Consider the following 288,358-nt stretch of genomic DNA (forward strand, 5'->3'; position numbering starts at 1 on the left):
TAAAAAAAATTAAAAATAACTGTATGCAAGCACCTAGGCACCTGGACTTCTTGTTCAAGGCATTGGATTTGGTTATGGTGACCCCATGTCTGATCCAGAGTCACTGCCCTTCTCTTCCTGAAGCAAGGAAAACTAATTACTTTCGATTTGAGGCATTTTCCATTAACTTTTTCCTATTAAGGAGTCCTAGTCTCATTTATTGTCTCTGAAACAATCTTCAGCCTTGCATATGGCTGAAAACCTGACAGAAACTAGGAACATTTGGGCTATCTGGAAACATGTGGGATTTTCCAACTTAGTCTAGAATAAATCAGTCTTTGTGGGATTTCACAAGGACATTCACCCATACATTTCTGGATATTCTTTCCTGGTTTGCTCATCATCAAATATTTAGGTTATCTTTACTCTGCTATGAACGCTCAATTGATCATAGCCCTTCCATTGGACTCCACACTTTGACAAAGGATGGAGTGAGGCTGCTGCTGGGAGACTGCTCATTTCCCAGCTGCAGAAAGTTTAGGAGCAGAAAATCAACCAGCATACCTGTCAGGGATTTATCAGGAACTTGTGTGGCATTAACTAAAACAGATGGACAAGAAGTATGCCCTTTAAAAAATCCTAAAAAAATAGCCTAACCAATCAAAACCCCAAAATTACTAAGAAAACTTCACACTCTGGTATCAAATAACAAAACCAAACCATACTCCAGAAAACCCAGTGTTCAGAAATCTAAGTGATTATTCCATTCAGAGAACATTGACATTAAACTGACAAAAGCAGACAACTTGCAAGAAATACTTCAAAAGTTGCCTTAGTGGCCAGCTCAACTGCACTATGATGTCCCCTGATGTTTCCATGCAAAGCCTGGTTTTGAAGTAATTTTTTTAATGTGAATAAATAGCTTTTTAAAATATTTTTATACATTATGTGTGTTTCTATGTATAAGCATACATTTTTTAAAAGTTCATATTTCAGCATCCTTTTTTCTGCCTACAAAATGTCATTTTGTCACTGACAAATTTTGCAGCATGGCTTTGCAAAACTACTGCCTGTTCAGAGAGGACAGGGGCTGAGAGAATTGAAAAATGCAGAAGGTCCTCAGGGGCTCACTCCCGGTCATAATTCATGCAGTTTGCTGCAAGTAGAGATGTGAGTAACATCTCCCATCTTGGCTCCACCCCAAACAGTAATGACTTTCACTTTTCTTTCTCTTTTGACCTAGGTTTCAGGCACTAGGAAAACTGAGAGGAAGGTTTAATTTAACTGGTTCCCAGTTTGTGTAATGATTTTGGAAAATAGATCCTTCAGCAAAAAAAAAAGAAGTTTGGTAGTTTTGGTTTTTTCCTAAGCTGAATAGTCAGTACAACACTGAGTCACTTAATGTCCTTTCTTAGAGCATATCTTTTTCATCTTCATTTAACAACTTTAAAAGTTCATAAAAATTCTGAGAGAGAATAGATCACACTGACATTGTCACTGTATATTTACTCTTGTGTATAAATATACATGCATATATCTGTCTACTATGTGTGTGTGCCTATATATATACATGGGCATACATATATACAAAAACTGGCAAAATAAATAATAAGTGTTGCAGCATATATGAGAGCATGCACAACCTTACCTATTAGAGTAGAAATTTGATATATAAGAAAGCCAAGTTTGCATAATAATTTGTATCAAGGACTGCAATTAAAATTTGTATTTGTTTCCTGTCTTTTATAAGAGACTTTTGTTAGCAAAAAGGATTAAACATAGTAATTCACTGCCCACACCTGAAGTTTTATATATTTGTTAGCCATAAGGCAGTATTGGCACAACAAAGCAAACCAAAAGGCACATCTTCTGAAGAAGACTCAAAGGTGAATACAATTCTGCAGTCAAGCAAAATTTCCAGCACACGCTTTCTCTGTTGTTCCCAAAATAAGTGAGTTGTCAGTAAAATTCCAGTTCACACAAGGTCATAAGGAGTTCTCCCTCCAGAAATTACACCACAATTTGAAAAGAGGGAAAAGAATCCATGCCCTTTTCTTGATTGTTCTGGCAATACGAAGAGGGTGCCACAGCTGATGGTCCCCCAGAACAGAGACCATCACAGACACTAGAACAGGTTTTCCCTGGTTCATTTGAACAGTTGGAGTTCATATCACAGAAAGTCAAACAGAGGATTATAGACCTCAGGAAAATAACCAGCTAGTCTGTCTAAAATTGATCCTGCAGCTTGGATAATTGTAGTGCTATAATAAATAGGCTGCTTTGTTTTCTCATTCATACTTGTTGTCTGTTGCAAGCTTTTTTGAGCTTTCCATTATTACAGGCTTACAAGATTTTCTATCCCTCTGTCCCAAATTTGCTTTTTTTTCCTTATATGCAGAAAAATGCCTGTAAAATATGAATACACTTCCTATTAAAAATGGGCAAAATCCAAGTAAGTACAGGTGAGACCACCATGATAACTGCTTATCATAGTAAAGACCCAGTATAATTTCATTTAATGTGATAAGCACATAAGTCCTGATTTTTCTTACAATTGCTTATCTGGTGTTTCAGTTTTATTTTTCCTCTTTTAATATTCTTTTAGGTTAAAAAGTTATTTCTGTCAGATCCACAGTGGGTAGATAAGATCAATAAAATATTCATACCATTCACAAAAGTGCCAGGCTTTACTTTTATTGAAAAATGTAGTAGTGATGTGTAATAAGCACTCTCCCTTTGTGGAGGTGGAGAACAGCTAGTAACATTCCAGAAGGCCTGGTTTTCTGTACTCCTTCTGCATTTTAAAGAAGAATTGCATCTATTTTCACTTGCTTTTCAGTTTTGATTGAAGCCAACAGACAGGCAAGAAATTAAACCTCCATAAATCTCATTCTGCATTGCAAGATTTGTTTATGTCCCTCGCTTCTCACTTAGGTTTCGATGCTGTCTCTGAATGCAAAGTTGGTCTATGTAGTAGTCACTGTCAATATAGCTTGTTTGCACATATTAATTATGTTTTTTTCTGCACCATCTTTATTGTGATTGCTTGGTGGAGCTTTTTTTTTTTTTAATGCTATGAAATATGCTAGGCATATAGCATTGTCACATAAACATTCCCCAAATGATCTTGCCTTTTGGAAGACCCTAGTTCTGCAGTGCTTACTCCATTGCATTAGTATTCTTTTTCTTTTCACCAACCTTTTCCATTTTCACTAAACCATCAGTGGCAGGTCCTGCAACCAGCCCCTCCCAAGCCTCTCCACATTAGGCAGCACACACAGAGGAACAGGTTTCCATACCTAATAAGCTGCAGCTAAAATATGAATCTCTTTCACTTGCTAATGCACTCATGCCTATCCATCCCTGTGATATGGGAGTGTGTCAGGGGTCTGAGGTGATGTTTGATTTGATTTCCAGTGCATTCCATCTGGCCACGCACAGGTTGTTACAGGTGTCAAAATCCCTCTCTCAGTGCCTCCAGGGGATCTATGCAACCATTCCTGACCTAATACCTCTTATTTGGCAGACCTCTTACAGGCATATCCAGGAGTCATTAATTTTAACCCAAAAAGCACTGATGAAACAAGGCTATTAAGAAGACAAGAGATGAAATGAATGGCCTGTACAACCGCAGGTGGCCCCTGCCCTTTCCCAGTCTCAGTGCAGGCCTGCCTACCCATTTTATTTGCATAGACAGTCAGGGGTCAGCACAAAGCCTATAGATCTTTAAAGACCTTGGGTTGGCCTTCTGGGCAGGGCTGAATTTTGCTCAGCCAACATCTTATTATCTTGAAATAATCTACAGTTTCTTGGATTCAGTGCCACATGGAAAAATACCTCTGCTGAGAGAAAAAACCTCCCTGATTATTTGAAAGGTTTAGATTGGATGGAATTTTCTTTTTCCCTTTAATAAAAATTATCCACATGATATATACTTCATTGTAATTTTGATCTGTATCTGTTAAGCTCATACATCTGCTCCCACCAGAGTCTATGGCTAACACTCCCTTGATTGTAGGAAAAGCAAGCCGTCAACCTGGAGGGAGTTAGACCTCTGTGAAAAGAAAACCAATTCTAAGAAAATTATAATTTCATATCTATGGTAATAAAAAGGAACAGATCAGATAAAAATGAATTAAGGGAACGTGAAAACTTCAGGTCTGTAGGTTATTGTGAGATTATTGTGTCTTCAACAGTCTCTGTCTTAAATGTTAGACTAGGAAATCAGAGTTTGATCCAACAGTAAATCATCTGGCTAACACAAAACCTGATGCATTTAAAATCTGGCTTCATAAAAATGTCATTCATTGATGCAGTACAGAGAGACTGCCTGGTATGTCAAACACCTTCAAGTAGGTCATCTTTTAGGGATTAGTCTAAGTTGCTATCTGTTGACATTTCACATGTGACATCATAAGCCTCTTAAAATGAATGAAATTCTGTTTCTTTTCTTTGCTTTTTTTTTTTTGCTTTTTTTTTAAGGCAAATCATGGCTGAAAGGCAGAAAGATTTGCAAACCAGGTTAATGATTTTGGCTGCCTCATGTTTGAAGTATCCACTTTAACAGAATCTAAAAAGTCAGTTTGTCAGCAAGAGAGTTTATTTTGTTCTGAAATTAGACTTTTTGTCTCAATCTGGAACTCAAATCACGAAACATTATAGTAATGAACAGTGTACTCTGAAAATCCCAAGCCATCACCTTCCAGTTAATGATATACTGCCCTATTATTTGCCAGAAAAGGACCAGTTAGGAAGACTGATGTGAGTTTGATGCTCTAACTTTCAAAATCAGTTCTGCTACCAATTTCTTGTGTGTCCTTGAGCAAGTTACCTGTGTTAGGTGTTTCAGAGGTGTTCTGCTGGCCTGTCCCTTGGGCATTGCTGCCCACTTGGAAAGGATCTGCAAAGCTTCTTCCTGCTGCAGAGGAACACTGGCAGCACAAGGAGTGCGAGTTTGGCACCATCCCCATGTAAAATTGACAAGTGAGACCTACACAGGTCTACAGGGCATTATAACACACAGATTTTTTTTTTTCCCAGATTATATTTCAACAACCAGACTAAAAACCCCAAGAATATCTCTGAGTTGGACTTTCTATTGAAGTGGCTGAAAAGTACAGAGGGGCTGCAGCTCATTTTGGTTGTTCCTTTCCTGTTTATCCTCACAGCAACCACAGGCTCTGGTGTTGAGGTCAGTGAGAGAAGGTGAACTACGCTGGAAACTGAGTTTGCTCCCAGCTGCTGGTAAGAGGAAAACAGGACAAACTATTGTTTTATGATGAACAAGACTAATAACTTCTCTGAATGCATTAAATTAAAATGAGAGGCATTATACAGGAATGTTTCTTTTTACTGTAGGGAGGCAGCATCTTTTTATTGTGTGTTCTAATGATTTCAATGATTTTATGCTGACATCTTGAATACAGTTAAGAAAAAGATGCTTATGGAATGATTTTCTTTTTAACAGTAACTGGAGAAGAACTCTAGTATGAATAATGGTACACAAGTATACTATTTATAAATGTGATTTATTTATACATCCTTTGTATATTTGTGTATTCATTGAGACCCTAATTTCTCAAGAAACTTATCTCTCTATCTTATTTACTCGTCTGGAGTGGCTTCCCCTTTAGAACCAGTCAACTAAACATATAATTGTTTAGAAACTCTACAGACTTGCCAAAATATGAACTCATGCGCATGGAAGGGGCAGAAGTTCAGATTTCAATCTGGCCATGTAGGGCGGCACGTGCTGTCCTAAGCTGCTCTAGTGAAGTTGTTCATTTCAGTTGCTCTCCAGAGGCCATTTTATTGGGAGAGAAAAAAGCTCTGTCTGCCAAGAAGGAGGACGGTGCTGTCTGCGGAGATGTATCAAGGCACTGATAGGGAAAACAGAAGATTTATTTTATCCTTTATTTTATTCTCTTTCTCTCCCTGTTCTGAGGGACTGTTCTGTGGGAGAAAGTATAAGCCAAAAAATGGTAACTCTCTGCAAGGCCCTACTTTCCACTCTGGGCCATACTCTGGCCTTTCAATTCACTGTGTAGGGCCACTGACTGCCCCTTTCTGTTATATTTCTTTGCCACTAGAAAGGAGCCCCTAATTCCTGGATCACAGCCTTCTCCTTTTCTTCTGTGCTCCTGTAATCTGTCATTCTTCAAGCAGCTCTAACCAGGATGGCAGTCTGCTTTACTGACACAAGTATTTTCCTGCACCTTAGACATAACTCATAAGAAATATGCCGTCATACAGCTCCACACTGGAAAAAAAACACAGAATATCACTTCTTTTTCCCTTGGACATACATTCAAAGGGCTAGTCACCAAGAGAGAAACTGCAGATTCCAGGAAAATTTGAGTTTTTCACCTTTCCCCAAGAGCAAAACAAATGTTTGTTATCAGCTGTATGAAAAAGATCCACTGCTTTTGATCTTAATTACATACAGTTAGTGTGAAATACAGATTACTAAAGAGAATCCTACAGATTTGACATGTTGTTTAGTGCTTGGCAGGATCAGGTTTAGAGCAGCCTGTGAGCACAGAAGTGGAGACCACATCTTCCTTGCTCTTACAGCTTCCAGGGTCATTCTCTTAGGATGCTGAATGGTACCTATGCTGGGAGCCTCCAGGTCTGCCATGAAATGTGGGACCAATGTCTTTCCAGGTGAACTTTACCCTGTGGTGTAGAGGCAAACAAAGAGGCTGCATTTTCCCTGCCAGATACACCTAGTATCATTCCAGCTGTTTCCTGTGGGGAGCAGCAGCCATGCTGCCGACTTGCACAGCATCATTCCAGGCTTTTTGTTTCATTCAAGTTGCTCAGTTTAAAACACCAAAACACACTGTTGACCCAGAGTCAGCCAGAGCAGGTGGTGAGGCAGAAATGCTGTGACTCTTTTGAGCTGAGGTCTTGAGAAGCTGTTCAGTAGCAGCTGTTTTATGCAGCTTCAAGGACATGTCATGATAAAGACCATTAAGGCATCTTAGAGCCTGACAGCACAGTTTCTTTCCCACTGACAATTCAGTATTCAGACAGCGTTTCTCAGCAGTTTGGAAGTCCACAAACTAGTGACAAGCACACCTGTGAGCATGCACAAGATGCAAAGGAGCCATGCAACATGAATGGCATGCAAGGAAACTCAAGCTAGCCTTCACTCACCCCATCATTTAGATGAGCTGGAATAGGTCATCGCAAGGAAACTGCGAGAAAACGACTGCTGCTCCCTTTTGCAGAGGTTTGTCATGTGTTACAGCTCATATGGCAAATTGTTCATTGGATTGAGCTGTCTTTCCCTCCTTGGATAATATATCCCATCCCTTCTTCATTCGTTATTGGGCATGGTACATATGGCAAGGCTTGGTGAACAGAGGGGTGGGAGGAGGTGAGGGTGCTGTGCTCAGGTGCCTCCTGCAGGCAAACCCCACAGCTTGAAAGCTCTGGCTGGGAGGAGGACAGGATGGCATAGGATGTTGGGTAGCTATTGGCATGTTCTATAAAATATGTGTCTTTCTGACACATTTTGGGAGAGAGTGCAACAGACATGCATATGCCACATAGCACACTTCTGGGAGCATGGCAGCCATCCAGTGGAGTTACAGATTAAAGCTAAAATGGGATAGGATGTTTTTCAGAGATGTGTACCAGGCACTCAGGTCAGGCCCTATGGATAAAATTTGTAACTAAAAAAAAAATCTGCAGAGTTTTGTGATTTCTCTTGCATTAATAATGACCCGTATTTTATCTTGATCAGCAGATATTTCTTCTCAGATTAATTATATCCTCCCTGTGTTCTACAAGGAACTCTTGGATCCAAACTCCTGGAGGATGCATGCCAGCAGTTTTAAGGAACAGGTGGGAGAATGATACAGGTATAGGGACATCTAGGCTGTGCTTTCTTGCCCACTGTCAGTTAGATTGATTTTATGTGCAGCATCTGAACATTATTTTGTGGGCAAGATTAGTAAAAAAAGGTAGCTGCAATTCTCTGCATATATAATGGGGGGGCAGGGGAAGGAGGAGAGCCTCAAAATCCCAGCCACAATCCAGTCATTTATCAGAGCTGACCTTCTGCCACTAAGCACTCCATTCTTGCCTGCCAATATCTTCCAGAGAGAGAAAACTGTATGGGCAGCTCTCTGTATTCTTCCTCAAGGTGTGACATGAATTCAAAGCATATCTGAAATCTGATAGAGAATCTGTATGAGTATCCTGACAGCCGTTCCAGTTTGCCACCTCTTTGATGTGCAAGAGTACTCTGTCAGCACAGTCCCTCTCCTCCTGTTTTTGACTTCCAGATATACAAGTCTATGGTCCTTCTAGGAGTATCCCACAGGAGGGCAATATATGTGTTACCCATCTGCTATTAGAATTTTCCCCTATCCTCTAATTCTGCACTGCTATTGATTGATTGTGTGCTGGCTGGCTGACTCTAATATACAGCATATTCACCACCTCTAATTGATTGCAAGTTCATCCTTTGCCCAGTAGACTGAGCAGATTGCTATTGACATGTATTTATTTCATAATACTATTTATTGCTATTTGTCTTCTCATCAGCTTTTCTCTTTCCCTCTTTTTGTTCCCCTCTTATCCATGCTTCCTAATGTCTCTGTTTGCCTTTTTATTCCTGTTACTTCCCTACCCTAAAACTCCTGGTTTTCTGCCATGGTCTTGGTGAAACTTGTCCTTGACACAGTCTCATTTCTTACTGACACCTGTCTCTGCCACAGTCTCTCTGTCCTCTGTTCTGGGCTTTTCTTCATTCCCTGCTGTTCATGCCGTCAGCAGCTCTCAGGAGGAGACTCAGATGGGCTGGCACTGAGCACAGCCCATGGGAATGCAGGGACCTGAGCCCACACCTGAGTGATGTGCAGTCCTGAGCCCTTCCTCGGGGGCTGCTCAGTTGTACAAGTCAAGGTGCACCAGATGAACCAGATGAGAGAACAGGCAAGAGTTCAAAGTAGGCCTTTCTACAGTGCAAGGAATAAGATAGCCAGTGTCTGTGCTTTAGAGTGGGAGTATTTCCACAATCCCTTTGCTGACCTGTGCTGTGGCTGCCGACATAGGGACACAAGTGCTGGTGAAAAATACCCAAAAAATTAGTGGGCATTGTCTGTTGGATAGTGAGCCTCTTGCTGGAGTATATGAGCAGTTTTCTATGTGGCAATGGTGCAGGTGTGTGACCTCAGGGGTGACAGCCAGTGCGACTGTGGGCAGCAGCATGCTGGTGGATACGCACTGAGAGCCCTAGCCTGCAGTATGCCCTGCTACGCTTGACAAAAGCCCAGACAGAATGCAGCCCAAAAACAAGCACACCTGCCTTCAGCACTGCTCATCAGCATGCAGAAAGAGCTACCCCTGCACAGCAGGGCACAGCTACTGAGAGCTGAAGCCCAAGAGAGGGATGCTGGGGACAGCATGTTCAGACATGACCCACAGCCTTATGCATTTCATGGATCAGCACCAGGGAGGCTTGTGCATCTCCTCACCTGCCTTCCCACTCTCATATGTGCTTGGTAGTCACTGTGTCCCCTTCCCAAGTGGTGGCTGTCACTGCAGCAATGCACTGCATGAATGTTATTTCACAGTCAGGAGGAAAGGGTGCAGATACCTGGCCCCCAGCACTCCCCTTTGGCTGGTGTCCAGTCCCAGTGACACTACAGAAAACAAAGGAAGGCTACCAGGAACATTAAAAATGCTCAGGGAAAAACAAAAAAACAACAAAACAACAACAACAAAACCACCACCAACAACAACAAAAAACCAACAACAAAAAACGAAAACAAAAAAAACCTGCTGAAAAATACCTGAAAAAAGGGGCTCATTTTAATGGCTCCAAGTGTTGCACTCCTATATGTCTTAGAAGGAGTTACATTGCTCTTCAACCTTTAAAAATAGTCTTGGATTTGGAAATCATAATAGTGCAGATCCTCCTTTACTGGAAAGTTGATAGCAAGGTGTGAAAAAAAAAAAAAAAAAAAAGAGCAGACAAGGATCTGGAATCAGACAGGGAAGCACTTAGAGATGTGTCGACAAGAAGTGCTATATAGATGCCACATTGAAAGGACTGGCAGATTTCTGTCTAAGCTGTTCCTCCTCCCAGTTGCATTCATCTCCCAGCACAGTGCTTCTTCATCTGTACCATCCCTGTGACTGTGATGGCACTTTCAGGGAAGATTGTGTTTTGAGCAGAAGTGCACAGTCCTATCCACCTTCTGTGTTCATAGGGCCCTTTCCAAAGTAGCAAGGTCAAATTTTTGGTCCCTCACCTGTGCAGTGCAGCAAAGGGGCAGACAGCAGGTGGGGTGTCCCTAGCTCAAGTGCACACATGTTTTACTCCTGCTTTTGACCCATGATGGGAATAGACCAGGTCTATATTCGCTTCTCATGCAAGGCAGCACTTTGGCCATAAAAAATTAAAGCTGTTTCTCTTGCCCAGCACACGTCAGAAAAAGCACAAATGAACAGTTTATTTGCTGGATAAAATTTGTCTAAGAAGAAATGCCACAGGTGGGGCAGGTGAAATGAAGGGTGTGCAGAAGAGAAAACTGTGAGGGATCCCCGGGCAGGTCACCTCAGACATCTGAGCAGGGGAAGAGCAAAACCTCCCTGCACCAATCCCAAAATCTGCCCAGTACTGGGGACTCCCAGCAGAGGAAGGGATGGCATGCTGCCCAATGGGCTACTCAGGCCAAGCAGGTCTCCCTGGTTTCAGTGGAGGGGCCAAGAGAGTGGCTGCTGGCTGGGACCACTGTGGCTGGCTGGCACTACGGACCCAGCAGGAGCCGCGCTCCACTGAAGAATTTGGCAGTCACCCCTCTGCAAACAGCAGGCAAAAGGTCAGAAAGAAAGCAAAAACTCAGCTTTTAAGTTGATCTCAGAAGCTAGAGCAACACAAATTATGAAATCAAAATCATAGTTCTGACAAATCGAAATTTGATTTGTCATTCTTACTATTTAACTTCAGGTGGGAGAAGGAAAATTTTCCAGAGGAAGGATATATAGTTGAGTTCAGGTGTGATACAGAGGAAGTCTAAATTACCCCTCCCTTATCTCAATTTTTATCTTCTTTTAAATTGAGATTTACTTTTTCTTTCTTTCTTTCTTTTTTTTTTTAAATCAAATTGGTAGAATTTAGGCTTTGAGCAGAAGAGAAGACATCTTCACCATAAACAAAAGATGGTTTGTGGAAGTTTGTATTTGACAGCTGTCTTCAAACAGGTAATGAGATTAAATAAATGCAGCAGATACTCACTGAGAGTTAACAGTAAGAGAGCTAACAATTACATACAGGAAGACATGACACCATTGGTTTTAATGGTTTCCCCTGTGGTTTTTACTTCTCCTTTTGGTGAAAGTGAGGCAACTGTGATTTCTCTTATTTCTCATTTTCTTCTCAGAAATTGTGAAAGTAGCTGTCTTTTTATACCAGCATCTTCACTCTGCTGTGGATTCAGAAGCAAATCCAGTTGTACAAACAGATTAAGGCTAAAATGAAACATAGCTAGAAAACAGCACTTTCTTCAACCAGTAATTTATGCATAAAATCACCAAGCCATAGAATCACTGAACAGTTGAGGCTGCAAGGAACCTCTGTGAACCTTCTAGTTCCCCCCTCTGCTGCTCAAAGTAGATGACATATGGGGAACAAAAAAATGAGAGTGTGCTCTGCCTGTCACTTCAGTGAAATGCGTGCAACAATTTCTGTAAAATACTAGCACTTTTTTAGTGCATCTAATGAACAGTTATTGTTTAGATATTTTGGAATGCAGATGGCATTCAGAATTCATAAAGTGGGCCAGAAGCACTAATCTTCATCCCAGAAATTAGTAACACAGATATAAAACCAAATGAATACTTGTGTATTTATGCCCCAAATTATAAGGTTTTGACATAACAGCATGCCAACAAAAAAGTACAGAGCCATTTTCCTTTAAGCAGAATGTAGTGCATTGCTTTTGTGCTTGCAAGCCCCTGGATGTGTGAAGACTTCTGTATTTTCATAGTTTCCTTAGCCACTGATTTATTTTACACATAGGAGATGCACACTCTTCTTCAACATTTAGCTACAAGCAGCAAGTATGGTGCTGTTTTGAAAGAATATGCAAAGGCAGCTGCATTCAGTGCTTCTACACGGGAACAGCTGGCAGCAGCACACTGACATTGGCTGGTCTGTGTCCTGCTCTGAGTCACTGACCCTTCCCTGTGCTCACTCTAGGCAACCAAGCCTCTAAACATGGGTTTAGATGCAAGATTTTCTACACCCTGGTTTTAACCACCTGAACTCTCTTGGATCTAGCTCTTGATGTCTACTCCTGAGCTACATCACACTGTGGGAGCCACCAAACACACCTGTGCTTGTGCCTATGCATTGCTCTGCCTGAGCAAGCAAGGGGCAGTTGTCCAAAATCATTACTTTAGGGACAGGCAGGTTGCAGCAAGGCTCTCCCTCCTCACAGGTCTTTCTCATTTAATCCAGGAGCTCCAGATTTATCTGCAGACTCTTTCTTCAGGTTAAGACGCGTTGAGGTTTTTGGTTCATGTTGTTCTCACAACTCACTGTGAGATTTTCTTACCCTCTGTTTCTTGCCACCTCTCTGCCAGCTGTCACTGTCTCTATAGCAGAGCCATGACATAAACCTCAGCCCCTTTAAGAGTGGACTGTCCAGGGGAATGATGCATGAGACAGTAATGCTCTAGATGTCTTCCCCATGCCTGCTGTACCTGGCCCTGTGCTGCTCATTATTCAGGTCTGAGCTTCTGAGCTTCTGTGATTTCCAGTCAAGCAGTGGAAAGTAAAGTCTTGCAGATTTTGGTTTGCCCAAGACATCCCTATGTGAATGGCAGCAGCAGAGGGACTGTTGCACAAGCAGTTCCAGCATCTGCATGACAAACAGGACAGCAGAGGCAGTGAAGAAGAAAGTTTTAAGTTACACAAATGACTAAGTAAATGGCTAAGGCACACCCACACATATATACAGTGATTTCACTGCCATGTCAGTGGACACATACACAGCCAGGGACACTGCCTTCAAACACTGGCATGTTTGGCTCTAATAGAACTAATTTAGAACTAATTACAACTGCCATACCAAAGTCAGATAAGTCTCACTATTATACAGAAATCTAGTCAAATTCAAAAATAATCAGATCTTACCTTATGCATTTTAAAAAGTATCAAAGAAGAGGGATGTCCTCTGTTTAGAAAGTGAGAGACTTTTTGCCAAAAACTGGGATGTTGCAATTGAAAATGTTAACCTTCAATGTGCTGAAATGAAACTATAATCTGACAATTTGATTGTCTTAGGAACCATGATTAAAACTTTCTTCTTAGAATTATGTTGCTGAATAGTTGAGTACTTAAACAGACAGCCTTCTCTGTGCTTTTGAAAATCATATTGGCAACCTTGAAAATCTAGTTGCTGCTTTTCCCTGCCTCTACCGTCAGAGATGTTTATTAATTGGATAAGAAGTTTGAAAACTTTATTTACCAAGAATTGTAGATAATTGATTCTTTTCAGACTTTTAAATGTACAATAGACTCTAAAAACCAACTTTATAAAATATTATTTGGGCAGCAAAACCTTCCCTAGATATGCTTGCTCATACGCATGAATTTGATATGCCTACTTTCATGCATCAGATTAGGAAACATAAAAAGACCATGGCATTTCACAGCATAGAAGAATGGGGGGAGGGGGAGTGGGAAGATAGCTGAAGCCAGAGAACATACCAACTCTTTCAGGTTTCTGGATTCGTACGAAGTAAAACCTAGGATTGCAGCCAGTAAGGCAGATGGTGATCTGCTGGTCATCATATCCCTTGAACAGACTTTAGCTCCATTCAAGATGCTTAGTCACAGGTTGGTAGAGGTGCTTTTTGGTGCTGTGACTTTTCTCTCCTCAAGGTAGATGGTCACAGAGATTTTACGTTTTTCCTTCTTTTTTTCTTGGGCTGGCTCTTGCTTTCCAGACTATCTGTCCGAAGTATTTTTACAAATCTGGTAGGAGGCCTATCTTGAATTCATGTCAGTTGCCAAAAACTTTCAGGTCAACTCCCTAACTAATATCAACTTTTAAGAATTCTGCTTTAAAAAGTAATTTAAATATAGTCAGTGTTATGCTTCCCACAGTGCCTCCCTATCCCAACCGTGAACAAAATCCTTAGACAGAAGACCATTTTGAGGAAACTGGCGTGGTCTTATCTGGCTGAAAGGTCTTGAGATAACATTGTGTCACCAATGTAGAGAAAGTTCAGCATAAAAATAGAAATCACTACTTAAAAAGGAACTATGATAAACATTCATCTCCAAGCATGTGCCCATCAGAGATATTAGCATGTTTATTTTAAAGGTAAGTTTCACTATGGCAATTTTTTTCCCCAGAAACAGCTGATATATAATGTTTTACTGGCACTCAAATGGGCTCCAAGTCAAGCTGTTTGTCAACTGGAAATTTTGTCTTGCAAGGGAAAAGTATTTAAAAGCTGCTCAGGAGTGAAATTCACATAAAGGAATAAACTGTATATAGCAGATTTGCATTCCTTAGCTCATCTTCCTGTGCTGGAAATCTGGACTTCACAGCTCTGTGTTGTTGAGAACAGAGAATTGCTGAAGAATATAGCAAATACTGTAGAAGTTTCTTTCATAATGTTACTTTCACTGGGAGCTGCATTCATGGGAATGTTACCATCTCACAATACCAGCGGCAGTAGACAATATTATTTACGTGAATCCACACAGACATTTACATCATTCTCTCCTTGAATCCCACAGCAAGCCATCTTTTGTCTGAAGTCAGAGCAAACAGAAGAAAATAAACATTGCACTGGTGAATGTGATTAACAAGGCATAAAACATTACAACATGGTGACTCTTAGACGGGAATAGAAGCATAAATGCCAACTAATTCTTTGTCCTGAAAACCAGGGCTAAATCATCCTGTTGGCTAAACTGCTAGTGCTACAAGTACTCTTACAGGGAAACTGTCCCATGACGGAGTCTCTACAAGGCTAATCTCGTCATTTATCCACAGTAAGAAGAGAGGAGCAAACACAAAACTGCTCAGAAACTGCCAGTGCTGAGAAGGAATGACTCTGCAGTCTGCAGATGTAGATTAACAGAGAGAGACCATCAGGAGCCATGACTCAGAGACAGTTTCAAAGCTGTGGTTCTGAGATTTGGGCAGAAGTCTTCCCCCAGAATTTCTAAAAAACTATTCTTATTTCTTTAGTTTTTGCCCTGAAACTGTTTGTCATCTTTATCTCTGCCCATGCCTCCTTGGTCTACATGCTTTACTTTGCATCTCTTGTCTGGACTAATTCTTGTCCTGCTGTCCCTCATTTTTAAGTCTTTACTCTTAATATTTATATTTCTTCTTCCTCCACCAGAAGGCTTGAGCATGGGATATTTGATATGCCAGGAGCTCCTGACTAGGGCTGTTATAACAGTCAGAACAGAGGGAAGCCTAGGCTGATGGACAACTGCTAATGGTCATATCCATGTGAGTTTCTACACCTGCCTGAGCTACAATTCCCTCAGCAATAGAGGGAACATGAGTACTGTGTAAGGAGCTGCCTTTATCTGCAGATAAAATGGCACCAGAAGGGTCACTTGTAAGGAACAATTGGACTTGGGGTCACTCAGTTGTACTCCCTTATGTTAAACCTGTGACAAACACTGGGGAGTAAAACAAATGTTCATACATTCTTAGTTACATAGCCACGTACATATGTGTTGCAACCAAGTATTAAAATTTCTTATGCATCCATGATTTCACACTGACTTTGCACTGTATTTATATCACTACAAAAGAGGCTTAAAAAATCCACCAGATTTTCAGCAAGTGTAAATCAGTTTAGCTTCACTGCAGTGCATTGCCTTGACTTTGGTGAATTCAACACAGACCTGAATCAGTGAAAGCCCGCTGACTTGTACCAGCTAAAAGTCTAAATTTAAGACGCTCATGAAACAACTGCATTTATCTCTTTGTATCAAAACAAGTTTGAGTGAAAGCAAGCCAATGAGTCTATATGTGTATATACTGCTTTCCACAGGACTGCCAAATTTTTTTTTGTTTAGAAAATGTGGCTGACATATGAAATTCTCCATGGGAATCAAACACAAAACTGTTAAAATTGCCTCTCTGTTGCTAATCACTTCTTCCAGTTCTCATCCATATGACTAAGGTTCGGCTTATCTGATAGCCAGAGTCAGAGTTCTATTATTTATTGATAAAGGAATTATTTGTATTGAACTTAGTAATGAAATAACCAGCTGATTTCTTCCTGTCTAAAGGACAGGTCAATTTGTATTTCGTTTGCTTTTTTTCTTTAACACTGTGCAAGAAAATGCATTCATTTTTTAGAGAGCTACAAAGTAGATTTAAGCTGATACTCACTGACACTATGTAGAAGGCAAATTGCCAGCACTGCTGACATAAATGAGCACATAATCTCAGTAACCCTTAAGACTCTCTGCAATATATTCTGGCTTCTACACTGGCTTTGTGGATTTTGCTATGTCTACCAGACATTTTCCAGCAAGATCTCAGGCATAGTCTGAACTTCTAGGATCTCATCTCTGCTTGGTGACTAAATTTGAGGGTTTTTACTTTAATTGTAACTCAAGTTTTACAAAGTAATTCACAATAGTGTGGTGGAGTCCTGCCTTCGAATGTAGAGCTTTTGCTGCTGAGATTCAAACACACTTTTGCCGACTTCCCTCTGTAACAAAACTCTTCACCTGCAAGTAGCATGCCGCAGGAACAGATTGTGAGTGGGGAGATCCTCAAGAAGTCCTTTTCGGGAGAATTTGACAAGGCAAGTGCTGTGCTGGGGCTGCTGCTGAATATGGGAAAGGCACTTGCGCCTCCCATCTACCCTCTCCACAGGAATGGAAACTATTTGGATCAGCACTTGCCTAGGTCCCTGGACATATCTACGGTACTTGACAGGTATTCAGCCCAGGGACAGCTAAGAATAGCTGTGTTTACTAACACCTCTCGCAAATGACAGCCAAGAGCAGCAAGACAGGTAGGAGTGAGTGGATAGGAGCAGTCAGGAGACCGCTTCCTCTTTCTGCTTCATTGAGTCACTCAGCATCTGCTTCCTTCTCTGCACAAAGGGAGTTTCTAAGTTCACACCCACTTTCGATAGCCGGATGAAAAGAGGTGATGCACATCATGATTAATTTTCGTAAGCAGCTATCAGGCTTGCTCATGGCTTTGGAAAGCTCTGTCAAAGAGAAAATCAAACTGAGATCATGATCTGACTCCTTCCCCAGCTCTGTAAAACTCGGTAGTCAGTGGGCACTGAACCTTGTCATGTGGCAGGTTTATACCCCACTCTGAGATATGGCAGTTTCAACAATGCAGTCAAACTCACCGGCTGGGCATGTCAGAGAAGAGTAGTATTCCCACAAGGGAACTTGTTTGCCTGACTTGGATATTCAAATTGTATCAGATAGCATCAGGATCACCCTCTGCAGTAGGCGAATTTCCTTCTGTCCTTTGTAAGGAGTAGCACAGGCATTTATTCAAGAACGTGACATCATTAGGTGAACAAGAGTGACAAAACAGGGCAGATTGGGGCACAGCTGTGAAAATGTTAAGCAATGGAGGATCCACCACAACATGACATGAGACTCTGCAACATGCATCTGTCTTCTCTTCCTCACTGTTCACAAATGCGTGTGCCATGCTCTTCCTATAAGAAAACGTAGTATCATAAATGTGGTGTATTGATCAACCTGAATTTTTACCCAGCATTCTCTCCCCAGAAAGGGCCAGGAAAAGGATATTTGCAGCAGCTGACACTTCTCTGAAGGACTGGGTATCCCTCATCTCCCAGGGATGTGGTAGAAGTGAGCTTGAAGCACACCATCCGCCCCCTTGTCCTGTACCATGCTCCTTTGCCCACTGCAGCCCCATGGGGGCCAGAGATGGCACACCATGAACTGCAGAAACAGTGACTGAAACACCTTGCTCCAGGGTATGGGACTTTCCACATACAGGGTGTGGGGTATGGCATGGGATGAGACTTGAAGTGTGTGATATGGAAAGGATTTCCTACTGTTGCTTCTAAATTGAGGAAGAGAATAATTTCCAGGGGTTGATTCTGAACAGTGAGGAGAGGATCTTGTCCTGAAGTGCCCTTTGTGAGTGAAAGCCTCTCTCAAACAACAGAGAAGTTGCAGTGAGTCTGGCTTTCCCAGCCTCTGTGAGCATCTTGTTATCAGCTGGAAAAGTCTTTGAAGAGTCTAATTAAGGTCTGACTTCACCTAAGTATCTGTAGTCAGGAAAGATATGCAAGCATAGCATGAGCTGAGTTATATTTTTCATAAAGAGGAACTCAGCAAATTTATAACTGTCTTCTAGAATCGGCAAGGCTATGCTAAGAAAAGCAAGTAAAAGAAAAAAACAGGGAAGGAAGGAGGAACACAACAGAAAAAGTGGAAAAGGTAGAGTGGGAAAAAGAACTTTCTTTTACAACGGACAAGGTTTTATTTTATTCTACTCTCATCGCTTCCCTGTATATCTATTACAGGTTCAATGTTGCTTTTGTTTTATCACTGAGCATTAAATGTGCCACTTTGCAAAAAGTCTTGAACCACAAATGAGCCTCAATTTTGATTTTGGTACAGTCACTAGCAAATCCATTCATAGCAGGGACTAAAGATCATAGTGGCTTGGCTTAAAAAACATTACATCAGTAGCAAGAAGGTGATTATAATGTGTTAGGCTGGGTTCTTAACTACTTAATTCAGTTTGGGTCTGGTGTAATTTTATTTTTCTACCAGTGATGTGGAACCTAGAATAACACTTGTAAATCTCCTGTGCAGTTAATCCAACAGGCTGCTGTACTGATATCAGAGCAAGACTGGGCACTTGCAGTCACTTTAAGATGTTTCTTAAGGAAAATAATTGTATTTAAAAGGAATAATACTTTCTGAAGAGTATTTTTCCTCTCTTCAGTCTAATGGAGCCCCTCGAGCTCAAGACATTATTGTATATGACAATTTGAAATTGTTATTTTCTTTTAAATCTGCTTCACTTTCCTACCCTTGCTGAAATGCTGAAGGCTGTAACATTGATATATCTGCTTCCCAGGGACAAATGCAAGTAACTGGGACTTTGAAACATTTAGTAAATATTTCTGGAAGCGTATGTAATACCCTACATATTTTTTCTCCTTTTTGAAGTGTATGTGCTGTATCTTGCTCTGAGACAGAAACCCCAAACTGGCCACTGAGCAATGTTGTGGATCACAGGAATTTTTAACCATGTCCTCTCTGACCTGCACTATTGTGTTTAACAATAATAGAAGAGCCTATAATCCTTAACAATAGAAGACTTATCATGTATAGACACACAGTCTTCAGACTCATTGAAGAAATCTGTATTTCACTGCAAACAGGCACTACTGCTTCCCTTAAGGATATTTTAGCATTTCCTCCATAAGCAACCCACCAGATCATTAGGACTGAACTTTAGACCATCCCTGACATACCTTAACACATCACTTCTTGGTCTAAAAGCTTGATGTGGGGAAAAAAACCCCACCTTAGATATATATTTATTTCCATTTAGAAAGATTTGTGAGCTGTTCTTTGCACTTTCAGACATCAAATTAAGAAAAGAAATTGTATTACTGCAGACAGAATTTATTTCTCCTTAGGATATTTTATGCTTTTTAAAGAGACATATGGCTAGAAAGAATGTTACTGCACACATGAAGGAATGTTGTCTTAATATGCAGTTCTTAAAATTAATTTGGTAATGCTTTGTACTCTCAAATGAAACAATATAATACTGGAAGTTCAGGAAGAACTTGATACGAGAAGTACAGCCTGATATATGCAGAGTTAACCTTTGTGCCAGGAGGCCCTGGAGAACTTGCTCTGTGCTCCAACTCCTACAGCCAGAAATATAAACTGTTCTTCTGCTGGATGTTTGTATCTCCTTTCTGAAAAGTCAAAATGTGCTTGTAAATGCAGTGAACAGCCTTAGTGCTTACTTCCAAGCTAGAAAGAGTGTGTTATGGTGAGAAAGCGGATTGTCTGTTTGGCTTGTTAAAAAGAAGATAAATTGGTGTCTCTTTAAACCAGCAGGTAAGATATGAGTGTCTTAAAAGAGAGAAAATAGAATGTACCAAAGGGCTATTCAACAAAACAGAGAAGTGTGACAAGTACTAGTGCCTGGAAGTTGGATTTGCGCACATTGGATACGACACATCTCTCAGCAGCAAGGATGATTAATGGCTGAAACAAAACCCATGAGGTTCTTTATCCTCTGTCTCTTGCCATCTTTGAGTTCAAGCTGTATTGAAAGATGGGACTTCACCAAATGTAAGTCACTGAATTACTCTAAAGACCAGTTGAGTTAAATTCAAGATTTTACATTAAACAAGCCAGAACAAATCTGCTGCTCATTCTCCCTCATACAGGGAAGGTTTTCCATTGCGCCTTCTGCACAGTGGCATTTGTGCCACAGTCCATGCCTGCAGCACATAATTTTATATCTCCTTAGCAGATGAAGCTTAGTCTACTGCTAACCAGAAGTTATAGTGAGAAGGAGCTGTAATGTTTTCATACTGCCTTCTCACAAGGCAATGTCAGATTACGGTCAATAACTGCACGGAAAGTTCAGTGTGAGTAAGGTGTTTTGAAGTCCCAAAGCATAGGTTTGGAACTTCACCCTACTCACACTGAACTGGCCATGGCTTGGGATGACTACACTGCCCTAGCTGTAAAATGCTGCTAGTAGCATACCCTGGCAGCAGAGAGGTCTGCCAGACCGACTCCTTGGCTCAGCATCATGCTCAATGAGGTTTCCTTGCTAGCAACAGGCAAAGTGGCCAGTGCAGCCCTATAGGAGCACGTGGCAGTGAGCACAGATCACTGTGGGCCCAGATGGGCCCAGAGCAGCTAGTCACTGTGCCCTGGGGCCAGGGCTGAGCAGGCAGAGTGCCTGGAAGGGAAAACCCACAGCCTGGCAGCATGCCCCAGCTTCAGTGCAGTGCCTCCAGACACTGGTGATTTGTCACACTAAGCAGTTTACATCCATCTGCCATAACCATGTCAGGTGAAGCAATTTTGCAGAGCTTTTCTGTAGAATTCCCATATTTGAATAGGTGCTATTGGGAGGCGAAGGACACATTTTTCAAGCCTTGTGGTCTAAATTTGTAAATGAAGACTCGAAGGTGCCTTTGATGACTGGGAATTTACAACATTTTGGAAAACAGGTCATTAATCTAGGTGCCTATTTCTGTGCATGTGTTTCTAACTTTAGTCAGAAAGCACAAAAGTAGTGTCTTCCCATTTTGAAATGTAGAAGTAATGTAATTCAGGAGATCCTTCACTTACAGAGCTGTACTCCTCCATAAGCTTTGTCTACAAATCATCTTTGAATTCTTGATTTCTCATTTGATTGGTCTGCAGGGTTGGATCTTAATAAACTTCCTTGGAATATGTGCCTTGAAAAGAGTACTTTTTTTGTGTCAGATCTACTTCAAACTGTTTATGTTTTGGTTTTCTTTTTTATCAGGTAATATCTAAGTGCACTTCTACAATGTGAAAATAATGTAGGGACATGTTTTGCACTTAGAAAAAGGGAATTTGGAAAAGTTTGTCTGGGAGGTGTTGACCCTGAAAGTGCTTAAGATTTGCTCAAGCGAATAAATTCCACAATGCCTTGCTGGATAACATTAAGTGAGGACACATATTTCTTACCTGACCTACGAGGGTCATTAATAGCAACATGTAGCTGCTATTGTGTCAGCCTGACTGTACTGGCCAGGAGATGATTTTTGTACAAAATTGCAATCATGGGAGAGAGAGAGCCAAGGATACAAAATGCTGATGATTATTGTACCAGGGTCTGGTAGTCCCACTTGCTTTCCAGCAAGCTTTAATATTAATCACATGGTAATGCAACCTTCCCCTGCTGTTTTGAGCTGTGCTAACTGTTGTAGATGTGCACAAAATATTGGTCCCTGCCACAAACCAACACGCAAACCCCAGCATATACCGAAACACAGTAATGTATAAAGGAATGTAATGACCAAACAGAAAGGGGAAAGATGTGGAAAACAGGGTAAAACTGTGAGGTTTGTGATTAACACAGCAAACATAGGTCACACCACTGCAAGTGCATTAGGCATATGCTAGTACTTGACACGCTTCAGAACTGCAGTGAATGTAGAAAGGTCTGAAGGAAGTACTTTTGTGATTTTGGCTGGGCGTCTTCCCACAGTAAAGGAGTGGTACGGGATAAAGGTGAGGGCATCTGACTGAAAAAGAAAAAAAACTATTTAAAAAAAAGCTCAACCTGGTATTAAAGGTTGATATCACAGAGAAGAATTAAGGCTCCCTTATTTCAAAGTGTAATTATTGAGTATTCCTGTGCTGGCAGATGTGGTATTGAGCACAGACATCACAGAGAGCTGTCTAGGAGGTGAGACAGAGAAGAATTTCACCTGGATAAATTTAGCCACCTGTCAAGGACACACTTTAAAATGTAGCCCAGGAGTTCTATCTGCAATGTAAACCTACTTCCTAATATGCCCCCCATGGCTATTTCCTTCTTTACCCAGTTGGGCAGGGTTGAGCTGTGACACCTGTAAATTGAAACCAAACTCCTTCATTGAATTTGGGACTTTTGGTTTAACACAGATTGAAAGACTCATCTTCATGCAAATGAGATGACCAATACAGTTGTACCATACCTGATAGAAAAAATAGCATAATGGGCTAAAGCAATATAGTGCTTGGAGGTGACACCTATGCCAAAATCAACAGACTAAAGCTCTGAGGAAGCAGGGGATAGCAGAATTACCCTCAAAGGAAGATTCATCTCACTTCTCTGTTTCCTTCTAAAATTATTGTTTAATGCTATCACCAGGTATGTGTCAATTGCTGTCTGCATTACCTATAGAGGAGCCTATACTTACCCTCTTTTTGTAACTTTTAGACAATTTAAGTTAGCTAATATTAATACCACTCCAGGTTTCTATACAGGAATTCCCTGGTGCTTTCTGTTACTTTTTATTTGTACATACAAACTCCACTTCTATTCTATACTAGTTGAGGATGAAGACCTCAAAAATGCAGAAGCATTACTATGGAAAACTTGTAGAGGGGAGGATTAACTTTTTTTTCTTATTTCACAGGTTTTCATTAATATTTTCACCTACATGCTTCCTGAAGTATTTGTTTCAAGGCTGAAGCTCTCCACATATAGAACTCATGCATATTATATGACTTAAAAGAACTGCAATTGCCGGACCAAAGAAATTAATATCCATTACATTTTCAGCTCACTGGATATTTCTACATGAAAATCCTTTTGGTGCTTTTGGACTTGTTCTAAAAAAGTGAAATAAAAACAAAAAAGCCAAGAGCATGTTGACCCAGTTTGCTCCCAAATAAAATTTCTCTAACAAAAACTGCTCAGATGTGGCCAAACAACTTCTGCTAATAAGTGAAATGTACATAGGAGTTATAGTCATTGTGTGAGTGTGAAGGAAGATTAAAATTAATGCTCTTTTAATTTTCTATACAATGTATGCTTTGAAAGGTGTTATTTTTTCAGTCAAGTAATTACAGGGCGGTGAGAATGTGAGGCCAATGGCAGGAGGTTAATTACATGACCAAACACCCACTACATCTTGCTCAAAGAGCCCTGAAATGATTACACATTGTTGTAACTAATAGCCTAGTCTGGGCTGCTGGTTGGAGGGCTACCCTCAACTTAAAAGAAATGCATAACTTCTACCTAAGGATCTTTACTATTTTAAAAAATTAATGCTGTATTCCACATAGAGATTAGCTAAATTTCTGGAGACAGAAGATGTCAGTTTATTTACATGGTACACCTGACAATTTTACATAGACTCCATTTCTTATGGCCAGGCAATTTCTCATCTTCTTTTACAATGCAGCAGTTTACAAGAATATACTTTAAAGCAGAGATCTGTAATTAAAAATAAAAACTATCAGAACGCTTTTTTCATGCATGCAGCAGCTCTAAACTTCACTTTAACTGATGTCATTTTCAATTATATTGGATAAGGCTAGGAGATACCATCTAATGTGTATGCCAGTCATTAAATTTCTCCTCTGTACTTCTGTTTTGAAAAAAACACTACCTGGATGTAAAGAGTTTTCAAGAAAAACATGAATACTGCAAGATACTGCAGTATTAGGATAACACTGAGTGCTAACGTCTTACTGGGACCTGACTCCCTTCTCATGTGCTTGGAATTTCCAGGAGTTGTTCACCTGAGGACAAATACAGATCTTGCTGAAGTCAATCTGAATGCCCACATGCTACAAGACAGACCAACTCTCATCCACCGTGTTGAACAAGGATCCCAGCACAGTTCAGTAAAGAGAATAAAGGCTGTATGTGCTCTGAACCTACAAACACAGGTATGCCTGGGCACCCCATCTGGCAGAGGAACCCGCCTTGAAGCCAGATGCACAAGAAGAGCTTCCAGGCTCTTTTGCTACTGCTGAATGGTCCCCTGGGCCATTTCAGCATCCAGATCCACTTCTTCATGCCCAACTATCTGTAAGTTAAGTGGTTAGCAAAGTCTGGCTGTGAAATGGATAGCTCATAGACAACACCCAGGCATGGACTAGGAAAGAGCATGTGCCAGTGATCACTCCAGGAAGCAATTTGCATGCAGCCACTGTTTTAGAGCTAAAACAATTTTAAACCATGGAGGTGGTTAGGCCAGGTCAGTTGGCTATAGGGGTAGAGAAAGGTCCCTACAATGCCTATTTTATTAGCACAAATATAACTCTAGAGTTTTGATCCTTCAGATATTAGTGTATACTAATAAATTACTTTGAAAGATCTGTACATAATAAAAATGAAGCATCATTCTTAAGGGAAGTTTCTTGACAGTTTTCATAATTCATCCATACATAAACTGAAAAGTAAGACGCATTTATTAAGATAGTTGCCATTTAATACAGTTCTGTGCTTCCCTCTCCCTAAAAATAGAGCGAGGATAATTGAACTGAAAAACCTAAAGATTTCCAAAACCCAATTACATAACTTGCCACTCTTCCTGTGTTTTCCCCTCTTACTTGTATTTCAAACAGGTCAAGGTTATTAAATATAGGCTTCTGCCTTAATACAGTAAGAAAAGCAGGAACTAAACACATAGTAAACATTTTTCATGTAACAGGAATTCACTCACGTGGCCTATAAATACTATATTTACCAATTCGGATATGAAATTGATACTTTGATGTACACAGTGTATGCAATTCTTGTAGGTGAGATAAGGGTGCATTAAAAATTTTCTTTTCTCTCCCTGGTTTATGTGTGCCTATAGTGTCCAAAGATGTAATTCTTTTCTGGATAATTTATTTTCCTGAGTGTCATCCATGTAGAGACTGCAGTGACCCAGGTTTGTTAACGTTGCTCTAACATAAGGTTTTGCACTGCATTATGCAAAATTATAGCTCTGGTACCTCTGCTCTAAAAACACATGCACACTTGGGAAGCCATGAGAAAGGTTACTTTAATAATTTTGGTCTTACATATGAATTCATAACTTTCAGTAGTGTTTGGACTTACACAGCATGGCACTATACATCAGATGCATGCTGCCTCAGAAAATTAATGCTGCATTCTGGCAACCATATGGGCAGCTGGCAAGCGGCCAGGAGACCAGCAGAGCATGACCCTACCTTCATGCAAACCTTCCTAATGCAACAGAACTGCTTGCATGGACTGCACTAGCCAAGGAGCAGAAATAAAGGGATCCTGTACGCGGTTGTTGCTCATAACCATCAGATCCCACAGGGACCGACGTATGCCAACGTGATTAATGAGAGGAGCCGCACAGATAGCAGACAGACCCTTGTGGCAGGTAATCACATGGGCACTTGTGACTTTGTGATGTCCAGGGAACCAGAGGATTGCAAAGGCCTCCTTGTATATGTTTCTTCTTCATGGTTTTCTCTTCTAGTTCGTGCTCTCTCCTGTGACAAAATTTTACTTGTAAGCTCTACAGGGAAGGGCATTTTTCTTATTTGTTCTGTAAAATGCATATTATACATTGAGTGCTGAACAAACAATCAGAATAATGGCTTACAGTAGCTTAGTTATCTTCAGCACCTTGAAAAAGAACACTTCAGCAAGAAAAGAAATTAAAAAAAAATTACCATCACTTGCAAGGAAAGCAGTTTTTGTTTCCCGTTCTTTTGCTTCACTTACCCTATTATTTTTTATCAAATCTGGGATCTTCTAAAGACTTAAATCTAACTCTGCCACCAGCTTCAGTGGGAATACCTGCAGGTATGATAGCCTGAATTGGAAACTCCTCAAATGGGATTGTCTTCTCACTGGGTAAATGATAAAAATCTTATAAAGAATAGAGAGGAGAATTTAATTTAATGGTTTCAAGTAACTTTATGCTTTACCTTAAATGGAAGATGCCTTGAGGACAGTCAAACACACAATCTTGTTTATAATGTATTTGGTACATATAATGCTTTCCCTTCATAAATATCTCTAAATTTTTTTACAACTGTTCACAGGAATCATGCCACTCTGCAGGCTTTACAGCAGCTGATTTACTTCTCACTGCAATGGCCTATGAAAAAAAATAGGGATTCTAAGTGAAACAGCACACATTTTCCACTGTAAACTAGTGGTCACTGTAATGTCATGCCTTAGTTCCCTGCACACTTGCTTTTCCAAGGAAATCAGGGCTTATGTTTTATCTTCCACAATACAGTCTCTGTATGTTGGTCCTGCTGGTTCACTCAGACATCTAAATTTTTGTCTATACTGGTATTTTTCTTAAATCCTGATTCTGTACTAAAGATGCTGTCATTCGACTGTCGATGACGACAACTTGTTCAGCATGTCCAAGCAGGCCTGGAGTCGTTCAGTGCAGCTTCAGCACTGACCAGCTCATGGCAGAACTAATCAGCAGCATAGTTGCTGCTGGTATCTGACCATCAGCAGCATTTCCATTGCTGCCGCTACACAGAAATACATTGTAGTCACTTGGGATTTCTGAGAAGTGACATCTAAACATTATTAGCCTGCTTCAATGCTTCGCCGTTTGAGGGATTTGTTTGCATCCAGGCTGGAGTCTAGCTATGGTTTAGAAATGCTGACTAGACACAGTTAAAACAGAAATAAATTCTCAGTTGATTATATACACTATGCGGGTCCAGCACAGTGATAATTTCATTCCTGCCGGGTGCTCCCTGGCATTTGAAAACCCAGGCATGCCAGCAACGCTGAATCAATTACTTTCAGTAGCCAGTGTTCCCAGAACAACCACCTCTTTTTCCCAGGAAAACCAATTTTATCTATGTAGCTTGTAACAGCAAAATGTTGATCTATGCACACTCTCTACCTAAGTCTCCTTTGCAATTCTGAAGCAATGCAGCCACTGTCTCTCACCCTGTGAGTTGAACCAACCCATTTCACCAATATGCAGACAGAACCAAGCATAAAACCAGCACAACATTCTGTAAATGTCATCTGTGACAGAGCACGCAGATACCTGTCTTGGGTAGTGAGCTATCACATCACAGATTTTACATGGTTTCTGGCAGGCATTGCAAAACATCCAATGCTATCTGGTAGCACACTCTGGATTTGGAAAAAAAAAAATCAATTTCCCCCCTTCTTTTATGTAAGAAGGGTTTTGTTTGATTTTTCCTTTTCTGTACACTTTACATCTAAAAGGAATACAGTATAGCTTAAGTATGATAGCACTACAATAACTTGAGGTTTTGTCTGTCCCTCCCAACTCCTGCTAAGTTCTCCAAGGGCTCTCAGACAGGCTTTCAGCACCTCTCAAAATCTGGGACCCAAGAAATAGAATCCCTTCTGTCCTTGGAACTGGAAAGCCTGAATACGGCACAGTTACATATGTAGGGCAAAAGTACAACTGACCTTCACCTGTAAAACCAGAACTTCTGGTAGTTAATACAGGTGCTGTACTACTGGATAAAAACAATATTTTAATTGCTTAATGTAGACAAGGCCTCTGAGGAATCTCCTTCTTTAAATAACCCAGTCAAATCAAAACTTCATCAGCAAAACTCACTCCTCTGAACTCCCTCAGCAAAGAGGAACTTGAAATACCTTGCCAGGTGTGCTAAAAGGAAGCAGTGTTTCCCCCGTTTTAATCACCTGAAGAAACCAAAAAATATACACACTTGGACAACCGAGTTCGACCAGGATTGTTCAAGTACTAATTTTCAGAGAATGCCCAATGCATATGACCGCTGAACTATCAGGATGCATTACTTCTGCGGGTTAAGAAACAAAGCCAAACGCCCAGAGCTGGACTGAATTCCAATGCCTACACAATGGGCGATGCCTCTTAGGGCAAACTGACACGTTTTGTGAGAAGCCACAGAAAAATGACGTGTCTAAAATCCATTAAAACGTATCTGATGGTTTAACTTCTTATCAGGTTCATCTCAAGCTGTGGAAATTTCTGTCAATATAGCCTTTTTAGACAATTCCTTGCACGCGGCGCTCCCAAAGCATTCCATAGCCATTATGAGACGCAGCAGCGAGCAGGGCGGCAGCGGAGCGTGGCTCTGGCTCCCCTGGCTGTGCCGAGGCACCGCGGTGACCCGGGGGCCGCAGGGCGAGGGGGCGGCCTTGACCGGGAGCCACCCCCCGTGCCGTGCCGTGCCGTGCCGTGCTGTGCCGTGCCGTGACCTCTGCCCGCGGGCAGGCAGGGCCGGGCAGCGGCCACATTCACTCCCGCCCGCCTCAGCGCGGGGAAAGCCGCGGCGGGGCCGCGCCGGGATCCGCCCGCAGGGTCTTTGTTCCCGCGGCCGCGGCGGCTCTTTGTTGGTGCCACAGCCCGACCGCGGGCCCCGCGCTGAGGCGGCGCCCAGGGCTCCGGCCGCTTCTCCCGCGGGGCCTCCTGCCGGCATCGCGCTCCCCGCCGGGCCGCGCTGCCCCGCCGCGTGTCCCCGGCCGCCGTGCGGGGACTCCCGCTGCACCTGGCCACGCCACGCCCCGGCCACCGCCGGGCCCCGGCTGCCTCCCCACGCCGGCGGGAGCGGGGAAGCGGCAGGGAAAGGCGGGACACGGAGGGCACACTCCGGAGGCGCGCGCCGGCGGGAGGCGACGGCCGGCGGGAGCGCGCGCAGGCGCGCACACGCCCGGGAAGGGGAGGAGGAGGGCGGGCGGCCGGGCGGGGGCGCGCACGGCCGGTGTGTGAGAGAGAGAGCGAGGGGAGGGCGATCCCGGGGCGGAGAAAGGCGGCGGCAGCGGCGGCTTCGCTCGGCTCAGGGCAGGCGAGCGGCCACAGGCGCTGCCGAGCCGGGAGATACGGCGGCCGCTGCCGACTCGGGGCATCCTTCCTCTTCCTCCCCACCCCCTGCCCGCCCTTCCCCCTTCTCTTTCTCTCCTTCCCCACTGTCCGCCGGGGCTGATCGCAGTCGGCGGCACAATCCCGGGGCGTTTCCGCGGCGCCTAAGCCGGCAGCGGCCGCGGGGAGAGCCGGCCCTTCCCCTCCCCGGCCGGGACTGAGGGACCCTCCGCTCCGTCCGGGGCTTGGCTGAGAGGGCCTGGCCCCGGCCCCGGCCCCGGCGCGGCTCCCCGGCGGCGGCGGCGGGCTCGGCGAGGATGTCGGGCGGCGGCGGCGGCAACCGGGAGGAGGAGCGGCGCAAACTCGCCGACATCATCAACCACTGGAACGCGAACCGGCTGGACCTGTTCGAGATCAGCGACCCCACCGAGGTGAGCGACCCCGGCGAGGGCCTCCCGCCCGGCCGGCCCGGTGAGACGCCGCACCCGGGCCAGGCCGCGCCCCGCGGCAGCCGGGCCCCCGCGCCGCCCCCCGCCCCGGCCGGACTCTGGGGCACGGGCTGCCCTGCGCTGGCCGCGGCCGGGGCTCCGCTCCTCGCTGGGGAGCGAGGGCCCGGCCCCTCGCCGTGCCCGGGTGAAGGCAGGTTGCAGCGGCCGGGAGAGGACGGGAGCGAAGGGCCGGAGCCCTCCCCTCCTCCCTCCCGCAGGCACATGCCGGCCTGACCCTGCGGGACAGGCGGCTCCTAGGCAGGGGAGAAACCCGCTGGGAGATGGAGGTGGCGAAAAGGGGCGGGCAAGGGCGAGAATATAGGAGTTACCCCCGTCCCGAGCCCGACACCGGGTACCTCCGTGGGCTTTTTTTTTTTTTTTTTGTCTGTGACTTTAACAGTACCTAAAGGCGGCTGGTGGAGGAGGATTGAGAATCCCGGTGCCGGGCGCTTTTTTTGTTGCTAGCGTTTTTGTTTCTTTAAATATTGGTCTTTGTGTAGAAGGCGCCTCTTGCAAAGCAACCTGCCGCTTATAGTCCGTCGGCTCTCTGGGCTGCTGGTGCAATCCCTGGAGTGGCTTTCCCAGGGCGTGACGGACGGAGCGCCTTGGCTCTCCGAGCCTGCAGGCTGCCAGCCCGCCGTCTAAAGTAAATACCAGGAGCAGGTTCGCAGACCCGAGTTCACATGTTGTACTGGAAAAACACAGCGGGTAATTTCTGCCTAATGAAGTGGGTGTTTCTGATGGCCGAGAGAGGCTGGGTTTTGTCCTTTTTAAAAAAAGAAAAAAAAATGTAATAGTCAAACCACACCCTCTCGCTGCCCCTTGTCATGTTCCCTTTGGCTGGTTCGTGCTGCGCGTCTGGTTTGAAAGCGGCGGGGGGGCAGGGGGAGGGCTGGGGACGCAGGTTACAGCCCTGTTTGTGTGTGACAACGCGCTCCCTGCTTAGAGGGTGGAGGCTGGTCATGTGCGTGTTCCCGGGGAAAAGGAGGAAATTCACACTTGCTCTTGGCCTGGCCCTGGTTGTTTATTAACAGAAGCCTCTGAGAAAACGCGTTGGCTTGGTCTTGGAGCTGGCTCCCGTTCCTGCGCCTAGGTGCTGATTGCTAGCAGAGCCACGAAAAAGTGTTGAGAGCACTTCTAAGATTAGGAACTACGACACCTTCGGGTATTTTCAGTTCTGCTCATTGCAGACAGTTTCTTGAGCACAAAGATGACAGTTTTCTGTGATTATTCCCTATATCTTGCAAGATTTATCATAATTAGAGTTCCTTGATTGCATTGCTTAGGTTTTAAGAGTATCATTGTTGGCTGACAGTCACTGTCTCAAAAAAAGCAGGCTGAAGCCAGCGTAAGGAAGCCGTCATGACTGTGTTTGACATAGCACTGTCTTTGGAATTGCAGGTTGGCTGCTAACTGCCTGTGTCTGAACTTCTTGTCTTATTAACGTGTTTGTCCATTCCCAGTACATTCTAACTCCAGCCTGTAGTCTTCGTGTTTATGGCAGACTGTGCTTCTGTGGTTTTGTTAGTAAGTAGTTCGACAAATCATACTTTCTTTAGGTCAGCCATGCATATTTATTAGCATAGCTAAGTAGAGTTTGCACAAAAGTCACCAGCTTCATTATAGTTATTACTGAAAGAAAAAATAATTTTACTTGCATTCACTTCACACTTCTGTAGTTAAGCCTCTGGAGGTGTATAGGAGCATACTCACCACTGTCAGTGATGACATTTCAGTTGAAAGTAAAACATGAAGTGCATGCATGACATCCTTGAATGTATGAGCTCTTTAGCCTACTGGTTCTAAAAGCATTTGATAAGACTGCAGGTGCATTTACATCAAACTAGCAGCAGGTAACAATTTTACAGATAAAGTATATTTTCCTTCCAGATAATTACACTTACAAATGTTCACATTTGTTTTCACTTTACCCTGAGCTGACACAAATTTGGCAATATTTTCAACCCAGATGATGGTGTGATTCACACTGTACTATTTATCAGCTTAAATGAAAGCCCTTTTACTACACTGCTTGAGAACTGACAATCCTCTGTTGTTTCCCTGTTTTTCCAGGCTCAGCTTGACCATAAGACACATCTTGCTTTTTGTAGAGACTGTAGCAACTGTGGCATCTGTGAAGATGCAGTAACCTGGATATGACTTTTGCCTGTGCTGTGTCAAACTGAATCATTTTAAACTCTCCAGACAGAGCTGTTGGCCTGCCGGGTTAACTTAGTAGCCCAAACTGCAGACTGTCATCCAGGAGCTGCTGGTTGGATGTAGAGTTGATGCCTTGTGGTGATTCTTCAGGCATTTCCTCAGTGAAAATAACCTGTCTTGTAACTTTCCTGTGTAAGAAAGTAGGATTTTCCAGAGGGGATAATCACAACCTTAACAGTGGGATTCAGAGAGATTTATATTTTCAGTAAAGCAAAGAAGAAGGGAAATCTAATGGAAATTCTGACATTCTCATGGAGTTCTGACAGTATTGATTGTGCAGTGACAGTGAAAGGAATTCACATGTGTCCAATTGATGTACCTTGGTATTAGTTTGAAAGGTCTAATTCTTTGGTGAGATACAGTTGTTCCAACTCCATTAGATCCTCTTTGCTTTACTGCAGCATATAAAATGTGACTTAGTTTTGAAGGTTGGGCAGTATTTTGAAAGTAGTTCAAATGTGTGGGTTTTTTTGCAGTGAAGTGGTTAATGAAATGAATCTGTTTGAATTCCTGTTAATATTTTATTGAGTAGACTAGTCTTAAGGGATTAGAGATACACTTGTTTACTTGCCTCTTGTGAGACTTAGAGAGCAAATTGTTAAGGTATATAAGACATTACAAGCAAAAGCCTTGGATAGGGCATGTTGAGTTCAGTTACTAACTTTTTCTTAACTTCTCTTTGACTCTAATAGTTAACTAAGTCATCCAGAGCTGCCTTATGCCAGCAATACAGAAATGAAAACTTTCTGTTGCATGCTCAAAGTTGAGTATTTCTCTCTCTGTATCATGTGTTGGGAAAGCTGAAGACTTCCTGGGAGTGAGGGTTTCATATCTTCACTTGATTTCACTGAAGTAATTTTTGGCCTCCTGCTTGAGAGCAAAGTGGTGATGTTAAATGTATTAGGTCTTTACCTATTTGAACCATTGTTGCCGTTCTGAAAAATTGGTTAGTTTGCATTATTTTACTCTGAAATATTGAAATTCTTTTTATTCAGAAAGGAGCTCAGAGAAACTCTGTGGCTTGAGAAACTTATAAATGAACAAAAACAGAACTCTGCTTTTACTAGCAGAAGTTTAAGTGATAATGTTTCAGGAGTGATGCTAGGTACAGACCTTTGCTAAAGATGTCTGTAATACTGGTCATAATTTAAACTTAATTAAGCTTTACTGTGTCTACTTTAACTTATGAAGCAGCTACTCACTTTGGCAAGTCTGAAAAAAATACTGGGCTTTTGGAGGGAAGGTGGGGTGAATCATGTTCTTGTTTGTAGATAACTTAACAGACCCAAAATGAAACAGAATGCTAACCCTTTACTTTGTTTCCCCTTGCCCTTGTACCAAGTATTACCAAGTTTTGTGGATGCTTTTTCAAATTTTTTTTTTTGTTTTTTTTTCGTTAGGCACAGAAACACAGTAAAGAGACTTAGAAAAGACTTAGACACCTTTTGCAGTAGGAGATAAAATGATGGTTTGATCTTGATATACGTCTTGGGTGCTTGCAGCATCCAAAGTTTTCAAAAAGGAGTAAGTTTGAATAAATGATTTTCTAATAAGTGCATACAGATGTTTAGAACTTATAGATAACAAATTATTTGCATTTATTAGTTTAGCTTTTTTAACCTCCTCCTTTAATAAAAGTGCTAACTGGAGTTGATTATTATATAAAACAACTGCATGTGGATGTCTTGGGTGAGGAGTGGAGGGCTACTGTAGGCTATGCATTTATTATTGTTTGAATGCACATAATAAGATACCATGTCTGAACTAGGTGTTGGTTTCATCTTTAATGTATGCTTTCATAACTGTATATGAGAGGAAGAGAAGTGTTATGTTTTTTCTAAACATTGTTTGTGGGCTAGGAATGTGAATTGTATTTAATTATTTTGACACAGACACTTTTAGAACAAGTGGGATTTTTTTATAGCAATTGCCCAAGGGCTGGGGGATTGTTGTCAGAAACATTGATCTGTTGTAGTTTTGTTTTCTGATGGAGAATGTTGTTCTAGACTGTTATACCTCTGTGGCAGTAAAAGTAGAAAGGTCTAATCAAAAAGCTCAGAGAAATAACATGCTTTGCATTAAAGAATAACTCCTGAAAGCTTGACTTTTAAATGGCCATAATTAAAAAAAAAAAATAAAAAGAAAGAATTTCAAGAGTCTTCATGGCTATTTGATTTTTTTTAGTCTGAAAAACTTTATATAATCTTAGCAATGAGTTATTTGAAATAACCCTTCAGAATGTGGGTGGGGCTTTTTTTTGTGTTGCCTTTTTTAATATTGACTTCCCATGTGTTGTTACATATGTTTGGTCTATTCAGTATGTTTTCTATTGTTTTCTTTGGCTTTAAATACAAGTAAGCAATCTATTAACAGAAAATGTTTCGTGATACACTGTATGGCAGGGTATTTTAGCGCCAATGGAATTTTTGTCTTCTGGTTCATTAAGTGTCACAGGGAAGACTGGTCTATGACATAAACTTACAGCCTTTTAATGATAGTTATGCAAGCTTGTTATTTTAATATAGTTAAAGCAATAAGAAATGAGAATTTTTAGGTTTTAACCCCCTGCTGTTTATCTGCATGGTTACTCACCCATGAAAAGATCTCACCCTTTTAAAAATCTGACTCTGAGGCTTTTTTAAGACTGGTTTTTAAAATATTGGTAAGCTATTGTGTTATGGATGATACTAGTAGTGGAAATGCAAGTCTGGAGCTAAGGAAACACCATCTAAATGGTAGAAATGCTTCTACCACCTCCACTAGTTGGATTCTACCACTTTAAGTAGTTTTAGAAAGTGCAACTCTTCATACCATATAGACCTCAAGAAGCTGGTAATACATCTTAAAATACTGTCCTTTTAAGTTTGCCAAACCTATGGTACGGAAAGCAAACTCTCTCTGCAACAAATGTTTAAACTATTATTTAATCAGTCTGGGTAGGTATTTGGAATCTTGAGGACTGATGCCTGTGCTTTTTAGTGAACAGAATATTTTTCAATAATTGGTACCACTAAGCAGGCACAGTTCAAGAGAGAAAAACACTGAGGCATTAGTTAGAGGTTTGGGATTACTAATTGTACTTTACTGAGTCTGTTGAACTCTAGTTCTGCATTAAAATGGTTGGAGAAAAGAAGTCAGGGATGCAGGCCTGCTTGTGTGTATCAAAAGGAGTGTTCGAAGACCGGTTTTCCTTTAATTGAGTCAAAGTGAATAGTCATTACAAATTAAGTATTAGTGCTCTCTAGAGAGTCCCAATTATAAGTTTGAATTAAGATACTGACCACAGTCTACAGACAACATAATGTAATGAAAATAATTTTAGGAAGAAGTTTTACATTGTGCTTCTAATATTCCTTATAAAAGTTGTTTCTTGAGCTAATTAGGTCCATACAATTCAGACATACTGGCTTTAAGAATTCCCTCCTGATGTGTGAATCTGTTCCCTGCCTAAAATGCCATTGACAAGCGTTACTTTTCATCTAAAACCCCCCTAGTCCTCTAGAAACGTAAGGGATTTGCTTTGTTTGTACAATAGCGGTTTTTCTGTCAAAATAATTTCTCTTTAGGCAAGGTTAAGCCAAGATGAATGGAACACACTTTTATGATTTTTGAGGGGGAAACCTAGCTTTATAATTAATGAAATTCTGCTCTTGTGTCTAGATGCTTTTGTCATATAAAGGGGGTAACAAAAATAAAATTTAGTTGGAAAGTGATAAAAGTTGAAATGAACTGGTGTTTGTGGTAAGGCTGTAGATGATAAGAAACCACTCTGAGTTTATCTTTGTGTCAATATCTGTTGAAGTAGTTGCTTTATTATAAATGAAGGAAAATAAATTATAGCTGTGCGAAATTCAGAATATGCATAAAGAAAACTCTTTCTTTTGACCAGTGATTGTGATGAAGGTAGAATTAAGAATCACAGTGTGAATTAGTAAACTAAATGTTGTGATAAACTTAAGAGAAATCTAATTTAGCAGATACTATAGGTATGAAATGGAGTGTTTACCCCGTCTTTCAAAGTGAAGTTCATGCTAATGGAAGCCTCTTCTGAAGTGTATTTGAGCAAAATACTATTTAGGTAATTGTTGATTTTTCAAGATTTTTGGCTAGGAAGAACATTTACATGTGGAATAGATATCGAGTGATGCTTGTTTCATCTTTTGAAAAGGCTAAAACCCGTTGATTTCTGCTGTTAAGGTTTTTAGGTAGATAAATCAAAGACGTAATTGATCGTAGTTCTGGATGCATACATGACTTGGCTCATCGTTGTTGTTAAACCTTTTGCAGAGATTCCCCCCTCCCCTCAGGTCTTTAATTGTGAGTGAAAATTACTACTTTTCTGTAACTGTTCCTGTCTGGAAGCTTGATAATCTAAGATGAAAACTTGAGTCAACGGAGATAAAACTCTGTAGACATGGTTCAGACTTAGCAGTAGCAGTCAAATTATCTTCCTGGACTGTATTGAGCCTCATGAGCTTTTGCATAATGATGTATAACATCATGATATAACTTTTTACAGTGTAGGGATAAGTTTTCCATGTAATTGATTGCCTTCAGTCGTTCAATTGCAATTTTGCCTTTTACTACTGTCTAATTTGGTTCTCTAGTGAGACTAAAAAAATTGCTTTGATATGAAGTCCAATGTTTATTACTTTTTTTTTGGCAATCACCTATTTTTCTCATACCTCCTTATTCTACATGACTTTAATGTTTTATTGTGTTAAGCACATGTAACTTGCTAAAACCATTTTGTACAATGCTTCAGGATTATCGTCGTCTCCTTCTGTTATGGGCATTGCCCTCAAGGTTATAAACTGATTGTTATTATATATTTAATGACATTTTCTAGATCTGCCTTCTTCCCTTGCAGGCTCACTTGTAGGTTAGACAGCTCCTCTTCAGATCATCTTCTAGCACAGATACTAGGGAGCAATTCCTCTGATTCTTGTTCATTCTTGTCTCCTGTGGAGACGCCCTCTGTCTACATACTGCTTGCTTCATTCCTCTATGCACTGTGTAGAACAGGGCTCTTTATTGTCCTGGTCTGTCTTGCAAAATTTTGTTGTAGATTACTCATTACTTTGGGAAATTTCTTTAGAGTTTGAATCCTGGAAGAACTGGAAAAGTCCTAGGACTGGGGTTGTCATCTAGAAGATCAGTATATGGTGTTAGTTTTTAAGTGCAAAATTGCACTTAAATGTAAGTGTAAATTTTACTTGGTTATGTCTAATTGTAATTTGTCCTTGAATTTCATCATATTAATAAAAAGAGTCTGTTAGAGTTTGATTGTACTGATGAAATTGTGTACACTCCTGTAAGTTTGTTCATGTCACCTCTTCCAGTGAAGAGCAGAAATTACACATTATCAATTTTGAAAATTTTAAGCTTTATTAAGTGGTGCTTGATAATCTTAAGAATAATTATAAATTGATTTCTAATTTTATTTAGGTATTCCAAGAGTATAATATAGATTTAACTTTGAAACATAAGAGTTACTATAGTGATTCTTTTCAAGGACATTAGAAAACGGGCTGGTTTGTTATGGAACTGGAAATTGAGTATGTGTTTGGCTATGACTCCTAATGCTAGGTCAACTCTTGGGTAAATATTTTGGAATGGGTTTTATGCACTACAGTACTAGTTGCTATAGAGTGATGGCAGTCTGAAACAATGGCTGCAGGGTGGGGTTTTTTATTTGGTCAGTGTTTTTCTTACTACTTTGATAATTTGCACTCTTGTAACTAGAACTCGGGAATATGAGAGCTCTCACAAAAACTACCTAATAAGAGATCATGGTTTCTTGATCACCTGGTTTAAAGCTTAGCCTTGGTGAGTTGTGTCCCGGGACATGGCTCAGTATCTGCTCTACTGTGTAGTAAGAAAACATTTTATAGTGTGAAAAAGTGAAAAATACTGTTGCCAGACAACTCACTCTTTATTTGGCCAACAAAGTATGTTGCTTAGAGCAGTATCTATGAACTAAGATTTCTATGCATAGACTTTTCAAGCACTCCATGATGTGTTTAGTAGAGCTTTCTCTTTGTTAGATGTCTCGACTTGTCAGTCCACACTCCTCTATTTTCTTAGAGGCAAGATGCACAATTTCATGTCAGTGTCATGCTTTTACATATATTTACATTTTACTTTTACATACATTGTATTGCTTACAAAATCCAGTGAAAGATCAGAATCTCACTTCTTAATGAAAATTAGGGGCTGTTGAGTAGCCTGTGACTGGGCAAGAGTTGGAAGAACAAAGAAACCCTTCCCCAATGTCTAAAAAAAGGAAAGGTCTCATTCCCTCTGCCCTGCAGAAGATGCTGTACTTTAAGCTTGAAAGTGAAAAGGGCCCTTTAAACATTTTGTTGTCGTTCTCAATTTTAGTAAAAAAGAATTATACCGTGTTCTTAATTTAAAAGACATCAGGACAATGCTGTCTGTGATACAGTGCCCTCCTGGATGGGAAGATGTCTATGTGGAAACAAACAAAATTGAACCAGATCGTGTTTTAGAAAGCTTTGCATTGCTAAAATGGTTTTCATAATATCACTTCTTTTATGTTGAGAAATCTGGTTTGCATTCATTTTCCATGTACAGTTAGATAATATTTTCTGCATTCGGATCATATCCAAGCATAGCATACTTCTTGTAGAATGCTGTGCATTTTATTGGGAAACATGCAAGTTGTTTCCACTTAGTGATAGCCTTACTGAGCATGACTGCTACTTACTTTCAATGTAGACAGAATAAAAGTTTTAAGACTTCTTTAACACTCATTGTACATATTCTGACTGTTGAAAGATTGAGATAGTTTCTTTTCATATCTGAAAAAGGAAAATGATCTGAAAATTGTTATGGAAAGAGAATGTTTACTAATGAAAACATTGCTCAATGCTGCTAATTGATTTTGATGGATTTGCCTGTTAGGTCTAGCGTTTGCCGTATAGTGAAGAAGGTAAAACTGGAATTACTTAAGATTACTGCATTTTATGATCTAATTCTTTAGCTTTTTGAAACCTTTTAAAAAAGAAAAGGCAAAACAACTGTTTCCTTCTTTAAAAATCAGTGAAATGCTCTAACAAGGCCCTCCTTTGTTTTGTGCGAGATGTATTGTAATACTTTTGATAAAGTCTCCAGCAATACTGAAACTGTATCTAGTATTTCATGAGTTGTTCTTGTTGCCATAGCACAGCAAGGACTATTTCAATAAATTCACTTGTTATGCTTAAACAGTTTTCAGACAGATAAGGATTGATATGTAGACTGAAAAAAAAAAAGAAAAAAGAACAATGAAGTAATTTTATGCACTGACTGCTGGTATAGTCACTAAAGCCATCTGCCAGCATCCAAAGACCTAACCATCCCAAAGTGGTGACATTATTGCAGTTCTAGGAAGTTTTCAATATATGAGCAATATTTCAGTATTTGCAGTCTGTCTCAGGTGTTCTAGCCATTTAATAGGAAAAAAAGTGAATGAAGAGAGGACTTAGCTCTTTCCTGAAGCCTTTGTCAGGATTTGCAGTAAAACACCTAGTTTTCTATTACCTTCTGATTTCTGCCTGTCTGTAGCTTTTAACTGAAGGTGACATGTAAAGTAGGATCTGTGATGAAATTAGTGTTTGAATTTTACGGTGTTCAAAATTCAGGTAGAATTTTCTGAAGCAATAATCAACAGTATCTCCTAACATTCTGATACTGGCTCAGTATCTTGAGTATTAAGAGTTCTGAATGACTTACTAATTCTTATTGTTGAAAATAAATTGTTTGTCATCTACTACAAGCTCCAGAATACTTTTGTTTTACAATTTGCTTTCTCACCTGCACTGAGTTTAAGCTTGAACTCAAAAAATTGGTGCATCGAATTTTTGAGAGATTAGACGAATTTGAGCTCTTTGCCTTCTCAAAGTAGTCTTCATTCATTTTGAGTGATGAGTGTTAAGTGTCAAGTGGCAGCCCAAAAATTGGTAGCATTGTACCAGTGTGAGACAGTCATGTACTGAAGCTCAAGTGTTACACAATGTTCTGATACTGGTGGTTTATAAAAACCTTTTGAAACTCAGCACTTAAGTACCTGTCTTATCTTCAGTGTTCCACATTTGTCTCCAGGTCTTTGAAAATTTTTGTGTGTATGGATGCTCGTAGATATCCATGTATATAATTGTAAATGCACTTATCTAGTTCTCTCAGTAAAACTACCTGTGTTGAGACCTTTTCTTCCTTGTTTCTTCCCACATGCGCTCTGCACCAAAAATCTCACATCCACAACCTCAAACCAGACACTCCAATATCCTACTTTCGGGGAAAAACGCCAATTACAGCGGTCTTCAAATGTGTTTGTCCTGCTATGCTGGCTTCAGAGAGCAGCCTTATGATTTTCTGCCTCTGTCAGACGTTTCCCAAGGTTACAGATCAGCCATTAAATCCTCTACACCTGCCATGTGGACTTTGTAGTTTGGAGTGGCCTTGCAGTTGAACGTGTTTGTGACCAGCTACTCTATGAGCTGATGGAAGCTGTGACACTTAGGTTTTCTTCTAAGGGAGTGCTTTTTCGCTTGCTATACTGTTATAGCCAGAGATGCTTTTCCCTGACTTTGTACAGGATTCCTTTTAATAGGCTTTTGGCTTGTGTCATGTCTTCTAGATATCTGCTAGGTAGAGGCAGACTGAGTTTCCTGGATTAACCTTATACTGAATTCTTTAGCTGCTGAGAAGGAAATCTTGCACTGAGTGGAAATATTCCTTCCTAACCATAATAAGGTAATAAGGATGGTATTTAAGAGCATGTAGAACTTAATTTATCCAAATCCTGAGGATAAACAGGATGTTTTTTTGTGTTGCACAAGGGTCCAGACAGTTTCTCTGACCCTTGATGGACATGCCTTTTTCCTGGTGTCAGCTGTCCCTCTCTATGGCAATATCATGCTGTTATTGGTAGTAGTAGAAACTTGCAAGCAGAGTGAGATACCAACATTTCTGATACTTCATATCCTTAATTTATGAAATATTGAATAGCAGTGTTCTTTGTCATGGCTGATGGATGTATGAGTAATCTGAAGCTATTTCCACCTCAGCAGCTGTAAAAGAGGATGAGCACTTTAACAAGTACACACAGTGTGTTCTGCAGCCACTTCTTCACCCACCTCTCAGTACTTCTGAGGCACAGAAAGGAAGTGGGCAGTGTTGACCCTCTTCCTGCCATCGCTGCCATCTGATGGCTGTCATGGTTCTGTCTTCTGCCACGCAGAACAGTCCATCTTTGGTTCTCTTCCAGCTCTGTGGTGTTGATGATACTGACTTTTACAGCAACCACAAGTACATGTTAGCAGTTAAATTTGTATGCTGCTTTTTATTGTGGCTTTCAGGAGCTTTGGCCGGTCCTTTCTCTGCCTTATTCTCCACCCCCAAGGTCTGTCCGATTTAAACATCATTAAACAGTGAAAACATTTTAAAATTGGTGCTTAGTCTATTTCAAAAATTTATTTCTATGTTTACATACATGAACTCTAGGTAAAATGAAAAAGAAAAAAGACTTCAACAAGTTTAACTTTTACTAAAGCTTACCACTTTTGTTTTTGGGAAAAGCTGCTTACTTGCTATATGCAAGGAGACTTTTTCCTTTAATTACTGAGCTTTCTAGTTTGTATATGCCAGTGCAGAATAATGTGGTAGTCTGACTTTTCCTTAGGTTGACTATCTATCTAAACCAGTTTTGTAGGGGGAATGATACATTTTGTTCATGTAATGAGCAATTTTGAGTCTAATTCTTGAAAGTGGGCAATAGTCATTCAAGCATGTTTGGAACTGAGTTATATTACTTGATTTGATCTTTTTCCCCCCCTTAGAGTGCTTCTCCAAGTTGTTGCTATTAATAAAATTGGGGGTTGGGACTAGGTGATCTTTAAGGTTCCTTGCAACTCAAGCCATTCTGTGATTCTAAGATGTTGTTTATTTAGATCATGCTTAACTTGTACTTGTGAGTAGTTGTATCATCTTCTTAAACTGTCTTGGTTTGTATAAAAGACATCTAACATTCTCATGTTGTTATAATGTTTCCAGGACAGTAGGATGAGAAAAGCGATGCAGATACATGAAGTAAAGTGTTGAAAACTGTTGTAAATTCAGTTACTACAGAGCCAGAAAGAGAAGCCAGATTCTTATAAATGTATGCAGTTCTCTAGATTGTCCTAATTTGAAATTGCCCCTTATAAAACATAGGGGAAGGGAGTTAATCACACTTGAATTGTCATCTACCAGCACCATTGCATCATCTCTGGTTTAAATCTTAAGTGAGTTGCATGGGATAGCAAGGAATGCCCTTTTTCTCTACTGGGGAGCATACAGAGTGTTATATATCTTCATAGAAAACTTGAATAATTTTCATATTTGGGATTTTGTTTGTTTATTTCAGAAATACTTCTGTATCAAATGTACCTGCCTCATTTCAGCAAATAGGTAACTTAAGTTCCAGATTTGATGACTCAAACTGCTAAGGAGTTGGAATGGACCTTAAGGATCACCTGGTTACAGCCCTACTTGCCATGGGCAGGAACACCTCCAACTAGACCAGGTTGCTCAAGGGCTTATCCAGTTTGGCCTTGAACACTGCCAGGGGGCAGGGCATCCACAACTTCCCTTGGAAACCTGTTCCAGTGTCTCACCACACTCACAATAAAGAGCTTCTTCCTAATATCTAATCTTTCCACTCTTTTAGTTTGTACCATTACTCCTTGTTCCACCCCTAGAGTCCCTGACAGACTCCTTTTCCAGCTCCCCTGTTAGGCCACCTTTCTCTTCAAGGCTGAAGAATACAGGCAGAATAGCTCTTGCTTTTTTTCCAGAGGTTTCCTTTTTCCACATATGTAACTTTCTGGTATTCTGACATCTTGTAAGCTGTTAATTAAGGCAAGCATATATGTATTATAAAGATTTTTGAAGTGAGTACTGAATACAGAAAAATTAAAAATCCCAAAATGCTTTGGAATAAGCATTAAAAAATGAAATGTTTTTGAAAGAATAACTCTAAGTACCTAATTATAAGGAAAGTTTGTGTTTCACTGTGGAGAGTAATAAAAATGCACAGAACAAATGATATGGTGTTAACTAAGAGTATGTGTTTTGTTCGGGGTTTGGGGTTTTGTTTCATTTGTTTTTATTTTTATACAAATAAAACATTTGTAGGAATAAGTCTGGAAAAGTTTACTGTCCTGAGTAGGGGAGAAACATACATGCTGTAGTCAGCATGCATACTACACTGGGAGACGTTATTAGTTTTTAATTTAAATAAAAAGAAGCTAGAGACTCCTTAGATTTTTAAATTCCTTTCCACTTCTGCATGCTGCTATCTTTGCTTCCTCACAATTTTTGTTTTGGGTCATCTTCTCATAGTCTTGCGTCATACTCCTTCACTAATGAGAGGATAGACCTTTCAGCTTTGTTAATTCTGATTTGCTACAGAGGTTGTTTGGCTAATATCAGCCGTTAGTTAGAACCTAAATTGTTTCACTGTGAGTCAGAGTATGCTTGAAATCTTGTACAGTAGTATCATTTATGCCTTCATTAACTATGTTTTAATATCTGAGTAAGCCAAACCAAGTTACTGAATGCTTTTGTAATCTGAGCCTGCTTAAACTCGAAATAGTCCTGTTCACAGTTAATCATCTGCGTTAATGTTTGTATTGTAACTTGTCCTTGCTCTGTGTGCTCAAATGACAGTCCCTTGATAAGGATAAATTTAAGGGTATTTGATAGAATTGTGGTTTAGAGCAAGAAAATGCCTGAAAGTAACCAACCACTTAATTTTCTGATAGTTTCTTGCAATGTAGAGATGACAAATGAAAGGTGGGAATTTAAGTGCAGTTCACTAAACACACAAACCATATCACTGGCTGCAAAACTAACTACTGGGCAGAAGTGCAGGACTTTTTGAAAGTAAGAGTTCATGCACAGTACACTGGCAAACACATTCTTCTGGCAACTCCTGATTAACAGAGCAGTAGAGACCAGTTTTGTTAACCAGTGCTACATGATAAAACCAGTAATTTGTTCTCTTCTAAAAGAAATCTGTAAAATAGAGCTGGTAGCACTTTCTAAAACATAGCTCTTTGGTAACCAAATGTGCTATTTGAAGGTGAAATGAGCATTTTTATAAGTAGACTCCCCTGAGCAAAGTTACTTGCCTGACTTGAGAAATACTTCTCACTTTCTTATTCTATATTTTAAAAAGTATGTAATAATATTCTATACAAATAAAAAAGGTATATTTTTGTATGTCTGAGACATATTACAAAAAACTTCAGTTGCAAGTATAAAATTGCTGTATAAAATTTACTTCAATATATTGAAAGAGCTAGATTGTATTTTCAGAATGAAAAGCATTTCAAGCATTTTTTTCATAAAGCTGAAGTATATTCCAGAGGAAGTTAAATAGTGAACAAATTATACATAAGGAAAAAAAAAAGGATTGCATTGCTTTAATAAAAATGCATGTGATCTGGGCTTGATTATTGTCAAAATCTGCTCCTTGAGATGACTTTCTTCTTGAATCAAGCATGAAAATTTTCGATGCTAATTTTTGTAAACCTTACCAATGATGAAGAGGGGGAGGCATGTGGAACAGGGAGTAATGGCATGTCTGAGTTCAGTAGTTCTTGATCATGGCTTAAAAGTGAATGGATACTGGAACTACCATTTCTGACTTTGATATTGCAAATGAATCCATCTAAGTTTGTTAGTATGCATCAGTCCAAAGAGAACAGCTTACAAAATGGACGCCTGTATCCTTACAGAGAAAATTATGCTTTTTCTTCTTTCATTCAGAAGAACATCTGAAAAATTTGGCTTTAGGGAAAAGATGTTGTATTTGTTGGCCTTGAACTCTTCCAAGTATGGGACATCCACCACCTTGCTGGCTAATCTCACAGTAAAGAACTTATTCATAATAACTAATATAAATCTGCTCTTTCACAGTTTAAAACCATTTCTGTCCAATACATACCCTTCTAAAAATTTCCTCTTCACGTTTCTCGTAGCCCCCTTTAGGTACTGTAATGCTGCTATAGAAATGCTTTCCTAAAGTCTTCAATCCTCCAGGCTGAACTACCTCAATGTCTCAGCTGTTGTCGTAGGAGAGGTGCTCCAGCCCTCTGATAATTCCTCTCTTGATCTCTTTTATCGTAGTCTACCCCACTTTCCTTTTGTTCCTGCTTTCTGAGTTTGTTTTCTTGTGATGGTCTGTTGCTTTGTGGTGTTATCAAAATCAAGCTGTTTGCTGTGGTTAGCTTGTGATTGTTGTTATTAATATTTCCACCCACTCCTGCCTTCTTGTGCCCCACATACCCTATAGCAACTATAGGATAGCAACAAATACATATGGTGGTAGTGAATCACTTCCCTTGTTCCACTCAGATGCTTGTCTGTAGCTTCAGGACTGAACTGCTTTCAAAAGTAATATGTAGAACCTATGGAAATCTCACTGGTTTGAGGATTTAGGGAGGGTGGGGAATATTGAATTTATTTATTTTTTAAAAGCCACTTCTTCTGAGTTTTTGCCTTAAATTTCTGTGTTTCTCTTGAGTTTTCTGATATTTCATTGTTTTTTGGTTGTATAATCTTTCTTGAAGATTGAACTTCTGTGTTAAAAGAATTATTATTTCAGGCATGCAGTTCATTTTATCTGTATTAAAAGTGAAATCATTATGCAATTCACTAACTACAAAAGTGTTCTGTGAAAGAAAACTTCTCAGATGCCTGTGAATAGTCAAGTAGTGAAACGAGTTGGACAGGGAGGTTGTGCAGTTTCTGTCAATGGAGACTTCTAAGAGCAGGCTGGATAAAGCTGTGGAAGAGCCTGATAAGACCTCAGAGATGACCTTTCTTTAACCAGGAGGTTTATTTAGAAACTCCTGAAGTTCCTTTCTTCCTGAATTATTTGTGATCTTAGATGGTTCCATGGTGTATATACCCATTCCAGTTTATTTCCAATTATGATGGATTGCATTGCATTATTAATGACTCTTCTTATGTGTAGTAGAGCTATATACTTATATAGGCTTCACTGTCTCTAATGTCTACCAGTTGGGCTTGTACTTGAAGAGAAATGTACAAATACCTGAAGAGAAATGTACAAATGTTATGCTGCCACTTAAACTACTTAATTTAGCTTTTTTCATCCCTTCATTTGTCATGGCCCTTCTTAAGACACGCATGTTGGGACATATCAGTATTGGGAGCTCTCCTATTGGTGCCTGGCTGCTGTAACAATTAGTGTTTTCTGTAGCTGAGCAGTCTTGGAAAATTAGCCTGTCCTCCACAGATGTTTAAATATGATCCTAGCACACTTTGATTTGGAATAGACCTCAGGAAATTTCTAGTCCAACCTCCTGCTTGAAGCATGGTCAGTCCTGATGACCCTGAGGGCTTTTCTCAGAAGGTGTTGAAACCTCCTAAGGACCAGTTACTGCAGTAACTCTGGAAACCCTCCTTCACTGGCTTGACTGTCCTAATGGTGGAAAAGGTTTTCTGTATAGTCAGTTTAAAGGCTGCTTTTGTTTCAACTTATGTCCAGTGTTCCTTGTTCTCCCATCATTCCCTGTTGATCACTGCTGCACTGTCTTCTTTGCCTCTTTGCAGATCCTGTGAGCTGCTTTGTAGGTCTCCCCAAAGCCAATGTTCTTCAGCCTCCTGATTATTCTGTAGCTCTCTGCTGAACTTCAGCTTATTCTGTCTTTCCTGTACTGATATCCCAAAAACAGAGTGATAGATATAGCAGTACAGTTGTTTTATTTGACCTAAAGCTTGTATTCCTCCTGTTAACGCAACTAAGCGTGATGTTGACTTTTCTGCGAGGGCATGCATCTGAATCTTCAGCTTGCTGTCCACGAAGATTCTCAGGTTTTATTAGCAGAGCTTCTTCCCAGCCAGTTGTTTCTTAAGCCTGTATTGTTGCAAGACATTTTACCTTTTAGTGTCGGGACTTTCCTTTTGCCCTAGTTGAATTCTGTTGAACCGAAAAGCTGCTTAAAACCTCAAGCAAAAAACCCCACCTAAACCCGCACCTTGAAGATGGTAAAACATTTAGGCTTGTATTTGAAAACTTTGGATATTGAAATGCTTAGATTCTTCTTAAAGTTGAGTGCAGCGTTCTTCTACCCATCCTATACAACTTTCCAGACTGAAAATACCTGAATGTTTCAGATCACTTTATGTATCCTTTGACTTAAGCAAACGATGTTTTGTCAATGTCTCCTGTGTGATAGGTTGCCCAGGGGAGGTAGGGTGAGGTCCTAATGCTGCAGGATGGGAAGTGAGTTGTGTGAATTTCACACAGTTTTGCTGCCATTTTCTGTTCTGTGCTTCTTCCTTCAGATCACATGTCTGTATTCATTACTGGAATAGATGGTTGCAGTGAATGAGCTATGCTGGATTATTTTTGTTGTTATGTGTTTGTTGGGAATAAAGATTTGCTTTCACTTCTGATTATTGTTAGTGTATAAAACTGTATTTGTGCAGTATGGTGTGTTGACTAGTTCAATTACTCATACTCAACCTCATGTTCTTAGTTTTGAATTCTGCTATTGTGATACGGGTCTCTGTGATGCTGAAAAATAGGCTATGCTGATAATGTACTATTTTTGATGGAAGAAATGCTGAAATACTAGTTTGAAAGTCGACTATAATCTCGTCTGGCCACAGATGTTTGTTACTACTTTGTTACTTCAATGGAGCATTTTTACTGTTAAAATTTAAACTGCCGTTTTGAAACTTGGGTAGCATTAATCTGTTATTTCTGCAAATATTTTTAAGCCAGTATTAATATAACAGGAATTTTAAACTGAAATAAACCAAGTAAGAAAAATATCAGAAACTCAGCATTAAATTGTGTATGTTCATATTAGTTTTAAAGTAGCTTTAAGTCACCTTTTCTGCATGTTATGTTTGAATCTATTTTGATGCAAACTCGCTAGCCATTCTTAAGTAGCTAACTACTATTTTGACTCTTAATCCTTATGTCCAGATGCTTGTTCTGGGATTTCCCTCCAAAAACATGGTTAAGAAGGTTTATTGTGCACCCTGGGAAGTAATTAGATCAGGACTGGTTTGCCTCAGAAGTTCAGAGATCAGAATTGTGAGTTCCTCAAGAAAAATGTCCTTCTGACAGTCTCCTTTGATAAGTGGAATCTGCTCAGCTGAAGACAGTCATAGCAGTGAGTGGGGGGAGGCTGCCTAAGTTATGACAACATGAAGTCTTAATGCTGGGTGAACAAACTCTGGAAGGGAGCTGTTGAGTTGTATTCTGTAAAATCTGTAATCATCTGCTCTCTCAGTTCTAGGAATGAAGCTGCTGCCTTGACTAAGCAGTGTACAAATACAGAAATTAATTGTTTATTTTTAAATTCATTATTCCAGACTAGGGTGTATAGGAAGGGTGAGGAAGAAAGTAGTAATGTGAAGGATGCCTATGTGATGATTAAATATTCAGCTTTTCAGTTGTCTTTTTGTTGTTCCTACCTCCTCCCAACTCCACACACCCAGTTTTGTGACTGATGATCTGACTGACCTGCCCTCTGAAACTTCCTCACTCTTCTGTAAGCACGGGTGGCAGCCCGTTGTGAAACAAAGAGCAGGGCACTACAAAGTGAGAGAGCAGTATTAGTTTGGTTGCTGACCTACGAGACTAGATTTGTTCTGATGCTAAGATAAGAAGTGAACAAGTGATTCTTGACTAATTCAAATTTTGAGCACTTAATCAACTGAATCAGTCCCATATTTGCCTTTCAACCCCTCATCATGTCTAAAAGTTAAGCCAGATTTCTGCATTATCTTACATTGCAACAAAAAGATTATTTAAGATGTCTTACATGATTTTAAAGAAGTAATGATATGTTAGTGTTTGACTGGGTAAACAGCTGCCTTGATAGTGCTTGAGAATCATAATTTTTCATAAAACGTGAGTAGTCTTGCACAGAACACTTACTGTAATGAGAGACTCAACTCCAAAACATTTGAGAGGTTATGATCAACAATTATAAAATAATAAGTCAAACTTTTTTTTTTAACTAGGGTGTGTATGTCTTGACTGTTGTATGAAAAACTAATGGTCATTTCTGACTGAATTCCTTCTGACAAAAAGTCACTGGGATTGGTCTTTATGCTACTACCACATGATACCTTTCTCTAGATTATTTCTGCTATTATGAAGAGAACTGCAAAGGAAATGAGGAGCTTCCTATGTAATCAACTGGTCAACTGCTGTTTCCTCTATCGGGAATAGTGATGGCGATTACTCACAGTCGCTGCGTTTGCATTGTTGTCCTGAGCATGGAATAAGAGACTGCGAAGCAGTAGGGGAAAAAAAAGCAAATAGAGTGGTCATGGCTGAAATACTGTAGTTACAGAAAAACAAAGTAGCTTTTTACCCCCATAGTTGAGCTTTTGAGTGCTTCTCTGTTGTAATAACTGGTGACACGTTGAAATGTTACCTTTAGCAGATCTAATTTAGCTTTTTAAACATGTGTACCCCACCCGGTCTCTGCACTGGCCTTGTTAATTGACTTGACTTTTCAAGTCTCATTTTCTTTAATAATTTTGTTTACTCTCCTCCTCTGGCTTGTTTTGTTGGAATGGTGCTACTGTGGTCTCTTTAGGACTTAGGAGACTCTCAGGGCTGTAAAACTGTCAGGGTTTGTGTGTGAACAACATCTGAGATAACATCTGATCCAGCAGTGTTTTGTGGAAGATCTCATGGCACTGCTGAGTAAGTCCTGTACCATTTGTGTCATTCCTGCTTGAGCTGAGCCTTTTTATACTCAGGACATTTAAAAAGATTTGGAGGCTGGAGTTAGAAGCTGGTGATTTGTGCTCTAATGTACTCTGCACTTGGTGGCTCCTGATGTTTTGGAGAAAAGTCTATTTGCAATAGAAAATAACATCACCTTGGTATTTCATACCTTTAGTTACTTTTTTAGTTGAAGCAGTAGAAAACTGTGTTTATTTGTGTGTAGTGCTACTCGTAGGCATGGGTTGCTATGTCCTCAACTACTAAAACAAAAACATGACTTTAGTTCTCCTCAATTAAGTGATTTAATAATTGAATTATAATCAGATTTTGTTTTAATAGCCTTTTTTTAGGTCTATTATACTGTGTTTCAAATACTGTATTACTTTCATAATGTTTTGTTTGTTCATCCTGAGGCAAGTGAAATAGGTATTTAGACAGGGATGATGAAATTCCTGCATTCCCACAGATAACCAGTTTATTTCCACTCTGGAAGCCAGCCTCTCTCATACAGCTGATTGATTGGATTTCTGGATCTGCAGAAGCATTCCGTACCTCCGTAAACTGTTGCTGTTGGTTTTATTTTGGGTGTCAGTAGCCACCCAAGGGAAAAGTATGTGGATGAGATTTCATATTTATAGCTTAAGCTGGTAAAATGGCTTTCTAGCTGCAAGAGTGCTCCCTTTACCCCTTCTTCAATTGAACAGGTTTGTTTGGGGTTTTTTTTAATCCCTCCTTTATGCTGGCATTGGGTTTTATGTGACTTCATGCTGAAGTTCTTAGAGAAACTGGGAGACTAGGATTAGTTCTTGTTGGGCTTTTCTCTCTGAACCTGCTCATTAGAGCTCACCTAAATGCTTGTGTTGAAACAGTTAAAATGACACACAGCTGGAGTGGGGGTAGATAGGAATAGAGAAAGCCCTTTCCAATTTAACTGTTATTTACCATTGGATTGGTTTAGTATCGTATTTTCCCTTGCTGGAAAAATGTTTTCCCTAACAGGACTTACGGAGGGAATAATTTTTCTCTTGAGATAGCCATCCAATAATCAACAGTTAGGGACTTCGTGGGGAATTTATTTCTAGGTCTATGACTAGTACATTCCATGTTCTGTAGTAGTAATAGTAATAATGTGGAAGATGTATAAAAGAAGAAAGTTCAGGTATAGAGATTTTCTTGTTAGATAAGCAAGCCCTTTAAGAGAGCTGAACCTTTCAGCCAATGAACTTTCTTCCAGTCTGACAAAACAGACACTATTGTAGATTGGGAGCAAGTGTGGAACCCCATTGGAGGAAAGGAAGTTGGTAGGTAATTGCAATGTAAAATGCTTCTTCTGTGAGAAGGGCGCCAGCTCAAGTACGAAACATTAAAGTGTATTGTTATGTTGATAGCTCCATGGTATCTTCTCTTTCAAATCTAAAAGTAAACAGAGAAGTGAGGGAGTAAAATCAGAAGCAAAGTAATGTTTTGGTTGTGCAGGTGCCTTAGGAAGAAACCTTTTTATTATACTTGAGACTTCTTTGAGGTAGCTTTTGTGTTAGAATGGAAGACTATAGTATGAGAACAGTCAAAAGAAAACATCACAAAACAGGGAGTGCAAAACCACGGTCAGTATAAAGATACTGTATGTGGTGTTACTGGAGAGAAGGCCCTTTTTTAGCTGTCAGCAGTTGTTTTTAAATGCAACTAACTGAGGCTGAATGTCATTCACCAAGCACAGTGCTTGATGAAATTGTTGCCAAAGATTATACAACGGGATTTAGTAGGATTTGCAGAGAGAAGGCTATCAACAGATGAATTTTACCAAATTATTAGAATTACTGTATAGATTTTTCACAAGCTGTCTATGGCCGTGGTAGTCCAACATTAAGCTAACTAATGGCATTAATAAACTGCTTTGTAAGTTTTAAGAAATTACCCTGTTTGTTTAAAAACAAATAATTCAAAATGAGACTTCCTGGAGGAGTTTTTGAGTGACTGAATTAAAACAAACAAACAAAACCGCAACTCTTTTTGGGGCATGCTCCTGTTTGGAAGTAGTAATGTCAACCCCATATTTCTTTTTAAGTGTTCAAGTTAATGCTTTCTAACGTTGAAAACTCGCAATTTCGTGTGTTCATTTGGCTACATTTGGCTCTATCTGTAGTGAATGAATACTGTGCTTTCTGAATGTGTGGTAGAAGTAACCTGAAGGATGTCTTAGCTTGTGTGTGTGTTTAGTCTAGATAAAGATGCATATAAAAGCAGCATGGTTGTGTGTCTTTGGCTATGACACAGATCGTCTCACTAAATTTCATTCATCGGTGCAGATTTTCAGTTTGGTTTTTTTTTCAGAACTATTTTTGTAGATGTTGATTATTCCATAGCCTGAAGTATGGCTGGTTTGCCCTTCAAAAGGAGAGGGGAAAGTATGTATTTTAGGTAGGGAAGAAAAACAGTAGTAGTTCAGAAAGAGGTCCTTTGCCCATTTCTGTAGAATTTTTTGCAATAAAGTTGCATTTTGTGGTACATTTTGGCCTTATATTATTACTTCAAACCTGCTTGACTAACCTAACTTATTTGGGAAATAACTTTTTGAAATCTAGTCAAAGATTGTTTTAAATCAGAATGTTGAGTTTTGAGGTTTAGGGTAATTTTTTTTTTGTTTTTTTCATGTAGAGTCCGAATTGCAGTTTGTCTACTTCAGGAGAATCAGGTGCTTGTTTTTTCTATTAGGCTTGTTAGCATTCCTACTTCAAACTCCTGACTAATTAGCCTGGTTGCCAAAGCTCCTGCATGCAGAGTATCAGATAGCACCAGCCTTTTTCTCCTTCAGTCAGTGTAGCTGGATGCCTTAACCCTGTATGGTGCTAATTCCAGTTCATCCACAGGACTGAGAAATCAAGTTTATCACATACAGAGTAGAATTTGGCTCAAACTTTACTGGCTGTGTCAGCAAAATACATGGCATGACCCATGTTGCATTATGTAAAAATGACTCTGTTTTTATGGTTTTCTTTGATACCCTCATCATATTAAAGCCTGATACTAAAATAATAAAAAATACAGTGCTAATTACAAGAAATGAATCCAGACAGCTGTTCATTTAAAGGATTGTTGGTGTCACTTTTTTTTGTCATGTAGTGAGAGTTTATTTCTTTTATTTCCAATATAGAAGTTATACTGAAAGCAAATAAATATGAATGTTTTGTCAAGTGAATGTCAGGTGGTTGAAGTGGGCGTGGTTTCTGAGCTGCTCTATGTATTTGCTAGTGACTGCTTATCAATGCGTACCAGCTTGTCAAATTTGGGGTTTAATTTGTCTCTTGGTTCTTTGATTGAATCTTCAGCCTATGTCAGTGAAGTTGCCACTGTCAGTGGTCAGAAAGAGGCAAGATATTTGATTTAGTTTGTACTAAGTAGTGTATATACTTTGGACACTAGAGAATCCAAGTGGGAGGGAAGTGTTAAGAATAATTTCATTTGTGCCATCTATAATAAAACCATGATCAGCTTTGGGAAGACAGCCACAAGAAACCAGGCTTCATAAGTTTGATTGCTGGTGAAAATGCTTTTTTCAGTAATGCAGCTTTCTGCTGTAAGTAGATTTGACATTTCTGTTAGAGATACCGAGTTTTCAGTCAAAAATAAGTATCTTTTCAGCTTTTAGTAGTTTCACAGATGAAATTGCAAACCACTTGTATTGTCATTTTTTTATGGATTTAAGACTGTTTCTAGGATACTTATCAGAGTTTTATTACAGAGGAAAAAACTGTAATCTTTTTAAGTTGTAGAGAAGTGATCGTGTAACTCTGGAGTCTAACAATTTGTATGCCAGTTATAGAAATAGCTTTAAGATTACAGTATTCTAAATTTTGGTTTGTGACTGTAGAAAATTAATTTGTCTAAATGCCATGTGTTTATAGACTAAGTTTTTAAAATATTTGAGAGATTTGCCATTTCTGTAACAAACTACAGTTTCTACTTAGCTCATCAGGACTGCCAATCTCTGCTAGGGTGCTGCATTTCTGCTGCCTTCTTTGGTCTGGTGCTTATCTGACCTGTGTCAAGACTTCACAGCAAGCCAGCATAACCTGAGACAAAAAACAGTAAGTGCCTGCTGGCTGTTGGTGCTGGAGTCAGGTATGTGCTGGTGCTGATGCAGAAGTGGGAATGAAGTGCCCAGCTTGACAGAGGTGGTTGTTTCATGGTTCCTTCAAGTTAACACAGGGTGCCAGCAGAAGGGCAGTTTCCCCCGGCTGCCAGCACTGACAATTTCCTCCACACTAAGGGAAGGGAAATACCTTCTGAGTTAACCTGATTCATGTTGCTGTACAGCTGCAGGATGCTGGTGCCTGGTGTAAGAGAGGAGTTGGGAATGAGTGTGTCAGTATGAGGAAGTGCTTTCTGCAGCACTAGAGTTTCTGTTGCTGACTGTGTGTCTGCACTTTTAATGTTAAAGTGAGTAAGGGCAGTCTTTTTTGTGGCCTGATTGATGCCTGAAGATACTTTAAATACAGGGATTGCAGCTCTGCAAGTAGCAATGACAGTGTAAGTTCAGTGCCTGAACTTTCATTCTCCCCCTTCCTGTTGCATTTTGTTTTGAGGTGGATGTAATAACCTATTTCTTTTCCTCTAAATGGGACTGTTCAAAAGGAACAGTCTTTAAAACAGTAAATAGTATGGAGAACTCCGATTTATTTCAGTGGGTTTTTAAGATACAAGTGTTATAGGGAGTTGTCTGTACTTTTAATTTTTCTCTAAGTTTTCTGGTGTTGCTCCTTAGCAATTGTCTTTGTTGCACAGTAGTGACAGGTTCTAGATAAGTAGTAGAAAGGTAAGCAATATTTTATTAAGGCATGTTGCTATTTGTTATTTTTCCTCCTCTAAATATGTCATGATTAATTGAAAGGAGACTTTGTTTGGTTTTGGCTCACTTTTTTACCTGATTTTCAGGTATGATTGAACTCTGCCTGTACCTCTCTTCTGTTGTTGGAGACCTTCAGGGTATTTTGATACACCAAATGTCTATCAATCACTTTACTGTTTTGTTACTGTCATATCACTGCCTTCAAACAATTTTCCTAATCATAGTAACAACAAACAACAACTTTCTTAACAAGCTTTTGTTGGGTATATTTATCAGAAGATGTGTGGGCAGTTGTTGCAAAGTCCTCGGTATAAGGGTATTGGGAGAGTCTCTATATGACACCAGCATCAATATAGTTTATAAAGGGTAATATGTTTTAACTTGGGGATATGATTTAAGCTTCTGTAGCTTTATTTTTAATTTAATCAGTCTAATGAATGATTAAGTAGTTACCAAACTGTTGGTAGTGCTTATTGTTGAAAACATTTTTTGTTAGATTTCTTCAGTTAGCTGCAGGTTTCATTTTGCACAAAGAACAGATCAGTGTGTTCTCTGGTTGATTGTGTAAATGCTGTCCGCCGCAGCTTAACAAAGCACACCCTGCAGGGGGCAGGCAGCAGCTGTGTTGCAAGTGCTGTGCTGATTTTGCTGATCACATACGGTAGGTTTGAAAATTAAGAGTTGGAAGGTAATGTCTGTCATGCTTTTGGGGAGTGCCCTTGGCAATTTTTTTTTTCATTTTTAATGGTAACTGCTTTTCGACTCATAAATCTTATGTGAAGACACTTCATGTTGCTTGTGTAATAATATATTTTGTAAAAGGTTATGAAAACTTCAGTGTATTCAGAATGAAGTGTGGTTGATGGCTGCACACAGAATGTGGTAGCTCTGGTAGAAGACTGCTCAAGAAAAAGCTTGCTTCATCTACCTGGTGTAGATGGGTAACTTTTGAAACTTAATGTTTTATCTTTGAGCTGTAAGTTTGCAGGAAAGTATTGAAGATCACAGTACTGTTTGTTTCATCCCAAGAGTTTTTGTGTTAATTAGTCTTGCTGTTGGGGACAGATAGGCAACAGGAAACAGGGACAATGCATATAATGTATGCAGTAAAATATTTACATCTGTCATAATTCGATGTTCACATGGGCATTCAAACCGCATTTGTGAAAGGTAATCCTTTTTCTAGTGGATATGATAGTTATAGACTTGAATTTTGGCCTTAGTTTAAGATTTTGTGTACCATTTGTGATATACCGTCGTGGGTTTTGCATTGACTTCGTTGCATTACATTTATATTGTGAAAATGTTTCTAGTACCTCTTGCCTTTTGGTGTTGAGGTTTTGTCTCATACTGTAGTGGGGCTGGTTCCTAAGATGCCATTTTCCTAAGATACCATTTTCCTAAGATGCCAGGAAAATAAAGAGGAGGTTTCACTTAGTTATGATCTTCGTGTTGTGAGTTATTGGTAATTCTCTCTGACAGAAAGGTCAGCTGTTGGTCCTGCTTCTGTGAACATTACAGTGTCAAAACTTTTGCGGCAGAATGAGTCATTCTGTAGTGGAAAGTCTTTGTTGATCCAGGTGTCAAAGGTTTGGAAGAGGAAGCAAAGCTGTTGAAAATTAGGTTTTTATAGGAGCTGTTTTTTCATCTGTATTGTTCTTTCTTTCTTCTGTTAAAGGTAGTCTTTTATAATGAAGCTGCACTTTTTGAAGTTAACTCAAAAACTGTAGCTTAACAAGAACGCTTTCTTTGCTACATGAAAAACAGTTTAAAACAGTTACCAGGATTTTTTAAAAGAAACTATTTGGAATTCCTTTTTAATAGTATTGTCTGTCCTTGAGTTTCAAGTTGAGCAGTCATTATGGGAATTGAGAGCTAGAATTGGGAATGAGTGCTAGAAATCTCACCCTATGTAATTTCACAGTGCTTATTCCCTTACCGATTTAAGCAGGTTTTAAAATATTGTAGGAAATATTTTTTAAAAAATATTCTTGCATTCATTAGAATTCCACAGATTTGTTGTATGTATGGCTTTTGGAGAGGCAAAGGAAGCAATTCCATTTTACTGTGTAGAAGGACAACAGGTCAGATACAAAGGCGTTACATGAATGTTTCAGAATATCCTGCAGTGATAATACTGTTGCTGTGCTGACCTGTTAAATCAATATTGTGACCCTAATTCATTTGAAAGCAACTTGTATGTACTTTAATTCTAATTTTTGCACTGTGGATTTGTTTTATTGTTATTTATATTCTATTAGCAAAACTCCTGAGCAACAAGCACATGTACCTGAATAGTAATTGCAGCTTAGTTTTCTGTAGATTTTTGCCTGCAGAATTTGATTGGGGCACAAAGAAAGATGTGACGTTCTTAGTGCTGGATTTTGGTATTTTCTAGATGCAGTCATGCAGAATGTGCTTGCTAGGCAAACAGTGTTATCAATGCAGCTGAAAGAGATCAAAGCCTCTTGGAGGGGGTGCAGATGAGGATTTCTGAAGGGAAACCTGTGTATTCTTTGCTGCTCCAGAGATTGAATAGTTTACAGAATGGGTAGTGTGTAGTATTTTTAAATATTGAAGTATGTAGTGCTTTGTGATGGATACAGGTGGGATAGGAGTTTAAAAGCCTGTGGCTATTCCTTGCTGGCTTGTGGGAATAGTAGTCTTGATCTCATTCATTGCTGTGCCCTACATATTGTGATAAATACTCTCTCATTATGTCTGACACTTAAAGGAGAGGTTTCCTTTCTCATATGTGAGCATGGCTGTAGATTATGGCTCCTGGATATTAATGCTTTGTTTGCAGAAGCTTCTCAGATCCTTCAGGAAGTCCAGGTTTCCCTGCTACAAATCTCATTGTGTCACATTGCAGACTTCTTCTGAGCATCACGTACAGTGCAGTCTCTACTTGTTTTTCATATTCCTTCTTGACTATTACATTCTTGTGTAAAAAGAGTGGGATGATTGGCAGAAGAGAGTTTTGTAGACAATTTTTTTAATGAGGATTTTCTTTGTTTTGGTTTGCCGAAGTATTAAACATCTTTGCCTTCTGTAATTATTAACACTTTTCATATGTATATCTAACCACTCTTCATAGTTGGAGAGAGGAGCTTGAGATGCTCTTCCCTTCATGTTTTACTTACTTGCATTTCTCTGTAGCATAGCTTCAAATGAGTGATTTTGATTATTACTTTTGATTACTGCTTTGAAGCAGAAATCCACCCTTAACACTAAGTAACTGGCAACTAGATTTAAAGATCGAACTATTTTGAGAAACAGGAGTCGCCTTTGTGAAGCTTCATGGAAAACATTGATGATAATTGATTTGATAACTTGAACCTCACATCTTCAGTTTTTAAGCATGACTTGGGTGTTTTGTGTGACTGACTTCATTGTGTATCAAAGTTTGTTTGCTTCCTGCTTTCAAAGTGCTCTTTTTCATTTGGTGATGGTCTGAGGTCCTTGACAGTGTCAGAGGAGAGTGATAGCACTGAATGCAGATGTTTTCTAAGAATGTTTAATCAGAGCTTTTCACAAGATTTTGTAGAATTTTGAAGTCATTTCACTCACTTAGTGAAAGTGTTGTTTCAGGTGTTTTATTCTGATGCTTTAGTGTGTTTTTTATTTTCTGAAGACACACTTCTGGAACATTTAACCTATTGGTTTTGAAGCAGTTACTGCCTGTCATTGACTTAATGCAAAAAGTCATAACATAGGTATTTGAAATGCTTCTATAAACTCTTTCCTTTTTGCCTAAGGAAGAGGTGGTGCAGCTTACTTTTGTTTGTAAAACCAAGAAACGATGGTTAACTGGTAATTATTATGTAAGTTGAAACCTTTTGAGTAGGATATGCTTTTGGAAACTACCATAACTTCATTTGATAGTAATAAAAAGGAATAATTATGCTTCTTATTTGAGGAAAATGGCCTTTATTATTTGAAAGGCCTAAAAAGGTGACTTTTGCTATATGCCATGCTTTTGTTTACTCATAAAGGATAGTTCTTAGCTTTAGAGAAAGCTGGTTTCAAGAGGTTTATGTTTTGGGGAGATTCCTTCTCTTACAAGAGTACATCAGGGAATAATGGATACCTCTGTATCTACCTGGTTTAGGACAAGTGATTTTTTTCTTTAGCCTCTTTTCTTGGCACAAGTTTGCATTATAAACTGCAGTGAGTGTGCGTAGCAGTTTTGACAAGGAAATTCAGTAGTGAATGAGTTTGAGAATTAAATACAAAACTCTGAAAAATAAACACTTTATTGCAGAGTTAGGGTGGAGAGGGGACATAAAGTGCAATGCCTACCTTGCTGTCTGAGTGTGAGTGGTGGCATCTGTCTCTGTGTAGTTGGGATTTATCTGCTAAGCACGTGACTGGAAAGTTAAATATGGCTTGAACTGTATCTAAACACGTACACAAATACACGTGTGATATCAAAAGAATAATGGAGACTAAAAGGTTTTTTTTGTTTTGTTTTTGTAGTCTCCTATTTCCTGATTTTTTGAAATGTGAAACCAAGTACTTCCATATCATCAAATACTTGTATTTAAATGTGTAATAGTCTAGCAATGCCCCAAGGAACATAATGGAAATGAAACATTAAAAGGAGTTTTATATGGGGAAGTGATAGAAGATTGTGATGCTGTTGTACAGTCTTTCTTTTTTTTTTAACAGAAAACTTTGGGAAAAATAGGGGGGAGGGGACTAGAACATCATTTGTGGGGAGACAGCTTGAGAAGCTGCTGTAGATGAGGTTGGGGGAAATGGCCAGTGGTCACTGGGTTCAGTTGTTTTTATATCCAGATTGTCAAATGGCAATATTAGAAAAACACATTACTTCTTTTGGAAAATGAAAACAAAACTTGCTTATAGAGACATTGTATCTTGAGAATTCAGAATGTACTTTTGTCTCATCTACTTTCTTAGTGCCTGGAAGTAGAAATAAGTTGTAACTTACATTATTATTATTATAATCGATATTACTAATATTAACAACAGCAACAAACCTGGTAGTTTAGAAAACTTAATATGGATTGTTCTTTACATCCTCTTTGAATAAGCCTGTGTTGCATAGTTGGCAGCGGAATGTGTCCTCAGCAAAATAATCTCCTCTCCCAAAAAAAAAAAAAAAAGAGGAAAAAAAAAAAGCTACTGGAATCTTATCTCTGTATAGGAACTCACATGGTACATAATGCATGGGAAAGATTAGCAATGTACTCATTTTTCTCTTTTAAAATTCTTGCTTCAGCAGTACCTTGAGATGGTGGTGGGGAAAACCTTTGTATTAAGGGAAATAAGTGTTCTAAATGGGACATTATTGTGCTTCGTGATACTTCTGCAGAAGGCTCATGTTGTGTTTTGCAACGATCAAAGAAGTGGATTGAAACTTTAAGTTGATTATAAAAATATGGTATCTGTTTTGTGAAACATTACCATTGTGTGGTATTAGCAGAAGAGGCAACAATTTAAACCAAATCTGCACAAAAGTGTGTGTGGAATGTGGCTCAAAATATTACCTGCGAGAATGCTCTCCTTTCTAGAGATCATGACACGCTTGGATTCTTTTGTTTTTGTTTTTGGTTTTTTTTGCAAAAAGTACAGAACTTTCCAACCCAGTTGGAAATGCAGCGTACCCGCCCTAGGAAAGGTTGTTAAAGCTAAAAGGGGCAAGTAAGTAGCCAAGTACCTACTCCTGCTGAGAGTTAAAGATTCTGTGCTGGAGGAACAGACCAAAGCATGCCAGCTGTCGAGGGCAGTGTGGAAGGAAGCTGGCATGACTGAATATCAGGCAAAGATAGTTACTAGAAAGTTGAAGTAGTATCCAAATGAGGAAAATTAGAAAATCTGACAAGTAGAATATTAAAGCATGACATAAAAAAAATTGAGGAATGCTTTCAAACCAGCTTTTTTTAAGAGAGAAAACGTTAACAAAGTAAGTTACTAGAACCAGAGAATGTTCATCCAATAGCTGTAGGAAGTGAGAGATGAAGTAATTGTACGAAGTGGTCTGTAATGGCTCTGTTAGGTGGACACCTTCAGGTCGTTGGATGCAAATGCAGTGTGAAGCCAGTGTTACAAATGACATTCACTGGTGATGTTATCTGTGTGAGAAGAAACCGCATTAACCTACAGAATTCATGGACACATGCTGTCTGTTATAATAGACTATGGAAAGGTCAGCAGGACTAATACAAATGTGTGCTTCAGACCTTTTGGAATTCATTGAGGGAGTTAGCAAGAGCACATGTGAGGAAGTATCAATTCACTATGGTAGGTAGGATTTCCAGAAGTCACTTGGTATCTTTCTGCGTGAGAGTGGTGGGTCCTTGTATGGATAATTAGTTAATAATTTCATATATATAATTAAAAATAAGAAATGAAGTAGTCAGGATGCTTTTCAGAGGTGAGTAGTAGCTATTATAAAAATGTTTACAGCTGAAGAATTATACTCACAGTTGTATAATTGCGGTTAAGCTCAGGGTGTATTCAGAGATGGGAGTTAGGTTGAGTGAGGAATGTGGAAACTCTAACTTTCTTGCAGGAAGGAACACTGGTTTGGAAGTACAATAGATAGTTCTGTGGGAACAGCAGTACAGGCTCAGAAAAATTAATTCTTTAAATTGTTAGGATAACAACAGAGAATAAAACACAATTGGCCATTGTTGAGGTCCGTGGTGCATTTCATTCGACTTCTGTGTAGGCTTGGGAGTATCCTGGGAAGAACAGTGCTTTACTTCTACATGTATCTAGGTGACATTGATGTTTGTCTAAGTGTAGGTTATTTGACTTTTTAATTCTTTTTAAAATACTCTTCTTTTTTCCTTTCTTTTTGCAAAGGTCTTCTGAATGATAGAGTAGTTTCACTAAATATTTCGATTCTTTGCTGTTCAAAGAAGCATTGTGATGTGTGTCCTGTGATCAGATGTAGTACTGGAAAGGGCTGTGCTTAGCATAAAATCTATCACTGTCCTCAACACTTAAAGATTTGCCTCTTTCAAAGCCTCTGGAGAGTGAAGACAGGAGCAATGATTATTAAACTAGAGTAAACTTGACAAAGTCAACTGGAGACTTGAATATCCTTGATTCCCCTTGAGTGGAGAGCCCCGTGATTGCTGAGATTTATGCAAGAGGCAAGAGTTGGCCAGCAGGAGACCACTGGGAGCTAAAATTTGAATTTGGAGTTGTTGTTCAGAGCAGTGGTGGAGTAGCATAAGCAGAGTGTCCTCCTGAAGTTTGGTGTGCTGCAGTAGAGGTTCCAGTGACTAATGAAAACACTTGAGCATGTGAATTTGCAATAGTTTGAACAAATTACCGTGGCAGTTGTAGTGTAACCACCTGACTGACAGCTGCAGTCCCTTTCTTCACCTTGTGTTGGTGCTGGAGCTGTTTTTCCCTCACAGAGTGTTTAGGGAGCTGTACCAAAGACTGACCTTTCTTAAAATAAAAAAAATACAATCAAGTCAAATGATTTAACTTCCTTAAAAGGATGTTTCTGGGACAAACAGATGCTGGCACAAGAGGAGTGCATGAAGGGGTGGAAAGAGGAGAGAAAAGATGATCTGTGATTTCTGTGACAAGCAGCTGTTCTCTTCAAGACATGCTGCTGTTCATTGAGCATACACTTTTACAGACTTGGGCTGCAGGAGCCTGTTCTCAGTTATTTTTCAAAATGTCTCTAGGTTTTAGAAAAGAGGTTTTATTAATTCTCCTGACAATGGTTTTAAATTTGAATACTTAAAAATTCAACTTAAGTATTTTCAGCAGTAGATAATCCTTAATTTCTTTTTCCGGGATAACCTTTTCTTTTTTAGTTTTTTCAGTTTATAGTGTCCTGGTTTTAAATTCTACTGTTACAAAAATTTTGAAAACCAATGTAATATTTGAAGGTCTGATATTTTAATAATAAATTTGTAACAAATAATAAAAGTAGTCTGAACCTTATAACTGTTAGCCAGCACTCAGATTTGTATTTGTCTTTCTTTACAGGATCTCGAGTTTCATGGAGTAATGAGATTCTACTTTCAAGACAAAGCAGCTGGAAATTTTGCAACAAAATGTATCCGTGTCTCTAGTACTGCCACAACTCAAGATGTGATAGAAACTCTTGCAGAGAAGTTTCGACCGGACATGCGAATGTTGTCATCCCCTAAATACTCACTTTATGAAGTGCATGTTAGTGGAGGTTTGTATTTATCCATTAAGTCCTTCCTGCATCCACACCACCATCATATCTACTCCAAGCCAAAGTATCTTTAGAAAGTTTGCCCCCAGTTTCTGAACCATGTGAGACTTGGGTTTTTCATTCCTAAATATATTGCTACTAATTGTGTTTTGGGGAGTGGCATTATGCATACCAGGCCTGCAGTTTATGTAAGATTTGATTATGATCTATTAAATGCTGTAATTGACATCTTGTTAGTTTGTTGACGTTTGTGTGAGAGTTGCAATTTTTAGGATTAATAGGTAAAGACTAAATTTATAATAGGAGATTAGGATTGTTAAATTAGAGTAGTTAAGAGTGCATCTTCCGTTCTTTGAAATTGTGGGCCTTTGATGGTAGCCTTGTAGCTCATTCTTTTAGGGCTAAACTGGGGGAAGTTCAGGTTAATATTGTTTGAAGTCACTGTGTTTCTTAAACAGATCTTCTAGTGTTACCTGTGAAGAACTTAGATATCTAAATAGCCTTTGTTACTGCTAAAATTTATGTTTCAGATTAGAAGGTGATAGTGTGTGTGGTGGTGTTGGAGACACATATAGGAGAAACTATATTTTGGTTGTGCTTTTTATTTTTGTACTTCAGAATTTCACACAAGTGCTTGAATGACCTTAAATTCTGCATTTGAAAGACTGAAAATAATTCATTTTTTTCTTTCTGCTTTAGATTTCTTTAAAAATCTGTTAGCACTGTACCTATAGTCAAAATGGAATTGTTTTCTTTACAGAGCAAGTTCCTGATTTTTAAAAGATGATTGAGGCATGCAAGGTCAATAGAGTGTTTCTTACTAAATAAAAATAACCACAAAGACATCATTGTTTTCCTGGGCATATGTGCTGTCTCCTTCTTTTCAAAGGGAAAATCAAATGGCAAGACTTGCTTAAGTTTTTTAACCACTCTGTCAGTTGTTTTCCCGTGTGCTTAAAATAGATATAATATACTAAATGAAATTTTGTCTCTGATCTGCATAATGTTGTGGGATTTTTTGATTTGTTTTATTGTTTAAATTTTCTAATCTTGTTTTTTTTATGCAGTCTTTTTAGAGTAGTATTTCTTGGGCTGCAACCAGGCTGTGGTCTAATTGAAAGTAAATTTAAAATAAGAAAAATGAGTGTTTGGAAGTCCCAGGATGTTACAAAGTACTAAACATTTCAACTCTAGATTTAACTTCTCCAGAGTAGTAACGTTGTGTTCCAAGACTTAGTTCTGACAAAGGAGTTACACAAGGCTACCTTGTGGGGATCTTTAGCTTACATTGATAGATGGAATACACTTGGGCTCGTTGCTGGAAAGAGGACATGCAATTGATTCTACATTCCCAAGCCTTCCTTCTGCCCCTATGCTTAACAGAAAAACATAAACTGATTTATTCTGTTAAGCAAACCTTACGTTTTTTTTTTAAAAAGCTTAACTTATTTCTGAATATCTTTGCTCTTGAGATACCAAGTAACTATTTCTGCTTTTCATTTTTTTGAAGAAGAAAGAAGATTAGATGTGGATGAGAAGCCTCTTGTTGTACAGTTAAACTGGAACAAAGATGATCGTGAGGGGAGGTTTGTCCTCAAGAATGAAAATGATACACTTCCTCCAAAGGTGAGTCTTTACAGAGCATGCTAGTGGTAACAGCAGGTTTGAAATCTGTGGGGTTTGATTATATATTATATATTATATACTATATTATATATATTATAACTTTTATTTTTTTAATTCCTGGAAACAACTGCTACTCGTGACCTTCAATATCTGGAGCAAGTATTTTCAGTATTTAAGGTGCATCTTTGCAACATAGCATTTTTGTTATCTTTCTGCAGCTGGTGATGCTGTGATCCATGTAGCTGTCTAGTACTGGAGCATGTAATGCCTAGAGAGGTTAAAGCTTGCTTTGTTCTATTATGATGACTTGAAAATTTCCTCAAATAGTATATGGTACCAAATACCAGGAGGTAATCCTGCCACTTGCAAAACTTTTAAAGGGGAATGCCAGGGGGAGTAAGAGAGCTAAAAATTATTACTTCCTGAGGTAACATTCTGTTTCTTGAAAATGATGGAAGACTCTTTCCTTTTGTGCAGGGATTTTTTGTTTCAGTTTGGTTTTGCTTTTTTGGTTGTTGATTAGTTTTTTCTCATCCAAATGCAAAATGAATGAGCTGCGAACATCAGCTTTACTTTAATATTAGCAATTTAAACATTAACTTAGACTTTGGCTCCTGAAGTCACGTAATGATATATATTATATGTACCTTGATTGCCTATAGCCTATAGCTATGGGAAACATGCAGTTCAGTGTGGGCTATCTTAAGGCAAGTTTTTGATCGTCTGCTGAGCACTAAATTTCCTTTGCTTTTGGAGTTAGAGCTTGTTAATTTTAGAAGTGCTTTAGGTATAGCTGCGTGAACCTGTACTGGGTTTTGACTACAGGATACATCCATGTTACAGGGCGGAAGGGAAAGCTAATGATGTCTTGCACTGCATATACCAACCCTGCTATTCCTATTAATTGAATTAAGTGATTTGCAATCTTCCTTCTCTGTTCTTCACTTCCTGATAGAAGTGAGAAAATCTGCATCTTCTTTCTCTCATGCTCTGTAATCTTCTCTACAGAAGGCAAATGAGCCTTGGATTGCAGGTATCTTGCATATGCAAGGAGTAGAAATTGAAGAGAACACTGGAATGACAACTTGGAAAAATACACCATTGGAGGAAAGTCCTCTGTAAACAGTTGCCTTTAAAGCAGTTGAAGCATAGCATTGTTACAGAGTATTTTTAGTCAGAAGCAAAAATTTATTTTGCAACCTTCACTTAATCTTTTGAGGCCAAGTAGATAGCAGGTATTACTCAAGTAAAATTCTGCAGTTTCTTCACTTTGTTGAATAGAATCAGTTACTGCCTTCTTTGGAACATGACATTGTATTTGCCTTCTATGTGTTTTCTTTGAGAGTATTACTCCTGTTGCTGTGTAGTGGAGTGTTGTTGCCTGGAGTGTTGGTTTTGGGTCGGTGAGACTGTGTCTTAAACAGATTCATCTGCAAAGTTAAAACCAATACTAACTTTTCTTTAGATTGAAATTGATGGAATCTATTTTAAACTCATTTATTTCAGAAAGCCCAGAGTAATGGGCCTGAAAAACAAGAAAAAGAGGGAGTAATTCAGAATTTCAAGCGAACTCTCTCAAAAAAAGAAAAAAAAGAAAAAAAGAGACGTGAAAAAGAGGCACTGCGACAAGCATCAGATAAAGATGATAGACTTCTTCATGGGGATGATATGTAAGTGGTGTAAAATTACTTTTTAAAACTTAAATGACAGTCGTTTCTAAGTGCATTTGCAAAAGCAAAACCATGACTTGCCAGCACATACTAACTCAGGTTTCCCATGCTTTGCAGTATTGGAAATCATAATAGAGTTACGGATATGATGTAAGATTTCTTTAATGCCTTTCTCCCTACCCCCATGTTTAAGAGGTAGAAGACCTCTTGTTTTCCTTGAAAACTAGCAACTAGCAGTCCATAAGTTGGTTTTTTTATACCAGGTGAGCATGGCTATGTGAACAGCATTAACCTTAGCAAAAGTGAAATTCATGTAGAAACCATCTTACAATAACTTGAATGAGCTCCTGTGTGTATGAATATTGCTGCTTTTTTATCCTATGTGAAGTAATAAGGATATATGTATTTTAAGCTCCTAATGACATTCTTTTTATTTAAAATAACTTGGCAGTGAGAATTTTCGCCTTGCAGCTGAGGTTTACAAAGATATGCCTGAGACCAGCTTCACTCGCACAATATCCAATCCTGAGGTGGTTATGAAACGGCGGCGACAGCAAAAACTAGAGAAGAGAATGCAGGAATTTCGTAGTTCTGATGGCAGACCAGACTCAGGTACTTGAAGTTCTTTGGTTAAGTTATAAATAGTAAACTTTTTACTAGTTTCTTACACAAACTCCTGTAAATTTGACGTAAGTTTTGCTTTCTCCAACATGTTTTGCACAAGGCTAGTTTATTTGTAGTGTAACTGAATGAAGGATTTTTAAAGGTGAGATTCCACAGGAGGGTGTTCCATGATGAGTATGAGTCAAAGCTTTCAGTAGTGGGTATGCTCATTGAGTTTGCTAACAGTGCTAAACTGAGAAAGAAGGAAGGATGGACTTAGATTGGCAAACTGAGGAGGCTGGCTGAAATAACTGACATTCATTGTACTAAGAACAAGTTGAATGACCTGAAAGAGAAAATTCAATCAGTAGCATAAATAAAGGATGTAAAGGACTGATTGTTCTGCATAAAGGATTCTGGTAGATCTTGTGAATAATAGTGATTAAGTATTTCTCATTCATGGGGTGGGGATGTAACAACAGTGATTGTATAAACATCATTAGAAAAGAACACTGAAGCAATGTTAGAACTGATAAAATCTCAAATGATGTATTCTGTTCATGGAAGAGTAGTGAAGAAAGAGGTGTAGAAGACATTGTCTTGAGGGAAATATTAAATGGGCTTGTTAAAGAAAGGGGAGGTCAGCGCAGGCTTCTGTCAAGATGGGAAAGGTCTGTTCTTCAACCAGTCATTGCAGCTCTTTCATTTTAACTTCACGTAATACTAAGCATGGTGAAACACTGGAAAAATGACTTCATTAGATAAATTATGGAAATATCACTGGAGATTTTTAACAATGGGAGAGATAAATCTATTTTGGGGATGTTACATAATTTTTCTTGTATTAGTAAGGTAATGAAATTATTTCTAAAGGGGTTTGCTCTTATATATTCTGTTAGAAATATAATAAATGACTTCATGTCTGTCTTTTTATTCTCTGATTACATTGTTGATTCTCTTTGGTTTCCAAGGTGGAACGCTGAGAATTTACGCAGACAGTTTAAAACCAAATATACCATACAAGACAATCCTGCTGTCCACTACAGATACTGCAGATTTTGCAGTTATTGAAGCACTGGAAAAATATGGCCTGGAAAAAGAAAATCCCAAGGATTATTGTATTGCTCGTGTAAGTTACTAAAACACAATCTTCTCACATTTCATATTTGGTTGGGTTTTTTTTCGAAGTAGCTTCCAAGCTAAATAGAATGAATTGGTTAGTTCTGTGACTAAGTTCCCCCTCCTCCCCCTAAAATCTAACAGCCTCAGGAATTGTGAAGTGGCATGTCAGGTTTTTTGTTTTTAAAACATTAATCTTCCAATCGTACCAAATTACTGCTTACTATATAGAAAAACATTAATACTGGAAATGGCGTATTTCTTCATTGGGCACTGTGGCTTTGTATCACTAAATGTGCTGATGATTCACTATGATGTATAAACCGATAGTTCATCCTGTGGATACCTAAATTTGTGCACAAAACTATTTGCAGTGTCTGGAAGATTTAAGCAGTTGACATTTACTTAACTATTAAGATGAATTTTAAGTTACAGGACAAGACCATTATAAGGCTGTAATAAAGATCACTCCTGAAGTTTCAGTTGAAAAATAAACATTTTAAGACATTTTTGTAACATTATTGACAACTTTTATTGTAAATGGTATTTTCCTATTGGTTGTTTGCTTTCGTACATTGCTTTGCAGTATATCAGGCTGTACCTTTATGCCTTGTTCTAAAGTGCTTTTCTGTGTAAGCAAGCAGACACCAGTTTGTTCCAATGTGTGTGTTTTGTTTGTTTCAGTTTGCTTGGTTTGAGTTTCCCTGAGTAATGTGGGGTTCACTGCACATCTCTGAAGATGTCAAATTAATTAGACAGTCTTCTAAGCTACCTGTGCATATTCACTCAGGGCATTAGACTTCAGGCATGCGGCAAACCAGTTAACTCTTGAAAGTAGAATCCTGATTAGACTTTCGGTTTTAGCATGCACTTATTTTTTACTTGAGGGTAGGACACAAATAACTTTTTGTAATATCAGGCAAAAATATGCATTTCATGGTAAGTAGGTTTATTGGGTTTTTTTAAGAATTGGTTGTTACAGATATTAGACATTAAGTATTCTAGCAAGATCCATTGGGAGAGTTTTGTGGGGTTTTTTGTGGTGTTGTTGCCGTTGTTTTGTTAGTTGGATTTTTTTGTTGTTTTAGTAGGGGCATGTGCAGAGCCTGTGTTCTCAACTTGCAAGGAAATTTCTAGATTAATTACAATAAGCAGATGTACTCAAGTATACAGTAGATATGACTGTTTCTACTTTAAAAAAATTAAAATGACAGAAGAGCTTATTGAAGACCTGTTACAACATAGGGTTTTCTCGTGTGTGACTTGTACTAAGGATGGGTCTGATAATTTGATCTCTATATAATACTTACCACAGGGGGCTTAATACTCAAATATTTACCTACTTTTTTCCAACAAATGTTTTGAAAGTTAAGTCTGAAGTTCCTATGGGCTTCATTTAAATTTCTTAGCTTGTATTTTCTGCGTGTTTCACTGCATTTTAAATTAATAAATATAGAATGGAATGACTCTATGATAATTTTTATATGCTTATGAATACACTCATGATGAAGCAGAGTGTATTTTTCCTAATTCTCAGTTTTGTGTTTATTTCCATTTATAGACTGCTTCCAAAATTTGTGATATTAGGCTGGTTTGACCCATCTCTATTTCCTGTGCTGTTGCAGAAATTGGGAAAATGTCTGTGCTTGATCTCAACAGTCTGTATAGATGCAGGTTCACAAAAGCATATTTAAGTGCATCTGTTTTGAAAAACTCAAGCAAATCTCTGTAAGCCAAAACCTATAAGCCAAAACCCAATAGTTACACAGACTTATTCCCATGTTTTTCTATTATTCTAAAATGTAGGAATTTTAGTTTTGTGTGTGGCACTGAGGCAGTGTTCAGCATTCACTGAGGTTTGCCCAAACCAGAGATGTTTTCTAAAATGGCATCATAATGATTAGAAGCCCCCTGGGTTGCAGGAGCTCAGATATGTGGTGTTCGTTCTGTATCTTTCTACAGGTTAGGTCACAGACGTCTTTAAATTGAGGGATATCTGAGTTATCAGCCCACACTTCCTGACAGAGGAGGTGAATGGCAAGGAGGTGAATGACTGGGAGGATGAAGGGAGCAGTGCATTTTGTGTCCCCTCTTCTCTAGCTTGTCTAGTTCACCATTGCTACCCTTAAACCCAAAGCTGAGTACAGATGCTTATCCAAGTGCCACGGTAGAAATAGTATCAGGTTCAAGCAGCGCCTGTGCATTTGTAACACATCTGTTCCTCTGGCTTCACTGCATTTGGTTTTTCTTTAATTTTCTCCCCAGTCCAGTATTGGTCAGGTCCTTGTATTGCCTGTATTTCGTGGTTTGTAACAGCTACCTGCTGTCTCAAGGGCTTTGGAATTTTAAGATTGTTGCTTGTTGAACATGACTTGAAACACAGTGTTGCCTTAATTATCCCATATGTGGAATTGATTTTAAAATCTGAGATGTGAAATAGAGTAGTTTGGCAAGATAAGATTTGATTGTAGATGTGTTTCTGTTTCCCTCTGGTTTATGCATTTTAATGTTTTCCTTCTTTTATAAAATCTTGTCTATTTGAAAATCTAATTAAAGATAATTTAATTAGTCCTATGTTTAGCCAAGTTTTGCATAGAAAATGGTTTAGGTATTACATACTTTTGATCTTAAATGTAGTTGTTTCCTTCTTGGAAGGAGATGAAAGGATGTTTGAGGTGGATCTGTGAGAACTTGGTTAACACAAAAATGGGTGTGGAAAGGAGGGAACAAATGAGAGTGGAAAGTCTCTAGAGGGCTGCAGTGTAGTAGAGTGCTGTAGCCAATGGCTGCATCACTTCAGAAGGTCTTACCTTGGTCATGATTCAGTTCAGAGATGGGAATAATTTGAAGTCGTTTGTTTAAAATAGAACTGTCTATGAATTTAAATAACATTGTTAGGATTACAAATGTGGGAGTACAATCTATTTTAATTTGTTTTTTGATTCAGCTTTGAAATATCTGTCTTTAATAATTGTAATACTGCCTGTCATTGTTACTTGTTCTTGATTGCTGTGGGGAGCAGTAAGGCATGAAATTGCAGGCTGTGTCTCCTCTAAGATCAGATTTTATGAATCAAGGTTTCTCCCTTCCTCTGCCTTGTAAGATATAGCTGTATCAGGTAGGAACAACCTGTAGTTCTGTTCCAAAAGTATACTTGGTTTGTTTCTTCTTTAGAGCTAGGTAGCATGAAGCACTTGTGTGAAATGCTCCAGTTGTACCCTTAGTCCCTTGTGTAGACCAGGTAAATTTTGACTAAGACAAGGATGCAGCAGGTGTGACAGTTTTTGCCAGCTTGTTGTGTCCTTTCTGAAGAGATGTATATGTTACATTAGCAGAATGGCATTAGCAAAATGAAAGGCTGATGCCAGTGTGTGGAATAATAATGGAAAATTCAGTTTTGTTTTTTAACTATCATCTCCACGGTGGTTTGTTGTTGTTGTTTTGGTTTTTTTCTTTCTTTTTTTTTTTTTTTTTGTCTAACTGATGAGAAATTGGAATAATTTTTTTTTTACTGAAAGAAGGTCTTGCCTACTTTAAGCGTAACTTGCTCTTCACTGCTTTTTAGACTTATTTGGTGTTCTGGGAAGTGTGATTTAGCTGTGGTAAGAGGTGAGAGAGGAGTGTTAGAAAATCTTGGAAAAAAAAATACATTCCAAGTCACTGAATTCATTTACCTTATCTCTTGTTATAAACAACACATGCAAAAAAACGTTATCAGTGAATATGCCCCTGAATGTTCTTCTGATTGTCCACTAACAGCTTGAAAACTGCTAATTCTTTTTTAGGTCATGCTGCCTCCTGGTGCTCAGCACTCTGATGATAAAGGTGCTAAAGAAACTATTCTTGATGATGATGAGTGTCCACTGCAGATATTCAGGGAGTGGCCTAGTGATAAAGGTATGTCCAAAAGCCTTTAAGATATTTTTGTGCCTTGAATTGCAAGTCATGTTGTGGAGCTCCTGTAAAGGAAGAAATTCTAACATGCATTTTAGTGTGTTTTGGTTTTGGACACTTAAAATAATAGGGAGTATTAGTTATTTACTGTTTCATTATGCTAATGAAAATACTGTTTGTAGTATTGCATCATTAGGTAGTAGAAAGGTTTAGAAAGTAGAAAGGTTTTGCATTTTATCCCAAAGTTTCTAAATTGTTCACTGAAGTGTGCTTTTAATCTGTGTGTAGTTACTTTTAAGTTAAAACTATTCTAAAGAAATTACAGGAACTTAGTAAACTGAAAGTAATCCAGTGGGACACTTGCAGATTAGTGGATGTTGGTTGTGTGCTTATTCACTGGTAGTGTGACTCAAAGGATGTATAATGCTGTGTTTTAGGAATACTGGTCTTTCAGTTGAAAAGGCGGCCTCCTGATTATGTCCCAAAGAAAACCAGGAAGATAACTGATGGAAAGCCATTAAAGGGGAAGGAAAGAGTTGACGGGTCTGGCTATGGCTCTTGCCTTCCTCCTGAGAAACTACCATACTTGGTAGAATTAAGCCCAGGTAAGAGTTCTGGTTATCTCATAAGCTAAATTACAATACAATATAGTCATTTGCATTTTTCAAAAATTATACATTCTTTGTAAGCATGAGGAACTGGGTGGCAGGAAGTCTGTGCCACGTGAGTTGTTCTTCTGATGTCAGATTCCAAATTGGAGATAACAGTTCTAAAGGCAGAGATGCATATTGCTGTAATATCAAAATCTTAGCAGCAAATGTTTCGAGTGAAAAAAAGGGGAGAGATTATTTACTAAGCTTAAATCTGATTTGCTTTACATTCCCAAGTACACTGTAGTGTACCTGGTATTTGACAGTGCCATACATGGAAAATCACGGTTCTTAACAGGACAAGAACATGAATTTTTAAATCAAACTTAGATGTTAAACATTTTTTAGCCTATATGGAACTTTCAAATCACTAGCAAGGCTGAATTTTATTTTGGCATAATTAGAAGTCACTGGTCTTCATGATAATGTGCAAGTAATTTTATGATCTAGGAACAGCCAGGGAAGATTAATTGTGTATAGCACAACTACTGATAAAACATACATGAATTATACTCTTACTTTCTGTCATCCTCATGTTTATAGATTTGGATATGGACTTTCATTTTTGGTGATTGAGTTACATACAAGTCTTTTACCTATTAAGTGTTACTTGAGTATACTCAGGTATTCAAGTAAATGTTACAGTTTGAGGTCTGGTTGTGTACCTTTTGGGAAGCAAGGTTGGAAGTTGGTGCTGAAATCTTTGCTGGATCAGAACTGCAAAAAAAAAGGTTAAATTTATGGTCAAACAGCATAGGAGATTTTTTTGTTTGTTGTAAATCCAGATGAAATTATTAGTACACAGAATATATGAAATGTATTGTCATGTTCTACAGGTTGAACTTTGGTTTGCATATTAATATTTTGGGTTCTTTTAATAGTATTGTTGATTTCTTATCCTGTTCTCTTGCTCTTCCTGGGATTTTGTGCTTTATCATTAAAATGTTGTACTTGGCCAGTGGCACGAGATGCCCATGAATGGAGAGAGCAAACCCAGTCTGAAGTGCTGCAGGTGTCAGTGCTGTGTGCTGAGCTTCACACATAGCCTGTGGGACTGTTGTTCGTGTTTTTCTTCTAACAGCTTGTTGTCACTTCTCTAAACCATAAGGATTGTTTCATTCAGTAGCTTTGTAGTACTGATGTCTTTATATTCTACACAGTTTCTAAAATTGGAAGAGTTTAATGAACTTCATCCTTATAAATTGAATAGGTGTTGTCTGGCTACAGTTTCACCCTTTCCTGTCTTTTCTTTTCTTGCCCTCCTCCGCATGTTCTGCATGGTATCTGTCCTGCTGGTGCTGCCTTCACCTGGGTCCTCTGCATGTGTTTCTAACCCCAGGGAGAAGGAATCACTTTGCCTACTACAACTATCACGCTTATGAAGGTAACGCTGCATTTGATACTGTTCTCTCATTAGTCACTAAAAACTTCTCTGACTGTAAATCTTGCGTTTCTTTATGACAAATGAAGGGCTATCTTATTTATCTTCAGGGTTTTTTTTCCAAGGGACTACTGCTGTGAAGTAGTTATGTTTTGTCAGCTGTCATTTAATGATTTGATCTGTGAACAAACATCAAATAGATCATGAATGTACTGTTATCCAAAGAGTTCAACCTTCCAGCTACGATTAACAGCTAAATTTTATAAGGTGGTTTACAAGCAATGTTGTGGTAGAACTAAAAGTTCTTTGATCTGTCTGCTTGCAGAATTTGTATTTAAAACAGTTATTGAGTAAATGGCATGGAACTTAACTGTCCTTTTCAGTATTTGACTGTGTTGATGCAGTGGATGAAATCTGTGATGATTGTTATGTGGAACAGTATTTAGACCCCTGGGAAAATGACCTCAGTTTCTACTCTGTTGTGTTCCATAGCATTCTTTGGTATTTCTGCTGCCTGGTTTGTCTAACATTAATGATGTATGTCAAAGATATAGCAGTTTAAACAGTAGACTTGTACAGGTTTTTTCAGTAGTGTCTGAAATTGATAGCTTAATGTGCAAATTGTTATAGATCTTTCATTCTCCTTAGAGTTTAGAGTAATGTGCCGATGCATTCTGATTTGACCAAATAGGCAAGAATACAAAACCATTTTCTTTTCATTGTGAAATGTCTACCAAAATATCCTTTATTTTCCTTTTCTGGAATTTATTTTCCTTTTCCAGAATTTCCTGGAATTTCCTTTCGTTCTTTTTTGTTCCTGTTTCCTACTTTATTTTCTGGACTGCTATAACAGAACTACATGTGCGTTGCTCACCCTTTGCTTTATGGTTGTGGAGTGGAATACTGGCATTCAAAGAACTGTATTTGAATTTGTGTCCAGTGCTCAATTATGTGAATAGAATTCAGGCTTCCATTTTGTTAACGTTGTTATTCCAGAGAGCAGAAAGATGTCATAGTGTGCTGAACTATAAAATCGTGGATGGACTCTGCAGGAGCACTTGACCATTATCTAGGAAGAATTGAAATCTGATTGCATGCCACTGGAAAAAAAAAAAAGGAAGAGTTTTTAAAATCTTTGTCTCAGTGTGTGAAAAAGAGGTGTTTATACTCTAAAGTCAGACTGTGTCTTTGAAATAAAAGGTTTAGGATACTTGGATGTATTTTAGAAATACATTTTAGAAATAGCTGCAGTGGAAATGTCCTCCTGTTGAAACAGAGGCTGTTCATATTTTTGCAGAAGAACCTAGCAGACTCACTTTCATGCCCTGTGCAATTGCACAAATTCACTAAGTTTACCTATGAGGTATGCCCAGTTTTTCCACTTCTCCACAGCTACTGATGTTGCTGTTTGTACAACTGAAGATTAGATTGTGTATGGTAGAGGATGCACTTCAGTAGCCTGTGGCTGTACATGTGGCAGTCAGCAATTGTCTCTGTATCCAAGTCATGTGAATGAACCAGTAAACTGAGATGAATCTGATAGTAATAGAAATAGACTGGATAGACTCAAGTGACATTCAGCAGTATTTTGAATAGCTGATTCTGTCTGCATTATCTGTGAATATGGCTTTTGATGAGTTCAGGGATGGTAATAACTGCAGTTGTACAATCATTATATTTAAAGGCTGAGAAATCTGGCAAACCCCCATTATTTTGAAAAGATGTGAGCCTCAGATATTACAAGCCTGAAATTAAAATTACAAAGCATAAATAAAAATAAAAAGGCAAACCCATGAGGCTTTTCTCATTGCTTCATCACAAAAAAGAGGAAATGTGAGCTGTAGAGCAGATAGCAGTGGGAGATGTGGAGGACATGGAGGTATAACAACTTGGAAAGAAGAACTGGAGGACGCTGGAGAAGTAGGAAGCCTTGACCAGGGTGTTTTCCTGGCCAACTTTCTTTCTGATAACAGAACTGCAGTATGGCATGTGTAACACTTTTGCGCATGAGTTTGAAGGAGCTTTGTTGTCTGTTACAATAAAAAAAAGTTTACTATTGGCTCCTTCTGCTGGAAGTGCACATCTTGTCTGAAATTTAATAGTAGAATTATCTCTTGAATTTGACGTGATATTTCAGATTTGCCCAACCATGTCCTAAGCTTATTAGTGTTTAAACCTCTAGTAGGAACTTGTACAGGAAATGCTCTTTTCAAGTGTAGACTTAACTAATTTTAACTCAATAGGTAAAGTCCATTGTGTGACCATTTTTGTTCATTTTGGGCTTGCTTGTTTTCAATGAACTGATCTTCATAATTTGGTTTGGTCTGGTGCTGGTGCTAAGTCACTACTATTTCCCAGCATTGTTTCAAATGTTGGACCAGTGAAATCAATTGAAGTTATAATTTTCAAAGTGATGTAGGATTCACCTTTTAGTGGTGAAGTAACACATTTAAAATGTATATCCTTGAAGGGAGGCCTGTCTTGGTTTTTTCCTGTTGGTTAAAATATACATGTTTATGCTACAAAACAGTGACTTGATGTCCTTACAGTGACTAGTCACTTCTGTTCACTGCAGGTTTTTAAATAACTTTACTATTTGAAGGGTGAATGGTGACTCAAGTGTGTAAACCAAATAATGAAATCTGTTTGTATTGCATGCTTTGCTCAGATCAACCTTCATAGACTGTCATGGCCTGGGGAATAGGACCTTTGCCATAGGTATAGCAGAATATTTATCCTGCTGCAGTGAGTCATGAGGAATACATTCCAAAGACCATTTAGATGAAGTTCCAGCTGTTGAAAACCAGGAAATGCACTTTTCACTGTGCTATAACACAACTGTCCTTCCCTCCTGCATCCCTCCCCTAGAACAAAAAGGCTTTTCATCATTTGTAGGATTTGAAGCAGTTATCTTCAAGATTAAGATACCTTTTACTGTAGAAACTGGCTTTTATTACTGATGGAGTATAACAAATAACCTAAATAACTTTGAATAACTCCTTAAAATTTTCTACTTTTTGTGGAAGAAATAATTGCATGTTTATCTAGTGCTGTGGTTTTGATACAAGGTGTGTTCCTTGCTACAACGGACTCTGCAGAGAAACAAAGGTCTTAATTTCCATCAGCAGAAACACTGTACAAATATATGACTATAAAGTTCTTGAGTAATTGTTGCTTGAAAGCACACACACCAGCATGACATTTTTGCCAAACTAGGATGTGGTAGGCAGAGGAAATACTTTGCTTTTGGATTAATAAATAAATAAATGAAGGAGGTATTTTAGATTTTGATGTGTAAGTTGTGGGCAGACACAATAAAAAATAATTGAATTTGATGTAGCTAGCCAGGTGCATTCAGTAATCTATTATATGTCTGCATTTAGTGGTACTAAAGATGCAGCCATATAATTTCTGATTTAGCATTGTTAAGTATTTAAAATTGCACACAATTCACATTGCTGAAGACATTGTACTAGCATTATCTTTTCTGGGTTACCATGGCAGTAAATGTATGCCTCTTTAAACTCTAATACAGAGATTTCATAAAAGGTTTATCCCTCTACCTAAAAGATGTTTAGAGGGATGAGTGGTCTTATGATTAGTGCTTCTTTTGTAATGGATGACATGCTAATGTTATGATAGTGTTTCCTTGTTTGATAACTGCATATTACTGTAGTAGCAGCACTTAACTTTACTATGTACAGTACCAGTCTGTGGACTAATTGTGCCTGGTGTCTCTATGTCCCAATAACATCCCAACAACTGCAGGGGAAGCTTTTTAATGACTACCATTTTATGGTTAAGTGATTTGAATTCTGATTTTAATAAACAGATTCTGGGAGTTTACAACTAGATTTACAGAGCTTTTGTTTATACTGACTTTCACTTAAAAATTTGAATATAACTAGTAGCCTACTGCAGACTGTAGCAATGTATGTGCCATGGCTTTAATAATATTCTCTAATGCTTTTTTGGGGATTGCTTGAAATCGTTGTTCATTTCCACAGCTAAGACATTCTTTGTCTTCCAACTTCTCTTTTTTGCAACTTTTCTTTGGAGGAGAGATTGGAGAGAAGTTAAAAATGCGACAGTATTAATTCAGTTTCCACTCATATTTAAAGTTGTAGGATTTTTTGGGAAGGGGGGAGGATTTATATGTATGCCAAAAGCCATTTGTGCTAGCCTGTGAAGGCACCAGCTAAATTGTGTACACTTTGTATGTCCAGTGATCTTTGGAATTTTGTTCTGTTGGACAGTATGTATTTCTGAGGGGAATAGGAAGTTGGACTTCATTTTTACCTCATTTTCTGTGAGATTAAAATAAAGGTCAATGGAACTATAAAGATAAGGCTGGAAGTGCTAAAGTCCTGTATATTAACACTAAAGCTGTCATAGGTAAACATGTTGTAGGATTGTCTTTTAATATTGTTCTAATTCAGCATCTGATGAATTAGAAACAGTTTGGTAAGTGGATCACTTGACAACAGATATTGCTGGTAATGTGTACTTTAGTAAGGTCAGTAGATACTATTAATGTGGGGATCTGCAGGTATTTTATTTTTTTTTTATCTTCTAAACCCATACTGATATACCTATATAAAATCTTGGAGATTTACAAAAGCTGTTGTATTGCTTAAACTACTAGGAAGTGGAAAAGCTTCTTCATGGTATGTTTAGAGTAGTAGTTCTTGATTACTTTATTCTTTGCACTGCTCCAAGTAGGCTTTCTCTACTTTCAGGGTCCTTACATTATGAGGAACAACCAAGTGCCCAACAGTCTTGAAAGAATGTCACTCAGGTTTTCTTCTTTTGTGAACATTGCTGTTCTGAACTAAGTTGCAGTAAATGTACAAATACTGTGTGAATATTTGAACTTTATTAACTTACAAATTAATATTTGTGACTTGCTGTGCAGATGGTTCTGACTCCAGAGACAAGCCAAAGCTGTATCGTCTACAATTAAGTGTCACTGAAGTTGGAACCGAAAAGTTTGATGACAATTCCATTCAGGTATGGAAAAAAGCAGACTCATGTTACAGTACCAATTTGATCTTTGGTGTCATTGTGGAATCTTAATAAAATATGCTGTAAATACCCTTCAAAGCTTGAAGGATAAAGTATTGCTGAAATTTTGTATTAATGGTCTTAACTATCTGTTTTAATTTACTTCCACTCTTGATTTAAGAGGAGGAGGGTTTTATTGTTTTAAGTCAAGGTTTTATTATTTAAGAGGTTTATTATTTAAAATGGAATTTTCTTTTTTGTAACTAAATCAAATAGTACATATCATTGTTATTGTAATTGCTTAGTGCCTTTTAAGTCCTAGTCTTAATCCCATAGAGGTAGGATTTTTTAAGAGTATAAAACAAACCTATTTGTATGAAGTTCATGCCAGGGAGTCTCTTCTGGCACCCTGGGTCCATTTCAGTGAAGTTAGTTGATTTATAATTATTTACATAGTAAGATTTTGTGTAAAACAGCAAGTGGAAGAAAACAGTATATGACTAAAGCAGTGAAAAATTTTTCATTAAGGGACATCTGCTGCACATGTTAGTTAAATGTGCATTTTATTATTCTTGTTGCATTGAAAAATGGAGTGAAGCTCATTTTAGTACCCCTCATCTCTATAAATTCATAATCAAACGAAGTTAAATAACTAATCTATAAATAAGGGAAGTTACATCTCAGTCTCTGGTTTTTTAGATTTTTGCTACAGTATAATTTGATTTATTCTTTATTCCCAGTTATTTGGTCCAGGAATTCAGCCTCATCACTGTGACCTCACTAATATGGATGGAGTTGTTACTGTAACCCCAAGAAGCATTGATGCTGAAACCTATGTGGAAGGTCAGCGTATTTCTGAAACCACCATGCTGCAAAGCGGAATGAAGGTTCAGTTTGGATCTTCTCATGTATTTAAGTTTGTGGATCCTACTCAGGACCATATTATTTCCAAAAGATCTACTGATGCAAGTCTTATGGTCAAAGGTCCAAGACACAAAACTGGGTGAGTAAATTTATTTTCATTCTACTGAGGTTAGAAGGGGAGCCCTTGGGGAAAAAACACAGAATGTGAACATTATAAATGACCAGGGACCAGTGTGTGAACTCATTTAAAGTGTTAAATATATAATTTTAATACTTGAGCTCCACCTTGTGATTTTATGTAGGATTAGCAAGTGTCTTTTTCATTGTGAAGTTTTCCTCATGCTCATTTCTGTTTGAAAAACACTATAATACCTTATTTTCCTGTATTTCACAGTTCATCCAAGCTCCAGGAAAAGACAAGATATTGCTGAATGTTTTCAGCGTGTTTAGTTTTTGTTTTTTCTCAGATAATAACTTTAAAAATTCCACTAAAAGGATTTGGAAATGAAGTAGTCATGAAATGAGACTGTTAAGATAAGAAACGATATGTCTCAATGTAAAAACTGCTTTTTGTAATGTGTTTACTTACTCACTAGTTTCTGTGTTGCAAGGACTGACAGTCCAGAAGTCTATCCTGTTGTTTCTCATTCATGTTTTTGATAGGTGCACAATAAAAATACTGATCATAGATATTGTGACTCATAGAGGTTTGCATGTTTTGTTTAATGGCTATAGAAATATTCAGGAGAAACAATCTTAAAATCAATTTGTGTAGCATGGGAGGAAAACTAACCTCCTATTTTTCATCTTCTTTGGGCCCAAAGGAGGCTACTATTGTTCATATACACATTATTGTATAATGTCATTTAGAAACATAACAGATTGGCTTGGAGATGAGTGGGAGATACACCTAGGAAAAGAAGTTTATCTCCTGAGTTAACATAGATGTATGCTTTAACCATTTTTATTTTTTCTCCACTGTATTTTCTTATGGAAGGACACCATGCTTTTTGTAGGCCCTGTTTGCAGGAAGACCTCCAGCCATGTGGCTGTCATGTAATATTCTTGCTTAAATCTTGAGTTTATTCTGTGTTTAGCCTGCAGATCAATAAATAAGTGCTCTTGCAGATTTACAGTCAACTGGAAAGCACTGTATTACTGCAGAGCTTTATCTGGACAATAAAATCTATGGCAAAGGGCTGTCGTAGCTTGAACCATCAAATATTTCTTAAAATCTTTAGAATAAGGAGATAGTATTATGCATTACTATGGTTTATGAATTATTTATGTGATGTACATTTAATACTAAAGAGCTGAGTAAAAAATTTTATCTAGTCTACTGTAGTGAATACAATGCCATGAACATGTTTTATGTGTATTATGTTTATGTGTATTTGCATTTTCTCACTTGACTGGGAAGAAATTGCTAAGAATCTGCTTTTCCAAATTAAATTATCTGTATAAATATTTTTAGGCTTTATTAATATTAAGAATTAATGCAGTATTAGAAAAAATTAGTATCAGCTGGACTCATGGTATAACCTTTGAATTTTAACTTACTAATTTTAGTTACTCTGTTCCTTGTTTCTTAAATTTTTAACAATATAATTTCTAAAACATACTGGAAATGTTATCTTGCTTATAGAGCTGTCCAGGAAACCACATTTGATCTGGAGGGAGATATTCACAGTGGAACAGCATTACCAGCAAGCAAGGTATTGTATTATAAGTTAGCAATAAATAAGAGCATGTGTAAGTTAAATCAAAATTACAACATCAGTAGTATTTGGGGAAGTGTGGCCAATTTATCAGTCTCCCCAGCTGTTTTTCCTTGAGGATGGGCTCAGATACTACATGCATTATTATTTTATATATTTTTTTTCCCAAACCTCTTTTGTTTAAATTTGTATTGGCATTGGGCATGCATCTCATGTCTAGAATAGTAACATTTTTTTAGAAAGGGAAACTCTCTAAACCTGAAGTAGTTTCTCCCCAAATTGACTTATGGAAAGCAGATTACGTGCAGGTAAGAGATTCTTGTTGGAGCTAGTACATTGTTACCTTGTGTGTGTAACATATGGCTGTTGTCATTTGTGATGGGGAAAATAAATGTTTTATATAAAATGTGAAAGGGTATTCAATTTTAATTTAACTAGGCTTTTAAAATTTAATGGCTGTGACTTTAGACTTCAATAGAGCTCCTGTACACACATTGACTAAACAAACTGTCTGTGCAGTCATAATTATAAACATTTTATGAGGTGATAATATTTTCTTACTTTCTTTCTGCACTTTCTGTTAATAGATTTTGTGTTAGAATTGCGTTTTCCAAGAGCAAACAAATAGAGTAAATGACGCAGTGGTTAATGCCTTACTTGCTATGATCACATGCCTCAGATGAAGTGAGAGAATGAATTATTTCAGCAGTATGAAATGGAGTAATCTTCCTGGAACTGCATTCCCTTTTATGTTTTATTTCTACTACTACAAAACTGAAATGCTTGTAAATATTTAGTGGCATTAATGCAGCAGTGTAGGTATTAATAACTCTGATAGCTTTTGAATGTATTTTAGTCTTATTTGTTTTCTTACCACAGTCTTTTAATTCAGTTTCTCTTTCTTTGTAGTGTCGGATAGTACTTTCTTTTTTCTTATATGTATTCTTTACCTACTTCTGATAGGAATTTCAGTGATATTTTAGAAGGAAGAACAGAAACTTTGTAAACTAATAAAACATCTTAAATTTTTTCAGAGTTTCTGGCTTTATGATATAGCATACTTCATATCCAATTCACAGTCACTAGAAAAATGCTTCTAGTGGACCTAGGGATTGATGGGAAAGTTTACTTTCTTTATTAGTTGTACTGTTTGAGACTGTGTATGATGCCTTGTTAAAGCGCTAATGAAAAAAAACAGTAGAAAATAATTCATTTTCTAACATTTGCTCTCTTCTAAGTTTGCTTTTCTGTTTGGAAAAGGGGTAACAGTAAGTTTAATGAAAGTTCTCTTGAAACGTGGTGGTGAAAAGTGATTTAGTTCAAATTCTTGCTTTGAGATGCACTTGGCAGGTTTTCCTATGTTGAAGTAAATTATTTCGTCCTAGAAATTTCTTATGGAATGTTGAAATGCTTTCTATTTTACTGATGTCTTGTTTTCTATTCTTTAAAAAATTCTATTCTAAAAAAAATTGCTATTTATTTGCTGCTTAAGGTAGTGTATTTGTCCCATTCCTGATAGGGTTTACTTGAATTAGAAATCATAAATTAAAAGCTTCCTATTAAGGAGCACGAGACACAAAAAGAAAACAAATTAAATGGTACATAAAAAACCCCCACAGTTTGAATTGCTCCTTCTTGTTTTGGAAATTTTGTACTGCCTGCTAGATCTGACTTTTCTTAAGATCGGGATAAATAATAAAATAAATAGATCAGTAGTGCAAACACTTGGAACTATTGCAGAAGCAGAATGGGGGAGCATGGCAAGTTTTAAATTTGTAAATACATCTAGCTTTGTCTCTTATCTAAAGTTTTGATTCCCAACTCATTCCTACTTTGTATAGTAGCTATGCAACTTTTGATTAAAGATGTTTGAAAGCTACATTATAAATTCTAGCAGTGCATTAACAAAGAGCTGCTCCTGGCTGGCCTTTGTTGTCTGCTGAATTGGAAACTCTTCAGTGCTTCACTGTGGTGAAAACACCCAAACTGTCTCTCTCTGTGCCATACTCCCTTCTTCTGTTTCCCCATCACTCTTCAAGCCTCACACCTCAGCTTCATTTAGTGGTGCTAGCACAAATAGTGGCTCATGCAGTGCTTACATGCTAAGCACCTGTCCTGTTGTTTTGAATTAGAGCACCAGCAGGCTGGACGGTGACAGGACATCATCTGCATCCAGCACAGCTGAGCGAGGAATGGTGAAGCCGATGATCAGAATAGACCAGCAGGATTACCGCAGACAGGACAACAGGTAGGAAATGTGGGATCCATTGCTTCTCAGAATCAAAAAAAAGGATTTTCCAGTAGACCAAGTGCTGTGTTAAAGTATGTTAAATGATCTGGTTTTCATTATGGACGATGAGATTTGCTTTTGAGATATCTCTCCAAATAAACCCCAGGATTAACAATCAAAGCAAAAAAACTTTACTTAAAAAAAAAAACAAAAAAATAATCCTTTGTTTCAATATTCTGTTATTTGTGGTTCTCTTTTTGTAAAGTCAGGCTGATAGTCATGTCACATCACTGGTGATTTGTGGTTAGGAATGTCATATGAAATGAGAAGAGCAATTACTTAAAATTTTCATTTGTCAGTGGCAAGATGATTTACTCTGGAGAGTGAAATAACCAGGTCGTTGGTATGTCTACTGTGCTGCTGGCAGCAGGTGTGGAGTCTCTGTCCTTGAAGATACTTAAAATCTGACTGGACAGGGTAGGAGCAACTTGCTCTTGTTGATCCTGTTTTGAGCAGCGTAGTTGGATCAGATGATCCCCAGAGTCTCCTAACACACATCAGCAAATCAGTGAGAATGTGAATAGAAGGTTTTTTTTTTCCAAATCTTTCAAAAAATACAAGGTTGCATTGATGTCTACATAAATCAACATAAAAATGTAGGTGAACAACTGTGATAAATTGATGAAAGGTAAGGTAAATGTGCTGCAGGGTTAAAACTTGAAGTGATCCGAGTTGTAAAGCTTGCAGTATGAAGCTTTTTGTACCTTTAAATTGTTATATTACTCACTAGACAGAAAATAAAATTCAGAGAGGTGAGTGGCAAGAAAAAAATGCAACCCAAAAAGGGCAGAAAATTGTGCTTCCACTTGAACTTGTATGTTCAAGTGTTCTATAGAAGGGGCATTTTTAAAATACTTTCAGTGAAGTTAGACTAGAATACAACTCAGTTCTACTCTTTACTGTCTTGTTAGAATCTTCAGATTCTTTTTTAGAATTTTATTAAGGTTGTGAAGATTTAACTCCTTCTTGAATTACTAGTATATCAATGGCAATTTTCCTCATAAAAGATGACCAAAACGTCTTTCTGAACTTTTTATAGCATGTCAGAAGTTCTTGAGGCTTCTGCTGTTAGTATTTTTTGATCTGTGCCTCTTTATTTGTATGAAGTTTATTAAATTTCTGTGAAGAGGATTATCTTGTGTTGTAGTTCTGTATTTCAAAAACACAGAGCCATCTGTGAGCTGTATCTTGGCTTCATTTTCTTGAGGGGTTTTTAACTTCTTAAATTCCTTTTGTAGAGTATACTCATTGCTAATTTTTACAAAGCTTTTTCACCATGATTCCTGTGTACAGAAAATATTTTTAGAGGCATCTAGATCACACTTAAATTTGTGATAAGTAGAGTCTCAGGGGTCTTTATCACCAGCCCTGACACTGATATTTTATTTCTGTGTATATCTTACATGTCTGTAGTACATGTTGTGTAAGGAGTCTTACTTATCTAAATACAGCACTTCTATCATATGCTCTTTCTCAGATACATTCACTGTGAGAATAACAAATTGACAAAGTCAGGATGTTAGGTTAGGACTTGACAAATTGGGCAATGAGTTGCCTGAATACATGGAATTCTTCCCCTTTGTGGATGTATTTTGTGGACCTTTAGTTAGTTTTCCTCTGGGATGCTCTGGTCTCATTTTGTAAACACTAAGGGCAGTAATTGTGAGCACCTTGATTAGTTTGAAAAATCAAAAATTCTTCACTGGTACATTTCATGTTCTTGTTACTGTACAGCATCCAGCCCACACTAAGTGTTCTTTTGGCTACTCTGTGTGTTCATCAGTGGTCTGTAAGGGTGAATAATAAGACAAATCAGACTTTCTTCCAATAACTCACTGAATGGGTTGAAGACCAAAGATTAGAACTTGGCTGCCGTGTTTTTTTGCATTTCTAGAAAGAAAAATGGAGATCTGAGAGTGTAACTCCAGTTTACTTACTGGGTATGATTGTTCTGATTGTAATCTGATTCTTGGAAATCAAACATAATGACTATTTAGTTAAGGACTATGGTCATGCATGCTCCTTAGATAACTGCCTACAATTAACATGAGCAAACATATAATAAAAATGAGAAGATAATTTTTTGTATTGAGTACCTTTCAGGAGTTCTTCAAGATGTGTTTGGTTGGAAAAAAGTATGAGGATATATAAGTGGTGTTAACTGAATACAGATACTTACCTGATTCCTTGCTTCAACACGCCTTAAAAATTCATACATAGCTAGTATGCTGACTAAAACAATCACACAAGGGTGTTTCATTTATTTAATGCAGTTTATCAGAAGCAATCCAGGAGAATACAGAAATATCAGGAAAATGCATTATTGCTTTTAATGCAATTTTAAAGTGTAATATTACCTGACACTATACTAAGAAAGGAGGCAACCCCTATCAATATTTTATGGCTCTTCTAAACCCAACTAGATTTTCAGACTGGTTTAGCTTAAAGAATTTCATCACCGCAGAGAGGCTTTATCTATACGAGCAATATCGTAAAGACAATATGCATTTAAAATGTATCCATTAAAATGTGTTATCATATCAGAAGCACAGAGAATTACTTCAACTTAGTTTTCTAATGTGCAAAGCTCAATTAGAGAGTATTTCTTTTGTGTGCTTTTAGGGGAAGGAGGAAGATGGTACAGGGGTTGGAACTAGATGATCTTCAAGGGCCGCTTCCAACCCAGACCATCCTATGAATCCATGATTTGTTGGGAACTCCTGTTTGGGTAGTTAAATAGTTGATTACCGCATCAGTTCCTAAACAACTACAGTAATTTCACGACTATAAGGCGCACCCTTTTGACTAAAATTTTCCCTCGAACCCGGAAGTGCGCCTTATAGTCCGGTGCGCCTTATCTGATGTACAAAGCGGCGAAATTTGCCAAACCGGAAGTGGGAGCTGAGAGCCGTGGGGGGAGCCGGAAGTGCTGCGGCAGCCGGCTGGGGGCGGGCCCAGAGGCCCGCGGCACTGCCCCTGCCGGGTGGAGGCGGGCCAGGGGGCCCGAGGCACCGCCCCTCTCCGGTCCAGGCAGTCCTGGGGCCCCATGGCTGCCGGGTGAATGTGGGCTAGGGAGGCCGCGGCACCCGCCTTCCCGGGTGGAAGCAGTCCCGGGGCCCCATGGCTGCTGCGTGAATGCGGGCTAGGGGCCCCACGGCACCCCTGCTCCTGGGTCCAGGCAGTCCCGGGGGCCCATGGCTGCCGGGTCCAGGGTGGCTCGGTGGCTCGCGGCACCGCCCCTACCGGGTGGAGGCGGGCCCGGGGGCCAATGGCTGCCGGGTTGAGGCGGGGCCTCGGCCAGCAACCACACGGGGTGAACTGGGGGCGGGGCCTCGCTGCAAAAAAAAAGTGCACCTTATAGACCGGTGCGCCTTATCTGACCTACAAAGTTGCGAATTTTGCCGAATCCGGGGGGGTGCGCCTTATAGTCCGGCGCGCCTTATAGTCGTGAAATTACTGTAATTTACAGATTAAATTAACAATTTTAAAAGAATATTTTCGTTTAATTTGTCTCTTATGGCAAATTTCCATAAGTCTATAAGCAATCTTACTTTAATATCAGGTCTCATTATTCATGACACATTGTCTCTCATTGGCCCGGAATCCAGTTCATCTGTTTGTGCTGAAACTGATCAATGTCATTTTGTTCTAAGGAAAATAAAATAAACCATCAGCTGAAATCTGTCACTGGTTTACTAGGTAGTTTGTTAAAGTATTTCTATCTCTTTCTATCATTCCTATAATGAAAGATAAAAAATTTCTCTGGAGTTGTTACTATAGTTCAACTGTGTATTTATAATTTTTCTATGGAAGTAATTTCCATCAGTGAAGATGGTGCACTTTTGACAGTGTGGAAGTAGTGACAAATTAGTTAATTTTAAATTTATAGCAATAAAAAGACACAAAATACTACAATTTACACACCAACTGTGTGCTTTTCATAAAGACAGCATGCTGTCATGTTTGAAATGTGACTGAAATGGCAGAAATTAGTGTACATGCTGCCATGCTATGCCTGCTATTCCTTAACTTTCAGCTCCCCAGAAATGGGATTTGCTCAGCACTTCTTATAAGGAGGCATTATCTGGGTGGCATAAGCTGAGTTCTCTGCTGGTTTAAGGTTTTGCAAGTTTGTAAAAAAACAAGCAACCATACTCCCACCAAAACGCAAAGGTACCTCAGATTTTTTTGATTCAATATGTTAAATTTTTTTTAGATCTTTTGACATCAGCCATCAAAATTATATGCTGTATTTTTACTACAGGAGATAAGACACTGAAAGCCTTTACTCAGTTATCTCTGCCTTATGGCATAACTAATAATCTTCAGGAGAATGAAGTTAATGTAATTATATTACATTCCTTTCTTTATCAAAGTTGTTGGGCAAAATAGAAAACTGCCTGTTGTGTTACATGTGGTTAAAATGGTTATTGCATGCAGAAGATGTTAAGCTTTTACTCATTTCCTAAAAATAGATGCCCACTGCAGAGAACAGCTCAGGTAATGGCTTTGCTTACGGCGGTAATGATTGGATGGAAATTAGGAAAAGACACTCTTTTTGTCCAGAGTGTGGTTGGGCATTAAAACAGCCTCTGCAGGGAACTGGTCACAGCAGCAGCCTGACAGTTCAAGAAGCATTTGGACAACGCTCTCACGCATATTCTGTGACTCTTGGGGCATCATGTACAGGGCCAGGAGCTGGACTGAATGATTCTGATGGGTCCCTTCCTATTCAGAGTATTCTGTGATTCTCTGAAATACATACTTAAGCTTTTGCCGGCACCAGGAAAGTCAAATATCTGTTCAGTTTTCTACTGTCTGATTTCTCTGATGGGTTCTGGTAAGAAACAGCTCTGCAGTCAGTTTCAGTGAGGACAATTCTGGGACTGATTGCTGTTTATTAAATGTAGCAACAGCTAGGTGGGGATACGGACTGGGTTTGACCTCCTTTCCCTCTTTATCAGAAAAAAGGATAAATAGGTTGACTCAGTCTTCATAAATTTTGAGGGCATGAGAGGCAGCAAAGTACATTTGTTGTTGTAACCAAGCTGATATTTCAGGCAAAACTTCATTCAATTTCTTTCACATGTCCATGAATAATTTGTTATTTGAATCCTGTCAATGGCAGATGGCAAACTGATCCTGTCAGTCTGCTGTGCAGCACACAAGAGGGTGTTCATTAATATCACAGACTCCACAGTTCAAGTCTGTATTTTTATCTGTTGTGTTCTTGGCAAATACAGCTTGAATGATTCTGGAGAAAAGGTAAAAAAAGTGTTGTTCTGTGGAAGGTTGTTGTGTCAATATTTGGAACCAGTGTATTTGGAGAAATATGTAGTTTTACAATAATTAATCACTCATGGGGATTATTTGTTTCAATTTTGTTCAAATTTTCTCATCTTTCTTTAGATCTCAGGATACCCATGGACCAGAACTGATACTGCCTGCCAGTATTGAATTCAGGGAAAGCTGTGAGTAAATTCTGAAGTTGCAATACTAACCTGTTAATGCATTCTTCTATACTGTAGTACTTAGTTTGAAAACTTAAGAGTGATTTAAGCAAACATTGAAAGATATATAGATATATGAAAGATATAAAGATATATGACTATACAGATGCTACACAGTCTAGTAGTATAACTTGTTTTGTGGGGAGGGTGAACAGATAGTTTAGATATTGAGGCATGTTCATGCATATCTTAATTCTGATTGCATTTCAACTCCTTATCTCCAGATATTCAGATTAAACGTGAAAAAAATTTTAATCCCATCTCCTCAACAGTACCTTGGATTCATTGTCTTTTATATAGTTCTCTATGCCTTGTGTAATAGATGGCATCTTGGTCAAAATCAATTTTCTATAAAATCTGATTAGGTTTACATTGTTATTTAGAGTTTATTTTTTTATTATCTTGGTCCCCAGGTTTTTAAGGCCTCAGATCTAGTGGAAAAATAACATAGTAGAGATTGTCCATACTTAAAATATTTGAAACTAAATAGATTTGTGAGCAAGCAAAGACTGATTTTTTTATTAATATGAGAACTTTGTTGGAATAAAATGTGCAAAAGAAATCTTGCATTTTCCTGTTCCCTTGAAGATGCAAATTTTCAGTAGGTAGGAGATAGTACAGAAATGTTTCCCAGTGATCAGATTTTCTGGCCTGATATCAAAGTGTTTTGTTAGTGTGTCTAACTATCTTTACTACATAATAGGCAACTCACAGAGTTCAAATTCCTGCAAGTTGCTCCCCCTTCCTCTCCCTCTTCCAAAGAAAATCCTTGATGCCTTACGTTATGAAATTGTTTTCTTGCATTTTCTTTCTGTCTTTGGATTTACAACATGTTGTTTCTTTTCCTCTTTGTCTACAGCTGAAGATGCCTTCTTATCTGCCATTATAAATTACACAAATAGCTCAACAGTTCATTTTAAGCTGTCACCAACATATGTTTTGTATATGACATGTCGGTATGTATTGTCCAGCCAATACAGACCTGACATCACTCCTGCTGAGCGTACTCACAAAGTCATTGCAATAGTCAACAAGATGGTGAACATGATGGAAGGAGTGATACAGGTGAGTTACTCTGCCAAAATATGTCAAGGGAATTACCTACATTTTGTTGATAATCTAGCAAACTTCGTAGCCTTTTTCTTAGTTTGACCCTTAACAGTAGTTGATTAAACAGTAATACCTGCATTGACTGCCCTTATGGAAGGGATTACCTGCATTCACTGCTTTTATGTCAGTGAATAATGTCAGTGGTAAGAAACTCTCTCCTGAGCAATGTGGGAAGTTGGGGAGTGGCTGTTGCTCTGAAGATTGTTCTCTGACAAGAGGTGACTCTTTTCTAGAAGGTAAGATCTTTGCAAACATTTCTGACTGTGAACCCTTGTAAAACAAGTTGGATGGGCTTATTAAAGAATACTGTATAGGTAGCATTTGTTTGCATTGATTGATACTTGAAATGAACATATTAAAAAGGATTATGACTTTTAAATTTTGACCCTGTTACTTTTACAACTTTTGTAACCGCAAAAGTGGTTGGACATAAAACTGGACATAAAACTTGGACATCTTGAACCCAAGCTGACACAATGCTTTGTAAAGAGAAATACACATTCTCAAATATTCCAACATTTTATATGTAGTCTTAACACTATTGCTACTATATGTGCAAGACTTCTACAGAATCACAGGGGGAATTCTGTTTTCTGTAGAAATGCAGGATAAGATCCACTGGGTTGTCTGTGATATTGGACAGTACCTTGCATTGTGTAGCTTGCTTTAATAAAACAGACTGGTCATTTTCTGAAGGAGGAGTGCTAGTTCATGTATCCTCAGTAATTAATTAGTTAATTAAACTTTCTGCAGAAGAAAAATTGAAAAATTAAAAAATTGAAATCTGTTTCTATATTTATTAAAACGGGTGTGTTTGTTGCAAATAGTGCTGGCAGAGTAGTGGCAAGGACCCTGCTACACTAAGTGCTGTACAGGCATAACAAATGTGTCAGTCCTGCTTTATACAATTTACAATACAAGTGTTATACATAGCTTGGTTAAGGGAGAGTAGGAAAGTAAACAACAGGAGTGGCATGAAACTCACAGCAAACCAAAATTGTTCAGCTTCTATTCAGGTTTTGGAAAGATTTAGTTTTCAGCAGGAGAATGTTAGCTCTAGACAGCTGTGTAATCTTATACAACAGGCTTCTACCTTTCACAAGAAAGATGAGGAGGAAATGCTGGTGTTGAGGACACTTTGCAATAAGAAAGTAAGATTTGCCTTCTGTGTACATTTCCAAAGTTGATCAGAGACTGAACAGCAGTTTGCTTTTGAAGGGAAGAACCAGAATATTGCTTTGAATTCTTGATGTCAGCCATTTGAACCTTGGTGTCACAGTCAGTGGATATTTGATAAAATTGAAATGGTATCAAAAACTAATATCCAGGCTCTTTTATTTAAAAAAAAATAAAACATCTGTCTGTGGAAAAGAGGAGACTGTGGCTGTAGAAGATAAAATGAACTGGCAAGAGCCTGCACATAGGCAACTCAGGAGCTAGAATGGAAAGTAAACAAAAGGGTAGGCCTCAGATGTAAACTGGAAGTTACAGGTTTGAATCAAACAAAGTCACTCAGTTTGTGTTACTAATGTATACCAGTGGTAAAGGACTTAAAAAGACGTGAAAACAAATCAAGGCTAGAAAGTAGATTATCCTGTGAAAATGTTCATTTACTGCACTGAGAAGGGCTTCCCAAGTCACATGCAGCCTTGCTGTTGTAAGCAAATGTATTTTCTATAACCCTGCTAATACCATTACAAAACTGTTAAACCCAGCTCTTTGGACTGTCCTTTGTGAAAGGCCATTTTTACAGCCTTGTAACTGCAGCTGCAATCTAATCTCCAACTTAAATTTTAAGGAACACATCAGCAAGAAAGCAGTTTGTGGTTTGTGAAAGATCTTGCCTTGTTGCAAGAAATAAACTGAAAGGAGTCAGACGTTGCATAAAAATTGGGAGGAGATTCATTATAGTGTCATTGTGAAGGAGCCAGAGGAAAGGGGGGACAATATACCTGTGAGAAAAGAGTAAAACTTTAGTGAATTTCAAGGTTAATAGACAAAAAGCAAAGAAATACAGTGATTCTAATGATCAGTAAAATGTCTTTAGCTTGGACCTGTCTTAGTGGAGTAGAAACAGTACAAGCAGTACAAGCTAAGTCAAATTACTTCATCTAAGGTGTAGCATAAATGGTTATATTTATGGTCACAGTCAAATTGCCACATAATAAGTTGTATCACAATAGCTTTTTTGTGTGCCTCAAGTGGAAAGCATTCCTGCACTGAAGGGGATCTGGTGGTGTGAGAGACAGAGAAAAATGAGAGACAAGGGAAGAGAGGTACCCTAAACAGAAGTAGTGCAAAGGTTCATGAACTCTTGCACTGTATTGTGGGAGCAAATTAGTGCCTGAGATCCTAATTTTGCCTGCCTAGATCAGAAGGCTATCAAGTCTCTTTGTGAAGTTACTAAAGAAGTACTTGCTAGCAAATTTAATCTGTGACTTCATATGTAATATTTGTATCCAAATATTGTAGATGACTTTGTATGAGATAGGCATAAAGTAGGAGAGGTCTGTGAGAAGGCTCAGTGCTTTCAATAAAAAAGCCTTTTTTTTTTTTTTTTTTTTTTTTTTTTTGGTATCCTTATTTTTTTACCCCAATCATTCTGTGGCATTTTTCATCCTTTTTAAATTTTAACATTTGTTTGTAGAAGAAGCATTCCCTTTTGTTCTGTGCCAACACATCTTCAGTCAGTTAAGAGTGCTTTGGTTGGAAAGAGGGAGGAGAAAAAAAAAACAACACTTTGGTGTTTTGAGCTCAAACTAAAATTAAAATAGTAGCACCTCAAATATTTGCATCTAAACTCACTGTATTGCAGGTGGGGGAGAGTGATCTGAACAGAAAGCAAAAAATAATTAAGAGCTCAGTTCTAAATAATCAGACTAACATCTGGTGGGTTATTTTTTTTCTTTTAACTCAGTGTAGCTTTATATTTACCAACATTTAAGAAACTTAGTGTGGTATTTCATTTGACTCTTCGTTGTTTCAAACAATCTTTTTGTTCTTAAATTGAAAGTCATGTATTAAATCTGTCCTAGGTGTTCTGTGTATTTTGTTTGCTTTTAAATGTTGTTGTTTGGTTGTTTTTTTTTTTTCTTTTTGGACGGGGTGGTTTCTGTTCGTCTTTGTGTGTGTTTGTATATTGTCTCTGTTGCTGCAGTGTGGGCAAATGGCTCCCAGGATCTATTGTTTGGATGACTGGTTACCCCATTGCCTGCAAAAATTTCTGCAAGGTTTCTCTGGCACACTGAGCATGGAATAACCAGTCTGGGATGGCAATTAGTTTAAGGCATTAATTCTTTGAATTAATCGTGGCATGTAGACACTTCAGTTTGTAGCTGTTGTGCTACTGGTCTTACTAAAATAATTAATTTTTTAGAAGGAGCTCAGTTGCATCATAGCTACTGATTAATGCATCTGTGTATAACTGTGAACATGTGTTGTACCTTCATATTTAGTGTTTGATTTCTAAAGCTTTCATGATTGTTCACAAGTTTCTTTCTTCTATTCTGTTTGATTTCCTTCGTCCGTTTTTCTCCAGGAGGTAGACCAGGTTGATCAGGTAGGATATATTTGCTGGGAACTGATCCTAGCTATGTTGGCTTAGCTCAGTTTCTCATGCTGCTTCCATATCAAAATACAATACTCAAACAACTGGACTTGAACAGTTCATAACACTCATTCAGCAACTGGAACATGCAGTACTAAAATCCTTTTTTGACTTTGCAACTTTTACGGCATTCCATAATTTCTGCTTAACGCACTTCAATGTGGATATGAAATGACCAAAGTTCTTTTTCTTCCCTTTATTTTCTTGTTTTTGTTGTTTGTGGTTCCTATTCTTTGGATTTCATCTGAGGTTGCCTGGCCTGGCATTTGTGGTCGGGAGATGGTGAGATAGATCAGTACTTGATACTGAATCACATGGTATCAAAGCCAGTGAGTGCAGTATCAGCGTGGCAGTGGGCGGTAGTAAATATGCGCTTAAAAGTGCACAGATTACCAGATACTGCATCTGCTAAGCTCTTAGCACTGTGTAATTAGATGCTTACACTGTGGCTTTCATTGATATGGCTATTGGCAATTTATTAGCATTTCATGTGTTCAGTGAACATGTTAAAATTGAACTCAGTAGTTACAGAAATTGCGGTATTACGTACAAACATTTTGCAAATATCTGGTATCTGAGAGATGTTTGGTGAAATGGGAAGAGGTACTGGTCTATCTTTTGGAGCCTTTTTAAGCTGCCATGCTTTATCAGAAAATTATTTCCCTGTATTATTTCTTGCTTCTTTCCACTTACAGAAACAGAAGAATATTGCTGGGGCCCTTGCCTTTTGGATGGCAAATGCATCTGAACTACTCAATTTCATAAAGCAAGACAGAGATCTTAGTCGAATTACTGTGGATGCACAAGATGTTTTGGCACACTTGGTTCAAATGGCGTTCAAGTAAGACTATCAAACTTCTGTTTCAATTATCATTTTCTCTGTTTTTGTGATTTATAGAACAACTTCACATTTCTGCTGAATTTTAGATATTGCAATAATGTGCTTTGTGTATTGTTAAATATCTGAGAGGAAAACTTAGAAGAATGGCCTAGACTTACTTCTTCAGACAGATGCCCTGTTTTGTGAATATGTGCATAAGTTTCATGTGTTAGATGATCTTGCGATAGTTGAGGCTACCAATGAAAATTGTAGGAAAATTTGTGCTGATTGCTTTCTCTTTAATATGAAATTGTGAGGAAAGGTTAGCTTTGCTGTTAGTTTATAAATACATAGGCTTAAATATTCTTGGGTCTTTAAAGTAATCGATCTCATGCTCTTTAAGGGCTTCTAAATATAATTACTTTCATAATTCTCATAAATAGCAATTTGCACAGGGTTTTTTTTGCACAGATTTTTTCTTAAAAAAGGAAGAACAGGTTTTGGCTTGGAGTAAAAACCAAGCTGTACTTGTCAGCTCAACCAATTACAATACTGATTAAAGGAAAAATTGAATGAAATATGGGAAGAGAAACACTCAGCGGAAAGTGTCCTTGAACAAAGATAACAATATTGGCTGAGCACAACATTAATCAAAAAGAAAGGCTTGATTTTTGTTCATATTCACATTTTTTTCTCCTCTCTGAGCCACTACTGAACAAGTATTTCTCAGGAAATTTGCAAATCAGAAACCAATGTTTAAAGAAGTCCTACTGTACCTTGGGTGGCTTAGACCCAACCTACTCCCACTTGTAGGATGACTATTTTAAGTATAGTATTTTCATTTTTCTGTAATATGAAATACTGTATTGCATGCTCTTTTTATACTGTGACAGGACTGGGAGACCTAATCATGGTTAAAACAGTGTTTAGCTTGTTCCTAGACAACCTAGTTCTTTGTCCAACATTTCTAGGAAATGGGAAAATCGGTCTCTCAGGCCTTTTAAAAAGTATTGTTTGGTTTCCTACAATCACACTCATAGGACATAAATTTCAGGAATCTTGTAATTTGATAGAACTCTTTTCTTTAGAACTATTTGTAATGAACACATAGAGCATTTAAAATTCACTTTTTTCCCCATTCCCTTCCAGATACCTGGTTCATTGTCTGCAATCAGAGCTTAATAACTACATGCCAGCATTCCTTGATGATCCAGAAGAAAATAATCCTCAGAGGCCTAAAATAGGTTAGATTACTTGATCTTAGTGTCTTCCAAACCATACCATTAATTGTTAAGAAAAAAATCTGTTTATTACTAGTGGTACTACATTTATCTTAACCCCTGAGAATTTTTTGGATCAATTTTGTATGGATGATTTGGCTCTCTGCTGAGTTTAGTCCCTTAAGTCTGTATCCCCCTTGTGCTGAGGATTCTGAAGCTAGATGCTGTGCTCCAGATGCAGTCTCACAGTGCTGAATGCATAGGAAGGATTGCTTCGCTCTCTCCCTCTTGCTTGCTGCACTGCTGCTGACTAAATAGCTCAGTATGCAACTGGATACCTTTCAAGCAATGACACACTTTCAGTCATATTCAACTTGATGCTTACTAGGATCTCTCCATAATTTTAATCAGGGCTGCTTTCTGTCTAGGTGGCACCTGTCCTGTTGCACGGACTTACTCTGTCCCACATGCAGGACTTGGCAATTGCCTTTCCACCTGCATGAAGTCCCTGTCAGCCCATTTCTCCAGCCTACTGAGGCCCTTCTGGAAAATACTGCTGCTCTTTAATGTATCAGTATTTTGCCCCCTCTTGTTATGATGTGTGAGCTTGCTGAGAATGTGCTCCATCAAATTGCTCAGATCATTAATTAAAGTCATTAATTAATTAAACAGTATCAGTCTCACTTTAAAACACAAGGGAAGCCACTAATCCATGATTGCCAAGTGGACATTGTATCTGCAAATTCACCACGTCCTGTGGTCCAACCAGCCCTCTCCATGTGTTGCCATCCATTTATCCAGTCCTCACCTCAGCATTTTCACTGTAGAGATGTTATGGGATAACCTGATCAGGAACCTCCCAGCTACTAAGGTCAGGCTGACTAGCTCTGTAGATTCCTGCCAGGGCTCCCTGCCATGATACTTGAAACATTGATGCTTGCTTCACAGCAATGAACCTTTCTGGGCTGTTCCTATCCACAAGAGCTCTCTGCTCAATGTATGCTATCGCCCTGCATCTGTAATCCTGGCTCAATGACTGTGCTCAGACTTCTAATGCCTCAATAATTGAAGGAAAAGTGATCTGCAGATGAATTAAATAGAGCATTCTATTGAACTATGAAGAGTATTTATACAAATTTCTTAAATACTTTCTGGTACTTTAGGTATTAAGCTTTCTGTTCTTGCTTTTTCTTCTGCATTGAGCCTTTAAGGAAGACTGAAGATGCACTGCCTTATTTGTAGTGTCCTGTACTGTGAAAGTACTTCTGGGGACACAAACCCAGAAAATGCAGTAAACTGATACTGGAATGAAAACACATGCTGTCCTTATTTCAGTTATTTTTGAGCTGCCTTACAGATTTCTTCTAACCTACAGATATTTTTTCAGACACAATTCTGAGTTTCAATTCTAAAAAATCTAATGATCTCTTCAAAAGAGATTTCAGATTAAAAGTATTACTTTAAAGGAGACCTGGAGATAAGTGTGTTGCTTCCAGTAGGAAGCATATGAGGGTGTTTACTCTTGATGATGCTAACAGGAGTCTCTGTTGCTTGTTAGGTAATAGTGCAATGGAGTAATTAGAAAATGGGATTTTGAATAATGTTTTAAAAATCTGATGTGTAAACAGAAGTTGCATTCTATAGTTTAAGTGCATCATACAATGCAAATAAGTTCTGCTGAAATTTCTGAGTACAATTTGATACTTAGAAGAAGCTATGAAATATTGGAACATGCATTTGAAACAGTAGAATATGAAGGTTGCAACTTGTTATAAAAACTAACAGAAAAATTAGTTTATTAAAGTGAGGATGTGATTTAAAGGTAAGGTATAGCCAGTTGCTTACTGTTATTTATGTATGATAAGTATTTTCCCTGCAAATTTATTTTTATTTCAGGGGCTACATTCCACTTAGCATTTTAATGTTGCTCTGTCTTCAAAATCATAGAGCAGTAAATGTATTTCTTAAAGACTGTGTAACTTAAATACATGTAGGTTCCACCTAGCATTCACCAGCCTGACTTGAGTGTCTTAGTGTTATTGCCCCTAATCCAGGTGTACGCTGCAGTTTGTGAACACGAGTGACTTTCTGTTTTATCTCTGTAGATGATGTGCTGCATACCTTGACTGGAGCCATGTCCCTGTTGCGACGATGTAGAGTGAATGCTGCTCTGACAATACAGCTGTTCTCCCAGCTGTTTCATTTTATCAACATGTGGCTTTTTAACAGATTGGTTACAGCCCCAGATTCAGGGTTATGTTCACATTACTGGGGAGCTATCGTTCGCCAGCAGCTCGGCCACATTGAAGCCTGGGCAGAAAAACAAGGTTTAGAATTGGCTGCTGATTGCCACCTGAGCAGAATAGTACAGGTGAGTGTATTTGTGATTAACACTTCTCACATATTCATATATTCAAAGAGAATATTTGCCTGTGCTGCGTTCCTAGAAAATAGCATGTAGACAAGTATAGCTTGTGTGAATCAGTCTTGGAACGTTGAGGTAGCATTGAGGTAAAGACACAAAACATGTTTCCAATATCATTAATGTTTAAGTTATAAGTGAAATTAATAGTGAATATGGCTGTTAAATTTCCATTTGTTAAATAACTGAGCTGTAAGTGTACTGAAGAGAGGCAGGAAGAGTAGCTGGAAATTTCATATGCTTCATTTATGACAGATTTAGTATTAATTAATCTTTTGGTACAGGAGAAGTATGTAGTGTATATTTGGGGGGCTATTTATGTTGCTTCTGTTACAAATCTGCTTTCTCTTACTTTCTTGCTTTCTCTTTTCCTCTTCTGTAAAGAACATTTAGACACAAGTCTTAAAGTTTTATTCTGGTTTGAATTTGTCATCTGGGACTTTTTCCTCCCCTCAGGCAACCACATTGCTTACCATGGACAAATACTCACATGCAGATGTTCCAAATATTAACAGTACTTGCTTTAAGCTAAATTCTCTGCAGCTACAAGCTTTGTTGCAGAATTATCACTGTGCTCCAGATGAACCACTTATCCCAACAGTAAGTCTCTTCTATCACTTGTGCAGTTTTAACGTAACTAAGATAAAAAACCACCCACTGTGAATAACTATCTTATCTTTGGTGGATGTACTTCACTGATTCAAGCAGGGTGTTAACAAAAATCTCTTACACTGAGCTGGAAAGGAAGGTACCATTCCATGTTGCACATATGCAGAGAGTTGTCACTGCATCTTATGTATTGGCTACCAAACTTCAAAGTTTTTTGCTGAAGAACATAACCTATATTGCCTGTTTACACATAGGTGGAATTCCATAGTTGCTTGGTTTATTATCATTATATTAAACAAATACACCACAAGTTTGGAAAATTGTAAAATAAGAAAGTAAAAATAAGAGCTTCTGTGTCATTTGCTAATACAGTTACCTGTGGGATTTCGTAAAATCAATCAATGCAGTGTACTGACTGTACATAGCAGAGCCAAAGTTTTATATCTGGTAATTTATTTTTCAAATTGATTTTTCTTGCAATATTAGAACATCCTCTTAATATAAGGTTTTTTAACTTACTGAAATGGTCCATTTGTAGTAACAATGTCTTTCTGCCTTCTGTCCAGGAATTGATAGAGAATGTAGTAACTGTTGCAGAAAATACGGCTGATGAACTTGCTCGCAGCGATGGCCGAGAAGTCCAGCTGGAAGAGGATCCTGACTTACAGCTACCTTTTCTTTTACCAGAAGATGGCTATTCCTGTGATGTTGTCAGAAATGTTCCAAGTGGTTTACAAGAATTTTTAGATCCACTTTGTCAAAGAGGTTAATTCTTCTGTTATTTTACAATGATCTGTGTAACAAAGACAGAATGCAAATATATTTTAATTAAGTATAAACCACATTTTCTTTGAGTATGATTCAGTTTTTTTATATTATGTTCTTCAAGTGTTCTTTTGCAAGCCATTAAAATTATTAAGACTTTTTTAATCCTTACCCTTTCTCCCTGGCCCTTTCTTTTAGTTTCAAGGTTCTGAATAAGTAGTGCTGAGTTACTGGTGCCTGCTGAAACATTGTTTTACCTTTCCTCCAAAACTTTTTTTGATTTTTAAAATTAATGTGAATTGAATAGTTGACATCAGTTTTTTTACTCATTAGCTTCTTCCATGTAACATTAAAAAAAAATCCCATGAGCTTAAAATAGTTCTTTCACTGTTGATTGTGTAAGAACTTACGGTTTGGGCATTTGTAGTTCAGCAGAATTTCAGATGACAAGTAGATGATAGGTCTTGTGATTGCATGAAACTGACTTAAACTTGAGAAAGTAAAGCAGAGCATTTGCAGTGAATGATCAAGTTATAATATTTATTTACTACTACTGCTACTCAATTTTATTAGAATTTCTTAAATTTCCATTAAAGCAGTTAAAAAACTTGTACAGGAATGTCAAGGTAAATAAGAGGCTGTAGAAAAGGAAGCTATTGAAAAAACAGATTTGCTCTATACTACAGTGAACCTTTGCAATTGTTGCTTACAACTTAGTTTATAGGAAAGCTATATTCTTGCATTTAAAAGAAAAACAGGAAACTGACTCTTTTGAAAGTCCAGTGAGTAACAGAGGATGTAGTTTTGAGACTAAAGGAGACTAGTAGAATAAATTCTTTAATTCAGTTGCCATAGAAATGGCTGTATATTCAGTATAAGTAAGGCTTTTTGAATGCATATGTTCAAAACTTTACTTTTTGGGTGTCCCCTAAATTAAGCTGAGGGACTTTTTGGAGTGAAACAGTGTAAACTGAATTGCTGAAGAATGGTGTTTATGAGGAGGAGAATATCATATATTTGGAAGGAGTGAGTAATAATTTCTGTGTTCTCAATGTCCCTGATTTAGGAGAAAATGTTGGATATTTTGGAACTGCTTCTTTTTCAAAATTCTAGGAATTTTTCAAGTAGTTTGTATTCTCAAAGATGATTTGGTGTTTCATGTATCTTCTGAATCTGGTTGGTAAAAGTGATATTTTGCAACCCCAGAGTTTTCTATAAGGTTGCAGTGTTTTTTTAAGTAAGTATGTTTCTCAGAAGCAACAGCTATAGATCTATAAGATTTTGTAGCATAAAATTGCAGCAAAGCCCATAATGACATCTGAGATAGAGGATTTGACACATTAATGACTATAAAAATGATTAATACTATAATTAATTCCTTGAGAAAATAAATACCATGACTATATAGATGTTAACTTTTTCTTCTAGGTTTTTGTAGACTAACACCTCATCCACGGTCACCAGGCACGTGGACAATATACTTTGAAGGTGCAGATTATGAAAGTCATCTGTCCCATGAGAATGCTGAGCTGGTAAGTATTGATTCAGTGAATAATTATCGACTGCAGTCTTGGCAAGGCATTGAGTTTTATGTGATCAGTTTTAGTCCTTGTTAGGAAGAATAAGCTTCATTGTTAAACATGTAGTTCATCAGTGAATTGGTGCATTTAAGGAACTGTTTGGAGATTTTTTTTAAAGTCACTGTTTTTCTAGGCTGCAGCATGATTATAATTTTCACATAAGCAAACTTTGTTGTATTCCCCCAGTCTGAGAATTAACAGTGAAGAAATTTCTTCTAAACACAGGCAAAAATATATATGGACATGGATCTGTAAATAACTTATGAATGGAATTGCAGGCTGCTTTTATTTATAAATTGGCAGTTACCAACCAAATATTCAGTATTAAATTCTATTCTGGTGCTTATTCCTAAAAAAAACAAAAAAAACCCAAAAAAAAAAACAACTTTAGTTTTCCTTTACACTATACTTGTTGTTGTTGTAAGGGTTGGTTTGTTTGTTTTGTGGTGGGTTTTTTCTGCCGTGAATATCAAAGTTACAGAATAGCTTGGTTTTGGAAAGGTGGTGGCTTTATGTGAAATAATTTTTAGAGCAACTAAACAGAAATAGCGTCATATTTGTAATTAGTATTTTCAGCTTAAAAACTACTTGCATTTCTAATACTTTAGCTCAATCAGGAAGTATTATTACTTTTTTAATTACTCTCCTTGACTTATATTTTTACTTGTCATGGGCCTTGTGGAACTTGCAGTTGTGTTTCAGTATGAATACAAGCTAATGTGCTCCAACTGACATGCTTCAGCTAATGAAGATTGTGATGAAAACTTTTTGGGTTGAGGAACTGGCGGAATTAAAAGATTTAAAAAAAAAAGAAATTACTGAACATGTCTGGGGACTCCGGCTGTATTCAAGAGTATTCAGAAGTGAAATTTTTTGGAACTTTATTTTAAAGCTTTAACTCTGCCTTCAAAATTAATTGGCTTCTTAATAATTCTGCAAAGATAATATCTTCTAGATTCAGCACTAAAGATTGAGCTCTCTGTGTAGATCACCCTCACCTTTGTAATAGGGGCCTATGGAGTCTGAACTTCGGTTTTCATTAAAAAGTTACTACAATTTTATGGACCTGTTACATTTCAATTTGTGATTCATTAGTAATCTCTTTACTGAATTAAAGAAGGAGAAACAATGAGTAGACCTCAAAGTTTCAGCAGAGTAGTATCACGTAGGTATAGTACTTAATATGAATGCATCTTAATTAAATGTTAGCTATTCGACCTGTAAAATAGATACCAGATATGTTATTTTGGATGTGAGACCTGCTGCTCTAACAAAGTAGTTTTGTTTGTCATGAACTATTTTGCTTAGCTAGTTTCCTAGCCTGGAAGTGAATATGAACTTCTGAATTTTTTCTTTTTTCCCCTTTGCTGTTCAATAGGCTCAGCCTTTGAGAAAAGAACCTGAAATTATCACTGTAACACTAAAAAAACAAAATGGAATGGGACTGAGCATCGTTGCTGCCAAGGTATGGAAGTCAGTTTGTTTAAGTCTTATTGAAAAAAAGCTTCTGTTTTTATCAACCTACTGTGGAAATGTTAATGGGAAAAGTCTGTTTCCCTTAAGTTGGTTGTACACATTGTGTTGATCATGCTTTTATTCTGATTGGGGAATAGTTCTGTAAAATACAGAAAAGATGTGGACAATACAAATGGAAATATAATATGGATGTAGTTATTAGGACATTTCAATTCAAACCTCTGCTACAGGTTTATCCAGTTTCTTCAGAGCCAAAACTCAGCAGTGGTGTTAAACAGAATTAATAGACAGGTGTATTTAGTGCTTCTGCTGAAAGTAAAGAAGTAAACACAAAGAATGTGTGTGTGTAATTGATGAATAAGCAAAACAATTCAAATGTGTACATTAAAGTTTGAATACTTTCTGCCATGAAGACAGCACCTTGTCTTTTGCACAGTGTAGAGGTGCAAGAATGGATTCATAACAGCTAAAACTGTGGGTGTATGCTGTAGCTAGTAGCAGTACATAGTAATGTATAGATTGCACATACAGCTCCAGCCACCAGATGGAAGACTCCACTAGTTGGTTGGTTTTGCTTTATTAACTGAATCAAATAGCAGACATCATCTTTTTGAGTTTAAAACTTGTTATAAATTATACAGCAGTGATACTCGAAAGTCTGTGTTGTGATTGTGTGGTGTACAATAGATGGAACAAGTCTTTCCTCACTGTGTAGTACATGAAACTTCAGAATACTGTGGTACTCCTTGGCACTCAGTGCATGAGCTGAAAACGTGATTGTTTTATATTACCTCACATAGTTAATTGCTTCTAAACAGCACTGTTTGGTTTTTTGGTTTTTTTTTTACAACCTTCACTTATTTCATAATCTCTTCTTGCAATGGTAATCTTGCGTGGTATCAGCTTTTAAGAATTATTTTTACATGTGTAAAGGAATACCTGGTGTCAGGTGTATAGTGCTAAACAATCAGCAGTTATTCAGGAAACAGTTCAGGATCTGAAAAATGTTACTCAATATTCTGCTCTGATTTTAGTGAAGTGGGTTAATAATTTGAGAAGCAAATACTTGATTTTGACACTGGATTAAATATGTATCAGACTTCTGACTGCCATCTGCATTTCTGTTGAATGTTTCAAAATGTGCCATGGAAGTAATTTTTTTCCCACTTTACTCTGTGAAATCTAATTTCTCATGTAGAATGAAACAGCATATTACAGGGGGGAAAAATTCCTTTCTCATTGGAGCTGACTGACTTCTAGATGTTGATTTAACAACTGACATTTAGTTTCCATTAGCAGTATGTAACAGTGCTACTGTAAGCTTGATCTGAAAGTTTTTTACAAGCCATTTTATACATTTCTTGATTTCTTTATGATGATCAGTCATGGAAGGAAGAGTTTTCATTTGCTCAGTTGTAGAAACACTGGTTCAGGAAGTCCTATTCCATTTTACTGCTGTGTGCTGCCCTAATATTGGAATTCTGATATAAAAACAGTTATGTATTAAATCTTTGTCTGAAACAAGCAAGAAACAGATTGTTTTATTTTTTGGTGTATGTACTTCTGCTTGATATGAAGTCATCAGAATGTTCATTGAAATTATGCACTGTTTGAAACAAGTTGCTGTAGTAGTTAAGTAGGATTATTTTCAGGAGGTTCAAAGTTCCTTACTGTGAGTAATTATCAGTGTTTTTCCTGCAATAGGCTTCACTTTTAAAAAAGAGTAAAGAAGAATACAAAGAATACACAAGCGTTAATTTTCTCGATATGGTCAGAGCAGAACAGTTTAGAGAATTGAGTGTGTGACTGAGAAGCTAGGAAGAGTTGGTGCATTATTTCTTTCTATTCCTTATATTGTTGATACTTACTAGCATTTTTTTTCTACATGGCTCCTGTAGTATGTCTTTTAGCGGCATAAAAGTTTAAATTCTCATTTTTAACTTTGAAAATGTAGGAAGAAGTCTAATAGACTATTTGTTAAAATTTTCTAAACATTAATTGGATGGAATACCTGAAATGAGAGGGAGAGGCAAGTGTGAGAATAGATGCAGATTTTTCTAAACTTTCTAATGCTAAAAGGTTGGCTATTAAGTGTTCATAAGAAGTTGAAGAAATGAAAGCTCATACTTTCAGGAATGCCTAGTTGCTGCTGCCCTGCACAGGAACCCAGTTTGATTGCTGACCCAGTTACGTTTATTGAACTATTGGTTTCTACAGTGCTTTGAAAGGGCTGGAACAGTAGAAAATGCAGGTGGTTAGCAGGCCCTGCTCCAACCAGTGAAGGACAACTCTTAATCTGTTTAGCTTTTGTTAGGAAAACAGTTCTTTTCCTGTGATGTGACAAAATACTTGTTTTCAGTAACATGTGAGAATATCTTTGCATGTCAGTGCTTTTCTTGCTGTCTGTTACGGGGCTTCTCATACTTGTCACGGGCTTTGGATGAAGTTTGCTAACATGCAGCTTGATGATATTCTAGAGGTGGACAAAATGGGCAGATTCTCAGGGGATCAGAAAGAAAAATGATACCAATGGGCTGTTTTTCTTCTTCTACCCATTGCAAAAAATGTGTGCTTTCCTGGTAAATCTGTGTTCATCTCTGAGGAAACGTAAAAAATTGTAATCTAATAATTTTTTTATTTTTTTATTCATTTTGGGGTTTCATTAGCCTAAAGTCTGTGCCAATTAAGAGTTTCTAATGACAAAATTAGAAATCATGTTTTATATAATACCTTTACACCAAATGTTTCTAATTATCAAGTGATTGTTACACCTTCTCTTCTGCAATTAAAAAACAAGGATTGCAGTTGAAGCAAAGGTTGTACAAGCAGAGAAGGGATGCAACTTGCATCGAAATGCTGTGTACTTCCTTATTCTTAAGATAGAAGTATCACCTTGGGATCCTAAGTGAGTGCAAACATGTGTACATTAATGTAATTAAAACCAAAACAAAACCTGAAGGGGCAAGTCAAGGAGTATATGAAAGTGTTAGGTCCCTGAGGCACCTTGTATTAGATCCTCCTCCCACCTAGGAGGATAGGTAAATGCACTTAAACATTACATCTTTCACTTTCCAATCACAGCTACTCATATTTTATTCAACTGGAAGTTTTAGAGGCCAGCCAGGAGTGCCAGAGAGAGCAGAAATTCAGTGCATCACCTAATTCACCTCACTTTGGTGTTATCTGAGGCAGGACAGCCCCTCTGAGCAAACATGTAGTAAGTGCATATGCTATATGCAAGCATAGCAGAGAAAACGAGTTTAATCATGAAACAACTGTTAGCTCCCAGAGCCCTGTAAACAATGTTGTGCTTGTTTGGGTTTGTTTTGTGTTTTTTATAAATTAGGGAAATACCTAACAGCAATTCTTAAACTGAATGCTTTAAACAAATTTTTATTTTTATTTAAAATTATACTGTATAGTTTCATATGTGATCCAGAAGAATAACTTGTTGTTCTGCCCTTTGGTAGATATTGCATGTTTTCTTACAGTAATACTCTGTAGCTTTATTAGCAATAGCTTTTGTAATAGGTATATGGAAATGTAGTTGGTAGGAGTGGTCGGGCATAGGGAACAGGGAACAGTGTTGCTTTTTGAGGCTGTGTGCAGACTTTGGTTGCTCTAACCCTGAAAGATGTTTTGATGTTAAAAGCTGCCAGACTTCCAACCACATTGTGGTTAAGTTTTTATGAAATCCAGATGATTTGGAAGCTGCGTGTGCATGCAGTTTACTTTAAAAATATATCACTTTTTTGGGGGCTTTCGCATGTGACTTCTTAGCCATCTGTGGGCCAACACATTACTTCCTGTTTAATTTGGAGGTTTTTTGTCTTTAGTACAAAAGGGCTCCGTTTTTGTTTTTTCTAGCAGTTTTCAGAGTTTTATAAAGCCTCTAAAGTATATGGAAGTCAGAGCATAACTGATTACGTAAGAGTCTGAATATTGTATTGGTTATAGCTGGTGTTGATAAATGCTACACTGTGTCATAGCATCGAGCTCCGAGTTATCTTGATGGGTATCTTGGAAAATCCAGCAGACTAGAGCTGGTGGTTGCTGTTGAGGGCTGGAAGAGAAGTGGAGAATTGTTTTTTTTCTTTCAAGGATCTGTAGTCCCGGAGATCAAAATGTGGTTTTCTGTTGTTGGAAGAACAGAATCCATGGTAAGTCCGTTCAGGTTTCTGTTGGGACTGTTTTTCTCTGAAGTTTTACTATCCCTGTACTTTTTCCTGCTCTCTTGCCTGTTTAAACCTGCCAGTAGTTATTTGTTCATGTAGCAACTATGTAATACAGCATGCAGTTAAATATAGTCAGATGTTAGTAGCTAACTTCCTAAAATCTAGAAAGAAGAAACTAATTTTTTAGCTTGTTCTTCATATGTAATTCTGAAATTTGTGGAAGTGACTATTAATATTTAAAGTTCCAGGTGTGATAACTACTGTTTTATTGTGCCAGAGCATGAATAGCATGACCTGTGATCTGTTTACTTGTCATATTGGTTGGCTTTAATCCAGGCTCCTCTAAAAGTCTGTTTTCTTCTTATAAAATCTTAGTAGAATAATTAAAATCAATGTCCCAGAAAATGTAAGATTTTTACCACTTTCTAGACCCCTCTGAACAGACCAGAACATACAAATTCGTTGCAGTTAGGGTGTCTTATTCAACGTGTTTGCAGAGGAGAGGTGTTTAAACTTTGTTTAGATTACTACTGCACAAAAGAAAAGATTCCCATGTTCTGCAGGAACAATAGAGCAACTTTTGTTGATTAATCTTTGCATACTGGTTATACTCATAAGTGTACTGTGATTTAGTTCTTTAAAGTGTGGCACAATTCTACTTCTTGTCCAGTTATCTTTTGGTAGTATAAACAGAAGAAGTTACATTAAAATATATGCAAGGACCTTAAAATAGATATGTATATGGCCCCACTGGCACATAAATCAGAGTGTATTTTCTAGGATTTTTATTCAGACTAAGTAGTGCTTACTGAAATAATGAGAGGTTTTTAATACAAGCATTTTAAACATGAGTGTGACAGTTCAGCAGTAAGTACTCCAGGGAATGGACTTTCTGTTCTAAAAACAAATACGTAACATATTACTCATAAATAATTTGCATTATTTGGCAACCTTGTTTCCTCTTAAGGATAAGTTAAATGATTCTAAGTTGCTTTAATTTCTAAACCATTGTTTGTCATTTTATATTTAACAGTCAGTTCAAGGTATTAAATTTATGGAGGGTGAGGGTTTGAGACTACAGGAATATCAATTTTGATGTAAAATTTTTCTGAAGGCTTTTTCTATAAATATTTTGTAGGAGATCCATGTAGAAGGAATAGGTTTAAACATTCATTAAATTATTTTTTCCCAAAGTTGAAAATTATGCTTATATTTAACTGTACTGGTTGCAATATACAAATGTGCATCTTTCTAACCTGTGTTTGCAAATATAGACAGTTGATAGGATTTTTTTTTTCTTTTTTTTTTTTTACTTTGTTAACTTTTTACACGTGTTCCCGGTCTTAGGATTTTAGATACCTCAGTATTTGAAGTCTTCCTGTGACTGTGTTTTCTAAGTATTTAAGGAAATTTTCTGGCCTTTCCTCCCAGCGTGAATTAATTGAAATGTTTCAGTAATAAGATTTAAAATTGTTTTGTGGAGGTTTTTTGTTGGTTTTGTTCTTTTTTTTTTTTAGTATTCAGTACAAATTCACCTCAGCCATCTAAACTACTGCTGTTACCTTAACAGGCTTCTTAGGAGTACCTTAGGGAATATACAGTATTTAACTCTCATTTCCAGGACAGATTTCTCAGTCTCACAGAAATAAAATAGTATGTAGGTTGCCAGTTTAGTCTTCATCATTAACAAATAAATAGCTGTGTGTTAGCAATTTGCCTGGTTTTTGTTGATTCCTACTTTCCAACAGAGTTTTTGTCTAAATTTTGGTGCCCTGTAGATATTGTATAAAATTTTGTTAGTGCTTTTGTGTGCTGTGTAAAATCTCAAGGTTACTCCATCACAGGGTGGTTGTTCTTCTCAGTAGCTGTGACACCTCAGCTCTGCTCAAGTGGAATGGATTTTATCTTATTTATTCGCTCATATTTAAATTGATAAAGTGAATAGGCGATCCAGACATGTATTCTAGGCCTTCTGAAAGAAAGTGAGTTATAAGATTCACATGCCATTTTCTCCTTGTATGCAGGCACTTCTTAGCATGCCTGCTAAAATTGCAGCGCGTATACACTGTAGTTAGAATTCCTGTACCAGACTTCATTAAATTCTGGCATTCTAATAACTTTGAAAATTCTGTTTAGATACAGCTTATTTTGTTGTTGTTGTTTTTTGTTTTGTTTGGTTTTGTTTTGTTTTTCTCTTGTTACTTCTATTAATGAAAAAGATTTTTGGAACTTAGTAAGTTCTGTGTTGATTTTTTTACTGTATGAGTAATACTCTCATTTGGCGTAGAAATTTATGTGCTTGATACTATGTGTTAGTGTGCACACTGATTCTGGATTACCTTGTATCCATCTGAAACTGCAGAGCCTGTATTATGTGGAAATTAATGCTCTGTGTTTTTTGGCTTATATGTAGAGGCAAGTGCCATTTCTTTGAAAAAGTGCAGAGATATAGGGTTAGTTTTTTCCAAAATAAATTGCCCAGTATGTCTTGCCTGTAAAGCCCAATGCAGACATAATTAAGGTGAAACATAGGATCAGAATTAACTTACCAAGGAAGAGCATCACAGAACCTGCAGTACAATTTGTAGATTTGTATATAACTCTGAGTAGCTCTTAGTATGTCTGTGCTCATGAAGTATTTATAGCAAATTTACATTAAAAAGTTAACCCTTTTGTGGTGAAATATTCTCAAGCAATATATTTTCCTTGAGCTCAGTGAAAGGTTTTTCCTTCAAAACAAAAGAGAGAAGTGGAATCAAACAAGCTCATGTGTTTAACTTGTTTTTTAGAAAAATAAGAGGACCTTTAATGCATTTGTAGTACATCATATTAAGTTGCAGCATTTGTAATAATAAAGAAGACTTCTTTTTTCAGAAATGTTAAGAACGACTAATGAACAAAATTTGCTTAGTCTTCTACAAATGTTGCCTATGAAACCTTTTGCATTTACTTACCACCTTTCCCATTTCATGAGAGTAAAGGTAAAGTAAAATAAGTTAGGAACTGTTGCTTACTGGATTCCAATCTTAGTATGAAATATTAGGCCAGTTGCATTCCTGGAGTGTGAGAGAAATCATGCTGTTGTAAATTTATGTATTTCTGTTTAGCACAGAAGATGCTCAAGCCCTTTCTGTCAGTGTATCTGCTTTCCATGCTGAACACTGTTAAAATCCCCAAACAACTATATATGCACAAGAGTACAGTAGAGTATAATTTATTAATGCCATTTCATGAGATCCACTTCAGAACATCCTGGGTTCTGTGAGAAGCACATTTAGAAGATGAGAGTATATTCACTTGCTTACTTTGTGTGCAAGTCAACCAAGATTGCAAACATTATTTTATTTAAAAGTAACACGTAACCCTTGTTCCATTAAAAATAGCAACAAAACTCTTCAGTCTTTTCTCTTTACTGCCTTAGAAGTTTCTTATAAGTGGAGCATCTGGATACACCAGGCATAAAGTTTTTACGTTGTTGGATGTACTGCTGCCAATCTACCTTTTTTTCCCTGATAACAAGACTTTTCATCTGTTTTTCCCACTCAGTGCAATTTAAAGCTGCTGTGAAATTGGTCATAGCAGTTAAATGCTAAGTTTCTTTACCTGTTGAATAATGTTGATTATCACCAAAGTTTGAGTTTATAGTGCTTGTTTTGTTTAATTGGAAATATTTTGCCCACTTGTGACTGTACTTTGTCTAACTCCAGAAACATTTGGGTTTTGGCCCCTGACATGGAGGAGTATGTGAGAGGGGAAAGCAGAAATATATTGTATGTAGAGCATGGGTCAGTTTTAAAATTCTTTTTAAGTCAGGGTACAACATGACTCAGAGCAGCTGTAGCCACAGCTAACATCAGTTTTAGATACATTAGGCTGGTTCACCTCATTCACCTCATTTGTATTTGAAAAGTATTTTGTCTAATGATGACAGATTTCCAAAGTGTCTGCATTGGTCTTGAGGCAACACAGACCTTAGTTTTCTCTGACACAGTGGTGTTTTTCCGATTTTTGAGTCGAAAAAAGTTTGCCTTTGTGATAGGTGGGATCAGTAGCTGTAAAGTTGGTAAAGTTGGCCTTTCTCCTGCCTCTGGGCCCACAGCAAATAGTTCAGTAAGTCTTAGTATGCTTGGTACCTAAAACAGATAAAATACATACTCATCCAGATGCAACATAAGAATGCATGCAGCTTTGTGGAATGTGAGGTTTTGGGTGGTCAAAAGCTTTTGCCTCCTAGAGAGTGAATTTGTAAATTTGCTGCATAGTTTAGTAAACTGTTATTTTTAAAAATGCTTACAAGCTTGGGTTATTTAATTGCTTCTAGACTAATTACTTGCCAGGGCAGTTAAAGTGAGACTTGATTCTGTTCCATAAACTTGCTTTTAAGGATGTTTATTACAACTTGCAGAGATCTTCTGTGTAAGCTTAAGAATCTGGAATCAGAAATTAGCCATGATAAAAATCAGTCAAATCCACTCTGGGTGTAGGCAGATAAAAGATTTCAGGCCTGATGGCTGGTATCGGGCTTGATAAGCTACATTTCTATGCTATTTTCTTTAAACACATTTTATTTGAAGTTGATTCATCCTGTATTAAACTGCTTAATTTTTATAAAATACCACAGAAGCTTAAGTGATTTGGGAAAACTGTTGACTGTAAGCACTATGAGACATCCCAGATACCTTTAGTAAAGTACACTTGTGTATGTGTGCATGCATATATATCATACTTACATTATTAAAATAAAATTTTGGTTCATGTTTACATAACTATGACAAATCCAAGAAAATCTTGAAAATTACTTATTGTAAAAGATCTGTGGTTATGTGAACTACTGGAGTGTTTTGACATACAGTCTTGGTAACTGAAGCCACTTAAATTGGAGTATTACTTGAAAAGGTTGATGACTGTATGACACTTGTGGATTCAAAGTATAATTGGAGAGGGAAGATACTTTCAATTCAGGACTACTTTTTCATTTTACTATTTATATTAAATGTGCAACCATTTACATGTATGTATACTTACGACAGAAATGTACTTTTCTATATTGAAAGATCATTAGGAAGACACACTGACATTTTATGGAAATGAAAGTCTACTCTTAATACATGTACCATTTTTTTAAAGAATTGTTATTAAAGGGTATTTTTTTTAATCAGGTATGATTTTGCCAGTCTTCACTGGAAGCTGTTCATTGCTCCAGTTTTATCGGAATGATAAACAAAGTATACGAAGCTCAGGGGGTGTGGGCAAAAGAGGCTTCAGAACAAGTAATGACAAGACCTTCCCGTTAATTGTCTGGAGAAGCACCGGTTTGGTTAGGTGCTGTACTGCAGATCTGCTCTGCAGATGCATAGTTTTTCCTTAATTACTAAATACAATTCTACTGTTATTTTTAACAACTGTAAAAGTGCTTTTATAATAGTTTTTGTAGTTTTAGTTCTCATTATAGGTATTGAAATAACCAGGTCATTTTACAGGACTCCTAAAACTGCAAGAATATTGCTAACCTCACAGAAAGTACAGCAGGTTTGTGTTTCACCTATGTTGGGTGGGATATGTAGGGATGAGAGTAGTTCAGCTGTTAAGAGGTTAGCACCTGGTTAACAGATGGACCTTCACTCCCTGACATTCTTTAGACTGGGATACTGGTGGGGCTGTGTGATGTCTCAGCACCTCCAAGCCACCATTGTGCAGGTGGCAGGTCCCCGTGAGCATGTAACAGCATGGGTGGCTCACCTGGGAATGAAACTGCATGTTGACTCTCACTAGAAGGAGCTGGCTCTTGTTTACACCATGGCTTTACGGTTGCTTGTCCTGGCAAGTACCAAACGGGAAGGAGGAGCAAGCAGAATTTCTTCTGCCTGCTTTTAATGCTTCTGTGGTGACTCACCAGCTGTTATGGATAGCTGTGGTGCTGCCATTAAGAAGTCTGTCAGATATTCCTGTTACTCAAACTGTGACTTTTCTATACAGTTGCACTATATGGTGTGTTCTGATTTTATAGCCGATGGAATTTATGTGAGCCAGAGTTTCCTGTATCTGTTACTGACAAGGAAGTTTTATAAAACTCATCTTGTGACATAGCAACACCAGCAATAACATGTGTTCTCTTTAACTACTCTCATTAAAAATCTGTCATGTTTTTTAATTCGTTACTGTGGTACTTTTGTACATCCTCAGTTTTACATCTCTGATGTAGGAGTAGCAGGTTTGTTTTTTTAGATCACTGTAGTTTATCTTGTTCATTTCTTCATTGGTCTGAATTCTCTACAGCTGTGATGGTTTGTTTTGGTTGGGTGTTTTAATGCTGCTTGTTTTATTTCTACAGTTTTCATAGTGATATTTTTAAGCAAATGCAATATTTTGGGCACAATCCTTTTAGAACAAGGAGGGTCTTGCAAAATAATGCTAATTGAGCAAACAGTTATGGGCTACTGTGTACTGATATAATATAAGTGGATGTGATGGAAAAGGACTTGTTTCTTGTTAGGCTATTTCAAAAACTAAGGTTAGATTACATTATCCAGCTTGGTCCTTTAGCTTCTTTAACAGGACAGGATTTTTGTAGTTAAGCAGAAAATTGTACCAGGCTTCAAGGGGGCAAATACCATTTTGGACAACAGGTAGGGAATCTTTGTGTAGCATTGTAGAATTAGACTCCCGTCTTGTAAGATTTTTCTAAACCTTTTTTGTTCTGTGATAAGAACTATTTCAAACTAACTTGCCTTGTCAAAAATAAAGCTACTCCTCTTTTCTAAAATATTCCCTATCTTCCTTCAGTCCCACTTTAAATATTGTCAAATCCTAATGGGGCCACACAGATGAAATAAAGGTAGATCAAAGGAAAGTAGAACTGCTGGTAAGTTTTAATCTCTGGATTTATTGATAGTGTTTCACACCTCAGTTTTTCATTTATCCTCTTGACTTGTAGCTCCTTTTATTCTAGTTCTCAGTAAGGAAGGACTCCTTGTTTATTTAGTTTTTATAATGTAGTTTGATCACTTAAACATTTTCCCATACATTCTTTTCTTCATTTAGCTTTAGAATAGATCCAAGTTACCATTCTAAACAGATTTCAGTATGCACAAGTATCCTGTAATTATTTTTACCTCCCAAGCAGAGTTAGAAAACCTTTTAAAATTCCAGTTATTAAAATTCCAGTTAAATGGAAAAGTTGTCCTTTGTCATCAAATTCCAACCTGTAAGCCACAGCAAATTAATTTTCATACTCTGACTAAACTCCAAGTGCATAATGAACTTGCGAGTGCAATGTGTTAACATCTTTCAACTTGTGCTGTTTTAAAACATTTAATTGCTTCTTAAGATAACTGTGAGATGATTAGAAAATCTTTGTACAGGTATTGCATCTTACGCAAATCTTCATCTTGGGTTCGGATCTAATAGCTTGCCTCAGTTTCTCCAATGCGTTGGCTTTGTGCATCCTAAAGATGAATAAGCCTAAGCATGGAGAAGATTATTTTCTAGAATCTTTTAATGTTTTGCCTCAGAGACCTAATAAAGCTTTCTGGAATAAAAAGGAGGGGGGTGGCGGGAATACAATGGGAGGGGTGGGCAGGAACACAACATTTTTATCCCATTGTGTAACTACACAAGTGCATTGTGTTTTTTAGCCGGATGCATTTTCATCAGTTCTACATGTGTCATTCACCTCCATCCCTTGCTAAAGTTATGGGTTTTTTTTACACTTAGAAAGAACTTAGGCGGGACTTGGCAAAACTGGGAAGTATCTTTTCAATGCGTTTGCCATGCAGGTGTTCAAAAGCTTAAAATGAAGACATTTGCCACTGTAGTTTACTTCTCTGTGTGGGAACCTGCATGTATGTAGGTGTTTGTTTTTGCAGTTGTTCTGGGGCTCAGCTCCCACTGGAATACAGTTGTTTTGCAGACGTTACACAGAGCTGCTTGAAAAGTTAATAGGTGAGATATAGTAGGATTTAGGAATTTCAAGTGGTTGAAGTTGTTGGGTTGAAAATAAAATTCTTCACCAAATAATGGAATCCACCTCCCTTAATTATCCAAGCCCCTCCTGTCAACCTCCTTTCCTGCACTGTTACGAAAAGTCATGCTGTGCTGTAAACAATTTAGGGAAGCTGATTAAGTTGAAAACAAAGCTTGTATTTGGAAGGAGGGGAGCTGGAGACTGAGATCAGCTGAGCCTCCAGCCAGGTCTGTCATGGGACCTGCCACAACACAATAGTGCCTGCACAGCTCCAAGTGTGAGACAATATGGGAGCAGACAGGTGGGTTTCTTCCTGACACTCTATATAAAGTGCACTACTACTGTCACTGTAATTAACTTACTATTGGAGTATTTTAAAAATCCTGAAATGTGTGAATAGTGCTTTACTGCTGGCCTCGAAACTAATTCTCTCTGCTTTGTGCACTTTATTTGTGCATAAAGGCTTTTGTGTACTGAATATTTAACTGGACTGTAAAAGCACAGAATGGAGGTGTTTCTTGTATTGAAGCTGGTGGTATCTGATGGTATCAGCATTTTTAAATACCATGTTCCCTTCTTCAGTCTCCAGTTCACTATTTGTTGAATTGTGTTCAGCTAATAAATTCCTCATAGAACTTTTTTCTCCCTAGGGTTCTGTTTTGGCTATGTGTTGTAAAAGTAGATATATCATTTAGAGGTCTTCAGAGTAGTGTTATAGTCAGTTCAGTTCAGGAGTATTGTCACCCAGGTGAACTGAAGCAGCAGTAGTAGTTTAGCAGGTTTTTTCCTTAAATTATTACTTAAAGGGCAGGATTTCCCAAATTTTTTCCTCCAAAGGGTATCTTTTACTTTCTGCAAGGATTACTGGAAAAAGTTTCATCAAGTGTGAAAGAAAATGGGTACACTGGTAGCTCTAGAGGGGCTTTTAAAAATATTGAATATCTTACATTATTTTTTGAAAAATATTTTAAAAGGTTTTCAAGATTTGGTATTTGGTTATGTATATTTGAGAAAATATACTGTAGGTTTCAGTATGTTAATCTCTGCATTCTTGCTTTCCACAGTCATCTGACTCCTTTAGAGTTGTGTTCTTCTGTTAGGACTAAAAGCCATATGGATACACATGCTTCTGGTATTAAGGATCAGAGAAAATGAAGTGCAAAGAAGGTTTATCATATTTTTATTATTGATACACACATTTTATTGCTGTATTTGCGGAGGAATGATTTTAATTATGTTGACCTTCACATTCCTTTGAAAGAAAAGCAGTGTAATAAGTAGTTCACAAAGAAATCTGTTTTATTGTAAAGTCAGTAAATGAAAACAGGAAAACCTATGAGTAGATGTGGAAACTGATAAAGATTTTTTTTAATGTAATCTGAACAGAGATTTATTTTAAAATAATTTTTATGCTTTCAAAATGTATTAATTTTGTATTTAAGTGAGATGACTTGGAGGTAACACATCTGCTCATAACTTCCTTTAAAAAAAACAGGAAAGAGATTGAAACTATAGACATCATAAAAACACTGAAAAAGAAGCAATGAGGACTAAAATGTCAGCTCCTTTGAATCACAATGAAGAATTACTGTCAGGGTTAGAGTATAGGCACAGTTAGAGCAAGAATCCAACTGATACAGGATCTTCCAGCTGTGGTGCCTTTAGCCAAAGAACATAACAAAAACAAGTGTAAGATCTTTCTCTCCTGTGAGAAAAGGCTGGGAGAATTAGGATTGCTCAGCCTGAAGAGAAAGCCCCAGAGTAACTTAATTGTGGCATTTCAATACCTAAAGGGGTCCAGCCAGACATCTACAGAGGGACTTGTTAGAAGGGCAAGACAAGGGGGAATAGCTTTAAACTGAAAAAGTGTAAGTTCAGATTAGATGGTCCAAAGAAGTTCTTTACTGTGAGGGTGGTGAGGAATTGGAACTGGTTGCTCAGCTAAGTGGTGGATGCCCCATCCCTGGAAGTGTACAAGGCCAAGCTGAATGGGGCTCTGAGCAACCTGATCTAGTAGAAGGGGGTTGGAGCTAGATGGTCTTTAAGGTTCTTTTCAACCCAAACTATTCCATGGTTCATCCTGGTTTCTAGCTTTCTGTAATTTCTGAGTCCATTGTATCTGTTTGGGAGGGTTTATGTTGTTTGTTTGGTTTTTTGTCTAAAGCCTCAAAGAGCCCTACTGATAATCTTAGATTCTGTTTGCACTTTGGCATCTTTCAGCAGTGTTGTTCCTGGCTGTTTCCCAATTTAATTATGAAATCCTATGGAAAATGTTTCACTGGGTGGAGGTTTATTGCATTTTGTTTGTGTTTTATTATTTAAAACATGCTAGATGTGATAGGAGAAGTAAGAAAGTGTTTTCTACTGGCTGATTAGAGAGATGAGAAATAATTCTATCAGTGCAACTCATAATCCCATTGGCCTTCAGTTTCTTGATTGTTGGTGAACTGAGAAGGCCATGTGTATGCTTAGTTGGTTATTCCATGTTTCTGATTATTCTTGTTATCCCCTGAACCTAATGGTTCTGTTAATGTCATTTTGTAAGGGAGTAATTGGAATTCTACAGTTTTCTAAATGTGAACTTTTTTGATTTTTAGTGACCATGGTGGTTTCTGCTTCGTTCTTTTCTGTTCTGCTGGCTTCCAGATTTCTGAGCTGATACAAGATGGCTCTGAAAACAGGGACTAGGCTTTAGAAGTTAAAGTCAGTTTAGAAACCACTCTTACGAGTATTTGTGCAATTAAAAATGTTTATTTCATCATTATCTGCAAACCAATATAAGCCACGTATCATAGGCTTATAGAGAAAGTTTCAACTTCGTTTAATATGCTCTAGGAGTCATAATCAAGCATGAGAAAGGTGATGTATATGGATGAATATAGTGTCTGATGCAATACATGAGTACCAAAGTCACATGATTAATGTGCGTGCCATTTTAAATAGCAGTACTCTTCCAAAGGCTTGCTTGTTTTTACCTAATCTTTGTATGAGACAGATCTTTGAATTTCTGGATCTAAGGGGAAGAGATTCTTGCTAGCATCCTTTGAAGTTGGGACTGAATAAAAATGCTGTCAGTTCCAGGTGGCTTCAGAGGAATCTGGTTTTCCTTGGTCAGGGTGGCCACCAAGAAAAGCTGCTGTCTGGTTCCTGCAATGACAGATGTGATGCATGAGGTTAGAACTGCAAGGGTGGGTGGGTGAACTGCTGTCAATTCTTTTGCCCTTTGGAATTCAAGGATCTTACCTTCAGGTATACTTAGTGGCTGGAGGCAGAGAAAGGGACATATAAATGCTGTCATTTAAGCAAGGGGAGGTGGTAACTGGTTCTGCCAACAGTGCCCTGATGAGAGCCAGCACCTTAGAAGGTTGAAGCATTACTTCACATTTGAACCGGTGAAGTACATCTTTACCCCCTCACTGCTCCAGTATTCAGCATCAAGTGATCCATCTCCAACTCTTGGTTTTGACTTATGTGATGAATCTTATATTTTATACATTTAGTTACATTATTGTTTGCCTTTATTTTGGAGCACGTTTGAGCATGGTGAACAGCACATTCATTCAGGTCTCCTCTGCAAACTTCCTTCCTTGTGAAAACTAACAACTTTTGATCCGTTATTGAACCCGTTACTAATACACAAAGACAAGTTCTTTCTTATTCCATGCCACCTTGAAGTCTTGAAGAACTGCTAAAAGATCTTGTGATGTCCTTCTTGGAAGTCTAGGTGTTCAGCTAGATCATCCTTCCTCGTGTTGTACATCTTGGTTGCTTGGGGGAGGAAAAAAGATTTGTGAAGCATGATTTCATTTTCCATTACATATATCTAGCTGTCTTCTGACTTGTGTTTCTCATAACTTTAGTCAATTTTTCAGGTATAAAGTTAAAATTATTCTGTAGTTGTGGCAAAGTTTCTTTAGCTCTCTTAAACCAAAAAGGAACTAAATTCTTTTAATTGTCTTTGTATTCTTTCTAGACAAAGAAAGTATCTGTATTTCAGTTATTTTTTGCATTTTTTTTCCTTTTATATTCATAAGTACGGCTTAAGCAATTATTAAAAATTTGGACACGTAGAATGTTAATCTGGAATCGTAAGACTTGGAGTTATTTTTCTGCGGCATTTGTGTAAACATTTGGGATTAACCTAAGACTTACTGAAAATAGGTCTTTCACTTGTGTAGAAAACCATGTCTGTGTAACACTAGCTTTGAATAATCTTCACATTGATTCTTATTTTGCTTTATTATAACAATGGGACCAATGCATGCTTTTGTTGCCAAAAGAAGAGTTGAAAAGGAGGAGGGAAAAAAAGGAGGAATCTGTATGTTCAGTATCAAAGTAACTTCGGGGGTTGCATTAGAAAAATGATGTTACAAATGTCTGTGCTCTGTTGGAAACGTACTTAGCACTCTCCTAAGTGACTTGCAGAGTCAAACGCCACTGTTGTAGATAAATGACAAGTAATAGTCTTACATTATAAGAGACAATTTAAAGGTTTGTGATACTAACATTTGGACTGATTTGTGTGGTGTCTTGTACATTGGAGCATGTGGATGACAAAACAGCATGGCTTGAATAGATGCTTTCATTCTTGTATCTTGGTATCTGTTGATATCTGTCTTGCAATAAGTTCACTGTTAACAGTCCTTTCAAAATGTAGCAGAACACTTTTGAGAAAGATGTTTTATGAACAAAATTGCATGGTTTTACAGTAGACTTAAATATTGGCTCTGTCAATTCTAAAATACTTATGTCTGCTTTACTTGTTTATGTAAAGCTAGAGGCACTTTTTGTTCCTTTACCCTGGCTCCTTTACAGTCTAATGAATGTAAAAAACATTTCTATTCCTTTTTCATGTAATCTGCACCTTGTTTCACTGGGGTACAGTGCTCTCTTTAAAAACATGATACAAAGAGGTATAAATATCGTGTAAAAGTGCAAATAAGTGTTTCTTACTAGAAGGGAACTAGAGTGACTTCTATAGTATAAGTTTTGGTTAATGTATTTTTTTCTTATTCAAACTTACATTAAGACCAAATATTCTTTGCTTCTAACAAAGCTTGCAGTTTTAATAGGCCTAATATTAATTTTTTCATATGGTTTAAATTGAATGTAACTCTTCTCTGTATAATTGGTTTTTCTCCAGTTTGAAAATATATAAAAGTAATGAAAAAGTAGAGGTTTACTTAGCCATGTAAAATTTTGATTAAAGTTGGTGGAGTGCTTAAAAGATCAAATATAAATTAACTAAATTAATGCCTCTTTTTCTGTAGGGTGCTGGTCAAGACAAACTTGGAATATACGTCAAGTCTGTAGTGAAAGGAGGTGCTGCAGATGTGGTTAGTAATATTCTTAATCGTCAATTTCAAAAGTAGAAAGAGCCTTTGGAAATGCTTTAAAATCCTTTGATTGCTAGTTTGTGTGGATGATTGATTGTTTTAATGGAGATCATGTTAGCATTGGTGTATGAATTTCCTTCTCTTGAATATGTATTTAGGACGGTCGTCTGGCCGCAGGGGATCAGTTGCTTAGTGTGGATGGTCGAAGTTTGGTGGGCCTGTCTCAGGAGAGGTATGGAATGCTTTCCTTGCTTGTTTTTGTTTGGGTTTTTGGTTGGTTGGTTGTTTTTTGTGAAGAAAATGTTAGCTTAATAATGTACCAAAGCTCGTGTTTTTTACACTTTAGGCTTTGTCTTGGCATTTCATACCTGGCTGTGGATGACCTTAGCAACAAGTTCAGCTGTTTGTGTATTATTTTTCTCTTCTTTTAATACGCTATGGGTTATCTATATAGAAGAGATTGTAATATCCATTGGGATTTTTGTTTTGAACAGATTTTTTAGCTCTAATTTTAAATATTGTGGCTTCTGACCTTTGAAGCAGAAACTGGGAATAAACAGTACTTGCCAGTTGGTATTGTCTGTACGCATAAGCCTGTCTTCTTATCATTATCTTGTAATTTTTTTCAAAGTGATTTTAAGTATCAATCTGAAAAAGTGTGCTTTGTCAGGCAACATATTACTGGTAATAAGGGTAAGTAATACAGTACCAAATTTAATTTTCTTTTATTTGCTCTGCCTTTTTTTGCAGGGCAGCAGAACTTATGACTAGGACAGGTTCTGTAGTAACTCTAGAAGTAGCAAAACAAGGAGCAATTTACCATGGTCTGGCAACCCTGCTTAATCAACCATCCCCAATGATGCAAAGAGGTAAAGATACTAATGTTGATATTGATAACAGCTTTGTAAGTCTGCTTTCTGCATTTAAAAGAATGCAGAAAATATAATAATTTACAGTATCTTACCAAGTATTGTTATAATATTAAATCAGAAAAGAAATATAATTGCAAAAGAAATTTCCTTTCTTAGCAGAAATTAATCTGGTTTTAAATACTGCTTGAAATTTTCCTAGTCTAGTAATTAATCAATCCTTTGCATATGTACCTTTAAAAACTTAATTATGCATTTAAATACAGTTCTGATTTGAATTAACTTTTATTTTAGCAAATGGAATATAATGAATAGAAAGGGCATTAAACTTAATGACATTTTTGTCCCTTTTATAAGAGCTTCTCTCCTCTCAGAATATGTCTCCCTTGTAACCACAGAATGCAGTGCAATTAGTAGGAGAGAAATAAATGTAAACAGAAGCCCTGGAATGTATTTTACTACTGAATTTTATTTTATTTTTTTAACTAGAAATGTTGAAATATATCTCTTTAAGTTTCAGTGTCTGATCATAAGAAGTTCTTGGATGCTTCTTCAATGTTTTATTTTATCATCTTACTTCAGGGTACTAACAAAAGACATATTAAAATACAATATAAAATAATGTTATAAAGGAAATAATTTTGTCAATGAAGACATTTTCTACATACAGGATAGTACCACAGTATAGGAAAGAATGGGTTAAAAGAACAAATCCTTATTATCACAGTTCACAACAGCATCCCAGATGCCATATGCCTCAGTCATGCAGAGACCTTTCAGTATAACATACTTAGTTTTTCCAGTTGTTGGGGTACCTTGTCAGAAGTTCTTTTGAAGAACACAGATTGAAGGAATTCTGTATATTTGATACAAGATTGGGATTGCATATTTGAATAAATAAAGATTTTTAAATCCAGCTTTGCTGGGAACTGAGTTTTTAAATACAAGCTCAAGGTAGCTCTGGTTTGAAAAAAGATCCGCTAGGCAGTAGTTAAGTGAAAAGGAGAAACTACATATCCAACTGTTACAGTTTCTGACCGCCGTGGCTCAGGTAAACCACGACCAAAGAGTGAAGGTTTTGAGCTGTATAACAACTCCACGCAAAATGGATCACCTGAGAGTCCTCAGCTGCCGTGGACGGAGTACAGTGAACCAAAGAAACTCCCAGGAGATGACAGATTGATGAAGAACAGAGCTGATCATCGTTCCAGTCCCAATGTAGCAAGTAAGGAAAATTATTCTTCTTTTGGGGATAGATGCCTCCTCCAGTAGTTTTAGAGGCTGTTGTATTCAAAAAGGGGTGATTGTTTTTAAAAATGGATGAAGTTTAAAGTACCAGTGTAGCGGTAACATTTGGAGCAAACCTCTTGCTAGAAATACCTAAAGACAAAATCATAGTTAGTTTATGAATATTGGTACTTTATTAAGTCTTTTAAGTTCTGTAAATTATTATTAACAGTCATGTAAATACTTCCTTTAACTTTCCAACAGATCAGCCTCCAAGCCCTGGGGGAAAGAATGCTTATGCATCTGGAACTACCACCAAAATAACCTCAGTCTCTACTGGAAATCTTTGTACAGAGGTCAGAAGTGGCAAGCAAAATGCTGGCTATTAAACTTTCTTTATCTATCAATAGTATCAGTGTGCTTGAGTTAAACCAGTGTCTTACTGAATTATTTGACCACAGTGCTGGCACTTGTGAGTGGGTGGGGTTTTGCTTATTACAGCTAATGAAAGGTTGAGACAGTTTTCAATGATTTCATTAAATTTTGTTCATGAAGTTGTCCTTATGATTTCTTAAGTTTGTACAATATTGCATACTCGCTTTGAGACCATAAAAACATGAGTCATAGCCACAGTTATATTTGATACTAGGCAACCTCTTTATCTCCTGTCCCAGATGAGTAATGCTCTTAGGAGCCAAAAGAAAATATTTGGAAAATGAGTGTTTAGAGCAATCTTGCATACAGATCTATGTGAGTTTTGCTTTATTTTTTTTCTGCCTTTTCCAGGAGCAGATTCTGCCACCACGACCTGAAGCTTATCCCATCCCAACACAGACCTATACTAGAGAATATTTCACATTCCCAGCTTCAAAGTCCCAGGATCGAATGGGTCCAGCTCAGAGTCAGTGGCCAAATTATGAAGAAAAACCACAGCTCCAGGCAGAAAGTAATCATTCTATCAATACTACCATGCAGGTGAGAAGTAATTTTTTTCAGTATAAGGAAACAAACCAGAAAATTGCTTTCCATTCCTGGACTGCTAGAGACTTTTTTCAGAGTAGTCAGCTCTCTGTAACTATACCACAAGATGGGAACAACTATACTTCTGCCAAGATGGGCTTGGTTTCAGGAACCCTATGGATTTTTTTTTTTTTCCCTTCTCATTTTGCCATCTTCCTCCCTTTTCTTTCACAGAATTTGTTACTATGTTCTTGTAGACCTGTTATCTGGGATATTTTAATCCCCTGTTAGAGGTAATGGGGTGTAAATGGTAGCAGGGTTTGTCTTATAAAATGTTTTGTGGTTTTCTGAAAAGCAAATTAAATCTTCATTCTTCCAAGAAGGTTTACGTGGAAAAATGTTTGCCTGAAGTGTGTGTTATTTAAATGATAAATTATTAAAACTGAAATAAAACCATACTTTGAGACCTATCCACGGTGTTCACTGAAACAGATTCCCTGCTCCTAGTTAAAAAAAGAAATATATAATTTCAACTTGTATTGATTATCAAAGTGTAGATGCATCTTGACATGGAATTAATTTATACCCATTGTATTTCTAGAAATTCAAGCACAGTGTTGTTCTGCTCCTGTTAGTGAGAACTTCACTCAGATCCATACAGGAAATTAAACCTAGATCTGCTAAATCTAGTTAATGGATGATCTTCTTTCTCTAATCCACAAGACTTAAAAATATAGAGAGCTTTTTTTCTATTTCCTAATTAGTGATAAGAGCAGAGCCTTAGACCAGGCTTCTCTTGTACTTTTGGAAAAGTGTCACGTAAATCGTCATGAGATTCTGTCTCAGTAGGCAAAGAAAAAATTGTTTATTGGTTGCTCACACATGTAAGGGCAAGTGAATTCAGTAAAAAGTCACTCTTTCTGTTAGTGTTTTTTCAGTTATAGAGATTAAATTCTCATTATTTGGGCTGTTAAAAAAAGAAAGATGTTTTGCTCCAAGTATGACAGTACTTTTGGAAGGGGCTGCTGCAAATTGAACAACTATGGCAAATAGGTACCGAAATAGTTTACTGAATTTCCATGCTTAACTCTTCCACATTTTATGATTTCATCTCACTTAATCTTAGCTGTATGGTTAACATCTACATACTCTCTGTGCTGGGAGAAGGGGAGAGTGGGTGTCTCCAGAGAATGGTTCCTACTGAGTTCTATCATAATTGCTGCCTGAACATGCATCTCTCCCCTGCTTAAAAGAAGCTTAAGTGAGTAGCTTAGAAGAGATGGTTAAAACTGGTAAAGATGAAGCCCATCTATTAAAGTTGTTGACAGACACTGAATTTGAGCTATAGCCTTAAGGCTGAAAGCAGGGCAGAAAAGGACTTTGCTAAAGCAAAATAGAAGCTTTAACTCCTTACAAGCCCTGAAAGTGTTCATAGTTTTTCCTTGCCCAACAATATTTCTTTTAAGTTGAAAATGAGAAGAAAACAGAAGAAAAATCCTTACAAAAATAAAAAAAAAATACACTTTAATCTTTGCACAGAGAGCTGGGCTTGTAAAAAAGCTGCTAAATGCCTGTTTTCTGTTCTGAAGGCGTTAGCAAGCTTTGGCTAGGTGAATCTTTACAGCAAATCTAACACAAATAGCTGTGTGTTCAGCTCTGTTGGACTAATAGAGCATAAAAAATACATTTGTTTCTCTCAAAGAGAGCATTCTTTAGAGGTCATGGTTAAGGTCATTAATGGAGGAAAATAAGAGGAGTTTGCTTTGTTAGTCTTCTCTCAGTTGTTGATAATTGGTGCATTATGTATTCAGTGCTTAGCAGTTCCTAACATTTGAAGTATGAATATTTGCTTCAAGAAAATCATTAACAGATTTAATAATCCTGGTTTATGGTCCAGTGTTCCTTTTCAGATAGTTGTTCAGTGCAATGGGACCCAGAGGTTCTATAGAAAAAGACTTGGTGTTTGATGCATTTAAGTGACAAAAATCTCAGACCATTATACTCATGTTCCAGGAGCAGGTAGAATTAGACTGCCTGCCTGAATTGTGTTAGTAATGGGAGCTTCCTGCAGGGCATCTCGCCTGTTAATGGAGGAGAGTGGGCAAAGGCGCTTTTCTCTCCCCCTCTCTCTCTCTCTCTGCAGCCTTTCTGTTTGCTTTCCCAATAGGAAAGATGTTCAGTGAAGCCAGTTGAAGCCTGAATAACAGAGCTGGTATGACTGATCCACTGCTCAGAGCTACCAGGACTCTCGTGCTCACATGTGGGGGAGGGGATGTCAGGGATAGTCCTGAGAAACTGTGCGAGCTGGGGAGGTTTTCAGCTTAAACTCCCTTTTGCATTCATCCTTCCTCCCAGTCCAGTCACTAGGCAGTTTTCAGAGCATGCTAAGTCTTCCATCGCTTGAATGAGTTAAGAAGACTGAGAAGAATATTTTATTGTTGGTTTTGGAAAACCTACTGGGCATGGAAATGCTGAAATTCATTAAAAGTAATTACCTTCAGTAATAAGAATGTGTTTTGTAAGCCATTTTCAAATATGTTTTAATGTGGATGGACTGTGATACACATGCCTTGTTTAATATTTTTCAGCGTGTAGCTCGTTCCCAGGAAGAGCTCAGAGACAAAGTTTTCCAACCAGAGAGGAATCGTTTGGAAGTTGTTATACGGAAAGATGTGGAGTACATTGATCGGAAGTCGGACAGTGATCAGTGGATGAATTCATCTGTGGATTCTAGCACATCTAGCCAGGAGCACCTGAACCATTCCTCCAAACCAGTGTCACCTGGTTCTTGTTTAACTAAAAGTGGACCTGGCCGTTGGAAAACTCCAGCCAGTAGCCAGCCGACTCCAGTGGCCATTTCCCAGCCCATCAGAACAGATCTTCCCCCTCCGCCACCACCTCCTCCAGTGCATTATGCTGCCGAATTTGATGAACTACAAATGGATTTGCCTCTGCCTCCCCCTCCTCCTCCAAATCAGATAGGAGCACAAGCATCCTCCCAGGTAGCTGCTGCTGAGCGTAAAAAAAGAGAAGAGCATCAGAGGTGGTATGAAAAGGAAAAGGCACGTTTGGAAGAAGAACGAGAAAGAAAACGTCGTGAGCAGGAGAGAAAACTGGGCCAAATGCGTTCTCAGCCACTCATTCCTGCTCAACCTGTGGTTCCACCCGTCTCCCTTCAACAAGTGAAATCAGAAAAACCCTCAACTTTGCAGAGGTCTCAAGAAACAGTTATTCGAGAGCTGCAGCCCCAACAGCAGCCACGGACTATTGAGCGGAGAGATCTGCAGTACATTACTATCAGCAAGGAAGAACTGTCCTCTGGTGATAGCCTGTCTCCAGATCCATGGAAACGGGATGCAAAGGAAAAACTGGAGAAGCAACAACAGATGCACATTGTGGACATGCTGAGTAAAGAGATTCAGGAACTTCAGAACAAACCTGATCGTACAGCAGAAGAAAATGACCGCCTCCGCAAACTGATGCTTGAGTGGCAGTTCCAAAAGCGACTGCAAGAATCAAAGCAGAAGGATGAAGATGATGATGAAGAGGAGGATGATGAGGTGGATACTATGCTCATCATGCAGCGACTGGAGGCAGAAAGAAGAGCAAGGGTAAAATCCATTTTAGAAAAAAATACTGTAAATTTCTAGCTTGGTGGGTTTTCATGCTTTGATTATTTTGATGTTCTTAGAGGGTAAAGGAGAATGACACTTTCTTAAATGGCTTGCATTTTAAAATTAATAACTTAGAGTGATTTCATTAGTTGAGTAATGTATTATGAAAGTATCAAAGCTACCTTTTATAGAATTTAGTTTAGTGATTGAATTTACTTTTCTGGTTTTGGGGAGCGAAAAGATCCCTTTGCAAAAAGGGTTTTTCCATGTACCTAGAGTATGGTTAGAAGGTAAAACGTGACAGAAATTTGCTTGCTGAAAGGTAAGCAAAAGCATGTGAAATTATGAAAGTGTGTAGGACAATCTGGAATAAAAACAGTATGATTTCTCCCTCCCCTCCCTGGTGTATTTACCTCTAAAAGTTTTTATTATAGTCTTGGGACATGAACACAGACACTGAATGCATTGCATACTGTTTCCTGGGAATAGTGAGCTCAACAGACATTCCAACTTGCTGGTCTGATCCAGCTGCTACCTCTACTTTACTACCCCTCAGTGCTGACCTCAGTAGTGGAGGGAGCATTGCTTGAACCATGTGGTTTTGGGTGGTGTAACAGCTAACATACCCTGTCCAGAGCTCCAGCTCCTATAGGTCTGGATTTTTCATGGTGTCCAGTTTAATCAGCATCAGAGGTTTGTCTACCTTAGCTTCAGTTTTGTGAAAGCTCATAATACAACTGAATAATACGGTGAAATTTTTAACCACTCTTGCTGGTGGCTGTTGTCTCCCAAGACTCTGCTAAATCTGCTGTTATTGAGAAAAAGTTTCTGTACAAAAATCTGTTCTTTTCTGAATAACAGCATGGATTTCCAAGTTATATACCAACAGCTATGCTTTTCCAGGTTTAAAAGCTAGCTCTGTAATATGTTCAGTGTCTTCTGTGTGTTTGTCTTGAAAAGTTGACTTAATTCTGTGATAAGCAATGTTTAATTCCTGAGAAATGTTTGCACATGTTTGTTTTTGACATTCAGAAATAGCTAGTGGCTTGAGTAGGATTTGAGTTCAGGGTTGTTTTGGCAGCTTCATTTCCTTAACTTACTCTTCTCATACTTGCTGCAGTCTGCGTTGCTTTCCTTTTTTTCTTGTGCCTAACCTTATTACTGTGTAAAACAATAGATACCTCAAACTTGGAAACTGAAGAAAGAAAAAGCTAAATATTTGCAATATATTTGGCAAACAGGCTGCCCTAAAGTCCAGCATTGCTAGCAGGCAATTTGTGGCACATAGACAGTTACCCATGGCCATTAAAAATTATGTAGAACTGCCACTTAAACAAAGAGTGTCTTAAAAATTTTACTGTGGCAAGGCTAAGAAAGCCATGTGTCATTAAAAACAAAAGCCAGTTGTATTGTGTAACAATATTTGTATTCTCTGCAAGTGCTGGTTTTAAAACATTATTTGTGCATTAAGTTCTTCCAGCTTTTTGGGACATTTTGAAACTAAAAAATAACAGTTGTCTTGAACTGAATTCATGTTTGCATTTTGGTTACATTCCACTTTTAGAGATGCAGTTAAGTAGCATCTCGGCAGAGCTACTGAGGTGGTGCAAGAGTCAATACAGATAAAAATTTTGGATTATTTGTTTTCATTTCTGTATATCACATTTATGTCCATTCAGTTCTTCATTCTAAAGCAGACAACTAAACAAATAAAAGAAAATGCTTTTGAAATAGCACAAATCTAACCTATCTTTATTTACACTGTGCATCTTTCTTTTTTTCCCCTTTCTTACTACCTGCAGCAGACTGCTGTGCCAGCAATCTCTGTTCTAGATTTGGTATGTTTGTTTCTTTCTCTTCGATATCTCTTTCCCATTTCAATTCCTTATTATTATTAACAACCCTATGTGCTTTGGATGATGATTTGGCATCTTTGGGTGTTCAAAGATCGTTATGATACAGTAAGTTAATTGCAAGCATGCATTTGAATGTTTTCAGATGTGATTCCTTTCCCTATGTTTCCTTCTTCTTAGATGTTGTGTTCTTCTTGCAGACTTGATTTGTTTCTTGCAGCAGTGTTCTAATATAATACTGTATCTGCTGTTTTGTGCAATTTTGTTTATAAAATCTTACTAATTACTTTAAATGAACAGACTGAGGTAAGATTGCTTCCTTTCCCTTTCCCACCCATGCAGGTTTTAGAAGGGCTCTAAGAACACTTCCTTTCCAGTTTGAAGGGAAATTGTACTGAGAGCTAATAATACAGCATACTTTTTCAGCACATGCTGACACTCTGTTGTTTGCAGATGCTACAGGTGTTTGGTTTTGGCATTAACACAAAAATGGATTGCAAGCTTGGAAATTACTTCTGAAGTGAAATTTTCAAGCTGGTTGTAGAAACATGCAATCATTAAGTTACAGCATAATTTCAGTTTCAATTGGTTAATACTATTCTCTTGTATCTAAAACATGACAGGCTTTCAAAGTGGGGCAGTAATTGCTATGACTCCAGCTAATTCTGTATTTTATTGCACTCATTGGACATGAGAACATGGAAAAGGAGTTTCATAGTCTTCCAGAGCAGAAATGCATCCCCTTCAAAGTCAATTTCTGTATAATTAGTGTACCAGGTTTAAAGAAAGTTGATGCTTGCAAGTCCTGTTAGTAAAGTTTAATTTGTGCTGCTTGAAAAAACTGTAACTGTGTTGGTTCAAAATATTGACTTGGATATTCAGCATTGCCTTATGAAAAAGAAAATCACCTTCTAGAATGCATACTTCAGTAACTTATGAAATCTAAGGAGTTCAGTTTGTATCTGTGTATTATATGAGTGTTAAACAGTTTACAGCAGTGGAACAGGTGAAGCATTTCACCTTTCTGAATTAATGGACAAACCAGGAGTAATGGATTTTGCAGAGTTAGTATCTTATCAATATTTTTTTATTACTACATCTGTATTTTTTTGCTCAAACCTTGATTCCTGCAGCTGCAACTAGATAGATAAAGTACCTTTCCAAGCAGACTGCAAACATCTGGATCTTTCAGCAACAGGAGGTTGGTTAAGGCAGATGGTATCATCAGCTTGAAAACGGATTAGACAAATGCATAGACATCACGCCTGCAAACAGCTACTCAGAGGATTACACGAGGCTGTACCAGCTGACATCTCTAGTAGTGTGCTAAATACCAGGGGAATGCTAGAAGAAAAGGCCAGGCTCATGTGCAGCTCTTGTTGCCATGGTCAGAGAAAACAGAATACTGGGCTAGATGGATGCATGTCGATGATTTATAATGTTCATAAATTTAGCTTTAAAAAAAGGCAGCAAGCTAATTCTGAAACAGTTGAACACTACATCTGGCATGTGTACAACTTTTTCATGATTTCATTATTTTTACCCCATTCATGTGACTTTCGAGACAAACACATCTAAACAATGCCACTTCATATACCCATGTAACTGCTACTTTGTTTCTTAAAAAAAAAAAAACCACACAAAAACCCAAAAAAACTTTACTGTGTTTGATGCTTGTTTTGTGCATCTAGGGTGTTGATAGCTGTTCTGCTAATTACCCGGCTGAAGGAAGTTGATGAACAGTTAATACAAGAATTGTCAGCTTGGATAGTGTTTATGTTCCCCAGGCTACTATGAGATCTGACCCAACCTTTTAGCTGTCATTAAATAAATGGGTATAAATTTAAAGTTCTCCTGGAACATCTTTTAGAGTGTTGTAAGCAGTGCTTGGAGAAATGAATGTTGTCTGAAATTTGAGACTTCTGGATTTGAGAATGACCTGCCAGTCCTGTGAATATCTTAACATTCCTGATAGGATCAGCCCACTGGCCCCTTTACCAGGAGCAATAGCTCCAACTAAAGGTGGACTTCTTTTGCAATAGGAAGACAAAGTTGTGTGGCTGAGTGAACAGTTGGCACTTTACAGTAGAGCTGGGTCAAAGCAGGGGAAAAGAATTGGTGCTTTGTGCTCAGCTGCTTTGCTCCATTACAGCTGGGAGAATGCTCTTCTCCATCACTCTGGATGTACAAATTAACTGTCCTTCCCTGTTAAAATACAAACTCGTGGCTTTGGAGGAGATGTGGAAGTACAGTAAATCAGATGAAAACATGACTTTTAACAAGAGAAAAAGTGATTGGGATAGAGAAGCATCCAACCAAAATACTCAACCTGGGAATCTTATAGCCCTCTCACTAGAAGTGGGATGTAAAGCTGATTTTCCTTCGCATCTTGAAAATTTAAGGTGAAGTTAGAACTGGGTACTGTTGTACACACAGTATTACAGACACAAATGCCTGCAAGTGCTCTGGCATACCTCATCATCCCACTGCTCCCTGCCTTGGTCTGGGAGTGTTCCAAAGTAGACACTAGTTACTGATCATAAAGAAATGAAATGTCATATCTTAATAGTTGCTGTATTCTCACTTCTGCCTTCCATATAATTTATAGCCACTTTCCTATAGGTATTATGTTTAGAATAGCCTCTGACCTGGATACAGTTGTCTTCACAATTCTTATGATTCAGATGTTAACAGCAGTTCCCAGGTGGGCAGCTTGGTGACTTTTGCCTTCTTTCTTCAGTTATGGTCAGAAGACAATTTTAAAAAAAACAGTCCTACTTTCTCTTTAATTTAGTTGGAAATTCTTTCTTGTTTAAGTGCTTTTGAATAGGAATATTTGCTGCTAAGCAAGAAGGCATCCATGCCACAACGTAGGAGCAGTAACTGCCCATGTTCAGGCTCTTTCTCTAAATGTAGTTGGGACAGGAATTTTCCTGTATTTTCTCACGATACAGTTTTTGCTTGCCTTTTTTTGCCTTTTTTTTTTTTTACTAAGAGGAAATGACTTCTCTTGTATAAACTCTTGTGAATTACTAGCTGTCTTTCCTTTTGACAGCAATATTATCTCCTTTGCTAAAATAATGTCTTTCTAATAACTAAGACAAGAGGTTGATCTTTATATTTGTCGTTTTCACTTAGGAATGACAAAGTTTTAGCCCCAAATAAGGGGAATTTACTTGGAGGTAGCATCCTCTAGAATACATTCACCAAATTAGTGCCTAAATGAAATTAATTAATTTTGTTCTTTAGTTTTCATGCTCAAAAATGAACAGTGGAGGGAAATAATTGTAAGAAAATTAGCCAAACTGTTTAGACTTTTTTATTAATTAATTGGGGAGGAAGATACTTACATGAAGGTTGTCCTCACAAAATCTGCTAAGATTTAATTTCTCTTTCTGTCTTGTACTGCTTTGTGTCTTAGAGGTCTTTCTGTAAGTGAAATTGGATTGTAAAATAAAATCCAGGAGTAGGAAAGGATCCCTGTTACATGCAATTTATAGCAAGATCAAATAATTTGTTGATTTATACTAATAAGGATAAAAAAACTGTGTGGAGGAAAAACAAATACTTTAAAACATATGGTGCAGTAAGAAATAATACATGTAGTCCAGTTAATTTCTACTTGTATTATTGTGCCAGTGGATATTCCTGTCCATCAAGAACTTATATACTGTTAGCTTTAAAGAATCATGCAAAGTTTGGGTTGTGCTCAGTTTTCCTATCTGTGCAGCATCATATGCCTATATAAATCAGGATTGTCTGTTGGACATGAGTTGTCCTTGTGAGCTGTTTAATCCCAGTAGTCAAAAGTTTTCTTTCCTTCACTCTCTGCTTTTTCCAAAACACATCTGCTGCAGATACAGTGGGAGACTTTATTTATCTCCTGAGACTATTTGCAGATTTGCTGAATGAGCCTGTTACTTTAAATGGATTGACCCTTTGACTAATGAGTCATGATTTTCCGGTGCTTAAATTCTAATCCAGAATGAAGAAAACAGTTGACTGCTGGAGCTGTGGACTGTTGGTTCCAAGTAATTAATTTAACTTTACTATACCTATGAGACTGTGGTTGTTGAAGCCCTTTGGAACATAAGTCACCTCTGTCTTCTACTGGGGGCTCATACATGACTGCTAAAAATGTCTCCCTGTGTAATTTGTGCTTTCATGTATGTAGTTCTGTGCACCTCTGTTTTGCTTTTTTTTTTCCTTAGGGATTTTAGGCAATCCAATGTAACAAAGCATACTCGTAGTGGCTGGACATTATATTGATGGATCTGTAGCATAGCATTTTCTACTGAATGAGTCATTTTTAGATGCCAGTATTTGGTTACCTTTTTTTACCCATCTTGCCCATGTGAGTGACCAATTAAAATTGTGTCTCTGTTAGTTACAGGATGAAGAACGCAGACGGCAGCAACAATTGGAAGAAATGCGGAAACGAGAAGCAGAAGACAGGGCCAGGCAGGAAGAAGAGCGCCGACAGCAAGAGGAGGAGCGGACCAGGAGAGAGGCTGAAGAAAAGGTTGTGGTCTTCTGAGTGCCACAGGGGTTCTTGCAGGCTTTCCTCTTCAGCTCTTCCACCTCAGTGTTGGGTCAGCAGGGTGTAAACACAGTAGCTCTGGTGAGAAGGGTCATGGCCCAAGGCTTCAGTTTGTCCAATCCAAACCATAAAGTAATTAAACAAACAGCCCATTCCTGCTGGCTGGAGTTGACTGGTATTGCAGAAATAGTACTGTGGGCTTAGTACCTGAAGGTTTTTAGCAGTGGCAAGGCTCAGATGGCACTTAGATATTTCTGTAGTATTTTTAATATGGATACAGAGAGAAGTATGAAATATAGTGTAGTAGTGATGAATGTTCCATATTGGTTTTTGTGTTTGAACTGTGGGAGGGAAGGGGTTTCTGGAAAGCAAGTAAATAATTTCAGCAGATAAGTGTACAGTCAAATTATAAAAATTTAGGCTTGTAGGTTCCTTTGAAATGTTATACATTACTATGAGAAACTTTACTGACAAAACTGGAAGACAAAAGGACTTACTTGACTTAGCATGTTTCTTAGACCTTTTTATTCCTAGAGAAGGCAGTTGTTAGTAACAGTGACTTCAAAAAGAAGGAAGGCTAGCTTTTTCAAGTTGTTCATCTTGGAAAATTGAGCAAATACATTTTAAAAGCCCCCAAACCTTAGATCTATTTAACTACAGTCATTTAGTTTTCAAGCTTTGTTAAATTGCTTCCCATAAACAGCATGGGCTGATGAGTGAAAGAGGTGGTAATAAGAGAAAAGTGAGGAAGGTGTATATGGAGTGAGGAAAGTATATTTTTAAATATACTTTCAAAAAATGCTTCCAAGAGAAAATAACTATGGCTTTCTTAACTTCTGACAATGATGCAGCCAAATGACATTTGGATCACACTTGAAAGTGTTTTCACTGACAGATGTTTACTGAGATACTTCTACCAACTCAGAGCTCAGTACCATCAGTAAAATGGTTTTAGAGAGTGGTGCAAGGAGATGAATTTCACATCTTTGCTGCAGATGAACAAGATCAGATCTATTTATTATTTTTTCAGGATAACTAACTAAGTGTTGGACAGATAAACAGATAAGGTGGATTTTATTAAATATGTGGATTAAAACCAGAAGTAATAGTTATTCCAAATGTCATATATGCCCAGCAGAAGTTACACTATGCTTATACCCAAGAGTTTTGTAATGTACATACAGTTCTCAAACACACCTCATTTGTTATCAATAAACCCTTGTATTAATTTACAATGCGTCTGAGACAAGACCTGAACAGAATTAAATGCTATTTAGTTTAAAAACAGAACAGTCTTTTAAAGAGGAAGAATACATAGAAGATATTTCATGACCTTTTAAATGGTCAGTAACCTCATATAAATACCGTTAGCATAGTTTCTGTTTTAAATGCTTTTTGACAGCATTTATTTGATGCCTGTTTTGGAAAAGTTCTTTGTAATCAATTTTTGTGTGAAAGTAGTTTTACTGGTGTTTACACTAGAAGTTTTGCTAGGAGTCATGTATTCCAGGGCTCTGTTGGCTAATTTACATTGTATAATGAAACAAAATTACAAAGTTCCTTTTTCAAGATGGTAGTTAATTTTAGTTATTTTCTTCTCCGACAGATTCTCTACAGCTTTAGTAAATTTGCACCTTATTAACTCTAGTTACAGTTTGAGCAATAAATGTTGAAATGCCCTTAGTTTACACAGGCAGTTCCCTCAGTGACCACAGGCAGTGGTAAATCTGTAAATAACAGCTAGTGTTATTGGATGGCTGCTACTTTTTGGCAAATGTGACAGTTTAACCACTGGCCAAACACCAGTGCAACCATGAAAATCATTCAGTCTTAGTAGTAAATATTGTTTGTATGTGTCCATATAGATGCCCTGCTTATTGCTAGAGAGGGAGACAAAAAAGATTGATGGAAGATGTTTGTAGTTCAGTGATGTAAAGCTTAAATCTCATGGATTGAAATGTCTGACTGCTGTGTTTCTGTTTCCTCTGGGCTTTCAGAGGCGCCAGGAAGAGGAGTATTACAGTCGCTTAGAGGCTGAAAGGCGCAGGCAGCATGATGAAGCTGAACGAAGATTGCTGGAGCCTGACGAGCCTGGTCTGTACAGACCTCCGCTTCCACGGGAATATGAACTCCCATCCCCAACCCCTTCATCTAACGCTCCTCCTCCCCCACCTCAGCGAAACACCTCTTACCTCAAAACACAGGTCCTCTCCCCTGACACGATTTATACTGCCAAGTTTGTTGCATACAATGATGATGATGATGAGGAGGAGGATTCCAATCTAGCAGGTCAGGATAAGTACTCCAGCACAAGAAAATCTTATGGTGACTTTCCTCCTGCCACCCTTAAGCCACAGCAGCCCTCCCGCCAGCCTCGCCCAGTTTCAGATGGCATCTTTCTTTCCAACTCATTCCAGTCATCTGCTGTCAATGCCAACAGTACTGCTGTCAAAAAAAGCCAGCCCCCGCCCCCATCAAACAAACCGAGTTTCATCCATGCCAGCAGTTCTAAAGGTAGAAACAATGAAATTAGTCATCTCTACAAAACTATCCTCGTATTTTCAACTCCAGTGCTCTAGATTCAATCACTTATTTTGTGATTTCCCCCTCCCTTAATCACTGTTTTCACTCTGGTGATCTAACTTAAATCCTGATATTAATATGAATCCTTCAATTTTTAATTATTTTGATCTCTCAAATTTTCTTGCTCTTTACCCAAACTTTCAAAAGCAAAAATTCCATCTTTCATGTATGAATCAGAAATTATTTTAACTGCTACTCAATCAGTTTGAAGTACTGTTGGTTTTGGCTTTCACTCTGTATCTCTAAGTGATTTGTTTTGTATGACTGACTGCTGTTTACTCAGGACATCTGAAAGTGCACCTTTCTTGAAAACAGGAAACCTCTCCTAATGGGTTCATGGACAGAACCTATCTTCTGCTTTGTTATTGGTACCAGGGCTCTCTCTCTTTTAACAGTGTGTGCAAATGGCTTTAAAAATTGCATTTGTAGATGTAGTTCTTAAATACACAAGCACCAAAAGAAACGCAGGTCTTGAAGTTAGTTTCATGTTTTAGGCACCATTCCAGATGTTCTGGTTTGTACAGTGCAGTGTCCTTGCAGGGAGACAAAAATCTAAATTTCATCTTAGTACTGTTTGCTTTACTCATTCCCTTCCCTTCTACACCTCTGTGTTTCTTTGACTTCTCATCTTGTATAACCCCAAGCCAACTATAATGAAGTTTAATTTCACTTAGAGGTCTAGCTGCCAGTAACTTCAGCACCATATTTTACCTGCAGAGTACTAGTTGAACTATTACTCCTGAATTCAAAGCTAATTCAATTCAAAGTTTTGGGATTTTTTTTAAACTGCTGCTGTATAGGAGAAATCTTGTATACTTGACTCTTTGAGTATGTCTCACTCTGGTAAGATTGCACTTTATTGACACAATACTTTGTCTTTAAGCACCAGCCTCTGCTGGTACTTCTGCATTTGTTTTATATTCTTTTGAAGGTGGTGGCCATGGCATTCTCCTAGTTTATTCTTTTTACTTGTGCTGGAGGTTAACAAGTGCCTGACAACCAACTCTAGGTGATCAACTCATCCTTCTCAAATGAAAAGGGCAGCAAGTCACCTGAGATATCAAGGGAAAGTGTTTATGCTGGCTTCAAGCTGAATGGTAAACTTTTTTGCTGGATTCAAGTCTCAGTGTCACAGGTGGAATCCTATAATATGTTATATCCCTCATCACTTTTTTGACCACCTAACAAATTAGGAAAATCCTTCACTTGCTTTATTCAGCAGTGTGCCATTGGCATAGGGAGGATATACTCCTCCAAATAGGTTCCGTCTATTAGAAGCACTTCTAATCCAGCTGCGGTAGTATGTCAATCTGATATAGGATATATATGAGGCCACTGAGCTGCTTGTCTACATCCTTGTCAGTTGAGGCTCAAGTCATGATTTTCCAACAAGGAAAATTAACATCCTTTCCTTTGCAGTTCAAATTAGCTTCTGCTACAGTTGAACTGCTTCCAGTGCTGAAGAGAAGCTCTGCACAGTATTGTGTACTTTTTAATATTGCTGAAGGGACAGTTTAGCTCAGTTATAATTACTGTCCCACTGGTGCAATTGATGATTAATAGTTCCACTGTTTGTGGTCAGCACAACACCCAAGTTGCATAAAAAAAAGTATCCCCAGTGATTCTCTGTAAAGGCAGAGGAAGCCTGGTCATTTACATTGGTGTTGCCTGTGAGGTCTCAGGATGAAATAGTCTCTGTGGTAGTAGCCTCTCTTCTGCAACCCCATCTGTCACTCCTGTTTGGCTCTGTAATAGGTTCTGAATCTTAAAGGAAGGTGAGGGAAGACTTTAGCTTTTCAATGTGTTTTCATTAGACTTTTGGAGTATAAGTAGACATTCTGGGTGTACTACCATTGTGCCTAACCATCATGCATGTGAAGCCACTGATAAACACACAGCCAATTTTGTACCAGAAGGACTTTAGCTTTTGAACACCAGATATCACAAAAAATTAAGAATATTATGAAATGGCAGGCTTCTGACAGTGTAGTCATGGTAGTGTATATCTGTACTGAATATTTCTGTTCAAAGGACTTTCTTTTTCTAGAAATTCCTATTTGAAATTGACTGTAATGAAGAGTAAAATGTGCCTTCCATCACAGCACATAGGCTTGCAAAAGCCCTTGCTTCCCATCCCTATTTGGTACTTTGAAGGCTGTACATGTAATGAATTAAGCAACCCCAGAACCATCAGTCACTAGTTGTCACCACCACTCTCCCTGCCTCCCATCATCCACAACCCAGAATGCCATTTAATATATAATTGCATTTCTAATCCTACTTTCTGTTAATTTTAATTTAAAAATGAATCTCAGGAAAGTCAAATGTTCAGTGGTATTGTGTGTGCACATTTATTTTTCCTGAAGAACAATCAAAAGGACAACTTACAAAGATTTGGTTAGGGTTTTGGTAACAATTAAGGAATATTGTAGTATGATGCTTCGCCTTTAATAGCCTAATTCATAAACCATACAACTAATTCTGAATACTCTTATTTCATAATTTTTAAACTAGCCATGAGAACAGGTTAACTTCACTTGATTGCTCAAGCTTCTATGAAGACTGCCTGCGTAATGTACAAAGCCGTTTGCACAAAATGCAGAATTCACTGTGCAGTTTGACCATCTCCCATCTCGCTGACTCTGTTACATTCCTGTCCTTTACAGCTCTTTCCTGTTCTGAGTGTTAACTCTAGTAAACCATGCTTCTGCAGATTTTGCTCTCGTGCCTTCTTCCACTGGGTCTCTAAAGACCGTTGGGTCTGTCAGCTCACCAAAGAAAAAGTCAACACCAAATGAAAACCACTATCCTAATGCAAATGAAACTATAAACCACAGCTTGTGCATCCAGCCACAAGCTTTTTGAAGTAGGGAAGGCAGTACTTACAGGAATGTAAGACTCACAACTGAGAGGAAAAAATCTTGATATGCCTGGCATACCTAGTATGATTTGGTTTGCTGCAAATTTCTGATTGAAAGAGATTGGCCTACAGCACTTTAGCTAAATTGGCTTGTATATTCTAACCTCCTTCAGAATTTTTTCTGAATATTTCTGAGAAACTAGATGTACCAGTGGAAGAAGCAAACATCTCCTTTTGTACCAAAGAAGGTTCACAAGACATAACATGTATGATACTGAGACCAGAACTGTCTGAGCACAAATCTGAGTAATGTGCTGACACTTCTTTACTCTTTTCCTGACAGTTATTAAGAGAATATGGTCTTAATTATTAACTAAATTATTAACTTCTGATTGGAAATAAAAGGTTTTGTCTTGTGGCCTTTACAAAGAATTAATATAATGTGTAAAACTTGTGTGTTACATCAACTTAAAGGTGCAGTGCTGCAAGGGTTACTTGAAATTTAAATTCAGGGATGGGAGGAAGGGGCCATCTTCTGCGTGATACTGTGTGTATACTGAGACTTAACAGGACTAAAATTCTGATTCTGCTGAATTGCGAAGATGGTATATAGTAATCTTTGCTTACTTTTAGCCTGAGAAAGAGAGGAGCTACAGCTAACTTACTTCCTGTGGAGTTTGTCACAGGATAATGAAGAGTGTTGCTCTTTCTGTTGATCTCCTTGAACAGCTGTCTGATTTGGCATGTGCTGGATAATCTAAACAAAATGGGTTTTGACTCAAAATTAGGCCATTTTAAGAGGGTTGGAATTGAATAGTACTGGGATTAAATATTCTAGAGGTCAAATGACCTCTGATTATTTATGATTCTCATTTGAGATTGTTTCTTGAAAGAAGCACTGCACCTTTTGAATACAGTATAAAACTTCTGTGTTGTAGCTGCAGTCCTTACACTTACTACTTACTTGTTTTTCCATAAGGAATAAATTCATACACTGGATCTACAGGAGCAGCTGCTGGGGAAGTTTATCGGGATCCAAGAGACAAAAGATCTAAAAGGTGACATACAGGAGTCCATAAACTTTTATACAACTGACTTGGCTAACTTCTGCAGTATTTTCTGTTGTCATCGTTCTATCTCTGGGGGCTACTCAAGAGTTCTGCTGTTCGCTCTATTATGGGTTACTATAAAACACAACTAAGTTCTCTCCACAAGTCCTTAGATGATCTGAAGCACTGCTGAACAACAAGTTTTGGCACTACAACTAAGTAAACAAAATGCTCACAGTAAATGAGTAACTTCAACTGTTTTAGGTGTATTTTTAAGTCTGAACAATACCTCTCCAGTGGGATTCTTACCAAATTTGTAATAAGCATAAATATTATAAGCTGTGTATATATCTCATACAGGCTTTAGCATGCAGCATACTGAAGATGGGACAATAGAAGCTTTGTCTTCCAGTGCTTTTACTTAGAAATGTGCCACCACAGAAAAGCTAGTTTAGCCAAAGCAGTAATGCTGTGCTAATACAGGCAGAGCCTTAATTTATACCTGCCGTTCATGTTGAAAATTGGCAAGCATTTCCATTTATTTTGACATGCAATAAATGGTCAAGTTATAAATTTCTCATAAGTGATAGCACAATGTCAGAGTTAAATGTATGTGTGAGGAACAAAACCTTTCAGAACACAGAACAGGGACTCTTGCTGTAGTCAAAGAAGCTGTCATTACATGTCATCAAGAATGATTATGTTTAAGGACCTTGTAGATGAGAATTATAAAAAATACTTTTTGTTTCCTTTGCAGTCAAGATGCAGATTTACCTGGAGCACCAGAAAACTTGACGTTCAGGGAACGCCAGCGACTTTTTTCACAGGGTCAGGATGTATCCAATAAAGTAAAAGCTTCTAGGAAACTAATGGAACTGGAAAATGAGTTGAACACAAAATAAGATTAAAGCACCTTATCAGATGTAATGGATGATCTCCAAATTGAGGGATTGAGATTGGGGGCACACTACAGTATGAACAGAAAATGAATGTTTTCTGAAAGGAGTGACTTTGATTCCTCTATATCTAAGACTGTTAATTAAGACTTAGAGATGTTGCAATAGCAAGAAAACTGATTACTTTGCCAGGAGCTTGTGGTTTATACAATGAAAGCACTGTAAATTTTTTAAGATATGAATCACGTGAAGGTAACTTTTTTCTGTTTTGGGGGTTAAGTTCTTTTGCACCAGACCAAGTAGCACTTGTCAAAGATAAGTTCTGTTTCCTGGTGTTTTACAGACACACTTTTGTTTTAGCTGCTGAGCAGAGAGAGTGAGAATAGCTTGAACTGCCTAAACTAAACTGTGCACTAGAAATTAGTATTTTAGGTTGTTTGACAAGAAGCCAATGTCTGGGCCACCTTAAATAAGGTTTCATATGCAAGTTTGGCATACTGTATGGTGTTCATGGAAGGATCAGCATATCAATACAGATCTTACCATTACTTAGTACCGGCATAACACACATTCTCTAGATAGATTCTCTTGGAATAAAAATGTTTCTAATCTTATGTATTTGTTGGGTCTAAAATGGATGCCTAAGATTTTATCTGTACTTATGGAAAAGTCTTTGTTGATGCATCCCCACTATATGTGCTTCAGACTTTGAAAATGTGAAGATAACAACCTTTGGATAACTGTTTCATTAAAAATTACATAAGCAATAGATAGTAGGCTACACTTAGTGGCCCTTCATCAGCTAGGACCAAAATGTTAGTAGTGTGTTAAAGGCAAGGATTCCAGTTAGAAGGTGAGCAGAACACATGGGTATGTTTTCTGAGAAATTCAGAGTAGAAGTTATTGGGCAGTTGGGCCTGGAACAGTATTGATAAGTCTGCTATTATCAGTTCAGCAATAGATTTTTGTTTTCTATGGAGCTGTGAATTGGCATATTAGAGAAGAAGATGAAGTGTAAAGCATCAAATACAATACTGCAGTCTGGAAGAGGGAATGTTCGCAAGGTCGTTAAGAGAGCTGGTGTGCTAGCAAGCAACCATCCCTGCTCACATGAGGAAGCAGTGCTAGCGAGCTCCTCTTCCATCTAGCTGGCTTTACTGACATCCTGTTACTGTTGTACTGAAAGCCTTTTTGGCAGTTCAAGCTATTTTTACACACTGTTATAGCCTTATTTAATTTTAAATTGTTAATCTTTTTCCTCCCACTGTTTCCTCAGCTATGCTTATGTGGCTGATGATGTTGGGAATAAGGACCTCATCAGAGTCTTTCTCATTGTGTGATGTTAAGACAACATATATTGTGATTCCAAACAAATTTTCTATTTGACAAAGCCCTTTACTGGCTTTAGATGATTTTTTTCCTGTATCATATTGTTCTCTTATAAATATATATTTAGGGATTTGTGCACACTTCCAAATACAAAGGGGTAGACTTTCACTGCCTTAGGAAAGAAATCACTTTTAATAAGAGTTGTATGATAAATAAATGCAAGTTAATGAAAATTGGAGTGTAAATATTTTTTACGTATTTCAGGTTTCTTATTTGAAAGTGTGCTTTTACCGTTTCACCTGTTAAATATGAAGTAGAAGATTAAACTGGTTCAAAGTGTTAATGAAGGATCTGCATGCTTGCTATGTCTGTTCATCAGCAAAAGCAAGCCTCTCCCAATTTATCTTGAGAACACTAGCAGCCTTACAGTGACAAATTTTTCTTGAGGAAAAAAACTTATGCTGTGGCTGAATTACTGTTGCTGCTAGACTCTGAAAAAGGCTTAGCAAAAACAATACCTATAACCTTCAGTTGAGTGGATTTGGCCGCTATTGGGCATTCGGGTCAAGTGTGAATATGTGTAAAAGTGCTTTTCATATTTGTCTGTGCATTATTTGAAAAAAAACATCAAAACTGCTGTAGTTTCCCATTTCTACTGTATTTCACTTGCAACCTATTTTTAATAAAGTTTGTATTGTATTTAACTTTGCACTAAATGTTTTTTGTATTCTTTAGTTCTGTATTCCGAACAGCATTATCATAAACCAGAGGGGCTCTTGAAATGTTTTGCCTTGCCTGTCCTCTTAAAATGTATTTACAAGCAAAGTCAGGGTATCTCATATGAAAACCTCAATTTTACACGGAGAGTCAACAGAGGCTGACCTTCACTAATCAGAGAGGAGAATTTCTTAGCCTAATGTGCTATAGGTACTGACTTGAAGGAAGTTATTTTTACAGCTTAACCAGCAGTTTACCAAGTGATAAATACCACCGGTGTCTATTTACAGACTAGTCACACTGTATTTGTATCTTCCTTAAGTGCAAAGTTGTTCTAACAGTAAAGAGGAACCTAGAACATGGCATCTCTTGGAAAAGTAAATAGTGTATGCAGAGTTTCTACTGGGGTTGCTGTGGTTAATGGGAGTCAGCAGTTCAAACTCTGCTTGGGGAGGGAGCCAGGCCCCCATCAAGTGCTGTAGCTGTACATGTGCTGAAGATGGAATTGAGAGCCACCTCAAAAGAACTTAACTTTTAACTTTGAAGGAATGTCTAGACTAGAAGAAAATGGAAACAATCCATTGCCCTTCTGTATGTGAAGATCCCTCAGTTTAAACAAAAGAACCAGTACAAGCAAAAAGTGGTGTATTTGAGTCTGTAGTCATTGCAGCTGTGAACTTTGTCATAGAAACTTTTATTTCTAGACCAAACTACTCCAGAGGTTATGAAAGAGGAACTGTGTGTGATGTGCAGCAGTAGTAATGTATTTTCAGTAGGAAAAAAGTTTTGGGCTATGCCTTCAGGTCAGGTTTGCTCAGTGAGCACACCAGTATGATGTTGTTGGGCAGTGCAGCACTTGCTTTGCTTTAGGGATGTGAGCTGTCAGCCTTGGCAGCACAGCTCTTGGTGTTTTTACTGATGATGGCCCTTATGGTGATAACTCTGTGAAGTTACCTTTGCATACGCAGTCAGAGCTCTACTAATCATTTTAAACCTGTGGTAAATTCTCCCTTCTGCACCTATCATCCATATACACTGTTTTTCAACTCCTTTAGGTAGTCTGTACTACAGCCTTGCTGGGGTTTGAGGAAAAGGCAGGGAAATAAAGATGTTGACGAAGTCCATAGCATGCATCCTGTTCCCTGAAATAATAAGCAATATACTTGATCATACAGAGTGCTGTTTGTATGTCAAGCAGTGAGTACACAAGTAGCAGAATAAACAAGATTTTCTTTACTCCTAATTCAATTAGATAACACAAAACAGTGCTGATAAAAAAAGAGCTTTGGTAATAACAGTCTTAAAAGACATGTAGTGACTCATGTATGTGATGATAAGAATTAGTGCTTCTTCCTGTTTTTGTCAAATGATACTGCTGTCTCAGGGTCAGTTACTGGCTGTGTGGACCAGAAGGCAAAGCCTCACAGGTTAAAAATTTGGAGTTGTCTGACTTCTTTCACAGCTGCAATGGCAGGTAAACTTAATAAGACCACAGTGCAGTACACCTGCCCAGAGAATCTCAGTTTATTGTTACTGTCAGGTGCTCAGAACTTAACTACAGTTACCAAAAATGTGCAATGAAATACAGCTTCACCAAATATTCTTAACAGGCTGTGTGCAGTACAGCAGTCTCAAGTTACCATCTGCTGAATGTGGAAAATGTCACCTCACAGAGGCAGTAGAAAACACAGGGATGTACAGCAGAATCTCTCTGTGTTTGGCAGAAGAGGGATAACAGCTTTCTCTCCTGGGCTTTTTTCCAAATGCTTTTCTACCCATTGTGTTTCTTGTTACTGCATTTAGGAATGTTGCGATGGACAACTCATCAGAAGTTTATGGAGCTGAGACTTCTTAGGTCTTGTTGGTTCCACTGCTGGGGTTAAAGTTAAATGCATCAGAAATATTCAAGACAGTGCTTACTTAATAGTATTTTAAGATTTGTAATCTACTGATGGATTTTATAATCCATGTAGGGTATTTCACTGATGCTGAAATAGAGTTAAATGTGGATTTAGACAGTTCTATTAAATTTCTGGCCCTGAAATTCCACAGAAGGATCTGTAATATAACAGGGCTTTGCATTTGCAGGGGGCATAAGGGATCAGGTTGGTAGAAGTTTGGGTGAAAAAAGATTTTTCAAAGCAGAGAATCAGTGTAGAAGGTTGTGCTGCAGTACAGTTCGGCAGCATTTCTAGAAGATTCATAATTGTTTCTTGCCCAGGTCTCACCAATAGGCTGTTTTGTTCCCTGCCCATCAAGCAACCTCTTCTAAGCTTTGGAAATAGAAAGGAGATCCCTAAAGAGATTTGCTGCTGTTATGATCAGTCACACATCATACTGATTTTTTTGTTTTTCTACTGATGGGACAATTTTCAGTACTATTTGATCTTCAGAGCTATACAGAGAAATTACTAAATAGGAGTAGTGGATTCTCAGTTTTAGGCTACTACTTCAAGGAGTGATAGTAAATTAAGTCTTGTCTGTTACAGCCTACAGAAATAATCTCCTTAATAGTGGGTAAGATCCACATAAGGGAGACATTAACCATTACACTTCAGAGGTGATCCTTCTGGGATGAAGTTGGTTTTTGCTGGAAAATAACATTGTTCTGACTTGATTGCTGCTGCAGGATAAGCATTACATACAAAATCACAGCTCATTGTCAAGAATTGTGAGTCACACCCTGCAAGCAACTAAATCATCCTCCCCCAAAATAGCTGACGTTGATTAAAATCCTGTCTGCCTTACTTAGTGCCAACAACGTGTAACATCCACACCATTGCAGCACTTTTGAACTGTTTTTTAGCCTGTATCCATTTGTCAGTTCTCATTTTTCAATCACAGCAGAACTAGTTGCAAGGAGGAACTGCCAAGTTACACTTCTGTGTGCCAAACCTAACTGCAACCAGCCAGATGGGTCTTTTTTTTTTCAACAGAGGCTATAGATTGTAGCAACTTGTTGAAGATGCAGGATCCCAGAAGATGGTGGATAGAGCTGCACAGGGGTGTTTGGTTTGGTCTGTGATAGATGGGCTGTATCTGGGTTCCTCAGTAAGGGAGCACTATCCCTTTTGTACTAAACATGGACGGATTCACTGCTCTGTGTGTTTGGATTTTCTGCTCCCCACATGAGAGCACATTTGCCATGTTCAGTAGAGAGTAACTTGATACTGCTATTTTGCAGAACTGGATTCCTCTGTAATTATCATGTTGGTTTTGGTTTAAAGAAAAAACAAACCCAAACAACTACAGTGCAAAAATAGTGCTATTTCCCACTTCCAAGAAGCTGACATGTCTGTATCTGGTATACTTACATATTTTATAGCCAAATAGTATAATGGCTGCTTTCAAGACTGCGTAAATCTTCCTGTGCAATACAGTAGAGTACCAAGCTATATCGCTAATGCATGTCACATTTTCACCTTGGAAACCTCATGTGAGACCCCCAGCTACAGCCTGGATGAATAGCTCCTGCCCTGGGCAGCTTCTTGCGAGTCCCACACCACCTGAACCCACAGGCTTTGTGTTGTCCTGCAACCAGCCCTAACGCCGGCGGTGTTCGCAGTTACTAAACAGACTCCGTGGTGCATCATCGAGCTCAGCACCAAAGCAAGGTCACTACAGCTGCTTGCCCTGCGCTGGGTCTAATTGGGGTTTGAGTAGCTCCAAGGGTGGAGACTCCATCATCTCTTGGGGCAGTCTGTGCCAGTGTTTGACTATCCTCACACTATCCTTAGACTCCTGCCTCCTGTCCTGGCCCCTGGGCACCGCAGAGCACAGTCTGTGGTGTTGATACTCTCCCACCAGGTATTTGCACATACTGACTGGATCCCCCTCAGCCTTCCCTTCCTCCAGGCTGTGCTTCCCCAAGCACACTCCATGCAACAGATGTTCCTATCCCTTAATCTTCTTTGTGGCCCTTACAGCCTTAGGCCAAAGCACTCATCACCAACTGCTTATGGGGGAAGTCCTGCAGCCGATATCAGAGCTCTCAATTCTGTCCTTCTCCCCGCCCTTTTTGCCCTGGTGCGAGGTTTGTGCCTCTGGGCCCAGGAACCGGGTGGCCTCACCAGCCGTGGAAGCTCCAGGCTTTCCTTCTACTCCTGTACTCCCTGCCCTTATCCTTGGCCTTGGTCTCTGAGATCCTAAGTTTGCAGGCCGAGGGATCTCCCACTCCTCTGGATAATGGGTATGAACCTCTGAGGTCCCTTGTCCCATGGGACGCTGCAGGCGCAGGGATCCCCAGCCCCCATGGGTACCACAACTACTCCCGCTCGGCCTCCCTGCTGGGGGCGCGCTCCGACACAGGCACCCGCCCTGGCCCCGCCCTGTCCCGCTCCCTGCTCGCGGACTGGTTGGCCGCCGTGCCACTCAGGAGTGGGGCGTGGCTAGCAGGGTGTAGCGCTCGCTCAGCCAATCGCTGGGGTGAAGAGGGGGGCCCGTCGCCACGGCAGCCGCGCTACCGCCCCAGACGCGTCCCGGGTTAAATCCCCGCCGGATCCGCAGTTGGAGCCGTTGCCGTTCTCGCTCTCGCTCCGCCTCGGCGCGGGACCGGGAGGATGATGCGGCCGCACCGCGGTCTCGACCCGGGCTCCGTGTGGGCGCAGCGCCTGCGGCAGCTGGAGCAGCGGTTGCGCGTGAGGGGGCGAGGGGCGGGGCCGGGGCGGGGCCGGCGGGCGGGCACGTGCTGCGGGGCCGCGCCTCGGGGCCGCGCGGGAGCGCCTGGAGAGCGCTGCTTATCTCGCTCGCTCCTGGGCGGGGATCCCGAACCCGGCAGCGTGTGGGGGCTTGTTGGGCTCCCCACGGGTCGGAGGAGCCTGCTCCAACTGGGCCTGCCATAGAAGTAGAGCGGTGGCGGCTCTCCCTCCCTCCGGCCCCACCGCCGGGCAGGGCGGGCCCTCAGCGCTCTCGGGGTGCCCCGTGCTGAGGGAGCCTGTGCCCGCCACACCGTCGAAGTCCTCCAGTGGCGGTGCCTTGGGAATGGAAACTAACGTGCTTATATAGAAATAAATAAAATCGTGCTTCTCTAAGGACCACGGTTCTGGAAAATGGAGGTGGTTTCGCAAAGCAAAAGCGCTTTAAATTGTGTACGTACGCGTCCCCACGCAAGCAAGCAATGTAACAGAAAAGATAGAAATAAAGGAATATTAAGAGTTTATCCTAATTTTTGCATGATCATATACAAATATTGTTGTGATTAGGAAATGGGGGTAGGTAGTCCATTGATCTCAGAAGTTTGAGAAACAGCAGGCTATGGAGATGAAGGCTATCATAACAAAACTGTATTAATCAGACTCATTCATATGTTTAAAATTTTCATTTTTGTGTATTTGGGTGGGTTTTCTTCCTTAGACCAAAGAAGAAAGAATAGTTGTCCTGGAAACTGAAAATGCTCTTCTTCATCTAAAACTTGCAGAGGTGACTTGTTTAATATTTTTAATAAAAAATCTTGTGGAAATAGAAAAAAAAGATACTAAAATCTGTCTTGCTCTTTTCAGGTTTTGCCCTCTTTATCAGTTGGGAAGATCTATAAAGAGATTAAGGCTCAGCATCTCTTTTCAAAATCATGAATAGTAGCAGTAATGATAGGCTGGTTAAGTAACTAGAAGTCAGCTTGGGTTTAAATCTTTGCTATTGTGTTAAATCTAGAAAGCTGAACTGAGGGAATTACTCTGGAAGCATTAAATATGGACTAGTTCTTCTTACAGGGAACAGGTTTGTCAAAAAGACAGTGGCAGATTTTTCAAGAATACTTTTTAGACACAATTGAGATGATACTGTGAAAAGAACTGTTCACAGAGTGTGGGAGAGACATTTCATTACCAAGGATGCCCTGCTGTGTGTGTTTTTACAGTACTGGTATTGTTGCACATGTGCATTGTCACACAGCATACAGCAACAACTGGATACCCTCATTGCTTTATATCCTTCTGCAGAAGCATAAACCTATTCTAGATCCTCACTGAAATAAGGAGGAGCCTGTGATAATGTTTGGGGCCTTCAAAGGGGAGATTTCAGAGATTTAAATATTTTTTAATATAGATCTAGGCTGCTAGAGCAGAGCCAGCTGTGAGTATTAGTGGTGGTACAAACTGTTGGCCAAGAGTTTCTGATCTGGGCTGAAACATTAACTGGTTGGGCGACCTCAGGAAAGCCATTTGCCCTTCCTGTGGGTTTGCTAACACCCGTGGATAAAAGTGGGTTTAACATTTTTCGAAGTCTAACTGGAAACAGGTGGTATATCTGAAATGAGTTTTGCTAGCTAAACAGAAGAACACTAATTTATTCAGAGAAAATGTTTTTTATTGTTTTTGTTCTGCTTTACGGTATTTCAGTATTTCATCAGATTATTTTTTATCCTCACAAGCACAAGAAATAAATAATTCTAGTCAGTAAGGGATATCAGATGTAGGAAGAAGTTGCCTGTGTATTAGAGAATGAAGCCTTGTTTTTTGAAATTAGGGCACTGCTTCATTTTATTGAAAAATGTGGTGGAAAACATTGGTACCTACAGACACATGAGGGGCGTGGGCAGTGTTACCACAATCAGTCAGAAACAATTTCAAATTAAATCCTTTGCAATTAATCTTGCTCTGATGGTTCTTGCACTGATCAATGAAGTTATTTAAATACACTTTAAAATTTTGCTTCTTCTTGGTTAATTTGTCCCAGCAATCTGAAAATATGAGCTGAACTGACATCTGTGAAATAGTTTTACCTTAATTGAAGACTATTAAAACCAATACTAATTGAAATTAGTCTTATTTAAGGCTGCGCAATATTGCACCATATGTTCTACAGCTATACTGGTGAGAAAAGCTACTGCCCTTGATGGTCTATCCCTGATCCTTCAGATCTGCTGGGGGAGCTGCCTGAGTGATTGAGCTGTAACAAGTTCAGTCTCAGGGACCGGGGTTAACAGAGGTCTCATTCTTAACTTGTAAAAGCTAATTGGATTCATTTTGGCTGGAGTGAGTTGGGAAGCTTTGGAGGCAAACTTATGAGGATTGCCAGAAATTAGGATTTGCAGTGTAAATCTTTATCTATAGGTTGCATCAGTTTTACTAAAATGTTATCTCCTGCTATAGACCTCCTTGAGACAGTGATGAATTTCAGCACTTCTCTGTGTTCTGCTGCCGGGTATATTGTTACCCCAACAGCATACTGGAGGGGTTGTTACTGAACATAGGAAGTCAGATTCCTTCTAAGTAGACCTGCTTTTCCCCTGCTTTTTCCTGGTTGAAGTCTGTTTATCTACCTGCATAGCCCTTGTTTGTATTAGCAGTCTTTGAGGTCCTGACCTTGCAGCCTTCTTTACATAAAGCCAGAATGGATCTGATTGCAAAACTGGCATTTCACTTTGGAGAACACTATTGAGAGTTCATTTTCACTTCTGCTTATAGTAAAGCTGACTATAAAAATGTTTTAGTCCATTTTTTGCTTCTGTGCTCAAGCTCAGGTTTGCAAGTGCTGGCCTGTGAACAACTCTGGTGAATGTTAAAATTCTTTTAGTGGAGAAAACCTCAAAATCAAGGCAACATTTGCAATAAAGATGAACTTAATAGTGGAAGTGATGTAATGACTGTAGCACCGGCCCTTCTGCTTTTAGCTTAGTGTTGAGAAATGTGGAGGTTCAAGGGAATCTCTGCAGATGGTGCAGATTAGGTGCTAAAAGGAGTTTTAACTACCCTAAGCTTACTTAACAACCAGGCTTGAGTACTGCAATTGCTTATGTACATGTGCTTAACTCTTCACGTGTGATTAGAGATACTAGTTCTGGTGCACTGCTGTGTGCATTTTTGTGAAGCTGTTTGTAAGTATTGCAGCTGAGTAACGCGAGTCTTGAAAATCGTTAGATTATCAGAGTGTGCAAACGCTGTATCGAATCAGTCTCAATACCTAAGAGCTTAAAGCCTGTAACACTTTTTTAAAAAACTCACCCTGCTATTTCTTGTAAGAACTTTTTCTATTAGTGCTAAGGTGGTGTATTGCCGTACAGGGCTTCCCCTTGTGTGTTTAATAGAAGATTCATGCTTTGTGAAGGTGAAGAAGTCACATGAAAATACTGCTTTTGATAAGTGAAGTACTTTTTTTTTGAAAATTCAATATTTCTTTATTCTAACAGCTCTAGCATGTTGTACTGGTTTTGCCGAAACCGTCTGTAGTTAATTTGTAATTAAATGTTTGCTTTTTACCTATTGTTATCAGATGATTGGAATTGAATCAAATCCATTGTGTGAGTAGATTTAGCTCTTTCATGTCTTTTGTCGTACTCTTCTATGCTTTGCTAATTTGAATAATGGGGAATTGCAGTCATAGAGTATATGGTGTGAATAAAGTAGGAAATAAGTCTGTGCAAGAGACAAGTGCATTTCAAAAATAGAGGAAGAGGCAATTGGTATTGCTTAAGGAATGATAGGTGTTAGCACATGGCAGGTGAAAAACAGATGAAGAAGTTGCAGCCTATTTTAAGCACCAGGACTGTCAGAAAATTACAAAAAATGCATTTTTTACTGTAATGCAGATTCTTCCACACTGCAGAATTTCACAAGAAGTCTCCACCAAAATGACTCTTTGCATGCATGCCTGTAAATATTTGAAGTTGAATTATTTCTATTTTCCTTTTGATTTCAACATATGAAAAAATTCCCAAGTTGGTTTTGCATAATAGGTAATTTTAGACCATTAGAAAGCATTCTTCCCACCAGCCTTTAAAAATCGGTTTGGTTGCTGTGATCTCTGAAGACCCAGAGTAAGGCTTGTTTGGCCCAGCTTGGCACCATTGCAACCTGACTGATTGTAGAGGAATTGGTGTTGTCAAGGGGCACAAAGCTGGGGGTTTTGTATTATCAACTACTTCAGGACTTCAGCAGTTAACACGTTTGTGTTTGCTTTTGTTGTGTTTCGTGTCCTTCCACAATGCTTTCTGCATTAAATCTAGTTTCCAGAGACACTTAATCCAGCTCTATAACCAGCCCTTTTCCCTAAGTGAAGGCACAGTTTCAACTATTTAGATCCACCTCAAGCATAAGAAAGAGGGTTTAGGTACTGCAAAAGCATTTTAAGTAATCTGGTGCTCAAGTTTGCAATCAATTTGTGATATTGGCCTGTTACCATGAGATGATTCTTCACATGACTCAGAAAAAGGTATTAGCAAAGAAATTAAGTATTGGCAGCATCCTATGTAACCAGATAGCTGAATTACAAATATTTGCAGAGAAAAGGGGGACAGAATGCAATAGAAAACAGGTTTTAAGTGACTTTTTGGGATTTTTTTTTTAAATTTTTAATAGTATCAAGGGTTGGCTGGAAGAAGCACTAATGAAGTATTGCAGCTCTATGCTGCTCATGGCCAACAGATGAAATTGCAGAGGAGTTCTGCTGTAACCCAGCTGCATGGAGCAATAAAGGTAAAAGAATTTAGTAATAATGTAGACCTATTCAATTCCCTAAACATTTACTACTCATCAAATATAGTAAACCCCAGAAAATGGTATGATATTGTGATATTAACCTATTCTGTGGCTTTATTGTATTCACAACAGAGCTTACAGTGAGGTGTTAACCGTGATTTCATAGTGGTTTTGCTGTAATAGGCTGCAAAGTCACCTGAGAGCCTGGTAAAAGTGGATGCTCCTGAGTTCCGGGATCTTACATATAGGGTGCTATTAATACCTGAGATAGATATTTTTGTAATCAAAACTTTACAATTCCCCATTTGACTGTCATACAGACATTCCTAAAAACAGTAATTGTAATATACTTTAACCAGGTAGACAAATCCTTTTCAAAAAGCATTAGAGAGCTCCACTGATTACAAAGAGTTCTCTGGCAGATCTCACAAGAAGAGTAGTTTGCTGTATGCTCACTCAGGTTTTAATTTTGCCTATCCTAATCCCAGTACCATAATATTTACCTTTGTTGAACTGCTTATTTGTGAAGTTACTCCACAGAGTAGTGAGTTCCTTTTAGGGACACTATCAAATATCAACTATAAAATAATCGGCAAGTATCTCAGGAAAAAATATAATTCTTAACAGACAGAAGGAAGCAGCTTAACTGTAGCATTGTTGGACTAGATGATTGTTGTAGGTCCCTTTCAATGCAACTATACTGTTTTATTCTAATTACAGTGGTTCTGCTTTGTAAATTTTGTTGTGGTATTTCACATTTTTGGTTAGCTAGCGTGGCAGAACTGCTTGTGATGCAATACCAGTGGATTGAGGTAGTAAATGATCAGATGTCAATGAATACTACAAGGGAGCAAAGCTCTCTTAATAGAAGTCTAGATGAACAATCATCATAACAAAAAATACTCTTTTCCATTTACATTGTGTGGCTTTTGAGAGTGAGAAAAGCAATAATTTTGCCCCTTTAGTTTAGATTGCCTTTTTATTGTTGAAACTAATTAATTAATTCAAGGTCAATAACACAGAAAAATAAAGTGTTGCAGAATATGTAACATTTTGTAACAGGCTGACAATGAAATACACAGTGTTTCTGTTACATAAGGTATTGTTAAGTTCACCTCAAAGATGGCTTTACATATCCATTTCAGGACTTGGATATCAAGAAGTTTACTAATCCTAAAGTCAGGTAAATTTGTTTTTATTTAGGTGGACTTATAAGTGAATATAGGCTGATATTGCAAACATTTAAGAGTTTCATCATGTATATTACACTGAATTACATCTATCATACAAATACTTTTCTGAGCAACATCAGTTTCTGATCTTTTCAAAATACATCTATTCTCATAGGAAGGCATAGAACTAGCCCACACAAGAAATGCCTTGAGTGAATCCTAGCAAATACCTCCTGATCAAAGTGTGGAAAATGAAAGTAATAAGGGAAATATGGTTTACAATTTTTCACTTCTAATTCTGGATATGACTTAAAAGTGAACAGAGCCCACACCTGCTCACACACTTATTTTTGTCTGATGAAATAACAAAGGGACTTGGTTATACCTGAAGCTGTGTTATGGTCAAAATAGGTATGATAAAATTATAAGGATCCATAAAGTCTTGTTAGAATTTTGTTTTAGGAAATTACATTGCTAAATGCTTTGCAGGATCCTTCTATAAACATACTGAAAGATATACTCCTGAAGGCTTCCTTCCATCGAGTAGAGGGTTCTTCCTGCCTGTGATGTCTCACCATAATAACTTGGGTTGTTATATTGATTCTTCTTAACTGCTGGTTCTGTGTCTTTATAACATATTTTTCTTCTTGCTGAGAAGAGGCTTAAGCAAGACCTGAAGAGCCTTCGTTCGTTTGCTCTTGAGCTTTCGAAAGATTTTCAACGTCAAAGCAAGACTTGTCTTTACCAAGTTCTGGCAGCAGTCCAGGGGATACAGCTGCAGAATGAAGCAATGCAAAGTAAGGCTCATTGCACTTGGATTTCAACCATGTAACATCAACAATGTAATTGTTCAATGTTAACATTAGAACGTTAAAAGGTTGAGTCTGATTTTTGAGAAACTGTCACTGAAATTGTAGCATTTGTTTCTTGTTTGACATTAAATCATCAAGGAGTTCTGAAGCATTAGAAGAAGTACAAATAACTGCAGAGGTTATGACTGATAATTTGGATTTGTCTTTTGTGTGGATTACAGCTGCTATTAGACTGCTGCTGAGTTGGCTCCGCTGTAACATTTTTAAACTGAAGTTCTCAGGTTTGTTGTCTTGGCAATTTTAGAAGAGCTGAATAAAGAATGCATTGCTTCATAAAGCTGGAATTTGTCTGCTTTTGACTGTACCAGTAATGGACTTGGCTGAGTTTAGAGGTTTTCTGAAGGTGCTGTCTGAAATTAGGATAGACTTGATTTTTAATATTTCTGTGTATTTATTGGAAAAAAAATACTTCAAAATCAAAACCCAGTTGCATCTGCTGGACTGTACAGATACTAACAGCACATGGATTGCTGGTTTTGAATTAAGGTACTTCCTTGTTCATGTATACATAGGAAAGAGCCACTGGTGAACTCTGCCCTCATTGCTGAGGATTAGTGCATTGATACTTCACCTGGATCTCATGGTGTGGATCTCTGCACCTGCTTTCAATATCTTTCATTCTGGTGAAACTTCTATCAGGCCTGAGAATCACAAGACACATGCAATGCTTAAATTATTTGATGGGTAGCAGCCTGTAGAACTACATCTAATATACAAATTTACAATTTTTGTGATGCTCTGATACCCATGTGTTGCCATTTAAAAGGTACTTTTTTGTCCTTGAATTATTTAATTTTGAGACTGATTTGATTCTGAAGGGACTCCTCATGTCAATAGCCACAAACAGAGCTCTTGGTGATGGGTGTTTACAGAACTTATTCTTGTATGTTAAGTACCAAGTTATAATTAAAATTTATTTGATTACTGTATTATTCTTGTACAGGAAATGTTCCATCAAGGAAAAAATTCAAAGTTGAAAATTAACTTTATCAAAAAGTGAACTTTTCTCTTATTGAAGTAGGGGGCTAAATGAACAGATACGAGATTGAATTTGGCACTTGAGCTATTGTGGTGTAAATAAATAATAAATATTCCTTCGGAGGTCTGGCAAAATGGCATTGACTCTTCTAAATTTGGACTTCCTGGTGCATTGTTCCTTGAAATCATAAGCAGGAGAAGCTTCCCTAGCTATAACAAAATATCATGTAGGTACTTTGGTGGATGACTTTTGTTTTGAATTTGGCTGCTTTTGAGTTCCCTGACAAGTGTTTTAGATGGAGATTCTATTGTTAAGGTTAAATATGGCCATTGGAATTGCCATCCTTAAATTACATGTAATCTTTTGTAGACAAAAAGCCCTAAGTATATATTCTGGAGACAGTATACATTACCAGTTTAGTCTTAAAATAGAGATTGAAAACAAGGAAGAAAATTACAGAAGCAGCATTTGAGTAGGTAAATTTCAAGGTTATAGTTGACATGCAACAAACTATAAAAGTTTCCTATAATAACCAAGTAGTCCTTTGCTTAGGAATATTAATTCAGAATCTGAAAACCAGGCTACTGCCACCTTTCCCACTGGAATTTAAGCAGTAGCAATTCGTAAGAGAGAGACGTACCTATTATTTTGTTATAGGCCTGTTTCCCTCATAGATAAAGCTGCTATAATTTTTGCTAAAAATATTGGCCACCAAACTTCAAATGATACTGAGACAGATGCAGTAATTCAGCAGATTTTTGGAAAGGTAGGAATTCATAAAAATTTAAGATTAGTTTTTAGGGTGCAGATATTATCAGAAAGAGGATATTGTGGTGACTTATAAGCCTAGTGACTTAGATAGGCTTGGCAATTCTGGGGCACGTTCTCTCTGGCCTGGAGAAGAATAAAAAAAAGAGCTTTCCCATTTTGTCTATGTGCTAGCACCTATATGCTTTGCTTTTGTTGGAGAAAACTGAGCTCTGCACTGTGCTAATGATTTGTATCAGTGGAATGTGAACTACCATCATCTTTTACCCTCAACTCCACAGATGATTTTCAGCAGCTCAGCTTCCTTTTGAGAACATTTCCCTTAGTGTGGAGTAGGAAAGTAAGAGAAGGACCTTGGATCCAGCAACAGAAATATTGTAGCAGCCCAAAGAATAATCCATAGAGCCGTTTGGAAGAGATCTCGAAAGGTCATCTTTTTTCATGCCCTCTGTAGTGAGTAGGGACATCTTCAACTAGATCAGGTTCTCAGAAGCCTGTCCAACCTGATCTTGAATGTTTCCAGGGATGGGGAATCCACCACCTCTGCACAGCTTGTTCCAGTGTTTCCCCACCCACATTGTAAAAACTGCCTTTCTTATATCTGATGTAAATCAACTCTCTTGTAGTTTAAAATCATTACCCTTTATTTTTATCTTGGCCTGTTGTAATAGTTCAGTGTTACAGTGTGGAATATAAAATCCAGCTGACTTCAAAAGAAGTTTTGGTATTAGGTCTATTGCATCATAGCTGCAATATGTCCTAGAAGACATGATCAAATTGAGCTCCTTTTTTAAATGGACCCTAGACTGGCAAGAAACATTGAAAACCCCCAAGGAACTATGTGGACAGCTACACATCCATATCTCAGATGTGCTGTGGCTGTGCTAGGTTATGCTGCTCCTGTCCCTGTTTCATGTCCCTATTATGGACCTTTACGTTTATATAACTCTTCAGTGGTGAAGGGGAGGGAATAAAAAATCTCTGGGACTGTCAATTAAAGGAAAGGAACTGTAAAGGTTACAGTCTTGAATATGCTTGCAAGACATCACAACTGTTAGACTGATGTTACCGTGATCAGTAGTATTTAAAATATCAATTACTGTCATTTCCAGCTCCCAGAAAATTTCCATATAGACCAATGAAATGGGCAAGGGATAGGGGAAAGGGATGTCTGTAATGGCTGCATTCATGTGGTGACAACTTCCCTTGGCTAATGAAGAGTGTGTTATTAGTATTTTAAAACAGCTGTACCCAGTGTCTACCACTACATTAAGGATGAAAATGTAACTCCTGAATAGCTTGCATCTGACTCCAAGCAAAAAACTATGAAAATGTTAAATGAGTGTTTATGTTTGCAGATGCATAACTCTACTTTCAGAAAAAAATAGATGTTCAGAAATAGTTTATGTATTAGGAAACATTTTCTTTCAAGACTGAATAATGGAAGTATACCTTCAGCATCTATTGCTTTACCTTACTGCTTATTTAAGAGACTTAGGGAACTCAAAGTGTGTGTACACAAATATTGAAATGAGTGTACTTACTGTGGAGGTTAAATAATCAAAGGAATCTAACCTTGTGTTTTAAAAATTACATTGTTATTAGGGGTCAGTGACTGTGTGCGGCCCTTTTGAAAAATTATGGGAACATATTTGCATGGGATTCTCCAAACCAAAGCATGCTAGTATTACTCCACATGCTGGATAAAGGAGAAGGACTTTTCATAGTGAAACTCCTAGACATTGATTCCCCTGCATGTATGCACTTGTGAAGGAACACTGTGAGCTGAAGGTAAATGGCATGGGTATTAGGAAAAAAAGATCTGAGAAGTCTCTAGTGTGCACAAATGTCCATTGAAATGATCTGATTTTTAGTCTATACCAGAGATATTAAATTGTATGTGTGACCATGCTGAGATACTAAGTCTGTTTTTTGCTCTGCAAGGTAGCACATACTGAGGCTGGTGGCCATTCTGCTAATTCAACTCTCAGACCCTGTTTTTGACTGCTTGATACGCTACATCTCCAAACTACTGGGAATATTGATTTCCCACTGGGATACCTAAAAGCTTGTTTTTTACACAAACTTACAGTCACATAATGTGTTTTCTGGTCTGTATGTTTGTTTTAGGCCTGCTTAGTGTTAATGTAATTGGGCTGAAATAAAACTATTTGTGAAGTTAGAAGGCTTTTATAATGACCTATACAAGTCTTAGTTTGCAGAGACTCCCTAGGGTTGAAATTATCCATCTTACCTATGAATTCCTCATGGAGTGATGGACCTATCTTAAAGGGGAACCTTACAACTGTTGTAAAGGATTAGCAGCACTGTAAGTGAGGCTGAGGATAAATGACAGGTTAATGTCTTGTCAAGTTAGCCCATATGAGTTTAATAAGTGCTGATGTGGTATGAGCCTTGCAAGTGACAGCCCCATCTAGCAGCAGGCTGCGTCAAATGTGGGTTTCAGGCTTCGCTGGCAGGTAACATCTCTCTAACTAAACTGACACATTTGAACTGCCTTTAAATGTCTTACATTATTGATTGCTTTTCAAGACTTTGTGTATACTTGTAATTATTTGTAGCTTCACACAGCAAGAACTATGATAGGATTTTTCATAGGTGTCTAGTAAATCAGAAACTAACCCTCCTAATTGACATTTGGTAGAAGTTAAGAAGGTTTATGCTTATATTTCATGAGGTGCTACTGGACAATTCCTTTTGTAAAGTCATGGAGTTTATATCTCTGAAATGGCTTTCTTCTAGTGTTTCAGATAAAAGCTTTTGATCTTGAGCAGTGTCTACAAGAGGTAACAGAGAGATATGAGAAAGAAAAGCAGAAAAGGAAGGCTCTACATAACAACTTAATTGTAAGTATGTTTAATAACAGAACATTGGCTTATTTTGTTGAAATTATTCCCATAATTTCCTCACCAATAGAAGTAAAGAATGTACTTCACTTGCCCCAGCTGTCTGCATATGTTGTGTTTATTTGCTGAGGCACTTTTGTCTTATAATAAACCCCACTCCTTTCTTTTTACACAAGATCTTCCAAATGCACTCATGTGACCTATTGCCCTAAGGAGTATCATCCATTTTGAATAGTGGACAAAAGTTGAGTTTCTTCATCCCCTTCTCTAAATTTGCAGCTTCTGAAATAGTTTTTAAATTCTTTAAATTATTAACTTGGTATTGCAAAGTACTCATCTTTTATTTTTACAAATATCTCTGGCTGTATCCTCCTCAGCCATTAGTGATGGTTCATTTGGGATTAATTTTTTCCTATTTGTACTTTAAATTTACTCTACCTCCCATCCCCACAAATGACTAGTTTTGGGTTTCCTGATTCAGGACTTGATTTTTAGAAATGCAAGCCTCCTTCAAACAATTTTTTAAAAAGTTTTTCTACCTGGGGTAATGAATCTCTGTTAAAAAGTACCTGCCTTCTAAATTTTGCCTTGTGTTGCAGTTTACTGAAAGGATATTCCCCAGAGCAATGGTGCATTAATACCAGTGGTCAGTAGTCCTCACAGGCAAGCTATGTTCAGTCATACAAAATGAGATCACCAACAAAATGGAAGAGATAAACAAGTCTAAAATGGCCTACAGTGAAAAATCAGCTATTGGCTTTTTAATCATGTAGGAACACAGTGGAGAGGAAAATATACAACATATTTTATATTCCACATCTTCCTCAGGACGGGTGGAAGAGAAATGGAGTGTGTAATGTTGTCTGTTGAGTTAATACAGGTATCTGAAAAAGCTCAGGTAAGGAAGAAGGAGAAAAAGGAAGGGAAGGGAAAAATGGCTCAGAGGGGTTTTTTTTTTTGTCCAACTAGAGAGGACTATACAATTCCAGTGCTCTGAAGAGCTCATACCTCATACCTCCTACCTTACTAAGACAAATTGATTCTAGTTTTCCCCCAACAGTCTGGAGCTATGATGTGGTAAACACTGGCTTTCTTAAATATGTTCATGTCTGTTTGACAAATTTCAGTGTATTTATCCTCCCCAGTAACTCATGTTAAAAATATCTTAATATTTTTATCCCAGGAACTGAGAGGAAATATCAGAGTCCACTGCAGGATTCGACCATTGCTACCTTTTGATGATTCTGCTGGACATTCAGTATCACAAGACAGGTAATCTGTTTTGGTTGTGTTAGATCCTATCTGACTCATAATTTCAATACAGAGAAAACAATAGTTATGTTTATATGAGAACAACTGTGTCCTTGATTTTTCTGATTTTATGTGTGTGGGGAGACAATGATGGTATTATAAAAACTAATTGCTGTTTTCTTTCTCCTGCTAAATTGGCTCTAGCCAATCTCATCCTCCTGCCTAAAAGTATGTCTCTCTCAATAGAAAGCCATAGTTGTTCTGCCAAGCCAGGATTATCCTTGGCTTGGCAGAAGTAACACAGCTGCCATTAGTTTAGAGTGTATTCACTATCCTATACAGATTCTGGGATGCAGTAATGTGAGAGCTGCCAAAAGTCGTGGGTAGAGAAACACAGCGTTATGATTGTTTTGAAATGCTATAGAACACATTGGCTGTCACCACAAACATTGGTGATTCTATTTCAGTCCAATTTGGTTCTGCATCCCTAATTTATAAAGCGTCTACTGTAACTGATGTATCAAAACATTCCAAGATCCAAAAGGAAAAGAGGGATTAGATGCAAGTATCTGCTTAACAGGCTGAATTCTCCATAGATGAGTAACATGAAAGAAAGCAGGGAGTGAAGTGTATACACAGAAAGAAAGAAGGGGAAAACTAGGTGGGTGGCTAGAAACCAGTAACGTTATCATTTGCTTTATCAGTAAATAGGTGATTTGGGGCTTTCTTTTACTTCTACTGCCTAGTAGTTCTAAAAGACTACACTCAGTGTTTTAAAGGTTATTAATTTTTTGCAAATCTAACAAAAAAAAAAAGATTGTTTTAATTGAAACAATGTCAAAAATAACAGACAAGATATTTCAAGAAGCCTGAAATTGAAACTTGCATTAACCTGTGCTTGGTATACCTGGGAAGGAGCACACTCACTTTTTTTTTTTTCAATATGAAATAGTGCAATCAGGTGCTGACTTGCAGTGTAAAACAGGATGGACTGGGCCAAACAATTGTTAAGGATAACTTTTATTAATGTATCAAAAGCCTAATTTAAATAAAACTTACCTGTAAAACTATGGACTGGTTCTCCAAAAGCTTGCACACATAAATAGATTAATACACCTTAGTAATCTCAGTCAGTGTATAGACTAATAATGGATTCAATATCAGAGACAAATACCTGAAAAGAGGATGTTCTTAATTCTAATTTTCTAAAGTGAAAGACTCTTGTTACAAGCTCATGCAACAATCTCAGAATAATAGAATGGCTTGCATGTGCATTCATCTTAATTTGGTTTGTTCTAAATGTCTTTTATAGAGCAGATTATTTTGCTTGATTGCACTTTAATTTGTTCTTTATTCAAAATTAACTTTGGTGTTAGTATGTACATAGGGTACAATAATAGTGGCAATTCTGAAAGGTACTCTTCAGACAGTGTGTAGTTCACAGACACTTTAAACATTGTTTTTTCTCAGCTAAGTGAAACACTTACGGTTTGAAAGCTACCTCCTTTTCCCCTATTGATGCTTTTTTCTTCCCACACAGGCGAAGAAACTTTTCAGAAAAAGTGGCATATGCAGCTGATGATGTGAGTATTTGAGGTGGAATTCAGCAGCACATTCATAGATACTAGAAGAAGAAACAAGAGGGGCCATGAGAATCATGAGTTTAAAAAAAACCGAAACAAGGTCAGGTGGTGCTTAGATTTGATTACCCATGGGTGCAATAGCAGGTGGTTTGTGCTATTTTCATCTTGACTCTTTATAGTGGTAATAGCTTGAAGCTTGTGCTGGGGCAGGCATCCTTTAACGGGTGGTTGAATGTTTGCAACAGTCAGACTGCCTCTGATTTCCTGCTGTCAGTCCCTTTGAGCCACTAGTATGTACTCTAGCTATTTCTAAAATTATGTCAGGCTTTTTTCAAATTTTACTATTGCAACACAGCTCATGAATTAGGACAGAAATCTGATACCTCATGAACCACAGCAGGCTATGTGGTGCTGCAGTCAAGCATGTTTAAGTATCCTGGCTTAGATCCATTGGAGGAAGAATGGTCATTGAGGTTGCAAATCCAAATGACATTCCAGCATTAATTGAGGCCATTACCAAGATATAAAATTTAAAAAGGCACAGTAGTGTGAGCTAAGGTCAAAGTATTAACTTGGGGTTTAATTTTCATAGCTACCATAGTTCTTGGTTGGGTGCTCACTGTTACTTAGATGGTGATGAGCCAAATTCTTTTATAGTGTAGTGATTAAAATATTGCTGAAGTGACCTACAGTATGTTATGCATTTAAATCTCCCAAATTACTGTTTCATTAGGCAGATCTCACTTGCATAATATGGATAATTATATATATCCATATCCATATCTATATGTGTGCAATTAGGTAACCAGTGGAGCTCATAAAGAGATGAAGAAAGAGTAAATATGTCAGGAGATAAAAAACAGATCTGTAACGGTAGACATAGTATTCTGGTTATCCTGACACATTTATTGTACTATAAAATACTGCAACCATTTCTGACCTGTTAAATTTTATTGCATTAGGATGAAATTGGGCAATATTTAGGTTTTGGATTATTTAATATAGATATCTAAAATATTACAGTATTTATATGTTTACAGGCAAGACAGTATCTGCTTGTGCCAATTTACAAGTTTTAGTTTGTATGAAAGAGTGACTTTCAATATGCTAATCTTATGAAATATTTCAGGAATATAAATATAAGCATGGGCTTGATTGAGACATGAAATTTGCAAAATACTAACATTCTGGTTTTGGAAAAACACAATATAGATTTCAAATGTTTTATTGGTTTGCCTTGACATTTATTTAGTTGAAATACTTTCCAGTTTTGATCAAATACATGAAGTCTTTATGTTGAATATTAATTATTCATATTATGAATTATGAATAATAATTCATAATTATTATGGATTTGTCTTTATAAAAAAGTTGTTGCAAGAATCCTTAGAAAAAGCATTTGATTTAGACTAATCTTACAAAAGTAAAGGAAAACAATATTTATTGCCTGTTTACTTAGCTGTTAACAACTGAAGCTGTTATGCTTGTGGCTAGGATATGGGGCTTGACTTATTACTGAGCTTTTAGTTGCAACACAGTCAAAGATTGTATTTCTGGAAAGAAGTTAACCATTTCCCAGACAATGATTTAAAGGACATTTTAGATCATGGTGAAGGAAGACTGTACGTGGTAGAGATGCTGAGTTTATTAGTTTTTCTTTTTAGATCATGACTGTCTCTCCAGATTTTTTTCCTGAAAATACTTTGTGTGTAACATAACCAGGCATTTATTTGCCATGATTGTGTTAGAAAGCAGAGCCACATTTGAGAACCAGACTACATGACTTCCATTTAGTCTCTGTGAGTTGTTTTTTGTTTTTTTTTGTTTGTTTAGAAATTCATATCCTTCTTAAGACATGTGATCTTTTCTAACATATTGTTCTTCTTGTCTAGAGAAACATTATTCTGATTTTAAGTCCAAGAAAGGCTTAAGATTTTGCTAGATGTACAGAAGAGTATTGCATTTCAGTTTTTGAGTTAAAGATTTTTGAAGGTTTTTTTTTGCTGTCCTGTGTATGCTCAGCTCCTCAACATAACATTAACAACTGTCTGAGCCTTTCTTCTGAAACTTGTTGTGCAATAACCATGGAGAGTAAGTAAACACCACACATCAGGTTGAACCACTCCATACGGATTACGACGCTGAACAATGCTAGCATTGTTACTGCCTGAGAAGATGAGCAGATGAGGAGGTACTGAATGCACAGACACTTCCTGGTGGTGACAGCCCAAGGGGGAATGAGTGCTATCTGAAATACAGGAAATTCAGTCCTAACATGAGAAGTAGCTGTGAAGATAGTCAAACACTGGCACAGACTGCCCAGAGAGAGTTTGAATCTCCACCTTGAGAGAGATTCAAAACCTGACAGGACCTGGTCATTACAAATGTTCATATAAAACTTCTGCGTATTAATAGACAATTCTTTTGTTTCTATGTTGTGCAAATAGAAGTTTTTTCTCTTATTTCTCACTTCAGAGAAAGCTGGTCTGAAAGTAAATTTGATAAATGAATCAGAAATGTATTTCATAATTCTATGTGTTTTTCAGGGTTTTTTCCTTTTCCTTCCCCCAGAGCCTGTTGGTTACTGATCCTATTAGAATTTTTGTGTCAGGCCATTTTGTAGCAGAGTTCTACTGACCTCTCTACTCAGCTAAATTTGCCAGTGCTGGGGTGGGTAACATAGCTCATTCTATAGAGTAAGTGTTTTGTCATCATTAGTTGGATAATTATGCATTTCTCCGAAGAGGTATAAATACTCATAAACTCAAAGGAAGAAATTTTATGTTTATTGGCATTTTGCATGCTAGACATACTGTTATGTGATTGTTATTTGCTCAGCTCTTTATAACTTCAGTCTGTGGCAATACTTATTTGAAGGCCACTAGTTCAGCACTCCAACCTACTTGTCTGAAGCACATTAGGAATTTCAGCACTCCAATCAAATGCAGTAATGTAACCACAGGTTAGTAAGCTAGAAAATCTCCTTGAATTGGTTGAAGTATTTTGTGTCCTGAAGAACTTCCACCCAAGTTGTTGTAAGCCCCCACACCTTTTTTCTTTGCTTTTCTCAGCAATTAAGTGACATTTGCCATGAGGAGCAGAAGAGCACAAAGCTTGCTAGCTAAGCCACATCAGACTGCTGTCATTGTACTCTGGTAATAATTTAAAGAACTGCTTGCTTATATATTTGTCAGACTTTGAAAGTTACTGTGTAACTCATCTGGAAAGTGGATTCCACTAAAAACTCATGGAATTCTACAGTTGTTGTGCAGCTCTTTCTCTTACTTGTGGACCAGCATGTTATTTAATAAAATGTGCATCTTCTGCTTAGTTCTAGACAGAGCTATCTATGAAATCAATCTGAAAAGGCACTATGAAAAAAACTCTTTTGCAATTTTTTTTGTGCCTGTAGTGGCAGTTGGGGTGCTTGCGTTTACTTGCCTATGACTTTCTAGGTCCAATAAAAAGTTCGGGTAAGGGTTTGGATCTTTCTCTTGAACTTAAGCGCATATTTTGTGTTGGTTGTTATTTAATAACCTGAATGGGTTTTGAGATCCTTGTTTATGTTTTGCAAGTTCACTGCATTATACATACTCTAAAGCCTGATGAGTAGGTGACTGCTGGAGAAGGGCCTTGGACTTCCTGATCCTTGAAGCTGCCACCTGATACGTTAGGATTCGTATATATTTGGTTTTGTGTGTGTGTCGGTGATATTAGCTATAGATAATTTGCTTTTTTCTCTTAGGAAACCGTCCTTGTCAAGTGTAGCCGTCCTGGTCATGCCTCAGTAAACAAGACTTTCCAGTTTGAGAGGTGGGTAGTCCTGTGTAGCAGTCTGGAAATCTGAATTGCTGGAAGATTTGTGTAGTGAAGAGTAATTTTTAAAGTTTTGGTTGGGTTTTTTGAGCAGGGAAGGTGGGAGGAAAATTCTTGAATTTTTTTAAAATGAGATGATTATGTTCTTTCCAGGACAGAATAACGCATTTCAGGGAATAGATAAGTCTTCCCTCTCAGTAAAGACTCTGATATGCCTAATTTTGAAACCTGTATAGAGACCTCCTTGACTCTTCACAATCCGAGTAGCTGTCCTGATCCTTGCAATATGTTGCAAGGTAGCAGAATGTTTTTGAGGTAAGAAAGTGTTGCTTGCCTTCAAGTACTTAAAGGGAGTTCATAAGTAGGGCCTGCTGCAATAGGAAGAGGAGTAATGGTTTTAAACTAAAAGAGGGTTGATTTGAGACTAGATATAAGGAAGAATATTTTCACAATGAATGTGGTGAAATGCTGGAATAGGTTTCCCAGAGAAGGACTAAATACCAGATTCCTGGAAACATCTGAGGTCAAGTGATACAGGACTCTGAGCAACCTGATCTAGTTGATGTCCCTGCTCATTGCAGAGGGATTGGATTAGGTAACCTGCAAAGGTTTCTTAAAACCCAGACCATTGAATGGTTCTATGAATTGAGGTGGATTGCAAGATTTCAGCATTATACATAGAGCATGACTTTGGTAGAAGCTGGACTGACCATTTTTATCAGTTGATGTTCAAACGACCTGACCAGAGGCAGCAAGGCAGAGCAGTGGGAATGGGAATCAGCGCTCCCCAAAGGAAAGGCTACAGTGGGGCTATTTTCCATATTAGAGGCTCAAAAATCTACAGACATGAATTGAATTTTGAATGCACCATTTGTGATAAGGGTTTTAATGGGACACCAGAGTGGCTGCCAGTCTGTCAGTGAGACAGAAAACTGCTGGGAGACATCTGTTCTCTTGAAATGGTGCTGGCCTGGACCTCTGAAAACAGGAATGAAGAGTTAAATAATACAATGAGAACTCCGTAAATGAAGAAATACAAAATTTTACCCCAATGCCTCTTTATAATGCAAATTTTGCATCTATATATTGCAATTACTCAGGAGGCTGTCTACCCTGAACCATGTTGCAAACCCCTCTGGAAACAGAACACAGGAGGACAATTTCATGCTTCCTTGCTTGAAGGCAAAACTTGATTTAAAGTCAGATGTAGCATGAATTATCTGTCCTGGTTTAAACTTAATGTCTGAGCTTGTTCAGCCAAAATTCCTGTAAGTTTACTAAACATGGTTAGTCATTGCCCCTTTCCTCAAGGTGTTCTTCTAAAGTGCTGCAGTTTTCTACTCACAGGAGAATGGGGCCATGTCATGTAGGCCATGAAGCACTTGAAAAATCCTGAGATAATGCAGATCTTGGGGAAGCTTTACTGATCCCACAGGTTATAGGACTTTTTTGACTCAAGGCATGTAAGATCTTTTAGGATACATAGCCCCCTCATGAGTAGCTAAGCTACTCAAAGAAATTCTTTCACTTTTCAGCTGTACCTAACCCAGCCATACCAGTGGAAGTAAACAGAATAATGTTCGAATTCAACTCTGTAGAGCAGCATAGTTAATGGTATTGATACAGGACTCCAGAGGTGCTGTGATTCTGGAAATATGGTGTAGATTCTGGTAATCAGGAAAAGGGTTAAAAAATATAAATCCCCCAAGGAATGCAGTTCTCCAGGAATGTTTTTTTAGTGTCCCAGTACAGCTATTTTTTTATAAACAGAAAAGCACATGTTTCTTATGAACTCTAAAATGTTTATTTTTTTAGCAATGTTTTATGGGACTAATAAATGTCAAAATATTTGATTTCAGCTCAGGAAGAAAATTCCAGCTTTCAACATGTTATGCTTTTATAATTTTATTGGCAAATCAGTTAGCAAAATAAAAAGCTCAGAATTTTCAATGTGAAATTCACATTAACCAGTACACAGGGACAAATCTATCATTCTGGTAAAAATACATGGGGTTTTAGAAAGAGATTCTTGGATTTGCCACATTTTTCCTGATTTCACATATATAATGAAGTGGGTGTCCATGCTTCAGCCAAGGCTGTGGTTACAGTGTAGCATAAACTAGTTCAAGATTACTTTAAACCACTTTATTTCATTATGGATAGCATTTGAACCACAGCAGCTAAGTAGTGGCAGTAAAACCCCTTTAGGAAGTTAAGTAAATATTTGAGTAGTTACTGTAACGTGGAATCACGTGCCTTTTCTCGGATCAGCTACTGGAGCCTGACCCTAACATAGCTGTACTGACCCCAACTGTGGCTGCACTTGGAAGAAATGGCCTCAAGCTGTGCTAGGGATTAGGTGTGTGTCCAGCTTGTGTTCAGGTTGGGCGTCAGGAAGATTCCCTTCATTGGAAGGGTGCTTTAGCAGTTGAACAGGCTGCCCAGGGAGGTGGTGGAGTCACCACTGGAAATGTTCAAGAAACGACTGGATGTGACACCACCTTCTGCTATGGGTTAGGTGGCAAGGTGGAGTTCAGTCAAAGGTTGGACTGATGGCCTTGGAGGTCTTTTCCAAACTAACTGATTCTGTGATTCTACTTTGCTGTGCAAATGAACTGCCAAGATTGATTGTGGTTGGTGGGGTTGTGGGTCATGGCCAGTAGCAATGTGTTTGCTTTCTTAGGCAACAAAAGTCATCAACTGTGAATGTTTTAATCTTTAAAATGCCTTTCTTAGTATTTTCTTTTATTTTCCTTTTTTTTTATTGTGTAGTAGCTCTGAGGTGTTTTGATGTGTGAAGAAAAAATATTTCAGCACATACTGAGTTGGAAACCTACTTGGTTAAGATAGAGAACTGGGTGCTAATGAATATTTCATCAATTGTAGATGATAGATTAAGCAGAGAAAAGTGTTTGGAAGTGCTTTTGCTCTTCAGTATTGACCTTGCAGATTGGATGTTCAGTTTACTGAAGGATATGCTCATGAGCATGCAAAGTAGGGACAGTGTATTCAGTGCCCGAGTCCTCCCAGTCCTAATTGTACCACATCCCTGCATAGCTGTTGGTGTCTCAGTGCACTATGATAGCACATCAGTGGAATGGCAATGCAAGCACAATTTGTCTATCAAGCCAGGCAAGTTCTCCTTTCCTGATTAAAGAGAGTACATTTTCATGCAGCTTACAATTAGTTTGTGTAACATGTTGCCACGGGATGTTGCTCCGGGCCAAGAACTTAGCAAGATGCGGAGAGAAACTGAATACTAATTCTAATAATTTTTTTTTTTTTTTGAACAGAAATTAAACTTGTATTTCAGTTTTGAGGCCAGTACACAGCTTTTAAGGATTAGGATGAGACACAGAGATGAATTATTGTGTCTCTGGTCACCACACTGTTTCTTGCTCCTTCTTCTGTTGTCAGAAAAAATGCTGAGTTCAGTGCATTAGCTCCAATTTTGTATCTGCTTATCAGTGATCCCTCTGTACAATCTTATTTATGGAAAGCATGAACACAAAAACTCTATTTGTGCAGTCTATAGACTGTACCAGACAGATCATGGTCAGATATACAGAGAGGCTTGAGTAAATGCTGAAGAGCACACTTTATTCAGTTAACCTTGTAGTATCCCGTACAATCTGTGGGATACTGCTAAGTGAAGTGTACTGGTGTAGCGTATACACAGAGAAGTGACTACGCTTTGTGATGTTTGCTGCTACCAAAATTCCTGTTTCTAATTAGCCATTTTACTGTGAGCTCTAAAGAACATATATCATCTATTGGAAAACAGTGCAAGACAAAAAAAATCACCACAGAAAGATACCACAAAAGGAAACATTTTCAAAAGATAAACATTCATACCTCAAATATTTAACTGTGAGTAATGACATTCATGTTTTAGATTCTGTTCATCTTGTGTAAACAATGGGTGCTGCAGGCTGTAATCTTGGGGAGGATAGATTTTTGGGGTGCTACAGAAGAAATGAATGAGTTAGGATATCCACAATTTATGATCAGCATTTCTTCTCTCTGTTGATTTCCTATTTTCAGGTCTTGATTTTATGTTGTACAAACCTGAAAGGGTTGGAGAAAATATTTCTTTGAAGATAACAGTTGTTTTGTTTTTTCCTCCTTGCATTCAAAAAACATATGGAGTTGTTTCAGACATCATTGTATTGGTCCAAGTATTGAACTGTCATTGCTCTTTTCTGAGAGGTGGAATAACTCATGCAATTTAATTGACTTTTGTTCTGTTTAAAAATAGGTCTGCACTCCACATCATTGTTTAAAAGAAAGTCTTCCCTTAAGTGAGAAGAGTTGATTTCAGAGTAGGTACTTCATCAGGACTGGGGATGGCAATACTGATATTGCCCACAAAGATAGTGCATCCTTAAACATGACCTTCAGGAGCATTCTGATTTCTGCTGTGCCACTGAGTCTCTGAGACAAGTCCTCAGCAAGTTTGCGGTCTCTGTCCTTCTTTTTCTTCCCCTCCAAACTTTACCCACGTCTAGAGGGCATTACAACCTGACCACTGGCTTCCATAATGTGATACATAGGAAGCCCAGGCAGCAGGGCTATTTCTCATTCTAGTAGGTGGAGAAAAGTTGCAGGGATCCAGTACAGCCCAAAAAAAGACTCTGTGTGGCAAAAGGGCAGGCAGGAGGTTTAGGATGAGCTCAGAAGTCCACAAGGGTACACCTATGAGTTGTTCTCCCCAAAATGCACAACAGCTACTCCCAAACTGTGAATAAGAACTTTGGAGTGCTAATTTTCATTTCTCTGACACAGAAATGTCAGCAGGTCCCAGTTTTCATTCGCCTACAGTTTCTATTGTCTGTGTTCTTGTGACAACATTTATATTTTTTCTTTGGTTAATCACTGCACTTTGTTCCTCAGAGTTTACAATGATTTGGAGTCTCAAGATGCAGTATTTGCAGATGTGGCCCCTTTGCTAACATCTCTCCTGGATGGGTAAGTTAAAAGGTTGCAGTAAGAAAGCTAAAGTGCAATAATCTTCTGAAATCTATCAATTAAAAAAAAACTCAATAATGGTGATCTAGTCAAGCTTTATGACTTTGCAGTTTCATTTTCCTGTTTTCTTTCTACTCACCACCAAGTGAACATTGTTGCTTTGTACAAACAGTGAAAATACAGTTAACAAAATTTAACAGAGCAGTCAAATTCATAAAAATAAACTAAGTTTTTTCCTCTGATCTGCCTCTGTCAAAGTGGTCATTCTAATGGAAGATGATGTCTTTTTTTCTTTGTGTTCTTTAGGATATGTTTTATAACTTTTCCAGTTGCAGACATTGTATGATACATCTTTTCCAACAGTGTGTTCACTGTGAACGTTGTGTTCAATGCAAAAGGCCTGCTAGGACCACTCTCTGTTCTGGATTTGTGTCCAGCACAGGCCATAGGAGGTGGTGTGATCAATTCCTGGTTAAACCAGAACTGAGCATTCTCAGTCATTCTACTGCTCCTTGAGGCACTGGGGGAAAACAGAATTCTCGTTTGAATTCAAAACTGATCAGTAACAAGCACTAACAAATAAATGAAATTACATCTAGCTACTGATGCTCATAAAGTGGGATTTTTCATAAGTGCTGAGCCAACTCAAGCTACACTTTCAAAGAAGCTTTGATGTGCATATTGTTATAATCCTTGAGGATTGAACTGAGTTTTACACATAACTTCCTTTCTGTTCCTTTTCCATCCCTGTTCCAATACCACTTAATTATATGGCAGGGCTTTCATGGATCTTTTGCTTCCTGTAGAGGAAAAGACAGTCCCTTTCCATTCACAGTGGCAGAGTTGAACAGTGGCAATCTTTGTTCCCAGAAGCCTGCACACTGAAGTTTCCAAGGTTCCTTTTCTTAAAAGCACGCTAGAAGAGGTATCTAAAGATACTGTGAGTATTGGGAATTCCATATGCCACAGAGAGGCCCCCAAGGGCTCCCTGGTGAGAGAAGTCATAGATTGCATTATTCTTGTTTACAAGTGATGAGTAACCACTGTTTCTTTTGCTGATCAGCCTAGGGACGACTAGGTTACAGGAGTTTAAAGAAGTCTTAAAACCACTGCTTTCTCTCCCTGCTTTTCCTTTTGCAATGGTCATAATTTTGCCTTGGTTCAACGCATCCCTTAAGCATCTTCAGATCCATCTGATCTGCACCTTGATGTGCTGTACTTCCCACTTACTACTTTTTATATGGGGAGAATCCTGTCCTGAAAACTAAGACTTTTGTATTCAGTTAGGAAATGTTCTGTTATTGAAAACAAAAGACCTGTCTTGTTCTTCCAGAAGTGCTGTTTAAACAGAAGCAGATTCTCAGGAAAGGCGAGTCTGTGCATATGAGCACAGCAGCCTTCCCACTGTAAATGGGAAACAGACATTCTTAGTCTGAACCTTGAACCTCTTTGCTGCTCCTGATTGTTTTAGTCTGGCTTCCAAAGTGGTCTGTAACAACTTTTAGCTTGCATAGAAGGGAGTGTTTTCTCCTTTTCCTTATTTTTTCTGTGTTTTTCTTTCTTAATGGATTGTTTCATTTTTCACTACAAATATACAGGAAGAAAAGATTGTCTGGTTTACATATAGAACAAAGTATAGCAGGCATTAAAGTTTACTGTGAACCATACAGGGCCAGCAAGGGAGTAAGATAACTTTTCTTTACAGCGTTGAAGAATCCAGATTGTTTGTTTATTTTAAAGAATTAATTTCCCCTCCTTTCATTTCCTTTAACAGTGTTGTCTCCTAGGATAAGCTACAGTGAGCACCCACACTCTTTTCAGGAGAGAAGTGCTACAAAACTATTGGTATTTTAGCTTGACAATAAGAACTTTTCTAAACAAGAAAATAATTGTTATATATAATAATAAAGTGGAGAAGGAAAAATCTCAGGGCACATAGGTGAATCATAGTCAAAAACCTTCGGACCTCTATTTGAAAGCTTTATGCTGGAGCTAGAACACCGATGAAGTAAACTATAATAAATAACTATTGTTATATAGATAAATATAAAGTAATCTGCTGCTTGTCCTCTTGTTGAATCCCCCAATAATTCATTATCTCCTGTACCTACTTAGATTTGATACTGTTTGGCCAGTTTTAGCTCATTTGGGCTGACTGAAACGCTGTTTTGGCTTTGGTAGAGAAGTTACCACTGACTGATACCTGACTTGCACCTCTGTCTTCAATGTTACAATCCTTTGCCCACTTAACTTTAATTATATCATCTGTCTCTTGTCAGAACTATTTTGTCCATGATGTTTACTGTTTTATAACTAGCAGCAATTAGGGAAAATTTAAATAGCTGGGCCTTAGAAAAGTCCTTTAGGAGAGACTTCTAAGAATACTAGTTGTGTTTTTCCTAAGGAAAAACATCTGGCTCTCTTTTTGGTTTCAAAGATCTGTTTAATTTTGAGATAGGGCTAGAAGTCTCAATAAGGTTGGCCAGGCAGTGTGTCTGAGGGCTGGAACTGTGAAAATTGCTCGTTGTTAGTCTAGCTAAAAACTACCAAAATTTGTGGGAGCTTTTCTATTGAGTTATGTCATCAGTGAATACTTCAAGAAATTCCTCATTTCAGATTTACAGCCCTAATTGCTATCACATTCAATTTTACTGTAATGCTCTTTGTGTTCAATTACAGTTATCTCCTTTACTTCATCAAATCTATGACTAGACTCCTGTTTTATACTCTGCAGTGCATGCTAAAATCCAGAGGGACCTTACCATAGATTTGTTGACTGCAGCTTTAACATCACATTCCCAGAAAGGGAACCCAGGTATTTTCCATGTGGCTTATCAGCCCACATTTCTTTCTAGCAAGTGAAAGCTTTCAAAATAATTCTCCTGAAATAACTGCTTCTAGGCATGTTTAATATGCATACAAGTATTTCATTACTTGAAACCATGTATTTAAAACAATTAGATGAGGGGTGTTCATTGAAATATGCTGGTATGTGCTTGAAACTACATTTTTGATATGAGGAAAAGCATCAGATAATCAAAAGCAGCTGTTTCAGGTCTGCCCATAGAGGAGGTGGCTTAGGCAGTGAAATTTTATTCCCTGGCAGAACAGGAGCAGGCCCATTCTTGCAACTGTCTAGTAGAGCAGAAGTTTCTGCAAACTGTGAAGTAGTTCTTGTGTACAAAGGTTCTGCTAATGTTGTATCTCCAAACAAACAGGATTGTCCGGGGAGACAGCAGTCCTGTCAGCATAACTGCATGACTTCCAAGGGTTTGGCTGGCACAGTACTGTGGTCAACATCAAGTTCCTGGCAGGGGCAGCAGAGCAGGCGCAGCCAAGGAGGGGCAAAACTTCAGCTGCACAGCACAGTGTTCGTCCTCCACACAAAGCAGTACTGTGGCTGGATGCATCTGTATCCACCCACTTATTTTGCTTAAGGTGTTGACTTTGATGTGATCATGTCAGTAACACACTTTCTAGATAGGATTCATTTATCTCAGCTCAGATCCCTGTGGCACAGACTCCACAACAGTGCTCACAGCTGTGAACAATTCTTCGTCTATAATTATTTTTAGTGCAGCCAAGAGACATTTTCAGAGTTCTGTTCATTAGAGATATTTACTTGTCTGCTTCAGAAGATGATGCTTCATAGGTGCCTGTTCTTCTGCACTGATACTGTACATTTTCATTTTCTACCTGCCCTTATCGGAGCAGTTCCTCCCCCCTTTTTTTCCAAGAATAGTCATTGTGTGCATACTCATTCTCAACTGGTGCTCTTGGTTTAAAATTTGTACCTCTTATTCTTTGAGCTGTCTTCTCTGGGGGTTAGGGCTGGTGAGCCTGCCTGAAAAATGCTATGAGAGATGAAGAGTTTCCAGCTGTAAGGATACAAGTGGAGTGGTTTGCAGCACAGCACTGTAACACAAATCAAGCCCAGAAATGGTTTACTTTAAAATGCTGTACTGTAAACTGCAGTGGTTCAGGAGCTGATTAAAAAGAAGCTCAGTAGTTCAAAAGCTGAAAGTTGGGCAGGCAAGGAGGTCTAACAGCATCAATCATTCCAAACTAAGGATCCTTTAAACTTCTACTTAAAAGTGCCCATCAACTCTGCTTAAAAAATAAAATCTGTTTAGGTGATGTTATGAACAATTATTACTGTCAGACTTTGAGAAAGAAATTGGGGGCGGCATTTTTATTTTCTTGTTTAAGTTTGTGTTTGGAATTTGACTTAGCACCTAACAGACACATTTGGTAATGGTAAAATAAATTAGAGCATTTTTCAGGTACAATGTGTGTATCATGGCTTATGGGCAAACTGGAAGTGGGAAGACATACACAATGTTGGGACCACAGTTTGATGGGAATTTAGCATTCTCCATAGAAGAAGAGTCAGAACTTGGAATTATCCCTCGAGCTACCCAAGAAGTGTTCAGGTAAAATCTGAGTAAAGGATTGCTGTCAGTGGCAGTCACTTTAAACTGTATAGAAAGGGTGAAAAAATGTTTGTAATGTATTTATCATTACAGATTTCAGCTTCCCAATATTTATAGCTTCTCTGACCACCATTTGATATTTGAGGTTTTATACAGATTTCTAGTCTCTCCTGCTTAATCCGATTTTCTAAAACAATACGATTATGCAGTTTTACTGTGTGTGATCTGTCCATCTGACTTTCAGACTCTAATTAAACTTTTGAAAATGTTTCAAAAGATGCATGGGAGTCCAAAAGATAATTAAGTCCCAAAAAGTTCTGTGAAAATTGACAACTGGAATACATGAAGAGGATTTACATTAAAGCCTAGTCCCAAGAAGAAGGATAGTAAAAATTTTTAGCTACAATCTGTTCTTGTTTTAAGGGTTCTTAAGAGCCATTAGAAGTTTTTCCAGCTAAGCCTGTTAGTTTTGGAGAAGGGTATAAGCTAAATCAAAGAACCAATTTTGCAAGAGAATAACTGTCTAAATACTCTCCTGAATAGAGAAGCCCTTATGGATTTTCTGAGGTTGTGAACAGATAATTTTTTTATAGATATAGTTTCCCATTTCTGTTCATTGCTTGCACTCTGCCAGATTATAAACTCTGAGCTCTGAGTGCAGTAACTGCCAGCAGAGAAATGGTATAAAAAAATGCTGAGGTGGGAGTCTAGTGGAAAAAACAAGCTGGCACAATTGTTTGGGAAATTAAATTCTATTTACTTCTTCAAGTATAAATAAACTGTCTATTCTGATTCTTCAAGTTAACATTAGTATATGGATGAAGCAATTCCATGGCTGCAGATACTTAGTAAATGCTTTTATCAGATTGTAATTATATAGAATTTACAGATTGTTCATTTGTGGTTTGACTTCAACATTTTTGGTCTTTTTTCTTTTTTTTTTCTTTTTTTTTTTTTTTTTTAATTTGCCAGGCTTATTTCAGAAAAGCCACCAGGAAGTTACTGGGTTGAGGTTTCTGTTGTTGAAGTGTATAATAATGAAATTTTTGATCTTCTGGCCAAAGACAGTTATGGAAAAGTGTTTGGCATCAAACGTGATGTCGTCACAACCAGAGAAGGGAAGAGCGATGTGCCATTGCTGACGCACGAGTGAGTACCCAGCTTGTTCCTACCGTCCAAACATGGTCTGGTGCTAACACTGTGTAGAGCTGTCACAAAATGGCATTAGAAGCACCAGATTGCTTCTAAAAAATGAGTCCTTATCATATGCAAAGGAATGTTTCTGTTAGCTCAGTCTATTAGACTCAACATGTGCAGTTGGCTGCAAATGTCAAAATACTTCCAGAAATAACTGTTCAATTTGAGTTATACTCCTGTGTTAAGTGCCTTCCACTCAGAATGCCTGAAGATTGCTGCACAGTTTGTTGTTGCTGAATGTATGGCATCTTCTCAGCTGTAGAAAAAGAAGGGATAATCTAGTCACAAAGCGCTTTCCATTCAGTCTTACTGAATTATAAAATGTACAGATAATAGAAATATACATACCAGTTACAAATAGTTAGGCAGCTGTAGGGTGTTAGCTTTCCCTTTATGCATTGGATTTACAAAAAAATTAGAATAAGATTTTAAGTGATCTTTTAATACAAATACCCATCTTAATATTGCTTAATGTTCTGTTTTCATAACTGGAGGTGTTAAAGCTGGAATTGTTATGTTGGCATTTGAACTGGTAAGTCTTGAAAATCGAGGTTCTTCAAACTAAAAGCTAAGAAGCAGCAAAGCTTCTCACCAATCATAAAGACGTACCTTCCCAGCATTGGTGTATGCCAGGTTTGATCCTTATTTACACAACTTGACAGTGTAGGGAGAGCTAGGGTATTTAAGGCTACAGCTGTACATACTTTAATGCCTTCTTTTACTTACTAAGCGTTACAAAGATTTGTTCTAGTACTCACAGGAATGATTCTTGGCAATGTGGCATACAAAGCAAATGTACAGTGCTTTCTTATATATAAAAAACTTACCTTGGGTAATTAGATGTTAAAAAGCATGTGTTCATAAAATTTGATCCATTAACAAGAGGGAATCTGTTTCATTTTAGCAATGGCTGTGTCGTTTATCATCGAATGTCCTGAGTTGGAAGGGGTCCACAAGATCATTGAGTCCAACCCCCAGCCCTGCACAGGACAGCCCCAAGAATCCCATTCTAGTACCTAGCCAGCCTCTGGATGAAGAACTTTTTCCTAATATCCAATGTGAACCTCTCCTGACACAACTTCCAGCTGTTCCCTTAGGTCACCAGAGAGAAGAGGTTGGTTCCTGCCCCTCTGCTTCCCCTCACAAGGAAGTTGTAACTGCAGTGGGGTCTCCCCTCAGTCTCCTCCAGGCTGATCAGAATAAGTGACCACAGCTTCTGCTTATGTTGCTTCCCCTCTAGGCCCTTCACCATTTTTATGGCCTTTGTTTGGGCCTTACGCTAGTAGTATCAACATTAGCTAGATAAAAAAAATAAATTAGGATAAGCAGTACTAGTAGCACCAGAGAGGTGATGGTACCCAGTGGAATTAAACTGGACATCTCTCTGTAAGCACCTAGCATGAGAACAGATTCCAGAAGGGAGCATGTGCATTATCGAAATGTCACATGAAGAAGTGTCCTGCTCCTTGAGTAAATAATGTTTGTGAAAACAAACATCTTCCTCTATTGAAATGTTTAGAACAGCATTAGTGTTTTCTATGTTTCTGAGGAAATATTATGTTTTTCTTTGCTTTTTGTCATGGTCTAATCCCTAATTTTCCAAGGGGAATTAACAGTCAGATATGAAATGCATCCCATGCCAGTGGAGATAATTTTGTCCTGTGGGACATAAGCAGACCAGTAGTTTGTTTATGTGGATTTAATGCTATTCCAAACAAACCTTGATAAAAATACAAGAATGTACTGGAGGATTGTGCAAGCATACTTTTATTCTACCTAGTAATGCACATCTATTGATTTGCACTTTCTAGCAATTTAATTGCTCATGGAAAAGTGTGAGAAATTGTCAAGTAGTTTTCTTCACTGTGGGAGCCATAGGATTCTCCTTTCTTTCTATGAAATAATAAGCACTGCAATATTCTCAGAAGGATTAACTTTTATATCTGGAGTTTGCCTGCACTTTGGCCCTAAGGTTAAATGCAATTTCCATAGAAATTCTGCAAGCTTGATTGCACTCTGCTCCATAAGAACATGGAATGAATGAAAAGTCACTGGAGCTTAAAGTGATGAATCCTTTTGCCCTTTCTGTCTTTGTTATGCTGACTAGTGGGTTTCTCTCTGTCTCTATTCTTGTATTTCCCCAACTGTGACTCTTCTCCTACATTTAGTATCTAATTAAGTCTCCACTGTCCAGAAATGAAAAACTCCAGAAGAGGCTGGGAGCAGAACTTAGCCTGTGTATACTGAATCTTTCTTGGAGGAGCTAATCTTTTTCCTTTGACAGACAGGAAAGGAGCCGTATGACTGAGAAAGTGAAGACGGGTGCATGTAGTGTAGGCATGCTGGGAGTTGAACTTTCCCTGTTTCATCAAAACCTCCAAGTAGTTTTTGATTATGGTATTTCAGTAACTAAGATGCTGGCCTGGCATAATTTTATTCCTGAAAAATGCCTGTTCCACTTCCCAAGGGAGCTTTGCATAGTTAGTGGGTGACCCATCTCTTTTCATAGGTTTTGGGAAAGGTAGAGGTGAGAAGCAGTGGGACTTGTGCCATAGAGACAGAAAAAAAGAAGCTGCAATAAGGTTTCATTTGTCCTTCTAGTTAATAAAATGGCTGCTCTGTTTATTTCTGTAAATTTTAATTTATGGCAAAGAAACCTGGAGCCTTGAACTAAAACTCTTAAAAGCCACTTATCTCAATCAGTTAATACTAAATTCTAATGCAAACATAAATAAAAATATGGACTTGTATCTCAATTACAATGCAAGCAGTGAAAAAAGTTCAATTCATAAACAGGTTATATTAATAATTACATAGAAAGGTTAATAAGAAAAAACAAACCCAAACAAAGCAAAGGAACCCATTGAGTGAGGCCACCCAGCTGCCCAAAATCTAAAGTAAACAGCTGGTGCTTTGAATAAAAACACATCCTCATTTATGATAATATTTCATCTAGAATATGTTGGCCTGCTGGGTCTCATTGGCTTCTCCACATATCCACTAAAGTACAGTAGTCTCTTTCCTGCTAACATGTTCATCTTACTGAATCACAAAAACCTCAGTCTCTTTCTTCTTTTATAGCTTGGTTGACTTTGGAGAACTTTCAACATCAAATTTTTAAAGTAACCACAAAAGGGCTTCTCTTTGTAGAATCTGGTCCTGGAACGTGCGGCACGTAGAGCACGATGAAGTCGTAGAGCTTATACTAAAATATTATTTCTGTCAGTCCTGCGGAGGAGCTACTGTGCCAAGCTCGTTGCAGTGGGCTGGGGATGTTGCTTCTCTTCAAAGCCAGCCGCAGCTTCCCAGCCATAGGTGACCAGCACTAACAACACACCCTGAGCCCTGCCTTCCTTGGCAAATGCAGGGATGGGGCAGTAGCTCGGAGCACTGACCCTTTGCCATCTCACAGCAGCAGCTTGCAGAAGCCAACATGACCAGTGGGTGCCTGGAGGCCACCATGTGTGGCTCAGGATTGACGGGGGAAGTCTGTATCTACCTTATGCAGCCCTGGATACACAGGGATCTGCACTACGATGGCCGCTTCTCCTAAGTGCCTAGAGATATGATGTGACCAAATGTTTTTCTGTGCTTCAGGTGCCCTTGTGGGGGTTTTTTTGAGAAAATTGTTTTAGTTGAGTATAGTTTGTTTTCTGTTGTTCTTCTGTCTCTAAACTCTTCAAGTATGGCATAAAATAAGTTTGTGCCTGGTGTGACTTTTACTGAAATCAGCCAAATCTAAGTCATAAAGAACTTGCCTTTTATCTCATGCTTGCTTTTGCTGACTGCAACGTTGTGGAACCAAGCCTGTGGCCCATCATGAGAGTTATTAATGGTTGTGCTGTTACAGAGCAATCAGTGACCAGGCTATGATACCCAGTCATAATTTATACCCCCACCTAAAAACAATTGTTTAGGTGTTGTATCTTCAATGATTATTGAAGGCAACACAGTGAAAGAAAAGGGTAGGCACTCTTATCTCATTTGTTTTAAACATTGCAAATCTAGGAAAAATCATAGTGTGTTTTTTCTTACAAGTTTACTTCATTCTCTGTATTTATTTCACTGTGTGTGCCAGGTCTTTGCCTTGGATTGATGATATTTGCACTACTTCCTTTAACAGGAAAAGAAAATAGATAGTATGAGATAAATTATCTATATAAATTTATGTCTAATTATTCTGATGTTGTGCTCATTGAACAGTGGAACTGGACTTTTTTCCAGGGATTCTGGATTTAATTCCAAATGTGAAATATGACTTCCAGAGGCCCAGAGAAATTTTGGGGGGGTATTGCCTAATTCTATACCTAAGAAAATGAGCTAACTTAGCATAGATCGGACAAATCTACTTCTGTAAGACCAGAGATTCTAGCAATGTCTAAACCTATGCCTTTTCTTCCAAAGTATGGAGATATAGAAATGTCTACTCCTTCAAGAGCTGATCTACAGTATGTCTGGACCTGCAAGGCTGCAGCACTTTCAGGACTGCATTACAGCTTTTGGCTTGAATTTTCCTCTTTATCCGCCTGAAAATGTCTAATACAGTTGTTTGTGCAGCTCAAAACTCAGAGTAGTATAAGGAGAAGAGCAGTTAAGTGGAAATGCTGAGGTTCTCATTCAAATTGTCAGCTTTGTGGTGTGATTTTTCCTGCCAGTCAGTTAAATATCTTTCCTGTTTCTTTACTTCTTAGGACTGTTGAAAATGCATCTGAATTTTTGCATCTAGTCAACAAAGGCCTACAGCTGAGAGTCACACACCCAACACTGGTGCACGCTCACTCCTCTCGTTCTCATCTGGTAGTGACACTGACCATAACCACAGTTGTCTTTGGAGATAACTTTGGTAAGTAGGATGTTACTAAAATACATCTAGAGGCAGTTGTTTTTACAAAACCAGTCTGTGGACTGGGAGGTTTTCATATTGTTTTTATTTCCTTTTTCCAATGTTTGATACGTTCCCTCAGTTCTTTTCCATTTTTATAATGTCTGTGTTTCTTCTTAAATAAAGACCATTTTCATGTTTGAATGCTACTTTCAGTTTCATAAAATGTTAGCACTTTTCTTTGTATGGCTTGACTTACAGAGTTGTTGAAGTTTTATTGCATGGGGCAACTAATGAACAAGTATTATCAGAAAGTCATAAGGTATAAGATAGTAAAGATCTTGATAAGGTAGATACAAATATAAAGCAGTTAAATCACTTAGAATGAATAATTACATGTCATACAAAGTTTGTGGTTAAGCTAACCATAAATTTTAGGGATCATCATATGCTTTTGGTTGAGAAAGAATTAAATTTATTTACTCTCTGCCTTGCAAAAATGTCCTTTAAATTCAGACTCTTTTGAACTTTTAATAATAGGCCACTGTATGAAAAGACAAAATACTTGCCCTATTTATTATGGCAACATTGATATGTCTACTTTTCACTACCACACCAAGACTTACCAGTTTTCTTGGTTGAGGAACAACTTTCTTTTGGGGCTCTTGGGGATAACTTTATTTTCTTTTGCTCACGTTATAATTAGGCTCTCTGCTTTCAGTGCTGTGGTCCATCTCCTCCACACACTGCAAAAACAATATGATTTTAAAAAGCGGGAAATATTTAACATTTTTTTCCCTTAGATTGCTATCAGAAATTAAACCAACAGTATCAGCAAAGCAGAACAAACAGTGCCCTCTCTTACCTATGGGCCTTGCCAAAAGACACAGTTACTTCACAAGCTGCAGCTCCAGCATTCCCAATGTTAACTCTAGCCAGCTCCAGATTCTTGTCAATTAGACTGATGGTACTTTTCTAAACTCAGTGCTTGCACCATTAGCACAGCAGCCATCTTGTCTCGTTCAGAATTCCCTTTGCCACTTCTAATTGCAGCCACTCCACCGTGCCATGTTGCCTGGCAGCAAACCCCTGCAGAAATGTCTGATTGTTATTGAATGCAGACTGCCAGCTTTTGACTCACAGCAAATGGGTGAAGATGGGCACTGTAAGGGAACAGAGCAGCACTGCAGCAGTATGTGACAGCACACTGTCTTGTTTAAAAGGAAAGGGTCCTGATTTAAAAGCCATTGTCAACTATCTCAATGTTAGATATCTTAGTCATAAATAAAAAGTTGTAAAGTCTGTGATGAGTTCCGCACCTAAAGCCAGGGTTGACAAGCCAGCACTTTTTCAGGTTTGCTTAAATATTTTAGCATTTTGCTCAGTATTACCTGTTGTTTGAGGAGAGCTGTTTCTTAATTTCATTGTCTACAACTGAAGAGGAGAACACTTAATTTGACACTGTATGGCCTGAAGCCATCTATTCTGTGTAAACCAACACAGTTGCTCTGCCTACACTGTGAAGAGCTGGCTCAGGGTTTAGCAGTAGCCTACTTGGAGAAGTACAGAGCACTGTAGTGCAAGTCAGTCTGCTCCTTAGTCAGGTTTTGCAGTTGGAAACTTTCTACTATTCCAACCAGAACTTTGTAAGCACCTAAGGAGGTCTGTTATCTCTATGACCTGCAGCAGAGTATGTGTCTTTTATTCTTTTGTTCTTTCAGAAAGAGACATAAAGAGATAGATTAAAACAAAAACACTAAGAAAAAAACAAAAAACAAACTGCTTTGTGAAATCAATTTTGCACATATTCCTGCTAAGCTAATGTGAAAGCAGCTTTCCCAGAGAATTTTTGTCTCCTTCCCAGCACAGAGAGAAAGCCAGATGCTTCTGCTGAGGAATGATACTTAGTAGATAGCCAACCTGAACAAATGGGGATCACAGTATTGAGGCTAACAGCTTATCATGTGGCCATCTTGAAGTGGGATATGAGGACTAAAGGAAGTCTAGGGAGAACAGCATATAGAAGAGACTGAATAAGCATTATCTTTTTGCCAGAGCACCAGCAAGTGATATTTCAAATACATAGAACCAGTTTTCAGAGTACTGCTTCCAAGCATCCAAAATTGTATTTTGGTTGCACTCAGTCTAAAACCTGTTTTAAAAAGCCTCTTTAAAGTCCTTACTGACTTCCATTTCTTGTTTTATGCACAGATGTGTGAACAATGGGGATACTGGATACAACACAATCTACACCAAAGCTTGTTATCAAGTGGTACAATCAGTTTGATGAGTAAAATTTTAAATAACGTAGAAAAAGTCATTCAGCCCGCCTGTGCTGTGAATTCTGGCTTGTACATTGTTTCTGTTAGAATAGCCTTAAGCAGCAGATATTGTACATCCCCTACTGATGCACCACTTTGTCCCCATTTAAATTTTCAGTGTCAGTGAGAAGCTCTCTTTTGTTTTTTTCCATTAACCAGGTACTTCATGGGAAGATGAACAAACCAGTCAGAGACTAAATAAAGAGGCGTCCTGCACCTTTCCACAAAAAATGAGAGACAGTAAATCCACCTCTTCTTCCAGAGCCTCTTCACCAGTGCAACTTGAAGCAACTGAGAAAATGAAGCAAGTTAAAACCAGACTGCAGCTGGTGGACCTGGCTGGGAGTGAGTGTGTTGGTAAGTGAAAGTATCTGTGGGCATGGATCCTCACAGATCTAGGTTACAATAAATGCTTTAGTTCTTCATGGAAGGATACATCTACCCTGCTCTCACACAGGGGTGATTTGAACCCACAGATCCTGGCATAAACAAAATTTTGAGGGCTGATTGATCCAGTTTTACACTGGTATAATTTAACTGAACGTATAGCTGTATAAGCTTGAAATAAGCCCAGGACAGTTACCTATATCATAGAGACACAATTTGTTCAGACTGCTTTTATTAGGCCTGTTTTTCTACTCTGAAAATTAGCATGTCTTCGGTACAGAAATGTTTAAAGGGCATAAATTATTTAAATATTAGAAATATCTGTAATAATTGATATCACCATGTGTGGATTTTTCTGCTTTATTGTGGAAAATGTCTTGGAGGGAATTAGTGTTGAAAAGATAATGTTGTTTTTATAGTTTCTTCAAAGCATTTTCCTCCTGCCTTCTCTGTGCACACAATAATTTCAAAAACTTGATTATTTCCTAAAGGACAAGTTTTCTTACCAAGAAAAACCATGCAGCCAAATGTATCATTCCAGAAATAATGTTTTGAAAAGTGAACCAGTATTATGAAAGAGTCTTTTACTTTAGTGCCAAGAATTCTTGCTGTTGCTCACTGTTAAACTTTTGTTCTACAGAGAAACCTAATATAATACATTATTTTTTCATTTGCTCTAAATGCTGAAAACATGTAATTGAGCAACAGGGTGTGTGTTTGTTCTCTCAGTTAAACCAGGACAAATGTTTCCTTGGTTTGGGGCTCGGCAGGCCAGATCCTCCAGTGAAGCCAGAAGTGCTGTGCTCACATCAATGTCACTGGAGCAGCACACTGACCTCTGTCCATCAGCTGTGCTGGTGGACATACTCTGCTGAAAGTGAGGGCAGTGTTAACTTGTAATTGTTTTAAAATCTGGGCAAATCTCAGTGAGCAGCAGTGCCTCAAGCTTTGCACACACATCAGCATCCTACCCTGTTGGCTCTAAAGGTAGCCTGGGTCATTTGCAGCATTTAGAAGCCAATTGGTCCCTTTTTAGCAAACTATGCTTCACTTTGAAAATTCAGCTAAATGCTTTGTCAAAGTTCATCTAACCAAATGCAGATAATCAGCAGTTTAAACATGTACCCCCTCCCCTATTTGCAGCTTTCTCCTTTAGGGGAGATAACTGTTATCCCAGGAGTCCACTTTTCCTTGATACGCAAGAACCCTGGGGATGGCTGTACGTATAATGACCCCAGTAAAGTTATCCTGAGATTCAGCCTATCTTGGACTGTTATCCATCCTTTGGCAGGGTCTTCCAAAATGTTTTGCTCTGTCTCCTTCTGACAACTGGAGACTCTACAACTCCAACCTCACCCTCTCACACAGTCACAGTTCTACAGCGCTCCCTGTCCAGTCTCCTGGGCTTTTTGCTATTACTGTACCTTTCATATTTCCCTCTTGAACTCCTCCTTTGCTAGAAAATGCTGGCCTAAGTGGAAAACAAGATCTCTAGCCACTCCCTGTACCTGTCTAGAGATAGTAGAGTAGGCAGTGGAGGAAGTTGTTGGCCTCATCTGATCATCCCACTGGTATTAGCTCTGCCTGACATGGATCCCGTGCTCTTGGTGAGGAGAAGTGAATGTGGGTGCATCTGTACCTCATCCATATCCTCAAGAAAGCTTGAATTTGAATAATGTGATGCTAAATGCTAATAGCGAATTTCTCTTCTCCAAATGGCAAAGGAATTACTCTTAACTGCACCCTCATCCAGACTGATCAAAGAGTTGAGCTTGCAGCACCTCTTTGAATTGGTGCAATGTGTTGCATGGACCAGACCTTTACAGTGTTGCTCAGGAGCAAGCAGCATAACTACATCTAACTGTGCTGAGTGGGTGATAGAAGGGCATTATTTTCCTTTAACCATCTCCTTACAGCAATTTGTGCCATAAAACACCACTCCACAGGCTTTGGTGCGCACAAATACTTCACACTTCTGCCTGTTGTATAGTTTTTCTTTCTTGTGCCATCAGTGCCTCTCGTCTTTTTCCTAAGTGATACAGATAGGACAGCTAATGATTATAAAAAATGGTGGAATAAGACAGGCTTCTCTTGGAGGCCATTGTGGACTCAGGTTTTCAAAAGCAGTGTTGTCTTGTCTGGTCTTAAGGTGTTCCTTCTTTCTTGGTTCCTTGTTCTTAATACATATGGAGCCAAAAATGCATTGTACATTTGCAGAGATCAACTTTAACATGAGATGCTTTGGACCATTTGTAGACATTGAATATTCTTTCCTCCACGTTACAGTTTTGAAGTAGTTTTGCTTAGTGTTACCAGTGCCTTTTTCCATGCTGTTCCAGGTATGTCTGGAGTGACAGGGGCAGCACTGAGAGAGACCTCCTTCATTAACCGCAGCCTGTCTGCCCTGGCTGACGTTCTAGGGGCAATAGCAGAGCAGCGATCTCACGTACCCTATCGGAACAGCAAACTTACACATCTGCTTCAGGACTCTGTAGGTGAGGGATTTTTCTGACTCTTGTTCAACAGTATCTATTTCTTCTCCTGCTTTTTCCTCTGTTTTGCTGTGTAAAACTAGAAGATTATCTTATACTCCTTGCTTGAATATGGCCTCTATTTCAAAGACTATCTCAGGAGAGTGCAAGTACACAATGGCAGTTCTGAGCTCCTCAATTTGGCTAAACCTTGCTGTTTCCAAAGCTCAGTTGAAGAACAGCATCTCAATAGGATCATGTAAAGGGTAAAAATTGCATTTCACTGGTGTTTCATGTCAGGTACAGGTTAAAAGTTAAACTTCAATCTTTATTACTACAGGGTATAATCACCTACTTGCACATTCCTTAACATTGTGCTCTGTAGCAGCAAGACAAAGGAGGAAGACAAGACATGGCAATGTGCTCCAACTTTCTTTTGTGTTGGGGTCGTTTCTTCCTCTTTATCTCTTTATCTCTTCATCTACACAGAAGCAGTTTTAAAGCAAGTGTTACTCCTGCAATAATGTCAGATTTGTGTGTATGTGTGTAGTATGTTAGTCCATTTTTCTTCAGCCAGAAAATATCAGCCCTTATGCTTTTAACCTCCAGTTAAAGGCATTAACAGTGAATGACATAACAGTTCTTCAGAGTTTCTGAAGTACTATGAATTTTTTTTGCTTAAGCTTTGATTTTCACTTAGTACTGGAATCCCTACTGTGAAAAGGAAAAGCCAGAAAGAAGTGAGAGCTATGTTGTATGGGTGCTGAGCCTGATTTTAGCCAAGTTTGGTGAAGTGCTGAAAATGGCAATTTCCTCCTTTGTTTAATCATTGTCTGTAAACTTCAAGTCCGTTTTGTTTTATTGTCACACAAGCCATTTTGCCATTACCCCAAATTTACAACTATTTGACAAAAATCAATGGTAACCCATGCTCACTGTTGTGTAGATCAGTATGGTAACAGTGTATAACTTACTGAAAATCATGAGGTAAATATGTTTTGCCTTTCCCCTGCTTTTAGGAGGTGATGCTAAACTCTTGGTGATGCTATGCATCTCTCCTGGCCAAAAGTACTTAACAGAATCGCTGCAGTCTCTGGGATTTGGAACTCGTGCTCGGCAAGTTCAAAGAGGACAAGTCAAGAAAAAAACTTTCCCTGTGCCGAGTAAAGGAAAATAAAACCTAAGACTCCTGTGGATTTAAATATCCTTAATGAGTTCCTCAGATCGAAATGTATATTGTTGTCCTTAGGCCATTCTTTTAGATATCAACTGCCAGATAAAAGAAACAATTCTCAACAGGGCATTAGTAAGCAATAAACCTGCTAATGATGTTCCTCCTCCAAAGATAATAGCAAGTATTGACAACAGCTACCCACCATGGTGGAATGGTAGAGAAATAAACTGAGCTTTAAGATGTGGCCATGGTGATGTGTTTCCTTAGTCAACAGGGCCCCAATTTAGCATGGTTTGCTTCCGAAAGGCCAATGTGCATTCTGTCTTCTCAGTAGTCTTCTCAGTCTTCTTCCAGTGCTTCAAAGCAGCAAGTGAAATACTTCCTCCTGGATGAGGCACATCATTTTTTTATTGCTCCTCTATCTAGCATGGATGGGGTCATTCCTAATGCACTAGTGACAGGTAGGAGTGTAAGGGAACCCATCAGCTGTACTGAATGGAGTTTTGTTCTCTCGTTTTAGGTAGGAAATAATGGCATTAGTGAGATGGAGAAAAATGAGTAAGGTTATATCTGTTATCCCTCTGGAATGTAGCTTAGAAAGCAAATGAGGGATTACACAACTTTCTGAAAACACACTTAAGTTAAATAGTTGGAATGAGTCCCAGCTCTGCTGAGTTCATTAGACCCACAGCTTTGCCTGTTTGGGGGGTATTTTTGCTCCATGAATGCTGAGAGGCCCTAAACTAAGATCCTAATGGGAACCAACTTGTACAGCTGTTGTAGTAATCTGGCCTATGTTTAACTTGCATTTCTGAAGCAAGTTAAACACATCACAACCTTGAAGCTGTGCCTGCAGATTAAGAAAGGACAACCACATGAATAAAACACCAAACAGCAGCTGGTGATATGTTGTTTGTCACCTGCAAGAGGCTTTCACCCTTTTACACCAATGGTGAGACAACATCATGTTTCAAAGAGGTTTAAGCAATGTTAGAGGTGAGAAGTAGGTCCAAGATGAACAACTCTATGCTCAGCAGAGGCCTCAAGAGCCTCTCCTAATTTTTTTCCACCAGCAATTACTCTGCCCCTAGACTGGGAGAGAGGTCATTGTTAGGTCACTGCAAGAAGGCTTAAATTGCAGTGGCCTGCCCCAAAAGCTGAAGTTTACAGTATTCCGAGTCACTTAACCTTCACAAGCACAAATATTTATCCAGAGATTATGTAGCATACTATTATTGGAATTTTATCCTTGAATATATAACAGCTGCTGTGTTGCTTGCAGTGCTCTGGTGCTCAGAACATAAGTATCTAACCAGAGAGCTGTAATAACACTTGCTTTTCTAAATTATGTCATGAGGGTAAAAAATGCCTTAACTTTACCTGATTTCAGCAGTAACAGAGGAGTAGAAAACAAATCTGGCCACGAGAATTTAGGAAGCTGAGTGGCCACTAAAGCAATCTCAGGTGAGAAAGTGTCAGAGCGAGGAATGTCAGCCAGTTAAACAAAATGCAGGAGCAACTTCAAGTTTACCTTAGACAGCTACTAAAGCAACCTGGATTACACCTCAAAGAGAGGTGAAGTAACAACGGCTGATTCCATCAGCAGTTATAAGTAAGTTCAAGTATTTTAAAGATTTGATGTTTTTAAGTGTTACACAGAAGTGCAACTTGCCATGAGTTGTACTTTTTCTTTTTCTGAAAAACTGCCCTTCAAAACTTTGGGATTATTTATAATCTTGGTTGTAGGAGAACAGCAGCAATACTTATTATTGAAGCAGAGAAATAAACCCCTCAAATAAAAGCAAAAAGGTTAAGTTTCTACATTAACATTAACTCTGCCAAAGTTAGAATATGCAGCATTCCCTATTCTTGTTTTCCTTGTCAGCATAGCATATCGCTCACTGTTTGACCTGCACAGCAGAGCGTACAGGATATGCAGGGCAGCAGGGTTAACATTTTGTTCTAACAACTTTCAGGTTTGGAATTTCCTGGGTTATAGAGATGTGATTGCTCAATCCCAGTGTCAGAAGGGAAAAAGGGTAAAAGTTGTAAGGGTGAAATGGCTTTACTCCCATGTCTAAGCTGAATTGTGTTCTGTCCCAAGAGTCGCTCAGGCCTGCCAAAGGAGAATATTCAGACATGTAACTGATGTCTTGGGGAGCAAGCAAAACAGCATGTGCAAGGCCCTATACTTCTTTGCTGTCATTTTTCAATGTTTAGATCTTTCATGCTTTGAAATTGCATCTGTTTTAGAAAAGCAGGTGTGACAGATATTCACAGAGCTGACCTCAAGGTTTCCCTCCTTGACTAAAGCCTAGCCTGATAAACCAGTCCTCACTATCTTGGCACTGGAAAGCTGAGACACACATACCAACACTGGGAGAAAGAAAGAAAGAAAAGTCATGTTTGAATGCATTTTGAAATACTGAGCTAGAAGGACATAAGCACCAGGGAAAAGGTGGTTGTTGTTAAGAGTGCCCATGTAGTCTGTATGCTGAAACAGCTTTGCTCTCTGCGAGGGCAGGGGCACAACCAAATGAGAGTAAAAACAACATAAATCAGAAGATCCTTTCAGTGAAGTTCATGAGTGCATAAGGCAGCATTCATCTGGTGTGTTGGGGCACTGAAGCTGGAGCACACTCAACCCTGCTTCAGACGAGTCTCACAGTCACTGTCTCAGAGTACCGCTCAGTATAGAAGGGTGCTGTTTTCCTATCCATAATCCACATGCCTTGGTGGCAGTCCCACTGCTGGGCTCTCATTCTTCTCGACTTTCTCCTGTGACATTTCAGTGACTGCTCACTTGTGTCACACCTTGCACTGTCCCCTGGCTGGCCCTAGGAAGTAGGTACACATCCACATGATGCTGTAAGGCACCACAAACACCAGCTACCCATGGGACTGACCTTCAGGAGCTCCTCTTGAATTTATGCTGCTGCCTTCTTCACCCTGTAGAGAAGCTGAGCAAATAATTTCAGCAACAGTATCCAGAAACCTCCAGCTCTTTCTCAAAGAGCCTGCCCACTGCAGAAACCACAGCAAACAAGAGAATTTGCTCTCGTGAATACTTTTAGTACTCAGCATCCTGGTTTAGCATCCAGGTGGCCAAGGAGACAACAGAGTGAAGCTAGACCGGCACAGGCCCTGCCTGGGAGGCCCAGGGTCTCAGTCATGCAGATGTACCCCAGAGCACCTTATTTAAAAGTGGAAGCTGCTTCCATGCTCCTAACCCACAGACCAAGCATCCTCCCAAGCATCATCCAAAGCAGAAACTTTGGATCCAGTTCAAAGACAAATGTTTGAGCTCCTGTCTCTCCCAGTACATGTGAATGCTCTGGCTTGAAGGTCATTCAGCAGATCTGGAGATGAGACAAAGAAAATGGGACTCTGCCAAACCAATCCCCAAATCCTAATAGCAGCAAGTGCTTGTCTATGGTAATATACACAGATGTGTGTACACATAAACCTACACAAAGTTACCAGAAATCTAGACTGATCTTGAATCACGCAATGACCTTTAAAGTACAAGTCCAAAATTTGGCACAAAAGTACAGTTTGTTGCCCACATTTCTCTGTGGATTTTTCATTACAGACAGAATTTATCAGCTGTGGTTGGTGGTTTGCCTTGCAGCCAAAGGAAAGGGATTAACAAGATAGATCCACTTTCAGCAATAACTCTGTCTCCCTAGTCTAGCGAGGGAGTCCAGGCAAACGGTTTAGAGCACCAACTCTCAGTTTGCCATAGCCAGGGAAAGTGATTGCTCAAGGATTTAGTAAGGATTTAGTCTCAAAGAATACACAATGGCTGTGGAGGGTTTTCACTTACGTTTTTCAGCCTTGAGCCCTGCCATGCCTGCCTAGCTCTGCAGTGCTGGTCCAACACGTGCCTTTCAGCCTCTGCAAAAGTCCCCAGTTCCCTTGCAGCAGTCAGCTTTCTGAACAGGGAAAGGCAGTATGAAATGAGGCAGAGCAGATCGCAGAGCACAGGAGGAGGTCTCCATCAGTTCTCTGAAGAGGTTTTACTTGGCACCTGCAAGATACATTCTTTGTGCAAGGCAGTTTACCATTTTTTAGCTTTCATTGCTAAACCCACACTGCAGTTCACAGCACTCTGCACTGCCTCCAGACAAGCCCTTAATCTTCCCTCATCATTTAGGAACACTCTTATCAGCAGAGGCCAAGAAAGCACTGTGATCCACCATTGCTTAAGAGAGCTGTATATCATCACAGGGTTAAAACAAACCAGTAATTAAACCAGCCAGTGCCTTTTGCTCACTCTTAAACAAAACCTTGACCTATGCTGACGTTTGAAAATTATATATTTAATTTCCATGTGCGGCTTCATGATTTGGCAGCAGCCACACCACAAAGAGAGCCTGCTTTTAGCCAGGCTAGAAAAACCATAATCAGCACTGGAAGGTTCACAAAAATGTTTAATTTGTTATTAAATTGCTGATTCCATTTATGAAGCACTTTTCCAAACCCTTGCAAAATGCGAGGAACAGGCAGAATGAAGCGGTTACTGGAAAAAGCTTTTGGCCCTTGCTGTGAAGAAGCAGTAGCAAGCTGATGGGCTTGCTAGTCCCTTCCAGCCAGAAGAGGCAGCAGCATCTGCTCATGGAGGAGCACACAGACCCAGAGTGCAGAGATGCCAAAGGTTCTGCAGCCTTTCCAAAACCAACTTGGCATTTGAACAATTCGCCATAGCCCCAACCAGATCAAAATGCCACATATCATATAATGGAGGGCAAAAGGGGATCTAATTGAAGGGCATGAGAGTGAGGATACACTGCCTACAACTATTTTTACATCCACTTTTATCAAACCAGGTTTTATCTTGCAATGCATCTTCCCCTTTTAATTTTATTTTTTAAAAAATCTCAGATTAAGTTTGAGCCTTCTTGAATTCATGCTAGTGTCTCATGAGATTATCCACAGATTTGCAGGTCTTAAGTTACACCTCTGCTCATTTCCCTGGGGAATCTCAATAAAGTCAAATCATCATCCCCTTCTTCTCCTAGCTCCCCTGGCTTCATGCTCACAAGTATCTCCTCCAACACATATCCCTCTTACTCTTTCTGTTACATGAAATTGCTATCCTGGCTGGGATGAGTCAGTGCCCAGCAGCTCACTTAAAGGCAGCACCAGGAGTGGTTTTCCTTTTCATTTTCCTCTGGACTTTGCTAATTACTTGTGTCCCTCTACTGCATCAAACAAGACAAAACAAATAAATCAAAGGCACCACCAACAAAAAAGCCCCACCCCACTACTATAAAAAGTTTTGTAAGCCACACCAGAAGCTTTGAAGTTCCAAGAGACACAAGATAATAGCTCCTCCCTCACTTCAGATGCCTGGGTTTTTTGTAGCATGAGCCTCCTCCACCTCCTTCTGAGCATGCACATGTACACAGAGACTTTGCCCACCACATTCTCTGAACTGTCATTTTAAATTATACAAGCTCTAGGTAAAACCACGCAACTCAATTCAGAAATGGGAGCATTTTGCAGGACAGCTGATACACTAGTGAGCGCTGCTGCTTTAGGTTTTAGTCCTGGGCCTCCAATAATTCCAGCCTTTTGGCCAAGCAGCACCAATGTTCTCATACTGTGCATTACACATGTTCTGCTAAGTTTTGTTTGCATTTGAAATCCTTTCCTCCTGACCCATGTCCCACACCCTCCCCAAGGCAGTGTGGGTAGATGCACGCAGTCATCCATGTGCTACCTAGAAAGAAGGTAGGTGAGAAACCCATGCTGCTGATGGGCTCTGCTGCCAAGGCTGAATCCATGGAAAATGGTTAGCAATATTTACCATGCCAATGTTCAGTGTCTCCTAATGCAACCAGGCCTAGGCAGTCAGATCTAACAAGTTATTTCATAGTGTCTGACCTGCAGAAGCACTTGCCAACAGAGACTGGACAAAGTTCACAAGAGTCACTCCAGTACTGCAGTACTACAGTATCACGGGACACCTCGTGGGGATGGCACAGGCCTCAGCCCAGAGGGACAACAACCCAAGTGTTGGGAAGGCACCATGCAATGCAACAGCCTCTGCCTGGGCTATCTCCAGTGAAGACAAGGGGCCATAAAGGGACAGCCCCCACTGATGCTGCCTTATGGAGAGATGTGCCTTCCACTGCCCTCCCAGTGTCCATTCAGAAGAAAGGCTGACTTCTGCTTCCTTACCAGAATCCTGTTTACCTGCTAGATTTGGCATAATACTTGCAACAGCGAGGGGCAGCATGTGACTGTGATGCCTGAACACAAGAAGCTGTACCTATGCGTACAGCAGCATTAGATCTTTTGTTTGCCCATGGGAACAAGCAGAGAGGACTTCTGATGGACACACTGATGTGGGCACCTCCTGGCTGGAAGAAAGTCACAACAGCCACTTTCAGGACATGGGATGCAAGCAATAGACCTACAGCTTTCCAGCACAAGTGGGTCTATGTTAAACCTTCATAAAGACCTTAATCCCATAAACCCAGACACATCAAAATGCCACAACCTTTGCAGTCCCAGCTGCATATCATGAGCTCAGCTCCTCTGGCATGCAGACAAAAGGGAGAATAATTGGTGAGTAACAAAACTGTTAAAATGTGTAGTTGCATGGGGACATGGAGCAGAGGACAATAAGCAAGCTACCTGCACAGTCCTAGGAAGGGTCCTGAAGTACTGGTAAAGAAACCTTCCCTCGTCAAGTTACACAGCAGAAAAATGCAAGACCTGGGGAAGCTGAGCACACAGGTAGTGCTCCTGATCCTCACATCACCAGGACTGCACCTAGTCCGGTTGTGGACCTTGTATGAGCTTAGAAGCAGCTACAGGCCATATTTAGGCCAACAAAGCAGCTGCTCTCTCCACTCACATTTCTCCATCCACCTCCTCTTGCTGGATGTAAGTACCCATGCTCGCTTCTGTCTCTCCTGAAGTGAGCCCTGTACTTCCATGCCGTGGTGAGGTGGTCCTTCTGCAGAACATCCCTGCCAAGCCAGGGAAGGGGCAGTGCCACTGAGGACATCTCTGCCTGTTTGCAGCAAGTCTGGTGCTGCACAAGGCAGGAACAACTGCCTTTGCCCAGGACATCTTTTTGGAGAGATCAGCCAAGCACAGAGGATCCCAAAACCCCCAAATGGTCTGGGAAAACCAGGAAAGGTTACACACTACAAGACTAGGCATGGACAGCACACAGGAGTCCTGCAGCCAGGTGTGCTCTGGGCCACACACATCACAGTTACAGGGTGGTGTGGTGATGGGAAGCTTGAAGGCAAGGCAACCTCACCACAGACACAAGAAAGCAAAAGTATCCAGCCTCAAAAAAGGCCGGGGACTTTTGTGTACCATCTACTTCCCAAAAGGAGTGGAAAGGGAAAAACGGAAACGAGCAGAGAGTCCTGAGGGAATTCTGATAAGAGTAATGGCAGGCACGCGATACTGGAGATGCCATGACACTGACTCATACAAATGTTGACACACTGAAGTCCTGAAAACAACCCTGGCAGATCAGATTTCATTGGCACTTAGCACCGGGCAGCTGAGGTCCCATCCTTATTGCTGAGAATCCTGGCCAGAGTCTCAGCTTAGGCACCTGCTTTTGACAGGGCAGATCTGAGAGTCCCCTGAAGAAGGGTGCCAGTGTCTCCCACCCACTCTCACCAAGCAGCACTACCACCAGGTCAGTTCTTGCAGCTGTCCCACTGCTACATCCTGCTGTCCCCTTCACCCAGCTGCTCAGACTCCAGACAGGGCTGGATGTGTGGCCCACATCCAGACAGGGCTGCTCACAGTTTGGACTCAGTGATCACAGCACACGTGCCCTGGGAGAGGACAGTGTTGGACAATTGACATCTGTGAGGCCAAGGTCCTCTGCAGCTCAAAAGACCAGGACTGCAGACCTGTTCTCCCGAGAGAATCCCAAGCTCCAGGCAACATGAGAGCCAGAGATGTGATAAAATAAGGACAATCAGGAGTAAAATAAGCCCTGGCCTAATGATGCAGTGAGCACAGAAGACTTGCCAATATCCTGCCAAGTTACTGCTGCCCTCACCCATGTCACTACTGCCTGTAGTCTTTACAAGTTATTCCCTACAACAGTACATCCCAGGAAAGAGTCATCAGTTTCACCATTAGGACACACCAGATAGGAGGAAGGTAGAAATTCTGCAGGACACATCCCAGCAACTGACACAGCTCTTAGACTAAACAACGTTTGGAAAGACTAGGAAGCAAACACACCCTACCTCGTTACTCCAGCAAGGCTGTCCTTACTTCTCTCCTAGTCAGCTCATACACAGGACCATGACACTGAAGCCTTCTGGTCACTTCTCCCAGAGCTTCTGCTGAGCCCTTACTTGGCTCTTCATCTCAGAAAGACAGCTCATTTCCTGTGCTTTGATTGCCTTCCTCTGGAGCACCCTCCTGCTGGACCTGCTACCAGCTGCAGCAAGTTAAACACCTGAGCCACTAGGAGCACTCCTGCTGTCAGGCAGCGGAGAGTGGCTTAGAGACACCAGAAACCACTAATGTTTCTCCACGCCTGGGATGTCACCACTTCACTGTCTCTGCTGTCACTATGCCTTGTGAGTATCTCTGTTTTAACCATTCATCCTGAAATGAGAAAAAATTCTACTTGGAGCTTTGTGGGCACCTTCTTGGAGTTAGAAAGGCAGCTCTGAGCTAAGGACAGCCTCAATGTAGCAGGGCCAGAGTGGTGGCAGTCACAGCAGCTTTGAGGAGTCTTTAAAGTTTGTCAACCTTAAAGATACTGGGTTGTCCAAAAGCTCAGCTGATGCTCTGGCAGTGTCCTTGGGGAAAAGAAGTCTGTAAGAGCTCTTATCTACATCTATTTATCCTGAAAACAGGATAAAATTGACATTACGGCTGTTGAGCTCTCCCTAAGTTTGCCTAAGCTGCCCTATGTTTTTTCAGTAGTAATGCTGAAAATTTTGGAGCTCAAATGGGTTTGTGCTGAAGCAGATTGGAAAGCAATGGTTTGTACCCTCTCTATTATTTGCAGAGCACATGCTAAGCAAAGTCATATCCAGCTGCTCCCACAGTAAACCCTGCTGCTCATCCCACTGCAGGATGTGGCTATAGCTGAATGCCAGTGCTGCCAGCCAGGCTGGGCTGGGACAGGCTGGGAGTGTGGACCACTCCCCTGGAGTGGTTGCGCTCCCAGCCTCAAGGTATTGTGTAAGTGTGGATTGGATCTAGATGTTCCAAAGCACACCTGTACTTGAGGCTCTCTATTGCCCTTCTGGCATGGGCCCCTTAAGCACTCCTATTTCCAAATTCTCCCTTCAGCCAGGTATGCCAGGAAGCATTCATTGTTTTCTGTCCATCATCTCCTTGCTTTCTCCAGCTCATCCCCGCTGACCAAAGGCATTCTTTCTGACACTAGACTCACTGTCTCCTGTGCTCCACTCCTGCTGAAGCCCTGCACCAGTCAGGGCTACCACAGAGTGTGCCATGACAGGAGGGTGTTGTGCAAGAGACACCTGTGCACTGTCTCTAAGCTGTGGGCTCAGCCACTCTGCCAGCTGCTCTGCCAGCTGCTCCTGCTCCAAATTGGCTAAAAGCAAGGGCAGAAGGGCCCTGCTGTGAACAGACAGCAGCCCAGCCCTGATATTCAGCTACCCAAGGGGGCCATGGAGCTGGAGTTGGATGGTAAGCAAGTGATTGCAGGGGCACTCAGATGTCATTAAAAATTCAGTATAGAATTAAAAATTCAGTACATCTGATTTCCTGGCTGCACCTAAGGGAGATGCTCAGTGGTGCTGCTCTGACACAGCAGAGGTTCTGCAGAAAGGAAGCTCACTCCAAGTCGGAGAGAAAAGCAACCTCACTGAGCAGTATTTGGGGTTCCCTCACATCCGTCCTGTCTCCAGCCATGGCCTCTGCATGACACAGAAGGCGCAGAGCTGGCTCAGCACACACACAGCTCCATGCTGTCCCAGCTACAGCACCTCAGGGTGCAGCTGCCAGCACTCCTGGGACTTCTTTTCCCATTAAATTGGTCTGTCTTTCTTAAAACAACTTCTAAGAGGGAAGGAAGATTCTGAACTTGTATCAGCGTTTCACAGCTAAATTATCCCGTGCCAAGGGTCACCATTGGCTAAAGGGCATCAGTTTTCTCCCCAGTGCAGTTTGTGGGTACACATCCCTCCCTGCAGGAGCAGGTTCCCGAAACATGGAACCACTCCATACGCTTTTTGTGCGGCATTCAGCGAGGACCCGACGGCCACCGCTGGCTTTGGGCTCAGCTCACTCAAGCACCCAGGGCTGCCCCGTCCCAGGGGAGACGGTCAGCCCGGACCCCGCAGGGTGCTGGCAGAGGCTGCCCGAGGTGAACCGGCACCACTTGGCCAGCGAGCTGCCGGCCCCGGCCCGCCCGGAGCCCCCGGCACCCGCGGCCCGGCCCTGAGGGACCCCTGAGCGCCGCCGCGCTCCTCGGGCGCCCCCGCGCGGCCCTTGGTGCCCCATGGCCTCCCCTGCCGCCACGGGCCGGGCAGAACTGCCGGGGGACACCATGGCTCCCCTCCTCCTCCCCCCGCCCCAAGGGGTGGGCATCCAGGAGAGACATGAAGGCAGGAGCCGGGCCTTGGGCACCACGAGCCCGGGAGAACACTCCAAGAAAGGGGGGTGTCAGAGCAGGGGCTCCGAGGTAGAGAGGCAGAGCTGCTAGGAGAAGCCCGGGCAAAGTAAGCAGGAGCCACCGTAGCCAGACAGAGGGATCCCCACCGTGCTGGTGGGCGAGGAGCCACAGCTTTCCAGTGAGAGGCTCTAGGACCAGTTCTTGCTCAAAAATGTTCAGACTCCTAGAACACTGTATCAGCCTTCAGTGTCTCAGACTTGCTGCCAAGAAATCCATTGAAGAACTGCTCTCGCCTCACCCAAAACACCTGGGTTGTTTGACCCATCAGCTTTAGCACACACCTTCAGGCCTTACCTCCACACAGTTCCTGCAGCTGGCATGCCTCAAAACAGATCCAGTGTAGTGACCACACTACACTCATCCCACACTGCAGCACTTGACAGAACCCACACAAGATTTACTGGCACCGTGAGAAGCCTCATCTTCTGAGACAGACTCATTTCATACATTTTGGTCAGCAGCAGTCCATCCTAGAGGGCAAGAAAGTGCTATTACTTGTCAAGCAAAGAAACAAAGAGAAGTGACCAAATCCTTCAAATTTGTGTAATTTAATGTTGATCTGTTATTTAGTTTTTTCTCCATACAAGGCTCCATGTATAATCAAATCACCTTCTTCCAGCATCCCCAAGCCAAAGTTGGATGAGTTTCTAAAGTCTTTGAAAATTTGTATACTGGAAACATAGCAGGTACTGGAAAAAAATATGAAGTACAATAATGGAAATCTTAAGAAGAAGGGCAGCACTGCAATATCAAAGTACATAAAAAGTAAATTTCTTCCAGAGAAAAGGGCAAAAACATTTAGAAGAGGCTCCCATTGAGCAAGCTTCCTCAAGAAGAGATCCAGATACAGATCTCCTTCATAGATTTATGACCCAAGAAAAGAAAACTTTACTTTCTCCATACCAGACTCCAGGCCAGCAGGTTAGGTGACTTTGGTGGAGTGCTCTTCAGAGCACTTTGCATCCCGTGGGCTGGCAGCTGTCCTTGGATGCAGCCCCCGGGAGGATGCTGACAGGATCTCTCTACAGCCTTGGGAGTTCACACACTTGGTTTTCTTGACTAACCACCTCAAGCAGCTTAACTTGTCTCTTCAGACAAATTCAGCCCCTTTTAGTGTCCCGCTGACTCCAACCTGCTCAGCTCTGTTTTTAATACCTGACAAAGGCCCTTTGGCATTGTGCTACTGAGAATAGCAAGGAGCAACAGGAGTTGTTCCAGTGACTGCAGTGCCTCTGGCTTTGTCATCATAAACTGAGCTCATACGGATTAGTCTGGCAGCAAATTAATTTCTACAACCCATCTCAAATGGAAGACACAGTACTCCTTGCACACAAAAAAGCTACACAATTACCTTTTTTTCTATCCATACTTTATTGCAGGTGTACATATAATTATTTATATTTTATTTTAAACAAGAAAATCCTTTCATGGAAAGGAGAAACTTTTACCATTAAAATAGAGTGATTATAACAGGAATATTTTACAAATATGTACAAATATTGGCAACTAGTTTCTAACATCAGCTGATAAATGCTTATACACTAACATCTATCAAACTATCAAACCCCAAAATAAGAGATCTTCTAAATCCAAACAAAAAATAAATGTATTACTAACAGAAGCAGGTGGTTTTGTTTTGTTTTCTTTTTATACGAATACAAAAGTTGCATAATAGATATTCACAGTGCTCATAAGATATTGATTCATTCTCAGTCTATACACAAAAGTGTCTGGTCTGCCCTTCATACGCATATGTCACTTACAGTAGTGGAGGGAACTGCACAGACCATGGAGAGAAGACTGTCAGACCTGCAGTTTGCCTTCCCCACCAGCCATGAATAAATACAAGAATCCCCCTGGAATGTACAAGCAGTGGATGCACATGCAAGAGTCGGCTACACTGTTTTCAGGCATTGGTGCATTTTGTAACCAGAGTCAGCAGGATTACAGCGCTTCACCAAATCCTTTGGATGCCTGCTAACTGCAAAACCAGAACAGTGAGCTGCCCAGTGGCAATAAACACTTCGTGATGTGGTTATGCTGAAGCAGATACGGATGTGATTGTCTTTGAGAGAAGTATGCACATGGTGCACATACATTTTATGACACTTTTCAAACAACTATACTGACTGAATTTTGACCTTTTTTTCCTGTTAACAACCATTTCCAGAAGCACAAGCAACTGTACATCTGCAAGGGTGGGAGAGCAACAGGTTAGTGGGGCCCTCATTCCTGACCTCCCCCTGACCTTTTTCATGGACAGGCACTGCTGCAGTAAGAGCCACCCCTCCAGCTCTCTGGTGGCTGCAAGAGCAAGGCTCCTGCACGCCTGCAAGGCTGCTCCCTGTACTACAGCCTCCTGGATCCTGGCCAGGCCCATCTCCCATGGCTTATGGCCAAACAGGATCCAGGTAACAGGGAATGAGTGACTGACAGTGGGAGGCTTGATTGGACTGTTCAAGAGCAGCCAGCCAGATTCCCTTTACCCATTTAGATGCACTTAGAAGAATTTATTTTTGATGCAGTAAACATACCTCAAGTATGCAAAGGCATTTTGGCTTTGTTTGGAACATGGGAAAAGAGGCTACAGTGAACACACAGCTCTTAATTGTTCATTACAAAAGGAAAGAACAGTGTGATCTAAAAGGGCACAGTCGATTAAGTCATGGCTACAGTGCACCCAGCTTGGGTTTGACACTGGATTCATCTCAGAGGATGTAAAGCAGCTGATCCCACTTCAGTAAATGCAGATGCACCTGCATGGTCTGTCTCTGCATTGCACTCAGAAGTAGCAAGATGATGGACTTCATGGATTTGTTCCTTAAAGACTTACGGGAATGCAATTTACCAGACAGCTACTGAGCTTGCAAGCCCACCATCAAAAAGCAGCTCAAACCTTCCTTGTCATAGTCTGGCTTCCTTCCTTACCTGAATTAGGTTATCTTCAGCTTTTGATGACCAACACTGCACAACACACACTTTCCCAACCAGCAGAATAGTATTCCTCTGCTTCTAGAATTTGCCAGAACACACAGCTGTCAAAAGCTGGGCACAAAGCTGGGCCTTCAAGCACAAGCTTCCCAATGCTAAGAATTGGTGAGGGGAAGAAATCAAACATAAATTTATTTGTATGTAACAAGATAGCAGGATGTTTTCCACACTAAATTCTTGAATCAACCAGCATAATTATGATTATTTCCCTAGTGAGAGCCAGCCCAGCCAGATTCACCACTCTCAAGATCACCAAACAAGTACCCTTGGTCTGGCACACAAACACCCTATGCTTCCACTATCAGCCCTGCAGCACCACACACACATATTTGCATGACCTATCCCTGACTAAGTACAACACAGTCACTCTGTCTGTCCTTGCAAAGTGACTTTCTCCAGTCCCTACTTGCCTCCTAAGCAGAGGGAAAAAAGTATAAGGAACAGATTTATTAAAAAAAGAAAGAAAAGAACAACATTAAAGTATCAATCTAAGTAAGGGGTGATCATGCCTGGACAAATTCTCCAGTCACACTCCTCTCTTCAAAAGCCAGTCAGTTAATGCTCTTGCCCTCTGTACTCTCAAAAGCAGGCAAGTAATTTGCTTTATCTCCTCCCTATCTCCCCAAGGATATAATGCCAATCTGTATCACAGCAGTGGTAGACAGCTGTCAGTCAGTTCCATTTGTTGCAATAAAGAAAAATTAAAAAAAAAAAAACCACACATTGTATTTGGCTGGATGCTTACAACAAAGTAACAACAACAACAACAAAAGAAGAAACTCCTGGCAGAGCAGGTCTTGCTCCCAGTGCAGCAAATGAGCAACTCGTGTTAATTACAACTGAAGCAGGCCAGACACTTCCATACATAGCCCTCCAAATGTGCTCAGAGTATATTCTGGCCTGACAGCTGCTGGCAATGTTGCAGCAGCACAAACTGAAGACAACCAAACTATCTATACACTAAAATTAAGAGACATGGACCACAAGAGAAAGATAGGAACATGACATAGACTTTAAATTTGTGATTAATCCATTTAGACACAGTTTGCTTTACTAGTGCAGTGTCAGTTTTGGTCCACTGTTTTTGGTTTTTATGTTGGTTGTGTCACTGCCAAGGGTGCAGGCCACTTCCATTTTCTGCTCAGACAGACACTACCAATGCCAGTGTTAAGTGCTACACTCCAGTTGATTTGCCCTGTAGCCAGGTCTGCAGATGTGATGCCACTTACTGATACGGAGCTGAATAACAAAGCTTCTCACCATCTCCTGCAAGAACCAGCATGACATCACATGCGTTAATGAGGTATATATTTCCATGATGAGCTGTTTCATGGCATGGAAGAGCTCCAATCTCCTTACACCACAAACTCCTCTGGGAGCTGGTCCTCTCCCAGAAGATCCAAGGAGAGGCAGTTCATGGATCGCTTCCCGTAAAGGGCAGACTTGGTTTTGCAGTCCGCTGTGGAATACACGCAGCCGTAGACAGACAGCTTATCCTCGAGGCTGCAGCCGAAGGTGTAGCTGTGGGAGGTGTCTGAAGACAGCGTGGCACTTAGTGATGGGTGCTGGCGCTTGTACAAGCGGATGTCATCCAAACTCTGGCTGTGCTGGTCCATGCAGCTCCGGCTTTTGGGCGATCTGACCTGCCAGTTCAGCAAGACACACACAAATAAAAACAATGAGCTCAGACACAGCCTTATGATCCTGCCTATGCATGCTAAGTTTCTCAAAATTGTTCTTCCACTCTTTCAAAAGAGCCCTACCAGCCTTCTGAAGGATTCTGGCTTAAAGAAAGTGCTGTGAACAATTCAGAGATTACAAGTATATTAAGCTGTCCTGCCACATTAAGCCAGATCCTGATCTGTCTGCCCTGTGTCCTCAGTGTCCAGTACAATGGATGAAACACTTGGCAGATACTGACACCTGAATGACCTCACACTTCTTGGCAGATCCTCTCAGTTGTCCTCAAACGGACAAAGTGCACTTAACAAAAAACTACCCCAAGTGGTTGAACACATTGAGTCTAATGAACCGAAGGAAAGGTTCAGAAGGCAACCATGCAAACTAATGGGTTACAGTGTCCAGTAATTGCAACAAACAGTTTCATCTACATAACAGTGTTCCATAAAGAGCAGCAACAAATCAACAATAGTTCCCAGAGGCACCATCTTGCTACATAAGCCTCTGTGAAGGAATTATTGACCATTTGAGAACATTTCAAGCTTCAACACTTGTATTTTTTACTTGCTCTGCCTCTTTAATAATAATTTCTTAAATGCTAATATTAAGGCTAATTTCAAGAATATACAGTAATTTCACAACTATAAGGCGCACCCTTTTGACTAAAATTTTCCCCTGAACCCAGAAGTGCACCTTATAGTCCGGTGTGCCTTATATGATGGACAAAGTTGCGACATTTGCCACCCTGGAAGTGTGAGCTGTGAGCCGTGGGGGGAGCCGGCAGTGCCACAGCAGCCGGCTGGAGGCGGGCCCAGGGGCCCACGGCACTGCCCCTGCCGGGTGAAGGCAGGCCAGGGGGACCATGGCACTGTCCCTCCTGGGTCCAGGAGGGCCCCGTGGCCCGCGGCGCTACCCCTGTTGGGTCCGGGTGGGCCGGGGGCCCATGGCTGCCGGGTTGAGACGGGGCCTCGGCCAGCAACTGCGCGGGAGGAGCTGGGGGCAGAGCCTTGCTGCAAAAAAAAAGTGCGCCTTATAGTCCGGTGCGCCTTATCTGCTCTACAAAGTTGTGAATTTTGCCGACTCCCGGGGGGTGCGCCTTATAGTCCGGTGCGCCTTATGGTCATGAAATTACTGCAATTTTGAAACCAAGACACTTCTGTTGCACCACAGAAAACTTCCACCCAGTATCACTTCTCTCACGGCCATAGGAGGGGAATTAATAAAACAACCCTGAGGAAATCCTGTTCTGGTTCAGCTGTACTCCCAGAAATAGGAATATGTTGAACTGTCTGGTCAACACTAAAGAAACCCTGCAGCATTTAGTTACATGACCTTGTAAGGAAGATTTTGATAGTTTTGTAAGGAGGCACCAAGTATGGGATGCACAAAAGTGGCAGCCAGGTCTTTGCAAACATATAGACAGTCCTGTGTTGAGCAGAACTGTTTTTGTAAAACAGATGCCTCATGATCATTTAGCATGATAGCTTTAGTAATAACTTTAAAAACCTTAGAGGTTTAAGCAAGATGTCCACTTCCAGTCATGAGCTCTTAAGTCTTCCACTCAGATAGAAGAATAAATTCATTATGATTGGTACTATATAGTCTTTAGTTTTGGAAAAAATTACCAAGGTTTTATTCAAATCTCCTACAGCACTTTATGGACTATTTTGCTGATAAACAAAAATTTCTTACCATTTCTGACTGGGTCCAGAAAGAAACATGGAAAATTTAAAAAATAAAAAAAGTCTTAAGAAGTGGTTGAAATTCTTGTTAAGAGTTTTAGATAAGGTAAATTTGGATTAAGAGAGGGAAGAAAGGGTAGAGGTGCTTTTCTTGTGGTTTTTGCTTTGTTTGGTTGGGTTTTTTTTCAATAAACCACAACACTTCTACCCAGTGGATACAGCTATACTTTGAAAAGAAGTCTTAAAAAAACATTTTAATAAGCTTCTTCCAAATATAACTTCTTCTGTGACGTACTTTACCATACATAGTTTCCCTTTCTCAAGTGTTTGATGAAAAGAAAATCTTGACAACAAAGATTTCAGTACACACAGACTATAATCACACAAATGATATAACAACTAGAGCTTGAGCATCTGGTTTCGCTCTGATGTAAGCTACTTCTGGCTTCAAGATGATCAAGTTTGCAACTCATATCCAAACTGCATAGATGGTTTTTGCTCTTTATTGCACTGAAAACCTGGAAACAGTTGATTTTCCATGTCCCATCTAGAAGACTAAAGGTAGAAAGTAACTGGCTTGCAAGATCTCCCTGCTGATTGCTCCAAACCTTTCTATACTATTCTGAGCCCAAATGATGGTCTTGTCCTATTCTTGAGAGCAGCAGCTGGCCAGCAGCTGGTTTTGATTACACCATGTAAAAATCAGTGAAATCCAAACTAATCCAGGTGTCCTGATTTACAGCTGTCTCCATTACACTAGACCTCGGTTCAATGCCCACACACAGACCTTCCCGCTGAGCAACTTCTCCCTTACCTGGTGAAGGGATTCCACACTTTGGCCTCTCATTTTGATTAGTGTGACTTGCACCACAGACAGAGATTCCTGATTTATAGCTGCAAAGGAGAAGCAGGAAGTGAAAAGCATTGCAAGTTTGAGGTTTTGTAGAAAAGGGAAGTTGTCCTCACAGGCCACATTCCAAAAGCGCTATCCTCTTAAGATAAATACACATCATTAAGCACCCTCAGTGCTCCACAAGATTGCTCACAAGTACTCATTTTTGGCCCTAAAGATCAATGTTTGAAAACTTTCAAGAAAACAGTTTCTTGCCAACTTCTCCCATTTTTACCCTTCGTCCTTTGCTATAAAAGCTGTATGTATTAACACCAGAGAGCTCCTGCATAACCCTGTTGCCTAGCATTCTCTGTATCACAAGCCACAAAACTTTACCTAAGAATTCCTGTGACCATCCCATTATTCTGAAGCAAAGCCCCTTGGCTGTTTTGTGGCATACAAGATATTAAAGCATATTCCTTTCCTAAAAATGGTTTACCTCAATTATCTTTTTGTCATTAACTGAATACAAGCTTGGCACATTTAGAGAAGGGAGACTTTGAGGAGCACAGAGGAGAGTAGCACTGTACAACACACAATGCTGGCCTGTAAACTCTAGATGAGCTGCCTGCAAATCCTGTTGCAGTAGGGCAGTAAATAGACTGGCAGCTGTTTTGAAGGAGATAAGAGTTTTCATAGATCCCTCAGATTATGCCTGTTGCTAGAGCCTTGAAGAACAGCACTGAGCAGCAGCAGAAAGCCATCTCACCTTGGCAGCTAGCAGCATCTAGAGGCAGGGATTCAACAGATTCTCCCACAGTGGCCTCCTCTAACTGGTCTCCCTCTAAAGGCTCATCTACAGGCATCTCCTCTGGCTCATCTACTGCCAGCTCAAGCTCTAGGAGGAAGAGAGCAGCAGGAGAATGGTTAGCATTACACTTGTGCTCCAAGCTGCTGTACAGTCTCTCACTCCCTGCCCTCCTGCAGGAGAAGACAAAAGTCAGCTTAGAAGTTGCTCCACATGTCCAAATTCTTTACCATCATCCTGAGTGTCATCTTCAGCCCGCCCTTTGCTGCCACTGTCAATGCCAGAGCTACCGTAGCTGATGGTTGAGCTGCATGATTTCTCTTTCCTGTGCACCCGGTCAATGCTGAAGGGCTCATCCACCGACATTTCCACGGACACACGGTGCCTGGAGTCAGCCTCGATGCCCGAGGTGTGGGAGCTGCCGTGACTCCCTGTGGAGTGGCGCGAGAGGCGGTTATCCCTGTGGCTGCCCCCGCTGCTCCCGCTGCCACGGGAGTTCTTGTCACACGGGTCCAGGTCCATGTCCAGAGTGTCACTGATATAGGACTCCCGGTAGCGCTTCTTCTCTGAGGAAGAAAGAAGGGAGAAACCAGTGAGAACTTTAAGGAAGCCAACAACTAAGAAACAACTGCTGCAGGTACTGAACAAACACAGGAACAGCTTTATATTTTGTTTGCTCAACAGATGGATGCTCAGGTGGTTGTAAAAGAATTAGTCATACTCGCAGTAAACCCAGCATCTCCTAAATTAGAACAGGCAGGTAGAGGCAGTTATGATACAGAAAACAGTAGGTTTCAGAGTGAAGGTCAATAACAACAAAGCAAAATAAAAGCAAACAAAAAAAAGGAATTACTTAGTGAACTTCAGTACTTAATCTTTAAAATCAGATGCACTGATTGGTTCTTGAAATACCCACCCCTGCATGAAGTCAGCTAAGAACAAGTGGTTTTATTCCTGTGGCTGCTATTTATTAACGATTTATTATTTCCCCCATGGCTTGTATGTGCTGAGGGTGGTTGAGAAATCCGTGAGACACTAACGGACACAAAACAACTGAGGGCTTTTTGCCCACAGGCACTTGATCAGTGAGCCTTTGTACAGGTGACTGGCATATGCCTCTGGTTGCACCCACACAGCTCAAGGCCACTGCTGTAACCCCACTGAAGGGAAAGACAGAAACCACTTGAAAGAAGATATCACTCCTCTACTGCTCTCACACAAACATACTTTCTGATCAGAGTCTACAATGTGGGAGCCATAAATACTTCTCGGAAATGGACTTGAAACGTACCTAACACCTCTGTTTCTATCACTGGCTGCCTGATAAAGCAGAAACACCATTAACTAGATGAGACGAGGCACCATGAGACAAGAGGAGAGACTAACAGACTGCACTCTTCTTCTTACCAAACTCACTTGGGTGTTCCCTAACATACCTTCAGCCTCCTCCAGTTTTTGGATCTGCTTCAAAACTGGCTGAATATTCAGAAAGAGCCGGTGGCTGTTGCTGAGTAGCTGCAGCAAGTGGCGTGACCTGAAGGGGCAGCCCGTGTAGTAAACCAGTTTCCGTGCAGAGGGCAAACCATCTGGCTGGATTTCAAATTTTTTCCCCTGCACAAAGAGGAAAGATGCCAAAGAAATGAGCATTTTCAGCCACACAGTTACCAGATATAGTTGTGGTCTTGTGTGCATAAGTGACAGGACCTGACACAGCAGCGTGGGGAGGCCATCAGCTTTGCCACATCCCAAGTTGGCAGTCACTGGCAGATGGCCTCCATTCCATCATACTCACCAGAAAGGCCAGCTTCCCGATGTGTGACCAGGGGAAGTCGTAGAGGAGCTGGCGAACGTGATTCACCTCCTGCAACACATCAAACTCAAAGTGACACAGGGACTGGCAGGTACAGGGTGGAGTCAGCGATGTGCAAAGAATTTGCAAACAACCAAGAATTTGAGATATGTGGAGCCTGGTGTTCACAGGGGAATCAGAGGAGCCTCGGTGAGGGGGGAGGACAGGGAACTGGGCAGAGTTAATGCTACACCAGAAGGCTTTCACAGCAGTCTGTTACCTGATAGATGTGCATTCCTCTCAGGGTCAGGCCCAGGATAACTGTCGGTCGATCCTCCTTCTTATCCTAAAAGAACAGAAGAGTCAAAGGTTAATCTACAAAGACCATGCTCTTGTTCTGGCACCTACTGCAGGAGAGGTAGCAGGACTCCTCATCAGATGCCATCAGCTCATTTGGTTTTTATTATGTTTGTAAAGTGCACCTTGCCTTGTTGACCCCTGAAATACCTACACCTAAAATCCCCTCATGCTGGGAGGCTCAGGCATTTCACCGGCATATGTCCTAGCTTCCCTGGACAAGGAATTCTGTAGCTTTAGTGCTTTGAGGCTATGGACAATTACTGTTCTCAGAGGTACCTTGTAACCTCTCTTGTAACCACGTGCTGTCTCTGCTGTCCCTATGAACATGCATCACTCTGGCTCTCCAGGTGACAGAGAGCCCAAAACAGAAGAGGAAGCCATTCTCCTTTCCTTGCCACAGCACAGCTGTTCCCATCCAAGGGTTTTTGCTAGATTAAGGAGGAGCTAATCAATGCCCAGTTACTGGGACTTTCATTCTAACATTTGACCTTGGTGTTGGGAATAGGTGCTTTTACATGAGTTTTATTACCTGGGTTGAAATACTGTCTGACTTTTAACTCATGCTGCATCTTGGTATGACATACTTGGTTTCTAATCAGATTCTTTTGCTTGAAGACTAAAAAATATCATAAACTAATTCTTTCAGCCTCTCTAACACAGCAGAGTTACGGAGGGGAACACATGCATTTTGTTAGGAAGAAAAGTAGAAAGAAAATTTTGGGAGTAAAAATGTATGGGCTCACAGACCTCAAACTTTATGTTACAACTTTCTCTCCTCATCTGGCTTACAAGATATAAGCCTTGTGCTGTCACATTATCTCACCCTTTGCCCCTGGTATCATCTGTGCCTTCAGTTCAAAGTCACTAAGAAATATTTTCTGCCTCCTAAGGACAAAGAGCTTCATAAATCAGTATTGGTCTGAATGAGAGATATGGAGTGTGTTATGTTTTCTTTTGCAGTTCCCAACCTCAGTAGAAGCCATGAGGAGGGTGTTAAGACAAAAGTGACTGCTTTTGAAATCTCAGGGCAGCCAGCACACCAACACCTTCACCTGGCATCCCTCTGTGCTTGATCAGGCAATCTGTGACCCAAGCATCACCTAGGAGGAACATCTCTCACCACAAAATGAGATAACTGTGTCACACAGCAGGAATAAGACATATTAAGGATCAACACAAGACATGGAAGAGTACATTATGCCTGAGTTCAAGTCAGACAGGAATTTAAGTATTAAGAGCAACCAATTTCACAGCCTTGGTGTTTTCAGATAAAAAATCCAAAAATAAAATTCAGTCCTAACAGCTGGATTTCTTATGGCATTCAAGTGTAACTAACTCTCTCATGACTGCATCATTAACAACATTAAGAATCAAAACAGAGAACAGAAGATAGGTAGGTGAGCATCTATGGTTTGCAAGGAATTAAGCCTGGACTACTGATCAAAACTTATTTTCTCTAGAAAATCCATGTTTCTTTAGTAACTAGAGCTGTTGGTATGTTCAGAGGATATAAATACTTCCCAGACATAATTCCCACTTCGCACAAAAACCCCAAAAATTTAATTATGAGTCTGACAGAGTAGAGTGTCTCCATTTGGAAAAAAGGCCCAAGAATTTCCTAATTGCATAGGCAGGTTTCACTCACCTAAGTGGAACAGAAAACTTCTCATTAGTCCTTTTTCTAGATCTAAACACTCAACATGTGAAAATGAATCACCTTCTGTTTAAGCAGGTATGGGTGAGGAGTTTAACAAACAATAATGTAGGAATCCAAAACTACTGAGAAAAGCATACAGCTGAGAAATCACCAAGCACTCTGGCAGGGTTGAAGAAGGAAGGAGATACGAAAGTTGGAATGACCCAGTGTCACCTTCAGTTATTACACAACATTTGTGTGAAAGCTGGCCAACCTCTTGCCATTATTTCAATGAACTACAACAAGAAAAAAAGAGGCTTCATTGATTTCCCTGGTGCAATTCTACTGAGAGGCAGGGACAAATATTAAGTTTTGCCATTCCTGTGGCCAGTTTCTCGGCTGAGGAACAAAACGAAATTCCAGCTATATCTGTATATTGGCAACGGATTTGTTTGTGGGAACAGGCCTCATTGGCCGAGCATTTTAGATTTGTTTGCCTCTGAATGAGAGGCAACTGTCCCTCAGACAAACAGAGAGAGAAAAATGCCATGGTGCACTCAATTAATGATGGGAGAGAAGTTCAAAATAAGAAGCTCTTTGTTTAACCTTCTGCAGCCTGTAGAAATGGACGGGCACATCTTCCAGCAGGCAGGATTCCTTAATGAACTTCAGCACTGCTTCCTTAGCACTCAGCCCTTGTTGTTCTCGGTGCATCTCTGGGGCATGTTTCAAGATGTAGTCGCTCCCCCTCTTTGCAATTATCTAAACCACAAAAAAAAACAAACAGGTCAGCAACCCCCATGAGAAGCAGCTGTGATCAACAGCACAGCAGTGGCTGGAGGAGGTTCATGTATTCCCTCAAGATGTTAGTCTGTGTTTGCCTCTACCTCCCTGGAGGATAAGAATTTAAAGCAGCCCAAATGACATCGATGTCTCCAAACAGATCCTAATGGCAAAACTGTAACAGACGAAGACTACAGCAATCAGCTCTTTGCATTTTTAAGTATTGGAATTAGTTTTCCTAACTGTTGGCTTCCATAAATGTTTATGGTCAGATAACAAATACTCCTCTGCATGCCAACACAATCAGCAGCAATATCTCTGAAGAGACAGAAATACTAGGTTTTCCTTTTAAGACCAGAAACTACACGTTAGGCTTATTTAGCATTTCCATTCTCAAAGGGGTGGATAACACTATCTCAAGGTATTTTTTTATCTTTTAGGAGTGGTTGGCAGGCACGTGGCTTCACTAAGCAGTAGAACAACCTGCACTGGGCTTTTTGCTCCTGCCCTGTTCCCATGTTTGCCCACGTGCCCTCTCGTACAAGGCTACCGGGCAGCTCAGCCCTCTCCCATGCCCAACTGATTCCTTTCAGGCTGGGAGTGGCAGTGACAGGTAAGAGGGATAAATTGGCTGAAATCACTTTCCAACATCCCCCACCGCCAGGGGTGGTACCTGAGGACATCCTGCCAGAAACAACCTGGCTCAAACCAACCAGACCCCATCACTACCCAGGTCCCAGTTACATTTTATATTAAACCCCTTGCTTACACTGTTTGCTAACACCTCTGCATGCCCTGCCAGATTAGCTGCCCTCCCACAAGGAAGGCTGGCCTTGGTGGAGGGCAATATTGATGCCATCAGCTGTGCTGTGTCAGCAGGAGGAGATGTGCCAGCTCCATGGCTCAAAGCTGGGTGGGTCAGCCCAGGGCAGCACTGCCTCTCCTCACTGGCACGAGATTTGGAGCAGCCCTTGGCCAAATGATATGAAGCATGTGTTGAAGGAAGTGATTGTGTTGGAGGAGGAGGCTGCTCACTATCTCCCCATGGGAGCCCAGGGGCAGGGAGAGAAGCGTCCTCACGCCTGCCAGATTTTTCTGTTTGTAATGATGTAATAAATCACGCACATACTTGCTTGGGGTTGTGGCTCAGCACAGGTGAGCAACAGTCTGTGATAAGCTCTTTAACTGCCTCAGAAACAGCACACAAGATCCACCTTTTCCAGCCCTTTGTTAGCTACTGCCTGACAGGCACCCCATAAGAAGGAATGGCATGGGATGAGGGCCTGTTTTCTGGGAGAAAGGCATGCTGCTGCACAGCAAGGCAGTCAGACTAGGACTTGGGCATAAAAGAGACTATCAGTCTTCAAGACAAGTTCTGTCACTGATCTGAACCTTCTCCCCAAAGCAGGGGACAGTGCCATCTGACAGGGGAGATGCAACTTGCCTGGGACAAGCAGCCAACTAAAAGAGTCTTAGCTAATTTACCCTCATTTGACAACTAAATCAAATCTTGGCTGCAAGTCCTGAAGGGCACAAGTCACACACACATGCTTATAAACAAACATGCAAATGCTTTCTCTTTCCTCTTACTACACTTGAGGCAAAGATTAATGACAAACCAGGCACCAGAGGCACTGCACAGAGTAGTATTACCCCTGTAGGGCTGCGATCTATCCATCCCTGAGGCAAGCATTACAGAGATGGGAACAAAGGGAAATGGACTTGGCTTTGCAGCCCTGAGGTTTTCTAGAGAGCTTGGGTTGTGCAGATCTTGCTGATGTACCACTGGAAACACACAACCCTTTAAGCTATAGAAGAATTAAACTAAGACACCTGCACTGTCAGAGTTATTCGTGTGACACCAACACACTCCATCACCAAAGAAGGATCTACCATCCACCTCACTGATGACTGAACCTACAGTGCACCAACAGGAATGGGCACCTACATTCAGTGGAAAGAGATATCTCCTGAGGGACCTTCAGGGTGATACTCTACCCATCTGCCTGGCCATTGCAATGGGAGCTGGGGAAGTTGCATGGCTGCAGTTAGGTACCACCGTGGCATAGCTCCTGCTGCATGCTTAATTTGTTGACAGAAAGGTTCCCCCCTCAAACTTACCCATTGTGGGAAATAAGCCTGAGGTTCAAAATATTTGCCAGCATGGACCTTCTCTCTGTAGTTGCCCAAGTCTGCCTGTAAGCTGTAGGCAGCCAGCAAGAAGTAGATCTCTTCTTTGTGGTTGCAATGAGACATAAGTACTTGCTCTTTGAGATGGCAGTAGTAGAGCTGCCGTGCCACCTTATCGCTGCAAGACAAAGACAAATTTACTTCAAGAACAAAGTTCAGATAAGGCCCCTCAAAAACATCATTCTGCTGAGAAGAGGGATTAAACTTTGACATGTCTGATGTGTGCCAATGCCACCCTGATACAATTGTGCGTATAAGGAGCACCAAACCAAGATCAAGGTCTTCTCCCACTAAGTGTTGCACAAACATGAGGAATGGTAGCTCCTACCTTGAGGAGCATGAGATCTAAGAAATTAGGGCAGAAGGTAGATGAAAGAAAAATCACATCACACCTGTTTTGGAGACTGACTACAATCAAGCACTTATGTTTCCCTGGAAAGCCTCCTGTAGCAGCCAGGAGATTCAACTTCCTTGGACTCCCAGTTCTGTTTCTTGCACACCTGTCCTCCTTTCCCCTCTAAACTTGGCACTGCATTTTTGTTTCACCATGCCTTAGGCTCATGATAGTTTTCAACAGCTAATTCCCTGCAAGGTAGATCAAAAGACATGGGAGCCCTGGGCTTGTTTTTGTCTTCTTCCTCAAGCTGCTAAACAGGGATTCTCTGATAAGGAATAACTGTGGCATAGTCTTGATAATCCACACCCCCCCTGCCCCCAGAGATCATGGGAAGCAGGCTGCTGACATGTACATGTAGATGAAGTGCTGGACACTACAGCCTGCTTGTAAAAGTGTGCAAGTATAGTTTGAAGGGGCCAGATAACTATCTCTGCATGGCTCTACAAACCTCTCCAATTAAACTACTAGTGCAAGAGAAATATGCCTGTGATGGTGAAAGATACATAACTTGGGAGTGGCAGAATGATACGTAATCTCTTTTTGTACCAAAAAAAAAAGCAAAATGAAACCAAAAACACTTATCAGCCAAACAGACACCATAAGAAAGAGTCCCCTGCATCCAAAAATGAAAGACTGTGGAGAGAGAAAACAGAAAACCACAAGCTTTGTTCAAGACAAGAACAAATGCCAACATTTTGGTGAAGATTTTAATCCACCTAAATGATCCCAGCTCTTGGCTTCCCTCAGGGACAGAGCCACACCAGAAGCGGTGATGTAAATTAACTCTGTCAGTTGTTCATTTTTAACTACCTCATCCTTTGTTCTGTACCATGGGTGAGGGTGGTGCTGTTTTGAGTGCAGCCCATATTCCATGTGAATGGACTACAAATGAAAAACTCTAACTTGTGAAGTAATTTCTTTTGTCCATGTGTGAAAGTCCATTTCCAGGAGTAGATGGCACAGAGCACTACTCAAATACAAAAAACAAATCTAAAGCATGTGCTCTGATATTATATATATACATATTATCTATCTATCTATCTATATATATATATATATATATATATATATATATATATATATATACACACACTATTTTTTGGTATATTCATCCGGTGCCTTTCATACAACCAAAAGACACAAGCAAAAGAGTGCTTAATCGTGTTTTGATAATGCCGTCATTCAACATGCTCATGCAACATACATGGAAAAACAGTCACAATTTTCCTAGAGATATGGGGTATGATTCAGGCAGAAAACATTAATAGCTGAGTGAGTAAGTCTGTGAAGGTCTTAAAAAAAAAAGTCAAGCAGATTTTTAAAGCTTATTTCAATGAGCTCACAGAGATGAACTTAAGAAAGAAACATTATTTTTCTTTCACTTTAAGAATGCATTGAATAATTCAAAATAAAGTAATTACCAAAGAAGAGAACTTACCCTATTACTCTTCCATTTTCTACATAGTATTGTACTCTAAAGAATGCAACAAATGGAGGGCTGAATTTCTCTGTCCCCTAGAGCAAAGACAGAAGATGAGTTAAATTATGATCAGCATCCAAAATTCCTGTTACCCTATCTGGTAATGTTCTCTCCTCCAAAATTCACTCCTCATACTGCTTTTCATTTTCTACTCTTAGCTCCTGGCAAGTTTTAGGGGGAGTCTGACTGTCTTGACAATAAGGCATCACAAAACATTCAAACAGGTTGAACAACAAAATATCCTAGGAAGAGCAGAAGATTTTTGGATAGAAGGGATGAGCTGGTGTAAGAGCCCCAGTGTAGCCTGGGGACACCCAGGCTGGCCCAGAATTACCTAGCTCAGCACCTGGCAGCACCACAAACACATTCGTGCTGAATGCAGCAAGTTTAACCCTGCCTCCCTCAAAGCACCAGGCAAGGTGGCAGGGCAGCGTGCCACGCGGGCACGGCCACGGTGTTTCCAGGGCACTCCTGGGAGCATCCATCCATCCATGCATCCATCCATGCATCCCTGCACCACACCACATCACTCAGCACGGACACACGTGCTGCCACGTTCAGCAGTCGCTGCCTGGGGCTGAGGCGCACCAGCCTGGTGTCCTCTCCGAGCCTTTGGTTTGGCAGGGCTCGTGGTTAGTTATTCACACGTTCCTACAGACCAAAAGGCAGTGCTGGTGTCTGCTTCACACTGAGGAGTGCTGTTAGAAAACAGCCAGCGTGAGGCCTGTTGTTACAACTACAGACTACCTTTCCGACTTACAAGCTTGTTTGAACAGGAGGAAAAAAAGTAAAAAGGAACATCTCACTAGCTCATTCTCTCATCTTTTCTGTTCTGCCACTTTAATGTTCACACAGGTCATTTTGCTCCCACAGGCAGCTTCAAGGCTTTGCTGGTCAGACCCATGTCACTGGGACAAAGTCCATGGCATGCCCTCCAAATCTGATGCAGACAGCTTCTTGATCATGCAAACATCTCCAGTTTATTTCTGGAATTTGTTCATAGTCATCTTATTTTATCAGCTGGACTGGGCTTTCCACCTGAAACCTCTTCATAGGAATTAAATTCTTGTCAACTAACCCAGTCCAACAGGCAAATTCATATCAGACTGCAGTACTGCCAATGGCAGCTCATTCAGTCTTTTATGATTCATATCACGCCAGAGGTTATCCTGACCAGAAAAACATAGCAAGAATCCAATCACAGAATAACCTCAAAGCGTCCCCCATCCTGAGGCAACCAGAAACACCTGCTTTGGGAAGCTCTCACTGGCTGGACAGACAGCCCCTCTGCATGACTCTGGCTGTTTTTGAAGTAACTCTCACTCATTTCAGAAAAGCAGAGCACATGCCTGGGGGTAAGAGAGATCCCTAAACCTCACTAGTAATCTCCAAACTTCTATAAGCAGCAGAAATGGCAAGTGTGCCTACTCTGCAAAAAAAAAAAAAAAACCCTTAAGCAAGGTGGAAAAATAATTTACAACTTTTACAGCGACCCAGTTAAGATATCTGAAAGCAATTTTATGCTATACTTTGTTCTAGACTGTGGCTCCTCTATTAATGACACACACAAACAGGCATTATCATGTCTGAATGAACAGTATTAAACAATTACATGGGCTTGTCTTTATTTCATGCAGCTTTCCCCTCTCTTGTCAGGGCTAGTTAGCCATAAAAACTAGAACTCATCTCAAACAAAATATCCTTCCTTTCTCTCCACTGTCCTTTTGCACATACTCTGGGAAAAGTCACAGCTCCAGTAATTCCCCTCGTATCAGATTCAAGTCACAAAAGCTTATTTTAGGCTGTTTAGCTTAAGGATAAAAATGAGGTCTCCAGACTAAGACCCAGATTAAATTCAAATGGAAAACCGACCAACTGACCTTCTCCACTTTTGCAGCAGCCAAGCAGCAACCTTGTGGTTACTACTGCTCAGGTAAAGTTCTATAAGGGGCTGGTTTACCTCCTTTAATTAATTGTACAACTATGAAAAAGTCACTGCATCTCGCTACTGAAAAGTATTCTACATCTTCAAGATGTAGAATACTTCAAGATATCCTCAAGAAATGCTTTATGGACCTTAGTTAAGAGTTTTCATTTCACTGTGCAGCCCAATAAAAAAGCAGCAGCCGCCTAAATTAAACACTTCTCTTACTTTGGTCTCTTTCTTCCATTCCTTTGAAAAGTATTTGCTAAGCTTCTGCTCCAGGTCTATAAAAACATATTCATTATCTGAAAGATAAGAAAAAAGGAATTCAGTGTAAAACAATTGGAAATTTTTAGTCATTAAACATTTAGATGACTCTACAAGTTATTTCAAAGCAATACATTTGCTGACCAGGGAATAGACAGGGCAGGGGGAAAAAAATAAAAAATAGAGTACTCTTAAGTACATGTGCTACTCCAGACAGCATGGAAGGAAGGTGATTCATGCCTTCAAGAGATCCCGAGCTAAAGATTTCCAAACACCTTAGCCAGAACTGCAGAATTCCTGCTTTATAATCAAGAAGGTATTTACAAAAAAAAAAGAGAAACATCATCTTACCCAGCAAAGTGTACCATCAGCTTACCAGATTCAGTTTTTTATTATCAGACAAGCAAGCCCTACCCAAACTTGTATTCTGCCATCACGTAGCACCATGGTCCAACATGGCAAAAGCAAGTAAACAGAGTTGGGTATTTGACAGGTTTCATCCTCTGCATGTGAAGGGAATCCTCTGAAAGGGTGAGAAAGAAGTGAACCAAACACAAACGCCTTCCTCAGAAGGTCTGGTGTGTCCTGCTCACACCCAACTTCTTTAATACAAGGAAAAGATGAATGAAAGGAAGGGAAACCTGACCTGCCTCAAAAGACTAAAGGACCAGGACTTACTTTCCACCCTAGTAAGAGTGATCACAGCCTGAATGGCACATCATCTTGAAAGAGGTTTGTGCTTTCAAAGCTGATGTTTCATAGTACTGCTTACCAATTATCAAATACAAACAACTCAGCCAGTGAGATTTTTTCCTGAGTCTTCAAGTCTCTTAGAAAAAAAAAAAAAAAAAAAAAAAAAAAAGGCAAGACCTGACAGGTGTTTCAGGCTGCAGCAGCAATGCCAGCTGAGCACATTCACCTGACCAGTCCCTCTACTCTTTGATCTTGCTTAGGACAGTGTTTTGACAGGTGACACAAGTGTCAAGATGAAGAGCTTGCTCCTTAAACATGAAAGGAGCAGGAGTAAAAAGGGGAAGAAAAAAAAAATAAAAAAGAACCTTTCACAAAACAAACTTCTGCCCCTTAAGACCAGCCCAGATTTCCAAATGAGAGCCTGCACTCATGTCTGTATTATGGCAGATGCAGGCCTTGCATGGCCAGTGTTGCAGTAGGTGTTGAAGGGGGCTCTGAGCTACTCCATGGCCACCTTCCAAAGCATTCCAGCTCCTTACAGAGGCAAATACAACAAATATTTTCTTTGCTAGCTTTCAAAAAACAAGCAAGCAAAACAACCTCTAATCGCCACCTCCTTCAGCTCCCACCTCAAGTTAAAGAAATCACATCCGGTGCTATCCAGAACTGGCCCACACATCACCCTACTAGGAAACCTTCTGTAAAATAGTAACACCGGATACAAAAAGGGCAATGCCCAAAAAAGTCCTGTTTCTGTCTCCATGCTCTTTCCTGCATCGTACTGTTTGCAGCTGTAGTTTTAATACACACTTTTGTTTATGGCATTACTTGACATATCACCCACAGAAACAAAACAGTATTAACAGTACCATCGAAATAGCTGTGTGGAATTTCTGAAAGTGTCCGTGGTGGGAATTTAAGTGCTGTAGCACACGAGATGATATGGAAGTTTTTTGGCTGTTTTGACAAGGAGAGGAAGAGTTTTTATCATCACAGAGATTGCATGTTGCACCTGCCTCTTTCACTTCTGTCTGTAAGATAAGGTGGCTAGGGGCTACAATGGCTCCAGTCCTTCCTTGTCTAGGTCCACTAAGATCAGATAACACTCCCTGGAAAGGGCTGATACAAGTCCTAGTCAGTGAGAGAGAGATGGGTTTGTTCATGTTAGGCTTGTCTCTGTCCCTTGTCAGCTGCCAAGCTGGTAAGCATTGCTCCATAAAGCTTTTAATAAAAGTAAGTAAAAGCTCATTTAGGGAATCAATTGCACAGCAAGCGACTGGAATGGGTTAACACAAGCATGCCGCCCAGTCCCTCCCTAGGCTTTGGCAGTCCTGGAGCAGGGGAAACCCTCCACTATGGGCTCTCCACACAGCACGGGGCTGCTCCTGATGGCACAGCAGTGCTGGGTGAAGCCCATATTGGCTCTGCCTGCACTGTGGTCTTTAGCTGACACCTTGTTAAAGGACTTGTAACAAGCAGAAGGGTCAGTTTTCCTTTCTAGTTGAAGAATGAACTAGATGCTCAGAGGCATTTAGAGAAACATGTTAATTATTCCTCAATCAGGAGGGGAAAATTGCAACAGCAAGCACAGTGCCATACTCTGAACCATCCCATCACACCTGAATATTAGGTCAGAAAGGGAAAAGTGTGACAGAACAGTTACACTGCAGTAAAGCCATTTTTTACCCACAGCCCCTCTTTATCTGCCACGTTAATTAGGTTAGAGATGATTTTGTGAGGGCACAGTTGTCATACCTGAGGATTCCAGGTTATTATCAGGCCTACTGGGAGATACACAAAAACCACAAGAATAAGCCAGGCTACAGGAGGACACCCCAATTCATTATCTCTTCTTGGGGGTCCCACTCCTCCCCAGCCCAGTTCAGCATCCTCCCTCCTGTGCAAGAATGCAGCACTGCATTCCTGCCTTAATGAAGTTAATATTGCTGGAATGTCAACCTGCAATGTAAGCCTCCATCTACAAAAACAAAGAAGTATTTCCCTCCCCAGCCCTACTGCTTTGTGGATGGCTTTGTTATTTTTTTTTTACACTGGATTAATGATGAAACCCTAAGAGATCTTTTGTCAGATGCTAAAACTGTCTGCTTTGAAAATAAGCATCTCTTACAGATATGAGGGCACCAAACTGCAGCACCTCTGAGCAGTGCCATAAAGGACAATATAGAAATGCACAGATGGCCCCCTTTCCAGGGAAGAATAAATTTGATCTGTGGATCCAAAAAGGGCTGGATACTCAGCAGGTACAAACTGTCATTGCTTCACTGGCCTCATCTGAAGGACAAGTGAAAGGTACTGAGAAGCTGACTGAGAAGCATGCATGCATAAAACTACATTCTCATCTACCTGCAGCTATTGACACCAAGTTCATGAATCTCATCTCAGCACTGTAGGTGATGTTACAAATACATCAGCTTCTCTTGAAAAGTTCCCCCATGTAGGTATGTGCAGATACCAGACATGGCACAACTCACCAGTGCACTGCACTGCAAACCCAAGAAATGCATCTGGACAGCCAACTCCTTTGCAGCAAGGCAATTGACATATTTCTCCTAATTTCACCTTTAAGAATTCTCAAATGAGATTGAAAGTTTATGCTGTAAAAATCACATTTCAAAATAAGCAGTTACCAGAAATGCAAAACACTTCTACTCTGCAAAATCAGCTTAGTACATTTTATGTATTTAAAAAAAATATAGGACACGCATTGTTGCAAAAAAAATAATATGCCAGGTCCCCAGTTAGAAAAAGATGACATAGTTCCAGTGAGTGATGCAGACTTACAATAGGCACTATTTACACTGCAGGAAAAAAGGGAATAGAAAATTATGGCTGTAATACAGGGTCAAATCAGTTCCGAGTCATTGTTAACCTAAAGGCCATTATTTTGCATTAACCAGTTCCTCCTCATCTCATTTTTTATGAAAAGTAAGTTCTCTGCATAAAAGCTAAGTGATGGTGAATGCCAAAAAACCTGTTCTCTGCCTGTGCCCATTGAGGGCTAGGAGCACCAAGAAATTCCACAAAGGTGTCCTACCAAGAGTCAGAGCTTAGGCCCATAGGCAATGAGGAAGATCCCATTAAAAAATGTGGCTGAGTCATGTATATTTTAGCAATGCAACTAGACAGTCCAGAAGAATAGGATTCAAATAAAATATAAAATTTGCGAAGCCAAATTTCCACATAGCAATCATTTTCTGCCTGAAAGAGAAGGGAAAAAATTATCCATGGCTATCGTGCTTAACTCTTCCCAGATGCTTCAAGAAGCTTCATGGCAACACCACTACATGCCCTGAGGTGCAACAGGAAAGAGAGCAGGAGCAGGACAGAGGGATACTGGGGTGGGGAAGAGCTGAAGCTTAAAAAAACCCAAAAAACAATGAAATTCCGTACAAAAAAATACTTCACAACACATGCTGTAGACCTCACATAAGCTGAACACCAGCATGGATTTTCCTATTTGTTTATTGAAGAAGAACTGGTTACACACTCCTTTTGCATGTAAATCTCCCCAGGCTTCCAAGCAATTTGGGAAAAATCACTACCCACATGGCACCTGCTCCCAACCACCTCTGCATAACTTCTCAATGCTCCTGGTGTTACTTTTCAAGCCAATAGAAAGAAACGTCCACTTTCTGACACGTGGTTGATTAGTTTACGATAGGGTCTAAAAGAAGTTAGTTCAGGATAACCTTGTGTTTTTAGCTTTAGCTGGAAATGGAAAGTACACGTATCCCAAGTGAAGGGAAGAATCAAACAGAGGCTGGGAGTAAAGCAAGGGAGGTCCTGGCTGAGGTCACTTTACCTGGGATGGACACAAGGCACATGGAGGGTAGCATGAAAAACGACAATATCAAGAAGCCTGAGATCATGTGGTGTTAGGAACTGTTGAGGTCTGAACACTGAGCTAAAGGCTCAGTCATTCCTGGTAATGGATAGGTACTGCAAGAATTTTATGTTGGCATCTTACATTTAGCAACAAGGCATGCCCAGACAAAACTCTTCAGACTTCAGTAGTGTCACAGGGAATTCTTTTGCACAAGAGCTGCAGAACCATTTCCAGCACTGCTCATCCAGGGGCAAACAAACCCTTTGCAATTCTCAGGCAGGAAAGCACTTGGCTAGATGTTGCATACCAAAGGATACCAAAGGAGAAATGATTGACAGCAGGTACAGGCAAAAAATTGCCTTCATACGAGGAGACCATGTAAGTACTTTCAAGGAGGACTTTATACTCTCTGGACATCTGAAGTCCTGCAATTCCCTCTAGGTGGTACATTTCTGCAGGTGTTTTTCTTATATTGCATTTAACTTGTCTGACGTACCAAAGTTAATGTAACAGAGTTCTACCTTAGGTTAGGATACAGGGGAAATTCATAAAGGAGATGCAAGGAGATTTAAGAGAGGACAGGCAAGAAGCAGGGATAAGGAAGAAAAGGTATGTAGAAATTATCATAAGGTTTTTCAGAGAACTTTTGTTACTTGTCTCCTAAGAGACCCTTTGTTATAAAAGATACTCATGTAATAGAAAGATAACCTGGTAGCATATTCTGTCCATGAACTTCAGTACTGGAGGATATAGAGATGCAGAAGAGTTAACTGGAGGCAGAGTGGTTTTGGCAGAGTTAATCACTGAGCTCCTTGGTAAGCATGTGCTGGGAAGCGTGGGCCTGGCAAGGTGAACAGCCATAGCTTCAAAAGACAAAGCTTCACCCTTGAGGCAGGGGAGCTGAAGCAAAGGGATTTGGTTTCATAAGAAAGCCAGCCTGATAAATTCATAAGAGGGCAGAGAGACAGTGGCAGGGTATAGGAGCTGCAGTCTTGCTCCTTCCCAATTGAAGGCTTCCATCTGCTTAGGTCAAGCAAGGTTTGCTCCTAGAAAGGCATCACCCAAAACTCAGGATCGAAGGGATCTGGGTTATAACAACAAAGGAAGCCTAGCTGTTCTTTGTCTACTGACAATCAGTTTTGTTTCAGAAGACTGAATGTGTTGCTGCACACACTTTGTGATAACAAGGGGGAAACCTCCTGCAGGGCACTAGATAAGGTTGACCCCATAGGAGGATTTGCCATGTAAGACCCAGCTGCTGAAGCCTATAGAACCAGATTGAACCTAGCAGGGTTGCAGGATCTTTCACTATAAACTAAAGTTAAAGGGGGAAAAAAACAAAACAAAACAAAAAAAAAAAACCCAAAAAAAAAAAAGGCACTTCAGCAGAGCAGGAGCACATAAGGTACGGCCTGCCTGATGATCCATGAAAAAACTAGAAGAGCAACATGTCCCAAGGTTTGTAGGACCTCCTATTAATGCATATTCCTGAACTTGATTTTCAAAGTGATCAACTTCTTATAGACACCATTTTTTTTTCTCCTCAGATATATTTGGTTGAAGCAGTTTTTCTCTTGAGAATAAAAAAGCAGTTCAAGAGCAGAGGGGGTGAAAAATTCTATCCTGACATAGATAAATTCTATCCTGACAAAAGCTCTATCCTGTTACTGTTACCCTTAATCCTGAAGCTCGCCCTCAGCATCTGCAATAGCCAGAAGAGAAGGCAACATATTTAGGCATCAAATGGTGGGAAACTCACTCCAAGACCTACAACTCAGACCTTACAGCATTCATAGTTTGCAGCTTGCACAGTGCTTTATGGTGCCATTTTCCTTTTTGGCACACTTAGGGGTTAAATTTCTGTTTATGATTAAGGACCCCAACCTCTCCCCCTCCACACATACTTACTATGAGACCAACTGAGCATTAGTGTATCTGTACAACGTCTGCAGGTCAAATGGGCTCCTAATCCAGATAATCCATGCAGTGTGATTGGCTACAGTTCTGTGGAAATCCTTTAATTTTCATTCTCTTGCTATTGCTGACAGTCAGGGTTTTGTTGACAAATTAGCAGCAAAGTAATGGATGCAGGTGGATTAGAATACCTTGCTTTGCATGTGGCAGTATCAGACTGCCAGAAATAAATATGCATTAAGAAACCAGGAAAGATATCATTAATAAAACAGGGTGGCTGTTTTTAAAAAAATGTCTTCTTGAAGCTCAGCACAGAGGTGAAAGCACGGTGAAGGAGAAGTTTACCTTGTTCAAAAGTGCAGATGCTTCCTCCCCATTTTTTGGATACCTAGCTGAGCCTTTCCTGACAGACCAGGTACATGACCCCCTTCACAGCCTCTGTGGGATGCACACTGACTTGATACTCAGCCAACTTAAGCATCTACAAGGCAACCCTGGGAATGCAAAACTTTCCCAGGCCTCCCCACTACCTGACCTGAGCACTTCCCTTTTGGAGATGATGGCTTGTTGTGAAGTCAAAAATCCCTGAGAAGCAGGCAGTGCCTTAAAGGCTACTGCCAAATGCCAGACTCAGAGTGCTACACTTGCTGTAGAAGCAAGACCTCAGCTAGCACAGGCAGCAAGGGAGACAATCACCAGTCTGTTGACCGAAACAAGGCTGAGAGAGACCAAGCTGCGGAACAGAAAAAGTATTTCCATTCAGGAAAGCAAATAACCAACCCCTGAAACAAACAAAAAAAAGATGTTAATTCAGGTTTCTGGACTCTTGAAACTCTTTTCCTTGACTTTTAAAGAGCTTTCTGGAAGAATTAGCTGCTATAAAAAGGAAGAATACTTTCATGAAGTGAGAAGACTGTTTACACTCAAAGCTGTGGACAATATACTCTAAAGTCTGGTCACAACAGCTTTGTTATGCTCTTTGGGATGCAGCGGTTACAATGCATTTCCAACAGGTTGAAAGGCAACTGCTGCAATAGGTATTTTGGGACCAGAACCCCTGTGCTTGACAGGGTGAAGGAAACTGCTTCACAGAAAAGGTGTGAGGGAAGGAAAAAATGAAACAAAAAACAAGGGGGAAAAGTGAAAGAAACATAGGAAGAAAAGGAGAAGAATTCAAAGAAAATAGGAATGAAATTGCCCTGTCTTACAGGAGAGGACAAGGGTTCCAATTTCAGCCAGGATGTCCTGCAAATGGAATAGGCAAAATTTGGTGTTAAAAAAATGTTGCAAAGGGGAGGACTCAGAAACACAGATGTGTGAAAAAAGTTAAGAACACTCAGGTCTCATCACATTTACAAAAAACTGTGCTGGTTTAAAGCAAAGGTATATTAGGAATCTCTTGGGGACTTTAAACCAAAGACTTTAAGACCAAACCTTATAGAGATAAAAAGCTTATGTTCCTCTCAGTTTGAATGCTGCACTAAAAAAAATGAGAATGAGAGCATAAAGGAAATGAAATAAACTTAGAAAAATCCCCTTATTTTATCCTACATATTTATAAAGAGGCAAAAGAAACCTTATTTAGAAGAACTTATAAAAGACTACTGCAGTTTCAATGAAATATCTAGAATTGCAGTAGTAAGTAACTTGAGAAAAGTTTTTGGAGGAGAGACAAGTCTTTTAGTGCTTTTGGAAATGTGGGGAGGCAAGATAAACAAGACAACAGATCCATTTCTAATTACTAAGAGTTGGGGTGTGGGAAGGAATGCCAATGCTTACACCATACCAGAAATGTGATCTCTCATATCAATTGGCTTCTTCAAGGCATCATCTTAACACCATTTTCTGGCCAACACTAATCCATAGGACCAAATAAACTGGACTTTAATTCATGGACTAAGAAATTTTGTATTTCCCATGTGATATTTCAAAACCCAATGTGTCCCACGCATGCATTTAGTCCCTTGCAATATTTTGAGTTTCCTCCCCAGAGTCACATTCTTCAGTGTAACTTCAGAAGATAAGTAACACTTTCAGCCCCAAAGTCCTTTTAAAATTCACCTCCTGTTCAATACCTGTAGTTTTGAATATAGTAACAAATATGTTGACTAGCAACTCCCACTACAGGAGGGAAAGAAAGCCCCACAAAGAGGTGGAATCCAAGAACAAAGGTGGAGAACAAAAGCCCCCCCTTTACTCAATTTGTCTGCCCACATACCAAAGATCAAAAGAGCTCTGGGAAGGCTCTGCATAATCTACATACTTGGTGACCTTATTACAATCAAATTCCCCCCGCAGGCACAGCCACTGTGTATATATGCACACACTGTAAATACACAAGCGGGTCTGTGGATGTTTGCCAAGTCACTTGCTCGTGCATTGAGTTTGCTTACTTTTAACAATGCTGAGGCCAAAGAAGTGAGGCTCTTTAATCTTCACTAAATCACAAACTTGCTGAAAGAGCTCCTGTCCAGTGGCTTTGACCTGAAAGACACAACCAATCCAACATTACAGATGGTTCACACACCTGGATGGGGCAACTCCAAAGAGAAGAGTTGCAGGCCAATACATTTTTGGGTACCAAAGCAAAATACCCAAACACAACCATACAAGAGAACATGCTTTGTTTTCAGTATTATTGCTATTATCATGGAATAATAATAATTAATATTTACGGAAATGAAAATACTGTTCTCTTGCAGAATTTTTTTTAAGGAAAAAAACCAACCCCAAACCCAAAAGTTTTCATTCAGGAGAACCAGGAACAAAAGTACCCAAACAAACACACAAGTCTGAGTAGCACACAGAGGAGTTGTGTGCCCCACACAGAGGAGCTTCTTCTGTCTCCTGCTGACTTCTAGTCACACGGCCATTAACATCTTCATCTTTAGCAGCTGTTACCAAAAGTCTGTAAGCCCTTGCCTGTTTCCTGCACACTGAGACCTTCCAATACCCCTGCCTCCTGTAATACACAGACTGACCCAGAAGGAGCATGGTTCTGATTAAATGCATGTGCAGATTTGGATGTGTACTATGACTGGAATATTCCCCACTAAATGTCCCCCCCATCTGTAATCTCATTTCCCCTGTCCCACTGCACCATCCCAGGAGCACTGAGAGACAAACCACAGGCACACACAGAAACCCCCAAACCCACAGAGGCATGGGGGAAGGAGTTCAGAGAAAGAGTAGATGGAGACAACAGAACAGCATTGACACAGACAACCTCAGCTCAGGCCATGGTGCAGCTGAAAATGGGCCAGGACCTTGGATCATTACCCCTCTGCTGGATGATGCAGATTGGCAGTGCCAGGAGCAGCTGTCTGCAGGGGTATAGTGCAGGGCTACCTACCGAGCAAGAAAGATGAAAGGGCAGAAGTTCACTGCTTAATTCCCCTACGAACCAATCACCATCCTAATTTTTCAAGCTCTTTTGGTGTAGGTATGCCACACACCCCAGCAACTGGCTTGCACTTGCCTCACTGCCCCAGGTTGTACCATGTCACTAGACATGGACAATGGGAAACAGGAGGTCATTTAAGTACTCATTTTCTTCTACTTGACAAGGCATCAGGACCCAGACACTCACTACTGTTTTATCAGGAGCTTTGAAGCCTGCACTACACCAATGCAAACACGTGTAAGCTTTGAGCAGGGAGGAGGTAGTGCACAGTTCTGATAAGACCCAAAACCACATCTGGGTATTATTATGAGTCTCCATGTGAGATTGCACCCTTTCAATCCACATCTAGATGCAGTGTTTGGTTAGACACCCAGAACACATTTGGAAGGTAAAGCTGGGCACAGAGCAGTCTCTTTTGCCAAAAAAGCAAGTTCTGAGCATGTTCTACCTGGGAAGGATTTGCTAAGATGTGACCTACCTCTAGCCAGAATGGTTATGGGCATACAAGAGTCACTGGCAGCTCAGGACTCTGTAAATGTTACACAATTAGATGAATTTTCTAAGTGGCAAGTTTTCATACCTAAGGGAAGAAAAACCTGCTTTAGGATACTCAATTCTAGCGAGCTGAGCACTACAAGAGACAGTTTTGCGGCACTCAGCTCTAAAGAATGATTTAAGCAGATTTTTTTGCACAGCAGGTATGTTACTACCACCTTGTCCATTCTCCTCTTGGCACTTCCCTTCTGTATCAAGTTCTACTCCCAACCTTAAAGGCTAAGCAATAGCCATTACATTGGCAATTGCTGCTCCCTCCTCTTACTCTCCCCTCTGCTCAAAGCAACTAATACTCCCCTTTGCATTTTTCATCTGGGTGCTTCTCTTTGGACTTTCCTCCCTATGTATATGGTTCCTGTGCCAAGACTGATCCCAGAAATGCTATGACTCATTCCTTCCACTGATACTCAGCTTTGCCCCATGTCAGGCTCAGGGCTTCTTTATACGTGAAATTTAGTCCAAAGTGAAACTGAGTGCAAGTTTACAGAAGGTAACTGCTACTCCAAGGTCATTCTGTGTACAGATATTCACATGCATTAGTTGTCCATATCTATTTTTCTTGGTAAATATGCTTTGAAACATCAGCTCTCCTGTTCACAGAGCAACTGAAAGATTTCAGACCTGTGCTTGCCATTCACAAACACACAGGACCTCACCAGACTTCCTCCACTGCAAAAATTTCTCTCACTTTGCCTTGCCCTCCTCAGGGCAGCTGGTGAGCTGCAGCACCCACTAGTCCCCCTCACTGCTCTGCTTCTCCTCATGTTCACAGTAGGTCCCAAGAATGCAATTTTACTCCTCACCATCCCCCCAGATTCATTGTACATTCAGAAAGGTAGGCATCGAAGCTAATTAAAAGATGCTTGATTGTGGGGGAACAGAATTGAAAATGGCTCCTGCTCTTTCCTCTTCAACAGCTCTATCTGTGAATGGTGTAAGACAAACCCATTTTAAAGAGTAAGCTTCAATCTATATGTGACCACATAAAACACATATAGGTAAACTCTTATCTGGAAGGGTGGAATTTATAAGGGAGGAGGGAGGGAGGACTTACCTGCATAAACACTGTGCTTATCATGGGAAGGATCTATAATTTATTCTGCTGGAAAGATAACCATTCCTACCTACCTCACTGAGCTGCAAGCTTGTTTAGTATTTGCATTCCACACTGAAGAGGTTAAAAGGCTTTGGAAATCTTTAGTAGTGGCATGATTATTCTAATAAATGCACAAAGTGTCATCTGTGGTTGTGCTAATTACATTTGGGTTCTACCAACATCACTAGAAAATTGCCTTGATGTTTCTTTAAAAAAGAAAAATCTTTCCAGCTGTGAAATCTTAATTTTTGTTGCTGTTTTGAATGAGTGTTGTGGTAAAGTCAGAAGCCAAATGAAAAGCTGTTTCTGGTGACTTGCCCAGCTGTAACAGGTCATGTTTCACTCTCTATGCAATTAGGACACAACTGTGTGTTGAGGTCTCATGTTTTGGCCCAGGCAGCTATTCCCTTTCACATGCAGGCATCTCCAAGTTCACACTTTCCCAATTTCCCAAACACGAAAGAAAGGGGTATCAGAAATGACAAGAGCGAATGTCTTTTAAAGGAATACAAAGGGGTGCTGTGGAAGATTTCTCTGCAGGACAACGTGGTGATGCACAAGGCACCCCAGCTTTTGGAGGGGCAGCAGGCTGGGACAGGACAGGGGAAAAGGAGGGGATGCAGCACTTTTCCTCTTGCCCTGTCAGTGCTCAGTGCAAAAGACAATTTCTTAGGTTTATCAAATATTTTGGTGGTACTAAAAAAAGACATGTAGATGTAGCACTTAGTTACCTGGTTTATTGGTGGACTTGGCATTGTCACGTTTACAGCTGGACTCAATCTTAAGAGTCTTTCTCACCCCAATTTTAATTTAGGATAAAGTGCAGGTTTTTGTGATTTACTGCAGCATGACCCAGTGGTGAAGGAAGAGCTGAGTGCTCCATTCAGGCACAGTGAGGAGCAGTGACAGTGTCAGCCCTGCTGGCTCACTGCCCTCCTGCACCTTCCCTGTGGCTGGCCAGCTCCGCTATCTCCCATCTTTAGCCTCCCTGATAAGAGCCATAAGAAGGTGAGATTTAGGGTCAGCTGCAACAGACCATTACCCAGGCCTGTACACCTGCTGCCAAGAACTTAATTAAATCATCGTTTCCTGCCTTGCACAAAAACCAGCAGATTGCAGAAGCCTTCTGGGGCAGTGGATGGGCTGGGTTTGAACCAGTAACCTAGAAGCAGAGTGTCCCAGATTTTTCTGCTAAAGCTTTATTCCATCCAGCCCTCGAGGCTGTTCAGTTAAGGACGCTACACTTACACACAGCAGGTAGGAAAATTCCGACATGGATTTTGAAGATTAGCACACATAGTTTCAAAGGCCACCGTTTCAATCAAGTACTTAAAATAACAGTTCATCTCAACTGTCTTCTCCCCCTCCTCATCCCAAAGCAGGGGAAAAAACCTACCCAAAACAAAGCCAAATCTCCCCAGCCCACACATGAGTGCACGCACACGCTCACAGGAGAGCACTTATCTTTGAGACTTGCTTGTCCTCTGAACGCCAAGTGCCTCTTGTCAGCTCAGTTTCTCACAAGTTCAAGGAGCAGCCGGCGTGGCACAAAGAGGCACCGTGCTGTGCAGACACCGTGCCACCCTGGGCAGCCAGCTGAGCTGGCTGTGCTGTCACTCATCCACACTTGGAGACATTTGAGGCAGCAATCAAAGAAATGAAGCAACTTACCTCGATTTTTTTTGTGTACGAGTACTCAAGAGGAGGGAAAAAAACCCACCCTCAATGGCTGTTTGCCTTGGACTCTTTGAAGGGATCTGCAGGTTATCAAAACCAGGGAAGGCTGGACTCTTTACAAGAGTAAACAGTCATATGTTGGGTACACTTGCTAAGTAATCAAGGTAATTCAGGTTCAATTTTTCAAAAACTGTTGGATTATTACCATTATTATAACCAGCAAAACCATTCAGAGATAATAAAACATAAATAACAACAGGAAAAGAGCAGAGGAGACCCCCACCCTACAACATAGCCATGACTTTTAACAAACTCTGTGAATGAGCTGGAGCTGCCCAAGTAGAAAATGGAGCACCAATTACCCTAAGCTGGCTAATAGCCTTTTGGTCAGCAGACCTGCACCAGGCTTTTGGGAGAACAATGGGAGCTCACAAAACTGAACCGTGGCCGCGATGCAGCGACCTCCCGGCCACTCACCCCGACGGCCAGGCTGAGCTGCTCGCGAGTGGGCAGGAAGACGCAGACGCTCCGGATCTCTGGCTGCATCCTGCCTGCCAGCAGTGTCCTGCTCATGGTGGGCAGCTCCACAGTGGCTGGGCTCTCCTCTCCAGACAGCTGTCAGGCTCCCTTCATCCCATGTACCTGTTGAAAAGGCAAGAGCATCAGTGCTGTGCTTCTGTTGGCACTGGGAGCAGCTCGCTGCATGCATGTGATGAGATGTTTAAAAACAAAAACACTCCCAACAGTCATCCATTTTCCAGGGCCAGTCAGTGTTTCCAGCAGCATCACGGCACAAATCAGGCAGCTTTTAAACAGCTTGAAAGTCCCAGGAGAGTGTCATAAAGCAATGAGGGCTCCCTGGAATAACAAACCAGACTCAAGGTTTCCAGACTTGTATAAGTGATAAGGCAGGTGGCTCCCTGGGCCACTGCCTGAAAACTCCCATGACATGGGGGAGTGCCCCATCCTTCAGCCAGGCACCTCTCCCACTCCCAAAGCAGAGATTTCAATGGGCTGTCAACAGGCACATGTCAGTGCAGAGGACTTCATCTATACTGTCCTCCCCCTCACTCCATCCCTACTCCCTGGGAAACCACTGCCTGAAATTCTCTACACCTTAACTCAAAGGAGGAGGTGGAACACTTAACTCAAAAGGCTGAGCCGCTGTATAACACCTTTTGTGAGGTAAGAACTGCCTTCCTCTCGAGGACTGATCCCAGGCTGCACAAGCAGCTCACAGCTGAAGTTCAGATATTAACAGAAATATGAGATGAAAGTTTTCTTTGCAGCCAAATGCAGAGTAGCCAACATCACCTTGACATTACAGCTAGGTTAGACAGTTTCCTCAGCAACTTATATTATTTTATGTATAGCTCTCTCCTCTCCAGTGCTCTCAGCATTCCTCTCAGGAAGTATCCTGTGGCACCTGAAGAATCCATCAGGAAGGGGAGAGGCTCCTCGAGGGTGGTTTAGGTATCAATGCCAGCAGAGACCTAAACCAGCAAGACACCAACCATGGGGTCCACTACATTTGATGTAAGATTTGATGTAAGACAGCCCCCAGCTGCCCTGAACAAAGGGTTTGACTCCCTCCCACCAGCAGCACAGCAGCAGAGGTGCTGCTGGCTGATGCCTGTCCCCAAAAGCCCCACACACCTGGGGACAGGTGCATACCCCAGCAAGGTCAGCCCAATGCAGTGGCTGTGGCAGTGCCACCCTCTCCCACCACCCACAGCCCAGCCCACCTTCAGGGAACAGGCTGTGAAGGGAGCCATGGGCTTTCCCTTCACCCTCCACAAGACACAGAAGATGAGGATCACAAGCAGCAGGGAAGCAGGCCATGTTATGCTAACACACATACACATACATGCATGTACATGTGTGTGTGTGCACTACATAGAAGTTTTAAAAACATGTGTTTAAAATCATGTTTTCCCTGGTTGGGAGAAAATTACGGCAGAATCAAATTTTTGTGTGGGAGATGGGAAAAGCAAACAATAATATAGAGTACAGCAAATAGAACCTGGATTTATCCCTCCCCTTTCAACTCTGTATTCAAGCATCAATTTTTAAAAATTATTTTTTAAAAGCAATTACCAGATAGATCCAGGAGTGTCCTTTTGCAAATATAGAAGCTGTTCCATGCACCTCCTTCCCCAAGCCAGCATATACAATGCTTCTTAATAAAGCAATTTTTGATTCAAGTTACGTAGAGCATTCCTTATAAGACAGAAGCGCACAAAAATGCAGACAAGGGGATTATTAAAGTATTTTTTCGGAGCAAGTAGTTAGCTTAACAAGACCTAGGAGTTTTTAAAATATTGATTTAAACTCAAAGCAAGTGAGAAAAGACATGTGACTTTATAGGACATGTGAAAGCTGCTATTAACTGAAATATTGAAAGGAAAATTCTGATTTATCTTCTCTTATTGAAATAATTATACTGACATGGTCTCAGGCTCTGGACTACACACTATTAACAGCTATATATAAATTACAGATGTCTGCAGAATGACTTGAGGGCAACAGGTCACCACTATTATTGCCAGCTGATGTAATTCATGCCATAAACTTTATCAACAGCATAAAGACCTCGGAGTATGAACTTTTCAACATAAGGAGGTTTATCTTAATTGTCCAACGGCTGCACTGGCCAGTACACGTTCCATCTCACAAGGGGATAGCACAGCCAGTGAAGACAGTCATGGGGCTCAAAATAGAACTGAAAGTAGGACAAAAGAGTGACCATAAAAAAACAAACATTCACACAGATTCCTTTGGACAGCTGAAGAAACTGACTCCCACTTCCCCATAGCCTCTATAATAAAAAGTTTCTGGAAAGTTTTTTCCCACACCTGCTTTTTCCATTTGAATTTTTAAGAGCACAGCTGTGGACCCTTGGAACAGGGGAGTAAGAAAGGCAGAAGAGAAGGTGTTTTGCTTCTCCCGATTCAAAACAAATGAGTTTGTGGACCCTCCCATGACAGGTAAGGGGTTAAAGAAAAAATGTCCTTAATCTGAAGGGGGAGGTCAAACACAAACCCAGCTCAACCTTCTCTTCTTTAGAGGTATGTTAGGATGTGATAAAACATAATGAATCATTAACTTGCTAGCAATGTGTGTTTACACCTTTACTTTTTTTTTTTTTAAAAAGTTGTGAGTCAAGAGTAACTGCCCAATGAAAACAAGTGACCAGAAGGAATGCTCTTACTTAAACATACACAATTTCAGACTGCCCATATGCCATTCTTTTGTTTACCACAGATTTTAACCTCTTAACCTCAATTAAACCATAAAAGCTCCAGCAAATGCACTGCAGATGAATTAATAAAAGCTGAAGTCAATCATCAGCCTCTGGGACATCCTACAGGTTGTTTTTGTTGTGTTGCTTTTTTTTAAACAAACATCACTTCATGTTTTAGCTCCTGCAGAAGTGCATTTTGAGATGTTTTTGCTTGGTCAAAGGCCCAGCAAGTCTATCAATTAAAAGAGTCAAAGGCACTATTTATTTGTATTCTTCTGGTATCAGACAGGAGGCTTATTAGTGCCCAGAGTGGTGGCACAGCTTATTTAGCAGTGTTTATTTTACCTAAACACACATGCAGAGGATCTCTGGAAAACATGCCTGTCATTAACTTCAAGCCTTCTCTCGCTAAGCAGCTCAAACATGGTCATAAAAACCCAATTAAATCTTCTCCCCCTCTCTCCACAGACTCTCAAGTTGCCTCCCAGGACAGGGCCAGAAGCTCAGCATTTGCTGGGTCAAAGCAGGAATGGATGAGGCTTGCCACAGCAAGGTGGGTAAGAGCAGCAGAGGAGGAAGAGGAGTTGAATGAGAAGGAAGGAGCTTCAGGTGCCAGCAGGATGGCTCACTGAAACACCTCACACCCCACCATATACCCAATGACACAAGGATGTCCTGGAACTGCTGAATTTGGGGTCATGCCACTGCCAGCCTGTCTGGAAAAAGGTCTCATCCAGACAGCATGTGGGTTCTTGCAATGAATGCCACTGTATTTTATACACTAGTTCATAACACCACAGCAAATTGGGTCCTAATTATCATTTCAGCCTCCAGGTACAGCTACAACCACATCTCAAGGGGATAAAGGGAATAGATGAACGAGCCATAACTTACTACCTCAGAGTACCAAAACAGAACAAAGCTCTTATCGATCAAGAAAAAAGCACAGGTAATACTGTGCTTCTCTCACAAACAGCTGAAACAAGCTCCTTAAGGTTTATGACAGTAAAACCTCTGCTTTTGCTAGAGCTGATAGAGAATGAGCACTGAGCATCTTCCTGATGAAACCTTCCCACAGCAGCCCTACGGCCTCTCATCAAAAATCGTCCAGAAACATTAAGACTCTTCTTAATATTTTCCAGACATCATCCAGAGATGTCTTAGGCTTCTAAGAACACTAGACTCTTAGGTGCAGTTTCACAAACAGCTTAAGCAGCTTTAATCAAGGCAGTCCTGCAGCAAGACACAGACAACTGCCTGGAAACAAATCTGCCTCTGGCAGCAGCCCACACTTGGGCTGCCTTGTACTCATGATGAAACACAGTCATAAAACTGAACCCCCCCCCTGCACCTTCCAGGTATTTTGTCCCCTCAGATGCACACTGTAGGGCACCAGTACTATCTGCAAAAGAGAGCAATAAAGAGCCTGAGCAAATAAAAGATGTCATGATGGCAAGTATAAGCCTTTGTCAGCAATTTTAAAAAACTCCACCCACCTCCTTTGACTAACCCCTGCAATGATGAAAAGTTCTCCTAGAAGGTGCATCAACCAGGAGGGAGCGGAAACAAAGTTGCTTGTCAGGGCAGAAAACAAGATTGCAGCTAAATAGCTTTATGTCATGGCTGTAAGATGATGTGAAAAGTGCTACCTGTGATCAGCAGTCAGGACAACTAGGTCACATCCTGCAGCAAATTCCCAGAAGCACATTGACTCTTCAAATGTGTCTACCTCAGCATCATTCCAGGACTAGCACAACATATCCAAGGGCAAAGATGCCACAGGGAGGTAAGGTACCAAATCTGGTAGAACACAATCTGGTAGAACATCCACACACTGCTTTTGGGGTAGAATACACACCTGTCTTCAAACACTGCACACTAATTTGTAGGAAACCCCAATTCAAAGCCAAGACACCTCCCAGTCACTTGGGTGCTCTGAAGAACTGGACTCCAGAACCAGTGCAGCTTGGCTGTGGACAGGTGCAACACTGACAGCAGAGACAACCAGCTTCAGCCCACACATGGGGGATGCAACTACAGGAGGCTTTCTGCACCTGGACAGGTGTGAGCACAGCCCTCTCACAGGGCAGGGATGTGGGCCTGGCTCCCACCTTTCCTTTAGGATTTTTCAAGAGGTGAAATGCAAGATGCCTTCAGAAACTCCAGGGCTGTGAACCCAAGCAGATGTGACAGGTGGGGAAATCGCTGAGCATTGGTCTTAGACACCAGCCAACATGCTTTCTTCCTTTCTTCCTGCACAAGCAGCACTCCTTGGTGACACTGAGCTTTAGCAACAGCAAGGAAAACGCTTTCTCTCTAGCGTCCATTGCAGGATTAGATGCAGCTCTTAGTTAGGCATGACTGCTCAGGCTCCCCACATTTGTGCTACAAAATCTTCCTGCCCCACATCAAGCAGCACAAGTGAATCCTAGAACAGTAAATGTGCTCTAGTGTCTGTAACTTTTCTGCTCTGCACATCTGTACAATGCGCTTAGGAAGAAGGGATCTTCCAAAAATTCTGTGGACACTTGTTCCTAACCTGGGACCATGCTGCTGTGATACTCTGTAGGCTACCCCAGACCTTAAGCTCAAAGACAGGGACAGGGCTCCTAATCCAGGGATGGTGACATGCTCTTGCAGCCAAATAAAAGTGACTCATGGGTGCACTAACTAGTCCTCAAGGAGAGGAAAAAATGTTTAACAAAGGACAGAGCACCAAAGCAGGTGTTCTGAAGCACATGGAAGCACAAGGGCAGGGCAGCAATGGCAGGACCACGAAGGGTGGCTGCCACACTTCCATCCACCTCTCCCATGGGATGAAAAAAGCTCCTCAGCAGTTTGCTCCCTTTGAGGACAGCACTACATGAATCACTTTATGAACTTAATATTTAGCTGAAACAAAACTGAGTTCAGGAGCTCTTTGAAAGAAACAGACAATGAGTATTAAAGGCTTCAGGCAAAAAGAGACGAATTAGGATCTCACAGGGATTATGTTTTTCCATTGCTTTTAAGTGATGGAAAGTAGCTTTGAATTTTTGTACACAAAACCAGGCAGCCTTTTAAAATACATTTTTTTCAGTACTACATGCAAAATTTAGCAATGAACACATTTTAAAGAACACCCAAACAGCAAAGTCTGCATCTAGAGCATGCAATTCCTTTCCAGCATGCTTTTTTACCTGGAAAGACAAACAGTCGTCTTGTGGCAAGATCAGTGGATCAACTGATCCTTCCTTTTCACTGATTGGTAAAAGTAGTATTAGTAGTAGTGTGCACCCTATTGCATCTGAGTACCAACACACAGTTTCTCATTGCAATTAATTTCATTACTGCTGCATAGTCTACTAATGGACTTGTTTATTGCATACCAATCACTTATAAGTCTTTCTCATACTTCATAAATCAAGCACATTAATTAAAGTTTTAGAGTAAGCAGCAATTTAAGATATCAATTGGTCTAGGCAACTGCAGAAGCACAAGAAAGAACCAGCAAAATATGGCATTGGGCATGAGCCAGCCTCAGTATCCATTACACCTCACACAGAGCAGCTGCAAAGGAGGCCTGGTCAGAAATGCCAAGCTCCATTTTCTCAGCTGGATCCTAATACACATGACATGAGATCTTGCAAAAGTTAAGAGGAGTGAGTTGCTGGAACAGCCATTCAGTAACAGCACCCTTGCCACCCCCCAAACACACCAACACGCCTCCTTTGAGATGGGCCCTTAGGGAAATCTCATTTATGAGCACACATATGCACAGCTGGGAGTGCAGCAAAGACAATGCCAGTCCAGAACAAAAACAGAGACACTTCAATTTAGCACTCCAGTGCTTGGCAATTCTGCCTTGTAAATCGCAGATCATCTTTTCTGTCTATGGGAAACAGGAGAGGCAAAGTACGGGCAGCAAGTTCTTTACAATAAGGGAAAGCCAGGCTTCCTTCACAGGCACTGCAGCTGTCAGGAAACGTAGGAAGAGCAGGAGAGCAGCAGCAGGACCTGGCCTCTCCACTGCCAACTCAGAAAAGAAGCACCTTCCCATACCATGCAAATTGTAAATGCAGGACACCTCCTGACCCAGAAGCCTATTAGTTAATTCTCCAACTGGAAACATACTCCATTTTTAGTCTACCAAGGCTATAAACAGGATTTCTCCCAAGGGAATCCATTATACTCTTGCCTCCAGCACAACAGATGAGAGATACTCTTCTACAAGCCTGTCTTTGCACAACTTATTTTACAGGGATAGTATCTTTTCACTTGAGCTAGGGTAGACTGATTGGGAACGTATCCCTAAGACTCCAGAAGTTTGTTGCAGAATTGTCCAAAATTTTTTGCATTTCTATTCTCACCAAGATCTTGTAACAGTTAAAGAAGCAGCAGACTACAAAGTCTTCATTAAATAAATAAATAAAGAGCAAAGCGTAATTATAATTTCACAAGCTTGGGCTGCAGGACAAATGAGGAGAGACAACATTTTTTTGTTTTTTTTTAAACAATGTAACAAATGCTTCTGAGTCAGAATAGCTTTGCTACCAGTAATAACCATGTAAAAAAAATAAATTGGCTTGCTTCCCCTGAGGAAGGGGAAAGTCCACTGCTGATCTCATTGCATTTGAATCCCTATCTAAATATTCAGACCAACCAGGGAACTTCTGCATCAGTTTGCTTCTAACTTTTTCCCCCTCAGAGTACAGCTAGTCTTGAAAATATTCAGAGCAGAGAGGAATACTGATTTATGTGAAGTGGACAAAAAGAATAGATAAAACTCCACCTGGAACACAGCTTGCCACTGCTACAAGTGTGAAATTGCCAATCTGTCAATACCTTGATAAAATTAACACAAACAGCAGGGTTTTTATGATTAGATGCAATTTCAGAGACTGCACACAGCACTGCCAGACATCAACTTCAGCAAAGCAATGGGGAAGACACAGCCAAAAAAAAAAGAAACAGAACCAAAAAAAAAAAAAAAAAGCAGCAAAAAACCCAGCCTTTCAGAGTGCTGCTTTTTTGAGGTGATGCTGAATTGTGCAAAAAGACGAAACAGAGGGGGAAAAAAGAAAAGGGAAATATAAGAAATGGTTAAACAACAAGCAAATTCTCTTCTCCTGTGATTCTCCGGGGAGCAGCTCCTCCTTGTCAGAGGATCTTGTTTGGGCCAAGCTCACCGTTTGTCTGTGCACACACACTACGAATGAAGGTACCACTGCTTGACACCACCAAGATAATCAAGCAGCAGCGCAGTAACAGGGGACTTTCTGCAAGAAAAGACGTGTAACCCTGGAGCACAGTAAGCATGCAAGTCATTTACATTGTCTCACTTTGGAGGAACAGTAGGGCAACGACTTTACTACAAAAGCCAGCTGATAGAGAGCTAATCACTGGATTCATATGCTTTTTACCTGCAGTGTTGAGAAAAGTGCTGTAGCTTTAAAGTACTATCAGCTTTGATTTAAAAAAAAACCCAAAAAACCAATTAACTAAAATATAGCAAACAAAAAAAGCCAAAACCCCACAAAAATTCACCCATAAAAACCCTAAATTATTTGGCCCTCACCTGGGTCTAAAAACTGCTGTCAAAAAAAGGCTTAGATGAGAAAACCACATGTAAATCCAAATGATTTTGGTGTTACTGGTGTTTATCCCATTTTATGAAGTTTGTATAAAAAATCTAGTTTACAGTAGCAAAAATTCTAAGGGAAAAAATAAAAACAAACCTGTGCAAAAAGCACAAACAGTATTCTTTGGTAGACTACTGCAAAGAATCACTACAACTCATGTTCTTCAACAGCATTGTGTAGACTTATTTTCGTCTTATTCTTTTTTGTTTCCTCCTCTCTTTTCTTCCTTAAGGTGATCTCTACAAGAAACACACCTCCCACCTGCTTCTTAGATTCTATTTTTTTCTGATTTGGCACTTCTTATCTGAAACCAAAACACAGATTACTACACAGACTCCCACCACCACCAGTGCTGAAACCAGAACACTTTGAATAAGAGTGTTTAACTGTACAGCTAAATGGGAGGAATAAACCACAGTAAGGTCAAGGCGTTCTGTTGTCATTCCAAATTTTCCAGGAACAAAATAAATTTAAAAGCTAAACAAATTAATGGGTCACTAATGTTCAAACAGTTGTGGTTTGCTGCTTTGGGTTTTTAAAAACACTTTTGAAGTACTTATTGTCAGGGCCCGGGCATCACAGCTGAAGAAGGGACAGGGTTCAGACAGTGTGCTAGTTTTCTGGCGTGGTGGAAAAACACAGATGTGCATTTTAAATGCCACAGGGGAGTTAACCTGAGAGCCTGTTACTGCCGAACAGCAGGAGAAACATCTCTCGAGGCAGACGATGACGACTTCTCAGCACAGAAAACCCAAAGCCTTTCCCTGTAATTCGTTACCAAAAAAGAATTCCAAGAGGTGCAAACACAACGAGGTATGGAGACTTGTGCCTTTCTGACGCCCACCCCTTCTCCCGCGCTCACACACCTGCTGGGACACTCTCCTCCTTCCCCGCCCCGCATGGCTGCATCCAGGTCCCTGCCGGCTGTCAGACCACCCAGACCAGCCCCACGAGATGCTTCCAGCCCCTCGCCCCCGAGGCTGCCCCACGGCAGAGGCGGCACCACACGGGGGGGACCCGCGGGGCCGCGTCCCTGTCACTCTCCCTCGGCACCTGCCAGGCAGGTGGCAGCCAACCGAGCGCCAGCTGGGACGCGTCCCACATCGTGCCATCGCACGGGAGCTCTGGGACACGGCCAGCCGCCCCGGGTGTCTCCTGAGGCACAGCTGGTGTATTGCTGATCCCGCCCCAGCATCACCCCATCACCCAGCACCAGCGAGACCCACCGGCGGTGCCCGGTGCACGACAGCGAGGGAAGGATAAGTTACCACGACCCCGGGCTCCTCCAGAGCCCCAGTCCCTGCTGTCCCCACCCTGTGCCTGCCCGCTCCGCTGCCTCCTCCCGGGAGCAGCAGCAGCCACGAGCGCGCAGGGACATCCACGGCGGCGGCTCCGACGGGAAAACCCCCTGATAACGCGACACGGCCGGAGATCGCCCCGGCCGAGGCTCGCACCGCCCATCCAGCCGCGAAGTTGTAAATACACTTTCGCAGCCGCTGCCGCGCGGTGGGACCGAGCCCCGCAGCACGGAGCCTCTGCCGGCTCCGCGGGCAGCGCACCCCGGTCCCAGCGCCCTCGCCCCGCATTCCCGGCCCGGGCGATGGGAGCAGCCGCGCGCCCCGCGGCTCTCTCCGCCCGCAGCCGCCCCGCACCCCCCGGGACCCGTCCCCCTCGCCTTTGTCCCTCGGCAGCTCACCGGGACCGCGCCGCCTCCCCCCCGCTGCCAGGGAGCCCGGGGACAACCCCTGGGCGCTGTCCCGAGAGCGGAGCCCGGGACTCACCGCGGGGCAGCCCCCGGCGCGGAGCTCCTCCGGTGCAGCATGCAGCGGGGCAGCGGCGGCGCACGCCGGGCCCGGGAGGAGCACCGGGGCGGGGCGGGGCCAGCGGGGCGGCACACGGGAGGGAGCTCGGGGGCGGGCCGGGACCGGCGCTGCGCCGGGCTGGCAGCGGGGACGCGGCCGTGTGCGCTGGGGAGGGGCTGCCGGCGGGGCTGCGGGGCGAGCTTGGTTTTGGGGGGTGCTCAGTGCGCCGTGCTGGCAGCAGTGAAGTTTGCGATGGGGAAATTGCAATTAAGAGTGACCGCAGCAAGTCACTGGAAGTCGGTGCCGCAGCCAGGTTAACTGGGGAGATGGCACAAAGCGAGATGTGCGGTGTAAGAGTCGAGAACGGATCTGGGAGCTCCGCACCTGGCTCGGGGGGGACGTGCTGTGCTGCACGCATGGCATAAACCTTCTCGTTTCCCTCCCTCTTGTGTGTTATAATCTGCTTTTTAATGTAGTAATTTTCTGAAAGAAGGCGGGCATCATCTCAAGTTCTGTCGAGTTGCTCCCTCGCGAGTATGTTGTTGCTCAATTTCCCCACATATCCAGTTGCATGTGAGGATGCAGCCGCTATGGGCGCTGGGCTGGCAGCAGGCTGTAAGGGGAGCAGGTGGGAAGTCTTTTGCTCAGTGTTGCACAACTGCATAGCAAAAAAATTGAGATTTCCCCAGAGGAACCACAAGAGCGAGCCTGACTTGCTGGTCTGACATGGCCACCTGACAGGGTGATGTGAGCAGGGCACCAGGTCACCTGCACTTACCCCCAGGTTTTAATCCTTCATTTGAGGTTGGACAGCAGCTTGGGTAAAATCTCAGCCTTGCTGAGATTTTTATCCTTGCATGGATAATAAAGAGGACAGCTTACTTTTGCCTCTTCCCAGCTGGACTGTAACAGTGAGGCTGCTCTGTGAGCAGAGGATCATCTCATCCCATAACAATCTTCTTAGAGAAAATATTGGTGTCTTACTCATTATCTGAGCAAATGGACAGGCACCTCATTTCAGGAATAGCAACTCCCAGTAGCGGAGGTGAAGTCTTTCATGGTTTGTCCATTTGTTAAGCCAAGGCTGATGTATGTAGTTGCCCTCTCAGCATGCCAGCTGTTTCAAATGCTATTCTGAGGTGCCTAATGTGTGGTTTCACGGGCAGCTGACTTGGCATGACATCTTCCTTCTGTCCATGCAAACATGTCACACTGTCCATTTTTGTTCTTCACTATCTTCTGTTTCCTTCACTTCCTTTTCTCATGGCTGTAGCACCTTCCTTAAAACAGCACTTCAGATTGCTAAACTGCCCAATTTCACTAAATGGACAGAAAATCCCAGCTTTTTTCTTGGTTTGTTTTTGTTTTGTTTTGTTTGGGTTTGGTTTTGTTTTTTTGTTTTTGCTAGAAGAGTGGTCCTCTCTGTTGGTGGATTAGATTGTCTCATGGAGTGGTCCAACCAGTGCTGGAGTCAGCATCTTGTAATATCACCTACTCTTCATCACTTGCTTTCTAGCATGCATTTGCAGGATTGAATGCAAGGGCACAGAATCTGGTGCCCAAGTGTAGGCTCTGTTGTTGAACCTGCTCTTATTTAACCTGCCCTGTACCGTGCAGAAAGCCTGCAGTGGAACCAGCACAGTAGTCTCATCACAGTAGGACTTTCTGCCATGCTTTGACAGCTAGTAGAGAACTTGAAATGTTAGCAAACAGCTCTGAACAATTGCTGCATTCTTCTGGGTTTCGATAATTTGAAAAAGAAAATCATGGCTCCAGTTTCTGTGCTTTAGCTGTCACAGGAGGGAAGCACCATGTCTAGGCTGTTGAGACAGGGGTGTGCTCTGTGGCTCACCACCTTAACCTGCTCTCCTCATGATTTGCACTAGAATCCTTAGAGGTATTTCCTCCATACAGAACCTGAGTAGGAGAGTAAGAAAATTGTGGGTCGTGCAGGTGATGTTCCCAATGTAACCATGATCGTAATGGAATACAGTACAAAATGTCAGGTACCATTGCCTTAATTGGAAGTTTAGTAATTATTGCACATAGCTGGTCTTCTAGGATTGTGTGTCACCCTAGAGAAAACAAGCTGCGTTTTGAGAAACATCAGGACTGCAGGAAAATTGAGATAGTGTCAGCCTGTTTGTTTTTGAAGGAGACATCAAAGTGTTGGAGTCTGAAGATATCTGTGTTCCAAGGAAATACCACGGCAAGTTTTCAAAGCATCAACTCCAGCTCTCCTTCTTGCAGTGCTGATAAGCAGTTTCACCCGGCTTGCTCTGTAGAGTGGAAGCTGGAAAGCTGGAGACAGGGATTTGTGGATTGGTTCTTAAAAGCTGATATTTTCAGAAAAAAGAGCAGCTTTTGTAAGCCGATGTCTCATGCAGAGTCAAGCCGGAGTCAGAGGGACCCCATGCAAAAATAAAAGTTTGCATAAGCAGATGTCTTTACTCATGGTCTTGTCTGCATTGCATGTAGACAAAGAGATCTTCCAGTGCAAAAGGGAAAGCCGTGGCTTGCCTTCTCTCTCCCAGAAAAAGTATCCCTTTCCTTTTCTTACGATAATTACCACAGTGCACGTAGGAGATAATTTTATTGCTACTATTTATTGTCTAGTTCATGAGCAGCACCTCAGCTTGGAGAGAAATGGGTTGCTTGTAGAGTTTTAAAACAAAAGGAGTTTTCACTAATGATGTCGGGGAGCTGAAGCTGGCTTCAAGCTGTTCAAGTCATGAGAGGATGACTCAGAAGTCAGAAATTTGAGGCATTCCTATGTCTAGCGTTTAATCAACAGGCAAAGCATTGGGAGGTAAGCGGAGGAAATCAATGGCAAATCAAAGAAGAATAGGTCAGCTATTCATTAGAGAAAGGATTGATCTCAGGGATATTAGCAGAAAGGAGGGCATGAAATGAATCCTAAAGAAAAGTTTGAACTAACTGTGTCTGCAGCGAGCTGGCAGTCAGGGAGCCTTAAAAAAATTACTTGAATGTCTTGCATGAAAGGCTATTTGCAGAACTGCATTCTCAGAGTCAGATTTAATCAGCTGCATACGGAGACTTTCCATCCATAATACAGCTCTTGCAGGAATAGTAATTATTTGTGTTTTTCATTGAGTATACAGTCATCATAGGTATTGCACATGAAATTATAAAAAACTGCTTTCTGTTAGCATACATGCTGAAGCAAAATTGTATTTGGTGATGTTCTCAGTGCATGTTACAGCTTGATTTTGCTGGCTCTTGCCTTATTCCTAGAAAATGATCAATAGCTTCATTGGGACTATTCATCATGCTATGGCTTTCATGATTAACATGTTGCAAAATGTTGAGCTCTGGGGTCGGGATTTTTAAATTTTTTTTTTTTAATGTGTGAAATATCAAATTTATCTAAAATAGCATGTAAACAATAAAAATACATTTGCAGTGTGGCGTATCTGCTAGTACAGTATTGTTTACATTATTGCTAATAATTAGTCATTATGCTAAATGCTGTATACAAAGTATAGAGATAATTGGTGAGGTTCAAGACCAGTTTACACTAAATAAAAGTCAAATGCCGTTGTGCTGATCATTGACCACATTACTCTGCAAGTGAGGCCAAGGTACAGGTCTGGAGCCATAAACTGCTTGTGGGCACTTGAAGGATGTCTCTTGTGCCAGGGATGTGCCATGTGACTGGGGAGGACATGCGAGATTTTACTTTATGCCCTGTTGTCTCTGGTGCCATATATGTCACTGTGTATAGTATCTTTCATCCCAGAGAATCCTGATGTACTTCTTCAATAAGTTTTTCATTTGACATTTCAACAGAGACACCTTCAGGTAGTAAGGGAACAGCTGCATAATGTTGCTCTGTCAGCAACCTTTGAAAACCAGGTGGGTAATCTGGGTGGGGAGAATGGGTTCATAAATCAAATTTGGCCCTAGAGCACAGAGGTTGTAACTCTTACCCTTGGCAGAGTCTCTGTGGGACTGTATTTACTAAAATGGTCACAGGCCACATTATATTCTAAAAGAGAAACAGAATCTTTCAGTAACAAAAAATCATTTAACATCATTATAGGCTTATGATTTTATTCTAGCTCTAACCAAATTCCCAGGGCCCTTGGTTTCAAGATTTCCTAACCCAAGCTCTAATCAAGCCCAAACCTGCATTCATTACACAGCCTCCTGAGATCCCAGCTGGTGGTGGCACAGCCACTGGCCGTGAGTTTGTCACATTCTCTCTGACAGAAGCCATTTGCTGTATCTTTGCCTATACAGGTGCTCTGGCGAGGTGGTATCTGCAGCTAAATACACACAAAGTACATAAGCTGCTGGTACAAATTCCTTTCTGGGGACAGGAGGTGTCTGCTGATTTCACCATACACCATACACTGAAACCCAAACTGTGAAGTTTTGGTTACTTTCTGACAACATTGAAACCGTGCCAAAGCTGTTAAATCCCTGCCCAGAGTTTCACAGTGCTTATCATGTCTCTGCTAGGCTTCCATCATAACATTAAAATAATTTCATGTCCTCGGCAGGGCAAACATATACACACATTTCATTAACTGCTTAATAATGAATTCTTTCCAGCTGCCTGTTCCCTGCAAGTTTTTCTCTCTCAGCCCCTGAAGACAACAATCCTGCCAAAGCATACCTTGCAAAGGAGTAAATGGCTTTTGCTGTCTCTGAATGTGGGTTTCACAAAGGCTTTTCACTTCATTTTGCTTCCTTTCAGGGATGTGTTTTGATTTTTGTCTTGATTTGAATTACTGTCTGTAGTATCGTTTTCCTATTTTTAACTTTTTCTCTCTAGCTGACTTATATACTTATATAGTCTTGGTCCAAAAGGAAGAGTAACACCACTAGATGATGGGGAAGGGTGTTTTTGTTTTCGTTTTTTTTTTTTTTTTTTTACATAAACTAATCAACTTTGGAAACATTTAGAAGAATATTCCATACTTAAGATTTTTTTCCTAATATTAAATGGAGATTTTTCTTTTTCTTTTTTAAAATTTGTATTTCTCTGTTCTTCCCTAGATCTAATAATAGAAATGTCTGCAATTATAAAGTGTTAGAGCAATAATAAAAAAGCAGTAGAGCCAGGAAAGATCCATCTACAAAGGCAGTAAAACCAGGCAAGAGTTTTCTACAAAACCACAGATTTTTTTCATGCCTGAAGCATCGGCTTTTCCTCTTTCTTGAAAATCCTGTATGTTCCCTCTGATCCCCACCCCCCAGCAAACTGGGATGTGGAAGAAATGTAATCTTGGCTGCTGGGGTCCTGCCTGCAGCCCCCTGCCTGGGGAGCACCTTGTGCTGCCACACAAAGGAGAGCTGGTGTTTCTGGAGGGGGAGTGGGGAGGGGGCTGCAGTGCATGGGGAGGGAAACGTGCCTGGGAGCAGCTCCACCAGCTCCCAAATCCTACGTGCAGGAAACAATTGCCTCAACAGAGGCCACCGTTCGCAAATGCCCCGGTGGCCCTTTCCCTACCCTCTGCTACCAGGCAGCAGTGCAGATTTCCCTACCTTGGGCAATCTTGTGCCTAGATAAGAAAATACTGAGGGGAAAATGGAGAGAAAGCCGAAAATAAGCAATCCTCCAGCTTTCAGGGAAGCAAAGGGATACCCTTATGTGCTGTGTCATCCTGCTTCTTGAATGAGAAATGGGGGATGAAAGGAGAAAAGAAAAGGGGCACATTTAGGCTGAAAATTTCCATGAAGTAATGGCACTAAGATGATTTGAATTACCCACAGGATGAATTTAGCCTGACGTGTAAAATCTATTTCTACCATTATCACTGCTAACCTAAGCCTATTCAGAGATAATTACAGTCAAGTGCTTACCGTGCTCTTGCTCATCTGTTTTTCCCTCCTGCCCATTTAGTAAATGCATCAGTTATGTATTAACACTGGTATGCTGTGTCAAAGCAGCAAGAGCTTTGAAATTAGGCAGCAGAAGCAGAATATAATATGACAGGAAATAACCAGTGAAATCTGTAAACAAAGGGTTGTAAAAATGGTCATTAGAAGCCAGTTATGTTCTAGTAAATCAAGATCTTAGAATGAAATAATTTCAATTTATGACTATGTCAATGCAAATGGAAGTCAAGTGTGGTAAGTTTGGCTAAAATGCCAAAAAATCCAAGTTTTGCATTACTTGGGGCAAAACATATCCAAATATGAAGAAAAGTCATTGCCTGTACACAACTTAAAATGCTGTTGAAATTCAGGAAAAGTTGTCTTCTGCTGTACAGTGTGAATCTCCTGCACAGACACATTGTATAAATACTCTTCTCTCCACCATGTTCTGGTTAAAATTACTAATGTGTAGGTCCTGTCAGCTTTCTTCCTCATCACATTACCTAGCACTGAGTAAAGGTTTTGAATGAATTCCCAGCTCCTAGCAATGCCAAGACATGACTGGGAAGACTGCAATGATATCCATCCATACAGGAGGTGAGATTAGGAAAAGTGCCTAAAATATGGGATTTATTCCACCCAGAGGATATATTTTTAAGTATTTTAGAAAAAGAGGCATCTAGATCTCCCCTCATTCCTGATGAATTCCTCCTGAGTGGTTGGGTGGATGCCCAAGGATGGAGCTAGCCAGGATTTGCTCTTGCCTCTGGACAGGGGGCTCAGGTTTAAAGGTGCTCCACAACCTGCACACAGCCCTCCCTTTTCTTACAGACAGAGTACTGCCCCTACCCCTCACAGCAGCACCACTCTGCTCAGAGGCTTGCTTACCTGTCATAAGAGCTCTTGCCTATTTTAGTATTTTTCTTGTCTCTGCAGGGGATGGTGGTTCTTCTAGTGCCAGAACAAAACGATTTACCTGGAATTGAGTGTTTCAACCTGTCATTCTTCTGGAAGAAAAAATATCTTCTTCCTGGAAGTAAACAGAGTTGATATGAAAGCTTATATCAAGAAATAATAATCACATTTCAGCGAATTTCAGTAGTTGTAGAGGCTGCCTGGAAATGTTAAAAAGTCTGCTGCAACTCATCTCAATAAAATATTTCTATATTGAAAGCTATTTCATCACATTATAAAAATTTCATCAAGTTATAAAAACAACTTAGATGTCTTATAAGTATGAAAGGTCTTGAGCACTGAAACCCCCTTGTAAATAAAGAATGTGGCTGTGAAATATAATCCCTGGTGGGATTGGTTTCTGTCCTTTAGAAAGGACATTACTTTGAGACAGGCAAAGACAAAGTAAAAGCTGGAGATGATGGCTGGTAAGTGGAGAAAAGGCAAAAGTAATAAAAAATGTACACACAGGGGTTGTTAATCTGCAGTGATGGTAAGCATGTCTCACTGACTTCAGTTCTGAATAAATCATGCTATCTATACCAAGGTTATCTCTTTTTGGCATCATACATCAAGTAAAGATGAGAAACCCAAGTCAGCCTGGTTCACTTAAAGTTACTTCCAAAATGTATTCAAAATCTGTAAAAGGTAGGAAGTGTTCTCTAATTCTTTGTCCCATAAAAACTGTAACCATTATTGATTCCTTTAATGTTTTAATTCAAGGTTGAGGATTGAGTTTTTGGGGTTTGTATGACTGTTTTTTCCATGAGGAAGATGTCCACAGCCTCTTGGAAATGATCCCATAAAGGAGTCCTACTTTTTAAAAATAGCTGTTTCTCTTCCTTCCATTAAAATGACAGAAGAAATACTCATCTCAGTAACATTAAAAGCAACTTTTAGAGTTACCCCTTGCCATCTCCAGTGGTAAAGCTGAGCTCTAGCAGAGGGAAGTCCTACTGGCATAGTAGTGCCTTGTGGGTGGGTCTCATTCTCAGGGGGTGCTGTGGGCTCTGGACACTGCCCCAAACACAGCGCTTGGACATGCAGATATGAGCTGCTGAAAGAGGGCTTTTCTGAAGAGGCCCAGAACTTCAACCAGGCATCCTATGCTGCAGTATCAGCTCATGGCTGACTGTGTCCCTGCCTTGTGGTCTAAGCTCCTGGGTGGCAAGGGGCAAATTCCTGATCCCTGTGTTTAAGGCACTTCATTTTTGATGCGGTTTCAGGTTACAACTAAACTGGTCCAGCCAAAAGGAATGTTCTGCTCCTCTCCTTCTCTCTGGTCTTCTTCTGCTGCTTCTTTGGAGTGCACCCTAGTGATGGTACAGCTGCAGGGTGAATTGGCCCATGTGGACTACCCTAGATCTATTTTTCTAACTCTGTGCTGAATTGAAGAACCTTGCTCCAACAAGATACAGGGAGGGATGGCAGGGACTGCAGCTGGAACTGCTGCAGAGGCAAACAACCTTTTCAGCAAAAACCCCTTGCTCAGTAGGGTTTACTGAAATGTCAAGGGCACCTAACTCATAGAAAGAAAAGGGCTACAGTAATTGCATGACTATAAGGCGCACCCTTTTGACTAAAATTTTCCCCTGAACCCAGAAGTGCGCCTTATAGTCCGGTGTGCCTTATCTGATGTACAAAGTTGCGACATTTGCCACCCCAGAAGTGCGAGCCCGCAACAGTCCCCAGCTGAGCAGAGCTCGCCCTGCGGCGGCATCAGGCCAGCACCAGGCCGGGACGAGCCCAGCGGCATCGGGGCAGCGGCTGCACATGGGAGGGAAAGGGTGGCAGTGCAGCCCGGGTTGGGGGGGGGAGCCGCAGGCATCGGGGCAGCAGCGGCACGGGGCAAGCCTGCCAGCATCAGGTCACCCGGAGCACCAGGGAACTCCCGGAGCAGTGGGGCCCTGGGGATGCTGCACGGAGCAGCGGCGGCCATGCCCCGGCCCTGGGGACGCTGCATGCAGTGGCGGCGGGCATAGCCCGGCCCTGCCAGGTACAGGCGGACCCGGGGCCTATGGCTGCAGGGTGAAGGCGGGCCAGGGGGCCCGCAGCACCGCCCCTGCCGGGTGGAGGCGGGCCCAGGGCCCATGGCTGCCGGGTTGAGGCGGGGCCTCGGCCAGAAACCGCTCGGGTGGAGCTGAGGGCAGATCCTTGCTGCAAAAAAAAAGTGCGTATTATAGTCCTGTGCGCCTTATATGATCTACAAAGTTGCAAAATTTACCGACTCCTGGGGCCTGCGCCTTATAGTCCAGTGTGCCTTATGGTCGTGAAATTACTGTGCATCTAAAATTTTATGCTTTCTAGATCTGATGTGGAGCAGAAGAATGGGAGTGGATAACTGGGGTAGCTGCAACTGGGAGATAGTTTATCCCTGTTTCTAACAGAGAAGCTGCTTAGCAGAGGAAATTCTCTGACTTTTAATACCACACCTCTTTTGGAAGAGTTTTGGGGCTTCATATTTACCTGCCTTTCCCAGTGTACATTCTCTTCCCCTTTTCCCTGGATGGGGCACATCAGCCCGTTTAATAAAGAAACAGAAAACCCTATCTCTGACTGGCCCCTATCTCTGGTGGGAGGCCCCTTTCTCTTCGATTTCTGTACAGATCATCACACCTAAAATTGGGCAGCATAAATAGCTCTCAATAGCCAGGTCTGCATAGGCACCTGATGTCAATGATTTGAATAAATCTGGGCATGTAAATAAGACTGCAGGTGTGTGGACCTTAAGTACTTGATTGTACTGCTAGCAATGAAAATTTGGAATTTCTTGGTTAATTGTAGATGGTGTGAGAGAGGTTTGGATATAAAACACTGCCTGTGACACCGGTTCTGGGGACTAGAAGCTTGCCCAAGTGCAAGAAGATACAATGAGCCATGTATACATTTGTATTTGTATACATACAATAACACTTGCAGATGTTTGCAAGGACTTGATCTGCAGGATTCCCCCTGAATGGGACACAAATCTTCACGAGGATGGGTACATTCCCTTACTGAAATTGTCAGTAACTGGTTGTTCATGCTAATTTACCGAAGGCAAATATTGTACTGTCACTGCAGGTGCTCAAGCAAAGTGCAACCTCTTCTTTGTTAGGATGTAAACTAAGTAACATCACCCATCCTGTATTAATTTACCCTTAGCCCTACATGGGATAAACTGGTGAATGAAGCCAAATACAATGAGATAGTGAACAAAAAACAATGTCAAAATTTATTTGTGTTTAGTCAGTAGCCCAGGAATGAGAGCTGTGGTGGTGTGGTGATGAGCCGGAGGAATGCTGCTGGTATTAAGAGCTCTTTGCTGTGTCACACATTCCTGTATTTTGCAGGATCTGAAGGAATTAGCCTCAGGAAAGCTCAGAGTTTATTTCAGGTGGGTAAACTCTGTTTTCTGGCCTTGTGGTCGGTGGTGGGAAACATTCATAGTGACTGAAGGAAAGATCAACCGGCCAGATAAGAATTTGTTATCTTCCAGATGGTAGGTTATGAAAGCAGAGAAAAAGGCTGCGTCTGTCAGGTGTAGGCTAGGAATGACAAAGAAATTTAACTCCATTCCAAAAATGTTAACCATATTGTTCACGCTCAGCAGTGAGGGGGCCTGTGGCTGCTCTGAGATTAACCTTGTGACCCCGACAAGAGTTTAGACCAGCCTGTCAAAAGCATTATGCTTGAAGGCAGTAATCGTTCTTTATTAGAAGAACAGTTACTTTGCCTGGTTTCTACTGCCCACCTATGAATTGCATTTTGGCTGCAGCACCACCTTTAGGAAATGGTGTGTAGTTTAATTATTAACAACAGCAGATTCCTAAGGGCGGGGGACAGACACTTCAGTGTGGTTTAATTTGCCCTTAAAAAGTAGCTAGATGTAAAAATGTACTGATCTGGTATAACAGTGATTTTCCACAGGGCTGTTTTGGGGCTGGTAGTAGACTGTAAATTATTTCAGAGCATGTAAATATTTTTATTAAAGGAAATTGGGAAAATTTGTTCTTGTTATTTTCAAGCAGACTTAAGAGCTAAGTTTTTAGAATGGCCTATTTATGGCCGTCAATTTCGGATCATCCTGTAAAGGCCACCTGTTTGAAGAGCTGCAGCATTGAAACCTTTGCAGCCTCGGTGGTCCAGAGAAAGGCTATTATGTGGCATTAAGAGCTCACACAGTTGTAAAAGCTGAGTGAGCTTTTGGGCCCAGAGGCTCTTCAGCAGGTTTGCAGAGAGTCAGCTGCTCCTGGGTGCTCAGCTTCCATGACTTGGTGTAGTTGTGGCTGCTCTGCCAAGTTCTCAACAAAAATTACAGTTGTCATTTTTGTAACACAGTTTCCCATAGTTGTGGGATTTTTTTCACATTCTCTGTTGACAACTTCTTTCAAAGATAAAGTGTGAAGTGATTTAGTATTGTGTTCAGTAAGCTGATTCACTCAGTTATACTCTAGTGGTTCAGGCATTTTGTCACAACTATAGTACAGCATGTGCTTGTAATTAAATATGCACTGAACTACAAAATAACTACTTTAGGCCACAGAATATATTCATTGTGGTCATAAAAACCAGTTTCAAAATACATGAAAAGCATTTTTAAAGGAAGAAATACTCCTTTAACTATGTAATCTTATATGGAAACTGCTGCACAAGTCTTAAAGCCACATGAGAACACTTACAGTTTTCTGCAAACATCTGGATCCCTGTTGCACCCCCTTGCCTAACTTTTCATCTTTCTGACCCCTCAGGCTCAGTGGATGCTGAGAGTTACATTTAGGAACAGCTTAACTGAACACACCTCCTGCTTCTCACCTTTATAACATAAAGGAGATGGACATAGGATATAATTTCTACTTTTCAGGAGCACTGTGGCTGTTCATACTAGTAAAGCAGTCTGCAAGTACAAACTCTACTGCTGCAAACTGCTTATACTCTAGAAGATGATAGAACAGTGGTATCCCTCTAAGTTCTCCTTCCCCAGTTTCCATGCTGTCCACTTTGAGGTGTTTGATTCATCTCTGTGTTTATTTTGATGGGGATGCTGTCAGCTGCTTTTTGCTGCCAGTGTGATCGTAATAGGGTGCATTCAGCTGCCATCTCCCTTGGGACTGGGAGTATCTCTCTCCTAGCCTTTCAGGACAAAAAGCTGCAGCAAAGCCATTCATCTCAGGGTACAGGCATTACACCACAGGGGGAGATGCAGAGTTTTTAATGCATGAAGTCACTGCCATTCACAGCGAGCTGTCTTGAGCTATGTTTGAAATCCCTTGGATGCCTGTGTGTGTGCGTGTGCACTGAGAAACAGATAATTGATACTGTGAGGTCTTTGATACCTTTTTTCAATGAGGCTAATTGTCTCTGCATAGTTTTTGGACAAGCCTGCAATAGTGATGTTTGGTTGCTGCCCAGGATTAGCATGTTTAGCAATAGGAGAAGGAGAAATAGAGAGAGATGGCATCCAGTACCTAGGTGATGGGCCCAGCTCAGTGACATGCATCTGAATAAGACATGCCTATTTAACCCTGGAATCATTTTTCTAGCTAATCATGGAATGTGCATGACATTTGTTATTACTGACATTATAATGCATCCATTCACTCTACTAGAACTGCTAAGCTGTTCCCACTGAAAGTAATGGAAGCTTTGTATAAGCTGAAGAGAAGCAGAATTGGTCCCACTAGAGCAGGTCAGGAAGTTTCTCTACTCAGCTTTATTTTTAGGGAGCTGGATAACTGATGTGGAAGCCCTCCTGCTGCAGTTTTGGTAAGAACACATTGGACAGTTTTATGCATTATAGTAATCTTTATTTCCACATTATAAGTTTGCTCTAAGAGTACCTTTGAATTTCTTGGCTTCCAACAATGTGGTTTTATTTGATTTTGCTTTATTACAGAGAGCATTCACATTCCCATCAGAAGCACTGTGTGATCATGAAATCCCCTCAATGCATGGCAGGTGAGCTAGAAAGCCTGAGGGACCAATGCTGGCCCCCACCCTCCTGGAATCAAGAGGATTTATTGTCCCTGTTTTGTCTGTGGCAGCACCAAAATTCCAGCCATTTTGCTTTCTAATTTTGCAATGGATAAAAACATCATTGGTGCGCTTGACTTGCCTGCCTCTCACAAGTGCTACAGAAATGTCTGAGAATTTGACAGTCACAGTAGTGAAAGACACAAATAGGAAGACACATAATCCAAAACATTAGACACCTAACTCACTGATGTGTATGTGCATGTTCTGGCACCCTATGTGTGTTTGAAAAACTGGGCCAAAATGTACTAGGACGAGATGTCAGTATTAAAGCACTCTGCAGTCTGCAAATAGGTGTGGAACTGGGATGCTTTTGGTTCCCAGGCAGTAGTTTTCTCAGTCTCAGTTGTAGTTACATATTGGTTTGCTGTTGCACAACCAAAAAATACCATAAAGATTGTTTTGATCACTGCACATTTTCCACTTGCAGGTTTTTTTTTAATATCCTTTGAAATACCTCCTCCACTTTCTTGTTGAGAACAGAAACTAGGCTCACAGAACAGGCAGATTTCTGTTGTTTCTCAATCCATATGGCAAGCGAAAGGTCTGATGCCAACATTTTTGTTAAACTCAAGGTGGTGTTAAGGAATTGATATGTCCCTTTAATGCCCTAATATGTTCTGTTTCTGAATGTAATTTAGACACCTATCTGATAAAAGGGTTTTAAATATAACAATAACATTGCTCTGTCTTTTTGTATCTGGTGGTAAACCAAATTCCTCTCTCTCAATATTCATTACTGTAGAATGCAGCAAAGCTTTCGGGACAAGAATAATGTTTCTTAACATTTACACAGCATTAGATATATATCAAGTCACTGCTTGCTGGAGCCTAAGTCTCTAATCAATATGAAGCTGTATCTCTTGAGGATAGAGTGTAGTAGAATAACTTGAATTATTGAAGTCAGTGGATAAGGAGAATTCAGCTGTGTCCATGGCTGGAATATGGATCTGAGAGCACAGTTCCTCTTTCTTACTGTGCAGCACTCTTTTCAGTCTCATACTGAAGGGGACTCCAGCATCAAGAAATAAAAATATGTTTAAAAAAGCCTTCTGACTGTGTGCTAGAGGTCTGTGTAAGGAGACATGGATGAGCAATTTGGGCTGACAAACTGATAACAACACCTGAGTCCTGTCCACTGCAGAGCTCCTGGCACACTTCCGGTAGGGCTGTTGTAGAATAGAATATTTCAGGTTGGAAAATTTTGTAGCACATCTAGTCCAACAACCATGAAATGAGCAGGGACATCTTTAACTACATCAGGTTGCGCAGAACCTCATCCAGTCTGACATATTAGATGTTTCCAGGGATGGGGCATCGGCCATCTCTATGGACAACCTGTTCCAGTGTTTTACCACCTGCTTTGTAAAGAGAAGGTCTTTCTTAGATCTTATCTAATTTACCTTCTTCCAGTTTAAAGCCATTCTCCCTTGCCTATGTAGAAAGCACCCTTTGGGTACTGGAAGGCTGCTATAAGGTATTTCCAGAGCCTTCCCTTCTCCATGCTGTACAGCTCCATGTCTCTGAGCCCTTCTTCACAGGAGAGATGCTCCAGCCCTGCGATCATTTCAGTGGCCCAGTGTGCTGGTTTCAGCTGGGATAATTTTCTTTAGAGTTAGTGCTGCTTGGTTGCTGGCAGGTGTTAAACCACCACAAGTCCTTTTCTGGGCTCGCTCCAACAGATCCATGTCCTTCTTACATTTGGGGGCCCCAGAGGCGGATGCAGTACTCCTGGTGTGCTCTCACCAGAGCGGAATAGACACCACTACCTCAACCTGTTGGTTACACTTCTTTTCATGGAATCATAGAATCAAGGGTGGAAAAGACATCCAAGATCACAAGCCCAACTTTTGACCAAAGACCAGGGTGCCCACTGAACCATACCACGAAGGTTTGTGCAAATGATGCAGCCCAGGATGCGGTCACGGTGACAGCAGCAGCAGGGCGGGAGAGGAGCTGAAATTCAGCAGCGGAGGTGCAGGCTGGAGTGAGGCAGCCTTCCTGGGGGCCAGGCAGCCCGCCCTTTGAAGTCATGGAACAGTTTCCAAGTGCCATTTGTGCCCCTGGCTTGGTTTGCATACACACGGCATTACCTCACCCAACAAAGCCGCGTCAGCCAGGGCTGCACAATGGTGGGGGCTGGCTGTGCCCCATGGGGGGCTCCCAGTTGCCCTGGGAACGCCGCATTCCAGCATCAGCTGCTAATGTGCAAAGCATGCTGCTGGGGGCTGGCCCGAGCAGAGCATGGGAACATTCTTGCATACTTTATGAGACAGAAACAAACCGACTTTCAGCAGAACAACAGCCAGGCATAATCCCCCCCACCCCTCGCCCCACTGCCTTCACCCACCCCTCTGAAACCAAAGCTCTCTGGGCCTTTGTGTGAGAGCTAGGAGGTTCATTTCCAGGGTATTTTGCCAATAAAATGAGCCAAGGATATGTTCTGATCCAGGAGTGAATTTTCCACTTCTTGGGAGAAGAATGGCCTCAGTGTTGAATGCCTATAGTGTGATTTCCTGCAGTCTTTTAGACCAGGGGAAGGTTAACACCTGGGACAGCCGGGACACCGACTGACCATGATCAGCCTTCTGCCTTTCTCGAGCCTCCTTTTTATTTTCCTGCACAGAGAGATTACCACCTGCAATAAGAGCACCAAAACATGGCTCGGCTGCTTCCAGAGCCCCGGTCCACAGCAAAGCAGCCCGAGTATTTACCACAAAGTAGCAGCTCTGCATATCACCACAAGGCTTTTGTGATGAAACAAAAAGAGTGATACCAAGGAAGGCAAAATGGCACTGAGGACAATTCCTGCTTCAGGATTCACTAAGCGAGAGTGCATCAATATGGGACTGTGTGGAGTTCTCACCTTAGCCCCCACTTACGGGCAGAGCTGGTTTCAGCAAAGGCAAACCTGACTCATCTTTGTTTAAGAAGTTAAGCAGTAACTTCATTGAGAAATTCAAGGCCCAGCCTCTGTGTCTGTGTAGCACATTGGTGTAACAGAAGGAATAGTGATGCAGAGATCCTCTTAGCAGGATGCATTAGCGAGCCCAGTTTTTACACTGCTCATGGACCTCTAGTTATTCAAGGCGTCCATGTGCAGCAGTTACTTGTGGATTTTTTCTTCCACATGCAGAAAAACTTGCAACATCCCCTGTGTAAGGCAAGCTGCAATTGCAGAAGGCAGCTCTCATCTCTTTTCACTGAAGTATTCCAAATCCCCTCTGTGGCTGGTTCAAAAAAGCACCTTTAGGAGAAGTGATGGGCAGGGTTTGTGTAGTTGGTTTGCAGTTGATGGCTGTTGGGGATGCAGGTTCAGTGCTTCTCAGATCCTGCAACTCAGTGCCCACTGATGCGACTCCTGGAAATAAATTTGGTGACAGGCCTGTGCTTGGTGGTAATCCAGTAAATAGTGTCTGTTCCTAAACCAGGATTTTAAGAGACAGCTAATGCTGCAGCACCACATGGCAAGCTCTTTAAAGGAACGCCAGTTTCAAATCTCTCTGTCTCATCTGTGCTGTGCTGGTGCTAATAGCTGCATGCTGTACACAAGGCTCTTTTAACTAAAGATTTGAGAGAAGGTTTGCTTTTGTCTTCCCAGATTGTTTACTTTGTAAACATGATGTTATGCACTGTCAGTTCAGCTATTCCACACCCCCCCTCCCCACTCCCCCGCAGTCTTCTTCTGGAGATTCTTTATATCTTGCTTTTACACAGCATCTGAGAAAAGAAATTGCTGTGCCGTATGTCTGTAAAACTGTTACACTTAATAAGTAAGCCAGATAGTATACACAGTGCTTACTTCTACATCACCCTTTCACCCTTTTTGTAAAAGAGCTTTTTTGGAATGAGGATGCAGCATTTTTGACCTAACCAGAGTGCTAAAATTATCTTTACATCATCAAGCCATGGCCTGGATTCTTCTTGGGGCCCTGAAAAATCTGGGGACACACCTGTAGCAAATCCCTTACATCTCTAGTTCAGTGCTTTCAAACCATGTTGGTCATGACTGAATATTGCTATTGTTCCTTGCCTTCTGACACATCTCTTCATCCAGTTGATCCTCAGCTGAGTGGCTGCACATCTTTGCAGGCAGCCTTCCCTGCGATGGAAAGATGCCTATGCAGTGAGAAACCAAGCCTGGCTGTGTGCAGCAGTACCCAGATGTTCTGCAACAAGTCTGGAAGCAGCCCAGCAATATTTACACCACACTGAATTTGAGGTAACAGTTTCAGATGTCTCCATATCATGTTCCCCACTGTGTCTGATTCTCTTCCCACAGGTGAAGGCAGACACAGAGTATCTTGCAGTGTTCATGGCACTTCCCAAAGGAAAGGGACAAATAGCATGGAAGGGGAGCCAGTCGTCCCGGTTGTCTGTCCCCAGTCAACTTCATCCTCAAGATTTTATCCTATTCAAAGTGCAGGCAGAGACCAAAGTGTCCATCTGCCAGTCCCACACCATGTCTCCACAGGGATGTCTCCATGCCACCACCTGAGCCACAATCAGCAAAAATGTGGTGTCTTTCAAAGAGCCTGCAGATATTTGCATTAAGGAAAAGGAATGCCTGAAGACATCTGCCCGAGTGTTACCATCAGGCAAAATTTACTGCTAGGCCAAATGAGAGGCAAACATACTGAAAAACACATTTTCTACACAAAGTACATTTCTGATGAGCAATCTTCCCCAGTGACTGGGAAAACACACTGGGGTTTTCAGCTCAAGGTCCTTCTGCTCACCATGGCCTTTTTGCCCATGCCTTGCTGCAAAAACAGCTATTACTGTTCAGAGCTGGTCCAACTGTGCTGCCCACCCCAGAGTAGGAGCTGCTGGCTACTGCAGCTGCTGCTTTTCTGAAGTCCATCTTTGACTGCACTGCTGCAAGGAGTGGGGACAGGCTGGAGAAAGACCATCAAAATTTAGAAACAAAATTTAGAAGCAAAATATAATGCAAAATTTAGAAGCTGTTTTGCTGCACTGTGAGTGTAAATGTCACAGCATTTCTCTGCACAGGGAGAGATTGGGCTGGGCCATAGCTGAGCTGTTTGCTTTATGGCCAAGTTATTACTAAAGGATTCAGCACCGGGCTGAAGGGTTGAGTAAAGGAGGCAGTCCCACTAGTTCTGAGAAAAGCACTACTCCATTGGTGAGGGTAAATGCACTGGTGCTAAGAACATTGCACAAGCACATCCCCTGTGGGCAAATAAAAGTCCATCTTTATCACACTCTCTGGAATTTTGTAGTATTTAAATATCGAGTTCATGTAGCAGGGTCTCTGCTATTCCTGAGTTGCTGACTAAAGTAAATCCAAAACAGATTTTGTTTGGCTTTCCCATGGCTCAGTAGTCCCCAAAAGGTGTTTTTATTATTTTAAGTATTAGGCATGTGCATGGGAAAGAATTTTGTTAGTTTAGCTCGACCACTCCCTAGGAGTTTTCTTGTCTCTCTCAGCGTCTCCTTACCCTCAGGCTGCTCATATCTTTCAACAGATCTCACTACTGGACTCAACAGCTCTGCTCCTCTTTCCCTGCGTTTCCATGCAGATCCCAGCAGGGCTGGGCACCCACCATCCTCACCAGGCAGGGGGAACCCGTGGCCTTTCACAAGGACGGGGTCACTCTTCAAGGGCAGAAGCTGTAAGGGTGAAACTCATGGACCTGTGTAAATGCCAGTACAAAGCTGTACACTACCTGTATCCCAAACAGATTTCAGACTCTTTCTCACTCAGCCTGTAATTAATATATAAGACTTGTGCTGACCTTCTGCATATTACTGAAATCCATTGTTTGCCCTTTATTCCATTCCACTGCTTCTTGCTTGTTCTTTTTCTTGTCTGAATGACAACAGTGTGGTGTACTGCTTTCCTCTGGTTAAATAACAAGGAACAATGCTGCATTTCATACCATGTGAAATTTTTTCCCCTAGTTTTTGAACAGAGTGGTAGTTGAGCTTCAATGGAAGAGGCAGGAGGTAAATTCAAATAGGAAATAAAAAGCAGGTTTGAACATTCAAGCACCTTCAGGGTAAAGCTATCAAACATTTTTGGAGTGGAAAGACCAAAATTCTTTAGAAGTTTCTTAAGGTCAGCAGAAGTCTAATATACTGAAATTGTTTGTGCAAAATGTAAGAAGAGATATCGTAGGCAAACAGAGTATTACAAACCATTTCCTTCCTATTTGTATTTAATACTGTTTGTATTACTTGAATGTTACACCTCGGTTCAGAAGAAAGCATCATGCTGATTTTCTCCTGGGCTCCAATAGCTTGTCAGTCATCAACAGGAAGCCACAAGCTGCTCTCAGTCCCAAACTATCCTTTGTTGGAGCTGGCTGGGTTCACAACATGGGCACAGAGATGAAGCTGCCCTCTTTTGTTGAGCCTGTCCAGGTGCTCTTTGCTCACCAGACTCCTGCTGTGACTTGGTCTTTTGTTAGCTGGAAGCCCAGGCTCTCACAAGCCTGAGCTGATCAGGCCAGGAGAACAAAGACTAAATATGGATTAAGAGATAAGATACAAGAGATGGTAGAAAGGAGGTGAATCTGTGGAAAAACTCATCCTCTGGTGTCACCAGGGCAGTGAGTGGAAGATAAATAAAGTGAGGCAGTGAGTGCAAGATAAATTTGCAAATAGCAAAAAGTGAAAGATGCAAAGGAAGAAAATGCCAAGTGTGTGGTGTTACTGACAAAACAGGCTCAACTCAGGGAATTTTTACTTACTTCAGTTTATTGTCAATTAACAGGAGCTTCTAATCACTGATTTGGGTGTTGAGAAAAAGAAGCCATGAACAATTAAGCAAACACTTGGGTAAGCAGCTTTCTTGACTCTTCTTCCCCAGGCACTATTCAGCAAAACACCTTTCCTCCATCCTCCTTAGTCTCATCTCCCTCATTTGTAATGTGGGTTACACTGAATAATCCTAGAGGCTGGGGCCATATACACAATAGGTTTACTCTGCTGCCTTTCCACACTCCTTATGAGTATTCCTTTGGGCATCTGTCATTCTTACTGGTTTTTCTCTGTCCTTCATGCTTCTTACAGTTTTGCCTGATGGCCACAGTCCCTCAGAGCTGTCCTCTACCTAGTGTTGATCACCCATTGCCACAGTCCCACAGGGTTGTCCCTGCCCACTCTGGGCTGCCTATAAGCCACAGGCTGTCTCCCTTTAACATGGAGCTCTTCCTTCCAAGAGTGTGTCCCCAGCTCCATGTCTCCACAATTATCTCTGCCTTCATTTGTCTTCCTAAAAGTGTTCTCTGTGTATCTCCTGCTTGCAATGGCTGCTATGTCTGAGCTGGGATACTGTGGGATCCTCTGCCTGCCTGGCTGCAGCTCTGGTGTGTGGTGGGCACCCAGACTGGTTTCAGAAATGGCTGGACCCAGCTGTGACTGGCACATGGGTCCCCAGCACATGGGTCCCTACCACGGTCCCTGCTGCTGAAATCCAGCCATGCATGGGGAAACATACCTGAAGAGAGACTGAGAGATAAAGAAACTAATTTTTTCCAGGGGACAGCCAGACACTGGTATAGGAATGCAACGTGCAAGGAAGGCATGTGAAGAGTGAAGGTATAGCTGGAATTCATCTCTCCTTGCGCAGATAAGCATTTACTCCTCCTTGTATAATATAAGAATACTCTGTAAAATGGCCAAGCAACACTTTGAAAAGGTTACTCCAGAATTTCTACTATAAACTGAAAACCTTATGTGGTATTTGGGAGCAGTAAAGAGCAGGAAAGAGATCTCCTGCCAGTGATGGACCCTCTTTCTCTTGCCAATTTTTATTTTCAGTGCATTTGCTATATTGATTCAAACACCAAGCACTGCAAATGATTCTACTATCATAATTACTCTACCATCATATGCCATTTATGTTTATCTCCTGTAGGGGATGAAAAGGCAAAGAGCACCTTGGCCCTGCTGCAGGAATTGCAGGCATCCCTTCCCTAGAACCCAGCTTTTGTGAAGATATTGCCAACGGTTCTCATGGCCCTGAGGAGGAGAGTGGGGCTCCATCACAGGCTTGTTTCCTACTATTAGTTCCTCACCTGAGTGAACAAACTTGACCTGTCCTCTTAGCAAGTGTCCTATATAAATGGTAAATTTTGTGACTATTGCCAAAGTCCTTATTCTGCAGTCCAGAATTTCTCTCTAGGACTGCAAGACCTGTAGGGTTTATTGGCACAGGATGATTGCCCTCCTGGAGCAGGCATATCTGACCAGATTCCTCAACATAGCTCTAGAAAGCAAATGTTGTTCTCACACGTCCTCATCCATGCATGGGAGGCCATCACCACCAGAATATTGACAATGTGGTGGCTACAGCAATCCCAGCTGATGTGGTAGTAGGCTCTTGCAATAAGATTTGCAGTGATCTCTGTCCTGCTTCTCCCATTTCACTGCTGTCATACCAGTTTGTGATGAATTGTCTGTGCCAGCTTAAAAGCCTTTCCTAAATCACAGAATTGCTTTTCCAATTTTTTTTAAATGATTAATGTAAGAAATTGTCTGTGATTGCCATAAAAAATGACGTAATGAGATAAAGCTCTTGTTACCTTGGCTGTAAATCATTCCAGCGAGCCTGATGTAATCACCTACCTCTCAGACTTCCCTTCCAGGGTATGTGATACAATCAATGGGCCTGGACTTGCTGAATTCCCACCTGGTACTACCCAGCTATGTCTGCTAGTGGCTTGGTTGGTCCACCACTGGCATGAAACAGATTTATCTTTGCAATTTTGCTTTTTTTATACCTCAGAGTTTTAATCTGTCCCTCTTTATAGGGAATCTTCTCTGCTTCTTCCTTCAGGTAGGAAAGGATGTGATCATGGATAAGATCTATTTAGCTTTTGTCCTCTAAATTTACCCACTTGGTCTGTGCTACTTGTCTGTCTTTTTAATCAATGAAGACAAAAACCTTCAGAGGGCAGCTGATCCTGTCCAAACAGATGTCTAGCATATATGGGAAGAACTGTCCTTTTGAGATGCTTTTAATGTTGTCTCCACTGACCAGATAAAACTCAGATAACTAGATCAACACCACAACTTTAGATGGCTAAAGAAGTGTTGATGCCTAGAGGATGGATAGAGCTGCTTTCATTTTTACTGATTGAGAAAGCAACAAGATTGTCCTTCAACCGTTTTGTACGCGACAATTTCCCGGGCTTTTGTGAGGATGGAAGGAAAGTTACAGAGGATGTGGAAGGCTTTCCAGGAGCCTGGAAAGCTCCACAGTAGCACAGTCAAGTGTTGGGAATTTTCAGGCTCAGTCAGTGGCTGGGTCTCTCATGACACAGAGATGGTACTACCTGTGTGAGTATGAGTATTCCATCATATGCCACACTGGAGGACTAAATGAATATGAAAAATGAGGTGCAAGAGGATGACAATCAGCTTTCAGCTGGCCCTGCTCCACACAACTGCACCAGGGATGCTGCTGTGCTGTAGTCCAGAAAGGAAATGCATGGAGGATAAGATATGTGGAGCAATTGCTATTGGCCTGGAACTGAAGGATGCTTGGGGATATGGTAGCACTTTAAACTAAGGATTTCACCTTATATAAAATATTTCTTTTTTACCTTATGTTTAGTATTTTTGAAAACTTTATCAAGTTATGTTTCAAAATGATTACAAAGTTTTAAAAGCTGGTGTCAGTTGCTTTTTAAAGATTTTTGTATAAAGTCTAGATTCTGCAGAGGTGGAATATAATTTTCTTTTTATAGTCACAAACCTGAAAAACATCAAGGTAGATATTTTGTGCTGCTTCATTGTGATTCATACTTTATCGGTGGAGCTGAAGAGAGACACAACTGTTTCTGGCTGTGCTGGAGAGAATATCTGTTTTGCTGAGCCCAGGCTATGGTCTGCATATTATTTATGTATTCACACACTAAAGTACAGTTGTAAGTAAGCTCTAATGAATGAAAGAAATACCTGTGGTTTGACCACCGGGAACATGGCAAATATCTGTAAACAACACTCCTGTCCCAAACCCTCTTTGCATTCAACACAGAAATGAACCTCTCCTTGCCTTAAACTGTGGATCCTATTTAATGGAGAAGTTTCACAGTTTTCTGTCGCCCTTCTTTTGTTTGTTCTTCAAAGCCTCAGATGAAAACCTCCAGTGCAAGTACCTGTTTGGTGAGGTCAGGGCTACGTGCGGTCGGGAGCAGCGCTCCTGGCACTGATATCCTGCCAGCAGAAAACTGATGCATCCCAAGTGAGCCAAGTGTGAGAACCTTTGGCACTGTGGGATATCCCCTGGGTGAAACCCTGCCTTGCTCAGCCTGTGGAAAATCTCGCTGATGGCAGACAGGCCAGTGAAGACTTGAGGGCTATAGCTTTTCTGGCAAATTAGGGATGCTCATGGCTGTTTTCTGCCCTGGAACTGACTGGCACAGTCTGGAGATACCCAGCTGTTCAACTCCATGCATGCTGGGCTTAGAATTTGTCTGGGGAGTGCTCATAGGCTCACCGTGCAGGCAGCTGAGCTGAGGCTCTGCACCAGGGTTGATGTAGCACAACTGAAGCTGAATTTTCATAACAGAAAGCAGACAAAACTACCTGTAATAAAAAGATCCCAAGAACTTTCTAATTTTCCTTGGAGATGATCAAATAAAGAGAAGATGACTAATTTGTGATACTGAAACATTGGTTCCCTTTGCCTAAAATTCAACTCCCGTTATCTGTGATGCTTCCAAAGAGCCTTCCCAGACTTACACAGTGTATTGAAGCACACAATTTTCAGTCCTCTGGGTATTTAAATCTAAATCCTTTGAGCCTCACTGAAAATATATATTTGTTAAAATGACAATTATTTGGATTGGATTTATCTCAGCTCCTTGTCATCTGAGAGGTGTGAAGACTCCTGTTAATCACATTGTGATAACTTTTCAGATACCAAACTGTATAAAAATAACGAGACTGTAGTCAGAACAGTTCCTGAGCCAGTTAGGTTCCAGGGCTGGTGCACCACATGCTGTGAATCCAGCATTCAAGGTGGTGCAGATGCTCAATCGGGAGCAAGAGGTGGATGAGAGCAGAATCTGAATGTGCTTGTCTAGAGCAGCCAAGTAAGGTGTGAAACTTGGATTTTAACTGTCCTGTTATATCCAGGGATGTCTGAGGTCCGTGGCCAGGCAGGGCAGGACTGCTGGAGCCCAGTCCTGCTGCAGGGGCTATAAGGGACTGACATGGGGTCCTGTGCCGTGGGTAGAGTGGGAAGTGCTCTGGCAGGGACAGGTATAACTGGCAGTGCTACAGCTCTGCATCCCTGAAACCAGCGCCCCCTCAGTCCCTCCTGACAGATGGTGAAGAAAACAATGAAAAGCCATTGCAGTGGTCATTGCAGGGCCTCCAGGCTGCACCTTATAGCAGCCCCTCAGCATGCACAGCTCTCCCATCTGTGTATGCTGTAAATGTACAGGGTGTGCACTGTGCACAGGTGTAAATGAATTCTCCATATATTTCTATTCCCTATAAATCCCCTCCTTGGTTACCCATGGCCTATTCCCACATGCAGCTGCAGGACATAAGAGACATAAAAGCAGCTTTAAAATGTTATGTTTAAAGATATTACGAAAATGACACAATTTAGAAGCAAGAGATAGGGCTCTTTAATTTTTGGCTACTGAAGTAACTATACTACCAAATCTGTCTAGGAATCTTACATGTGTAAGATACGTTCACTCACAGACTCCAGCTATAGTCCTAGGAGTTCAGAAAGATGTGCAAGAAGTCTGAATATGAAGTTCAGACCTGAATTTTGTCATAAGTGTAGTATTTTTTCTTTTTCCTTTTTTTTTTTACACTACAGCTAAAGATGCCAATATTTTTCCAGTGCCTTCACTGAAGGCTTTTCTGTTCCACTCTTCCCCACAGATGTCTGGGATTTGTGCCTGACACGTGGCTGATGCCTTTCATACTGAACAACACTCTCTTGGGCTGCAGTTGAAGAGAAGGGGAGAAAAAAAGTAGCTTCTGTGGAATGAAGGGACATTGCTGGCAGCTGGTGAGATCTGTGGGAGCAAGGACTAGGCTTTGTAAACCTGTGAGCCAGACAGTCACCCCAATGTGAGAGTGTGGCCCCACACATGTGCCTGTGCACTCTGTCAAGGAGGAGGATGCACAGCCTAGAATCACACCCTGGTTTTGGTTCCATCCCAGTTTCTCACACAGGTCTCATCTGTCCTCACTCCCATCAATGTTCACACAGCACAGACACAAATGCTTTCTCTCTAAAGAATCAAAAAGAGAAGTAGGAGAGGTGGAGACCCCAGTGCCCCTCCAAGTCCATTCCCAGGCCTGGTGCAGGATTTAAATAGCATCATGCTCTGGTGGCACTACACTGGGATGACAGCCCCACAAGAAGTCCTGGTAAATCCAGTCATAATACCAGTAAAGCACTAATTAAAGCACTAATACACACCAAATTTGGTCAGAAAGTCTGTGGTTAATGTCAGAGAAAGTGCAGATTTGTTGATGTAGCCATACCTGTGTAGGAGCTCTTGATCACAATTGTGTATGTCAGGGAACACTGCTCTTCACACCTTTGGCAGATGCATCATTGCCAAGCAGAAGTCTGTGCTGTAGACTTGGCATACTCTATCCTTCATGTTTGTGCTCTGAGAACCACAGGTATTTTTCACACAAGATAAGAAAGCAGAGGAGGAAGCTGAAACAATGGCCAGTTGTTTTCCACTCAGGATGGTATTGTTCAGTGGGTTTATCTTATTAGTATTTTTATCACCTCTCAAATGTATCTGTACTACCTGCAATATCTCAGGAAAAAAGAGAAGAGGAAAAATTGAAAAAAAAGGAAGATTTATAGTCACTTAACCCATTCATCTATGGGACTGGACAGCCCAGCTTTGGTTCCAGCAACCCTGTTCACAACAAACTTCCCAGCTGTGAATGAGCACTGGGCAGATGGGCTGTGCTGCTGTGCTGGAGTTGGCAGAGTGTCCTGAAGCTGTGTTCCAGCTTTGGCAATGATCATTGCATAACTGGGCTCTGTGAGGATGAGCATTGGAGCAAACATGCCTCTCAGTGGCACTCTGAACACTGTTCCATGTTGAAATAACTGGTGGAGAGGCAAGAGGAGATAGAAATGCCAGAAATCCCAGCTACTCTGCATTGCCTTTGCTGTACCTGATATCCGTTTCAGTTACTGGAGATGGAGTAAAGGAAGAAGATAATAAGGAATAAAGAGGTGTAATAAAATGCCAGACAGGCACAGTACAGAAAGAGAACAAGGAAAGCATAGCTGCCTTGGGTACAATAAATCTTATCTTTAAATACTTTAAGCAGCTTTCTCACAATGATGGATCCCTTGGAGACACTTAAACTGGAATAGTTAGGGAACTAAAGTCCTAATTTGAAATCAGCTCTTAAAAGCAGAACTAAAGCCCTGTCTGTATTAAAACTCAAACTGAACCTGGCTAGCCAATAATATGTCTCTAGGGTGACTTTGCAGCCATATACTTTCAACAATACCATAAGCAGCAGGAGGTTAGAATGAAGGATTCTCTGATGGTGTTGGCATGCTGGCAACAGATAAAGTTTCAAGCGGTCTGAGACAAACACTTGTCAGCCTTTGAGAGCAATACATATATATACACTTCAAGACAAAAAAAATACAAGAAGGAGAAATTTTATAGACACAGTCTCAGATTTTCCCAAGATGAATTCTGATACAGAATACACTCTCTAGCTTACATATAAACACTCACAATGCTCAAGTCCTGTCTGTGTCTGATAATATGTTGTGACCTTTCCTATTCCAGTAGCAAAGTTTAAGAAAAACATTGGAAAAGATTATGCAGAAGGGCCATCACAGTGCTGTGCCAAGAGAAATAATCTGCTGCCAGCAGTCCCCACTATGATATCTGAGCTGGGTCTGACCTTGGGAACCCAAATTCGTCACTCCCATGAGCCCAAGCAATGTCCCCCGGTGAGGCTGGCCCTAGCTTCAGCTGCCTGCTCTCTCCTTCCCTGCAGATCATCCCTCCCTCCAAGCACAGATGCTGTGCTTGCTCCTCAGCCAGCCCTGCTCAGTCTGTGTCAATAATGATTGACTGAATTTGGAGTGGTGAATGGGGCAGTTCAGCAGAGGACAGGCTACCTGTTCTGCCGGCTCTGCTTCTGTGGGAGCACTGATTGATAAGAGAGTGGGAGAGGCTCCAGCAGTTTGTATCATCATGTCCCATCACGACTTTCTGAAGCTGAGGTCAAACTCTCAAACACTGCGATCATAGCAGTGGGGCAGGGAAACAACTACAGGTGGTTACATTCTTGAACTATAGAAACTTTATCTGACAATGACTGCAAATCTGAACTGTAATTCCCACTACAGGTAATGCATTTTTTACCATAGGCGTTACCTGAGATAAGGGTAAGACTCAAGAGGTGTGACTTCTTAATGTTTCAAAAGACTTTCCTTCTCAAAATATACTAAAAAAATATTTGGGGCTCTGTAGGAGGTATTGCCACAATATGGGCAACTTGTGGGCAACTTTTCCAGAGCTCCTCCCCTCACACCTGTGTAGGCATTTTCAGTAATCTGATGAACGGTTCTATCCTCAGCAAGGGCACATAGTGACAGACAAGGGGGAATGGTTTTAATTGAAAGAGAGCAGGTTTAGATTATTTATACAGAAAATATTCTTTGCTGTGAGTATGGTGAGGCACTAGAACAGGTTGCCCAGAAAAATTGTGGATGCCCCATACCAGGAAGTGTTCAAGGCTAAGTTGGATGGAGCTCTGAGCAACTTCTAATGAAGGTCCTTGTCCAGGGCAGCTAAGGTCCCTTCCAACCCAGGCAATTCAGTGATTTGATGATCTCTGTGGAAGGTCTCTCCATCAAATGTAATGTGTCCAGAATTTAGTTGCAGCAACACATCTTTTGAGGCACAGAACACCTGCTGAAGCAATGCTTGCACCCTAATTCACCTACCTGATAGTTTTTGTACAACCCGCCAACATACATGTGCAGCAACTGTGTGAGCATATTCTGCAAATGAAATATCTGGCTCGGTAAAACAAATAAGGCAGCTCTTTTCTACATCTGAGTGTAGCTATATTTTACTAATGTTTCTTATGTTTTAAGAAAAACATCTCTGATTTATTATGGAGTAAGGTTGACCAGAAACACTTAAACATTATCCTGCACCCCCATGATTGAAGCTGAGTGACTAAAAGTAGGTATGTTGAAAGAAGTATTTTGTAGGAGACAAATAGAGTTGTTATTGACCTCCAGAAATCAAAAGTTAACACTCTTCACGTTGTTGCAATGTCAAAATCTCTATGGTGTGCCTTCTAGAGCCACGTGGCTACTGCCTAGAGGGCTCTAATCATGGGTTCCAGCTACTTGGTGTTAAAAGTAGCTCACCTGGAACTAAAACCAGCAGATTTGTTCAAAGATTACATCTTTACACACTTGAATGTGTAAAGGCGTTTTCCCCAAAGACAGCTGGAATTCAAAGTTTGAAATAAGGGCAAATTGGAAAATGTGCAAGGGCAGCTTGATTTAAGTATGTTTGATCTGGTTTTTTGCCCTTCCTTAGGCAAGATGAGTTAGTTCAGAAGAAAACTTCATTATTATCACGAGTTGGCAGCCAAATACACTAGAGGTATACTTATTTGTTGAATAAATACAGGGACTATGCTTCACTGATTCACCACACCCACACGAGCTCTGAATAATTGCAGGCTTGTTGCCAGACAAGCTAGGATTGTTGGTTTTTTGGTGGGTTTTTTTGCAAACAGAGGTCGTATTCATAAGTCATAAATAACTGGCTTTGATGGAGTTGATAATTTCTCACAGAAATGCTAGATGATTGTTCTAAGTGCACTTCTATGACCAAAATGGGGGTTATATTTAGTTATTGCTGGTGGTCATTCATTGGTAAACCTCAAAAGATCAGTTTTCTACCTGGTCTAAACCTGACTGAGACAGCAAAGCATTTTGTATAGTAGGGATGCTCTCTCCCAAACACCACTGCATATTAACAAAACTTGGCTTCAGTTATTTTAAAATGACTATTAACTTACACACAGTTTAGTGTGTCTAGCTGCTGTCTCAAAAATATCTCTGCAGCTTTCCAGTTGGTGTCTTTTACCACATTAACACAAAAACTGAAAGAGTGGGAGGAATTACTTGCTCTGGATGTCATTTCCTGGTTTAATGTTCTTAGCCATATCTTAAGCTGTCCATAATGGGTGGTCAGCAGTGAGAGCCTCAGCTACGGGCAGAGCTCCAAGGATCACGTGGCCATGCTGCTGTGGTATTCACATCATAGCTAGAGGCCAAGAAACCCGTTAAAGGGTACTGTATACATCCAGCTGACACCTTCAGCTTGCTTACCTCCTACTTCCAACAAATCTGCAGGAATGAGGCCTTGTGGCAAGAAAGGGAGAAGAGACATGTACACTGCTTGGGAGGACACACGGTAGGCATCCACTGCATCCACTGCTGATCAGGCACCCTCTGTGCTGTGGGACTGCAACTGAGAACTGCAGCCATATCTACCCAGCTCTGCTGTCTCACGTTCTTTTTTTACCTTTCATTTCTCTTATTTAGAATTTAGCCAAATAACAAGGACTCAGCAATTCTTTATCAATGCCCTGTGGTCTGTGCATGTCTGCCCATGTACGTAATTTCACTATTATAAGCCGCACCATTTTCACTAAAATTTTGGTCTGAACCCAAAGTGCGGCTTGTAATCAGGTGCGGCTTATATATGGACAAAGAACGAAAAGTTGCTGTTTTAGTTTTTTGGAGGACAGGTGTCTGCTGAGAAAGGCAGGAACTTCTCTTTGAAATGGAGAATGTAAACTCCCTCCTTCCAAATTATTACAATTTTGAAATCAAGAGGCTTTCAGGCAAAAATATGGGAATTAGGAATAACAGTTCTTTACTAGGGAAATTAAAATAGGAATACAGTACTACAAAGAAACAAACTCCAAACCCTGACACAGTCAGAGTACAACCTGACACCCTGTCAGGCAGGGTGTTGGTAGCAGTCCCATTAAATGGTGGCTGCATCCTCCTGCAGTGAGAGATGTGGCTCAGTTGGAGCAGTGCTCCTGTAGAAGGTGCAGTTTCCCTCTGGAGGTCCAGTGGTGATGTGGAGAAATCCGGTTTTCCTCTGGAGTCCAGTGGAGAAAGGGGCTCCCTTAGTGTCCCAAAACATCTGTTTTTATCTTGGTAAGAAATGTTGGGCTCTTTCCCCTGGCTGGAGGAACTTCCAATGGGATGCAGTAATTTTATCAGTCCCACAGTGGGACTCAATGGCCATTAGCAGAAAATGGCTCACTGGAGGAAGGATGGGTTGTGAAAAGATAAAGAACAATGCCCTGCCTGGTTTCAATGGATGGCCCATTAGCAGAATATCTGCAATGGAGATAAGGATCACTGTCCCCACTCTTAACAGATGGTGATAAAACAGATACCTTTTATCACACTCTGTATTGTAACATGTGGCTTATAATCAGGTACGGCTTATATATGGACAAAGAATGAAAAGTTGCCAACATCCGGAAGTGCGGCTTATAATTGTGAAATTACTGTATTGGTACTGCTGGTGAGAATAGCTAAGGTTAACATGCCTTGACTAGAAAAGTAGATGATAGGCAGAGTGGGGTAGAATATCACTCTCTCAGATTTTCTCTCTGTGATAATTACCTCCATGAGAATCAAAGGTAGTTTGCTGTGTCTTAATTCTTTTTCCTCTTTCATACCTCTTTTGCTTGTTCCCCTATTAATATTTTTTCCAATTTTGATAATAAGGGCACATAAAATATGTCAAAACATTATAAAGCATTAACACACTTTCTGCACAAATCACCACTTTTTCCTACAATGCTTCTAAGGATGGATGCACCGTGCAGTGAGTCTGAGTCCCATAAGGATGCACTTCTATCTGCACATCTGGATTCTCTTGTTTTAGAAGCCTTCTGGGATTTTTGATTTGGATTTATTCCTCCCGTAGTTTCATTATTCTCAGTCTGCTCTCTCTGACATTTCATTACGGTAAGTAAGAAAAAGCTGTCACTGCTGTACAATGATTATTGTTTCAATCACCCTTTATCTCTGGTTGATTTATATTTCTAAAAGTTGGGCCAAGGAATAATAGTTGCAATAATGTGTAATGTGTGAGGAACAATGGCATCCAGTGTCTTACAGAGAGAGGCCGGATCATAGTCAAGAGACTTGGAGGTAAGCCACTCACCAGATTAGAGTTGCAAAGTCTACAGTGGGTTGAATGGGAGAGGTGGAGGGGAAGCTGTGAAGAAATCTTTTTCAAAACCTTTAATGCTTGGCATTTTTGTGGCTTTCCCTCTCCAGGAGCTGATATTGCTAATCCCTTTCTGAACAGTGTTTAAACACCGCTGTCCCCAGGGATCCACCCATCTCCCAGCTCCACCTCCTTGTTCCCTGCTCCTTTGTTTCTGCATCCTGGTCTAAATCCTTATGGGATCGATAAGGAAAAGAACTGCCTTGGCACTGCACACTGCAGCACCAGAATGCTTGCTGAAGTTGATTAATGCTGGTCAAAGAATATTTTAGACTGACTACTTGCCAGGCTCTGGAAGTAAGCCTGGCAAGTAAGCTCCCTTTTCCTAACAGGGAGGCTTTGAAGAGAGACATTGAAGAAGAGTGCAAAACACAGTGCTTGTCATGGCAAAGCTCTAAACTATTCCCACATTAGCAAGGGCCCTTCATTTTGGAGAAATAACTAGGAAGACTGACCATAACCCATGGTGATATCTAGCTGTTGATTAGTCACTTACAAGCTGATAAACTATTCTGCTGTTGAAAGCAATCTTTTGGCCAGAGTTTCCTCCTTTCACGTGGGCTATCACATCTTTGCTCAAGTCAGTGGAGCTGACCCCTGCTGAAGGTGTGGTTTAGAGCTGTAGTCTCAACATCTAGCCTGATTTTTTCCTGTTGCTTTTTATTTACCAGTAGAAAATGCATCCTCAATAGGATATAAACACTTTGCCAATATAAATCACCCTGAAATTTCAACAGGATGTGATATTCCCACTCTCTTTCTTGTTATCTGTTCTATTGGGAATTGTATTTACATCTGAGAGATTATTAACCAAATAAATATTGTCCACCCTCAGCAGAGCATTTTCGCAAATAAATAGATTTCTAATTACTGCCTTTTTATTATCATTTTTATGCACCTACAAGTTTTGTTTACTAAGTGGAAATATACTATGTTAATATTAGCAAGATACAGAAGTGTGATGGAAATCAGGCAAGTCAGATAATAAATACATTTGTTTTATGATAGCCAGTGGGAGCATATTGTGTAGGCAAGAAGAGTTCTCTCCAAACCAGGATATGGGCATCTCCAGAGATTTACTGAAGGAGTGTCTCAGATGCTGGGCCCCTCTTCTTAGCTGTAAAGATGGTCAAAGGCATACATTCATTATAGCTTCCTTTTATTTTATAACCTCACTCAACAAAATGATAAGATAGCAAACAGCGCTGTGTGCATTCAGCTCACTGGCAAACAACACTGGGTAAAGTCAGTCAATAAAGCTAATTGTACCTGGACAATCTGATTAAAAGCATCATTAGCCATTCATCAGTACTACTCCTGCTTCAGTCAACAGGCTCAGCCACTAGATATATCATACTTGGACATCTCTGAAGTTTAGGATTAGGTCTAGCCCTTCCAACCAAAGCTGCAGACCTCTTTCAAATGAACAAAAGCAGGCTGGGTTGCACTGTCTGCAGATACATGCTCTGCAAAGATATGCACCCTTGCACAATGACAGTAACAATAGTGATGTTGGTAATAACACTACCAACATATCGAAATGTGAAAGAACAGACTCCTAACACTAAATTTACTCTACTTAGATAAGTATGTCATGCATATGGATTCATTTGCCAGGTCCAAACATTTCTTAACACTTTTAAAATAGTCCTCACTGGATGTAAGCTGCCATTTTTGTTTCATTAAGGCCTGTGTGAAACTGAGGAGCTGATGATGGGTAATAAGGTTATCAAGGATTATAGTTATTGAAAACACTTCTGTGAGGGAGGCACTGGAACAGGCTGTAACACAGTGTGAGTGCCCCATCCCTGGAAGCCTTCAAGGCCAGGTTGGATTTGGCTTTGTGCAGCCTGGAGTAGTGGAAGGTGTCCCTGCCCATAGCAGAAGGGTCAGAACTGGAAGACCTTAAAAGGTCCCACCCAACTCACTCTGTGATTCTGTGTTTCTCTGATTCTCTGATAATGAGTGTTTTGGAAAAGATAAGGCAAAAGAGATATATCTTCTTCAGGGGATGCCAATTTTTCAGCCAGAGGTAGGATAGGGAAGAGAAGGCAGTGTGTCTGCCTACTGAGGTCTCCCACAGGCATCCCACTTTGGGATGTTCTCTTCTGGGTCCTCTCTGAGACACCACTGCATCTGCAGCCTGACAGTCAGTGCCTACATAACAGTACTTTGTTACTAGATAATTGCTGAAGCTGTTTCCTTCAGTCTTGGCTTCGACCCCATAATCTGTTTAAAGAGTTGAAGAGGAAGGATGACACAGAGTATAGAGCAGCACTAAACCAGAGATGTTATCAACAGCACCAGATAAAGTCATCTCCTGCTCTGGGAGGCAGCACAACTGCATAGTTTGGTACTCAGGCTGGTCTGGGGATCTCCTCCTGCCACCTTGCCTTTGCAGGCAAATCCTGGCCCCCTTTGCTTTTTGAGGTCTATCAAAGTATTCCAAAATGATGGAGCTGTGTGATACTGTAATAAGAGCTGCTGTCCTGGCTGTGACAGCTCTCGTGGCCAGGGACACGGGAGAGAAATGTGGTTTGCTGGCATGCAGCCAGGCAGCTGGGGTTGCTACTGGTCTTGTCTTGAAGGCCAGAGGAAATTTTAAATAAATATTCTCTTCAGGAGGGCAAATGCCAAGGCTCAGATTCAATGGAAACATTAATTCCAGAGGGAAGTGTGCATCATGTGGGGCTCTCAAAATGAGACACAGACTTCTGAAGAGATTTCTTAATGACATTATTTATGTTTATTTTTCAGCACAGTGGTAGCTCCCAGGAGCTATGAACCAAGTGCCTCTTAACCTTGGGACTCTATAAACACAGGCTGAAAGGGTGATCTTGTTCCAGAAAGCTTTCTGTCTTTGGCAAGCTGACATCTGAGCTGATGCTGTTTTACTTAAATTGAGCTAGTAAAATATACAGTGAGTGCCTGTTTTTCCAGCTGGGTGCTTACCTGTTTCTCTCTCTCTCTCTGTGTCCTATGCTTGTCCACATGTCTCTCACCTTTATGCACTGTGGCATTTCTTGTGTGGCTTCCTCATTTCCATTTTCAAGTGTGTGCTCCTAAGGCATCACAGTCACTCTTGACAGTCACTTGGGATAGTATAAATGATTTTAAAAAGGGAAGAAAATGCATTTCCCCCCCAGTTTTCCTGACTTTGTTTCACCATGCTAGAAGCTTTCTGATAGGGAGAATGATGACTGTGAAGGAAGGTATAAAACCTTACTCTGAGCCCTGCCCCAGCGCAGTCCCTGCCCTAGCATGAAATGGGACAAAAATTAGTATCTTAGAAGAGCATCTTTTTGGACTGGATATGTCTTACTCATTTTCCCTGCTATACACAGTAAAAGATATAAATATTTAAAAGGCAACTTCTGCTTTGGTCAAAATTACATTCAAGTGTAATTTAGTATTCCTTTGGGAAATAAAAAGTCACTCAATCTTGATGAAATTAGGTTCCTTGTCTGTATAAATTAGGTCCAAACTACTCTTTATGGTGGCTGGAAGCACCACTGTCACTAATAGAAACATCTCATGAAGAAAAGGTACTCAATTTCTCTCAGTTGATTATGTATGTAATTGCTGTAGCCTGGTTTGGCTTGTTAAAATTAACCTGGAATTAGTAATTTAGACGTTAGGCTTTAAATCAGTGGTTTGAGACAGCTGTTCTGTGAGTGTCTGAGCAGTGCTTGTGGCCCAGGTGATGATTTTGAAAGCAGAGCTGGGATCAAGTATTAAAGGCAGGAACTGTTTCAGACACTCTCAGCACGGCAGACCCTCCCTTGGTATGAGTGACTCCCAGCAGCAGGTCTGTGAGCAGCACTGTGGTCCTGCCCATCCAGCTCCTGCGTCCCTGCCCTCCCAGCTCAGCTTCTCTGCCCCTTAGTGGCTGAGCTCAGAAACCCGAACGGGATAAAAAATAACCCCACAAATAAAGCAAATAGTCTGCAGTTGGTTAAGATCCCTGAGCAGATGGCAACAGACGGTGCAGCCTCATGGTGAGGTAACAGCAAAAGAAAGCCAGAGATAGGGATTACATCAGGGCAGATTTGGATCAGCCACAGGTGCTGTGGAACAGCACCCTTAGAGAGCCAGGGGAGGGATGAGAAATATGGAGAAGGAAGACTGTACTGCACACAGAATGAGCTGGAAATGTGAATTGTAGTTTAACTACGTGTGGAATGGGAATTCACCTGAGCGTTGGCCACACTAACTCAGTAAAGCTACTGATGTATTCAGCTCTCCATGAATCTCATGGGCTATTAAAAAAAGGCGATTGAGAAGGAAATACAAGTAAAACATAAAAGCACCATGAGAGGTATGGAAAAGAGAACAATTATGTACTTACTAATTACATTAGAGACTAAGAGGCACTCACTGAAATTATCAGGCAGTGAATTAAAAGGAAGGACTATGCAGAACCAAACTGGTTGGAAAGGGGCACAGAGCTCAGATATCCAGCGCCCCAGAGAACTGTTCCCCACAGCAAGCTACACGGGTCAACCGAAAATTATAAGAAAAATCTTTATATATTGTAACATAATTTGGCTTGGAGAGGGTTTCAAAGGCCACCTGGTCCAAACCCTGCTCAAAGAAGGACCAAATGTGATGTTAAGTTACATTTTTATGTGATCGAGTAGAATGAAAATGTACATGTTGTATTGGCCTGTATGTGCATGGACAACTTTTGATCCTTTCCTAACTTTTGAGTGCTTGAGCTGCTAAGAATGCTGTTGGAGTGTACTGGAATATTTCCTGGCACTAGACTTGCAGAGGCAGTTGGGTATTTTGCTGGGCAAAAGTTGCAACTTGTCCTAGCAATTATAAACCCCACCTGCAATTATTTTTAGGCATAAAAGGGTAAGCTGGCTTTAAAAAGCATGTCTTAAGAGCTGTATGCATCTAGCAAAGTTGCAAAATTGCCATGAAGAAATGTGCTGAGGCATGTGAGCCTTCGACAGATCCAGTCTGCTGACAGGCTGGATCTTGAGTGGCACCATCTTAGTAAACCAATTAAATAACGGGTGCTAGTTTCCTAAGGGTATGGCCCAAGGGAATTTTGAATTGTTCAGCTGAAAGTTGGAATTAGTGAGTCAAACTCTTCCCTGAATTAGACTAATTAAATTGTGACCTCATCTTTGTTATCCCAGATTTCCATTCAACAAATACAGGGCATTTTACTGCAAATGTACAATAGAAGGCATCACGTTTCCATCCTGTTCTGAAACGAAATCTTTCTCATTTTCTCTAGCTACAATGTGTTCCCAGAACATGATAAGAATATGATAAGAAAAAAATTTGGTTTAATTAGGTATAAAAATGGAAAAATAAGGAAGACTATAATCTACATGAAGGAATACTTAATGCAGGGCATGAAGTTAAAAACTTGGAAAAGTTTGAAACTATGGATTCATGAACAAGCAGGAAATTACATTTGGGAGTAAACTTGGAGCTCAGTCTCTGATCCAGGTGCAGTTATTCAGGACAAGGGATGGGGGATGCATGTGGAAGGCTACACCCCACATGTCAGTGGTGCTAGCTGGAATGGTGGGTGACACCTTCATGGATACATGGCATAGCCCACACTCACCTGGGAGCTCCAGAACTCTGAGAGCTCCAGAGCACCTCTGTCTCGACTGTGTATGCGCTGTGACCCTGAGGTCTTTGCAAGGCCGCCTACTGCAGCACAAAACCAGGACAGCTTGGGGAAGGACTGTGATGAGCACATCCAAGCAGTGCAGAACAAATAAATGGGATCAATCTAAAGGAACCAGGAGTCAGGAGGGAGATGAATTGACAGAAGTGGCTGTGGAAAACAATGCTTGCATATACTTTCTCTCAATTGTCTGCTGCAGCTTTCAAGGAAATGATATCCCACAGGACACAGAAACCAAGAGGCTATCAGTCCTTGGACGGGAAGCAAATGGGTGAATGGGAGCAAAGAAAACTAAGAATGGAGTCTGCAGATCCACGAGGATGTGAGAATTCGCCTGGCTAACAGTCCAGTGAGGCAACAACAAAGGCAGGAGCCTCGTGTAAAGCACAGGTCATGGGAGATGGCAAGGGACTGGGAGCAATGGTGACAAGAGGATCAGTAACCCAGTGGTGTCTGCTAACCAGAAACTTGGAAACAGTCCAGAATCTGCTGGTGGAGAAGAGCCAAAGGAAGGTAGATGGGACAGCCACACCAGAAGGAGGAGGCCCTGCAGAAGGAGAGCAGCATGAAGATGAAACACCCAAACATGAAATAGGTTTAATGGCTATCCCAAGGCTTTGACGTGCATCTTTCTGCAGTGGGAGTTCACTGAAAGACATGTCCTCAGGAAGAGTTACATATCAGGAAAATCCTGCCACAGTGAGTCAGGAAACTTTTAAGTAGTATGCAGAAAATAAGACTTGGAGAAAGTCCTCCAGAGGCTAAAGGAGGAAGAATTTGGATGCACCAGCACAGTACTTGTTTCTGCACATTAGCCCACAGGCCTCAAGGATAAAATGTCTGTAGGGAGTCACTGAGCCACTCAGGTTTCACTACCTGGAAACCTTTGCTGGTAATGGCCAGCATCCAGCAGGTCACACGGCAGCTCCCTGTCACTGAAGATGATGCTGGCTTTGGAGCTAGTGCTGACCTGATCAGCGACCTACTGGATTCCTGCCTTCACCCCAAGCAGCGAAAAACGCCTTATCCGTCTAAATTACTCACCCAAAACTTTGGGTCTTTTAGCCTGTGCCTTAGCTGGGGAAAACAAAGAAACAAACCAACCAAACAAACCCAACCAGGTAGTGTTTGTGACCATTTTACAGTGTGGTTCATTGGCTTTGGCCCCAGCAGGGAGAGGCGGCCCCGGTGCCGTGGCTGCCCGGGAATGGCCGGGAATGGCCGGGAATGCCGGGCGCGGCCGGGGGATGCTCCCGAGGCCGGGAAGCGGCTCCAGGCGGGCGGAGCGGCAGTGCCACCTCCCGGCTCCCGGGGCGGCTGCCGAGCCGGCTCTTCCCAGCAGCTGGCACACGGCTGCTTTGGATTCAGCGTGAGAGCAGAGCTGATAACACACCGATGTTTCCAGTTGTTTCTCAGAAGTGTTTACCCCAAGTGAAGGACTGCTCAGTTTCCCATGCTCTGCCAGCCAGCAGGTGCACAAGGAGCTGGTGTGGTGGGGGAGAATGGCCAGGATAGCAAACTTATTATTATTGTTACATTAAACTTTGTTTAAATTATTAAGCTATTATTATTTCAATGCATGAGTTTTGCTTTTTTTTTTTTTTTTTTTTTTTTTTTTTTTTTTTTTTTTTTTTTTTTTCTGATTCTCATCCACACCAGGGGACTTGGTGGGGAGTGAATTACCTCACAGCTGCTCTCTGGGGCTAAACCATGACATGATACCAGCAATTACATTTTACCCCTTGAAATGCTGTTGCTGTTTTCCTTTCACTAGCACAGCTCTTAGGAGGAATTGTATTTTGATTTCTCTGCTAGCAATCAAATAAATACCATGTGAATTTGGTTTGTGGGTTAAGAGGAGATGAGGTTTATGACAAATTTCTTCAAGATCTACCTTTTGGTTGCTGAGTTTCATTCAGCTGTGGCAGTTTCCTGTTAAGCTTGTGTGTGAACAAAGTTGTTTTTCTGCCTTTCAGGTTCAATGAGATCCTACTTAGACAGAATAAGTTTATCACACATAAGTTAGTAATTTCATAATCTTTATGGTCCCAAGTGCTTCATGAATTATGTTAATGTGCAGGAACTGGAATTTTTTTTTAAAATCCTGCTTTGAATAATCACCCTGTTTCATTATTTATAGACATAGATTTCAGTCCACCTGGGAAAGTGCTTCAGGGCACTACCACATTCCCCACTCAGACACATTCATTCCAGCCTTGCTTGTCCCTGTGACAGGCCTTGTGTTGTTACAGGTCTGATCTCCTGCAGCAGCAGGCAACCGTGACCATGTAATTGCTCTCCTTTGCCCATGTGGTCAGAGAAGTCTGGAAAATCAGTGGTTAAGGTGAATGCCCCAGAGAAAGCAATATTTCAAAGCCTGAGCAAACCAGTGAGCTGGAGAATTTATTTGCCCAGAGTTATTAGTTTTGATTTATTTGCCTCTACTGAATTTACTGACCACCACTGAATGGTTTTTGTCAAATGGTTTCAACAGTCCTTGGTAGTTGATGAACAAAAGACATACACACCCTCTCCCTGCTGGTGTGAAAATTATGTGATTTAAGCCTCATCTGTCCTCAGGACTTACTCTGAATTGTTCAGTTTTTGCCACACTGGATGATATGGAAAGTTTTATTAGTGAGGGTCATAGATTGATATGCTCCAAATTGCTCAAATTGACACGTTGCCCCCTCTTTTTCCTTTGAAATGAAAAAGTGAAAGAGCGCAGACTACTGGTATTGAGCATGGATTTCTCTCATCACTGGCTCTTTCTAGGAAGCTCAAGCTGGATCTTTTGGACTCCTGGTGTGGTTGCCACCTGCAGGCATGTGTGCTGCAATGCCCCCTGCAGGAGGACGTTTTGACATCTATCCTCAACTAGACTGAAAAGTCCAACCCAAAATCTTTCATGAGTTTCTGGATAAAACCTTAAAAAATGGAGACATTTAATATGGAATCAGTTTAGATCATAACCCTGCTTAGAATAACTCGGACTTTGAACTAGATTTGCAGCTGTTTCACTTTCTGCAAGTCTCTTGGTGTGATCTGAGCCAGACTTCACATTTTTCTGACTACAGGTTTTAGTATCCCTTCAATGTCACTTTTATGCATACTATAATATACTTGTTATAGACCACTCACACTGAAGTCAAATAAAAATAGAAGTCTAAGGACTACGTGGAGTTCAAATTTTGTATTCTTCACAGAAATGTTGACAACTGCTGCTCCCTTTTCCTGCAACTGCCCACACAGAATTATTTTCTGTGTAATTGCTAGTGTTATTAGAAATCCTAATCAGAACCCCTGAAAATTATTTGAATGCAACAACTATACATATGTGTACAAAAAGTGCATGTACATGTATGTATGCACAGACTCAGACTCAGACTCACACTCACACTCGTGTACCTGCCAGTCCAAAGGAGGGGACAAGTGACATCTGCTTTTGAGACCAACTTTTTTGATCATCAGACTGTCACCACATCAATATTTTGAATCCATAAAAGGTAGTCTCAGGAGAATTTCCAGAAAATGCATTTTACAACCCGGAGACTTGACTCACATCTCAGGGTTTGACTAGCAGAAATATTTTGATTACAGGTCTAATTACTAAAATAAACCCCAAATGTGTAGATAAGTAAAAGCCCAAACCTTGATATAGTTTTACAAATATGTGGGTGATGCATGCCAAGCATTTTATTAGCAGGGAATAAGTAAATACTATGTGGGTTTTTGTATGCTGGAACATGAGTGTGTTCTGGCCAATTTCAAAGGTCAAAAAAGGCAAGTGGTAATGAAGTGTGCACATTTTACTGATGTTCATACATAAGGACTCACGTTGCTCAACTGAGATTTCTGTGGTTGTGAGTCATGTGGACCTTTGGAGCAATTATTTCTAAAGCTTTGACACTTCATAGTGATATTGCTAGACCTGGAACGACCAAGAACAACAAACTAAAGAAGGGAAAAACTATGGCTTAGGTAAAAAGGGAAGAAAGAGACCCAGAGCAATTAAAAGGATGAAGGAATAAGGTGGGTGGACTTTGGTGGAGAAGGGGGAAATGGAAGAAGCAATATTTGTATTGAGATTAAAAATAAAATGGAGGTAGAAAGCCCATAGCAAATGGCTGATGTTGATTTAATCCAGTGTGACACATTGACCCATGTATTCATGTAGCAATTTTATTAAAACAGAAAATAAGCCCTAAAGTTTAAATACTGTGTATGAGCTGCTCTATCCTATGACTGATTTAGGCAAACACATTATAATTCATTTCATGCCAATTTTGTAGTGTCAGTTAACTGGCTGCACTGAAGACTTATGAACTGTAACTACTTGGCTGAGCTGACCATTCAAAGCCTATAAAGCTCAAGGCTGATAATCTGAATCATGGCTGAAGTTGCTACCAAGTCATCCACATCATCCCGACTCCTTCAGGTCATTTGCCCTAGACCTACACACATGGTACAGCGTGATCCTTTGGGTGCAGTGGGGCAGAGGCGTTCCTGTGGAAAGAGGGAGCTTAAATCATCCTTTGTTCACAGGCTTTCCTCCCTTGCTCAGGATGAAACTCAGTGCTTCCCATTAAGACGTAACTTTGGCTCTGAGTCAATTCCTCAAGCATTTCCTAGGAAAATGTTTCCATGTAAAGCAGAGACAAAAGTGTTTGCTGAGCCTTTGCTGACAGAAGCTGGGTGACTCCACATGCAGTTATCTCTGCTCAAAGGACACACTGCATAGAAACTAAGTTTTCTGTCCAGTTAAGTCTTTCCCAGACTTATTTTGTAGAAGGGCAGAAGAAAAAAAAATCCCTAGAAAGATGGAAAGATGGAAAGAATACAACTCCCACACTGCCAAGCTACAATACTACTCTTGTTAGAAATGCCTTCGGGTGCAGGTAGGGCTGAGAAGTTGCTAACTAGTCACTGTAATGTTAGAGCTGGAGACAGACATTCTTGCGAATCTCGTGGATCTCAAAAGAATCTGCACAGGCTGAATGGAGGCTACAGCACTCGATCTTGTGTTGTTTTTATGCTGCATCACAGATGGAAAGAAGACAGTAAAGCAATTCTACCATGTGGGTGTGCCTGTGGTAGGAAGGAAACACCAAGAGAACAGAGATGTTCCAGTTCACCAGTCTGTGGAGGTTTCTGATCTGCTTTTTGGCACTTTCAGGGATTGAACTGGTTCAGCAGACAGGATGTCATCTGAGTTCAGAGAATCTAATAAAAGAAGTCATATCTGTCAAGGTCTTTTTTTTTTCCAAAAGGCTGTTCTGAATCAATACACTGGAGATAACAGTGTTGAACAAGACTAGCTGGAGCAAGGGTTGTTTTGATAGTTATGAATTCATGACCTTCTCCCTCAGCTACACTGTGACTTGAAGCTGAAATATTCTTGATGACTGGAACAGTAAATCTCAGAAATGGGGAGAGAGGGAGTCAAATGGGGAGGAAGCAGATGAAAGGTCATAGCAGGGAGTACACAGTGCCAGGAAGATTAAATTTCCCTCGACCTGTTGTAGCCACTTTTCATGATCCTATGGGATCCTTTATGGATCACAGAGAAGAGCACAGCTGTTATTTTTTACTGTGGCCAAGCAAGCTGTCTGTCCCTCCCAGAACAGGCCACCGCATTTCTTTCCCCAGATTTTCTTCTCTTCCATGTGTGTTACAAACTGAGAATATCACTTAGTAAAAATATTTTAAAAGCCGTTAGGAGTGTGATTATTTTCTAAGCATGATAAATGGAGGACGAAATAGTCTTAAAATAGCAATGTCTTGACTAGATCTTTCTTGTGAATTATCAAACTTATTATTTAGGACACTGAACTATTTCTAACTCAGAAGGACTTCATTACACAGAAAACTACAGATGACATACACTGAACAGGTTGTCAACACCTCAGCAGCTGAGAACACAGATAACAGGCTGGACAACTTTTCCAATCCCAGCATTGCCAGGTTATCCAGGTATTGGCATAGGTGAGTCTCCCAAATGTAAATCAGCATGTACTCCTGATGACTTTTCATTTGCCCCTATTAGGTGATGAGGGTTTCACTGCAGTGTCTGGATGACCTCTTAGGCATGGAATAAAGGTGTTTTTCATGGCTGAGTCAGCACAGAAAATGGTAGCGGGGAAAATCAGTGACTTTCAGCCACTGTACATTTCCCACAAGTCAACATAGCAGCTGAGACAGAAGTTGTCAGTACCATTTCAAGTGCTTTGGAAAGACATGTGCTTATTTATTTGAAACCTTCTACAAATCCTAAAGAAATAAAAAGGGAGGGAAGCATAGAGGCAGTTGCTGCTTATAGCAAGGACATCATTTTGATGTAACAAAGGTTTGGATAGTTAGTTGTTCAGAATGACACAGGGGAAAGAAGAGAGTGCATGCAAATGATGGCCATTTCTCTGGCTGAATTATGTCCTGTGAGTTAAACCTGAGAGTTCTTTACAACATCCTTGTTTTCACTGTGACATTTGCTCAGATAAGCAGGAAAAATGTGATAAACAGCCTAAGCCAGTTAAAAATATATAAGAGCATTTCATGCTAGCAGATCAATCTATTTTTTCCTTTCTGCAAAAGCTTTCTGGAAGACATCCAGCAGCCTTTAATTACAGCAGTTATTATATATAATATGTATATATATATGCATTTTCAGGCATTTGTATTCTAATGGTTCTTTAGTGTTATTTCTTTTTTTTTTATTATTTCTTTATTTAAACTAATGGTATTGCTGAATATATATTTAATTGACCCTTCAGGGTATTAAACTAACTGTCTGAATATTTAGGAAAAGCAGCCAAGTCTGACCTTGTGTCATAAAATGAGGGAGCTTGCCAGAGCCTGGACATAGAAGCCTTGTGCATGAGAGTTTGACCAAAACACAAGCAGAAATCTGATAGCTGAAGAAATACCCTGTAGTTAACAGCATGAAAACCAAGGAACCTCTGTGAGATTAAGTATCAGGTACTATTACACTCTGCTGCACTAGGACATCTTTTTGGCTCAAAGACTTATTTATCCTAGAGCCCTTCACCAGGCCTGAGCTAAGTGCAAATGCAGACCCTCTCTACACATAAGGAAGCCTTTATTTTCTTGTAGGGAAACAGAGGTCCAGCTGTGACCCTTGCTGGCCCTGGTTCCCACCTCTTCCCAGGGCTCTCCTCAAGCAACTGACTGAGTGTTTGAAGTTGGGCAGACCAGCAACAAGGGGAATTTGTATTTGGTTCCTCTGATTCTTAATGAGACCTTTATTATTGCTTGTCACTGCCTCTACTGATGCTGGGGCTCAGGGAGTTTTTTAAACACATCAAGGCACATTTAAACTCTTACCCCTAGGCAAATTGGCCACTTTGTCTGATCACAGCCCCTGTGCTGATATAAAGGTCCATCTGTGAGACTGCACAGACAGCTCTTGTAAAAGCGCCACTGACCTCAGTATGTGCTTCAAATGTAATGTACTTAGTACCAGTCAATAGCTTCTCAGCTGCTGCAGTTTTCTTAGGGCTCTGTGTTGGTGTGTGTCTTTATCACCACAAGGGCAATGTGTATTCTTTGGAACAGCTAAGTAGCTTTTAGCAAGATATTAGAAAGGTGAGGTGGCAATAATAGCCACTTAGTGGCCTTCCTTGTTAGCCAAAGTGGTATTGAAAGGATCTTGGCATTTTACACCACACAACTGCTGTGTTTAGCATAGGAGGACTTAGAAACCTTTAGGTGCTCAGTCTGCAGTAAAACCACACAAACAAGTGATTTGCAGTATACTGTCTGTGGTTAAAAAAAAAAAAAGCCAAAAAAAATCAGTTTAAATTCCTGACTAGAAAAAAAATTGAAGGTGAACAAATATTAGACGTGTAATATTAAAGATTGTTTTTAATTTTATCAAGCAAGAAAGCAGTTTAGAAACATTGTGTTATAAAATTGGTTTGGAAGAAAAAGCAAAATGGTGGTTTGAAAAGTCCATTCACAGCTACAGGAGATAAGAATATTGGACATTTGCATAATGATAAATGCAATAGCATGTGCTATGGAGTACCACTTCACATCTTCCAGTGGGTTGACCAGTATTTGCTAGAATCTTGTTTAATAACATTAAATAATGTACTGGTAATGGTGCATTTTTTTGACAGAAATACCTTTTATTTTCCATTTAATTTCTTTTTCCACTCAGATGTATTTAACAAGTCCTTAGTACACTGAGATTGCATGTTTTTTGCAGAGCTAGGCACATCACCTGCTTACTTTATAACTTGTGGTGTTTACCATTTTAAACCACACATTCAAACCATAGATAGCATCTAGGGGCCTATATTTTGAATCAAATTAAGTCTCCAAGTCATTAAAAATATTTGCTTTTTTTCCCCCAACACATCTGTTTAAAAATAATGATAATAAATAATCTTATAATAAAAATAATACCAAAAAACATTTGGGAGGCACCATGATTTACAAAGATAGTAGGGAATAATTCTTATACACATCTGCTGTTTATTTTGACATCTTCTCTTGATGAGTCAATTCCTTTTTTGACAATAATTTCCCACATTTTTAAAATGCTTTGAGCTTTAGCTATTAGCATGTAAGATAAAGCTATGATATCCTGTTGACTGTCCCAGCAGCATTACTGTAAGTGACACACGTTTTTGCTGCTTCAGAGCATAAACACCGTGTGTCACTTGTTGTCACTGAGTGTGGAAAATCACTTCTTCCTGCTGGAAAGACATGACTGTGAGGACAGCTGAAGCTTGTGCATTACAGGCATACCACAAATTTTAACTTCCTGTAGATGTTGGCATTGAGGTGCCCAATGGAGTAAAGTGTGTGCACCAAGGTATAGGACAACAAAAGGGCCAGCTGCTTTCTGTTCCTAGCCTGAGAGGGTCCTGAGTTTCAAAAATTGCTGCATCATTTTAGTGTTGTAAATGAAAGTAAATCACAGTCTAAGCTGCTGCTTCTTAGAGTTCAATCTCCAGCTTGTTGTTGTGGCTTTTTTTTCTCATGAGAGGGCTCCCTTTACACTAGGACATCTGTCCAGCTGGAGAGCCTGCTGCCCTTAACAGCCTGAAACATTTTGGTGTTCGGACCTTTACAGATGGGATAAATTAGAACTGGATTGTGGATCAAAAGCAATTTCCGTGTTGTCCTGTGATCTCAGTGACCCTTGACTGGCATCTCACATTGTCAGGAAGGGGCATTGCTATTGCTGTCATTTGGTGGAATCATCTGTTTTGTTTGCACCAAGAAGTCTGATTTCAAGCACTAAACAGCACATCTAAAAGTGAGTAAATCGATTAAAAAATGTTCACACTTTATTTCTATTCTAAAACAAACAATTTCTTCCATCTATCTGTGGTCTAAGCAATGCTGTGTGTTTGTACAGCACAGCAGCTGTAATCATCAGGAAGCAATTTCCCCTCTAACTATGAGGGCAAGGTCTCCCCCAGCCCTCCCGGGGTGAGGAGCAGTCAGTGAGTCAGTGAAGAGAGTGAATTGTTCTCTCTTTGCCAAACAAACCTAATGAGAGTTGCATATCTACCTAAATTATAATACAAAAATATAATAAAAAATATAATAATAATACATATATAGGATAGCTAGAATTTCAGCTGCTGTGCTTCAAAGGTTTTTAAAGTTGTCTAAGTGTTGGAAGGCACAGAATTTGTGTGAGATTGTAAGCAAATTTGGTTCTTCACTTCCATCACCTACTTTAGGAGAATTTGAAAATTTTGATGGCCATCTCTTGAAGATTTCAGCAAGTTAAATAACTTTGAAAACCTTCCCCTGATGACTGGAAGAGGCTGAGAGTATCACAAAAGGTGGCAGTGAATTGTAGCCTTCATTTTTTTCTCCAAAAAGGTTGGCCATTTCAGTGGGGTTGGCAAGCTGCTGTCTAGAGAAGCGCCTTTGTGTGCACTCTCCCCACCATGCAGGCTGAGCACTCGCTCTAACCTATCTTGTATCAGCCCCTTTGTGAGGCAAATCTGGATGAGAATTCAGAACTGATGAGAATACCAGCTTATTAGTTTTACCCTGAAAGCCTCCTGCTAAGGGATTGATGTTCTGGTCTGTCTCTGCTGGGGTGCTGCTCCTGTTGGCAGGGTGTTTGCAGTTTTTCCTGGGGAACAGCTGGCTTTTCAGCATGAGTGAGAACAACTGTGTTCTGAGTGAGAATTAGACCTTGCTTTTTTTTCTCCTCAGTCCTATCTCATGCTAAACTAATAGCCCTCTTCCTAACGAGGCTGGTAAGGACCTCATAGTTTGGCTTATAATTAGCTCTGCTGCAGGTCAGAGGGTGTCAGAGCAGATGGTTTTGTTCCCCCACAGTGGCTGAAAGAAGAAGAAGGTCCTGGGTGTTGTAGCTGTGTGTGGGAAGCTCCTTTGCTAGGGTTGTGTCAACGAGACATGGCAAACCCCACAACTTACTTCTCTCCATGTTAGCTTGATTTTCCTGTCACTACTTGTTTTATTTTGCCAAGGATAGCGGTGTTCCATTCGTTTGCCCACACTGAACATGTGAATGTCAGGTTATCAGAAACTTGGAGGAGTTAGGCTGGGAAATGGAGGCAGGGAAAAGTCATTTGCTTTCCAATGAGGAGTGGCATCATGGCTGGCACCTGACAGTGTCTGGATCTTCTGATGCAGAGGGACTTGCTTGCAGCTGCTGCAAGTGAACATCTCTTGGCAAGATGTGTGCTGCTGTTAAGTATAACAGCACTGGGGCACTCAGAGAGGTCACCTGCACTGCACACAGGTGCTGCAGCAAGGCAGGCACTGAGGCTGCTCTGCAAAGGCAGAGGAGAACTGCAGGGAGTCAGCAAGAGGAGAAGGGACAACTCAGGGTGTTGCACTCAGAGCTGACCTGATAGACACAAATTTATTTCCCCGTGAAAAGGTAATTGAGATCTCTGCACCTTGGGGATGGTACTGGGATATTTCCTCACTAGGCTTGCCAGTCCCAGTTGGCAACTGAGGATGGCAACACATGAGAGTGACAGGTCTGTTTCCCCTTTGCAGCACAGTTCCTGGCAAGGGAATCTCTAGTCATGACTGAAATGGTAT

At 40.3% G+C, this 288,358-nt stretch overlaps 3 protein-coding genes across 26 annotated transcripts; 2 read left to right on the top strand and 1 right to left on the bottom strand.

The window, feature by feature from the left end:
• Positions 1-29,595: 29,595 nt before the first annotated feature.
• On the top strand, positions 29,596-142,697 carry AFDN (afadin, adherens junction formation factor). 21 transcript variants are annotated; one of them, XM_033053854.2, is made up of 35 exons: positions 29,596-29,723; positions 62,606-62,801; positions 64,312-64,427; positions 65,934-66,097; positions 66,549-66,709; positions 67,672-67,829; positions 71,605-71,716; positions 72,151-72,318; positions 73,703-73,747; positions 78,660-78,754; positions 79,489-79,751; positions 81,258-81,327; positions 83,463-83,578; positions 89,030-89,091; positions 89,990-90,195; positions 93,779-93,799; positions 94,543-94,688; positions 95,817-95,911; positions 97,993-98,258; positions 98,766-98,909; positions 99,485-99,683; positions 101,112-101,215; positions 102,642-102,728; positions 120,148-120,213; positions 120,372-120,445; positions 120,964-121,082; positions 122,113-122,307; positions 122,574-122,665; positions 123,096-123,284; positions 125,858-126,880; positions 128,686-128,721; positions 133,124-133,258; positions 135,274-135,790; positions 139,699-139,777; positions 140,526-142,697. In XM_033053854.2, exons 1-35 carry the CDS (start codon positions 29,610-29,612, stop codon positions 140,668-140,670), a joined length of 5,778 nt encoding a protein of 1,925 aa, XP_032909745.1. In that variant the 5' UTR covers positions 29,596-29,609; the 3' UTR covers positions 140,671-142,697. The 21 variants fall into 21 exon arrangements, with proteins under 21 accessions (XP_032909745.1, XP_032909756.1, XP_032909762.1 ...); XM_033053865.2 differs by having other exon boundaries at positions 135,274-135,565; XM_033053871.2 differs by having other exon boundaries at positions 135,274-135,370.
• A 4,468-nt stretch (positions 142,698-147,165) lies between these two features.
• KIF25 (kinesin family member 25) lies at positions 147,166-236,370 on the top strand. 4 transcript variants are annotated; one of them, XM_033054580.1, is made up of 16 exons: positions 147,166-147,347; positions 148,063-148,128; positions 152,004-152,120; positions 153,954-154,092; positions 158,678-158,781; positions 159,965-160,053; positions 161,573-161,615; positions 165,361-165,428; positions 170,325-170,399; positions 174,683-174,832; positions 175,805-175,981; positions 180,721-180,872; positions 183,332-183,529; positions 185,899-186,054; positions 232,744-232,849; positions 233,575-236,370. In XM_033054580.1, the coding sequence occupies exons 1-15, from the start codon at positions 147,270-147,272 to the stop codon at positions 232,824-232,826; spliced, it is 1,695 nt and encodes a 564-aa protein (XP_032910471.1). In that variant the 5' UTR covers positions 147,166-147,269; the 3' UTR covers positions 232,827-232,849; positions 233,575-236,370. The 4 variants fall into 4 exon arrangements, with proteins under 4 accessions (XP_032910471.1, XP_032910469.1, XP_032910470.1 ...); XM_033054578.1 differs by lacking the exons at positions 232,744-232,849; positions 233,575-236,370 and adding an exon at positions 193,086-197,589; XM_033054579.1 differs by lacking the exons at positions 232,744-232,849; positions 233,575-236,370 and adding an exon at positions 187,050-187,226.
• Positions 197,703-240,586, bottom strand: FRMD1 (FERM domain containing 1). The gene is made up of 14 exons (XM_033054582.1): positions 240,509-240,586; positions 230,340-230,504; positions 225,525-225,615; positions 216,630-216,715; positions 214,445-214,521; positions 212,541-212,727; positions 210,243-210,398; positions 207,921-207,986; positions 207,644-207,712; positions 207,288-207,462; positions 206,082-206,417; positions 205,813-205,941; positions 205,026-205,105; positions 197,703-202,492 (listed from the first exon to the last, which is right to left on the bottom strand). The coding sequence occupies exons 2-14, from the start codon at positions 230,433-230,435 to the stop codon at positions 202,205-202,207; spliced, it is 1,836 nt and encodes a 611-aa protein (XP_032910473.1). The 5' UTR covers positions 230,436-230,504; positions 240,509-240,586; the 3' UTR covers positions 197,703-202,204.
• Between the last annotated feature and the right edge of the window lie 47,772 nt (positions 240,587-288,358).

This window comes from Catharus ustulatus, chromosome 3 (genome assembly GCF_009819885.2).
Source record: "Catharus ustulatus isolate bCatUst1 chromosome 3, bCatUst1.pri.v2, whole genome shotgun sequence".
NCBI classification, from domain to species: domain Eukaryota; kingdom Metazoa; phylum Chordata; class Aves; order Passeriformes; family Turdidae; genus Catharus; species Catharus ustulatus.

Coding starts and splice junctions, on each gene's coding strand:
- KIF25 (XM_033054578.1), top strand. CDS start 147,270: ATGATGCGGCCGCACCGCGGTCTCGACCCGGGCTCCGTGTGGGCGCAG. Junction 148,129..152,003: donor TTCATCTAAAACTTGCAGAG/GTGACTTGTTTA, acceptor AATTTTTAATAG/TATCAAGGGTTGGCTGGAAG. Junction 174,833..175,804: donor GCTACCCAAGAAGTGTTCAG/GTAAAATCTGAG, acceptor TTAATTTGCCAG/GCTTATTTCAGAAAAGCCAC.
- FRMD1 (XM_033054582.1), bottom strand. CDS start 230,435: ATGAGCAGGACACTGCTGGCAGGCAGGATGCAGCCAGAGATCCGGAGC. Junction 205,942..206,081: donor AGATGACACTCAGGATGATG/GTAAAGAATTTG, acceptor TCTTCCTCCTAG/AGCTTGAGCTGGCAGTAGAT. Junction 205,106..205,812: donor AGATGCTGCTAGCTGCCAAG/GTGAGATGGCTT, acceptor TCTCCTTTGCAG/CTATAAATCAGGAATCTCTG.
- AFDN (XM_033053854.2), top strand. CDS start 29,610: ATGTCGGGCGGCGGCGGCGGCAACCGGGAGGAGGAGCGGCGCAAACTC. Junction 66,098..66,548: donor CTTCTTCATGGGGATGATAT/GTAAGTGGTGTA, acceptor ATAACTTGGCAG/TGAGAATTTTCGCCTTGCAG. Junction 79,752..81,257: donor GGTCCAAGACACAAAACTGG/GTGAGTAAATTT, acceptor TCTTGCTTATAG/AGCTGTCCAGGAAACCACAT.